This window comes from Lynx canadensis, chromosome B3, assembly GCF_007474595.2.
Source record: "Lynx canadensis isolate LIC74 chromosome B3, mLynCan4.pri.v2, whole genome shotgun sequence".
Classification (NCBI taxonomy): Eukaryota; Metazoa; Chordata; class Mammalia; order Carnivora; family Felidae; genus Lynx; species Lynx canadensis.
The window spans coordinates 40,107,257-40,351,049 of NC_044308.2; the positions used below are offsets into that span (position 1 = coordinate 40,107,257).

The 243,793-nt window shown below is 40.6% G+C and overlaps 1 protein-coding gene and 2 long non-coding RNA genes across 3 annotated transcripts; 2 read left to right on the forward strand and 1 right to left on the reverse strand.

Moving 5' to 3' along the window:
* Positions 1-15,910: 15,910 nt before the first annotated feature.
* On the forward strand, positions 15,911-32,085 carry LOC115515814. The gene is made up of 5 exons (XR_003969415.2): positions 15,911-16,108; positions 28,458-28,615; positions 29,872-30,047; positions 30,924-31,009; positions 31,267-32,085. It is a non-coding gene; the product is annotated as an uncharacterized LOC115515814 (long non-coding RNA).
* Positions 32,086-34,691: 2,606 nt separating this feature from the next.
* Positions 34,692-243,535, reverse strand: ZNF609 (zinc finger protein 609). The gene is made up of 10 exons (XM_030317934.1): positions 243,424-243,535; positions 216,428-217,301; positions 93,970-94,195; positions 45,888-45,975; positions 42,867-45,207; positions 41,510-41,876; positions 39,705-39,880; positions 39,248-39,464; positions 38,560-38,638; positions 34,692-38,253 (listed from the first exon to the last, which is right to left on the reverse strand). The coding sequence occupies exons 2-9, from the start codon at positions 217,172-217,174 to the stop codon at positions 38,565-38,567; spliced, it is 4,236 nt and encodes a 1,411-aa protein (XP_030173794.1). The 5' UTR covers positions 217,175-217,301; positions 243,424-243,535; the 3' UTR covers positions 34,692-38,253; positions 38,560-38,564.
* Positions 79,148-81,371, forward strand: LOC115515815. Its single transcript, XR_003969416.1, has 2 exons — positions 79,148-80,590; positions 81,109-81,371. It is a non-coding gene; the product is annotated as an uncharacterized LOC115515815 (long non-coding RNA).
* Positions 243,536-243,793: the final 258 nt, after the last annotated feature.

Sequence of the window (243,793 nt, forward strand, 5' to 3'; positions counted from 1 at the left end):
ACTTCCAGAGCAGGACACCCTAGATTTCAGCCCCTGCTAAAGTTGGCCTCTCCTGATAGAGGCTTCTCAGCTGTGCCTGTTTCTCTTTCCATGCCCAGGTTCTCCTCCCTGGAATCAACAGTGTGCCTCCTGGAAAGTGATTTGGGTCTCAGGAAAGAGATGAAGAGAGAAGCACCAGGAAGGGAAATAAGGAGGGAGTAACCGTTCACAAAGCGATGATCTCCACTAGGATTTTTCCCAAAGATCAAATTCCCCCAAGTTGATTTGCATATACTCTTCATGGACGTATATATTTATTTTTTCAAAGTTTTTATTTGTTTAAGTAATCTCTACACCCAACGAGGGGCTCAAATTCATGACCCTGAGATCAAGAGTTGTATGCTCTGTGACTAAGCCAGCCAGGTGCCCCTATGGATGTATATATTTAAATTTCTCTTGTCTATAGCCGCAGATGAATCATTCCAAAATATCACTTTCATAGTTTTGAAGGACTTTCTTTCATGGTTCTCTAGAGCCTATGGGCTGATGGTCAAAGTCAGGCATTCAGGATCTACCCCAATCTGTCTTCTGGCCCTTTTATTACTGTGCAGTCAAGTGAAGACATTTGTTGACCACTGTGCAGGTTCTGAGATGCTCAGAGAGAGGTTTTTCCCTATGAAATTGAGGTAACATGGGACCCCAGTATTACCTCATCCTAGGTCTCATTTCCTTATGTATCTCTAGGCATGTTCTGTGACTCCAGCGAGTCCCTTTCTCTCTCTTTGGCTCTTTCCCTGTCCTCCCTCCTCCACATCCTCCATTGCCTCCTTGTCCTATGTCCTCTTGTGTTTACATCTCAGGAATCTTTTCTCGGCCCCCAGTGGTGCCTGAGGTGACATTTCTGTTCACCCAAGACAGCACTACTTAAGTGGCTTCTGATGGGGCCTCCCTCTTCCCAGGGTCCAGGATGGTGGAGTGGTGCTCTGGCGCCCTCTTGTGGTAAAAAAAAGTCCACAAGCCTCACTCACACGGATTTTTCCCTTTTAATCTCCCAGGAGGAACTGGCAGGGGGGAGGGGGGGGTGAGGGGGAGGAGCGGTACTCCAGGGCCCGTTTGTTCTGGGTGCCTCTGTTCTGGGTAATGCACCCAGAAGCAAAGTCAGCAGGCAATCACAAACATTTAGAGAGCATTGTTAACATTGGGGCGCCTGGCTGGCTCAGTTGGCAGAGCTTGGGACTCTTGATCTTGGGGTCATGAGTTCAAGCCCCACATTGGGAGTACAGTTTACTTAAAAAATAAATGAAGTTAGGGGTGCCTGGGTGCCTCAGTTGGCTAAGGGTCTGACTCTTGGTTTTGGCTCAGGTCATGATCTCAAGGTTTGTGAGTTTGAGCCCTGCATCTAGCTATGCGCTGAAAGCGTGGAGCCTGCTTGGGTTCTCTCTCTCCCTCTCTGTCCTCCCCAGCTTGCTCTTTCTCTCTCTCTTAAAAATAAATAAGTAAACATATAATTAATTAATCCGACAAAAAATCATTTAGGGAGCACCTACTGAATTTGTATTCTAGATAGCCCGTTACTATGCTGGTACTGGGGATATGAAAGTAAATATTAAGCCCTGAGAAATTTGATTCAGCCCTTTGTGTTCACAGATGGAGAAGCCTTGGCCCTAAGAGGCAAAGAGATGTGCCCAAATTCACTCAGTTATGCAGAACTGACATAAAACTCAGGTATCATGACTCACGATACCTTCTTCGTTTCAAAGAAGATCAAGTCAGTTACCTATATGCCCTTCTGGCTCATGGAGTCAACTCCCAGATGTCTGTAGTAATGTGCCAGGAGTGGCACAGAGCTTTATAACCACAGTTGATATTTTCAGAGCTTACATGTCTAATTTCTCATGTCTGGGAGACTTGGAATTTCAAATTTGGACTGATCTCTTTCAATGCACTATTCCCAGATGTCACTATATCAGCATTGCTAGGTATTGATACCATCTGTGTAAACCTGGCCCACCTCTGCCCAGACTGGAAGTTTCTTTAGGGCACAGGTCATGCCATCATCACTCACCAGCATAGTCTCGGGCACTTGGTGGTGCCTCACACATGGCCGCTAAGTGTCTGCTTAATTTTTGAGACAGCATTGTAGGCAAGTCTCTTCTCTCTGGGTCTGTATCCTCAAGAGAATACAACCTCAACAGACATTCCCACCCTGTGAAAGCGGTCTGAGTTATCCGAAGGTGCAATGGGCTGCTTTAATAGGCAGTGATTTTCTTGTCCCCAAAGGTCTTCAAGCATATGCTGGATGCTGTTTTCTGTTGTGTTGCTGTTGTTTTTGTTCCAAGATTTATTTTTGAGAGAGAGAGAGAGAGCATGTGCACATGAGCAGCCGAGGGGCAGAAAGAGAGGAGAGAGAGAGAGAATGCCTAGCAGGCTCCACACTGCCAGCACGGAGCCTGATACGGGGCTCAAACCCATGAACTGTGAGATCACTGACCTGAGCTGAAACCAAGAGTTGGATGCTTAACCAACTGAGCTACCCAGGTTCCCCTGGATGATGTGTAATAGATAAATTCTGGAGGCATTGGATGACTGGTTGGTCCCATCCTGATACCTTTTGACCCTGCTCTCCAGCATGAAATGTCCACCTAGGAGTTACAAACTCCCAGCCTGCAGGGTAAGGGGGCAGCAGAACTGAGGAAGGCAGCCTGGGTGACTGGGTGACAGGGAAGCTCTTGCCCTGCTGAAAGGGACAGAAAAGCTCTCAGCCCCAACTAGCTGCTGCTCAGCAGGATGGTGGCCTCATATAGCTTGATGGTTTTGATTTTTCAAGAGAAACTGGACATTCCGATTTTAATGTGAAATTACCTGATTTGGGACGTTGGCAACTAACCCAAAAATTTGAAAACAGTTGCATGGGCTAAACCATGGCCTTGTGCTGTTGTTTGCATCTCAAAGACTCTTTCTAGTTTTCACTTTGTGCAGTAAGTCCAGGGATAAAAACTCCCCCCAGCCTACACCCAACCCATGTGTATGGCCCCCTCCTCTCTCTCCTTAGTTCCTTTCCTTTTCTACAGCCGCAATTTTGGCCATCTTGTCCTCACCCACATCAATCCCAGATCCCCCTAATGATAATTCGGCTTCCTTGTATTGGCAATGACTCCAGAGGCCACCAGGGGGCAGTGTCAGGGTGCAGAGAACGCTTGGTTTTGACTGGCAGAAGCATGAGGTTTGTTATTACCACCTGATTCAGCCCTGAATCCAGGTTTGGAATTTCAGGAAGTCAGCTGGGGTCACTCCCTGAGGGTGCAATGTGGCTCGCCATTCCCTGCATCACCTCTGAAGTGCATCTTTCTACCTGGACTCCCTGTCTCTGCCCCGCCACCCACCTGTCGCATTCCCCAACCACCCAGCATTCACTAATGTCAGGCTCATCTTCCTAAACCCACTTTCCACAGATGTTTCAAGAGCCTTTAATGACTCATCATTACATACAGCTTTTCAGAAGTGGAGTCTCAAGACGCTGATCCCTGTTAGGTCAAAGAGAATGGGATGGAAAGAGCTTTTCTGTCATCTTGATTGTGATCCTAAGGGCAAGAAGCCTTGTTATTCCCACTGCACAGATGAGATTGAAGCATACCAAGAAAAGTGACCAATTCAGCCATCAAGCAGAACTCACAAGTTCTAACTGTTCTTGCTAGATAATATGGGGTATATAAAAACTTACATATGGTTTCCATCCTCAAAGAAACTACAACTTGTTAGGAAAACATGAAACACATATATGAAAATGTAATTAACTCCTCTAATAGCTTCCAAATGGATAGTACAGGCAATAATGACAGGAACTCAAAGAGGTCCCTGGATCTGAAGGGAAGGCTTCACAAAGGCAGCAGTGGTCTTCACACTTGGGCACATGTACCCCTAGAGGTGCAAAAAGGCTTTCTTAGCGAAGGGTAGGTGGCAGGGTTATGTTGACGGGAATCAACTTCCAGAACATCATCTTCAACAAGGACTAGGCTGTGCCTGTGAACGCGTCTCCTCCCTTCATTTCCACAATTTCTTGGCTCCCATTTTACAAAAGACAAGTGTGTTAACCATCAGTGCTTGCTCATCCATGTTCCCTGTTCTCTTATAGGTACTTTCCCACCTTTTAGAAGTCAGGTGTGGCCATGTGACTTGCTTTGGACAATGATACATGAGCAAAAATGTGTCTTCTGGGTGGAAGCATTTAAGAGCCAGCGTATGATTCTCCCTACCTTCTCTCTGCCATGGTGACCAATGACATTTCAGATGATGAGGTCTAGATCCCTGTTGGATACGTATTGTGAGTTTGGGGGACAGAGGGGAGAAGAATCTTTGTTGGTTTAAACAATTGAGATTTTTGGTATTACTTGTTACTATAGCACAATTTAACCTATACTATTGTACAAAAGACTTATCTTTGGCCCATCCTAACTCTCATTTTGGTATGTTGCCTTGGTGTGTAAAAATCTCTGGGGCTCCAAAGAAACAATTTTTTTTTTAGTTTATTTATTTATTTTGAGAAAGTGATAGAGAGTGGGAGCAGGAGAGGAGCAGAGAGAGAGGAAGAGAAAGAATCCCAAACAGTCTCCACACTGTCAATGCAGAGCCCAACGCCAGACTAGACCCCATGAACCGAACCCATGAACTGTGAGCTCATGACCTGAGCTGAAATCAAGAGTAGGCCGCTCAACCATCTGAGCCACCCAGGTGCCCCCAAAGAAACAATTTAAAATAGTGATTTCAATATTGAGAAAGCAAATGACTCGGGCTGTCTGGGCAACAAATTGTTCTGCAAATCAAAATTTCCCAATATTTGCCTTCCACAATTGAAGGAAGTAAAACAAATTCATTTGTCACCTGTTGAATGATCAGGTGGAATTGAGCGACCCTGCCCGAACTTCTTCAATTCCCATGTACGTGTTTATGTGAACGAGATTTCTCAGCATTATCATCTATAAAAATAGGATGTAGAGATAAAATTGATGCTGATCACTGTCTCATTCCAGCATGTATATGACTATTTCAATATGAGTTGTATTTCTTTTTCTTTTCTTTCTTTGTTTCTTTGTTTCTTTCTTTCAAGTTGTATTTTTTATAAATTTTACTATTTGGGGCACCTGGCTGGTTCAGTCAGTAGAGCAGGGGACTCTTGATCTTGGGGTCATGAGTTTGAGCCCCATGTTGGGCATAGAACTTACTTTAAAACTTTTTTTTACTCATGTTTAATAATGCTCTATCAACATTTGCAATATATTTATGTTGTTTGACAAACAGTAAACTAATAATAATTGTAATGATAAGTCAATCCAGAAGAAAATTGTAAACTCTGGAGCCTTATGGCCACAAAAAATAAGAAAAGAATACAATTTTAATTTTTATATAAACATATATTTATGGCAGAGAAGTATTGTTTGATGATCAATAAAAGATTTTCAAGGGGTGCCTGGGTGTCTCAGTCGGTTAAGCATCTGACTTCGGCTCAGGTCATGATCTCATAGTCTGTGGGTTCGAGCCCCACATCGGGCTCTGTGCTGACAGTTCAGAGCCTGCAGCCTGCTTCAGATTCTGTGTCTCCCCCTCTTGCTGCACCTCCCCTGCTCACACTCTGTCTCTGTCTCTCTCTCTCTCTCTCTCTCAAAAATAAAAGTAAATGTTAAAAAAAATAAAAGATTTTCCAGCATAAACTATGTATTACATTAGGATAGCATTATATGGGAGAAGTGGAAAGAAAATTCAAGGACAAAAGCAATGATGTAAATTTTCCTTTAAGAGCTTACTTACGCAATTCGCAAATGTTGATGATGAGTATCAAATCACTGTGATTCCAGTGAATACATTTAATATAAGTTTTTTTAATGTCAATATTGGGGGGCAGGTGTGCTGGGTGGCTCCGTTGGTTAAGTGTCAGACTCTTGATTTCCGCTCAGGTCCTGATCTCACGGTTGGTGAGATCGAACCCTGTGTTGGGTTCTGCGCTGACATCACAGAGCCTGCTTGGGGTTCTCTCTCCCTCTCTCTCTACCCCTCCCCCGCTTGTGCGCACATACTCTATCAAAATAAATAAATAAAGTTTAAAAAAGAAGTTAAAGGGGCGCCTGGGTGGCGCAGTCGGTTAAGCGTCCGACTTCAGCCAGGTCACGATCTCGCGGTCCGTGAGTTCGAGCCCCGCGTCGGGCTCTGGGCTGATGGCTCAGAGCCTGGAGCCTGTTTCTGATTCTGTGTCTCCCTCTCTCTCTGCCCCTCCCCCGTTCATGCTCTGTCTCTCTCTGTCCCAAAAATAAATAAACGTTGAAAAAAAAATTAAAAAAAAAATAAAATAAAATAAAAAAGAAGTTAAAAAATAAATAAAATGTGGATAACGGGGCATCCGGTTGGCTCAGTTGGAAGAGCATGACTCTGGATCTCAGGCTCATGAACTCAAGCCCCACGTGGGGTGGAGAGATTACTTAAATAAATAAAAACTTAAAAAAAAAATAACATAAAATGTAAATATTTCCATTACACCAGAAATCATACCCTTTGCAACTGCAGTTGACCCTTGAACAATGTAGGTTTAAATTGTAAGGGTGCATTTATATGTACATTTTTACAGTACAGTACTTCCTTATGTTTTTTTAATAACATTTTATTTTCCCTAGCTTATTTTATTGTAAGAACACAGTATATAATACATACAACATACAAAATATGTGTTAATAGACTATGTTATTGGGAAGGCTTCTGATCAATACTAGGCTGTTGGTAGTTAAGTTTTGAGCGAGTCAGAGTGGTATGTGGGTTTTTGACTGTATGGAAGTTGGTACCCCTAACCCCTCTGTATTCAAGGGTCAACCGTATTTAAACCTAGTTGGAAAAAAATTTTTTTAACTTCAAGAGAATATATAGTTTTTTAAAAACCTGCTTTATTGAGGGGTACATAATTTAAAACTTTGTTTAGGGTGTTCATGGGCTAAATTAAAAAAATGTTTAATGTTTATTTATTTTTGAGAGAGGGAGACAGAGTGTGAGCAGGGAATGGGGGTGCAGAGAGAGAGGGAGACACAGAATCTGAAACAGGCTCCAGGCTCTGAGCTATCAGCACAGAGCCTGACACAGGGCTTGAACCCATGAGCTATGAGATCATGACCTAAGCCAAAGTCAGATGACTAACTGACTGAGCCACCCAGGCGCCCTCATGGGGTACATTTTTGAAAGACTACTGCCTTGAGTGATGGGCTGGATTTGGCTTGGTAGAGGAGGAGGAGAAAGGCATTCTGGGTATGAAAAAGAGAAAAGCTATGGGCACAAAAATTGGGGAATAGGAAACTGTGAGTCGATCAGTTCATGGAGATAAGCAGGAAAGATAAACTGAGGTGAGACTAACAGCAGGCTAAGGCATCTTATGCATGATTATAATCTCCTTGTAAAATATTAAAGCTTTAGGGATAGGCTTGGGACCATCACCTCCATTTCTGGTCTCCTCCTCACCTCCCCAGAGGTGACCTTGGTTTTCAGTTTGGTGTTAGCTCCTTCAGGTGTGCTTCTGTGTATTCACATGCACATCTTGCAGGGTGCTGCATGAGAGAACACCTAAGGTAAGGAGTTTCAGCTTTATCACAGGGTCATTAGCAAGCAGGTGCTGGGGATTTCTCCAGTACATTACTTTTGTAGGCTTACAGCTGGAATTTGCTCACTGAGAAAAGGAGAATTATGATTTGGGGGTGAGGGAAGGAGTGGGGGGACAATTTTGGCACAAAGCATGTGACATAGTATTGTCAGAGGGTGGCATTAAGCATCATGTCACTGAAAAGTGGAGGGGATGATGCAGAAAAGGTGGCAGAAGGACACCCAATCCCATCTTTGTTTGCTCATGGATATACTTGCTGCATAGAAATATTCTGTCTAGAAACAGGTGGCCCTCTTGGTTTCTTTTATTTCCCCCTTTTGATAGAGACAAAGGCCCAGAAAACTATGTAGTAATCACACAAGTATGATGAGCAACAGCAAGTGATACTTAGCCTCAGTGTTGAGGACAATGGGGACCGTAGGGACTGTGGGAACATGGACACCCCACACTCTTTCTAAGGGAGCAGTCATTACTCAGCCCAGTTAATGTTGTCTTGGGGAAATAGGGCATCAGTCTTAGCCATATCTTCTGATTTCTTCAAGAGACTATAGAAATTGGGATTTTTGTGTGAAATCTTTCAATATTGGTTCAAAAATTTCTTAAGTGCTGTGCTGGCTAAGCAAGGCATGTGTTTACAGGATGCATTTCACCTGTGTGCTGCTAGTTTGTGACCTTTGTATTAAGGCTTCTTGTCTGAAGGCTGAGTACTGGACCATCATATAATCTCTTGGCATGCTGCCTGGCTCTAAGATCTGTGGTTATGAAGAATTCTAGGCTTTTTAGGGAGATGCTGTGAGAATTATTGACTCCACTCCCCATGTCTGGTTCCCACCTGCTTTCCAACATCCCTCTAGTAATGGAGTTCTGCCAGGAAGCTGGAAGCTTTGCAGAAGATTCCAGAAGCATCCTCATAAATCCGGGGAAGTCAGCCAATGTAGATTCACTAGAAGTCAAGACTTCAGGGAGTTGGTCTTAGGCCTCCAGTGTCCCTCTCTCAGGCGTTGGGGCGGGTTCTTGTGCCTCTCCCAGGGCACAGCCCAGTGGGAACATAGACTGGTGACTATTTCTCAAAGGGCTTTGTCTTGTGACTAAATCCAAGCAAGGCAGTCAGACACAAATGAAAAAGTGCGCTTGCGCACACACGTGCACACACACACACACACACACACACACACACACACTGTCCCCAGCACTTCCAAGAACTTTTCCCACGCAGTCCCCTGGCTGCCGGAAGGGCAGCTGGTCATGGGAACAGACTGGAGGCCCCCTCCCCCAATGGAAGCTCCACCCTGCTCCATTTACTCCCAGCCATGCAATCCTGGTCCCCTCCACCCGCTTACTACTTCCAAGGAAGGAAATAGCTGAACAATGCAGCAGATCAGAGACTGGGCACCGAGCCAAGAGCCCTGGGCTCCAGCCCCTGGCTGCTCTACTCCCACTGTACACCCCTCCCTCTCAGTGGCTGTTGCTGAAGGTTGCCTTCCTCAGACCTTCCCCCCTACCTTCTCACCATCCCTGGGAAACTTCAGATGGCTGACATCACCTTTCACCCCTTTCCTGGGTTGGCCCCTTCCTTGCTGTATGGTAGCCAGGGATGTCTGTGCTTCCACTTGGGTATGATTCCTGGCATGAGGGACAGAAGCTAGGCTTTGATGGAAATTTTGGTCAGTGGGTATGGGTGGGAAGGAGGGGTCACTTTTCCTGAAGTTTTTTTCCAGAGGTGAAAGCAAGTCCTGAAAATAGAGAGAGTGCTGGAACAAGAGCCCCCGGGAGTCCTCATTCTCTCTTCTGGGCAGAGCCGTCTTGATGGGGCAGGAGGGGATGGAGGCGCTCACAGGCCTGTTGGGGCCATATTCTTAGAGGAACAGAAAGGAATTACTAGTCATTTCCAGTTTCCTTGGTTTGGGAAGTCGGTGGGAACCACTACTTTTCTCTTTCCTTATTGGTCTCAAATAATGTTCTCCTTGGGTCCGGAACCCCATGCCCCAGGCAGTACTGCTCTTTGCTCATTCTCGGTTCTAGTGCTTTCCCTGCCTTGCCTTCTGCCTGGCACTTCCTGCCCTGGGAGCCAAGGGGCAGGGTTCCTCAGTAATCTTTGCCACCTCTAAAAGCCAGGCTTCCCCTTCTTCCCCAGATCCTGTCTCAGGGAGTAGGGAGTGGGTTAGAAGTTAGAGTTTGTGAGGGGAGCTCACCGGATAGATGACAACAGGCCAATCCTCAGGCCCTTTCTCCTGATGGATGAGATGAGTCCTGAATCCCAGTCTCCTTCCCCTGACATTTGGCTTCCCTCCTTCAGCGATTTCTGTCCCTGTGTAGCTCTGCCATATGCAAGGGGCCACTTGGGAGCCTAAAGTCTTGAGAGCAGGGAAGAGTGCTCAAAAGCCCACTCCCAAACTCCCAGATTATAGGTGAGAAGCTCAGGCACAAAGAGCGCGTGTGCATTGCCCAAGAGCAACAACCAGTAAAAGGGAGAAAACTGGGACTCTCAGGTTTTCTGACTCCTGGGCAATGTCTTTCTGTAAACCTTCTACGATTTCCAAAGGCAGTGTTGGCGTAGCCCTGAGAGGGAACAGAAGAAAAAACATCAGTCACTTGATGTCCTAATCTTCTTGCTTGGGCCTTTTGGAACCTCTATTTTTGTCTACTTTTTTAGTACCTCAGGCTCTATTTTCACCTTGAAAAAGTGATATTTGAATTGTCTTTTGTTCTTAGCAAAGAAGCTGATGCTTATTCTTCTAAACTCCTGCACTGAGGGGCTGAGCAACCCTCTTTTGCACTAATCTTGGCATCTGCGCTTGCTTCTAGTTTGTTTCGTACGTGTAAATCACGTCTCTCCAACGATGCCGCAAGTCTGCCTGCACAAAATAGTCACTGAATGTTATCAAAATAAAAAAAGTGTCTACACTTGAGTGTCTACTACAGCCCAGGCTTTTTTGCATCTCACCCTTGAAGAGCTTCCAGTCTAAAGGGCATAAGAGACTGTGAACAAGGCAACAACTGACTAATGACAGCAGATGTGACAGTTGATGTGAAGGGAATGCCCAGGGTTTAGTGATGTTCCCAAGGGCTCTCTGAGGAGGTAGCATTTTAGTTGAGATCTCAAGGATGGGAAGCCAGCCTTATGAAGATCTGGGGAAAGAGAGATCTGGGCCAGGAGAATAGTGGGAATAAGTGCCCTGAGCTTGTCATGTTTGAGACCCTGAAAAGGAGCCAGAGTCACTCCAGGAAGGAGAGGGATGCAGGAAGCATCAGAATATGCAGGAGGCTCAGGTCCAACAAAGTCTTATATGAAGGAGAGGTGAGGAATTTAGATTTTATTTTATTACGAGTTAGGAAGCCACTGGAGGGTTTAAAGTATGACATGATCTATATTCTGATTTTTATTGTCTATCTATCTATCTATCTATCTATCTATTTTTCGAGATAAATAGCTAGTTTATTTTTTTCTGAGCATGAACAGCTCATTTCTGGAACATGGTAGGTACCCTGTGTTTGAGTTCAACATGATTTCTTTTTTGTTTGTTTTATTTTCTGGGTTTATTGAGATGTAAGTGACATACAGCACTGTATGAGTTTAAGGTGTACCGCATAGTGATGTGTCTTACATACATTGTGAAATGGTTATCACAGTAAATGTAGTTAACACCCATCATCTCACAGAGATATATTTTTTTATTTTTTTAATTTTATTTATTTTTTACATTTATTTATCTTTGAGACAGAGAGAGACAGAGCATGAACAGGGGAGGGGCAGAGGGAGAGGGAGACACAGAATCTGAAACAGGCTCCAGGCTCTGAGCTGTCAGCCCAGAGCCCGACGCGGGGCTCGAACTCACGGACCGCGAGATCATGACCTGAGCCGAAGTCGGCCGCCCAACTGACCAAGCCACCCAGGCGCCCCTCACAGAGATATTTTAAAAAACCACAGACAAAAAAAACCACCCCAAAACAATAACAAATTAGTATATGTTTTTTCTTCTCCTTGTGATGAGAACTCTTCAGATCTATCCACCTAACAACCTCCCTATACATCACACAGCAGTGTTGACTAGAGCCATCATGTTGTACGTTCTACCCCTAGTTCTTATTTATAACTGGAAGTTGGCACTTTTTGACCACCCTCATCCAATCCCCCCGCCACCTACCCATATTTTTAAAATACTTAAAACAATCATCCTGGCGGCACTGGAAGGAATGGGCTGGAAGAGGGCAAGAAAGGAGACAGGAGGTCATTTGGAGGCTGCAGTGATCCGAGCAAGTGATGGTGGTGGGTTGGATCAGGGTGGAAGAGATGGAAAAGAAATATACCCCTTCTGAGACAGAAATGACAGGACTAGTTATGATGTGTTGGATACAAGAGGGGAGGGGTGAAGGAAAGAGAGGAATTGTAACAACAACTAGGTAGCTACCTGAGCAACCAGATGGTGGTGGGGCCATTTGTGAAGATGGGAAACATGGGCAAGCCTGGGGAGGGACAAGGTTTGAGGGGGCAGGTGGAATCAAGGGTGTGGGCATGTGAGGTTAATAGTGATATCATCACTTAATAGTGATGTCAGGTTGTCATGTGATTGTCATATATCATGTCATATGGCCTATATGGCACCATCCTCAAAGAGCTAACGTTACACTTGATGGACAACTCTCTTAAATCTATTATAATCTACAGATCTTCCCTCTCCACTTCTTTATCACCCCCTTTTTGGTGAAGAAATAGAGATTTTTGTCCTTCAAAAATTTCCTATTCAGGATTTTGCTGATTGCATTCCTATGGTGACATTTAACCATTTCCTCCATCTCCTTTCATTTTCTGTAAACGGTTGTTAGATATAAAGGCTTGCTTTGATTCAGGTTCAGGTTTTCATCAAGAATACTCCATAGGTGGTGCTGTGTCTTTTCATCAGGAGGCACATAACCTTCAAGTATCTCTCCTTTGTAACATTAGAGCTATTGATGATCTTGATCTCATTGAGGGTTTACAAAATGGTGATGTTCTATTATTCCTTTTTCTCTTATTACCTGATTGGTTACTTTGAGGTGATTTTGTTTTAATGTTTATTTGAGAGAGAGAGACAGAGTGTGAGTGGTGGACGGGGAGATAGAGGGAGACAAAGAAGCCAACACAATTGGAGGAGACAGAGCAAGAGAGTGATTATAGTAATGGATGATGAAAATGAAGGTAAGAAAGAAGGAATATAAAAGTGAATCTCATGAGTAGTGAGACATTAGTGAAGTCAAGGGATCAGAACTCATGATGAAGGTCAAAGAATTATTAAGGGAGATTTAATTAAGGAAAAGTTTGTAGTTGGGAAGTCTCCATATTGGAAGTGGAATGGCTTTTGGTGAACATAAAGTTGAGAGTGTGACTACAGAAGTGGTCCAGCTGCTGTGGAGTGTGGAAAATATCTCTGGAGATGAGGTGGTCAAGGAAGTGATGGAGAGACCATCACATGGATGTGGAGCTCACTCAATATAACAAAATTTAGGGTGGAGAGAGAAGCAATGAGCCAAGAGTTAAATGATGGGCAGTGAGAGACCTGGAGGTTGATTGAGGACATTAACCAAGATGGTATGCCCAGACAGTGAAGCTTCAAAGGAACAGGGTTTTTGTAGGAGGGGTTGGGGGAGCACTGGCTTAGAAATGGCATTCAGGTTGGGAGAGGAATACACTTACCACTTCCTGACCTGAGGTACAGGAGAATGAGAAGAAAATAACATTCACTTAAGAGTGCTGCTAAAGAATCAGTGTACAAATCAGGGCTAACAAAATTTAGGTAAGTCAAGGAGGTGAAGACAACATTCTGAGAAAAGGCTGAAGATATGGAGAAATTGCTGATTACAGGTTGCAGAGGGCACAGAGGAAGGATGTGCCTGAGGGCAGGGAGCAGGGAACTTATTGCCAGTGGGAGGAGAAGGATGGAGGTGGTAACAGATGAGGGAGCTTGAACCTGTGGTGATGACTGAAGTAAATAGGGATAGGGGAATGATGGGACACAGTGCTGTCCAGAACTTTTGGTGTTGATGTAAAATCTGCACTGTAACTACTAGCCACACATGAATATTAAACACATGAACTGTAGTCAGTGGGACTGAGAGGTTGAATGTTTAGCTTTACTTCATTTTGTTTTTTTTTTTTTTTTAATTTTTTTAAGTTTATTTCTTTTTGGGGGGGAAGGGACAGAGAGACGGGGAGAGCACCGTACGGTCAGCACAGAGCCTGATGTGGGGCTTGATCCCATGAGCCATAAGATCATGACCTGAGCCAAAATCAAGAGTCGGAGCACCTCATAGCTTTACTTCATTTTACTTAATTTAAGTTTAAATAGCCACATGTGGCTAGTGGCTATCATATTGGACAGCACAGGTTAGAGGAAGGTGGCTTCCCATTTTTGTGAAGTTTTCACTTGCTGGCCAGGTGGCCATCAGGATGATAATTCCCCCAAATAGCAAGGTGTGCAGAGACCTTCTCATTCCTCTATCATATGAATCCAGACAAAGCACAGAATCAGGCCATTTGGGGTCCAAATTCTATCTCCACCACTCACTGGCTTTGAATTAGCAAATAAATTAACTTGCTTGGTATGTATAGGCCTTCAATAAATATTAGTTGGCAAAATCTCCCTGAGGTTTCTTTTCATCTGTAGAATGGGAGCAGGGAGCTATTGTAAAAATTAGTGCCTTAGCGTGATGTTCAATAAATAGTCCCTATTATTGATGTAGTGAGTTCTCAATATTTGCTGATTGGTCAAAAACTATCCTTCATGTCAAAATGTTACTTGTTCAGGGATGTGCTGGCAGAAATGAGACATCCCAGTTCCCTTTGAGTTCCAGGTCTCTGGGACCACAAGATGGAATAGATCAGGGCTGGATTTAATTGTTCAGTTCTGCTATATACTGACATAAGAATATTCCACACCTGAACTTGGAAGTGGTGGTAGGGATAGCCGAGGGGACAAGGAAGAGGATCTAAAGTGAACCAGATTGTGGGAGACTGTAGTCATAATCTGGGAAGTTCTAGTATCATTTACTGCTTTGATTTTTGCTGGAAAAACCTTTGTTTGGTAGCTCCAACCTTTCTTCCATCCCTGTATCCCCATCATCTAAGAACCGAAAACATGGTGTTTGTGAAGGAAAGTAGCAGTGTCCTGAGATGATTCTAATGTGGGACATTTGTGATTTGAGACTATAGTGAACTCTGATTTGGAGTGATTTTGACAACCCTTTTGGTGAAGCCATCCATAATTCCATATTTTCTCTGTGGTCTCAGATTGAGCACTTACTTCATATTTTGATGGCCTGCGTCTCTCTTTCTGACTAGATTGTGACATGTGAGGCAAGAACTTTACCTAATTGACCATTAAGTAGCGCTGGACTCTAGCACATGCCTGGAGCACATTGTAAGTAGCTGCTCAATAATTATTTGTTGAATAAATCAATGAAGGGGCTTTGGGGTAATATCACCCCACCATGACCTAAGATAATGTGACCTCTCTTGTGACCTCCAGAGTCTGGATTGACTGAACAGATTGTGTTGAAGTACTTGAGTCTGTGGCCTGCAGTGACTGTCATCTGAGGGGTCTGTGCCCCAGTGTTTGTGACCTGTTGTCACCGACCTGTGATAAGGACCAGCAGGGATAGTGAATGGAGGTGACTGTGAACCTTGCATGATTGTGACCTCAAGTGAACGAGTTAGTGATAGTGTCTTCCATCACTGCTGTCAGGTGACTGTGATCCTGACCCACAGAGATTTGGCTTCAGATGACCACCAGCCACTGTTAGACCTTAACCATTGACCTGAGGTGTCTTTCAGATGCAGAGATTGTTGATCTCAACTGGCAGCTGAGATTATTGATCTGCATTGTGAGCTGAGGTAACTGAGATCTTTGAACCTGGGCTTAGTCTGGGAATGGCGCAAATATATGTGTACTACTCTTAGATTTCTGATTTTGTTTTGTATAATAAAATATCCTCCTAGGGCCTACAGATGACACACCTCTGCTCGGCCCCATGCAAACAAGGCCTAGGGACGAGGACTAGGTCGGGCCAATGCTCAGAAAACTCTACTTGAAATACAACGCACCCTTCCTGCTGCGCAACTTAAGGCCACCGCCACGGCCATAGCCGCCCGCAGAGGAGGGTCCGCATCCAGACCCCCCCCTCACGCCCTGGTGCGCCTGCGCGGAGGCGGGGCCGGGCTTTGCCCTTTGTTGTGAGCCCCAGTTTCCCAGGACACCGTGCGGCGCTGGGGTGGGGCTATGCAGATGAGGCACCGGGGGCGGGGCGGTTGCGGCGGCGTCGGCGGCGGCCGGGGAGGGTCAGTTGGAGGCAGGCGCTCGCTGAGGCAGGAGGAGGGCTCTGGGCCCGCGGCCTGACAGGGACTTAGCCCGCAGAGATCGGCCCCGCGCGCGCGACCCCACACCCACCCTCTCATCCACCTACCCATACCCTGCGCCGCCTCCTCTCACCCTGAGCAGAGTCGCCGAGGATGATAAACACCCAGGACAGGTAACGGCCCGGCCCAGGCTCCCCGCCCCCATCCTCCCCGCATCTGCCTCAGAGGGCCTCCCCCCATCCCCGGCCGGTTCCCGCTTCCACAGCGGGGTCCTGCCCACCCCCCCCCCCCCCCCCCCCCACTGGGTCCTTTCCCTACTTCAGCCACCCCAGTCCAAGCCCCAAACCCGCAACGGGGCCTCCTTCCGCCCTTTAGCCCCTTCCCTCCAGCCTGGCCCATCCCCCTCATCCGGGCCTCCTTCTCCCGCAAAGCCCCCACCCCCAACCCCCACGCAAACCAGGACTCAACCTTCGAATCCAGTCCCCATTTCCTTTAAGTCCTGTCGGACGGTGCCCCATTCCCCAAACTGGGCTTTCTCCCTCATCCACATTCCCCAAATTGTTTCCCATTTCCCCAAATCTATCTTCCTCCCTCTTTGGTTACTTAACCCTTGGCTTTGACTCTCTTTCCTTGAAACTGCATCCTCCAAACCCCTGTCTTATCACTGCCGCCCCTCCCCCAGTTAGGCTCCAATCTTCAGCTCTCAACTGGACTCATTACCCCTTCCCCTCCCCCGCTTTTCTCAGGCCTAATAGTTTTTACAGTGATGCCCCACTGTCCCTCTGGTCCCTTAACTCCTGCTTTATCTTTTCCCATTCTTCCTCCTCGACACCCCTTTCCCAGTTAGCTCGTTTATCCCTGGCTCCCAACCTTCTTCCTTTTTTTTTTCAAACACTTTGGACTTCTGTTTGCCGTCCTTTTCCCCTAGTGGGGTTCCCCCAACACTTCTAAACTCTCCTATCCTCTAAACACTTGATCTCAGCTGGAACTCATTTTACTCTTACTCTTCGCTTCTTAATTGAATCCCATCATTAGATCACAGAACTCAGCCCACCCTGTTTCTATTGAAGGCCTCCTTTCTTTCTCTGTACCTCCAATGCCTGCAAATCAGGCCCCATACTCTGGATACTGGGCCTTTGCAAGTTTCTTCCCTCAAAATCTGATCCCAGTCTTCTCCCATTAATTGGAGAGAAAGGCTGCACGTCCTTCTGAAACAGCACCAGTGGTTTTCTGAACTTGCCTCATACATACTTGCCCCTGCCCAAGCTAGGCAGAATTTATCACTCAGCTTTCCTCTCTCTACTTCTCTTTTTCCCAAGGCAGCCCTTGTTGTCATCCATCTCTTCTTCAAATATACTCTGTATTTCTGCCCCCACACTCTTTGAAACTGCTCCATAATCCTGTTTCCCCACAATTTTTAACCCTTGTTGTTTTTTTATACATCAGAATGCCTTCTATTTACAATTTGGGTCTCATTGTTTTCCTCATTTTACCCCCTAGACTTGTTGCTGTCCTTTCCGAAATGAGGCTGAAGCTCATTTAGTTCTCCACACCAGACCCTTTGTCCCCAGAATTGGCCTTATGGCCTCTGCCCCATACTTGGGTCTCATTGTTTTGCAAGCAGGTCTGTTCCCTGTATATCCTCCTTAAATTGTGCGGTGGTGTCTCCAGAGCTAGACTATAGTTCTTTTTACAAACTTATCCTTCCTTATTGCTTTTCTTCCCATAGGGCTCTACCTACCATTCAGGGGTCCTCCCAAACCTGGGCTCCCTTCTCCCTAAGCTGGTCTCTAACTTGCCTTTTCCCAGTCCTTTAGCAGCACCATCCTTAAATATTCCAGCTGTGTTTTTAGCTTTTCTTGTATCTCCATGTTTCTCAACACTGGTTGCTCATTTGAAAAAATCAGTCACCTGGACCCCACCTTCAAAGATCTGGTGTAAGGCCTAGGGTGGGGCTTGGTTATTTGTATGTATTTTTAAAGCTCCCTAGGTTAATTCTTTGTAATGTGCAGCCAGGGTTAAGAAACACTGCCTCCACCCCCTCCCCCTCAAGACCTTTCCCATCATATTTCTTTAGTGAATGTCAGCTCTTTCTCTACTGAAAAGGGCCTTGTCTCCTTCAGGGGTTTCTTAGTTTTTCTTTCTCAGGTACTATCCAGAAATTCCCAAGATACCCACAACAGCCTCTTAAATTCTCCTACCTTGAGTTACTCAGTTCTCAGGCATTAGACATTTTCATTCTCAGACTCTTACCTAGCCCCCACACCTCTATTTCTTCCCAACATGCAGAAAGAAAATCCACCCCTCATTTCCTGGTTTGTTATGGTTGTATTTGACCCATTACCCCTACCTCTCAAGGCTTCTTTACAGTCCCATTCTGTTTTCTTTTTCGGAGGCTATCCACTTCCATGTCCCTTTGCATTCCCGCTTTTATTCCATCTTCTCTACCCAGCCCCTCTGGAGCTAAGGAGGTGGAGGTGGATGCAAAAGGTATTGCTTGTGATAAAGAAAGCCGTGTGTGATGAGGATAAGACAGCAGGTATGAGAGAGGGCTGGATGACGTGCAGGGGTGGAGGGAAGCAAAGAAACCTACAGGGAAGTCTGCTAAAAGGGTATGAGATGGGTTTTCTTTTCTGTTTTTATGTTTTTGTCTCCACAGTGGGATTTGGAGGGTGGTGTGGTCTCAGCAGGCAGTCTCTGGAGTCCTCTGGACTGAGCTGGTCTGGTGCCAAGTCCTTTGCAGGCTGAGCCTTGAGAGTTGGGCACTTGGAACCAATACATAAGGGCCTTGGTTGACTGTGAGGTTGCAAGACCTGAGTTCTAGATCTGGCTTGGCTAGTGTGCTTCCATATAAAAAGAGGGGGTTGGGTTCGCTTAACTCAAGATTCCTTCCAGCTTCCTAAGTGGCAAAACAGGCTTGCTTGTCTCCAAGGCCCTTAGTGTGTTGGTAATTTGAGGGGCTTGGCTGTATGAAAGGCAGGTGGAGGGAGGAGCCAGCTGGCCTGCCAAGTCCTGGGCAGGAGCAAGGCCTGGGATCAGGCTCCTCCACTTTGGCCTGGGGGTGGGGTGGTGTGGTGTGGTGTGTGCAGGGTGTCTGGTTTCTTTGAGTTATGGCAATCCTATTTCCATAACATGTTTCCCAGCCTTCTGTGGCCTGCCTGTAACTTTCTAAAGGGATTCTGGTAGGCCCTAACTAGGGATCTCGATAAGAGCCGGATGTTCTTCCCAGTCTGTGTGCTTGGTGTTTTGTATCCGCAGAGAGGAGGGGGAGCTGGCTAGGAGTTGAGCTCTCATTGGGTGGGGGATGGGCTTTCTAGCTTCCCTGGCTCTAGTGAAATACTCAAGAGGTGGAGGCTTGGTTTCCTGGAAGAAATAGTTGCAGAGGAACCGGCAGTATGTTTTGGAAACAAAGCTCTTCCTTTTCAGTTTTGTTCTGATTAGTACCTCCAGAATGTTAAAATTCCTGATGGTGGCGGAGGGAAGAAGACACAGGAACAAGCACTTTTATTAAGGTTTTTGAACATGAGGTTTAAATCCAAGGAAATCCAGCTTCATGGCCTTTCTCTCCCCTGGATTTGTGGGGGCAAAAAGACAGTCTCTGTCTAGGGCCTGCTTAGCACCTGTGTATGTGGAGAAGCGCCTGCCTGGGCCTTATATCTATATTATAAACAATCTTTGTCTGACGGGCTTTGAGAAGCATTTGGTTCTACAGGTGTTTTCTCTTGGAGGTGGACAGGGCACGAGAGCACATCAGAGCTACCCTGGGTATCTTCACAGAATGGTTCCCTGAGTGATGGAATTTCTTTCTCTTCCCCCAAAGAATATGGTTTTGCTTATTCCTTATTTATTGGCACTATGGCTTTTTGGGTATGGGATAGTAAGGAGAGCAAGTTTTCCTACCATGTACCTTCAAGGTCATTTCCACAGAGAGAGCCAGAGAGACTCCTAGTATAGTTGGGAATCCCCCCGAATTGGAGGTATGCTTCAGAAAGCAATGTGGACTAATAATAGTAATTCCTCATGCTGCCAAGAAATCCAAATTTAACCTCAGAGCTGCTCAGAAATATAAAAAGGGGGACTGCGGAGTGGGTTAGAGGATGTTATATATGTGCATTTCTAGAAAAAAAAAAGTAATTCATCCCTTTTTGAAACAGTATGCAGTGTTGATTCAAGTTGGCTTCATGACTCGTAAGGCTGTAAAGCCTAACTGAAAGCTATAGACCAGAAATAGCCAAGTAGGTGAGCAAGAATTTTGTTACTTGAAGTGAACCAAACAGATAGTTTCCTGTTAGCAGCAGAATAAAATGCTTTGCATAAGAGAATCCCTAGGAAAATTTCCTAGGCCTTTGATACCATGTAAACAATGAAGTAATTCTGTCCTGGGAAGAGAGTCTGGAACTGGGTGATGAGTTCACTATACAAACTAGATCAAGGTGGACACCTGGATGGCTCAGTTGGTGTTCGACTTTGGCTCAGGTCATGATCTCATGGTTGGTGAGTTCGAGCCCCACGTTGGGCTCTGTGCTGACAGCTCAGAGCCTGGAGCCTGCTCCGGATTCTGTGTCTCCCTCTTTCTGCCCCTCTGCTGCTCACACTCTGTGTCTCTCTCGCCCTCTCAAAAATAAACATTAAAAAAAAAAACTGGATCAAGGTACTTAAAATGTAAAATTAAGGTTTAATTTTAATGCATGGGTACCTAGCTATCCATCCACCTCTGGCGTATGTGGTTATGCCTACCTTTGGCAAAAGACGTACCAGTATCAGTTGTGTTATAAGCAAACCTCAGAGGCAGATATTCTGCTGCCATTGTAAGTGTGTTTCTTATGGAGAATCAACCAAAACCCAGTTTTGCTTTCAGTCTGTGATTCAGAGTGGTGATGTCATTTTCTTTATAATTGTGCTTAGCAAGTAGACTCCCTTTGGCACATAGAACAGCCCTAGTGAAATGACTTATGCCTGGCATCTGCCCAGGGTTCCTTTCTCATATGGGAAGGGAATTGGCAGCTGGAAATCAGCCTCTAAGGTCCCACTAGACTGGAGGTGGCCATCACCTCCCACCTTTCTTCCTATTTCTTCTTGGCTAAATGTGATGGCAGCCCTGGATTGGTTCCTCTTTGCGTAGGGATTAGTCATCAGAGACCTTCCTAGTCTCAGTAAAAGCAGCCTGTGTGAGGGAAGTCTGAGCCTAGAGAGTGTTCTATGAGGTAGGGCCTGAGACAAGAATGGATCAGAAGAGGTTGAGAGAGGGGAATGAATTTAGAATGCTTGGGAATGTGGTTTTTATGTCTTTTCACTTGATACCACAAAATAGGTAATACCAAGGCCATCTAACACCCCTTCCGATAGGTAATGGAAACCAGAGAGAAAGGGTGCAGACCTAAGCAAGCTCAGGCCACTGATTCAAGTGAAACATGATCAAAAGTATATCAAGGAGAATATGAATTCACATATTTGTTAGATGTAGCTGAATGGAAGTTAGCCACAGAATTACTTTTATATTAAATCTCTACATAGCAGGCTATCCACTGCTTTGAGCAAACTAAATATAAAAATCAAAACTGACAAAAAATCAACTGGAAGTGATTCTTTAATAGATTCTTTACTCTATTAAGAGATTTAAAGTTCCTTCCTTTAAATAGTAAGCACCCTAGAGATTTAAAAATAGGATTTGAATTATAAAAATTTGATTTACCAGCAACACTCCCCAGGAATACATCTGCTACGTGCAGTGCCTGTCTCTAGTCAGTGTATGAAATTAGACATTTCAGGCAACGGTTTCACAGAATGCTTTAAATTAGAGGCAGCAGGATGTGATCTGTCGTAGCACTCATATGTATCCTGAGGAGTGTTTCCAAGGGCATGTCTGATAACTGAGAAAATAAAGACACTAACAGATAGGCTCTGATCTCCCATCTTTCTTTTGAATTGACTTGGATACTTGACACCCTCATTTCTAGCATGGTATATTTGTTTCTTCTCCAAAAGCAAGACCAGACCAAGTGGATGTTCGGGTTCAGGCTGATATATTTGATTGTTCTTAATGAGCCTGATCTTTCTGATCAAGCCTGATCAGGCTCTAGACTGAGCTGCTGCTTTTTATTTTTTAATGTTTATTTATTTTGAGAGAGAGCTCACAGTCGTGAGTGGGTTAGGGGCAGAGAGAGAGGGAGAGAGAGAATCCCAAGCAGGCTTCACACCTTCAACATGGAGCCTGATGAGGGGCTCGATCTCATGAACCATGAGATCATGACCTGAGCCGAAATCAAGAGTTGGATGCTTAACTGACTGAGCCACCCAGGTGCCCCTAAGACTGACTTTTTAAATCCTCTTTTTGGTGTTAAAGATTAAATCATGCGTTCCCCCCCAGTGGAGTGAGCAAGATGTGAGGAAGAAATGGAAAAAGCTGGGCATTGGAACCAGTAGAAACACAACTGAACTGAATATGAAACCTAACTTGGTTTGGATCTTGTGACAGAAGGACCTGTGTTTAGAAGCCACTTTCACTGTACTTAAGTTCTTAAAAGATTCACTGTTCTCTGTTGAGATTGGTGGCATATTTTGCCACAATACCATTTCGAACATTAAAGCCAATACAAGAACAGAAGGCTGTTCTTTTTTAAATTAATTAATTAATTTTTTAAGTATTCTTTACACCCAGTGTGGGGTTTGAACTCACGACCTTAAGATTAGGAGTTGCATGCTCTACCGACTGAGCCAGCCAGGTGCCCCTGTCCTTTTTTTTTTTTTTTTTTTTAATTAAAGAATAACTGACATACTATATTGTTACTAGTTTTTAGGCATATAGCATAGTGATTCAGTTTTTATATATGTTTCAAAATGGTGCCATGTGTCATGTACAAAGTTGTTACAATATTATTGACTATATTCCCTATGTTGTACATCATAGCCCCATGTCTTAATTTATTTTTTAACTGGAGGATTATACCTCTTAATCCTCTTCATCAATTTCATCCTCTGGCAACCATCAGTTCTCTGTGTTTATAAGTCTATTTCTGTTTTGTTTGTTCATTTGTGGTGTTCCTTTAGATTCCGCATATAATTGAAATCCTATTTGTCTGACTTCTTTCATTTAGCATAATGCCCTCTAGGCCCATCCACGTTCTCACAAATGGCAAAATTTCATTCTTTTTTATGGCTGAGTAGTATACCATTATGTATATATATATATCACAGCTTTATCCATTCATATATTGATGGGCATTTAAGTGGCTTCTGTATCTTGGCTGTTGTAAATAATGCTGTGATGAACATAAGGGTGCATTATCTTTTTGAATTAGTGTTTTCATTTTCTTCAGATAAATACCTAGAAGTGAAATTGCTGGATTACATGGTAGATCTATTTTTAATTTTTTGAGGAACCTCTGTACTGTTTTCCACAGTGGCTGCACCAATGTCATTCCCACCAGTAGTGCACAAAGGTTCCTTTTTCTCCACTTCCTCACCAACACTTGTTATTTCTTGTCTTTTTGATATTAGCCATTCTAACTGGTATGAGATGATTGTATCATTGTGGTTTTGATTTGCATTTCCCTGATGATTAGTGATGTTGGGCATCTTTTCATGTGCCTCTTGGCCATCTGTATGTTGTCTTTGGAACAATGTCTATTCAGATCCTCTGCCCATTTAAAAAAAAAAAAATTTTTTTAACGTTTATTTATTTTTGAGACAGAGAGAGACAGAGCATGAATGGGGGAGGGTCAGAGAGAGAGAGGGAGACACAGAATCTGAAACAGGCTCCAGGCTCTGAGCTGTCAGCACAGAGCCCGACGCGGGGCTTGAACTCATGAACCGCGAGATCATGACCTGAACCGAAGTTGGACGCCCCATCTCTGCCCATTTTTTAAGTAGTCTCTGCGAGAGGCTTGAACTAATGACCCTGAGATCAAGACCTGAACTGGGAGTGAGTCAGACACTTAACCGACTAAGCCAGCCAGGCACCCTTCCTCTGCCCTTTTTTTTTTTTTTTTTTTGCCACACCCCTCCCCCTTTGCCCATTTTTAAATTGGATTATTTTTGATACTGAATTGTATGAGTTGTTTTTGTTTTTAAGGTTTTACTTTTCTTTTTTTTTTTTAATTTTTTTTTTTTCAACGTTTATTTATTTTTGGGACAGAGAGAGACAGAGCATGAACAGGGGAGGGGCAGAGAGAGAGGGAGACACAGAATCGGAAACAGGCTCCGGGCTCTGAGCCATCAGCCCAGAGCCTGACGCGGGGCTCGAACTCACGGACCGCGAGATCGTGACCTGGCTGAAGTCGGACGCTTAACCGACTGCGCCACCCAGGCGCCCCAAGGTTTTACTTTTCTTAAAGTAATCTCTGCACCCATTGTGAGGCTCACACTCACAATCTCGAGGTCAAGAGTTGTATGCTCCACTGACTGAGCCAGCCAGACACCCCTGGCAGCCCTGTACGAGTACTTTATATATTTTGGATGTTAACCCCTTAGTGGATATATCATTTGTGAATATTTTCTTCCATTCAGTAGGTTGCCTTTTCGTTTTGTTAGTTTCCCTTGCAAGCTTTTTAGTTCTGTGTAGTCTCACTTGTTTATTTTTTGCCTTTGTTGTCCTTGCCTGAGGAGACAGATCCCAAAAAATAGTGCTAAGACTGATGAAGAGCTTACTGCTATGTTTTCTAGGTGTTTTATGGTTTCAGGTCTTACATGTTAAGTCTTTAATCCATTTTGAGTTTAGTTTTGTGAGAAAGTGGCCCAGTTTTATTCTTTTGCATGTAGCTGTGCAGTTTTCCCAACACCATTTATTGAAGAGGCTGTATTTTCCCCATTGTATATTCTTGCCTTCATTGTTGCAGATTAATTGACCATATGTGTATGGGTTTGTTTCTGGTCTCCCTATCCTGTTTGACCTATATGTCTGTTTTTGTGCCAATACCATACTGTTTTGATTACTGTAACTTTGTAATATACTTTGAAATCTGAGAGTATGATACGTTCAGCTTTGCTTTTCTCTCCAGAATGCTTTGGCTATTCAGGCTCTTTTGTGGTACCATACAAACTTTATGATTATTTGTTCTAGTTCTGAGGAAAATGCCATTGGTGTTTTGATAGGGATTGCACTGAGTCTTTAGATTTGGGTAGTAGGAACATTTTAACAATATTCTTCCAGTTCATGTCATGGTATATCTTTGCATTTGTTTGTATCATCTTCAGTTTCATCAGTGTCTTACAGTTTTCAAAGTATGGGTCTTTTATTTCTTTCATTAAATTTAATCCTAGATATTCTATTTTTTTAAATGTTTATTTTTGAGAGAGAGCACGAGTGGGGGAGGGCCAGAGAGAGGGAGTCACAGAATCTGAAGCAGGCTCCAGGCTCCCAGCTGTCAGCACAGAGCCTGACATGGGGCTCGAACTCATGAGCCGTGAGATTATGGCCTGAGCTGAAGTTGGATGCTTAACCAACTGAGCCACCCAGGCACCCCTCTATTTTTTTTTTTTTTTTTTTCATGCAATTGTACATGGGATGGTTTTCTTAATTTCTCCTTCTGGTAGTTATTAGTATATATAAATGCAACAGATTTATATAAATTGAATTGATTTTGTATCCTGCAGCCTTACTAAATTCATTTATTCTAATAGTTTATTGGTGAAGGTGTTGAGGTTTTCTGTATAGAGTAGCATGTCATCTACAAATAGTGACCGAGTGCCTTGTATTTCTTTCTCTTGCCTGATTGCTGTTCATGCCCCTTAATTTCTTTAACCACCATGTATATACCCATCTTCCTGTTCTTCTCACTTCAGAAATGGCAATCAGGTTTTTTGAAAGAGAAGCAATTTGCCATTCACAGCAAATAACTAAAAGCAGATCCATTATGATGGACAATGAAGAGGGTTGTTGACTGTGATCTCCAGTCTCCTAGGTTTATCCTAAACTGTAGCTGTTTCTGGTAGGGAACTGGAAGTGGATCTCAGGATGGGGACCAGAAACGCCCGTCCATCCTCACTCACAGACACTTGCTTTCTCATGCAGACTTTGTGGGGTAGAAGGAGGAGTTTCCAGCAGCCTTGTTTAAGAGTGGGAGAAGTAAATGATTTGTCACCTTGGAATAGACTTCTTGCATTTACTTTAAGAGGAGTGAGCCACATAGGTTAGTGCTAAACATAGGGCAGGCTCTAGGGATTATTTCTAGGAAGAAGACAACGGGATTCTGGATCTAGAAAAAAGAATCCACCTTATTCTGATCATTTCATTGGGTTGGCCCCATTGCTTATGACATTTGCAAGTAAAAATTAGCTCATAATCAAGATGATGGTTGGAATGCCCATCAAGGGTTGAATGTAGCTCTCTCATCTAAAGACCGGGGAAGAATAATTTCTCTGGAAGTAGAAGTCTGAGATTGAGAAATTGGCACCAAAGTTCTAGAAGTGCAAGGGCTTTGGTGATCTGGTTTTGTGAACCCATGCAGTTCTGGTATAAAAGGCTACATCTCATCTTTCTACCCCAGAGGAGAGGTCTGCCCAGTTCTTAGGTAGCTCCACTGACCTACAGGCAAGCCAGCTTTCCTGGTGGCTTTCAGTGGCCCAGCCTTCCTGGTGCTCCTGCAGGAACCTCAACAGAGGCCTGAAGTGGTCCCTAGGGAATGGGAACAGAACTTACTGTGGGGGGGTGGTGGTGGTGTCTGTGTGTGTACCTTTGCTTGGGAAAGCCCTCCCCCCGTCATAATTTTTTGTGGTCTGGATACTCTATTATTTTATCCCTTAACACATTGGAATGGGGGCATTATAATCGTTCTTTGTCCTCAGTAGAAAATAAGTCCCTCATTGGAAACAGCATAATCCTCAGTCATGCTTCTTCTGCTTCCTCTGTTACTGAGGCTAAGAGTAGGGGAGATGAGGATGGCCTGAGGTTTTCCAGAGGAGGCAGGAAATGGTGCATGTGTTTTTTTTTTTTTACCTCCAGGTGTTGATGCTGCTCCGGGCCCACTGACATTGCCCTGGGAACTCCATCTCCCAATGAAATTTCTAAGTGTAATTACAGGCCCCTGGTTGAAATCCTTGAGAGAAAGGGGAGCTGAGCTAGAGCAGTGAAGGGTTTGGACTTCCTGTCTCAGCTGTCTCTTAGTACTGAGGATCTTAGCTGGATGCCCTTTGCGTTATTGTACCATTGCCGTGTTAGGTGTGAGTTCAGTTCTGTCACTCTGAGCCCAAGTGAAGAACTCAAATCTGGCATGCCGTATAAAGCAAATAGTGTGAAGAATGGGGCCTTGCATTATTTTGCAGCCGCCTTTTGGCGGGGGTGGGAGGGGGGAGCCTTGACTTCTAGCATTTGATGATTTTTGTGGTGTAAATACTTCCCCCAGAGCCATTCAAGCTACCAGCATGACCTCATTAAACACGCAGTTGGGAAGAGATGGGCACAGTCCTGTGAGCTGGCTCCAGCACCCACTGCAGTGTCCTCCTATATGTTATCCATTGCATTCCAGCTGCCTGCTGCCTGGGGTGTTGGGGCCAAGGGACAGACCTATTGCTGAGTTGTGTACACGCAGTCTGCTTCTTTCCCTGCTTCACTTGCCGCTGTCCTGTGAAGTGAGCTACATCTCAGCTTAAGGAACTACTAAATTGGATTCAGAGAAGGCAGTGGAGCAGATCTGGAGCCCTGTAGGGTCCACCTGAAAATCATGGTGGTAGTAAGAGTACACACCTGGAGATCACAGGGAGCTCCTTGAGGAGCCTTTCACCCTCTCTGATCCATCTGATTATTGGCTTCCTTACTTAGTTCCTAGCAAATCTACCTTCTAGCAACACCCCATCCTTGATACACATGTACCTGAGTGTCCATACCAGTCGTGTCAGTATAATCTAAACACCCATGCCCTGGTTAGAGTCTAGCAAAGGGCAAGGAAGCCCAACATTTGGTGGCATACCAGGGACAAGCTCAGAACATAATACTCTGTACTACAGTGTACCTCTTCTCTGGAAGCCAGATCCCTGGATTTAATTCAGTTCTTGACCGTGGAGAGATTTGGGTCATTGTCTTCTTGTTCAGTTCTTTTGTTTAGATTGGGGAGGAAAAGTGGCCTTGGGTCCTCAAGGACATGGTACCCCATCCATGTGGTATCTTGAGGCCTATATGCCTCTCCAGCCAGAAGTGACTGTATAGATTTTGAGATTCTGTCACATAGGTTGTTGAGACACTAGGAAAGGGACTGGTGGGGGTACAGGGTTCTAGGCCTTGAAGGCAAGCCAGGATCTGGTTCCTCTCAAGGTTTGTCAGTGCCACAGAGATTTGTTTGATGTTTAACAGGTGCTCCTCTGGTCAGATATGTCCAACTGACTCCCTTAGCACTTCTGGGATTCCCCCTGCTTTCTACACGAGGATGGGTGTGCTTTAAGAGGGCAGACTACATCTGGAAGCTAAAGCCAAAAGGATGGGGGCAGTGGTGTAGTGCTTGTTTAGGGAGAACCGGGTAGGGGTTGGAGGGGATGTTGAGATGAGTCTTCAAGTCTTGGTGTTCACGGTCTTACCTTCTCTGTCTCTTGCAGTAGTATTTTGCCTTTGAGTAACTGTCCCCAGCTCCAGTGCTGCAGGCACATTGTTCCGGGGCCTCTGTGGTGCTCCTGATGCCCCTCACCCACTGTCGAAGATCCCCGGTGGGCGAGGGGGCGGCAGGGATCCTTCTCTCTCAGCTCTAATATATAAGGTAAGGAGGACTCTGGGCTGGAAGGCTTGGAGCAGAGCCCTCTCGGATACCACTGAGCTGCTGCTTAAGGGCAGTAATTGCGGCCCTTTGGTCTTCCCTTAAGCCAGGCCAGTAGGGGATCGGGAAGAACTTTTTCAGTGGAGGCTGCCGTGTGGCTTTTGGGGAGTATTAGGAGGGGAGGATATGTGCACCAGCAAACACTGCCATCTTCTCAGCTTGGTGGTCAGCGCTTCAGTGCCGGTTTAGGGTCCTGAGTGGGTGGGAGAATGATGAATGGGAGGGGTGCAAGAACTCTTTTTGGTGTGACTCCTCAGTTTCTCTTGAGGTACCAAGGGCCAGGAGGAGCAGTTTTCCCATTGTCAGAGACTATTAGGCATTCTGCTGTCCATCCCATACTAGCCTGATAGGGGGCGGGCAGGTAGTGTAGCAGGGGGTAATGAGAAGGGACTTTGCAGCTCCATCATCTGTCATCCTGGCAGCCTAGGGTACATCCCAAGAGCTTAAGAGATTGCTGGCAGTCTGGCCTGAGAATGATCTGGGCTAGTGCAGTCAGCCCTTTGCTGCCTTTTAATCTCCTGTGGTCGAGGCCCAGAAGTTTAGCTTCTCCCTAAGATTGGCATTGAAAGGTCGCAGGGTGGCTGAGTTCTGGTCTCTTGAGACTGTGCCCAGGGGAGACAACATTGACCCTGCAGTCTACCTGGAAGCAGGCTTTGGTTGAGCTGGGCCCCAGCCAGACCCTCACATATATTTTCATTCGTTGCTAATGTTGCTCTTTCAGAGAGAGAAGGGGAAGAGAGAGCATGACGTTGGGGTGGGGGACACACATGGGCTTAGAATCAGGGAGACTTGGTTTGAGTCTCAACTCTGCCATTTACTAGCTTGGGTCAGTTGTTTAATTGTTCTGGGCCCCAGTGTGTCAGATTTTAAATGGGATATTAGTAACTACTTCACATACTTGAGGTGGTGATTGAAAAATGGGAAAGCACCTTGCACAGAACTCGGCATCTCATGGACATTTGGTAAATATTTCCTTTCCCATTATGCTGGCTTTTCGCTGCCATCAACTTGTCTTTGTGCCTGATGAGTGATGGATGGCTCTATCTAGCCAGCATGCAGCACTATATTTTCAGCGTGCTGTTTATCCCATGCTACCCTGAGATTGGCCCAAGAAGACTCCCAGGACCCACCTAGGTTAGGGGGCCTATAATGTGGCCAGAGCGGTAGTGATCTGGTCCTCTGATCTGATCTCCTCCCAGGACGAGAAGCTCACTGTGACCCAGGACCTCCCTGTGAACGATGGAAAACCTCACATTGTCCACTTCCAGTATGAGGTCACTGAGGTGAAAGTCTCTTCCTGGGATGCAGTCCTGTCCAGCCAGAGCCTGTTTGTAGAAATCCCAGATGGATTATTAGCTGATGGGAGCAAAGAAGGGTAAGGAGCAAGTGCTGGGGGAGGGGAAGGAGGGCCCATTCCAGAGAAAGGCATGTGCTTATTGGGGATAACAGATGAATTAGGGAGTCTGACTTCTTCCCTAGCTCTAGGTTTCCCAAGCAGATAACATTTTGTACAAGTTATTTTTAGCCAGTAAAACAGGCCTGCCATAGGTTATAGTTAAAGGGAATCATTATCACATTAACCAAATCCCTGTTATTTAATCACCCCTTGGTTTGCTCTTCTCAGCAGACATTAAATCCCCCTTGAGCCACCATACAGTGATGCAGTTCAAAAGGCCAGGAAGCTCTGAGATACAGTGGGATTTCATTAGATTGGGCAAGGCCAGGCCCTCCAAGGCAGTCAGGTGTGTAAGAAACAGTCTTGTAGAGTTCTTTTTTTTTTTGGTGTAGGTTTTTGTTTTCTTTTTTTTTTTGATTTTTTTTATTTTGAAGATAGGGTTCTCTTGATGGCCCCTGTCTCTTGAGGAAATTCTTTTAGGCAGTGTTAGAACCCAGAGTCCATCTCAGTAGCAGGTGGTCATCAAACTTGGCGACTTTAGAAGACCCCTGAAAAACCAGGCTGTCTTGCTCGACCCCCTACTGTCTTGTGAACTGCGTTAGTGAAGTTGGTTAACACTGTTAATTTCAGATGAAGAATCCTTACTCCAGTAAGAGATAATTCAGTAACTTTTTTCTTTGGGATTGTGGCTTATTTTTTTCTGAACTCCAGCTCTCGAAATAAGAAACTTCTCCCTGGAGGTTCCTTATTTATAATACTGGCTGTGAGCCTCAGAGAAGCCTTTTTTTGAGGGTGGGGGGTGGAAAGTCTAGAGAGGTGGTAGTGGGCCTGAGTTGTTTTCTTTGCTTCTGGCAGATTGTTAGCACTGCTAGAGTTTGCTGAAGAGAAGATGAAAGTGAACTACGTCTTCATCTGCTTCAGGAAGGGCCGGGAAGACAGAGGTGAGGAGTCCAAACAGCCTGAGACCTACTGCCCAGACAGCGGGCAACTAGTGAGGGGAAAAGGGGCTTCTTATTGCGTGAAGTAGGGCTTTTGAGTTTGCCTTATAGACCCTGGGAAATCACAGGGGTGGGAGTGCTTTTGAAGGGTCTATAGAAGTAAAGGTCTAGTACTTCTTTATTGTAGCTTTGTTTTCTTGTTTTCCTTTGATTTGAACCTACTCTTGGTTTATCAGAATCCTTTTTACACTCTCCTACAGCTCCACTCCTGAAGACCTTCAGCTTCTTGGGCTTTGAGATTGTGCGTCCAGGCCATCCCTGTGTTCCCTCTCGGCCAGATGTGATGTTCATGGTTTACCCCCTGGACCAGAACTTGTCCGATGAGGACTAATGGTCAGAGGATGCTTTGCCCAAGAGCCACAGTGGGGGGAGAGGGGAAGTTAGGCAGCCCTGGGACAGAGGAGGGGGCTCCTTGCTGTCTAGGGAAGGACGCCGAGGGGCTCAGGGTGAGGGTTGCCTATTGTGTTCTCCGAGTTGACTTGTTGAAATTGTTTTCCATAAAGAACAGTATAAACCTATTATTCACATGTAATCACCAATAGTAAATGAAGATGTTTATGAACTGGCATTAGAAGCTTTTTAAACTGCGCTGTGTGATGTGCTCTATCTAGCCTAGGGGAGGACATTGCCTAGACGGGGAGGGACTGTCTGGGTCCAGGGGCAAGGCTTGGGGGGCTGGTGGACGGCACTGTCAGGCTCAGGTTCCCCTGCTGTTGTTGGGCTTTCTTTTTTGGTTTTTAAGACTGTGTATTTTCTTTCCTTGCTTCCTGTTAACCCAGGACTCCTGAATATAGGCTTTTCAGCCCCTGGGCTGTGTCCTTGAGTTTTTCGACACTCTACCTGGGCTCCTCTGTGTGCATTTGTGTCTGGCCTGGAGAAACCAGGTCTCACCCCCTCCTTCTTTACAGCTTAGTGTTGTTCTGGCATTTGGTTAAGCTGGCTTAATCTGTTTAATGTTATCAGTGCATTTCAAATAGGGGCATTGAAGTTCACTCCCACCACCAGGGCTTTCTTTGGGGTGCCTGGGCCTTAAAACACTAGCCAAACTCCCAATTTGCAAATCATAGCCAGGAGTTCTTGCTCCTGGCTGTAGGCCCAGGACCCAAGGTGTCTCTTTCCTAGGGTCACAAAGAGCAGAGAGGAAGAGGAATAAGCAACTCAGGGCCTTGGGGTTGTGTGGGAATCTGCTCTTAGGGACTGGATGCCTCTGCCTGGCCGAACATAGTGCTGATTGCCCCTCTTCTCAACAGGTTCTGAGTAGTGCCTGAGACCCTGCCCCATAGGGCTTAGGGGTGGGACTGGGGGTGTAGAAGTGGCCTGCCCTTTTCTGTTTTCACTGAACAGCTCATCCTAAGGGGGGAGGAAGGGGGGAGAGATCTAGATTGGGTGAGGGGGGTGGGGGTGTCAGGGAGGCAAGTGTGTTGTGTTACTGTGTCAATAAACTGATTTAAAGTTGTGGTTGGTCTGTTTTTCATTCCTGTACCAGGACCAGCTTTCTACCACTACTCTTTTGAGTCTAGAGCCTAACGTAGCAGGGGTGTGATACATGCTTCTCAGGAAAAGCGCTGCAGTGCATCAGGACAGATAAGCCAGCTGAGGCTTCTGGGGCCACCATTATACTGCAAAACACAGTTGCTAGGCGCCTGGGACAAACTGCCAGTACCCCCCTAGAGAGGTATGTACACATCTGCTTCATCCAGAATAGAGTCTATACCCAGGATCCAGGTTGTTCTTAGTGTTTTCCTTTTGTATAGGAGGCTGGGTCCTGAAACTGGGTTTCGGCTTTTGCATGGAGATGCCTGACATTCCCATTTCTGGAGGTGTTTGAAGGAAGCAGCACATACCTTCCCTAGAAAGGTGTGGCTGCCATTCCCCTTGCACCACCAGCTGGATGAGTAAGCTCTCAGTGGCACTGTAGGGAGCTAGATTTCCCCCCCACCCCCCTTTGAAAGTAGGCTACACGTGGAGAGCTTGAATTCAGAACCCTTAGATCAAGGGTCACATGCTGTACCAATTGAGCTAGCCAGGTGTCCCTTACATTTTTCAAGGGCTTACTATCATTTTTTTCTCTCTTGCTTCTGTTTTCCCAAGTGATGGACAGGTTTTTCTTCCTATAGCTTTGGAACTATCTGCTGTTGAGCTGTGGCTGTCCTTAGTTTTTCTGAGTCTTTGGCCCATTTTCACAGTGTTCTGTGTGGCACTTGTGTTTTCACACTGGCCAAGTTACTAACTTTGAACTCCACCTGATACTCATAAAAATGAGCGCAATACCTCCATCTTCTACAGTATTAGGGGAAGGTCTGGGGCTGGATATTCAACGGAAATGGGAAGGACTTAAATCTGTCCTCCATGGATATAACCCCTAGAGGCAGCGAATGAAAAACGGTCACTGCTGTGAGATACCTACAGCAGAGGTCCGCATGAATGCGGACATTGGCCAAGTTAATGTAGGCAGTTTAGGATTATGTTGAACTCAGACTTGGGGAATCTACAAGACAGGAATAAAGAACCAAGATCAAATGCAGTCCTTCAAACTGATAGGAAACAAACACATTGGAGGTTCTGCTGCCATCTGCTGATGGACCCCCTTCAATACAGCTAGAGTTAGAAGCGTTGAATTGGAAACCCAGGCCCTCAGTTCAGTTAAGCTTTCCTTTTGGAAAAAGAAATTTTGCTAGATAGGACCCCTGGCAGGAAAGAAATATGGTACCCAAAAGCTGCACTCCAATCAAAAAAGTAACTTAGAAGGTGTTAATATTTTGAGGGGTGATGGAATGGGATAGGATATGTGAAAGGCAAACTAAGTCTAAATTTAAGAACAGGGACATTAAAAACTTTATTCAATAAATACAACAAATAATTTAAAAATATACTTCAATTCCAAAGCCAATTAAGAAAAGGAAGTAGAGAGAAAGGGGAAAAAAAGGGGAGCAGGAGATCAGAGGAAAAGGAGAAAATTCAAGAGGCAGAACAATGGTTTGGTTGGGCTGTGTTTCAGAATATACCACCCTCTGAAATTCTGATCAAATGCTCTGGACTCATAAATCCTTAGCCCTTGTTCTGATGGGGTAGCCATAGGAGTCCTCCAGCCAGGAATGATTCTCTGGGCTCTGGATCAGAGCACTCTGGAGGCTGGAATTGGGGAGGGGGTGGGAATGTAGGGGACAGTTTCTCACTCATTCCTAAAAACCATCCGTTCTAACTCCCAGGCAGTTCAAGTAGTGCAAACTCTTAAACAGAGAGCTCCCAGCTGCATAGTTTCACAAGTGAGTGTCCAAAGCCAGGGCCTCCGGGGGGATAGACCTCAGGGTACTTGAGGGGTCCAAAGCCACTTTGGTGAATGGGGTCTAAGGGGGAAGACAGGAGAGGCCAGGGCACAGGATAAAGCCCTGGATAAGCCAGTGGCCAAGCTGGAAAACACCACTGGGCAAGAAAGGTCTCAAGGGCAGGTAGTCTGGACACTGGATTCAACAGTTTGCCATCAGCCAGGGAAGGTGGAGCTGAGGATGCATATGGAGCAGGACCAGGAAGATCAGGAAAGCTGAGGGAAAACAGAAAAGCAGGGAAGAAGGAGGAGGCAGCTCAGCAGCAAACTCCAAGAGAAATAACCAGCAGCCCTCACAGATTTGTGATTGTCTCTTAAAAAGATTTATTTTCTCTTCTTGCCTGAATGTACAAAGGCAAAAAGAGTACAGTTTGTATATATATATATTTATATATATATATATATAAAAAACAAGGAACTTGGTAATGTACACTTTACAGAAGGGAAGAATCAGGAAGACTGAAATTAAATCCAACAGAGCAACGCCAATGGAACAAAAGCTATGAACAGCAACACTGCCCCTCCAGCCCGGGCCTCCAGCTCGCCCCAACCTGCTCCCAATGGGGGGCTGAGCACCAAGGCAAGCGGGTGGGCTGGGGCAAGAGGGGCTGGGGGCGGGGCCTGGGAGGGGCTTGATCCCAGGAGGGGCCCATGGCAGAGGATCATCAGAGAGCTTCCTGGGATGCCCGAGTAGTAAAACAAATGACAAAGGCCCAGAATTATGGGGCCAACTAGCTGCCCAGTTAAATCACAGGGGCAGGAGAGTAGACATTGGGATGGTAACAGGGTACACAGCATAATGAGCAACAAGGGTGACCTCAAAGCCCATGTACAGTAACTCTAGCCCTTCTACAGTCTCACCCTCCCACCCCCAAAACCACATCCTCTCACCCTCCCCTTGGAGCCCGGAGAGAATATTCAAGAATCACCATTTCATTTCATGGGGTGCCTTCTTAACCATTCTGCCTGTGGTCATTTGACCTGGAGACGTGTGGAGGGAATGAGGTAAGAGAAGGGAACTTCGTACATGTACACATACATGTACAGGCAGGGAAGGGGGATGACGGAAACCGGCACACCTTAAGTGAGGAAGCAGATGTGAACCCTAAAGAGCAGCTCTCCCAGCCCTGGCTGTCCTAACTGGGGATGAGGCTCCCTCCCTGTAGGTCCTCTGTGTGGAGTCCCAGTGAACGAGGTTTGTGAAGGGGCAGAGGTGGCTCATAGAGAGCTTTGGTCTGGTGGTCTTGGTCCCAGCAAGCTATTCCAGCCTTTGCTCATGGGGTGGAATCCCTGCTGAGTGTCTCATCTCTCTGAGCAAGTCATGGGTGCCACAGGTACTCCTACCTGTGTGCCTCCTCTCCAAAGAGGCTGGAGGTGGACAGCAGATCCTTCACTCAGCACTTGTCAAGGATCTCTGCTTCCTTTGTTGATGCAGCTGCTGCATGTTATTTCAGGGAGGGAAGACTGGACCTGGCAAGGAGCAGGGACCAGGAAAAGACAGTGCTATTCTGCCATTGTTGCTTTCACCTGCTCTTCTGGGAGCTCAGCTCCTACCCTTCTAGGGAGACTTGGATATAAGGATCAGAGAGCCAAATGTTTCTTTGTAAGGAAAGAAAAAAAAAAAATCCCTTCTGCAGAACCCAAGGCTGCCCTGCTAATACAGAAGTTCCTCTTCTCTGTGTTACAGAACCAAGTGGAAGGGGCAGGAATGTGGGGCCAGGCCTGCCCAATGGGAAAGAAAATTACTCCAACGGTTTCTTTACAATATGTACAGAGCACGCTGTAAGCCAGCGCCACAGTTACAAAACACATAACAATATTTAAAAACAAACAGGAACAGAGATGGGCCCTTGGCTCCACCCCACAGGAGTCTGGGAGGGTACAATCAGGCTGAAATTCAGAGTCATCCTCTTGGTGGGGGTGACTCAGGTTAGGTGGGGTGAAGGTGTCCAAACCAACTACTTCCATGGATGAAAGGGAAGTCACTGCCCAGAGCCCTGCCCTCTGGGTTTAGCAGGAGGCAGAGGGAATGATGGGGAAAAGGGAGGCTGCTTGGGGGCCTGCAAAGTGGTCTAAAACAGTGGGTTTTGGGAAGGATTCAACCCAACTTGAACAAAAACAACTGACATGAAAGCCTAGAGGAGAGGTTTATAGGTCAAAGGGGCTCCTCTTGGGCAAACGACCCTAAGCCAGGGCTCTTGGAAAGCAGCCTCTGCTGGGCATTGTGCTTATTGTCTTCCACCCCCATGCCCCAAATGGAGTCCGAGCCAAGTCCTTGCTCTTAAATGGTCACTTTGGCACTCTGGTCACAAATACCCTTCTCTAGCCTTAGGCTGGTGTATGTCAGTCTTTCTCAATCCAGAAGGTCAAGGGAAGATAGCCAAGGAGAACAAAGGGATGATACCTCAAAAGCAAAATAAGAGCTAAAGCTCCTCATACCTTGGGGAAGAAGTGACTCCAATAAAGCTACCAAATCATGGTCACTTTCCCAGGGCAAAGAGCATAAAGCTGGGCTGGTAGACTGCATTTCTAAGGAGAGCAGAGAAATGTCTACTGCCTCATAGCACAGCTCCACTGAGTACACTCTGGCTCTGAGGAGTAATGGCTTGGATGTGTTATCCCAGGGTCTAAGGAACCCGTAACTTTCCATGGCCAGTGGCCCCTAAAACAAAAACGTGTGTTAACAAAGAAACACAGCTGATATTGGCACACGTGGGGTTATAGATTGAGCTATATAAAATCATGTACTTGTATACAGAGGAACTGGGCTGTATATATTTGTGGCCCTAAATGAGGAGGATACTCAGATGGCTGAACGGACAGGACACCTCTAAGAACTGCTGGGTGTTCCCAGGGCCTCCCTCCTGGGCCTTGCCCGAAGGTGACCTGGCAGACTCCAAAGCTCCCCATGCTGGGGGGAATACTATTTTACCTGCCTGAGTCTTAAGAGCCAAGCAGTGGAAAAGAGAAGGAGAGATCAGCATGGGGATCCCCCTGGGAAAGGCACCAAGGGGTAAGGAGGAGAGAGAGAAAAGGGCAAGTAGTTGGGGGCTTAGAAGCAGCAGGACTTAGTGGGGATGCAGGTTCTTTTTCACAGACTCCATTCATGCTCCAGCTCACTCCCAAGTATCCCTGGGGAGCCCTGTGCTGGTGTTGGGACCTCAGCCCTCTGCCTGACAGGTATCCCAGGGCCATGGTGGGGCAAATGCCTTGGTCTTCCTTTCCAGGCTAGGCTCTGAGCATTTATATGTGCTCACATGAGAGGGGAGAAGTCTTCATGGGTGAAGACTTTGTTTTCACAAGTACAGAGAAAACAGCCCCCAATTTCTTTCCTGAGATTCTAATTCCTCCACATGCTGCCAGTTCCCAGGGCCCAAACTGCTGGGGAGATGCAGGATCTGGTGATTGTGGTAATGACAGTGACAGGGGTATGGCTGCTGTGCTGTCTTCAGACCTTACCCAGTACTTGTGAGTCCCTCCCTGGGGGTGGGGGTTGGCACTGCTCTGGCAGCTGACCAGGGGCTTGGGGAACGGAGCAGTTACTTCTCTGGGCTGAGGCCATGTTCCCCTGGTTGCTCCCCGTGCCTTCATCTCCACAGAGGCCACAACAGTCTCAACTGTGGCCGAGAGAATAAATATTTTTGCTAAGTACCAGCTCTCCAGCTCCTGAGGAAGAGGGAGGGTTGGGGAGTCCAGGGATCTGGTGGAGGTGAGATAGCCAAGGGTCTGCCTTCGGTCATGGTGGGAACGGCAAACAGGATGATCAACACCATTTAACTGATGTCTAAATGGCACCTCCAGCACCTCCTTGGGTGAGCCAGTCCGGGCCCGTGAAGCTGACTTTATCCGGGCACTTGGTGTTCTGCAAGGGAAACATGGACAGATAACCAGGCACTCAGCCTTTTGGTGTAACAACCACAAGGTGGCGCTCCGAGAAAACGAACTGCAGGGAGGCCACTCCTGGCCCCAAGGGGACACTTGTGTTCCGCGGCTCTCCTCAGACGCACATGGCTTAATGGGAGGCTTGTACAAGAGGCCTGGCCGGCGGTCCACCATTTCCAGACCACTGACCCCCATGGCTTTCCCTCACTTAGGCTCCACAGGGATTCTGTGATACCTATCAACTATCCCTGTTCTAGGTGTTGTCCCCAATTAAAAAGTGACTTACCATTCTCACCTCCGCGGGGGTGGGTAGAGTGAGGGAGTGGAGCCTTGCTGGCTGGCAACAATGGCTGTAGAAGAAAGCCCTGAGTGAGAGAGGACGGCATGTTTAGTGTAACTCTCCCAGAACTCTCTGATTAAACACTTTCTCTTTATTAGATGGGAGGGTATTGGGAGGAGTTTCTCCTTAAATTCCTGGCTCCACTGAGTTTTGGGGTGCTGACAGAATAAAATCTGATACTTGGCCAGAGAGGGTGGCTGCGGATAGTGTAGTAAAACTCTATTTTTCAGCTGCTTGTTTCTCTCTGGCTGTGGGAACACCTGGTCCTTATTCTTCTGAATATCAAAGCCAATTTTCTAGAGTAGTTTGAGAGTCCCTAAGCTCCAAGGGAAGAAATAAATGTCATATGCTTTAATGACTGTCTGAAGGAGGCTAAGATCCTGGGCAGATCAGAAGCTCAACAAGAGACAAAAAAGGGATTCTTGCTGGGGGTCCTGTGCTGTGGGCAATGCTACTATGCTACTGGGATGGAGTCAAAAAGATAGGTGGTGGTGGGGTGGCACCTGGCTGGCTTAGTCAGTAGAGCATGAGACTCCTGATCTTCAGGTTGTGAGTTCAAGTCCCATGTTGGGTTTAGCGACTACTTAAAATCTTAAAAAAAAAAAAAAAAGAAAAGTAGGGGAAGGAGGCTTACCTGCTGCGTAGGGTAAGTTGTACTGTGCTGGGAGCAACGAGTACCCCAAATGGTGGTGGTGGTGATGTGTGGACATCAGGCGCTGAGAAGGGGAGGTGCGGGGCCGGTCTACACTTCTTTCACCCCCACCTGCTCCCCCGACGCTGCTACAGCTGCCACCACCCCCAACCACCCCACAGCCTCCCCGATCTCTCTCCTGAGACGTTTTATCACTTATCTGGAAAAAAAAAAGCAGACACAAAGCACTGTTGTGAGACATACACACGACAGCAAGATGCTCTGAGCCCACACTATGATTCCTTACAAACGCAGGACACCTAAGAATCATGGAGTTGCCTGGTGACGCCAGCGTCAAAGTCAGCCAGGCTGCACTGTAGTTAAGACCTGCGCTTGCCCACCTTCTCCCAGAGCCTGGATCTGGCCTTCCTGGGTTCTGGGAGCAGCCAGTGCCACTTACCGTGGGAGACTTGCTCTTGTAGTGACTGGCGTGCTGCTGCAAGATGTCCAGGGCTTTGGACTCTGAGCTGGATTTACAACTGACACTGGGGCTGGCTCGTGCCTTGTCAGCATCTTCACCCCCTGAGACTTTGCTGCCATATGGGGAGAAAGAGTAGCTGGAAGGTAGGTAGGAACCTGGGGAAGGAGAAATAAAGCAGTCAATGAGAGAAGTAAAAGAAAGAAGCTCTGCTTTGGTGAGCCCGGTTAGGGCAGGCATCAGCTTTCCTAGGCAGAGGCTGAGATATTTCCCCCTACGGTGTCTTCAGGCTGAAACTTTTAGTTTGTCCTTTCTTTACTGAGCTCTAGAGGCAAAACTAGCTAAGGGATATTAGGAACAGGGTCCTCAACTTTTGGGGAGTCAGCTTCGCTAGAGCCCTAGTGATTCATCTTGGACGGGCATTACGGTGAAGTGGAAAGATCATAGGATTTGGAGTCAGACAACCTTGGTTTTGAATGCACCTCTCTTGAGACTTACCAGCTGGGTAGCCTTAAGCAAATTTACAACCCTTCTGAGCTTCAGTTTCTTTCCCATCAAAATGAAGACACCAATACTTATTCCATAGGGAAGATGAAATAAGATAATGCACATAAACCACCTAGCACAGTGGCTGGCCCAGAGCAGGCACTCAGCAAGTGGAAATATTATTTTTATATGGACAGATGGGGTAATAGGGAGAAAGGAACATCACAGGTGACACAATTTCCTAGCTCTGTTTGAAAAGCTTCCTGGTGCCTTATAACGTTCTGCCAGGGTATCAAGACTGTTTAGGCTGCTCTCCAATTGGGAGGTGGGAGCTCTGAGGAGTGAAAGAAGTGCTCTCTTACCCCAGAAGCATCCCACATGGCTCTTCGGGCAACAGAAACCAGTGAGTGGAGTTGAGGACCATTTTCTTCTAACAAGTTAAATATGTACACCCCTACAATGTGCCCTTCCCCAAGAAGTCATGGGCAGCAGTATAAAGAGCTTATTTTTCCCAAGCTGAATGTTTTCTATTGGACTTCCCCTCCATTCTGATTTCAAACAGCTCTTCCTCTCTCCCACTGCCTTCCAAACCTTGCAGCTGAACCTGTCTTATAAATGAATACATGCATTGCCCTGGTTTGAATTTTATTTGTTCCATGTGTCTCTCCTGCTACGATTAAGTTGAAGCTCCTTAAGAAGAACTAGCCCTGTTTCTTTTGTATTTCTACATTGCAAAATGTAGAGTATGTGTTTAAAATAGTTCCAGCTGAGAGAAGATGGTAGTGGTTTAGTGGGAGTTTTGCCTTCAGTTATCCAGGAAAATGGACTACAGAGGCAAGACTCTAGCTGGAGCAAGGGAGGGAGAGGCGGTCTCACAGATTGTAGTTTGGGTCATTCAAGGAGCTTGAGGCTAGACTGACCACTCACAGAATGTTACATTCAAAACAGGGCAGTCATCTATCTGAGTTTCAATAAGCGTTAGGGCCTGGGGTGCCTGGGTGGCTGAGTTGGTTAAGCATCCAACTTCGGCTCAAGCCATGATCTCACAGTTCGTGAGTTCGACCCCCATGTCAGGTTTTCTGCTGTCGGTGCAAAGCCCACTTCACATCCTCTGTCCTCTTCTCTCTCTCTGTCCCTCTGCCACTCTCACTCACTCTCTCAAAAGTAAATGAACATTAAAAAAAAAAAAAAAAAAAAAAAAAAAAAGCCTTAGAGCCATGCAAGAAAACTCTGGATCTGAAATCTGTGCTTCATTTCCCCTCCCCGTTAATAGAGCACAAGCGGGAAGAAGGGTGCTGTACCTGGGTAGTTCTGCATCATCACAGCAGGCATGCCCCTGTAGCTGGGGTGGTTGGGGTCATAGGACTGGCTATAGGAGTAGCCGTGCATGTAAGGGATGTAGGACTGGTGCTGGGTGAGGGGGGAGGACACAGGCACATGGACACTTGGCCGGGGCTCCTTGCTCCCGAGGCGGGATTCCTCAGACGTGGGCAGCTTGCAGTCACTACTTGTGCTTTCCTTCCCATCCTCCTTGGGGGCAGAGTCCTTACTCCGATTCCTTTCTTCCTTCAATTTGCGGTCCCGCTCCTCTTTCCACCGCTCATCCTCTGACTTGATGTCCGAGTACTTGGCAGGATAGACATACGTCCACATCCGGGGCTCTGCTTCCTACAACAGTCACAGAATGAGCACTGAGTGTTGTATAGGTAAGAGAGAGACTTCAAGCTCGAGGTCGTAGCAGAAACACCGGAGCAGCTAATACTAGACACCGGGGCAGAATATTTACAATTAACTCTGGTCCCTCCTGCTTTTTTAAAAAAGCCTGCCCCCCTCCTTGCCCAAAAGGAAACAAGATGTGGAGAAGGAAAAGGAAAACCCATCAGTGGGTCTTCTCTAGGAGATAATATGCATTCTGGGGAAAAGAGTCCTTGAATAGAAGAAGTTGCTCTTTTTCCAAGGAATTTCAGGTTGTTTCACTTCTTTAGAGGAAGCTCCAGAGCAGAGAGGTGTGAGTGTTGCCCAGCTCAGAGGAGGGAGGTCTAACTGTGGCACTAAGAAGAAAGGGAAGACTTTCTAAATCTCATGAGCAGAGCATGATGTGAGACCGAGTTCTCAGTTCTAAGTTTACCTATAAAATCTTTTTTTTTCTTTTTAAATTTTATTTATTTAAGTAATCTCTACACCCAATGTGGCTTGAACTTGCAGCCCTGAAATCAAGAGTCGCATGCTCCACCGACCGAGCCAGCCAGGTACCCCTCTATAAGACCTTTTTGAAAGTAACTCAGTCTGAGTAGTAACTTACTCTAGAAAATGGAGAGATCACCATTCCACACAACCAAATAGTGGAAGAAACACCGACTAGGAACTGAGATACCTGGGTTCTAATCGCGGCTCTGCTAGTGAAGTCACAAGTTACCCTACACAAATCAAGCTAACTTACCTTGGTCTCTCTTGTCAAATGGGAAAAACACCTTTTACTGACGTAACCTTGCTTTTTAAAAACATGAAAATGATTTACAAAGGTAAAGAATCTTTAAAATTATAGATTTCTCCCGCCAATCTGTATTCTGCTGACACCCTACATAAGGAGAGCCCGGACTTGTGAGAAAGAGACAAAGACTATCAAACAGTGTTTGGGTTTCCTCCCAGAATAGTTACCTGTCGGTACCAGAGTATTGGATCCACCTCTGCCTGTCGGCCACACTCAGCGCCTGTCTTAGCCTCAGAGGCCTCCTTGCCTAGGTGGCTGGCCTCACTCAGCTTCACTTTAAGTCCTTCCGGGGCCTGGTTGGGCAGTTTGGAGGAGTCGTCTAACTTGGGAATAATGACTGATTTGGCAGGGTCAGCCCCTGGCTCCTTGGCCTTCCCGGGTCCTGACTTGACCAGGTCTGTCAGGCTGGGGGCCTTGGTGAGAGTTGGGGGGATCGACGGCTTTTGCTTCCATTCTTCCTTGAGTGCCGCCTCCCGCTCCTTCAGGCCCAACTCCACCTTCTTGTCCAGTCCCCGCTGCTGCTGCTCCAAGCTCTGCCGTTTCTGCTGTTCCTCATATTGCTGCCGGTAGGCTGTGTTAGTGCTCAGGAGGTGGGTGTGGTAACTCTGGTCGCTGTAGCCATACGGGGGCACGTAGGCATACTGGTTGTAGTACAGAGACTGCATGTACATGTTGGGACGCTGCTGGATGACGGAAGGCTGCTGACTGGAACTGCTCAGCTCTGGTTTCTTCTCGTCACAGACATCGTTCTTCACTTTCCCCTCTATGCTCTCAGGCTCCTCATCCTTTTTTGTCTTCAGAGCTTGGCTCTCCACTCCTGCCTGGCTGCTGGGGTTCAGAGCCCCTGGGCTAGACTGTGCATAACTCGGAGAGTAGTAACTCTCAAAGCCTTGATAATACGGTGAGTCTTTGCTCTGTGGTTGAGGGGGAAAAAGAGTTTTCTTAGCCCCTTCCTTAACCAACTGTTCAGGGTCCTTTGATTTGACGCTGTCCACTTTGCCCTCCCCATCCTCCCCAGCATCAGATATGTCGGAGTATGCAGGGCTGTTGGTTTTGACCGAGTTGGCTTCGGCTCCGTTCTGGGTCACTACATGTAAGGGAGTCAGGGGCTGGGTAGGAGTAGTGCTGTCTATGCGGCTACTGCCTCCAATTGAAGGGCTGGGGGCATTGTCCGTGAAGCTGTAGATCTTGTCAGCTTCTGCCTTGATGCTAGCCAGTCGGCTCTGGTGGGGGTCTGATGAGCCATTCAGGAGCCCCTCCATTTTCATCCCATCTCCCGAGGAGTCCCTGAACGGGCTTTTGCCTTCTTCTGCTCGACACACCTTCCCAGGGGTCAGAGGACTTTCGAGTTCCTTTGAGGACTCCTTCTTTTTTTTGTCTTTCTTTTTCTTGTCCTTGGCTGGGGTCAAGGCAGGGTTGACTGTGAAAGGTTCTCCCATCACAGTGGGCTTGGGCTGAATAGGCTTGAGTTGGGGGCTGTTGGGCATGGCTTGGACCACTGTGGTGGTCAAGCCTGAGGAGGAGCCTGGGCTTGCTGCTGTGAAGGTGGCTGTCTGGAAGGTGTAGATTTGCTGTGGAGGGATGGCAGGGGCAATAGGCCGCGCTGACTTTAAGCTTTTGGAAGGAATCTTTTCAGGCTTCAAACTAGAGGGTTTTTTACATTTTTCTTTTTCCATACACTTCCTTTCTAAAGAATCAAAGGCATCATTGCTTGTTTCATCCATTACTGAGGGTCCATCATCAGAGCCATCATTAGATAAGGCCCCAAGGTCTGTGTCCCCTTCCCCACTAAGCTTTTTCTTACAGAGGCCTTTTGTGCTGAATTTGCTTGAAGGAGAAGGGCTGTGGGGCTCTACGAGCCGAACTTTGGGGGTAGCTGAACGGGCAGGGGACAAGGAACCTTTTTGTGAGACGGATGCACCATTGCAGCTCCCAAGGTCTGCATGGAGGGTGGGCTCCTCTCCATATTCACTGTCTCCATCTGCTTCCGGCTTGCTGTCATCGTCTGTGTGGGCATGAGCTTGGTGGTACTTAAGTCCATTGATGTGCTTATACTTTTTGTTGCAGTTTGGGTGGGGACAGTCAATCAGGACTGGGGAGGGACAATTTCTGTCTAGAACAGTGGGTTCAACCTTGGTTCCAGGGAGGGGACCAGTGGCTGAGCCCATGGAATTCGTACGGACACGCTTGCTCCCTTTGGAGTCCTCTGAGCTGGAATTCAGCTCCATGTCTGAAAGCGGTTTGTTTTTCCGCTTATTAGCTGAGGAAGGGCTGGCCTTGACATCCTCAGAGGTGCTACTGGCAGGTGGGCGATGCTCTGAAGAATTTTGGCTGCCCCGACGGCCTTTGCTATTGGCTCCTGCTCGGGTTTTGCTGCTGCTGCTGGTCCCTTTGCTGTCAGAGGCAGTGGCTGTCTCATTGACAGGTGTGTTACTGTTGGGACGCATGCGTTTACCTCTACCCCGGCCGTTGCGCATTTCCAAGTCACTGGTGGGGGAGTCACAGAACCTTGGCAAAGGGCAAACACAACAAGATATTGTTAAGAAGAAAAAACACCTTCAAACCAGTTTAGGTGCCTCCAGAACTGTCCAGATGGTAACTATCATTTTCAATGAATATGACTTGTTAAAGGAACTTTTGAAACCATGGGAACTGCGTTAAGTGGTGAGCTCCTAGGGTGCTATCTGCATGCTAGCTGTACATCATTCCCCAACATTTGAGTTCCCCAAACCCTGGCAAACTGGGAACAAGCTGTAAAGTGCCATTCACTGCGATGTCAACCTGAAAGGTCCCTGTGAAACCCACATAGTCCAGTGTTCTTAAAACTGCAAATGTTCTTGAGGTTAAACTCCTGAGAAAAAGCTATCAAAAAGCATCATCAATAAATGTTTGTTCACCCATAGGCGGACTCGATGGCCTTAGTCTCAAGGTGACTACTGGTAGAAGCCAGAATTCAATAATTTCACCCAAAGGCTTAAACAGGATCTCCTCCCCATTCCTACCCAACCCACCAACACCTAATTGATTTATTCTTGAATGCAGTGCCTTCCTCATCTCTACACCATCATAGTCTTGAAAAGCTAGGTGTCTTAAAAGCTATCCAACTCTAACAGGAAGAAGGGATAAGAAGGGATCACCGATTAGACTGGTTCAGACTAATATTCACCAAAAAGCTGTCAAGTGCTTACCTGGGGGGTGCCCAATCGTGCCGCGTGCAGTCAAGAAGTGTGCCTACATAGGTCTTGTTCCTCCATGTTACATTTACCACCAACATCCCTGGAAGACAAGAAGATTCAGATACAGACAAGGGAAACCCTGCTGGCCACTGAGAGGAATACTTTTCATTTGAGGAGCATCCTGGTTCCTGGAGGAGGATTTAGGGTTGCTCTGGGTCCCCATGAGACAAGCAGGACTGGGCCAAAATACCATTATGGAAACTGCCTACTTAGCTCAATGGATTTATAAGATTTAGTGCCATACTTACATCAGATTTCTCTTTTAAAGTATAAAACATCATGGTTACAAAAAGCACTCTTTACTGTATTTTCAAACTTTGCATATTGATGGGATCATGCTGGGGTGTAACTTAAGTTACTTAAGTAAAGTTAACTTAAGTTTCTCACATAACATTACAAACCTGAGATTTATCTATGTTGACATGAAAAGCTTAATTAACTTATTTTAACTGTGCTCATGAAGGACACTGTATGATTTGACCATAATTTACACATTCTCCTACCGATGGGTATTTAGGGTATTTTGAGCATTTCACTCGGGAATGATTTCACAATGAACACTCCTGTCATGTTCATATTATTAAAAAATGCTTTGGGGTGGATAATATAGTCATATTCCAAAATTCAAACAGTAGCAGACAAATCCCAATATAAATGAAGTGTTTCCTCCTATCCCTGTTTTGCAGCCTTCTGGTGCCGCCATTCAGAAATATCCATGGATATCCATGTGTTCCTCCAGAGATATACATTTATAAGCAAATATGCTTATATGTTCTTCCTCAAATGGTAGCAATATACAATGTTCTGTACACTTTTTTCATATATATGAAATCTAAATACTTTTTGAATCATTATCAGTACACATAGAACTACTTCACTCTTTTCAATGGCTGCATTTGAATGATTGCAAATCATGCCACAGTTTATTTAATCAGTCCCCTGTTGACAGACATTTAGGCTGTTTCACTATTTTGTTATTACAAATAATGCAAAAATAACCCTGTACAAATGCGTTACCTTACTTACACGAGTATGTCTCTAAGATGTAATTCCTGTAAGTAAAATTAATCATGGAGCACTTAAATAAATTTTTAAAAATCCAAATATATTTATTTTGAGACAGAGTGTGAGCAGGGGAGGGGCAGAGACTCCCAAGCAGGCTCCCTGTCAGCACAGGGCCCGACGTGGGGCTTGAACTGATCAAACTGTGGGATCATGACCTGAGCCGAAATCAAGAGTTGGACACTCAACTGAGACACCCAGGTGCCCCTGTATTTGGATTTTTGATAAACACTGCCAAATTGCAAAGAAGATTCACCTATTTATACACTCATCAGCAGTGCACGGTAACACCAGCTGTCTTTTTCCTTTGGCAACACAGTGTTCTCAAACTTGTTCATCTTTGCCAACCTGACAGGAGAAAAACGGTGTTTTATGTAGTTTCAGTGAAATGTTTCCTATGATGAGTCTGTGTATCATTTCATTTTAAGACATCATTATGAAATGTATTTCCTTTCTAGTGAATTGTCTCTTTATATAAAGCTTTCCTCATTTTTCTACTGAATTATATAGTCTTTTTCTTATTTGTAACTCTTAATACACCAGAGTGAGCCTTTTGTCTGTTGTACAAATCAGGTATTCCCCCCTGGTTTGTCATTTGCTAATGGTGGTTAAGGCTATGCAGAAATTATTTACCTTTTTTTAAAGTAATCTCTATACCCAATGTGGGGCTCAAACTCATGACCCTGAGATCAAGAGTCACATGCTCTTCCAACTGAGCCAGTCAGATGCCTTGAAATGATTTACTTTTGTTTTTACATTTATCAATCTTTTATGGCTTCAGAGTTTTCTTGTCATATTTCAAAAGGCTTTCCTCGGGGCGCCTGGGTGGCTCAGTCGGTTGAGCATCCGACTTCAGCTCAGGTCACGATCTTGCGGTCCGTGAGTTCGAGCCCCACGTCGGGCTCTGGGCTGATGGCTCAGAGCCTGGAGCCTGCTTCCGATTCTGTGTCTCCCTTTCTCTCTGCCCCTCCCCCGTTCATGCTTTGTCTCTCTCTGTCTCAAAAATAAATAAACGCTGAAAAAAAAAAAAAAATCAAAAATAAATAAACGTTAAAAAAAAACCAAAAAAAAAACCAAAAGGCTTTCCTCATTTCATCACTTCATTAACAGTTTTTCTTATGATTTCTTTTAGTACTTTTATAATTTTTATTTTTTTAACATTTATTTATTTTTGAGAGACGGAGAGAAACACAGCATGAGAGGGGGAGGGGCAGAGAGAGAGGGAGACACAGAATCTGAAACAGGCTCCAGGCTCTGAGCTGTCAGCACAGAGCCTGATGCAGTGCTCAAACCCACAAACTGTGATATCATGACCTGAGTCAAAGTCGGTCGCTTAACCAACTGAGCCACCCAGGAGCCCCATATAGTTTGATTTTTTATATTTAAATCTTTAAAAAAATATTTATTTTTGAGAGAGAGCGCGAGTGAGCATGCATGCAGGGGAGGTGCAGAGGGAGAGGGGGACAAAGGATCTGAAGCAGGCTCTGTGCTGACAGCAGAGAGCCCAACACACGGGTGGAACTCATGAACTGTGAGATCATCACCTGAGCTGAAGTCAGATGCTCAAGTGACTGAGCCACCCAGGCACCCTTTGATTTAAATCTTTAATCCATCTGGAATTCAACTTCGTATAAAACTTAACTTTTTTGTATTCTTAATTTATTTTTAGAAGTTTATTTAGAGAGAGGGAGATGGCCAGTGCGTGGGGAAAGGGCAGAGAGAGAGTATTCCAAGCAGGCTCCACACTGTCAGATGGAGCATGATGAGGGGCTTGAACTCACAAACCATAAGATCAGGACCTGAGCCGAAATCAAGGGTCAGATGCTTAACGACTGAGCCACCCAGGCGCCCCTCAAAAAAATTTTTTTAATGTTTTTATTTTTTGAGAGAGCGAGAGAGTGAGAGCAGGGAAAGGGCAGAGAGAGGAGGAGACACAGAATCTGAAGCAGGCTCCAGGCTCTGAGCTGTCATGACAGCACAGAGCCCAATTCAGGACTTGAACCCACGGACTGCAAGATCACGACCTGAGCAGAAGTTGGATGCTTACCGACTGAGCCACCCAGGTGCCTGGTTTTTACATTTTTAGTAATAGAAAAAATGAAAAGGATACTATTATTTTATGTTATGTGATATCGTATGAAATTCAAATATCATTACCCATGAATAAAGTTTTATTGGAACATAGCCACAGTTACTATTTATGCCTGATTTCACACTACAAGGCAAGATTGAGTATGCAACAGAGAGGCTGTACAGTCTGCAAAGCCCAAAATATTTACTACCTGGCCTTTTATGGAATGAGTTTGCCAACCCACTGGAGTCATTCAAGTCAAAACAGTTTCTAGTCTCCCTGGTGATTTCTATTTTTTTTTTTTTTATTAAAATGTTTTTTATTTATTTCTTGAGACAGAGAAAGTGTGTGCGCAAGTAAGGGAGGGGCAGAGAGAGAGGGGGACAGAGGATCCTAAGTGGACTCCATGCTGACAGCAGAGAGCCTGCTGTGGGGCTTGAATTCACGAACTGAGAGATCATGACCTGAGCTGAAGTTGGACACTTAACCAATTGAGCCACCCAGGCGCCCCTAGTAATTTCTTTTTTGATCCTGGGTTATTTAGAAAAGTGTTGTCAAAGTTTCAACTATCTGGGATTTTCCAGATATCTTTTCGTTATTTATTTCTAATATAATTTGTGGCAGAGAACATACTCTATGATTTCAATCCTTCCAAATTTATTGAGAATTAATTTATAGTCTGAAATATGATCTATCTTGAAGAACATTCCATGAGCACCTGAAAAGAATATTTTAAAATGTATACTCTGCAGCTTTTGGTGTTCTATAAATGACTGATAATGTTATTCAAATCTATATTGCTACTAATTTTCTGCTTTCTTATCAATTATTTGTCCCTTATTCTCGCTTACTGGAAATCCTATTTCTCTAGAAATTTGGACCTTCTAGATTAATCATCTTTTTTATGTTTTCACTATTTTCCATTTCTTTATCTGTCTTCCATTCCTTTGTCTATATTCTAAGGGATTTCCTTCATTTTCTAAGTTATATACTGAAATTTCCATTTTTACTACTGTAGCTTTAAGTTTAAAAAAGGCATCCTCTTGTTTCATGGATGCAGTATCTTATCTCTCTGAAGATATTTAATTACACAACACAGGTTTGAAGTGTGCAGGTCGGCTTCTATCTGGATTTTTAAAAATAAATACAGCACATTACTGTAAATGTTTCTCTTCCTTATTTGTAAAACTAAATTCTAGTATAATTAACATACTGTGTTATATTAGTTTCAAGTGTCCGATATAGTGATTCAACAAATCTATCCCTTACTCAGTACTCATCATGATAAGGGTACTCCTTATTTCTTAGCTCTCTTTCCTCCCAACCTCAGACAAAAACAAACAACTAAAAAAACCAAGCTTTTGTTTTTTCAGGTCTCTTAAATCAGTACTTGTGCATCTGCTGTCTAGTTTCCAAAGTTCTACTGATTATAACTGCTTGCAAGTAGTCCTGGTCTGTTTTTAAAGAAACCTGTGTGTTATATCTTAAAAACAAAACTCCTTTACTGACATTTGAATGAATTATAAAGGGAGAAAGTGGGAGGTAAATATGGACTTTCAATCTACCATGTTTAACCAAAATGATGCATTTACTTTTATTTATCTGGTATATTTCAAACGTACAACCTACCTCAACAGTTAGGTTTCTAATTAGAATCTAGTTCAGGAAAATTATCACCTATTATCTATTCATTTATTGTCTCTTTGCCATTCTTTCAATCTTTTTTTATTCCCTAGGACTCCTATCTGATATGTTAGAGCCTCTCAAGCCATTATCTCTCCATTTGAGTTGATTTGTGTTTGATTCTTCCAATTTATAATTTGTTCTAGAATTTATCTAAGGTATTGACTTAAAAGGAATTTCAATGGCTATAGTATATAATTATATTTCAAAGACTGTTTATCATTTCAAAAATTTTAAACTGGTTACTTTCTCATATCTACATGACATTACTTAATTTCTAGCTCTTTGGTTCATAGTTTTATTTATTTATTTTTTTTTTATAATTTTTTTTTTCAACGTTTATTTATTTTTGGGACAGAGAGAGACAGAGCATGAACGGGGGAGGGGCAGAGAGAGAGGGAGACACAGAATCGGAAACAGGCTCCAGGCTCTGAGCCATCAGCCCGGAGCCTGACGCGGGGCTCGAACTCACGGACCGCGAGATCGTGACCTGGCTGAAGTCGGACGCTTAACTGACTGCGCCACCCAGGCGCCCCTCTTTGGTTCATAGTTTTAAAAAAAATGTTCATTTATTTTTGAGAGAGAGAGAGAGAGAGAGTGAGGGAGGGGGGCAGAGAGAGAGAGGTAGACAGAGGATACCAAGAGGGCTCTGCGCTGACAGCTGACAGCCTAGAGCCTGCTTTGGATTCTGTATTTCCCTCTCTCTTTGCCCCTCCCCTGATCATGCTCTCTTTCTTTCTCAAAAATAAATAAACATAAAGAAAATTAAAAAAAAAATAAGTTTATTTATTTATTTTGAGAGTGAGAGAGAGAGAGAGAGCAAGTGTGTAGGGGCAGAAAGAGAAGGGAGAGAGAGAATCCCAAGCAGGCTCCGCACCATCAGTGCTTAAACTCACAAACTCTGAGACCATGACCTGAGCCGAAATCAAGAATCAGACGCCCAACCGACTGAGCCACCCAGGTGTCCTCATAATTTTATTTTTAATAGACATTATTATTCTGTTTCTTCTTAGGAATTCTAACCAGACTCCTTACAGAGTCTCTGTAAATGTTTGCACCATACAGTAATTTCATTCATTCAATTCCTGGTGGTTAAAATTTTAAAATTAATTTTTATATTTTGAGATAGACATTCACATACAGTTGTAAGAAATAATAGAAACCCCATTGTACCCTTTAGTCAGTTTCCCCCTATTGGTAACGTCTTACAAAAAAAAATACTGCAGTATTATATCTCAACCAGAATCTGACATTGACACAATGAAGATACAAAATATGTCCATCAACACAAGGATACCTCATACTGCCCTTTTACAACTTCAGTCACTTCCCTCTTACACTCATCCCTCCTTAATTCCTGGCAACTACTAATCTGTTATTCATTTCTGGAAGCATACAGCATATAACCCTTTGGGACTGTTTTTCTCCCTTTACCAGCATATAATTATCTGGAGATTCATCCAAGTTGTTGCATGTCTCAACAGTTCAGTCTTTTTTGTTGGTGAGTGAGGGACCGATTTGTTTTACCATTCATCTGCTGGATGTGAAAGACATCAGGGTTGTTTCCAGTGTTTGGCTATTATGAATTAAGCTGCTATAAACATTTGAGTACAGGTTTGCAGTGAACATGACTTTTCATCTCTCCAAAATAAATACTCAGGAGTGCAATTACTAGATCATATTGTAGTTGCATATTTAGTTTTTTTAAGAAACTGCCAAACTGTTTTCCAGAGTAGCTGTGCCTTTTTCCTTTTTACATTCTCAACCAGCAATGCATGAGAGATCCAGTTTCATTGTATCCTTGCCAGTATTTGGCATTAAATTTTAATTTTAGCCATTCTAACAGTTGTGTAGTAGTGTCTCATATTGTAATGGGTTTTTTTTTAATTTAACTTTTTAAATTTACATCCAAATTAGTTGGTGTATAGTGCAACAATGATTTCAGGAGTAGATTCCTTAATGCCCTTTACCCATTTAGCCCATCTTCCCTCCCACACCCCCTCCAGTAACCCTCTGTTTGGTCTCCATATTTATGAGTCTCTTCTGTTTTGTCCCCCTGTTTTTATATTATTTTTGTTTCCCTTCCCTTATGTTCATCTGTTTTGTCTCTTAAAGTCCTCATATGAGTGAAGCCATATGATATTTGTCTTTCTCTAATTTCGCTTAGCATAATACCCGTGAGTCCTATCCACATACTTGCAAATGGCAAGATTTCATTCTTTTTGATTGCTGAGTAATACTCCATTGTATATATATATATATACACCACATCTTCTTTATCCATTCATCCATCGATGGGCATTTGGGCTCTTTCCATACTTTGGCTGTTGTTGATAGTACTGCTATAAACATTGGGGTGCATGTGTCCCTTCGAAACAGCACACCTGTATCCCTTGGATAAATACTAGGTAGTGCAATTGCTGGGTGGTAGGGTAGTTCTATTTTTAGTTTTTTGAGGAACCTCCATACTGTTTTCCAGAGTGGCTGCACCAGCTTGCATTCCCATCATATTGTAGTTTTAATTTGCATTTCTCTAATGACTAATGATGTCGAACATGTTTCATGTGCTTATTTGCCATCTGCATTATCCTCTTTGGTGAAATGTCTGTTCATGTCTTTAGCCTATTTTCTGACTGGATTGTTTTCTACTGTTGAGTTTTGAGAGTTCTTTATATATTCTAGATACTAGTCCTTTGTTGGGTATTTTCATCCATTCTGTAGCTTGACTTTTCACATCTTAATGGGGTCTTTCAAAGAACAAACATTTTTAATTTTGATGAGATATAATTTATCCTTTTTCCCTTTTATGGATTGTATTTTTGTCAAATCTAAGAACTCTTTGCCTACTGAAGATTTTCTTCTAGGTTTTTCTGTTTAAGTCCTTGATCCATTTAGAGTTAGTTTTTGTGTAAGATTCTCTTCCTTTGTTTTGGCCCATGATGTCCACTTGTTCCAACATCAGTTGTTGAAAAGGTTATCTTTCACATCCCAAGAACTGCTTTTGCACCTTTGCCAAAATCAGCTGGGTATATTTATGTATCTATTCTGGGCTCTCTGTTCTGTTCCATTGGTCTGTGTCTATCCCTCTGCCAGTATCAGTCTTGATTACTGTGGCTATGAATCTTGAGATCAGGCAGTCTGATTCCTCCCACTTTTTCCTTCTTTTTCAAAACTGTTTTAGCTTATTTTAGTTTGTCTGGCTTTCCCATATAAATTTTAGAATTATCTTGTCTATACAAAATATCTTGCTGGAATTTTGACAGGAATTACATTAAATCTGTGTATCAATCTGGGGAAAACTGACATCTCTACTATGTACTCCCCATTTATTTAGATCTTCTTTGATTTCTTTCATCAGCATTGTACAGTTTCAGCATACAAATCCTGGAGATATGTTGTTAGATTTACATCTAAGGATTTCACTTTTCTGAGCTATTGTAATTGGTATTGTATTTTTAATTTGTGTTCATGTGTTTATAGCTAGTATATAAGTAGACACAGAATTGATTTTTTGTTTATCCTATATTCTACAACCTAGTTAAACTCATTCATTAGTTCTAAGACTTTTTGTATACTCACTGAGATTTTCTATTTAGACAACTATGTAATTTGTAAACAAGTACACTTGTATGTCTTCCTTTCTGATCTGTATACCTTTTATTTCCTTTTCCTGCCTTATTGCACTAGCTAGAACTTCCAACACTATGTTGAATAAGGGTACTGACAGCAGACATCCTTGCTTTGTTCCTGTTCTTACTGGGGTAAGCATTCAGTCTTTCATCATTAAATATAATGTTTGCCTCCATGCTGAGGATATACAAGGCAAAAAGAAAACCCAGGGAATTTACCACCATGTTGTTCCTCAGGACTTGAGGTCCCCAGACAGTCTGCTTCTTCTCCCCACCTTCACAACCTTGTTATATTTGTTTTATATATAATGTATAGGGTTTTTAGTTGTATTTAGTGGGAGAAATAAGGAAAAGTATGTCTACTCCATCTCCCAAAGTTGAAGTCCTGGTTAATTTCTGTTTGTTATCTTTCTTAGCATTAGATTTTTATTATATAAAATTATACTTTGCAGACTCTTTTTAAGTGGGATGTTTTTGTTACTAATTACCTCTCTTCTCTGTTTAAAAGTTTGCAATTTCTTCCATCTAGTCCCCTAAAGACCTAGTCTGAACAGGTCTTTTAATGGCTTGTGCCATTAGAAGAAATTTAGGATATCATAGTTCTAATCACTGAACCAGCAGGCAGTTTGCCATACTTCTTCACAACTCCTTAGGCTTCTTTCCTCCCCCACTCAATTAACTTTTTAAAGCCTCCTTTCATGAGGCTGGTTGGGGTTTGGCATCTCACTCCCCTGGCTTCAAGTTCTATCTCTTTATGGGGCATTTTAGTATCTAGTTCTTGCTGAAAAACTTGTCTCTCAGACACCATTCTCTGTTCCTCAATCTGGAGGCCCCAGGCCCAAAGTTTCAGCTTTACCCAGTGACTTGAATCTCTTCTGTTTTTGTTGTTGTTTTTGAGCCCAAATATGTTGGTTTTCACTTTATATATTTTACTTCTTGCTATATGTCTGGAACACAAGGGATATATCAAAAGTGTGAACATAGTAAATCGCCTTGATTGGAAATCCCAGAGCACAGGGGTGCCTTGCTGGTTCAGTCAGAAGAGCATGAAGCTTGATCTCAGGGTTATGAGTTTGAACCCCATATTGGGTACAGAGTTTACTTAAAAATAAAATCTTAAAAAAAGAAAAAAAAAAAGGGAAGTCCCAATCCACATTTTCTATGTAATACAGCTGCAGAATAAGTCTGGGGACTGTAGAAGCGGCCTTTTGTCTTTGGTCATATACTCATAAAATATTATTTCATCTAGCACTCCCAGGGCCTATCTGTAGTAATTCACCTATATTCATTTTCTTCTTTTATGTGGAATGCTGTCTAAAGATCAATGGACTTGGAATCAGAAAGCCTCAGTCCATATCCTCACTCTGTTACAGTACTATCTTGAACAAGTCACTTAACCTCTATGACTCTCAGACTTTTAATCAATACTCTAGGATTAAAACAAATAAATAATAAGATTATTAAACTAGTTATTATATAACTAGCCACATAGCCTTTCAATAATTCAAAGAGAGTGCTTTAGACAAAACCATAGAGCATCAATACTTGAGCCCTAAACTCTTGAGCATGGCTTTAAATAAGGTCTTATTTAGTCCCTGTTTTCTTTCAAATCTGATTTTAGGATGCTTGATCATAAAAACAGATCAGACAAGGGAGTTAGAAGAAGGAAAAGGAAAAAAAAAAAAAAAAAGGATTGCCCTACTAGAAAGTTTCACTAATGAAATCAGGGTAGGAAAGAATTTTGGTTTAACCAATTCTAATTCAAACATTTATTGCACATCTATTATGTGCTAGGTGTTTTCATACTCATTATCTTATCAAATATTCACAGCCTTGTTCACTTTTTGAACGAGGCAGGCAACAGAGAGAAAGCACAATCCTTCCAATAATCCTGGCAATATAGGGATTATTATAGCTACTTTGCAAACAAGGAAATGAGAGCCCAGAAAAGTAGTATTTTTTTTTTTAAGTTCATTTACTTATTTTGAGAGAGAGAGCATGAGGGAGCACGCAGGCGAGGGGCAGAGAGAGAGGAAGAGAGAGAATCCCAGGTAGGCTCCACATTGTCAGCACAGAGCCTGATACAGGACTCGATCCTAAGAACCATGAGATCATGATGTGAGCCAAAATCAAGTCAGACACTTAACTGACTGAGCCACCCAGGCACCCCAAAGTTAAGTAATTTATCAAAGATCTCATTATTTATTAGTGGTCAAGGCATTACACAGCTATCTGTAATGGATTTTGATTCTTTTTACATAATTTCCTTAAAATGTCCCTTTATCTTCATCTTAAACAAAAGACACATACAGGATTGCAGGGGGGCATTCAGAGAGGAAAAGGACAGAATTTCTATTTCTTTCCAAGGGCTCTGGCATCTTAAGGGAAATGGCAAACCTCCTAAGAAAGCAATTAGGCTAAATTCTCTCTGGCCATTAGCAAAGTGAATTCAAATGGATGTCTCCTTCTAGTGATGGGTTGCTCTGATTACTGCATTACCAATTTGAATAGGAAAAGAGTCCATTTATTTCTAGACAATGTAAGGCTTAGAGATAGGCACCTCATTAATAAGGGCAGATGAGCACAGCTGTATATAGAGAGCAGACATACAATTAGAAGATGAATGTTATTCCTACTCTTGAAACAGCTGGGCAGGAACACATGTTTATAAATCTGTCTTCTTCCTCTGGTATAATCTGCAAACCTTAGCAATAATGAATGAGCTGAAAAGAAGACAGGTCAGACAGAGGGCTGGAAACAGGAGAGGGGAAGTGGAAAAATTCTAATATGGAAAAACAAAATGGAGGCTTGTTTAAATGTCAAAGCAAACACATTTTTCTGAAGTGTAACTCTCTTCCTACAAGGTTCTGAGTTGAGACAGCTGGAAGAAATAAGAGGACAGGAAGGAAAAGCAGAAAATAACACTTAACAGACTTAGTTTCTCTATTAGGGCAGCAAGTAGGCTAAAGAGAAAAACTGGTTTTCATTTTAGAAACACTTTTTTTTTTTAAAGAAACAAGATCATTACTTTATTTAGTCTTTTTTTTTTTTTTTCTTTTTAAGTAATCTCTATACCCCACATGGGGCTTGAACTCACAACCCTGAGGTCAAGAGTCATATGCTTCACAAACTGAGCCAGCCAGGTGCTCCTGAAAGCTTCCTATTTTAAACCAGTGTTCACAAAATAAGGAAAAGCTTGGCATATTTGAAGATAATAATGCTAAAATTAGTAATAATAAATACTGCTTTGTTCTCTGGGGTGGTTATTTTCATATTTACCAAGGGTCCCAGAGACATAATCTCATTAAACATTGAATTTTCGAGTGCTGAGTATTCTCCCTTCTTACAGGTCATCAATACTGGAGCAAAGTAAAGGGAAAATGACTTAAGTATGAGGTAGCAGACAGGTTCCCCCAAGTGTCAAGAGTGTAGTGTTAAGAAAAAACTCAATCCCAAAGCAGCACTGCTTTGTTTCAGAGGACAATTCAAAGCCTCAAAACAGTTGTGCAGCCAAGACTGATCCAAGCACAATAGTGGGATACCTCCAGGCCCCTCATTTTTACCACTTCTGCTAGCACCTTCTTTCTCTCAGGGATCTAGTATCTCCAGGCTCAGGTGACCACTCTCTGAAACACTTCCTCCACTTGGCTTCCAGGACAAGGACACCACACTCTCTAGGTCTCCCTCTTACCTTTCTGGTCACTCCTTCTCAGTACCTTTTGTTCTTCTTCATCTCTAACTAATGACTCTCAAACTTCTCTGTTCAGCGCAACCTGTTCCCTGGACTCCAGATTCATGTATCTAATTGAAAATCTGACATTTCCATATGATATCTACATAGAGATCTCAAGCCTAACATCACCCAAACTGAGCTTATATCCACTCTGCCCTTGAGCCCCTGTCCCCAACCAACTTGCTGTGAATTTTCCCTAGTTCAGGTAATGGCATCTCCATCCTTTCAGGTGCTTAGGTCAAAAACCTTGGAAGTTTTACTTGATTCCTCTCTCATGCCCCACAACTTACAGTCAGTAAATCTTGTTGGCTCAACCTTCAAAATACACGCAGATTTTGACCATATCTGACAACCTCCACTTCTGCTCCAAGCACTCCTTAAGTTATAGCAACAGCTTCCTAACTCACTTCCGTTCTTCTCCCTCTCTGACCTATTCTCAACACAGGAACCAGAGAGATCTGTTAAAACCCAAGTTGTATCCCATCATTCTCTTCTGCTCTAGCACAGTGACCTACTTGTTCCTTGAAAACAACAGGGATGTTCCCATCTCAGGGCCTCCAAACTAGCCATACAATTTACCTATAACATTCTACCCTTCATCCCCTGTATTTTTAAAACCTCCTCTCCTTTTACTTCTTTCCAATCTTTGCTCAAAAGTCATCTCAGTGAGGCCATCCCTAATTCCTACCCCCTCACTTACATACTCCCTAATTCCCTTTCCTACTTATTCTCTCTTGCTCCAAAATATTTACCCATATGTAACATAGAAGAAATTCTATTTATTTATCTTGTTTAGTGTCTGTTCAGTCCTATTAGAATAGAAGCTCTGTGAAGGCAAGGATTTTTGTCAGTTTTCTTCACTCCTGTAACTACTAGAAGCATATACAGCAGGTGCGCCTGGGTGGCTCAAGTAGGTTAAGGGTCTGACTCTTGATCTTGGTTCAGATCATAATCTCATGGTTTGTGAGTTTCAGCCCTGTGTCAGGCTCTGCACTGTCAGTGAAGAGCCTGCTTGGAATTCTCTCTCTCCCTCTGTCACTCCCCCGTCTCTCTCTCTCTCAAAATAAATAAATAAACTTAAAAAAAGAGCATATATGGCAAATAGCAGGTGCTCAGTTAACATTTACTGAATGAATAAATGTTTCTTACTTCTCTACAGAAACACTCTGTTCAAGGGAAAAAAACCAAGTAGTTCCATCCTTATACATACTGGAGCTAAGGAGTTTTTGCTTTGTTTTTTAAAAACATTTTCTTTAATTAAAAAATTTTTTTAAAAATGTTTATTCATTTTTTGAGAGGGAGATAGAGCACGAGTGGGGAAGGGGCAGAGAGAGAGGGAGACACAGAATCCGAAGCAGGCTCCAAGCTGTCAGCACAGAGCCTGATGCGGAGCTTGAACTCATGAACCATGAGATCATGACCTGGCCGAAGTCAGACGCTTAACCGACAGCCACTGAGGCTTTTTTTTTTTTTTTTAAGTTTTATTTAAGTAATGTTTACACCCAACGTGGGGATTGAACTCATGGCCCTGAGATCAAGTCGTGTGTTCCTCCAACTGAGCCATCGAGGCTTCCCTAAGGAGTCTTATTAGTGTTTGAATAATGGTTTATTTTGTGGGTTGAGTAAACATCTACTTCACCCAACTGAGGCAATAAGTAGTAGTATAACTCTGGTTAAGCTATTTTATCTTCCTGGGTTTCAGTTTCCTCATCTGTAAAATGAAAGAGTTGGACTAGATGAACTTCAAGCCCCCTTCCAACTCTAAAATTCTGTGATTCTATGAAATGCTGTGAAACACAAGCACTAAAAAGTATAAATGAGTGATAAAATGCTATTTCCCATGGAATTTTAACAATGATCAAAGGGACTTAAGCTAAAGAAAATATAAGGCATGAAGTATAAGGCATGTCATTTTAGACACTATTTACCTGTTGGAAAATTTTTTTACCTAAGTAGGAGTATAAACTGTCAAAAACCCTCTGGAAAACTGGGGTGCATGGGTGGCTCGGTTGGTTAAGCATCCCACGGTTTGTGGGATTGAGCCCTGCATCGGGCTCTGCACTGGATGTGGAACCTGCTTAAGGTTCTCTCTCTCCCTCTCCTTCTGCCCCTCTCCCTGCTTGTGTGCTCTCTGTAAAAAAAAAAAAAAAAAAGGCACTCTGAAGAACTATTTTATTTCTACCAAAACTCATGTATTTATAAGCAGATCCCCAAAAGCTGATCATACATCTACCATATGACCCAGCAAGTCTTAAAAATAAGAGCTTATATCAGGGCCCCTGAGTGGCTCAGTCGGTTAAATGTCCAATCTCAGCTCAGGTCATGATCTCACACTTCATGAGTTCAAGCCCCGTGTCAGGCTCTGTGCTGACAGCTCAGAGACTGGAGCCTGCTTTGGATTCTGTGTCTCCCTCTCTCTCTCTGCCCTTCCCCTGCTCATGCTCTGTCCCTCTCTCTCTCTCTCTCTCTCGGGGGGGAAAAAAAGAGCTTATATCCAACAAAAGACATGTAAAAGAATCTTTATAGCACCTTCCTTCATAGTAGCCCCCAAAGGAAAGCAACTCAAATGTCCATAAAGGATAGAATGGATAAATAAATGATGGTATATTCACAATGTAATACTACAGAGCACTGAAGAATCAACAATTGTTACACACTATAGCACACATAAATCTCACAGACCTAATGTTGAGTGAAATAAGTCAGACAAATGAGTTCATACCATGAGATCACATTTCAAAATAGGCAAATTCATCTATGATAAAAATCAGAATGGTGGCTACCTTTTAGGGTGGTTCTGACTGGAGAGGGCATGATACTGATAATGTTCTAATTATGGATCTAAGTAGTGGTCACCAAGTTATATACATATGTAAAAATTCATCAAACAATGTACTTAACACTTGTGCATTTTATTTATGTTATACTTCAATAAGATATTAAAGTGATCTACAGCAGGCAGTGGGTTCTCAGTAGCATTCTCCTTTAGCCAAGAGTTAAAATTTCTCTGAAATGTAGTGACCAACTCAATTACTAAACTTCCACAAACAAAGTCCACCTCCCCTGAGATGAATCAACCAATAATTATTAGGCATCAACATGTGCCAGGGGATTGTGTCAGGCACAAAGTGTAAATAATGTAGGGGCTCCTGGGTGGCTCAGTCGGTTAAGTGTCTGACTTCTTGCTCTTGACCCAGGTTATGATCTCATGCTTTGAGAGTTTGAGCCCCGTGTCAGGCACTGCACTGATGGTGCAGAGCCTGCTTGGGAATCTGTCTCTCCTTCTCTCTGGCCCTGCTTGTTCTCTCTCCCTTTCTTTCAAAATAAATAAATAAAGTATGTAATGCTTTGTTTATTGCCAATATTGCTCCACAATTTTTCCAGCAATTTTAAAGAAATATAAATATAAAGAGATAGTTAAATTGTCAAATCTTTAAACTTTTTCTACTGTTAATATGCCTAGAAAGGGAAGTGGCCACACTCATACACTGCTAATGGGCATATATAGTTGGTTCAACCTCTGGTGGCAATCTGGCATTACCTTTCTTAAAAAGCACATACTCTTTGACCCAACAAATCCTGCAGTCAAGATTGCAGGTGTTTACCTATAAATATTCTCAGTGTAAAATGTTCTCAGTGTAAAACAAGGTATTTGCTGCAGCAGTGTTTAACAGCAAAAGATGGGAACTAAATGCCCTTCAATAAGGGAACAATTAAATACATTTTCGTACATCCACATAACAGAATACTATGTAGCTGCTAAAAAGAACTGGAACTAATAAGCAACTAGAAATAAACTGCTATGGAACAAATTCTGAGATATACAGGCTGAGTAAAAAAGAAACAGTTTTTTGGGGGTGCCTGGGTGGCTCAGTCAGTTGAGCATCTGACTTCAGCTCAAGTCATGATCTCACGGTTTGTGCGTTCGAGCCCCATGTTGGGCTCTGTGCTAACAGCTCAGAGTCTGGAACCTGCTTCAGATTCTGTGTCTCCCTTTCTCTCTGCCCCTCTCATGCTTGTGCTCTCTTTCTTTCAAACAAACATTAAAAAAAATTAAAAGAAACACGTTTTATAGAACAGTAACCACAGTAGGTTACCATTTGTGTGGGAAAAAAAATACATAAATTTGTATTTATAAGTGCGTAGAAGGTGTCTGGAAATAGCAGTATTATTCTCCAGGGAGAGAAACTGGGTGGCTGGGATTCCGATAAAGGAAACTTGTTTTTCACTGTATAGTCATTTACCTTTGAATTTTGCCTATGTATGTATTATGTATTAAAAAAATAAATAGTTACTAATTTTGGTAGAGGAGTATTTCAAAGATGTCTTACAATTTTTCCTTTTAGGCAAATGTGCAGGCAATACTGGACTTGAAAAGGGCATATGAGTGGCAGGATAGACACTGTCTCTGCAACTTTGTCTCATTTCCTCTAAATGGCCAATTTCTCTTTACCCAATTCAGAGTATCAGAGTGATTATGGCAGTCTTAAAATATGTCCACAAATTCTTGATATTCCTCCCTTCAAGGGAGGCCTAATTCCCCTCACGTTGTGTGGGTTGTACTTAGCAACTTAGTTCTAATAAACGGAATGTGGTGGAAGCAATGTACAACCTACACTAGGTGATAAAAGGGATCGTGGGCTCCTCTTTGCTTTTTCTCTTGGATTACTTCTCTTGGGAAGCCAGCTGCTGTGATGTGAGGACACTCAAGCAGGCCACCCTATGGAGAGGTCGATGAGACTAGAAACTGAAGCCTCCTGCTAACAGCCATGTGAGTGAGTCAACTTGGAAGGAGATCCTCCAGGATTGGTTAGATAAGCTTTCAGATAATGGCAGCCCCAGGTGACATCTGGCTTGCAACCTCATGAGACCCTGAGACAGAACCAGCCACCTAAGCCATTCCTGAACTCTTGATCCAAAGAAACTATATGAGATAATATTTATTGTTTTGGACAGCTATGCTTTGGGGGTAATTTGTTACTTTACACTAGATAACCTAGCACTGTCTTACCCTGAGTAGACAATTCACTTAACTTACTGATTACTTCCTGGAGCAAATATTTACTGAGCCTCTATTATTTGCCAGGCATTATGCTAAGTACTGAAGTTACAAAAAACAGCTACAAAGATACCAAGGTCCATTCCTGGGCTGGGAGCAAATATCTATTAAAAGCCTACTTTGTGGAATTCATTGGCCTACCTACTAAAGAAGAAAGGTTAATAAGGCTGGCTGCTTGTCCTCAACATAAGTGAATGAAAAAGGGAAAAGGAAGAGGGAAGAGGTCACATGTTACTCCAATAGGCTTGAGTTTTCAAATGGAAACATTAGCATTTGTATATACATTGCTTTTAAATCTTATTTCAATCTCAATTTTCAATCCTGACTGATGTTGACAACTACACTCTGGATAAAGGTTAGCATGCACTTATCTCTTTCTCTCTTTCTCATCATTTGTTCATTTAACAAAAGAACACCTACTCTGGGCCAGTCACTGTTCTAAAGTGATGGGATGTAACAACGCTTAAAACTAATCAGCCCTTGCTCTTATGCAACTTATTCAAATGATGGGAGACAGATAATAAATAAATGAACAAGTAAATGTATGTTAGTGGTAAACCCTATGAAGGAAAATAAAGCAGAAGCAGAGGAAAAGAGAATGTGAGGGTTGAGGATATTGTTATTTTATAAAGGTGGTCAAGAAAAGCCTTATTGAGAAGGGAATGTTCAAGCTGAGATCCCTGACAAAGGTGAGAGAGTGAGCTGTGTGGAAGTTAGAATGAAGAACACTTTAGGCAGAGGAAAATGCGGACCCCATAATGGGAATGTGCCTGCCATGTTTTAAGGAACAGCAAAATGGATATGAGGCTCTAGCGGAGTGAAACAGATGAAGTCAGGGAGATGAGGGTGGGCCAGCTCATGGAGGTCAGGGGTTGAGGGACACAAACAGGCAGCCACCTGGATTTGGCACCGGGGCCATAGTTTGCAGACTAACTCCTTGCAGGGCAAATGATAGAAGCCAAAGGGAAACACTATATAGGCCCAGACTTTGGCCTCAGCATACATTCTCTCACTGAAACAAAACTATAAATCAGAGCTGGCATACTTTTATTGACATTAGGCACTCAAAAGTTATTTGTTGAACAGATAAAAATGTTTTGAAGATTAACTCTGGAACACAAGCCATTCATAAACTGAGGACTCTCCATATACAAGAAGATGTGTTAATTTCTTTCTTGACCCAGGGAATTATCCTAGATATAATAATCTTATGGTGTGAAAGAGACGTCCCTTTAAAGGTTCCAAGAGAGGGATGCCTGGCTGGCTCCGTTGGTGGAACATAAGACTCTCAATCTTGGGGTCATGAGTTTGAACTCCACAGTGGGGGTTGAGTTTATTAAAAAAAAAAAAAAAAAAGGTTACTGGATTATTAAGGATTAATGGCTCTCTATTAATTGTGACCAAACTGCTTTGTTGAATTTTTGTGTTTGGCTTTTCAGTCTCCTCTCTGGTTGTCAGCACTTTTTCTTATCATTATTAGGTCTACCTTTTACAGTAGCAGTTGTTTCCTTATCACCAACTTCTGTATCACATCCAACTTCCTTCTTGTAATCTATTCTAGAGGAAATCTGGGAATCAACACTGATAACAGCTCAATCATCAGGCCCTATAGGTCTTCTTATTTGACTTCATGGCCACATACATTCGATATCCATTAATGCCATGATTCTCTTAAGAGTCTGTTATATTTGGAATTCAATGTTCATGGGGTAGGGTGCCTGGCTGGCTTAGTCAGTATAGAGTGCGACTCTTGATCTTGGGGTTGTGAGTTTGAGCCCCAAGCTGGGTGTGCAGATAGCTAAAAATAAAAAATCTTTAAAAACAAACAGCAACATTAAAAAACAAAGTTCATGGGGAAAAATTCTATAGCTAGTAGACCAAGGAATCAGTCAGACAACCATTTCTGGCAACTCCCTACAACTAGTTTGTCAGTGAGCTTTTAGATGCAGAGTGAGTGAGTGTGTGTGTGTGTGTGTGTGTGTGGTCAATGTCCAATAAATAATTTAAGATTGAAGATTTGTTTTTATTCCTCTTTTAAGTTTGTTATTTCTACCAATAGGCAATGAGGATTTTAGTACAGGTGCCAAGAATGCCCAGACATGACTAGAAAATGAAACCTACATCTTTTTTTTTTTTAAATGTTTATTTTCTTTTTGAGAGAGAGAGAGAGAGAGAGCACGTGCGCGCACGCGCTAGTGGGGGAGGGGCAGAGAGAGAGGGAGACACAGAATCTGAAGTGGGATCCAAGCTCTGAGCTGTCAGCACAGAGCCTGATGCGGGGCTCAAACTCACCGTGAGATCATGACCTGAGCTGAAGTCGGAAGCTTAACCCACTGAGCGACCCAGGTGCCCCGAAACATACATCTTTAATCCTCTCCTAGAGAGAGAAACCAAAAAGCATTGCTTAAGGCAGTGGTTCTCAAAGTCTAGTTCAGGGATCCCTGGAAGTCCCAAAGATAGCTTCAAGGGATCTGCAAAGTCAAAACTGTTTTCATAAAATACTAAGACAAAGTTGTCTTTTTATTTTCATATCCTCCTGAATTTATTAAAGAGTTTTGCAAAGGCAGGGGTGCCTGGGTGGCTCAGTTGGTTAAACATCCAACTTCAGTGCGGCTCACGGGTTCGAGCCCCGTGTTGGGCTCTGTGCTGACAGCTCAGAGCCTGGAGCCTATTTCAGATTCTGTGTCTCCCTCTCTCTCTGCCCCTCCCCTACTCACACTCTCTCTTGAAAATAAACATTAAAAAATATTTTTTAAAAAAGAGTTTTTCAGAGGTTGCATGGCATGTGGTATTTCAACAAATCAATATAGAAGCATAGGTGAAAATCCAGCTTGTCTTCTATTAGGCCATACATTTAAAACATTTGTAAAAGTGTTGGGGTGCCTGGCTAGCTCAGTTGGATAAGTATCCAACTCTTGATTTCAGTTCAGGTCATGATCTCACAGTTTGTGGGATTGAGTCCCACATTGAGTTCTGGGTTGACAGCACAGAGCCTGTTTGGGACTCTCTTTCTCCCCTTCTCTGCCCCTCCACCACTCACACTCTCTCTCAAAAAGAAACATTTAAAAATAAATAAAACATTTGTAAAATGTAAAACAAAGCTACTCTTCCTACTAAATATTTTTGTTTTAGAAACTGTATTTTTCATAAACATATGTTAGCATGTAATAGGTTTTTTACTGTTTTTAAATGGGTTAATAAATACATAAACAGTTCCTCAGTTTTAGATTCCTTCTATGATAAATATCAAGAGATATAATATCAATAGATACAAACAAAAGCTCTTAAAAGTCCTTCATATCTGTCTATTTATTTAGTAATCTCTTCACCTAACTGGGGGATTCAAACTCATGACCCAAGATCAAGAGTCACATGCTCTTCTGACTGAGCCAGCCAGGTACCCCTTAATAATTTTTTAAGGGTGAAAGGAGTCTTGAATCCAAAAAGTATTAGAACTGCTGACTTAAGGCATAAAACCCAGGCACTGTTTTATTTCTGCCTTCTTTTTCTTAAGTAAACTCCATGCCCAATGTGGGGCTTGAACTCATGACCCTGAGATCAAGAGTCACATGTTCTACCGACTGAGCCAGTGAGGTGCCTCTACTTCTGCCTTTTTATAGAGATGTTAACTAAACTGCTAGGAAGCTGGGAAGACATAGAGTTGGGGACCAGCCAGTACTACCACTATTGTCAATTTTGCCTTCTGGAGATCTGCCTCCCAGCTGGAATTCTCCTAAGTTATGAGAATTCTGGACCCTGAAGAGAGGCAACTGACAAACTGTAAAGGAAGCAGGGAACTTTGACATAACCAGGAGGGATCATGGGCTGAAAAAGGAGGAAGCAGGCTGGCTTTCTGTGGCATTTGCATAAGAGCCAGTCACCATGGCTGTCATTCTGCCTTGGAACTCTTTGAACACATGTCTTCCTCTCCATCCCCACACTACAACCACCAGAGTCCAAGTCCTTATTAACTCACCTGTAGACTACTCTAACAGCCTCTGAATTGTGTCCCTAACTGCAGGCTTTAATGCTTTCTGTCAGTCCAGCTGGTAAATCACTATCAGATCAAACTACCTGATACACTGCTTTTATGCAATTAGCTAGCAAATATATATCACTTATTATACCCCATCATTATGCCAAGAACTACTGGAGATTCAAAATTTTCACTGAATTTAAAGTTTTACTCTCTTTGGGGGAAGGGGGAAAATGAATATACAAAAATTGTTAATAAAAAAAATTACATATGCTACATACATACATACATAGAGCTATGTAGATCGGAGAAGGAAGAATAGGTAGGATTGCATAAATCTTAAAAGGATCTGTGATGAGCATGACACACATAAGGAAGAGGGAGATGACGATGAGTTGAGGCTATTTCAGAGAGTAGGAAAAAAAGCCTTGAAGTCCATCTAGGGGCACCTAGACAGCTCAGTCAGTTAAGCATTTGACTCTTAATTTCAGTTCAGGTCATGATCTCTTGTCATGGTTCATGAGTTCAAATCCCATGATGGGCTCTGTGCTTGACAACATGGAGCCTGCTTGAGATTCCCTCTCTCTCTCTGCCCTTCCCCTGCTTAGGCATGTGTGTGTACATGTTCTCTCTCTCTCTCTCTCTCAAAATAAATAAACATTAAAAAAAAAAGTTTAAAAAAAGTCAGCTGAATGCTTGATGCTAAAAATACTTGTTAATTGTTTGGTGCACTAATGCATTAACTTATAGATAGAAAATAAGATAAAAACTTTTAATTTGTGTGCTGGTTTGCTTAATTTACCTTCCCCCAACAACTGTTGCGCATCCACTGCTTTCTAAATATGGTAGGGGCGCCTGGGTGGCGCAGTCGGTTAAGCGTCCGACTTCAGCCAGGTCACGATCTCGCGGTCCGGGAGTTCGAGCCCCGCGTCAGGCTCTGGGCTGATGGCTCGGAGCCTGGAACCTGTTTCCGATTCTGTGTCTCCCTCTCTCTCTGCCCCTCCCCCGTTCACGCTCTGTCTCTCTCTGTCCCAAAAATAAATAAACGTTGAAAAAAAAAAATTAAAAAAAAAAAAATAAATAAATAAATATGGTTAAGAACGAAGGTTATGGTTTTCAGCCTCTTTTTGTTAATTACTTGACTCCTTTACACAGTTCCCATGCCCCTTCTTCCCAATAGCCATTCTCTATGTTTAATGTACAAACTTTTGTATATATTCATATAAAATGTATACTACTGTTTTGATTTCATGTATTTTACATATATAGGACTATATTATAGACTTCATTCTGTTTTTTTTTCCACTTGGTACTATGTTGTTAAGAATCATCTGTACTGTTGTATCTAACCCATAGGTTATTTGTAATGTCTATATCTATCATTTAATAATAACATCTAATGAGTTCCTATCAGCAGTTAGGAGCTATGGAGATACACAGAAAATAGAAGCCATGGTCCCTATCCTATCTTCATGTATCTTACAATCCAGCTGGAACAGATAAACACACACACACACATAATAACATGCTATCAGGTAGCAATGGGTAAAGACAGAGTAAAGTTCGGTTGAAGAGCTGAGTGAACTATACCTTACCATAATATATTTAGTAAAACAGGAAGACAGGAAGGATGTGGCATCTAGATTTAAATGAACTGATATGAAATTGTAAAATAACATTTAAAAAATTTCTAGACTTTCCTCTAGATGGTGCTAAAGCAACCATATTGTCTATACTATAACTGAAATTTCCTTCAACATTATAATGAATAGGAGGTGATTTATGACTTGTTAGCAACTTGATAGCTCCACCTCCACCAATTTTTTTGCCCTTTGGTTCCCAGTCTTGGGCAGTGAGAAATCCTGGACATTGCTAAGAAATTAAAACCACAGACAACTCAAACCCCGATGGTTTCTCATCCAATCTACAAAGAGCTATAAATTTAAAGCAATGTGCTATTTGTGTGTGTTTGGAAGTGGAGGAATGGGATTGAATAATTTTCTGTCTCTGCTTCCAGGGAATTTATAATCTAGAATGAAACAGAATGGGCAAAACACTTAAATAGAGCAGAAGACCTCATTACCGGCAATGCTTTCCACTACTACTCCAACACATCACAGGGATGCATAGAGTAGGTAATGAATATTCTAACCTGCTTAAGGAAAGAAATGGTTCTTTAGGGACTAGTAATAAGTTTTTAAAGACTGGCTTAAAATAAAGTTGTTGGATGTACATATAGTAGCCACCCAAGGTTCTGATGTATTTTAGGTATCTGGACCAAATAGAATTCCTGTTTAGGAACAGCCACAGCGTGCATTCCACACAGACTTTCAGTATCTTAGGTAATACGGTATAACAATACAGAGATGTGAACTGAACTCTAAGATTTCATGTTAAGAGGTTTTATTGGTTTGTTTTTAAAAGTATTCTGAATAACTCAACTTCTAGTACACAGAGATGGTGGCGACAGCAGTGGTTTACGAGATAGTAAGATATGAGAGAGCTGATACAAGTGAATAAGAAACTAAACACCTTCTACTTCCTCCTCAAGAGGACAGCATCTGTAGAAAACTACAGTGTTGGTATCTGGAGAACACCTGTAAGAAGCTTCTAACAGGCATCCTCCCTCAGTTACCACTGCCAGAGCAGCTTACAAAGCTTTAGGTCATCTTCTATCGTTGCTATGTCAAGAACAGTTTCTCCCTGTATAGGCCTCTTGACAGCTCCTGTCACAATCTTTCCCCTCTAATGCTAGTGATGAATGGATTGGGAATGCCCACAGTGAATAAGAGGCTGAGTGATGGCTCACTGCTCGTAATTAATAGCATAATATTAGGCACCAATTGTAGTTACCTGGTTTAAAAAAATAACTAGGCTAATAAAGAATGGGTGTGGACTGCTCAGCTGCCTTACCCAGAGTCACCCTTTTAGGAAAAGCTTAAAACTAACTGAGCCTCTATAATTTAGCCAGAAGTCTACTTAAAATTAAAAAACTAAAAAAAAAAAAACAAACAAAAAAAAAAAACTGGGAAATACTGAAAATACTGGGGCACCTGGCTGGCTCAGTTGGTAGGACATGTGACTCTAGGTCTTAGGGTTGTGCATTCGAGCCCTTCGCCCTTCGTTGGGTGTGGAGTTAACTTAAAATAGAAAAAGAAAGGGAAGGGAAAAGAAGGGAAGGGAAAGGAAGAGAAGAGAAGGGAAGGGAAGGGAAGGGAGGGGAGGGAAGGAAAAAAAGAAAAGAGAAGAGAAGAAAAAAAAAATAATTTAGCCCAAAGTGACTTCTTTTGGTTCTTAATTATATGGCATCTGCTAATTGTATCATTAATAGGGCTCTTCATACATGCTATTTGGTGGTATAATTATTTGCATATTATTTATTTGAAAATACTTCAGTTACAAGATTTCCTGAAAATGAACTCCCATACACAAAACAAATGTGAAAAAACAACTTCCCAGCTTCAGGAAACAAAGCTGCCTATTTGACATTAAATGGCAAAAATGTGACAGGGTATAAATTTCTTTTCATTCAAGCCCATTTGAAAGTAAACAGGACTAGCCTTAAGCAATGTTGTTCAAGATGTTCTTCGACTTAGTAAAGGTTTACATTTTTTAAATTAATTTTTTTTAATGTTTATTTATTTTTGAGAGAGAGACAGAGGGCTAACAGGGGAGGGGCAGAGAAAGAGGGAGACACAGATTCTGAAGACGGCTCCAGGCTCTGAGCTGTCAGCCCAACACACAGGGCTCAAACTCACAAACCGTGAAATCATGACCTGAGAAGAAGTCAGACGTTTAACCGACTGAGAAAGTTTACATTTTAATGTAACCAAATCTTTTCCTTTGTGATTTCTTCCTTTACTTTTATGGTTAGACTTTTCATCTAGAAATATGGATATTTATTTAGTATTATTTTAATTAAATGGTTTTTATAAGAACCAAACATGTACCCCTTTAATAAATCTTGATTTTATATACATGTATGTACATATATTTATATACTCATACACAAACATACATATAAACTTATCTTTTCTATTTTGGAAATGTTTTTATTTTAAAAAAAATTTTTTTTTTTTCAACATTTATTTATTTTTGGGACAGAGAGAGACAGAGCATGAACGGGGAAGGGGCAGAGAGAGAGGGAGACACAGAATCGGAAACAGGCTCCAGGCTCTGAGCCATCAGCCCAGAGCCTGACGCGGGGCTCGAACTCACGGACCGCGAGATCGTGACCTGGCTGAAGTCGGACGCTTAACCGACTGCGCCACCCAGGCGCCCCTGTTTTTATTTTTTTAACTTTAAAAAATTAAGGTATAATTAACAAAGTTATAATATATTTGAAGTGTACAATGTGAACATTTACATTTCATTTGTTTTTGAGAGAGAGAGAGAGAGAGAGAGACAAAGCACAAGTGGGGGAGGGGCAGAGAGACACACACACACACACACACACACACACACACACACAGAATTCGAAGCAGGCTCCAGTCTCTGAGCTGTCAGCACAGAGCCCAAGGTGGGGCTCAAACTCACAAACCGTGAGATCGTGACCTGAGCCGAAGTCAGACGCTTAACTGACTGAGCCACCCAGGCGCCCCATAATGTGAACATTTAAGATCTGTACACACGGGGTACCTGGGCAGCTCAGTCGGTTAAGCAGCTGACTTTGGCTCAAGTCATGATCTTGCAGTCCGTGAGTTTGAGCCCCATGTAGGGCTCTGTGCTGACAGCTCAGAGCCTGGAGCCTGCCTCAGTTTCTGTGTGTCCCTCTCTCTCTGCCCCTCCCCAGCTCGTGCTCTGTCTCCCTCTCAAAAATAAATCAACTAAACAAAATTATTATCTGTATACATTTATATAAACTTAGATAAATAAACATGAGTTTCTAAATCAGTTTTTTTTCCTTCACAGAGGGTTTCCCCAATTCCTATTACTAAAGATCCTTTCTATTTCCACTGGTTTGCTTATAAATTAGGGTCTGTTTCTAGACAGCCAAATGGTTCTACTGGGCCATTACCAAACAGCATTTTTAGTGTTTTTTTTTTCTTTATTAGTTTTAAGTAAATGGCAAAAGATTTCCCTCTTAACCCCAACACATATATTGTACACTAAATGAGTATTCTGATAATCATGTTAGCTATTGTCAGTGTCAGATGAAGATGTAAACAATGCAAGGTTTTTCCTCAAAGCTGTACTGTCTCCTTTTTTAATGTTCTGTGTAATGGTCTCTCTCTACCAATGTCCAACTCCTCAGCTTCCTACTTTCAGGTTGAGGTGATAAAGACAAGCTACTGGAGTTAGCAGAGAGGATCTCTTTCCCTTTAACACACGGTTGTCCTTCCCTAGTATAGGTTATCTTCTGCCTACAGATTTTCTATACCTCCTCTAAACTTAAATCTATCTCAATCCTCTAAGTCCCAAGACTTCCAGACACATATTTTTTTGTTGTCTCTTATGACTGACCTTATTTTATTTAGAAATTATTGATTACTTTCATTTCTTATCTGATATCCCAAAATGTATCCCTATGCCTGATATTTCTATTTCTAGATAAATGTTCTGATTTAAAAAATGGTATTTGGAGTGCCTGGCTGGTTCAGTTAGTGGGGTGTGCAACTCCTGATCTCAGGGTTGTGAATTCAAGCCCCAAGTTGAGTGTAAAGATTACTTGAACATAAAAATCTTAAAAAAAGTAAAAAATGATTTTAACAACTATACTTTGAAATTGTACCTGCTGTTGTCTCAAGGGAGGTGACCTCGGTGAACAAGGGAGGAAGACTTTCTATTGTCTACCCTTTTTGTATCTTCTGAATGTTGTGCCACTTCATATATGCATGCAAACAATAAAAAGTGGCACCTCCTCTCCCAACCCCCCCAAATGATGCTGCATTAGAAGAGATAACATCTATATATTTTTTCTTTTCCCTACATAAGTATTCAGCAGTTACTCAGTAACTAATGAACAGAAATGAATAACCCCAATACTGGCTTAACCCATCACACAGGGTTTAGATAGGAACCAGATTCCATCTCTGGCTGACGAGCTAGCTGACAGAGTAGGAACTCCTCAACTACTTACTCTTCCTTCTTTCAAAAAGTTAAGAATCTCAGTTAGTTTCTTATTTTCAACCCAGGGTGGTTTCACCAAATTTCTAGTGGCATGGGTATGACTGTGTGTGTGCATGTGTGTGTGTGTGCGTGTGTGTGTGCTGGGGTTCAGGGAAGTTCAGCAATAAAGAGTTTGTATGTTATTAAAATGTAGTGTTAAGATCTAGAATTTTTTAAGAAACCACAACTAAACTAAACTGAATCCTTTATTTCTGATGCTTTGTTTAAAGTTATAACAATTCTGGGGCGCCTGGGTGGCGCAGTCGGTTAAGCGTCCGACTTCAGCCAGGTCACGATCTCGCGGTCCGGGAGTTCGAGCCCCGCGTCGGGCTCTGGGCTGATGGCTCGGAGCCTGGAACCTGTTTCCGATTCTGTGTCTCCCTCTCTCTCTGCCCCTCCCCCGTTCATGCTCTGTCTCTCTCTGTCCCAAAAATAAATAAACGTTGAAAAAAAAAATTAAAGTTATAACAATTCTACTTTTTCAAAATTCACCTAAGGGTTAATAATGTAAAAACCAAACCCACTATACACATTTTACTTCACTGGGCTCACATTTAAAAGCAAATGTCTGTATCTGTCTGACAGTCAATTTGAACTGGAGTCAGTTCAAATTCTTGCCTTTTATTTATGTCTTGCTGCCAGACAAAATTTGTTGCAGAATTTGCAACAGGCCTCCATCTCCCTCTTCCACTTATAAGATGAACCATCAGCAGCATCCTAGACCTTAACTGTTACCACGCTGAGTGTGGCCACTCAGTTAAGACTTAGACTAATATAATCTCACCAAAGTTGTAGAAGAAGTTTCTCAAGTTCTAATGATATAAAAAGTAAAGATGCTTAGTCCCAGGCACAATAGGCTAAATATTTTGTTGCTCTCTGATTTTGGGGGTGGTGGTGGGGTGGGAATGTACAGTATTTCTCCTTGATGGTTTTCAAGATAATAGTTACCATTTTGGGGATGAAAAGTATAGCACAGGGAATACAGCCAGTCAGTAATATTGTAATCAGGTAGGGTGACATATGGTAACTACACTTATCATGGTGAGCATAACATATGCGGAATTGTCGAATCACTACACTGTACACCTGAAACTAATTTAACATTGCATGTCTACTATACTTCAGTAAAAAATAAAAAGCATTGGGGCTCCTGGGTGGCTTAGTCGGTTAAGCATCCAACTCTTGATTTTGGCTCAGGTTATGATCTCACGGTTCCTGAGATCGAGACATGCAACAGGCTCTCCACTGACAGTGCAGAGCCTACTTGGGATTCTCTCTCTCTCTCCCTCTCTCTCTCTCTGCCTCTTCCCCACTCGTGCTCTGTCTCTCTCAAAACAAACAAACAAACAAACAAACAAACCTACTTCATTAAAAAAATAAAAGTAAATGAAAAGCATTGCTTGTAATTCAAAAGTTATTGTGTTTAAGTGTCTTCCATATATTATCTCATTTAATCCTCTCAACAATCTCCACAGTAGTATCATTCCCGTTTTATAGATGAAGAAATGGAAGGTTAGAACATCTGTTCCTTTGTTAAATAACACACAAAGTCAGGATGTGAATCCAAATCAGTCTGACTCTGAACTCTGACTTTTTACTATGCTGCCTCATAAGATGAGGATACACTTCTGGGTTCTCAGCAGCCCACATTTCCAGGTGTAAAACACTAAATGGTCTGTGTACTGCACTTGAGAATAAAATTGTGGACTACAGTGAAAGACATCAACACTTGTAGGTTTATTTTTAGCTGAGGAGCAGGTTATTGATTTTATGTTTGACCTCTCTATACCAGAAAAGAAACAGAAGCAGCAATAAAGCAGTATACTGGTGGCAATGGGGAAGATACATAGAGAAGAAGAGGCAAGAAGCAAAAAAGAAAATGTCAGAGTAAAAGGCAGCAAGAGGCAGAAACAAGAAAAAGAGTTAGGGGACAGAAACTCAACAGTGCAAAGCTGCAAGGTTATTATGAAACACATAATGTGTTTCCTTTGTATTCTATTGATGATATGAAAATCAAAGCTCAGTTCTTGAAGATCTGGAAAATTTCAGAAGTACCTTTTTTTAAGTCATAAAAAAAAAGAATGTAAACTGATTAAATCAATCATGATGCATCCTTAACATGGAATGTGTGGTTTTAAAAAATGTTATGGGAAGGGTGCCTGTGTAGCTCAGTCAGTTAAGTGTCCAACTCTTGATTTTGGCTCAGGTCATGATCTCACAGTTTATGAGTTGGGGCTCTGTGTCAGGCTCTGTGCTGACAGTGAGAAGCCTGCTTGGGATTCTCTTATCCCTATCTCTCTGCCCCTTCCCTCTCTATCTCCATCTAAATAAATAAGTCAACATTAAAAAAAAATAAAAAATTTTATGGGAGACAATTTAATGTTAGGAGAATGTTCATTATATATTCATCTATAAACAAAGAAGATTACAAATATACATGGACAGGTCCCAATTTGTTAAAACTAAAGCTATTACAAAAGTGTATCTATAATATAACAATCATAACAGTAGTTATCTCTGGGTGATTTATGATTTTATTCTTTGTGATTTATGTTTCTCTTTTCTGTTTCCCAGGTTTTCAATAAAAAGTTACTTTTTTGAGAACTATAATTATTTTTTCAAAACTTCTTCATCACCGAAAATAGACATTCTGTAACCATTAAGCACTAATTCCCTGTTCCCTCTGCCCTCTGTCTCCTATTAACTCTATTCTACTTTCTGTCTCTATAAATTTGCCTATTCTAGATACCTCATATAAACTGAATCATATACTATTTATTCTTGTGTCTGTTCACTTAGCATGTTTTCATGGTTTATCTACATTGTAGCAAGAATCAAAATTTCATTCCTTTTTATTGCTGAATAACATTCCATTGTTATACCACATTATGTTTATTCATCTGTTGGTGAATTTGGTTGTTTCTATCTTTTAGTTACTACGAGTAATTTTGCTACCAATATTATATTTGTGTACAAGTTTTGTTTGAACACCTGTTTTTAATTAGCTGTGGTATATACCTAGGAATGGAATTGCTAGATCATATGTTAATTGTATGTTTAACTTTTTGAGGAACAACCACACTGTTTTCCAGAATGACTACAAGATTTTATGTTCCCATCTATAATCCAACAAGGGTTCCAATTTCTTCATATCTTCTCCAATACTTGTTATTTTCTTTCTTTCTTTCTTCATATCTTCTCCAATACTTGTTATTTTCTTCCTTCCTTTCTTTCTCTTTCTTTCTTTCTTTCTTTTCTTTCTTTCTTTCTCTCTCTCTCTCTCTCTCTCTCTCTCTCTCTCTTTCTTTTTCTTTCTTTCATAATAGCCATCCCGTTAAGTGTGAAGTATCTCAGTGTGGTATCTCACTGTAGTTTCACTTTCCATTTCCCTTGTGACTAATAATTCTGAACATCTTTTCATGTGCTTATTGGTCATTAATACATCTTCTTTGGCAAAATGTTGATTCAAGTCCTCTGAGCTATTCTGAATTAGACTGGTTGGGTTTTTTGTTGTTGAGTTGTAGGAATTCTTTATATATACTGGATATAACCCCTTATCAGATACATGATTTGCAAGTATTTTCTCTCATTCTGTTAGTTGTCTTTTTGACTCCCGTCACAGTATATCTTTCGATGAACAAAAGTTTTTAATTTCAATGGAATCAAATTTAACTATTTTTTTGTTCACTGCTCATGCTTTTGGTGTCATATCCTCAAAAGCAGGCATTTTTAAGTCAGTAAAAAATGTAATTAAAAAATACCAGATGAAAAAATAGTTGCTAGTAGTAGGGGAGAAAATAGTTTACTGCCTCTCATTCTGAATTCAAAGCACAGTATAAAAAAAGCTCAAAACGAAGACTGTTTTAAGCATCTACGTTCCCCTTCTTACTAGAACATGACCCAGTAGAGGATCTCTTGGTCAAAGGATACGTATAAAAGCTTCTCTACTTCAAAAAAAAAAAAAAAAAAAAAAAAAAAAAAAAAGAGCAAAAAAGCTTCTCTAACTTCCAACTTTCAACTTACTAAGTTTTAGAATAAAAACAAAGCTACCCCCTGGATCAAGAACTCATCAATTATGTTCACCATTTGCAGATGACATATCATTTGCATAGTTTAAAAGCAAATGGACTTAGCAACAGCCTTTTGGTACCAAACCATTTCATATGTTCTATGCAATTTACAATTGACCCCAAAGACTTAGGTCTTAAGGCAGAAACCATGGTAAAGGGATTTATTCCTGGATGTACAAACATCTGTTCTGTCTTCTATTATTATTTTTTGTAATGTTTATTTATTTTTGAGAGAGAGAGAGAAAGAGCATGAGCGAGCAGGGGAGGAGCAGAGAGAGAGGAAGACACCGAATCTGAAGCAGGCTCCAGGCTTTGAGCTGTTAGCACAGAGCCTGACATGGGGCTCAAACTCACAAACCGTGAGATCGTGACCTGAGCTGAAGTCAGACTTAAACTTAACTGATTGAGCCACGTACACGCCCCTATCACCTGTTATTTTTTAAATACCCTTGTTTTGTTTACTTTTTTTCCTCTTCTCTTTACAAAAAAAAAAGCGTGTCACCTTAAAAAAAGATTCCCTTGGGGGAGCCTAGGTGGCTCAGTCGGTTAAACGTCTGACTCCTGATTTAGGATCAGGTCATGATCTCACAGTTTGTGGGTTTAAGCCCTGCTTTGGGCTCCATCCTGGTAGTGCAGAGCCTACTTGGGATTCTTTCTCTCCCTCGCCCTCTGCCCTTCCCCCATGCACGCATGCACCCTCTCTCTCTCAAATAAATAAAATTAAAAAGGTAATCCCTTTAAAAAAAACAATTCCCTTGGAAGCTGTATTTCCTTAGTATGGTTAGAGAAAGAAAAAAGTGTTAAGCCTAATGTCCAGTGCTAATGGCAATGGTTAAAAATAAATGATTGCCAATGACAGTCTTTACACTGATGCCAAAGTGTGGTACAATTTAGTCCTGTTCTCTAGAAGTTGAATATGCCTTCAGTTGTGCTCTTCTCTTTGTTTTCCTGGTAAAGTCCTCTTTATACTCCCCAGGCCTCATATTTGGGTCAAAGGTCTTTTTAGCTGCCTCTAAATGATCAAGAGCTTGTTAAGAGGGCTCCACATAGTTCTAATTTCTTTGTAAATGAAAATGGCAGACATGTTTTTCAACTGGTGCCTGGAGTGGGGGCAAGGAGGAGGAGGAGGAGGAGGAGGAGGATACATCTGCAACAAATACCTCAAACTCCCAATCAATACTAATTTCAGTTTTTCTAGTCCTCTGTAGAGATGGTGGTAAAGGAAAGTAAGTCACAGTTTCTTAGAAACCTGTAAATATAGCTACATCTTGGGCTGGAGCTGTATCTCATAGGAAACTGGTAGGACTGAGAGGAAACAGTTACTAGAGGATGCCTATGAGGAAGGCTGGTTTGAAACTACTCCTACCTCTGTGAAAACCCCAACTATGGGAAGGTAGGAACTGTTTACTTCCATAGCTGATCTCTGGCATACTGTCTAATGTTTAACCTTGCCATGTGATTAGAGATTATGAAAATTTTGAGCACCGTTTCTCCCAGGACTAAAGTTCAAACCAGAGATGTATGTAAAGGGTGAATATAAATTCACACAGAAATTCATGTGAGTTTGTCACCTTTAGAAATGAAAAGACTAAGGAAGATTAGGGCCATTTGTGGTTCATCTAGTAGCTAAGATTTTTTCCCCCAAATTGGTTGTATTCTTAAAACTACTTTTTTTTAATGTTTATTTATTTTTGAGAGAGAGAGAGAGAGAGAGAGAGAGAGACAGACAGACAGACAGACAGAATAAGAAGGAGGCTCCAGGTTCTGAACTGTCAGCACAGAGCCCAACATGGGGCTTGAACCCACGAACCATGAGATTATGACCTGAGCCGAAGTCGGATGCTCAACCAACTGAGCCACCCAGGTGCCCTGAAAGCTATTCTTTTTTTATGGGTTTGCCATGTAGTAACATCAAGAATTTTGATAAAGAGTGCCATATTTTAGGTAAAACTCTAGTCCTAAATTTGTCTACTGCAGTTCTGAAAATTATTAGAATACTTTACTATACTATATATTCTTATGTCCTACCAAACCTCAAGCAGGCAGAACCTCAAATCGGCTTAACAGCAATATCCCCAGGTTTTTTGTTTTTGTTTTTTTAAATCTCACTTATCCTGGTAATCCATTCATCTGCAAGTCGGGGATTTGACTACAAGGAAGGATCAAATCATGTAGGAGTCTTCCAAAACCAGAAACCCAAAGGCAGAAGTGTGGTTATTATTTCCCTAGAGAAGATACTTCCAAAGAGAATCTATATTTCCCAGGAGCCCTTTATTAATATTCTAAGTATAAATCTCTGAGGTTATCCAATAAAGCAATTTGGGATAAAGTCTTCTGCAGAAATGTTTGAAGCTTATGGAACAGTGGTTCCCCAATTTGGGCACATGGGATATACCCTGAGATGATTAAAAATACTGACACCTGGCTCCTACCTACAGACATGGTGTTTTAGTTTAGCTGGGCAAAACGTGGGCATCAGGCCTTTCAATCCCTGTCTCCACATTCTAATGTGCAGCAAAATCTGGAAACCACTGTTACAAAAATGGTGTCTTCAAATTTTTCTGCCTTCAGTTCTGGGATTGACAGGAAACACAAATCCTAAGCCCTTATTTCTGGGATCTTTTGGGGCTGAATGAAACAGAGAAAGCACAAGGTAACACCCACCATGCTGGAACCATTTTCACATGACCATAGTATTTTCTCTCCACAGAATTTCAGGCAAAAGTATAATAGAGGGCCAGCTGAAACCACTGTGAAGCAAGTATCAATTTGGGGAGTTGTTAGGCAGATCTGTTATAGCTAGAACTATAAGCAGGCAAAGAACTGGTATAGGGTAGAGACGGAAGACCAAAGTGGGATATCCATCAAATGTAAACCACTCCACCCCCAGACTGTGGGGACGGGGAGGCTGGGGAGGAACAGGAAAGATCAAATACAACTCCTCCTCCCATCTATAAGTTCCCACACCATGGAAACTTTGCATAAGTGCAACAAAGGCCGGTTCACCACACCCTGAAATCTCACACCCCCCTCCCTTTCTTCTTGCTGAGGTAACCACACACTGTACCCACAGCGGGAGGCAGCTCAGCAGAGGTCATCGTGCCCTCAGTTATCCAGCTTGAGTCCTTGTCTGAAAGCTACTGGGAATAAGAAGGACGGTACCATGTCAGTGGGACAGCTTTGAAGACATACTTGCCTGAGGCTGTGATGGAATCATACCTGTCTACAGTTTCACTGCTTTATGGCCTAGCAGGAAGAACCAGGGTAAGAACATGACTAAGGGCTGGTCTACATGAGGCACTTTTCCTTTCAGCCTTCTTGAGCTAGAGGCTGACAGAAACAGCTAACTGCTGAAGCCTCTTTTTCTTTCTGGTAATCTCCACTTGGTATTTTCAGGGTTTGTTAACAGAGCAGAACCAAACCACATTGTAGGTCTCAGTGCCAAAAAGAGGGGAAATAGTAACACAGAGAGGAACGGTTGAGATCAGAGGGTGGATGTTCTTCTGCCCAGAGTAGCTCTGGGAAGCAGAGCCTCCTATAATTATAAACAGTTCTGGTTTCCTCCCTCTCTCTAATCTGTGACAATAATTATTCTCAAGTTTTGGGTGGCTTCTGTTATGGGCTGAGTTGTGTCCCCCCAAAACAGATATATTAAAGTCCTAACCCCCGATACCTCAGAATGTGATCTTATGTGGAAACAGGTTCTTTACAGAGGCAATCAAGTTAAAATGAGGTCATTTAAGTGGGCTCTAATCCAGTATGACTGGTGTCCTAATACAAAGGGGGAAGTTTGGACATACTGACAGATGCGCAAAGAGGGAAGAAGATGTGAAAGCACACAGGGAGAAGACAGTCATGTGACTGCAGTGATGACATTTAGAAACCAATGGATGCCAAGGATTGCTGGCAAACACCAGAAGCTAGAAGAGGCAAGGAAACATTCTCCCCTCGAAACATCCGAGAAAGCACAGCCTTGCTAATAACCCCTTGATCTATGACTTCTGGCCTCCAGAACCATGTGACAATAAATTTGTTTAAAAATTTTTGTTTATGTTTATTCATTTTTGAAAGACAGAGAGAGACAGAGCACAAGCAAGGGTGGGATGGAGAAAGAGGAGGACAAAGATTCGGAAACAGGCTCCAGGCTCTGAGCTGTCAGCACAGAGCCCGACGCGGGGCTCGAGCTCACAAACTGCGAGATCATGACCTGAGCCGAAGTCGGACGCTCAACCAACTGAACCATCCAGGCACCCCGACAATAAATTTGTTTTAAACCATCCAGGTTTTGGCACTTTGTTATAGTAGCCTTACGAGATACGCCCCAAAGTAGACCTGGTGTTGATGAAATCAGTCAGATTCTACTTCAATTGGCCTCAGTGAATTACTGCTGCTAGCCAAGATTACAGTCTAGGTCAGTGGCTCTCAAATAGGGTGGGTGGAGAACAGTGGTGATGGCAGCAAATCATAATTTCTTGGGAAGCTATTTCATAATAAATGCCTAAGTTCTTTACTGAGCCCACTGATTCAGAATATGAGGAGTAAGGAATAGTTAACCTATCTTTTAAACAAGCTCCCCAAGTGATATCGTTGACTTGCTCTGATCTCATGTACCACTACACCACCCCCAACTGAGTAACACTAGCTTAAATGAAAGGATAAAACTCTGGGTCTTCCCCAAATTGACCTGTAGATTCACTGTAATCCCAATCAAATTCTCAGCAGGTTTTTTGTTTTTTTTTTTTCATAAAAATTCACAGACTGATCCTAATATTTATATGAAAATGCAAGGCCAAGAATAGCCAAGGTAATCTTGAAGAAGCACAATAAAACTGAAGATACCAAGATTCATAAAGCCACAGTTAAGACAGCATAGTACTGACACAAGACTAGACAAATGGATGAGTGGAAAGAAAGAGTCCAGAAATAAACCCACACATATGTCATTTGATTTATGACAAATGAGACACTGCAGTGCAGTGGTGGGGAAAGGATGGCCTTTTCAATAACGTGCTAGGTAATGAGGTATCCATATGGAAAAAGTAGAATCTTGACTCAACTCATACCCTAAACAAAAATCAATTTCATATAGACTGTAGATCCATATATGAAAATAAAAACAATATAGTTCTCAGAAAAATACATAGGAGAATATCTTTATTACCGTGGGAAAGGCAAAATTTTCTTAAACAGGACACAAAACACTAACTATATAAAAAAAAAACATAAACTAGACTTTATAAAAATGAAGAAACTTCCATTCATGAAAAGGTACCATTAAGAGAAACAACAAGATATAAAATAGAAGGTATTTATAATACATATATCTGATAAAGGACTCATAATCAGAATATACAAAAAATTCCCACAAATTCATAATAAAAAAGATACAACCCAATCCTAAAACGTAAAAGGTTTGAACATGTATTCTGTAAGATTTCCAAAGGCCAACAAGCACATAAAAAGATGCTCAATTTCATGATTTTTATGGCAATGCAAATTAATATCACAATGAGATACCATGCTATACAGCAAACAGGATGGCTAAAATAAGAAAGAAAAATAAGTTCAAGAGTTGGTAAGGATGCAGAGCAACCAGGATTATTTGGAAGTAGGAGTATAAACTGGTTCAGACACTCTGGGACACTGGCAATATCTACTGGCACTGACGGTGTCCCCTAATGACTCAGGAATTCCATTCCTAAGTATGTACAGAATAGGAATGGGTACATGTATTCCTCAAAAGACACATACAACAATTTCTGCAGCAGCATTTTACACAAAAACCCCAAACTGCAAACAATCCAAATGCTCATCTGCAACTGAATAGTGTTGAATTCACATAATAAGTATTATAAAATAATGAGAATCAACAAAGTATAACTACATGCAACAACATGGATAAATTTCACTGGCATAATGTAGAAGAGCTAGACATAAAAAAGGTCATACTGTAATGATTTTATTTATATAATGTTCAAAATGGAGAACACTAATCTCTGATGCTGGCAGTCAGAAGTGATCTTTTTTTAAAGGGGTTAGCTATTGGAAGGGAAGTATGAAGGGGTTTCTGGGGTGGGGGTAATAATGCATTTCTTCATGTAGGTACTAATAACCAGAAAGTGGGTTCACTTGGAAAATTCAATGACCTGCATGCTTATAATTTGGGCACATATTTTTATTTCTATTATTGTTCAATAAGACATATTAACGTAAAAACAAATACACTTGGGTTTGTGACTCCTCCAGGATCAGCTGAGGTGCAAGCTAGTTCTGTACTTGGGGCAGTCTGCCCCAACTCCAGGGTAGCAAATCAGTCTAGTATCTAATGCAACAGCACTTGGGGGGATGGTAGGGGAGGGTTTCTACTTTCTTCATCCCATTCTTCTCCATACTGATACTGATTCTGTTAGATTTTTAAATAGAATAATTCTAAGAAGCAGGCTAAAAGCTGAAAAGCAGAGGAGAGCTTGGTAAATGGGAATATGCACAGTATTTCAAGTGTACTGAATGATACAAGAAAATTTTCAAAAGATGGGATAATAGAGTCAAATAAGGAGAAGGCAGGTTGTTCACTGAATTAGTTCAGGGTTAAAAAGTTTCATTTGACTGTGAGTTCAATGGGGGTAGAAAAGTATTCGATAGCAGTCTTTTAGGCTTTTTAAAGACATACTAAACAGAAAATAGAGTACAGCTTGTGGGAGGGGGAACTACTCAATTTCTCACCATAGCCTTTTTGTCACAGAGCTTGTTGCTATGGAGAAGGCCATGAAGGCAGCAACTAGGGGAAATAAAGGATCTGGCAGGAGTAAGCACAGTGACAGTGGATTAAACAAAAATTCCTTGAGCAATTAGCAAGTAGCAGGGCCTATAAATGACACACTTTCCATTTTTTCCTAACCCCTACCCTTCTAAAAGTACATGGGCTTGGTTTGCCACTATAATTTAACTCAAATACAGAGAAGCCTGAATGGGCCTAACAAAGCCTAAGCCTGGCAGACAAAACACAGGCCATTTAGCAATGCTGCTTCATGCCAGGGGGAATCGGCTACCTACCCACCCCTATCCTGGGGAAATGATCTCCAGCTGCCTAAATTATAAAGTTGATGCCCTATGATTTCTTTGTTCTGTAAAGCCTGAGGGAGATAGGATAATGAAGTATCAGAAGAGGTAGAGAACAGCCCCTTGTTTCATAAAGCAGTCAGAGGCAGAGAGAGAGAAGAGAGAGAAAGAGGGAGTTCTTACTGGTATCATTAAGAGGCAGCAGCAGCGACCTGGGAGCAAAGCTCTGCCTGAAACTGGTCTGAAACTACTGCTGTGGGAGAAAAGGCTGGTTGCCAAGTTGTTAATAGCTTCTGCCCATCATTGTTACAGCAGCTTTATCAACCAGGGCAGGGCCAGGACCTGTTTTTAGCAGTGTAAGCACTGAGACTGGAGGGTTCAACAACATCTTCCAGCAGATCTCACTACAACCAATGATTAACAAAGACAGTTCTCTCTTCTGTCCCACACAAATGATCACAGAATTGTAAATATCACAGCTGGAAGGTCCACAGAGATATGCAGACCAACCCTCTCGTTTTATAAATGAGGACACTAAGGCCCGGACCAGTTAAATGGCCTTATACCTCTTGGAATCAAGAGCCAAAGCTAAATTAACTGGGGCTATTGATCAGCCCAGTTTATACTAAACTGTATTTATTCCTAGGTATCACTTACTGGGTTTCATACATAAGTACTCAGGAACTAAATTATTTGTTAAAGGATGGCATTAATAACAAAGTAGGTCTGTCTCTGAGCCCATCTTAGAGAGTTCTTTTCCTGAAATATCAAAGAATTCATTTGAAGCAACCTTGCCTATCTGCCAAGCCTGCAGTCTGGCCAACTGTACCACCCCCCTCTGTGCTTTGCTGGGCTGAGGGAGGTGGTAGGTGACAGTGCACAAAAGGACATCTCTCTCCCTTGGAGATTTAGTTTATTTTGCAATTTGCAAAATGAAACTCAAAAAAAAGTCTGTAAGTGAAAATTTTCTTAGGGCTTCAGGATTTAAATATGTGACAGTGGGCAGATAACATAATCCAGAAAGGTATATAGACACGTAACTGCCCCAAAGCATCTCCTGGTTGTAAGCTGCTAGGTGGGAAAAATATGTTGGCTGTTGTTTTGGGTGGGGGAGGGGTGAGAGGAAAGTAAAGTATTGATTTCCCTATGTTTCCTTTGTGTGGCTGCTGTTGCCATGTGGTGGTCTGTTGCTATGAAGATTTGTGGTGCCAGACAATGGCTGCTAGGCTCCTCATGACTGTGCTATTGGTGGAGCTGTTCTGCAGGAGTCAGGCTAGTAAGCATCTGGCTAAGCAGTGGAGAAAGCTTGGTCACTGTGCACCATGTCTTCCTCCAGGTAAGTGCTGCTTGAGGCAAGACTGAAGGTGAAGGAGCGTTAATTATAGCCAAGGAAAAAGAAAAAAAGCCGAGAACCAGTGTAACTTTCCAGTATAAATCTCTAAAATTAGATACTTCACAGGTTCACACACATACTTTCCTACATCAGAATCACACAGAATAAAGCAAGGGTAACTACCAAGGTTACCATTTCCATGAAAGAAGATTAACAGACAGACCCTTCTTTTTAGTAAGAAGGATAAAGACCCACAGCCAGGATCTGCAATCAGATGAGGATGAAGAACTGCTGAGGCAGGTTCTCAGCGGAGCTACCACAGGCAAACTTACTTCCTGCTAAGCAAAACCACTGGCTATTACTCTGATAATGAGAAAACTGCAACCCATAGACCAAAGCACAAGGCAGAGTTTGAAGCAGGGCCAAATGTTCTCCCAGGTAATAAGGGCCAGAGTCATAGAAGTCACCCTGGGTCTGTGCAGATGTTGGCTATTTACCCACCCTCTTTATCCTCCCACAGATTTACCCTTCTTTCTATCTCAGAGTATATTTACACTTTTAGAGTACATATAATGTAAAGATCATCTAGCCTCTATTGCAGTCCAATACAGTAAACCACTAGATACATGTGACTCTTTAAATTTAATAATCCTCATCAACAAAACTAAAAGGCAACTGACAGAATGAGAGAAGATATGTCCAAATGACATATCAGATAAAGGGTTAGTATCTAAAATCTATAAAGAACTTATCAAACTCAATATCCAAAAACCAAAAATCCAGTGAAGGGATGGGCAAAAGACATGAACAGTTTTCCAAAGACGGCATCCAGATGACTAACAGACACATGAAAAGATGCTCAACATCACTCCTCATCAGGGAAATACAAATCAAAACCACAATGAGATAGCACCTCACACCTGTCAGAATGGCTAAAATTAACAACTCAGGAAACAATAGCTGTTGGCAAGGATGCAGAGAAAGGGGAACCTTTTTGCACTGCTGGTGAAAATAAAACTGGTGCAGCCACTCTGGAAAACAGTATGGATGTTCCTCAAAAAATAAAAAATAGAGCTACCCTACAACCCAGCACTGGATAGTTATCCAAAGGATACAAAAACGCTGATTCAAAGGGGCACATGCACCCCAATGTTTATAGCAGCACTATCAACAATAGCCAAATCATGGAAAGAACCCAAATATCCATCGACTGATGAATGGATAAAGAAAATGTGGTGTGTACATGTGTGTGTATATATACATACAATGGAATATTACTCAGCAATCAAAAAGAATGAAATCTTGCCATTTGCAACAACACGGACAGAACTGGAATTTATTATGCTAAGTGAAATAAGTCAGAGAAAGATAAATACCATATGATTTTAGTCATACATGAATTTAAAAAAAAACAGATGAACACACGGGAAAAAGGGAAAAATAAGATAAAAACAGGGAGGGAGGCAAACCATAAGAGTTTTAAACACAGAGAATAAATTGAGAGTTGCTAGAGGGGTGCTGGGAGGAGGGCTGGGCTAAATGTGTGATGGGCATTAAGGAGGGCACTTGTTGGGATGAGCAGTGGGTATTATATGTAAGTGGTGAATCACTGAATTCTACTCCTGAAACTATTATTATACTATATGTTAACTAACTTGGATTTAAATAAAAAAAATTATCCTCAGTATCATGTGCCACATTTTAGGGTGCTCAATATCACATATGACTAGACTACCATTTTGGACGGCTTATTTCCAACACAAGAAGTTTTACTGAATAGTATACATCTAACCCAAGCCCTCATAAATTAGAAATCTAAGGCCAGGAGAAGTTAAGAGGCTTACCCAAGCTGACACAGCTAGCTAAAGGTATGATCTGTTCTGGAATCCAACTTTCCTGACACTAGTTCAGATATCTGTCCTATACTATAATGCCTTTAAGACACTATTAGTCCTTGAAACAGTTACTCTCAAACAGTTCCCAACAATCTTAGTTATTGAATAAAAATGTGGAGATGGGGATGCCTAGTCTCTCTAGGTGTACTTGTGCATATATATAACAAAACCTTTAACAAGTGCAAAAACTAAAAATGCCTTCCTCCCCACCAAATCTTTAAGCTAGAGTTCAGCTTTGGAAGATGGACCAAATGTATCATATAGCTTTTCATAGTATACAAGGGAGTTGCCCTCACTTCAGCTTCAAAAACATCATCTTTTAAAAAACTTATTCTTATTTTTTTTTTATTTTCAAGAGAGTGAACAAGGGGAGAGGGGCAGAGGAGGCGAGAGAGAGATAATCCCAAGTAGGCTTCACACTGAGGAGCATTAAGAGGCTCCTGCTTAGGAGCATGAAGACAGAAGGAATTGGGCTAATGAATCTTGAGAATGAGGCAAGTATTGGGAAGTGTGAATATAATAGGGAGATGAAGGGATTGCTAAGCAGTACTGTGAGCTCAGCTTATGTCAGCTAGCATATACTTGCCTCAAAAGCAGCCGGGTTTTGTAGGATCAGGAGTTGAAAAATGAGAGTGGAGATTTCTTGAATTGGGGAGTGGCAAGGAGAGTCGGGTTTTTTTGTTTGTTGTTTTTTTAGAAAACAAATCTATTAAACAAGTGTATAATGAAATTTCATCATTGGTATTAAAATTTTTTAGTTTTCATTCTCATGATTGTTCATTTTTAAGATGAACTAGTAGGGATGGATCCATACTGATTCCAAGGTTTAACACAGATTTTTACACTTAAAAGATGGAAGGTCCTTATTGGTGACCTAATTCAACTTTACTTAAGAGATGAGGGAACTAAGGACCAAAGAAGTTAAGGAACTTGCCCAAGGTCACAATCATAACAGCAGATGTATACAGCTCACCTGGTTTTCACACCAAGTGCTCTTTTTGCTATATTACAAATTCTTCCAGGAAGCACATTTGCCAAAGTAATGCTACACTTAGTGTGGCTGCTTAAGGAAAACTTACAGGGGTGCCTGGGTGGCTCGGTCGGTTAAGCGTCCGACTTCGGCTCAGGTCATGATCTCACAGTCCATGGGTTAGAGCCCCGTGTCGGGCTCTGTGCTGACTGCTCAGAGACTGGAGCCTGTTTCAGATTCTGTGACTCCCTCTCTCTGTGACCCTCCCCCGTGCATGCTCTGTCTCTCTCTGTCTCAAAAATAAATAAACGTTAAAAAAAAATTCTTTTAAAAAAAGAAGGAAAACTTACAGCATCTCCTGGAATTTTTTTTTAAGTTTATTTATTTATTGACAAAGAGAGAGAGAGAGAGGGAGGGAGGGAGACAGAATGAGTGGGGGAGGAGGGAAGGGGGAGGGAGGGAGAGAGAGAGAGAGAGAGAGAGAGAGAGAGGGAGAATATCCCAAGCAGGCTTTGCACTCATCACTGGGCCCGACATGGGGTTAGATCTCATAACCATGAGATCATAACCTGAGCTGAAATCAAGAGTTGGGACACTTAACTGAGACACCCAGGTACCCCTAGCATCTCCTAAAATTCTTTTTTTTTAATGTTTATTTATTTTTGAGACTGAGTGTAAGTGGGAGAAGGGCAGAGAGAGAGGGGGACAGAGGATCCAAAGTGGCCTCTGTGATGACAGCAGTGAGCCCAACGTGGGGCTCGAACTCATGGATCGCGAGATCATGACCTGAGCTGAAGTCAGGCATTTAACCAACTGAGCCACCCAGGTGCCCCTCTTTTTTTTTATGTTTATTTTTTTGTATTTTTGAGAGAGAGAGAGAGAGAGAGAGAGAGAGAGAGAAAGAGAGGATCTAAAGTGGGCTCTGTACTGACAGCAGAGCCTGATACAAGGCTTGAACTCATGAACCATGAGATCATGACCTGAGCCAAAATCAAGAGTTAGTCACTTTAACTGACTGAGCCACCCACACACCCCAGCCTGTCTTCCTTAAAAGCACCAGCCAAGCCAGGAAGCAATTTTGCCTCAGCAAAAGTATATGGTCTGCCTTAAGGCTTCTTATACACTGTTTCTGGGGCCTTGTATTAAAGTAAGCCTTGTGAACTAGGAATGGACTTGGGACCTATTATTTCAATTTGAAGTGGGGTGGGACAAAGTGAAATCAGGTGGAATCAGACCTCTGTATAAATGCTAAGTCTCAAAAAAAGCCAAGGAAAACATTCCAAGTTATACTTGGGTCTTAACAGTACTAAGGTTGAGCCTAGTCGAGGAGGATCTTTGCAGTGCTGGCTGTATTGTGGACAGCCTAAAAAGAGATGGAATCTGCAAGAATTTAAAAATGTCTCCAATGCAAGGTTTGCACTGAGAGTGAAGAAGGAAGCAACACTGCACGACAGGTAGGCAAAGAAACCAGGAAGAATTGAGGCCATGACCCCTACACCTGTTCTCAGCAAGGTGGCTCAGTTCTACAGGGACCTCATGATCCTCCATTTCCCTCAGAGGCCAAGCATTCACAGCTTCTTTCTAAGCTCTAAGGGTTTTTCCATTTGAAGATAGTAGTTTGCTGGGCAAAGAGACAGACATAAGCACAAAGAGTTGGGTAGCAGACAAAAAGCCTAGGAGGCTGAAGGATTTTTTTTAAAAAGTATCTGTACATAGATCTTATTATTAACTTGAAGACTGACTCAGTATACTAGATCTTATAGATCTGCAGAGAAAGATCTTTGCAGGAAATCTCTGTTACCTGAAGATGAAAAGGAATGTAAACCAACTCTGATCCCAGTTCAGACCTTTGCCAACTGACAGTTCAGGTGAAGGCCCTTTGGGAGAGGCAGAAAGCAGAGGAGAAAATCTATAATTGCAGACAAGTTCCCTTTCCCTTGCGATGAATGAAAAAAAAAAAAAAAAGAGGAGAGGTACTAAGCCCTGGAACACAATATAGGAAATGAGAGAAAATATGGTATTAAAAGTAGGAGAATTAAAAATCTTATAGATATAAATAAATGAGTGATCTCAAACCTGGTGACAACAGTACTTATTCTGAGTTTCAGAGGTCTAGAATTTTGTAAAGTATTTGATATGATTTCTCAGTTCAAACAATATTACAGTATCTATAATATTAACAAAGATCTACAAATGACAACTAGATGTAACATTCATTCACTCAAATATTTTTGAGGGCCTACTACAGCTACCAAGTATTAAGTATTAGATATTCAATGGTGAGCAAAACAGAGTCCCTGGGCTCACAGAATTCTAAAACAGTGGAAGAGACAGACATTAACAGAAAAATATCATTCTATAAAATTGCAAACTGTGATAACTACTGTGAAATAAAACGCAGGGTGCATTCAAAATGTACAACAGGGGAACTTGGTAATAAGCTGCCAGGTACAACATGAGAGTCAGAGCAAACAACTAAAAAAAAGACAGGGGAGCCTGGGTGGCTCAGTCGGTTAAACATCTGACTTCAGCTCAGGTCATGATCTCGCAGTTCATGAGTTCAAGCCCAGCATCAGGCTCTGTGCTGACAGCTCAGAGCCTGGAGCCTGCTTCGGATTCCATATCTCCCTCTCTCTCTGCCCCTCCCCTGCTTGCATTCTGTCTCTGTCTCTGTCTCTCTCAAAAACAAATAACAGGGGCGCCTGGGTGGCTCGGTTGGTTAAGCGTCCAACTTCAGCTCAGGTCATGATCTCACGGTCCGTGGGTTCGAGCCCCGCGTCGGGCTCTGTGCTGACAGCTCAGAGCCTGGAGCCTGTTTCAGATTCTGTGTCTCCCTCTCTCTGTGACCCTCCCCCGTTCATGCTCTGTCTCTCTCTGTCTCAAAAATAAATAAACATTAAAAAAAAAATTAAAAAAAAACCAAATAAACATTAAACAAAAAATTAAAAAATTATTAAAAAATAAAAAACAAACAAACAAATAAAACCCCCCAAAACCTGTGCTACTATCTCCTTGGCATGGAGGGAGAACAGGGACTCTCAGATAAAAAGGTATCCACTGGGGGCGCCTGGGTGGCTCAGTTGGTTGAGCGTCTGACTTTGGCTCAGGTCATGATCTCATGGCTCGTGAGTTCAAGCCCCACATTGAGCTCTGTGCTGACAGCTCAGAGCCTGGAGCCTGCTTCACATTCTGTGTCCCTCTCTCACTCTGCCCCTGCTCATACTCTCTCTCTCTCTCTCTCTCTCAAGAATAAATAAACATTAAAAAAAAAAATAAAAAAAAGGTATCCATTGTTCTCAGGAGAGTGAAAGGGTTAGTGCCTCACATTCTTACAAAGTTTTCATCGGTTAACATATATGAAAAGCAACTTGCTCTTGGAGGAAAGTCACCTCATAAAGATGGACAGAATAAACAGGCAGGAAATTGATGTCTTCTATCTTCAATATACTGAGGCAAGAGGCCCTGAAGGCTGGTTGGTGTCAAAGAGCTGTGGGCTGGATATGTTTGTCATTCCAACAGACTCTGTGGCTATTCAGACCTTTGGCCAAAGGCAGATGACATTTTCAAAATTAGAGATAGCCACTTGTGATTTCCAGACTGTATACTGAATACACATATCCAGAGTCAACCTCTAGGGTCAACCCCTCTCTCCACTGTCTCTGCATCAGTTTTTTGTTTTTTTTTTTAATTTTTTTTTAACGTTTATTTATTTTTGAGACAGAGAGAGACAGAGCATGAACGGGGGGAGGGGCAGAGAGAGGGAGACACAGAATCAGAAACAGGCTCCAGGCTCTGAGCCATCAGCCCAGAGCCTGACGCGGGGCTCGAACTCACGGACCGCGAGATCGTGACCTGGCTGAAGTCGGACGCTTAACCAACTGCGCCACCCAGGCGCCCCTCTCTGCATCAGTTTCTAACACAAGAGAAAAAAAAATTTTTTTTGGCATTATGGTCTCAGGCACACAATAAAACCTATCAGCAATGTTATTCTGAAAGCTGAAGCTTTACTATATTGTTATCAACAAGAAAGCCAAAAACAGAATTCTTAACCTGTGTCCCATCAATACCTACTGCATGACAGACTTTAAATAAATACTGAATCACAACAAAATATTCAGAGGAACAGACTTTAATTAGAATGACCAGAATGAAATGCTTGAATTTCCATGGGCAAACTGACAAGATAGCTTATGATAATTAGAGATAATGAGCTGTGCTCCTCTGGGCCTCTAAACTTCAGAGTGGGGATGCTTTCAAAGTCTGGTTACTGATGCAGAGACCTGATGGGACTCTGAGGCCCAGCCTCTATAAACATACTCTGTATAAACATACTTTGACAAGAACTTGGAATCTTTATAAAAAGAATCTATGTGCTGAAATCAAATTGCCACAGATGGTACCAAGGGATCAGAAATACCTGGTCAAGTCCCTTCACACAACTATTTTTTCAGGTTTATGAACTTCTAAAATAGAAGAGACTCTGTTCTCAGGGGCAAATGGAACATACAAGAAGTCTGGATGGTAGCCTCAGGCAGAAGCACCCTGCAGTGAGCCAACTGCTTAGTGGATGCCTGAAAACAAGACCATGTAAACATTTCCCTGTTGCCTAGGCCTATAAAATCTGTACTAAGTGACAGATGCATGAAGTGAAGTGGGTGGCTGGGCAATGAGGCAACCAGTGGGAAGGAGCTGGCTGCACCTCCAGGTGTTAAAAAAGGCAAGAGTTGCATATTCAATGAGCCAACAATAAGTCAATTTAAGAGTGACTGTTTTCCATTTCCTTGACTCCCACAGCTGTCCTTTTATTACTTTTTTCTCTTGAAGCCTGACCCAAAAGTTCATTTACATTCAAATTCTCCCATATAAAATGATAAAGAGGAGTACGGAGAGTAGAGACACAGTGTGAATTACCTGGCCAGCACTTAACAAATGACTGCTTAAATGCCAGGGCCAACAATGTGGATACCCACAAGAGAGATAATTAATTTTAAAAACTGGCAATCTTGGGAGACCTCAGTGTCGGGCTCAGTGGGTTAACCCTCCACTCCTGATTTCAGCTCGGGTCATGACCTCACGGTTCGCAGCATCAAGCCCTGCACTGGTGGAGCCTGCTTGGGATTCTCTCTCTTCCTCTCCCTCTCTGCTCCTCTCCTGCTCCTGCTGTCTCTCTCAAAATAAATAAATAAACTTTAAACAAACAAAATGGCAATCTCCAGAAGCTGCGCAATTTTACTGAGAAGTTTGCTGTGATCTCCTGGGTAGGTGTCACTAGCAAACTATGGTCACTTGAGACTCCTAATAAATACTTGGTGTTATTTACAACGATAAGCCCCTGTTGGCAGAAGCAGGTTGAGAAGAGATGGGAAAAGACGCACATAGCACTTACCATCTTCTGTTTCCTGCCACACGATGCCCTCGAGGTTGACGCTTGTTCCAGGTTCACAGGGGCCCAGGCACTCAGGCTCTGTAGCTAGAGCCACATCACATGTGTTGACCCCAACTGATCTGGTACGAACCATGATCTGCTCACAGGGGGAGGAGATGTCATTATTGACCACTGGTACCAAAAGGTGCAGTGGCAGCACTGCTGGTGTAGAGACAGGGGACTCCATCTGTAGGGGAAGAGAAGTAGTAGCTGAGTGGCAGAGAGAACATTTAGAGGAAATACCTTCTCTGTATTTAATCTAGTCCTACATTCTTTCCTGCCAGTGTGGAAGGCTCTAAATATAAGACTTTGGTCCTTCCTTTCAAGTTCTAGCTCATGATACCACTACAAATCTAATGGTTTATATGAGCGCACCCTGTAGTAGAAGCTCTATTTCTTATTAACGATCTTCGTCACAAATGGTGCTTGGCTAAAAGTGTATTAAAAAATGTGGGGGAAGGAAAGCGGAAAAAATAGTTTCAAACAACAGAGAGGGAGGCAAACCATAAGAGTCTCTTAAATACAGAAAACAAACTGAGGGTTGATGGGGGTGGAGAGCGGGGGAGAGGGGAAAAGGGGTGATGGGCATCGAGGAGGGCACTTGTTGGGATGAGCATTGGGTGTTGTATGTAAGTGATGAATCATGAGAATCTACCCCCAAAACCAAGAATACATTGTATACATTGTATATTAGCCAACTTGACAATAAATTGTATTAAAAAAAAATCTTGTCTCATTTAAAAATCTCCAGTGATAGAGAACCAGGTCCAGATTTCAACAGTAATAGAGCACATAGATTGATGACAACGAAAAGGTTTCTGAGGCATGTTCTACTGCCACCACTATTTTTCCCACCAATCTATCATTCAACAAATAATACATTAATCATGTATAAAATCCAAGAATACAGGTAGGGATAAAAAAGGAAAAAAAAAATCTACATCCCAGGAATGTCACTTTAAGAAGACTAGAACTTCAATTCATCTTTAGCTAGAAGGACATCTATTTGAAAGTTATAAGAGGGCTAGGAGCAACCTGATGGGGGTTTCTAACACTTAGAGATTACAACAGCGACTGGTTAGTAAGAATGGCATTTTGGAGCAAGAATGTAACATCAAATTTATCTGTAACAAACAGCAGGTGCTGTAAGGACCCAGAAGCCTATTCATGGCAGTCTGTAGATGAAGTTGATCACACACATGCACAGACAGAAATAGGTGAGCACAAGGACCAGCATCTACCTCTAAAACTAGAATCTCGGGGAGCCTGGGTGGCTCTGTTGGTTAAGCATGTGACCTCGGTCTGGGTCATGATCTCACTGTTCCTGAGTTTTGAGCCCCATGTCGGGCTCTGTGCTAACAGCTTCAGAGCCTGGAGCCTGTTTCAGATTCTGTGTGTCCCTCTCTCTCTGTCCCTCCCCCACTCACGCTCTGCCTCTCTCTCTCAAAAATAAACATTAAAAAACTTCTTTAAAACTAGAATCTCTCACAAGAGTACAATTACTTAGAAACCAATAATTCAACATATCCAGAGTTCAAAGTTGTAATATGGAGGTTAATAATCTTTTAACTCTTTAAATCCTAGCATTTATCAGACTGACAAAGTACCTGAATCTACACTGCCCAAATCCTGACGGAACACAGTGTCCTGCATATGCAAAAGCACTCAATTCACACACTGACTAATCTTCCCTGAAGATTAAGTATGATACCAGTCAGCAAACCTAGAAAATAAGAGTCAAGGATTGGGACCCTCTTCCTCTTGTGAAAGACTTTTTCTTTCTTTTTTTTTTTTTTTAAGTCCAGTTTGAATGTACTCCTTCAACAGACCTACATCCAGAGAGTTACATATGCACCCACAAACCAAGCTGCTGGACAGGTCTGCAACAGAACTCTGGTTCTGAAACAGTTTACTGAATGACCACTGCTATACCTGTAACCCACCTCTCTAACACAGGTGCGTGTGTGCGTACGTACACACACACACACACACACACACACACACACACACACACATCTCTAGAAGCTGAGATCTGGGTACTATATCTACTCTCTGCAGTTAGTTAGCTCTGACTTCTTAGCTTAGAGGTCACTGCTATTTGTGAATCATCACTGTCGAGTCCACTGAATGCTAGAACACAGATTCTGATTAATTCTGGTTCCTGAAAAGCTGCCAAAACATTATCCTTGTCTGCTTGGCAGGCACCCCTCACCCCTATACTTCCCTAACTCCACCTTTTTCATAAAATGAAAGTTGAAGCCCATATAATGAATTTTCTGCATTATGGTCAATGCCAAAAGGCTTTTTTGCTTCTTTTTGCACTCTTGAAAATCAGGCATTGATTATTTTATTTGGCAACCTTCCTGGGATGTGGTAGATTCCTAAAAGACTCTTTAAAATTTCTAGACACAGATTTGAAAGTAAAAACACAGAAAAAGTAAGTTCAACTCTATGACTCCTGTATATGGCTGGAATATGGCTCTAATATCTAGCCCTTTCAGGGATGCTTCAAGAAGATAGCTAGTAACTCTTTGGAAAGAAAGTTTCTTGGAGATTTTACCCCTGAGAATTACTAAAAAGGGAAAACTAGAGACAGAGTATACACAGATCATCTTTACTCTTGGCCTCACCTCTGTTTTTCTATTTTTTTTCTTCTGGGGAAAACTGAGACAAAAACAATTTCATAATCAGTATGTGCATTTCCTTTGCTTAGGGTTTGTTCTCTCCTCATAGGGCTTGATCCTGTGAATCACGAGATCATGACCTGGGCTGAGATCAAGAGTTAGATGCTTAACTGACGGAGTCACCCAGGAGCCCCAAGTTTGTTTTCTTTTCTATACCATTCTTCTACTAGCAAGAGAAATTCCTGCAAGGTCCTCTTTCTTGGACACAGAGGTTGGCCTAGATCTTTTAGGTCATTTCTCTGAACTTTCTCATTGCCTCATGTGACCATATCCTGTTACTAACCTGTTCCATTGCTAAGGCAGCAATTCCAAGCACAGGAGGTAAGTCCCCAGGGAGTCAGTCAGTCACTCTCTCTCTCTCTCTCTCTCTCTCTTTCTCTTTCTCTCTCTCAGCTATCAAGGACAGCTGTTTTCTAGAAGTGGTTTCATTTCCTGCTAGGTTATTCAGTGCTTATGGGAGACCAGGAAGAAAAGAAGCTACTAACACTGTACATGAAGCCAAGCCTCCAGTTCTATACTGACAGATCCAGAAAACAAGATCTAAGATGTGTAACTAGGAGACACCCCTGTTGCATTCAGTTTGCCAAATTAAACCCTGCTACAGGATATGTGGAGAGAAGGAACTTAGCTGAACTGATTAGAAAAATAGAACTAATATACAAAGAGCCAACTGACATGTATATGCAGCAAACTGCTCTTACTGCTCAGAGATACTAAGTAGAATTCAGGAGCTCTGTTTGTGTGAGGATGACTTTATTTAGTCAGTTAATTAATTAAAAGAAATTTGGGGGTGGGGAGAAGTGAAGAAATCCACCTATGGGTTTGGAACTATTCAGTTTCCTACTTTGCAACAGAAATCTGAGGAGAAATCACAGAGCAACACAATAATGTTTAATTACAGCTCCAGCTCTACTAATTACCATTTGGTCACATCTATAATCTACATTAAGCCATACTGTATAATAAGCACCTCTGTGATATTCATCTAATAACTGAGGTGGCTTTATGGGATTTCACATTCTACTATTCACTGGAACAAACACAGTTTCATTTACCACTCTCCAGGAGAGGATAAATCAGAAAAGGACTTTTTTGCCACCTCTCCCATATTCCTAGGATACAAGAGCAGGAATTGTCAGGAGACTGGGGACAGGAGAGAAAATTAAGTAACAGGAATATAAAAAGTTAAAGTCATTAAATACCTTAATAGCTACAACAACAATAAAAGCTGGGCCAATTCTTAGTCTCTGAAATGCTAAGGAGTGCCAACCTGGCTCCCGGACTCCATGAATGGGGACATAAACAAGACAAAATTAAAACTTGAAAAGAGGATTTGAAGTTGGAGATATCTGAAGTTTCCCAACAGTTCATGTCCTTTACCTTTTAATGATACTTCTTTTCAATTCACCTTTAGATATTAGTCTTAATAGCACCTATTAGAGATCTAAGTGCTGATAGGCAGGTGACGCAGAAATGAGGACTGGAGAGAATAAAGAAAGGCCAGAGCCATTAATCTCCCCACAAGAAGTAATTATACGCTGCCTTCAGCTGCCTCCCACACAAGAGAGGCACTGATGGCAGAAAAATTTCAAGGCTGCAATATAATTTTGGGGGTAGGAAATGCAGCGAAGAAATATTTGGGACAGATTCTTCCCTCTCTCCTTCTCAGGAGTCTGATATCTTCACATTCACAGTCAAAAGGCAGAAAGGAAGTCTACCAATAACTGCAGTAACTCTAAGAAAACTGCTTTATCCAAGAATGAAAGATAATTGGAGATAATGGCTAGATAAGTGTTCAGATTTATTCAGAATGATCGGAAAAGATTATGTAGAATCAAATATTTTTTTAAGTTTATTTATTTATTTTGAGAAAGAGTGCGTGGGGGAAAGGGCAGAGAGAGGGAGAATCCCAAGCAGGCTCCACTTTGTCAGCAAGAGCCCAATTGCAGGGCTCAAACTTATGAAACTGTGAGATCATGACCCGAGCCAAAATCAACAGTTGGACGCCTAACTGACCGAGCCACCCAGGTGCCCCTGTCATCAAATATACCAGATTTTGTATTAATAACATGCTCTTTTTCCTTGATAATTCCAAAGGTCTTTCAAGATTTTACAGTGACTCAGCATCAGCAATGCTAATAGTAATATAGGTTCCTGATTCATAAATAAACATGTAAGTACTGCCTCTAATAATATTTGATCTGCTCACAAAATTTTTACTATGGGTTATTAAAAAGAAGAACAGGTATTTATTTAAAATCCTATTTATGAATTTATTATGTTGTTTCTCAAATTAAAATACAAAGGAAAAAATCCTCAGTTATTTGAACTGCCTCCTGTTGACTGAGATTGAGATAAAATGAATTTAATGTATTTTTTAAAAAATAATTACGGTTTATCTTTGCTTATCCTGAAAGTTCAGTAATTGCTTATTTTCTTTTTTTTTTTTTTTTTAATTTTTTTTTTCAACGTTTATTTATTTTTGGGACAGAGAGAGACAGAGCACGAATGGGGGAGGGGCATAGAGAGAGGGAGACACAGAACCGGAAACAGGCTCCAGGCTCTGAGCCATCCGCCCAGAGCCCGACGCGGGGCTCGAACTCACGGACCTCGAGATCATGACCTGGTTGAAGTCGGACGCTTAACCGACTGCGCCACCCAGGCGCCCCAGTAATTGCTTATTTTCAAGAGCCCGATGGGTCGAAACCACAGAGCAACTGGGGCGCCTGGGTGGCTTGGTCGGTTAAGCATCCGACTTCGGCTCAGGTCATGGTCTCACGGTCCGTGAGTTCGAGCCCCGCGTCGGGCTCTGTGCTGACCGCTCAGAGCCTGGAGCCTGTTTCAGATTCTGTGTCTTCCTCTCTCTCTGCCCCTCCCCTGTTCATGCTCTGTCTCTCTCTGTCTCAAAAATAAATAAACGTTAAAAAAAAAAATTAAAAAAAAAGAAGAAACCACAGAGCAACTGAATTCTCCCTTTTCACAAAGCTCTTGACACAATGCAATAGAATATTCCATGTAAATCACAACACAATACAACATTTAAGTGTTAGTGAAGGAGGAAATCACTTCCATTTCCAACACTCTTTGAACCTGCCTCTTGGAAGGAAGGAAGGAAGGAAGGAAGGAAGGAAGGAAGGAAGAAAGAAAGAAAGAAAGAAAGAAAGAAAGAAAGAAAGAAAGAAAGAAAGAAAGAAAGAAAGAGGGGAGCCTGGGTGGCTCAGTTGGTTAAGCATCCGACTTCGGCTCAGGTCATGATCTCACGGTCCGTGAGTTCGAGCCCTGCATCAGGCTCTGTGCTGACAGCTCAGAGCCTGGAGCCTGTTTCAGATTCTGTGTCTCCCTCTCTCTCTGACCCTCCCCCATTCATGCTCTGTCTCTCTCTGTCTCAAAAATAAATAAACGTTAAAAGAGAAAGAAAGAAAGAAAGAAAGAAAGAAAGAAAGAAAGAAAGAAAGAAAGAAAGAGAAAGAAAGAGAAAGAAAGAAAGGGAAAGAAAAAGAAAGGAAAAGAAAAGAAGAGGCTGCAGGTCTGCTGAACTCCTAGATTCCACATAAGCTTGCCTTGAAAAAGAATTTGTTTGTAACTCTGGTTAATTTCTTTTTTATTTCTTTTAAATATATTTTTTTAACGTTTTATTTATTTTTGAGACAGAGAGAGACAGAGCATGAACGGGGGAGGGGCAGAGAGAGGGGGAGACACAGAATGGAAGCAGGTTCCAGGCTCTGAGCCATCAGCCCAGAGCCCAAGGTGGGGCTCGAACTCACGGACCGCGAGATGGTGACCTGAGCTGAAGTCAGACGCTCAACCGACTGAGCCACCCAGGCGCCCCTAATTTCTAAGACATCTTGTAGCAGAAGGCAAGGAGGAAAAAAGAGAAAAAGAAAGACACAGTAGCTGGCACCGTAACCAGACATCAAACAATTCTTTGAAGGTAGGTATTCTGTTATTCACAGAAGACTTACTTTAGCACTCAATTTTAACCAATCAGCACCTGGTCAAGGTCAGCAGTGGAGACTGTTGGAGTTTGTAGTAGAAAATGCAAGTGCAAGTGAACATATAATTTCAAGACTGTAAGACTAGCCACAGGGAGCTCTCCTGCAACCATCACAATAGAGTCTCAGGCTCAAACCCAAAAGATTTCTTCCGATAAAGAGGGAAGAGCAGATCAAATGATCCTAATATTCAATCCTGTCTCAATTCTGTGTGTGGGAATGGATATATTATGCTGGAAATGTAACAAAGAAAAAAAATCTCATAAATGAAGTCAATGCATAACACAGATCACATGGTAGTGTCCCATTCCTGTGGCAAAGGCTTTTGCTGAAAGAACCATCTATTCTGCTCTTCTAAGTCTTCTCACTCTACAATCTCCTGCCTGCTTGAAATTCACCACATTTTCCTTCAGCAAAGCTATTAACTTTGCAGCTGATGAGTGATGATAGCCACCTAAGTACTAGCTCTGAAATGACTTTTTTTTCTACAGAAGGTTGATGATCCCTCCCATTCCTGTACTGTTCCAAGGGAAGCATGAGAATTAGCTTTTCAAGAATAAAGAATGAGAAAAATTCATTCTTTGGCTGCAACTACTTCCTCTCCTGAACACAATTCTTACCTCCTTTCACATACTCATTTCCTAAAAAGTCAGGGCTGGAGCTTGTCATCTCTACTCCATTCTCTTACCCCCATAGGATAGAAAAGCAAATAAGCAAATAAACAAAAAATAACCCACAGACCAAATAAGGTGAATACAACAGAAGCTAAAGCCTTTTTCTGAATCATTCAGAATCACAGATGTCAGCAGAAAAATCTCAATTTAACCTGTTTCATGGATGGGGCAAACTGTACTAAAGAACCTAATCATCATTCATATTGACAGTCCTAGGAGAAAACATGAGAATTCTAAATTGAGACATCACAAACCATATCTTGTTCTGTAGTAGCTTGGGAAGGAGAAATGAGAATGATTCTTCCTGCTTCAAGCCAGCTGCTCTTAAACATTTTGGTCTTGGGAAACCTTTAGAGTCTTAAAAACTGAGAACCTTACAGAGCTTTTATTTATGTAGGCTTTATCAATTGATATATACTGTATTAGAAATTAAAAGTGAACAGGGCGCTTGGGTGGCTCAGGTCATGATCTCACAGTCCATGAGTTTGAGCCCCGCGTCTGGAGCCTGCATCGGATTCTGTGTCTCCCTCTCTCTGCCCCTCCCTGTCTTACACTGCCTCTCTCTCTCAAAAATAAACATTAACATTTTTTTTTTTAAAAGTGAAAGATTTAACATGTACTAATTAACTTATTTTAAACAACTAATGATTTCAAAATGACAAAAGTGACACATAAGAACAGATTAGTAGTGGCCAGAAGGAAGGGTTGGTGGCATGTAGAAGAGAGTTGAGTATGGCTAGGAAGGACAACACAAAGGATTCTTATAGTGATGGAGATGTTCTGTATTCTGTGTGGTAAATACCCAAGCTTACACATAATAAAATCGCATGGAACTTAATACACACACACAGAAAAATATACAAGTGAACACATGTAAAATGGGGAAATCTTAACAAGATAGGGAGATTGCATTATGTCAATATTCCTGTTGTGATATTGTACAATAGCTCTGCAAGGTGTTACCATTGGGGGAAACTAGGTAAAGGCTACATGAGATCTCTCTGCATTATTTATTACAACTATTAATTATCTCAAAACAAAAAGATTAACAAAAAATTACAGATCCCAAAGAACTCTGATATGGAATATATCTATTGATAGATGTACGAATATATATAACATTTTAAATAAAAATAGCTGTAATTTTTCAAAAGAAAGGGATAAAAAGAGCAGTGGCGTTGATTTACATTTTGCAAATCTCTTCAATGGCTGGTTTAAGACAGCTAGATTCTCATGCCTGTTTTTGCATTCAATCTGCTGATAAAATGTGTTGAACTACATAAAGAAAACTGGCCTCACAAAGATTTCATATATGTATCCTTTTCAGATCATTGTGGCTGTTCTTTGATATGACACCAAAACTGAACAAATGATAGTTCTTAAAGGTTAGTGGCAATGTGGAATCTGAAACTATATCGTTGAACCTTTTGTACTCTGTTACATTACAATCCACTGGTCTGTCTAGTACTTTGAATGCTTCTCTTACCCATGCATGATTTTTAACATCATATATTAGTCATTTGGAAAATATTGGTTCAATGAGTTATACAGCTCTTTCAAACACTGACACATTCTATTAATATAAAGAAGTCATATTTGTTGATACTGCCTCTGAGCTCATCAGAAAACCTTTTAAGTATTGGCAGGCTGTCAAACGGATGGGGGGGCAGATACACATTTTGCAAAATTATAATGTTTGCTGGAAAGCTCATATTTTATCATTAATAACAAAGAGCGTCAATTGTCTTCCTTGGAGTCAACAGCCTTATTTCATTTATTTTTAAGAAAATGTCTGCTAAATACCCAACTCTGAATACCTGTACTGTCAGTTGTTCTTTCAGGTAAAAACGACATTCCACACACACACACACACACAAAACCAGGCTAGGTCAGCTTGCAACTCAGTTGCAATTGCTTTACATGTATTTCCATTTTGTCACATAGAATACAAAAGGACATGGGCACTTTGGTGGCTGTCGAGTTGGTCTGTTGAGTGTCCGACTTCGGCTCAGGTCATGATCTCATGGCTCATGGATTCAAGCCCCACGTAAGGCTCTGTGATGACAGCTCAGAGCCTATAGCTTGCCTGGGATTCTGTGTCTCCCTCTCTCTCTGCCCCTCCCATGCTTGCACTCTGTCTCTGTCTCCTTCAAAAATAAACACTAAGGGGCGCCTGGGTGGCTCAGTCGGTTAAGCGGCCGACTTCGGCTCAGGTCACGATCTCACGCACTCTGTGAGTTCGAGCCCCGTGTCGGGCTCTGTGCTGACAGCTCAGAGCCTGGAGCCTGTTTCAGATTCTGTGCCTCCTTCTCTCTCTGACCCTCCCCTGTTCATGCTCTGTCTGTCTCTGTCTCAAAAATAAATAAACATTAAAAAAAATTTTTTTTTAATAAAAAAAATAAAAAAATAAACACTAAAAAAAAAACAACAAAAAAACCCCAAAAGGACATGTACTCAAAAGGTGAGATACAATTAATATACAATACATATAAAGAGTTTTTTTTTAACGTTTGTATATTTTTGAGAGAAAGAGAGACAGCAGGTGTGCAAGCAGGTGAGGGGCAGACAGAAAAGGAGACAGAGAATCCCAAGGAGGCTCCACTCTGTCAGTGCAAAGCCTAATACAGGGCTTGATCTCACAAACTGTGAGATCATGACCTGAGCTGAAATCAAGAGTTGGATGCCTAGTGGGGGCCTGGGTGGCTCAGTCAGATGTCAGTCAGTCGGACATCGAGTGTCCAACTCTCGATTTTGGCTCTGGTCATAATCTCACTGTTTGTGAGATTGAGCCCCATGTCGGGCTCTGTCTGACACACTGAGATCCCCTCTCCATCTCTCTGCCCCTCCCTTGCTCATGCTGTCTCTCTCTTTCAAATTTCATTTAGCACAATGCTCTGAAGGTCCCATTCATGTTGTCACAAATGACAAGATTTCCCCCCACTGTTTTTTAATGGCTGATTTTTTTTTGTTTTTTTAAGTATAGTTGACCCGTGAAAATAGCAAGATTTAATTACTTTTTGTGGCTGAGTAATATCCCATTGTATATACCCCATGTCTTCTTTATTGATTCCTCCACTGATGGACTCTTACATTGTTTCCATATCTTGACCACTGTAAAAAATGTTGCAATAAACATGGGGGTACATACATCTTTTAGTGATTTTGTTTTCTTCAGATAAATACTTAGAAGTGAAATCGCTGGATCACGTAGTAGTTCTATTTTTATTTTTTTGAGAAACCTCCACACTGTTTTGCATAGTGGCTCCACCAGTTTACTTCTTTCCCATCAGCAGTGAACTTTTTCCCACTTTCTAACCAGTATTTGTTATTCCTTGTTGTTTTGGTAATAGCTATCTTAATAGGTGTGAAGTAATATCTCATTGTGGCTTTGATTTTTATTTCCCTGATGATTAATGATGTTGAACATCTTTTTATATACCTTTGCCCTTTTGTACGTCTTTGGGAAAATGTCTATTCAGATCTTCTGCCTAGTTTTTCAACTTTTTTTTTTTTTTTTTCTGTTGAGTGGCTTGAGTTCTTCATATATTTTGGGTATAAACCCCCATCAGATATATATGCTTTGCAAATATTTTCTCCCATTCGGCAGATTGTCTTTCATTTTGTTGATAGTTTCCTTTGCTGTGCGTGCAGAAGCTTTATGTTTTGATGTAGTCCCATTTGTTTTTCTTTTTGTTGCTTTTGCTTCTGGTGTCAGATTAAAAAAATCGTTGCCAAGACTATGTCAAGGAGCTTACCATGTATGTTATCATCTAGGAGTTTTATGGCTTCAGGTTTTACATTCAGGTCTCTAATCCATTTGGGGTTAATTTTTATGTATGTTGTAAGATGGTAGTCAAGTTTCATTCCTTTACACGTGGCTGTCCAGTTTTCCCAATACTTTTTTTTTTTAATTTTTTTTTCAACGTTTATTTATTTTTGGGACAGAGAGAGACAGAGCATGAACGGGGGAGGGGCAGAGAGAGAGGGAGACACAGAATCAGAAACAGGCTCCAGGCTCTGAGCCATCAGCCCAGAGCCTGACGCGGGGCTCGAACTCACGGACCGCGAGATCTTGACCTGGCTGAAGTCGGACGCTTAACCGACTGCGCCACCCAGACGCCCCCCAATACTGTTTAATGAAGAGACTGTCCTTTCTCTACTGCATATTCTTGGCTCCTTTGTCATATATTAATTGCCTGTATATGCTTGGGTTTATTTCTGAGCTCTCTCTTCTGTTCCACCGATCTAATGTTTCTATGCCAATACCATTCTGTTTTAATTACTGTAGCTCTGTAATAGAATTTAAAATCAGGGAGAATGAGGGGCACCTGAGTGGCTTAGTCAGTTAAGCATCTGATTTTGGCTCAGGTCATGATCTGATGGTTCGTGAGTTCAAGCTCCGCACTGGGCTCTTTGCTGACAGCTTGGAGTTGGCTTCATATTCTGTGTCTCCCTCTCTCTCTGCTCACACCATCTCTCTCTCTCTGTCTCCTCTCTCTTTCTCAAAAATAAAAATAAACATTAAAAAATTAAAAAAAAAATCAGAGCAGGATGCCTCCAGCTTTGTTCTTATTTCTCAAGATCGTTCTGGCTGTTTGGGGTCTTTTGTGGTTCCATACAAATTTTATTATTCTAATTCTGTGAAAAATGCCATTGGAGTTTTGACAGTGACTGCACTGAATCTGTAGACTGCACTGGGTAGTATGGATACTTTAATGATCCTGATTCTTCCAATCTATGAACATGAAATACCTTTCCATTTATGTTGTCTTTAATTTCTTTCATTAATGTCTTGTGGTTTTCAGTATACAAGTCTCTCGTCTCCTTTGTTAAATTTAGCCCTAATTCATTCTTTTTGATCCAACTGTAAATGGAATTTTCTTAAATTTCTTTCTGATATTTTGTTATTAGTGTATAGAAATGCACTAGGTTTTTGTACTGATTTTGTATCCTGCAATTTCAGTGAATTCATTTATTAGTTCCAATAGTTGAAAAAAAATTTTTTTTAATGTTTATTTTTGACAGAGACAGAGAGAGAGAGAGAGAGAGAGCGAGCATGAATGGGGAGGGGCAGAGAGAAAGGGAGACATAGAATCTGAAATAGGCTCCAGGCTCTGAGCTGTCAGCACAGAGCCCGATGTGGGGTTCGAACTCACGGACAGTGAGATCATGACCTGAGCTGAAGTCGGACGCTCAACTGACTGGCCACCCAGGCGCCCCTCCAATAGTTTTTTTAATGGAGTCTTTGGGGTCTTCTATAGATATCATGACATTTGTAAAGAGAGACAGTTTTACTTCCTCCTTTCCAATTTGTATGTCTTTTAGTTCTTTTTTTTTACATAATTGCTCTGGCTAGGGTATCCTATATCATGTTGAATAAAGAGGCAAGAGTGGGCACCCTTGTCTTGTTCCTGATCTTAAGGGAAAAGCTGAAAGCTTTTCACCACTGAGTAAGATGTTAGCTCTGAGCTTGGCATACATTTATTATGTTGAGGTATGTTCCCTCTACACATACTTTGTTGAGAGTTTTTGTCATGAGTGGATGCTGAATTTTGTCAAATGCTTTTTCTGCATCTACTGAGATGATTATATAATTTTTACCCTTCTTTTTGTTAATGTGTTGTGTAACACTGACTGATTTGCAGATGCTGAAATATCTTTGCATTCCTGGAATAAATCCCACTTGATACGGTGTATGATACTTTCGAACTGAATTTGGTTTGCTAACATTTAAACATTTTTTAAAAATGTTTACTTATTTTTGAAAGAGAGAGAGAGACAGAGATGGAGACAGAAAGTGAGGGGGTAGGGGCAGACAGAGAAAGAGACACAGAATCTGAAGGAGGCTCCAGGCTCTGAGCTGTTAGCACAGAGCCCGATGTGAGGCTAGAACTCATGGAATGTGAGATATTGACCTGAGCTGAAGTAGGACGCTCAACCGACTGAGCCACCCAGGTACCCCGGTTTGCTACTATTTTGTTGCTAATTTTTGTACGTGTGTTCATCAAGGATAATGGCTCATAATTTTCTTTTCTTGGAGCATCCTTGTCTATTTTGGTGTCAAGGTAATGCTGGCCTCATAAAATGAGTTTGAAAGAGTTCCCTCCTCTTCTGTATATAGTTAAAGTAGTGGATTAATCATATATAAAGCTAGTGTAAAGGCTAAATGATGAAAGTAGGAAAAGTAACTATGATTGCAATAATTAGTAATAATAATTAGTAGGGATACACAATAATTAGTAGGGATACACAAGATAAAAAGATATAAAATATGACATCAATAACAAAACCTGGGTAAGGGGAAAATAAAAATATTAAGCATTAGAATGGAATCAAACTTAAGTTGTTATCAACTATAACAGGCTGTTATAGATATAGGTTGTTATATGTAGAACTCATGGTAGCCTCTAAACAAAACCTGTAGTCAGCACACAAAAGAGAAAGAGAAAGCAATATAAGCACACTACTAAAGAAAGTCATCAAATGACAAAGGAAAGAGCAACAGAAATGAATAGAGAGGAACTACAGTTAGAGCCACAAAATGATTAACAAAATGGCAATATGTATCTATCAATAATTACTGTATTTTAAATTATATTCATTCATTCATTCATTCATTCAATTTAAAATGTTTTTTTATTTATTACACATGAGCTGGGGAGGGGCAGAGAGAGAGGGAGAGAGAGAATTCCAAGAAGACCCTACACTGTTAGCATAAAGCCTGACTCGGAGCTCGATCTCATCAACTGTGAGATCATGACCTGAGTCAAAATCAGTTGGATGCTTAACCAACTGAGCCACACAGGCACCCCTATTTATTTTTTTAATTGAAGTATAGTTGACATACAATGGTATTACTTATAAAGTATCAATAATTACTTTAAATGTAAGGAGACTAAACTTTCCAGTCAAGAGAAACAGAGCAGCTGGGGCACCTGGGTGGCTTAGTTGGTTGAGTGTCTGATTTTGGCTCAGGTCATGATCTCGTGGTTTGTGAGTTCAAGCCCCAGCTGTGCTGACAGCTCAGAGCCTGGAGCCTGCTTCAGATTCTGTCTCCCTCTCTCTCTGCTCCATTCACTGCTTGTTCTCTCCCTCTCAAAAGCAAATAAACATTAAAAAGAAAAAAAAAAGGAGGAAACAGAGCAGCTGAATGGATGAAAAAACAAGACCCATCTATATGCTACCTATAAGGATATTCACTTTAGATGTAAGAACACACAGAGATTTAAAGCGAAGGGTTGAAAAAAGAAACACTATGCAAATGGAAACCAAAAGAAAGCTGGAGTGGCTATATTTATACCAGATAAAACAGACTTTTTTTTAAACATTTATTCAACTTTCAGAGACAGAGCACTGGGTGGCTCAGTCGGTTAAGCTTCCGACTTCGGGTCAGGTCATGATCTTGCGGTTCGGTTAGTGAGTTCAAGCCCCAGGAGTTCGAGCTGAACCGACAGCTTAGAGCCTGGAGCCTACTTCAGATTCTGTGTCTCCTTCTCTCTCTGTCCCTACCCCACTCACACCCTGTCTCTCAAAAATAAACATTAAAAAAAATTTTTTTTAAAGTCGCATACTCTTCCAGCTGAGCCAGCCAGGCACCACAAGAAAAAAAAGTCTTATAACAACTAGAAACTAGAAAGTAGAAGGAATTAGAAAAAGAAGAACAAATGAAGTTCAAAGTTAGTTGAAGGGAGGATATAACAAAGATTAGAGCAGAAATAAATGAAATAAAGACTCAAAAGACAGTAAAGAGGACCTAGGAAATGAAGAGGTGGTTCTTTGAAAAGATAAGCAAAACTGACAAGACTTTAGCTAGACTCATGGGGGGGGGGGGGCGTGGTAGAGAAAGAACTCAGATAAAATCAGAAATGCAAGAGGACATGTTATAACTGACATCACAGAAATACAAAAGGTCATAAGACATCACTAAGAGTAATTATATGCCAACAAATTGGATGACCTAAATTCCTAGAAACATACAACCTATCAAGACTCAACCATGATGAAGTAAAAAGTACAAACTAATTACTACTAAGGAGATTGAATCAATAATCAAAAACCTCCAGATGAATAAAAGTTCAGGATCATATAGCTTCAATGGTGACTTCTACCAAACATTCAAAGGAGATTAATATCAATCCTTCTCAAACTTTTCCAAAATTTTTATCTTTTTTTTAAACATTTATTTATTTTTGAGAGAGAGAGAGAGAGAGAGAGAGAGAGCGAGCGCGCACACAAGCAAGGGAGGGGCAGAGAGAAAGGGCAACAGAGGATCTAAAGTGGGCTCCATGCTGACAAAGAGAGCCTGATGCACAGCTCGAACTCGCAAATGGTGAGATCATGACCTGAGCCAAAGTCGGACGTTTAACCGACTGAGTTACCCAGGTGCCCCCTCCCCCCCCCACCAAATTTTTATCTTTTACTCTGAGGTCATAGCAGTGAAGAATGTGAGGGCTATTAGTACAATCTGGTGCCACTTATCTCATTTGTGCCAAGATACTAGCCATTTTACCCACCACTGCTTTTGCATTATCAGTGCAAATGTCAACAGAGAGAAAAGCGCAAATAATGTCTTACTATTATTATGAAAATAGTTCTGATCTAGGAGAACCTCTGAGAAACTCTCACACATATCTAGGGGTCTGAGAATCACATTTTGAGAACGAATCATCATGTTCTGGGATTGAAGAAGTCATCAGCTTCTCCAGAACCATATGTCCATATGATCCCTGAAGATTCTGTTAACAAGGAAGTTGAGGGAGATTGCCTGTTCAGTGGGCAAACAAGAGCGTCTTCCACAACAGGGCCGTTTGGAAGTAACAGTGGAGGAAAAAGAGACACGAGCCAGGGAAAATTATTAGCAGGAGGTGAGTAGGAAAGACTGCTCTTAGGATCAAGGATTTTGTAAGTAAGGGATGCTTACAAGTTAGGTAATAATAAATTTCAGCAGTTGGGCAATGAGTGTTTTAAGCATTTGGGAGAATGAAGAGCTCACTTAATGGTTTAGTAAATGGACAAATGAATGACGATCATTACTGATAAAACTGACCTTACCATTGTGGGAAGAGGGAAAATCAGTCTCTCTAGCACCTATTTGTTTTCAAATTGCCACGGATAAGACCTCTCTGAAAATATAGCTTAGTAGTTCAGAAGTTAAACATACCATCGTCTAAAAGAAATTTTCAAACGGTTCCTCAATTAACCAGGAACCATCATTTCTTACAGAAGTCTTCCTTGTCCATGCTATTTCAACTAAAGGCATTACAGAGATAAACTTCAAAGTGGTACAAAGGGTATTGTGCAGTACAGATTAACTCCTGATTATGGACACGTTAGCACTGTTGAACCAAGCAGGAAATGGCCATCTGCTAAGATAGGCTTCATTGCCCAAGGGTCTCCTGGGTAATTTCGTGTCCTAGAAGGTCACAGAATGCCAATGATTTGGTATAACAATGGGTAATTCTGATGAGACATCATTCGTTCTATAGAAAGCACCATAAGCAGCAAAGCTGATTTGGGTTCCTAGAGAGCCTGTGTATACTATAGCACCTCACTTTCTATCAGGTATGTGTTCCCAAAAGAATGTGCACAGAAAAATCATAGCATAGTGTGGAAGAATTTTAAAGATCATCGAACTAACCACTCAAGGGTGAAATATTTCCCATTAGGGTAGTCATAAAAACCTCATTTGAACTCCATCCCTACCTACCTATATGGGTGGAGAAAATAACCCCATACTTTACTGAGGTGGTTTAAAAGATTAAATTCTTCTTTAATAGGTTAAGGACCTAGCAATGTACCTATAGTATTTTGGCAATCTTGAATGATACCCATTATTAGTTATTCTAATAGTCAAGTCACTCTTGGAAGCTCATACTGAAATTAACATTCATGAAAACTCTCTAGATCCGGGTGCTTGGGTGGCTTGGCTTAGCTGGTTAAGTGTCTGACTCTTGATCTCTGCTCGGGTCACAATCTCATGGTTTTTGAGTTCGAGCTCGCATTGGGCTCTGAGCAGACAGTGCCAAGACTGCTTGGGATTCTCTCCCTCTCTCTGCTCCTCCCCTGCTCACATGCTATCTCTCTCAAAATAAATTAGAAAATTAACAACAACAGCAACAACAACAACAAACAACTCCCTAGATCTTTTCTACTCAAACTGAAAAGATTCTCTTTCATCCCTGACTCCCAGTTTCCTTTCCAAGAAGCTACCAACATAATGCATATGTATTTGCTTGCTTATATGTACCTTTATTCTTTTTAAGCAAATGACAGTGTACTATATATACGGTTTTATACCTTATTTGTTCATGTAACAAAAATGTAGATAATGATTTAAAATTTTAAATGCTCATCTTCCTAAAAGACATACTGGTTGATATCTCAGCTCTATTATTTAATAGCTGGGAGGTCACAGACACATTATGCAATCTTTCTGATTCTACTTCATTCTGTAAAATAAAAACATAATGAGTGCCTATATTTCATAGGGCCACTGTAGCAATTAACTGAATATAAAGTGCTTAGTATATGATGCCCAAAACACAGCAAAAGTTCAATAAATATTAGCTGCTGCTGCTGATAGTAATAATAACAATATATTGTTAATTTAATTCCGCCTTTCAGTCTCTTATAACATTGTCAGTCTCTCAGACATTCAGAACTTAATGCTCTCCATTTGTAGTGGTTTGTGATAGTACAATTTTGGCTTTTCATCATGCTTTCCTTTCCTTCTTCTTCTGGTAGAGGAATTTCTCTTTCCTGTGAAAAACCCGTAACAACCTAATTCCAGTACAGGAGTGGGCCCAACTCTACACAAAATACATGAAATACGTTCTTCAAAGGCCATGGAGATTCTTCCTCTGATCTCTTAGGCTGGAAGGACTAATTAAAATTGGGGCTGCTAATAACCATTCTTCCGAATAGATGACAAAGACTTGACTAAGAATAAAGCCAATTCAGGGGAAAGGAGAATAGGGAAAGGAGCAAAGACAGAATCCCGATGACATTATTTGAGCTCCTGCTGGAAACTAATCAACTCTATCTGTGGGAACATATAAATTCCTTGTTTGCTTAAACTAGCTTGAGCAAGGTATCCATCACAACTGAAAAAATCCAGATCACTATATACTACCCAAAGATTTATATGCCTAGTTTATATTAAGTCAGGCAAGTTATGCAAAAAATGTTGAATAAAAGTAGCCCAAAGGCAGAGTCTTGTGGTGCACCACCTTCACCTAGCTGACAAACATCTAGTAATCAATACTCTTTAAATATAGCCCTTTAGCCAGCTATAAAGTCACCCAGCTGTATCGCCATCCAATTCACATTTCATCAACACGTCATCAAGAATATCATGAAAGGCTTTTTCAAATACCCAGAAGAAATCCAGGCATTCCAATCTACCTACCCAACAATTGTACTGGGAACACAGAGAGAGAAAGAAAGTTTATAGTACCTTGGTTAAGCACTTAAATGGTTTCTAATAAGCAAAAGTTTTCTGGATTCCCTTCTTCATTCAGAAATATCAAATACTTAACATGGTATAAGCACTGTATTATGGCAAGTGATAAATCTAATATGATCCCTGTCCCTAGATCTGGTGGGGTAAACAAATGTGAACAAGTAATTAAATCAATGCCATTAAGGATGCAAAAAGTTAATACCATTGTTGGTGGGACAGAATTAGGAAACAAATTAAATTCTGGACATGAGTTTTAAGTAGGCAGTTAGATATGCAGGACTGGAACTGAGAAGAAAGTTCAGGACAGTAGTTAATAGAGGCCATGAGCTTGCTTGGGTGAGAGAGCCCAAGCATAGAGGATAGAGAGGAAAAAAAAAAAAGAAGAAGGCTCGAGAGAGAAAATAAGGAGTATCATCATTTAAAGGATTAAATCCAGGAAGAAAAGACCACAAAGAACCTGAAAATTATAATAATCATGATGACAGAGGTAAACTTTAATTTACTTCTTGCTACATGTGTGCCACGTACCTTTCAAAGCATTTTATATGTATTCCTCAAAACCATCTGCTGTAGTAATATAGTAACTTTTATTTATTTTTATTTAACAAATCATCCTCAGGCTTTTTTTTTTTTTTTTAATATTTATTTTGAGAGAGAGAGAAAGATCACATGCATGCGTGTGCACACACACAGTGGAGGGGGAGATAGAGAAGGAGAGAGAATCCCAACCAGGCTCCACTCTGTCAGTGCAGAGCCAGACGTGTGGGGTTAACCATCTGACTCTTGATTTCAGCTGAGGTCATGATCTCACGGTTCATGGGTTCAAGCCCCATGCGGAGCTCCATGTTCACAGTGTGGAACCTGCTTGGGATTCTCTCCCTCTCCCTCTCTCTGCTTCTCCCCTGCTCATGTGCATGTACTCTCTCTTTCTCTCTCAAAATAAATAAACCTAAAAAAAGTTAAAAATTAAAAAAATTAAAATTTATTTTTATTTAAGTATAATTAACATAAAGTGTTATATTAGTTTCAGATGTACAATACAGTGATTCAGTAATTCTCTATATTACTCAGTGCTCATCATGATAAGTGTACTCTTAATCCCCTTCACCTATTTTACCCATTCCCCTACCACTTCTCCTCTAGCAACCACCAATTTGTTCTCTGTATTTAAGAGTCTGTTTTTTTGCCTTTTTCTTTATTTTGTTTCTTAAATTCCACACGAGTGAACATATATGGTATTTTCTTTCTCTGACTTATTTAGTTTAACATCCTCTAGGTCTATTTTTATTGTCACAAATGGCAAGATTTCATGGCTGAGTACTATTCCATTGTAGATATGTATGTCACTTCTTTATCCATTCAGTTCTCAGTGGACACATGGATTGCTTCTATATCTTGGCTATTGTAAATAACGCTGCACTAAACATATGGGTGCATATATGTCTTTGAATTCAAGTGTTTTCATTTTCCCCATAAATACCCAGTAGTAGGATTACTGGATTATATAGTAATTATATTAAAAAAATTTTTTTTATTACATTTCTTTATTTTTGAGATGCAGAGATACACAGAGCGCAAGTCGGAAAGGGGCAGAAAGAGAGGGAGACGAAGAATATGAAGTAGGCTCCAGGCTCCGAGCTGTCAGCACAGAGCCCGATGTGGGGATCGAACACATGAATTGTGAGATCATGACCTGAGCCAAAGTCGGATGCCCAACCAACTGAGCCACCCAGGCACCCCAATAGTAATTCTATTTTTAATTTTTTGAGGAAACTCCATACTGTTTACTACAGTGGCTGTACCAGTTTGCATTCTCACCAAAAGTGCATGAGGGTTTTTTTTTTCCCATACATCCTCACTAACATCTGTTGTTTCTTGTGTTTTTAATTTTAGCCATTCTGACAGGTGTAAAGTATTATCTCATTGTGGTTTTAATAACATCTACTTTTAATTTTAATTTTTTAATGTTTATTATTTATTTTTTGAGAGAGAGAGAGACAGAGCGCATGCGCAGGTGAGGGGCAGAGAGAGAGAGGGAGACACAGAATTCGAAATAGGCTCCAGGCTCTGAGCTGTCAGCACAAGCTGGACGCAGGGCTCGGACTCACGAATGGCAAGATCATGACCTGAACCGAAGTCGAACGCTTAACCGACTGAGCCACCCAGGTGCCCCGGTAGTATCTTCTTTCAAAGATAACTATACTAAGGCTAAACAGGATAGGTTTGGCCAAGGTGATACAGCTACTAAGTGATAAAACTGGGATTCAAACTTGGGCAAGTTGGCTCCAGAACCTATACAGTAATAAAGAAGTGAGAATCAAAACCGAATGGTGTCACCAAAAGTCAAGGGAAAAAGGAGAATGAGCTATTGTCAAATAATCTTAGCAAGAAGTTGAAACTGCAGGAAAGGGTAATGCACAGAAGTTAAACTGTGCTGGGTAAAGAAAAGCACGAAGTGGTGAAGGGAAGATAATTAGAATTTATTACGAGTCTACTGTGTGCCAGGAGTTCTACATATGTTATCTCATTAAATCTCCTAATATCCCTATGAAGTAGATGGTAGTTTTGTTTGATAGAAAATAAACAGAGCCCTGGGAAGGTTAATTGATTTGTCTGTAATTACTCAGTTATTAAGTGGCAGGGCCAGGATTTTAACCAAGGTATGTCTGACTCTGAAACTTAAACTCTTCCCCTTTATATCATGTTACTCCAGAAAAGCTTAGGCATGATCAGGAAGGAGAGAGCAAGTAGCTCACACTATCTATTTACATTTTGCTCTAGAATTTTGCTAAAGATCAATGTAAGTTTAAGGGTCCATAATTCTGAAAACTTGGACATTTGCTTGTCCAGTGTTCTCCTTCTGGTTCTCTCCCATTTGCCAGGATTCCCTAGACCACAGGATCTCTGACTCCACATGCAAACTTTTTCAATATTTTCCAATATGATTAATTTGATTTAGACACCTGAACTCCATCAAAACTCAAGATGTTTGTCAAAGAGGAAAGAGGGTACTTGCTATTTTATAGTCCTCTGGTAAAGCAAACTTATCTTTTGTAAGAAGAACAAAAGTTGTTCAAGAGTTTTAATCTATTTTTGGATCTGGGTTTGCACGTTAGTTTTCATAAATCCTTAGTTTCATATTTTGATTTTTGCTTAAAGTTGCATAATATGGTTCTGTTTTCAGTATAAATATCCTCTGAAGTGGGACTGAAACATCTGTCACAAAACAGTCAAGCCTTGCTAAACTATATTTCATTTTTTAACAACTACTCTTTAGCTCAGTTCTTCTAAAAATGACCAACAAACCCCCAAATACTAAATACCAACACTATATGAAATTTAGAATTTTGTATAACATACTTAACATATGGGGCTCACAAAATCCTATAGAAATTGAGTGGCACAATTCATCTTTCAAGGGACTGAAGGTTTCTTAAATACCATAACTTAGAAAGACATCATAATATTCTGATATTGGAAAGAATCTGCTCTTAAAAAATCTCTTTAACCGAGGTAGTGCATTAGGCAAACCCAACAATGTAAGAGTAACTATATTCTAGTTAATAGGTTTTTAATGCTTTTACTACTAAACATGGTCCTTATTCTAATACAAATCCATTCAACAAAGTAATAAAATGGCAAATCACACAACTTTATAAGGCTAAGAAAAACAGATGCCTTATTTGTAGAATCAATACAAAGTTTATGTCCTTGCTTGCAAAACTTCATTTTAGATTGGAGGACAAACTGGTAAAAAAGTACAATAAGGATGAACAACGGGCTTCAAGTACTGGCCTAGGGAGTGACTGCCAGAAGGGACAGAGAAGACTTCATACGTGAGTGGGCTAAAGCACAAGGAGGAGTTTCCCAAGTAAAGAACAAAGTGTACTCCAAGGAACAACCCATTCATTCAAAGGTGCACAGGCAGTAACAAACACTATATATTTAAAGAATTCCAAGTTGTTTGATTTGGCTGGAATAAAGAGAACAGGGAGAGTGAGATTGGGATTTATCTTTCCAGGTATTAAGAAACTACTAAGGAATTAAAAAAAGGGAATCATGTAATTAGATTTCTATATTTAAAGGTAAAACTAACTCAAGGGGGTAGACTAAAAGAGATTGAAAAGGAGGGATCCTAGCTAGATGCCTGTTACAGTAAACCCAGTAAAAACGAAGGAAGGGGATGACAGGAAGGATTCAAAAGACACTCAGGATATATGTATAAGGAACTTAACTTCATGAGGTAACAGACATGCAGGTAAATCAGTAAAGGAGTCAGGTACGATCAGAATTTCAGACTGAGGAGGGTGTCTGGGTGGTTTAGTCATTTGAGCATCCTACTCTTGATTTGGGCTCAGGTCATGATCCCAGGGTAATAGTATAGAGCCCCACATCAGGCTCCACACTGAGCATGGAGCCTGCTTAGGATTCTCTCTCTCTCCCTCCCTCTTCCCCTCTCCTCTGCTCACGCTCACTCGCTCTCTCTCTCAAATAAAATTAAAAAAAAAAAAAAAGAGAATTTCAGATTCAGATACTTGGGAAATGATTCATTCCACACATATTTACTGAGCACCTAATACATGCCAGGCACTATTCTAAGTGCTGGAGATATGCTATAAACCAAACAGACTAAAATGCCAGGCTGTGCAGCTTAAATTCAGTTGGATGGTATCCCATACCTGAAAAAGAAAGAAAAAAGGGGAGAAACAAACAGGTTTTAGTTTTGGAGAGAGGCTGAAGAAAGATGAATTAGTTTTTTTGGTTTTAATATTATTTTTTAATGTTTACTTTTGAGAGAGAGCATAAACGGGGGAGAGGGACAGAAAGAGAAAGAGAGGAGACAGAATCTGAAGCAGGCTGTGCACTGTCCACGCAGAGCCCTATGTGGGGCTCTAACTCATGAACCATGAGATCATGACCTGAGCTGGAATCGGGCACTTAAATGAACCACCCAGGCACTCCTCTTGTTTTTTTTTTAACTTGGCTCAGTTGCCACTCTATGAAAAGAAAACTAGAAGTATATTAGAAGTAGGTAGGTCGTCAATGCATCATCTAAGGGAACATCAGAATAATATATAAATACAAATTAAAACACAATATAATTTTCCAATTTCAGACTGGCAAAGATGAGTAAGTTGAACAAATATCCAAGCTGGCAAGAGTATGGAAAAAAAAAACACAGGCATTCTGTTGTAGTTGGTAGAAACATAAATTGGCAGAAACTCTGTAGAGGGTACTTTGGCATTATGTATCAAAATGTAAATTGCACATGCTCATTTGGCCCCCAAATTATATTTCTATAGTTTATATAAAGAAGATAACAGGACAGGTACACAAAGATGTATGACATACAGTTTGTTTCAACGTCATTTTTAACAGCCAAACAAAAAAAGCCCAGAAACAATGTAAATGTTCATCATAGCATAGATCTCAGTCATCAAGGAGATATCCACAGCATATTTTTGAGTGAACAGAAGGTTACAACACAGCATGTACTAGATTGGATTAGCCTTTAATGTTAAATTGATGTCTACATTAAGTATATATGATTCTTATACGATATGCAGATCAGAAATTAGAAATGGAAATTGAGATCTGGAAGGATGTTCTTGAAGTCACTCTGGATAATAAGAATCTGAATGATTTTTAGTTTCTTATATTTTTCAGTATTTCATTTTTCATTTTATTGAGAATTTATAGTTTTTAAAAAGTTATTTTTATTTTAAAGGAAAAGGAAGAGATGTTTACATATGTGAAGGTTTAGGTTTATTATAAGAAAAGGGGGTGAGGCTGATGAAGCAATGGACAGGTAGGGGAAAAGAGCAGCAACAGTGCAGCATGTGAGTAGAAGGGGAAGGCAGACAGGTAAGGATATTAAGTCAGTACCTCCACTGCACAGGTCACTGGGCAACAGGACTGGCCCCGCACAGCTGAGTGGCTCCTAAGAGCTGGGGAAACAGGCCGTTCTACACAAACATCTCCACGACCTTCGTAGGCAAATATTCATAACCTAGCAACTACCCGTATTCATTTAATTCTAGCTGTTGAGAACCAAGTGGCATATTTCGTGCATGTGCAAATATGCAGACTCTTTATTGAGAAATAAACAACAATTCCAACCCCCTCTCTGTGGCAACCAGAATCCTACCTGGAACAGGGCCAGAAAAAGCCATGTCTCCAGCACTTCTGAGAAAACTGGCTGCTGTTTATCAAATTAAAATGCAAAGCAGCGCACTCCAGTGTCACTGGGAACTGTCAGAAAGGGATTATGGTTCCCACCCCAAGGATGCAGGTCAGCTAAACAATACCCATCTCCTTGTGCTGAGAAGGAGGGAGAAGGAGAAAGATTAGGCCTGTTTCCAAATAGCAGTCCCGCCTGCTTGTTACCGTGGTAACCTCCTTTCCCAGAGCTGTTCTCATTTGTCTCTCTCTGCCTGACCTTCATGTTGTTCTGACAGTAACTGAGGAGGAAAAGGTGCCTGCCTGCCAGCTCAGCACTCAAGTTGAGGGCACTGAGCAAGAAAAAGAGGCACTCAAAGTCTCTCTCATTCTAGACTCTAAACGGTGACCTTAGAGCGATTAGAGTCCTGAAAGAGATTTCTGGTAGCCCCTGTCATTCCATCCTTCCCTCCCCTGCTCTCGGGGCCACCTCACTTCTCTGATATACCCTTTCAGTGTGAGGAATCTGAGCCAGAGTCAAGTGGGTAGGTGAGAAGTCACAGAGAAAAGAAAAAACAAGGCATGGCAGGCTGAAGAATAGAGGTAATAAAATATTAACTAAAAAATGCCTGAGACAATTATCAGTATAATGGGTAAGTGCAGCCTTTAGTTTCCTCTCTCTTCAGGATTCATTGCCGTATGTTCAGTCAGTGGAGGTGTGAGGGCAATTAAGGTACTCCCACAGGGCTAGGGGAAGAGCCCAAACACTCAGTGCTTTCTATTGTTTTTCTTCAAGCCACAGATACATACAATTCAATCATTTAACAAATAATTATCGAGTCCCCTCTATGTGCATGTTCTGTGCTAGACACTGGGCATGGAATGGTAGAAGAAAAGAAACTGATAAATACAAAGGAATTAGAAACCTACTAAGGAATAGATAGGGAAAGTGATAAGAGAACAAAGTGATCTATCTAGGGTAGTCAGGGATGGAATCACCAAAGAGGTTGGATTTAAGCAGAGACCTGAAAGATGAGAAGATATGGAGAGCCTGGGGATAAGCAATGCAGGCAGAGGAAACAGCACATGCAAACCCCTAAGGCAGGAAAAAGCTTGGCATATGTTTGAGGTCCATGTTTCATTTCATATTACCAGATACACCCATAGAAAAATGTTTCAATCTGATGATCCTAGAAGCTTAGGAGGCCCAGAGAATGGGCAACATTAGAATAGCTAGTCAGATACATCCACTAGGTCCACAGAGGAGTTTTGAAGATATCAATCATGAAATACTATGGTCTATGGACAGAACTCTTACCCAACAGTTTAGAACAATAACAACTACAATATTGGAGTCACTTCTCTACCACCAGTAGTCACAGTCACTCCAAAAGACACACTGTATAAGAGTGGGGCTGATTTTCATTAGTTTATCTTAAATGGCATCCCAAACCTACCCCAAGCCCATCAAAGACTTTAACCTAAGCCTAGTTAAACTGATTTATATTGGAGTAATGAGCTTATAAAGCAGGTGGCAGGGACAGGTTTTAGTTCCAGTTTCTATCATTTAGCTGTATAGCTTTAGGCAAGTCAGTTCACCTCTCCTAACTTCAACCTTATGAAATAAAGGAGTTGGATTTTATCATCTTTAAGGAGATGGTATGAGGGCTTTCTCAGTTCCAAGTGGCAGAAAAGCATAGCCTAAGTGGCTTAAAAAAAGGGGGGGGGTGGAATTTAGTAGCTCTCAGATAACTAAAAAAGTCAAAATTATGCATCGCCTGATATAGGGGCTCCAATGATGTCATGGAGGCCTAGTTTTCTATCCCTCCCTCTCTTGGTACTGCTTTCTCTGGTCCATCTTCATTTTTAGAAATGCTTTCCTCTGGAGTAATATGGTAGCTACAACAGTTCAAGCTCTTAGCTCCAAGCCCAGCAGAAAGATGTATTCTCTTCTAACCACTCTAACAAAAATCCTGATATTCAGTCTGGTTGGACCAGATTCTATACAAGAGCCAATGTCCCTGAAAATCTTTGTAATTTTTAAATTTTGTAAATTCTTTGCATTTTCAGGTTTTAATTTTAAAAACAATAGTGTACACATAGTTTTTGTATGCCTAGCATCATCTTTCCTATAGAAAAACTACTCCCCTCCCAGGCCTCTTACTAACAATCACAGTGTCTCTCTAGTCGCCTTGCTCTGGAGTAGGTTCAGCATCAATTTTTTTTTAAACCAAGCTATTGATAGACTATTTCATTTTTTTTTTTTTTTTTTAGAAACTAAAGCCATGCTTAATATGCCTATTCATGATATAAAACCCTTTGAACCTCTCCTGCTCTTGAAAGGATTAAATTTTTGCATCTTCCTCAAATAAAATACTTATTGTAAGATAATCAAGGAGTTATACTATACAAGTATTATTATGGCCAGGCAACAACATACCCAATTATACTACAGGAATAAATTATGGTCAGATCATCAGAACATTCTGGATTACTCATAAATATGGGAATTTTTTTGAAGATCAACTGGAATTTTCAGACTGGAAAAGGCTGTATTATTAGGATTTCACTGTATCACGAACATTTTTGTATCAATAGCTATTAATTTAAAACATAATTTTCAATGTCCGAATAGAATTCCTCTGAACAAATAAACCACAATTTGTCCAACCAATCCCCTACAGGTGAATATTTAGGTTTTCCCAATTTTCATTTGTTTAAACAAGGCTGAGAAGAATATCTTTTTTTTTTTTTTCCTTTTAAGTAGGCTTCACACCCACTGTGGAGCCCAATGCGAGGCCCAAACTCACAGTCCTGAAATTGAGACCAGAGCTGTGCTGAGATCAAGAGTTAGATGCATGGGGTGCCTGGGTGGCTCAGTCAGTTAAGCGACTGGCTTTGGCTCAAGTAATGATCTCACAGTTCGTGATTTCAAGCCCCACATCAGGCTCTGTGCTGACAGCTCAGAGTCTGGAGCCTGCTTCAGATTCTGTGTCTTCCTCTCTCTCTGTCCCTCCCCTACACTCTCTCTCTCAAAAAAAAAAAAAAAAATAACAAACATTAAAAAAAAAAATAAGAGTTGGATGCTTAATTACTGAGCCACCTGAGTGCCCTGAGAAGAGTATCTTTAAAAAATTTTTTAAAAATGTTTGTTTATTTTTAAGAGAGAGAGAGAGAGAGAGAGAGCGAGCGAGCGCATGAGTGGGAGAGGGCAGAGAGAGAGGGAGACACAGAATCTGAAGCAGGCTCCAGGCTCTGACCTGTCAGCACAGAGGCTGATATGGAGCTCAAACTCATGAAGTGTGAGATTATGACATGAGCTGAAGTAGGATGCTTAATCGACTGAGCCACCCAGGTGCCCCAAGAAAAATATCTTTTTTTTTTTTAATTTTTTTTTTCAACTTTTATTTATTTTTTGGGACAGAGAGAGACAGAGCATGAACGGGGGAGGGACAGAGAGAGAGGGAGACACAGAATCGGAAACAGGCTCCAGGCTCTGAGCCATCAGCCCAGAGCCTGATGCGGGGCTCGAACTCACGGACCGCGAGATCGTGACCTGGCTGAAGTCGGATGCTTAACCGACTGCGCCACCCAGGCGCCCCAAGAAAAATATCTTAATACATAAGTCTCTTGCACCTGTTTCACTATTTTCACAGGGCTAAAGTCTTACATACAAGAGTATTGAGTAAAAGGGTATGTATATTTTAAGGCTTTTGTAACACACTATTCCAACAACTTTCAGGCAGGTTAAAAAAAAAAAAGGCTATGGTATTGCCTATATTTCCAGGATAACTTACCCTTCCCAGGACCTTTTTAGGTATTATTAAGAATGTAATGTTCAAAGTATTCTACTTTCAACTTATTTTGTCTTTATCCCTAAAGGATAAACATCCCTAAAGGATGATAACATTTTCTGTTTGTTTTTAGTGTCTCCCTAACTATAACCCTGTAAACTGACATTTACAGCCTTTACTCTCAAGGAGGTCTACACTAATTTCTGGATTCCTTTACTGGGTTACAAATGACTACTCAAAACCTAGAGATATAAAATATATAATGTATGACATACAACATACAATATGTACTATATATGGGGGTTTATCTCATGCCCTACCACTCCCATATGCATGACATTTTTTTTTAATATTCTTTTTTTTTTTAATGTTAATTTTTAGTTTTGAGAGAGCAAAGCAGAGGAGGGGCAGACAGAGAGGGAGGGAGACACAGAATCCAAAGCAGGCTCCAGGCTCTGAGCTAACAGCACAGACCCCAAGGCAAGGCTTGAACTCATGGACTGTGAGATTATCACCTGAGCTGAAGTCGGACGCTTAACTGACTGAGCCACCCAGGTGCCCCTAAAGGCTAGGTTTCTAAGAGCACAAGTTGGGATTGAGATTTCTAATCAGCAAGTAGCTGGCAGACAGTAGAGATTTAGTAAGTGCATAAATTAAATGGGGCCATGTGCAGTATGTGTTTTTTCTTCTCCAACTTCTCCAGGCAGTTCTTTGATTTTCTAATCAACCTGAATGTTTTAGTCTTTACCATAACCAGTATGGTCAACCATACATCCCACATTTAATTTTTTACCAGCACCTATCAGTCTCAGTTTTCATTGTGAATTCCATAAGAGCCTTTCTTTAAAAAAAAAAAAAAAATTTTTTTTAAATGTTTATTTATTTATTTTTGAGAGAGAGAGAGACAGAATGCAAGCAGGGGAGGGGCAGAGAAAGAAGGAGACACAGAATCCAAAGCAGGCTCCAGGCTTTGAGCTGTCAGTACAGAGCCTGATGCAGTGCTCAAACTCACGAACCATGAGATCATGACCTGGGCCAAAGCTGGGTGCTTAACCAAGTGAGCCACCCAGGCACTCCATATTAACAGCTTTTTAAAAGAAGTTTTTCCTGACACATATATTTTTTAATTTTTTTTTAAGTTTATTTATTTTGAGAGAGCACGTGTGCACATGAGCTAGGGAGAGACAAAGAGAGAGGGAAAGAGGGAGAGAAAGAATCCCAAGCAGGCTCTGCACTGTCAGCACTGCCTAATATGGGGCTCAAACTTATGAACCTTGAGATCATGACCTGAATCAAAATCAAGAGTCGGACAACAGACTGAGCCACCCAGGCACCCCTGAGAAATCTTTTTAATCAACAAAACTCTTAAATTTCTGGGTCTGTTTCTAATATGTAAAATTTCGTCACCACTTATAATTTTAACCTTGTAGGAAAAAAAAATCTCATATAAAAGAATATCCCTGAAAATGTCTACAGATGTGGACTATTTTAGGAAGTAGAGGGGGATTTTTGTTTAAGAATGGATAAGGGAAGAAAGACTGCTTCAAACAGAAGGAAAGGGTGGAAATAAGTAGGAGAAGGTGCCTGGGTGGCTCAGTTGGTTAAGTGTCCTGTCTGACTTCGGCTCAGGTCATGATCTCATGGTTTGTGGGTTTGAGCCGCACATTGGGCTCTGTGCTGACCACTCAGAGCCTGGAGCCTGCTTCGGATTCTGTGTCTTCCTCTCTCTCTACCCCTTTCCTGCTCATGCTCTGTCTCTCTCAAAAAATAATAAAAAATATTTAAAAATTTTAAATAAGTAGGGGCTAAATAGTTAAGGGGCACCTGGGTGGCTCAGTCGGTTAAGTGTCCAACTTCAGTCAGGTTATGATGCTGCCATCCATGAATTCAAGCCCTGCGTTGGGCTCTGTGCTGACAGCTCAGGGCCTGGAGCCTGCTTTAGATTCTGTGTCTCCCCCTCTCTCTGCCCCTCCCCAGCTCATGCTCTGTCTCGCTCGCTCTCTCTCAAAATAAACAAACATTGGGGCGCCTGGGTGGCTCAGTTGGTTAAGCGTCCGACTTCGGCTCAGGTCATGATCTCGCGGTTCGTGAGTTCAAGCCCCGCGTCAGGCTCTGTGCTGATGGCTCAGAGCCTGGAGCCTGTTTCAGATTCTGTGTCTCCCTCTCTCTCTGACCCTCCCCCGTTCATGCTCTGCCTCTCTCTGTCTCAAAAATAAATAAACGTTAAAAAAAATTAAAAAAAAATAAACATTTAAAAAATAATTAACAGAAATGGACTTTGAAGATAACTAACCTGGGTTCAAACAGATCCTCCACTATTGGCTACTGCAACTTTAGGCAAGTCATTTAACTTCTTCAAGCCCCAGCCTTCCCATTAGTAAAACAGAAATCATACTAGTACACATCTCACAGAATTACTGTGAGAATTAAATATTATACAAAAGCATTTAGCACTATTTCCTGGCACAGAGCCTGATAAATGTTAAATGCTGCTGCTGCAGTTTCTGTTTTTATTAAACAGGCCCTAGGGATATTCCAAATGGGCTTCATCCACCGACCTTTACCTCAGAACAAAGATTAGAAAATTTACAAGCCAGACAGCAGCTTTTTTCAGGCTAAAAGCGGGCCAAGAGTTGGTTACTAAATCATTGATTTAAAAAATCAAATGAATTTTCTCCTTTTTAGCTTTTCAAGTCCATCCTTATGTCAGGTTGGAACATATGCACATAAGGTGAGTGCACCTTCCATAATTCTTTTATGACTCTACAACTGGGCTCCATAACAAGAGTTAAAATGCAACTTGCTAGTGCTCATCTATGCAAGTCAGGAAAAACCCAGGAGATAAAGTCCCCAAATGACATTCTGATGTGTAGTTAAACCACCTGCTTTATATATGGGTAGCTGAAACATTATCCTTCTTGCACTATTAAGTCGGAGAAAGAAGTTTCCATTATCTCCAGTAGTCTGTACATCCTTCCCCTTCTTGTAGAGCAAATTGCAGAACCCACCAGCAAAGTTTCCCCAAGTAGATAAAACTGGTCAGCAGGTGACAAGTTGGTAATAATCCTGTAATTCTCTAAGGAGTTAGAAAGAAAAGCATTTAATCTCTACTTCAATGAGGCATTTAGCTAATCACTGGCCTGAGAAGGAACGTTTGGAAAAACAAATGGGTGGGACAGCTTCTAATAAGGGAAAATGTCCATGGCACAAGCGCTTTAGCAGTCTTTAAAAAGATCAGGGAGTTCTCCCTCAATCTGTTCCTCTTCTGCCCTCTAGAACAAGCCAACCTTCGTTCTGCAAAGAAAGCTATCCTGGCTCCTATTACTCAGTTGTCTAGCACCCTCAAGATTTCTAGACATTAGCTGCAGTCACTTAAGCTCTCTTGGCCTCAGTTTCCTCATGAGATTAATAAATGCTAGGTTTTTAGTCTCTCTCTAAATCCCAATCTTGCCTAAATCCAAACTGGCATGAATGTCTGAGGGCAGCTATCCTTAACAGCACTGTTATTAACTTGAGCTTTATTACAAGGGTATTCATTAAAATGAAAACCTCTACATTCAGACAGGCATTTGCAGCACAAAAATTAAACTTGCCAACCAGGAATCTCTTCAAAATGATCTGAATGAGATAAAGGCAGCAGCTGAAACATAATGACTCTGGACTGACATTATTACGCTTAGGGTCCAAGCATGACAGGTGTTAGAAGAGGTTCTTTCGAGCTCCACAAAGATAGGTATATTTTAAATAAAATACATAGTGAAAGAGGTCAGATGTATTTATCCCTCAGGCAATGAGATATCTTCTTTCAATCTAGGAAATATTAAAATGGCCTACACTGAAATGTTTTTCACACCTCTAGTGTTTCAGAGCCTAGTATTCTTTCCTTTCTCTTCCTTACAGGTTTTGCTCAGGTTGCTAGAAAAGATTCTATGGATTTCTAGCCTCAAAGCAGGATTGACCTGAGTAAAAGATTAGACAGGAGGCGCACACATGCAAGAACTACAAGAAACTCAACAAACCAAACTACAACTGTCAAAAGGAGGAAGAGACCAATACAGAGGAGAGATATTACTTTAGTATCTCTAACAAGTACATGTGGCAGAAATACATGATTTTCAACTTCATTGTTCTCCTCATGTCCTCAAATCAATATTCAACTAATTCTACCAGTCTAAAGAGAAACTCCTAGTAAAAGTTCACTGTGTGCATCATTCTGTACATAACACCAGGAGGCCCAAAGCAAATCTTAACGTTCTCCCACAAACTAAGGTTTTACCTAATAGTAAATCAGAGAATTTTTCTCAACTTCTTTAGAAAAAAAAAAGTCACATTCTATGTTCCTATTTCATAATACACAGTATTTCAAGCCATGTGGCAAAGTACCAAGTCATTTCATTACCATCCTATTAAGACTAGACTTTCCATTCTGAGAGAAAGTATAATCACATATATTTAGAAGGATATTATCTCTGTACACAGTCTTTGTTTCATAGCGCTCAGGAAGTGATACTTTGTACTTTTTTTTTTTAATGTTTATTTTTGAAGTGGGAGAGGGGCAAACAGTGGAAGGCAGAGGATTTGAAGTGGGCTCTGTGCTCACAGCAGAGAGCCTAATGTGGAGCTCAAACTCACAAACCACAAGATCATGACATGAGCTGCAGATGGACGCTTACCTTGTCCTTTATAAACCTTGGGGTAAGGCCTCAGAAATTTTAAATTCCCAGCCCCGTATTTCTTTTCAGGGTTATTTCTCTTAAAAAATAAGAGAATGAAAAGACAGATTTTGGTACACAGCATACTGATAGATGTTCACACTGTCCTTAATCCCCTGTTGGCCATATTTAAGATGGTATTATGCACCAACCATACTGGCAAAAATTTTAAGTTGACAATAACAAGTATCAATTAAACAGAGCAGATGAAAGGAAAAACTACTGGTATAACCACTTTCATAAATTGGCCTTACTCGGTGAGGTAGAAGATGCACACACCCTACTGTCTAAAAACTCCACTCCTAGATTTGCACCCTAGAGATACCTTTGTACATGTATATCAGGAGACATAACAACAATGTTTAGAGCAGCAATTTGTATTGCAAAAAATGCTGGAAAGAATCCAAATGTCCACCAGTAGACTGACAATACTTATTTTCCTATATTCATAAAGTGGAACACTAAACACAGTGAAAATAAATTACACTGCACATATCAACATAAACAAGGGAAAAAAGGCATGACATAATGATTCCATTTATTTTTTAAAAAATATTTGTTTTTTTTTATTAAAATTTTTTTTAATGTTTTTATTTATTTGAGAGAGACTGAACGAGTGGGAGAAGGGCAGAGAGAGGTACACACAAATCTGAAGCAGGCTCCAGGCTCTGAGCTGTCAGCACACAGCCCGACATGGGGCTCAAACTCACAAGCTGTGAGATCATGACTTGAGCTGAAGTTGGAAGCTCAACCGACTGAGCCAACCAGGCGCCACTAAAAAATATTTTTAAGTTAATCTCTACACCTAGCATGGGGCTCAAACTTACAATTCCAAGATCAAGAGTTGCATACTCCTCCAACTGAGCTAGCTAGGCGCCCGCATAGTGATTCCATTGAAATTAAGAACAAAATCAGGAAAAACTAAGAAAAGATTGCTTGATGACACAGATAAATGGGAAAAAAATAAAGAGATAAATGGGTGAATGATTAAAAATATCAAATAGTGGGAGGTAAAGAGGGAGGAGCAGGTAACTCTCATTAGGAAAGGGTCACCACACAGGAGGTTCTAAACTTGAAATGTTGTTAATGCTTTAAGGGGGGTAAAAGGTATGGGTGTTCTTTTTATTGTTTTTTTCAAAACAGTTTAAAACTAAGAGAAAGAAACAAATCATATCCAGAGATAAAATATTCCTTATCATCTAGTGCCTACACATTGCTATAATGAGGAAACATGCTAAACCTTCCCAATGGCCTCTTTAGGTAGTACGGTCATTCTAAAAACCACATTAGTTTTCTAAAAAATTAAGCTAGAGAGTCTACTTCCATATTACCTCAGAAGTATAATTTTCTTTTGTAGCACTTATCTTTCACAAAATGACTTTTTGTACTGTCTCCCTCCCATGATAAGCTAGAAATTCCATGAAGGAGGGTATCCCCTCCTCCAACACTTTCAGGGTCTTTAACACGGTACCTGATCGTGGGAAGTACTCAATATTTTTTGAAAGAATGGATAAATGAAAAACGTTAATCTAATTACATTGGCTAACTTTTACTAGTCTGTCCAAAAATGCAGGAAAACACACCACAATTTTCCAACCTGATGCTTCATCCCTGTTGTTAAGCATTCTGACACTGTCCCAGAACTTGGTAGTTATTTCAGCATTTATGCAACCAAGTTTAGTGAGGGCCTCCTGTAAGAAGGCACTGCGCTAGGTGCTGAAATTACGGCACTGACAGAACTGACGTAGTCTCATTTATCTACATAAAAGTCACTACGTGAATAAAGGAAGATGGTAAGATAGCCTCCCTCTAACCTCCCCCCACCCCGCCCCCAACAGACCTCTTAAGACACTGAAATGTGTACAGAGACAAAGCTGAGATTTCAACAACTGGTGGGTGGCAAAGATCCACCCCTCAGAGAACAATGGGCTGCTATTTCCTTCAGCTGCTCTGAAGGATGAACTAATTCCTTTAGTCTCTGCCATCCTTGTGAGTTAAATTATATCATTCTTTGTTCTGCAGAGTAGCTTCTCATAAAATATTGAATAAACAGCAAAAGCACTGTCCTTCTGGAACCTCTTCTAGAAAACAACATGCACAGACAACCACTCATAGGAAAAAAAGCTATAAAGGAAAGAAATTATTATCCTGAAGACAAACATCTCTGTTCTGGAGATAAAAGAGAGGAGCCATAAGCCACATTACAGCTCCCTTTCTGCCTCCAATATATGGGAAAGGTTAAAATTAGAGACAACCAATGAAAAAACATTAAACGATAGTTCTAATAAACTTGAGGACTGTTATATTGCACCACACTCACTTTTGCTGCCTTTTATTCAGTTTCAATACAGTCATCATTCTACCAGCATTTCTTTAAAGGCCATGATAAAAAATGCTGCTGACACCTATTACCAGCTCAAGCTATTCCTGACTCCCTTCTTCCTCCTTCCTTAAGCCAACCTAAAAGTTAAGCAAAGATGGTGGGGAGTAGTGTAGTTAGGTAGGACATGAAGGGGACAACTAGCACCCCCAAAATGAACTTTGTTTCTATTGTCTTCGAGAATTAAGTTTTCTCTGAAAATTTAACAAGGTTGTCAGTAATCTGACTTCACAATGCATATTTCTATTTGCAAACTATCTCTATTAAAATATGCATTTCAAAATCTCTTAGATTCAGTCTCCTCCTCTGTGAATCAGTGTTTATGGGACAAGAATCTGGCATTCAGAATGCTGAAGTAAATTAAGGAGACTGAGCACCCAATTAGGTGCTAAATAGCTACACAGAAAACTAGTTAAGATTTAGAAATAAGACCTATTTCTCTATTCAAAGGGAAGACATACACAACTTACCAAGAATCTGGGAAACTGAACCCAGGAAAAAGCACTCACAATTTGCTATAGAATTGAAAAAATAAACCAGAAATACACATTATATTCAAGTTATCACATGAAGACAACAGCAAAAAATATATACCCAGGGCTACCACCAATAAGGATAAGGCCTTTGTGAATGAGAAGTTGCCTTCCTGTGCTAACCAGGTTGAAGACATGGTGATATCAGACTGGATTTCAATGCTTCATTCAACCTCCCTCAGGAGGGGACCTTCCTGAAGGCCACTCAGTACAAATGAGGATGACTACCCTACATACGTGTTTCTCTCTTCTAAAAACTCATTAAAATGAAAACACAGAGGTAGAAAAATAAGCATAAAGCTGTGAGGACAAAGCAGCAGACATGAGATGTCAAAAACATTTTGGAAACTACAAAGCACATGGACATGGTTAGCCTAGCAGACCAAAGGAAGTTGAAACCTAAACCTGTAAGAGACTAAGTCTGTAAGCTGGGAGTGAAAGAACTATGCTAGCAAACATTCAAAACTCAGGAAAAGCTTAGTGACATCAGCTACATGTGCAAAGAGGGTAAAACTCAAAACGGAAAGATCAGCTCAAATTCTTAAAAAAATTTTTTTAAGTGTTTATTTTTGAGAGAGACAGAAAGAGACAGACAGAGAGAAAGGAAGCTTGAGCGGGGAAGCAGCAGAGAAAGAGAGAATCTGAAGCAGGCTCCACACTGTTAGCACAGAGCCGACACAGGGCTCAAACTCACGAACCGTGAGATCATGACCTGAGCCGAAGTCAGATGGCTAAATTAACCAACTCAGCCACCGGCTGCCTGTTTTTATCACACACACACACACACACACACACACACACACACACTAATGTTTATTTTATTTCTGAGGGAGAGAGAGAAGGTGCAAGTGAGCTGGGGCAGAGAGAGGGAGAAAGATAAAGAATCCTACAAGGGACAGAGAAAGAGAGGGAGAGAGACAGAGAGAAGCAAGGCTCACCCAGAGCGGGGTTGGCAGTCACTTGAAGCAGAGCAAGAGCTCACCCAAAGCAGGGCTTGAACTCATGAACCGTAAGATCAGGACCTGAGACAAAGTCAGATGCTTAAGCAATTGAGCCACCTAGGCGGCGGAGAGTCAGTCTTTAAAAGATACAATCAGATTAGACTATCTCCACCACCCAATGCAGGCTCCCATCTCTTTATCCTACCCCTTCTGATTCTAGCAGAAGTCTGAAGGTTTACTCTCTGATTATGTTGAACATCCAGGCTCTGTACTCACCCACACCACATACAATTGAGAACAGGGATAAAGTACAACACTGAGAGCACCAGTGAAACACAAAACCCTTTTCCCTCCTCTGGGTTCTGTGAGAGCAGGCAAAAGATTGGTTGATTCCTCTGAGAGAAAAACAACTTGCCTAAGACAAAAGAACCTACAGATGTTGGCAGCTGGATGACCCCACATAAAATACAGGAAGGTATAAAGTATACAGCACTAGTAAGCTCGTTACCAAAGAAAACAAGTGTTATATTTATATTTATTTTTTTAATGTTTTTTAATCTTTATTTTTGAGAGAGATACAGACTGCGAGCAGGGGGGGGGGGGGGGGGGATGCGGAAAGAGAGAGGGAGACAGAGACTATGAAGCAGGCTCCAGGCTCCGAGCTGTCAGCACAGAGCCTGATGCAGGACTCGAACTCACGAACTGTGAGATCATGACCTGAGCTGAAGTTGGATGCTTAATTTTTTTAAATGCTTATTTGTGTGTGTGTGGGGGGGGGGGGGGGAGGGGCAGACAGAATCCGAAGCAGGCTCCAGGCTCCGAGCTATCTGTACAGAGTCCGATGGGGCTCAAACCCACAAACCGGGAGATCATGACCTGAGCTGAAGTCAGACACTTGAGCCATTGAGGCACCCCTATATTTATCTTTAAAAGAAAGCAAGGCATACCAAATGTACTGATTTTTATCCAGTTTTTTCACTTTCACATGGACATTTTCCTCTGCCATTGAGTATATAGTTTTTCATGGCTGCATAATATTCCTTATACAGATAAACTGGAATTTATCTAATTTGCTTCCTATAATTAGAATTTTGGGTAGCTTGCAGCTTTTTAGCACTCTTATCCATAAATCATTGCAAATACTTCTAATTACTTACTTGTGACAAACTCCTAAATAAGTGGAATTGAAGGGTATAAACTTTTTCAATACATATTCTTAATGTGTCTTCTAGTAAAGCTGTATCAAATAACTTTCCTACGCTTATATCCTGATTACAATGGTCAGCCTAGTTTTGTATTGTTTTTGTCTGTTTTTACATGAAACTTGTTAAGGTATAACCGACATACAATAAATCACACAAACTTAAGTTATATAATCTAATAACTCTGACATGTTTAACATTGTGAAATCATTACCATAATCAAGAGAGTGAACATACCAGACATTCACACTAAAGTTTCTTCATGCCTCCTTGTAATCCTTCTTCCTGGTCTTTCTCAGTCCTTCCAGAACTTCCCTGACCTTCCCATCCCATTCCTCACCAAACACTGATCTGCTTCCTATCACTGTAATTGGTTTACATTATTTAGAATTTCATATAAATAAAATTGCATAGTATGTACTCTTTATATAGTCTCTTTTGTGTAGGATTATTATTTTGAGATTCATTCATGTTGCGTAAATATATCATTCCTTTTGGTTGATGAGTAATAATTTATTGCATAGGTACACCAAAATTTGCTCTTCCATTAACCAGCCAATGGACATTTGAGCTGTCTCCAGTTATGGGCTTCTATGAATATCTGTGTACAAGACTACACGAAAAAAAGTAAATACCTTGTGATGGGATGACTAAGTTATGTTAGGTAAGTGCTAATTTCTTAAATAAATTGGGTACTGGTTTCCCAAAGTGCGTCTATCATTTTGCATTCCTATTAATAGTATAAGACAGTTGATCCTCAGATACTGGGTAAAGTCAGTATTTTTATTTTTTTAATTTTTTAAATGTTTTTATTTATTTTTGAGACAGAGAAAGACAGAGCATGAGCAGGGGAGGGGCAGCGAGAGAGGGAGACACAGAACCTGAAGCAGGCTCCAGGCTCTGAGCTGTCAGCACAGAGCCCGACGTGGGGCTCAAACTCATGGACTGTGAGATCGTGACCTGAGCTGAAGTTGGACGCTTAACCGACTGAGCCACCCAGGCGCCCCTGTATTTTTAATTCTAGATATTCTGATATAGGAATCCAGCGGTATAACTTACATTTCCTTATTGGCCAAAGATGTTGGTGAAATTATCTGTTCAAATTTGTTTTGGGGTTGTTTTTTCCTTATTATTGAATTTCCAGAGTTCTTTATATATTCTGGATAGAAGTCCTTTACAGATACATGATTAGCAATTATTTCTCCCAAAATTGGTAGCCTTCCTTCTCATTCTCTTAATGGTGCCTTTCAGCTGTATGTATGTATGTGTATGTATGTATATATATGTACATATGTATACACACACACACACACATATATATACATATTTAAAATATTTTTTTCTTAATGTTTATTTTTGAGACAGAGACAGAGCATGAGTGGGGAAGGGGCAGAGAGAGAGGGAGACATAGAATCTGAAGCAGGCTCCAGGCTCTGAGCTGTCTGCACAGAGCCCGATGTGGGGCTCAAACTCACAAGGTATGAGATGATGACCTGAGATGAAGTCAGACACTTAACCGACTGAGCCACCCAGGTGTCCCTGTATGTATTTTTTAATTTATTATGGTGCCTTTCAGTTATATACATACATATGTATACATACATATACTTATTTTTCAACTTATTTGAGAGAGAGTGCACATGCACGTGAGCAGGGGAGGGGCAGAGAAAGAGGGAGAGAATCCCAAGCAGGCTCAGCATAGTCAGTGCAGAGTCCCACCTGGGGCTCGATCTCAGGAACTGTGAGATCATGACCTGACCTCACCCAGGTACCCTTTAATGGTGCCTTTTAAACAGCAAAACTTCCTGGGGCGCCTGGGTGGCGCAGTTGGTTAAGCGTCCGACTTCAGCCAGGTCACGATCTCGCGGTCCGTGAGTTTGAGCCCCGCGTCAGGCTCTGGGCTGATGGCTCAGAGCCTGAAGCCTGTTTCCGATTCTGTGTCTCCGTCTCTCTCTGCCCCTCCCCCGTTCATGCTCTGTCTCTCTCTGTCCCAAAAATAAATAAACGTTGAAAAAAAAAAATTAAAAAAAATAAATAAACAGCAAAACTTCCTGACTTCAATCAAGTCCAATTTATCAATATTGCATTTTACAGACTGTACTTCTGAAGTCAAATCTAAGAAATCCTTGCCTAATCCAAGGTCAGAAAGGTTTTCTATTATAATTTCCTCTAAAATTTTTATAGTCTTAGATTTTACATTTGTATAAATCCATTCTGAATTACATTTTGTTCATGTTGTGAGGTATAAATAGAAGTTCACTTTTTGGAACATGGATATCCAATAGCTCCAGCACCATTTGTTAAAGCTATCCTTTTTATGTTGAATTGCCTTTACATCTCTGTAGAAAAATCAATTGACCATTTATGTATAGGTCAATTTCTGGACACTATTCCACTGATGCACACATTTGGCTATCTCAAGGTCCCTGCCACATTGCTGTAATCATTGTAGATTTAAAATAAGAATTGAAGTCAGGTAGTTTAAGTGCATTTCCCTATGAATTTTAAACCTGGTTGTCAATTTCTATTAAAAAGCCTGCTGAAGGGTGCCTGGGTGGCTCAGTCAGTTGAGTGACCAACTTTGGCTCAGGTCATGATCTCATGGTTCATGGGTTCAAGCCCCATGTTTGGCTCTGTGCTGATAGCTAGAAGTCTGGCGCCTGCTTCGGATTCTGTGTCTCCCTCTTTCTCTGCTCCTCCCCTTCTTGTACTCTGTCTCTGTCTCTCTCTAAAAAATAAACATTAAAGGAAAAAAAAAGGTCTGCTGAGAATTAGGAATCACTAGTCTGTCAACAATTTGAGAAGAACTGAGATTCTAACTATTGAGTCTTTCAAACCATGAGCATGGTAAATCTCTCCATTCATTTAGGACTTATGTTTCTTTCAATTATGTTTTGTAGTTTTCATTATACAGGTCTTACATATATTTTGTCAGGTTTATCCCTAACTATGTAATACTTCTGATGCTATTATAAGTGGTATTTAAAAAACTTCAACGTGACTAACACTATATAAAAACACAATTGATTTTTAAACACTGAATTTGTCTTGCAATATTGCTAAACTCACATATTTGTTCTAACAGGTTTTTTTTTTTTTGTAGTTTCCTTAGCACTTTCTACATACATGATCATATCATCTATAAAGATAGTTTTATTTCTTCCTTTCCAATCTGGATGCTTTTTATTTATTTTTCTGGCCTTATCAGACTAACTAGAACCTTCAGTGTAATGATGGATATAAGTAGTAATAGAAAACATCCTTACCTTGGTCTTTATCCTAAGGCAAAAGTATTAATTTTTCACCATTAGCTATGATATTAGCTATAGGTTTATGGTAGATACCCTTTAGCAGGGAAAGATTCCCTTCTATTTCTACTTTCTTGAGCAAGGTAAGGCAAATGAGGCAAAGGAGGCATGAAAAGTACTCACCTCATGCATATAAAATTTAAAGGCAAAAATCCTCAGTAATCAAGTGGTATATTAATGCAATAGCTTTTAAAAGCCAAAATTAATACAAAACCCCACAATGAACAAAATATCAAAATTTAAATAAAAAACTGGATTGGTATTATTGATTTTCCCTTTGCCTCTGGCTCCAGTATGGCTCTGCATGGCACTATTATTGAACCTGGCAGAAGAATGAGCATTGCAGGCAGAAGGAAGAACACACACAAAGGCCAAAATGTAGGAATGTACCTGGGGCATTTAAGATATATTAAGGAAGTTAGTATGACAGAAAAAGAGTGAGAGGCAGAGGAGAGAGCACATGAGGTCAGAATGAAAACAGGAGCTAGATTATGTCATTGACAATAAGAACTTTTTTCTGAATGATATGGGAAGACACAACACAGTTTTAAGGAGTAAAATAATCTGACACACTTTAAAAGGATCACTCTGACTACTATGAGAAAAGATTACAAGTCACTAAAGACAGGGAGACAAGTTAAGCACTATTATAATAGTCCAGAAGAAGTTAAACAGTGGTTTGGACCAGCTGGTAGCAGTGGAGGTAGGGAGAAGCGGTTGGATCCTAAATATATTAGAGACAAAGCCAGTAGGATTTGTTGGTGGATTATATGTGGGGAAGAAGACAAAGAGTCAAGAATACCTCCTTGGCCCATGCAATTAGAAAAATGGGATTGCAGGGTACCTGGGTGGTTCAGTTAGTTGTTTGACTCTTGATCTCAGCTCAGGTCTTGATGTTAGGGTTGTGAGTTCAAGTGCTGCATTGGGCTCCATGCTGGGTGTGGAGCGTACAGAAACAAAGAAAAAGAAAGAAAAGTAAAGAAAGGAAGGAAGGAAGAAGGGAAGAAAGAAAGAAAGGAAGAAAGAAAGAAAGTTGAAGAATAACATGCTTGAAATGTAGATAACAGAAGAAATAAGCTCTAATTTTAAGGCAGGAATCAGCGAGCTTTTTCTTTATTTTTTTTAATCTCCCATTTATTTATTTATTTATTTATTTTTTCAATATATGAAATTTATTGTCAAATTGGTTTCCATACAACACCCAGTGCTCATCTCAAAAGGTGCCCTCCTCAATACCCATCACCCACCCTCCCCTCCCTCCCACCCCCCAAGTGAGCTTTTTCTTTAAAGAGAATAAATATTTTAGGCTTTGAGGACCAATGGTCTCTGCTGTAATGGCCAATTCTGCTGTTGCAGTCTGAAAGAAGCTATAGACAATACATAAATGAAGGTGCATTCTATATTTAAATAAACGTTATTTACAAAAATAGATAGCCTAGCCCAGAGGCACTGGTTTAGGATATGACCATGGAAGCAGTAGTTGAGACAGGATGGAGGACAAAATCACTGGGAGAGTGGTGGTCAAGGAATTAAGAAGCAAAGGTGTTGGCAAGATCGTTATAAGGACACTGAATTTACCATGAGTTAAGCCCAGAAACAATGTTGGAGAGAGTGACTTTAAAGAACAGGAGGTGGGGGTGGGGGTGGGGGTGTGGAGGAATCAGTGAAAATGGCAGAAGGATCTCTGAAAACTCTCTCCTCCATAAAAGCAATAAGAAAACTGGCAAAAACTGTCAGAATCAAGTTTTTCAGAATTCTGGAAATTAACCAAAGGCTTGGAGCAATCTGAGAAGCATTTATTCAAGAACAACAGCTCATATCACACATTGAGGTTCAAGTCTGATATTGAATCTCAGTAAGAGCAGTGAGCTTTGTGGCATCTTAACTTGCCTTATTCCCATCCCCTTCTGAAAAAAATCAATACTCTTCAATCACAGAGAAAAGCAGCAGCTTGACAGCCACTGAAGGGGCAGAACATGACCAGGGCTCCTTCCAAGCTTCATTTCTAAAGAATTCTCATTATCTGACCTTTCTGATAGTTTCCTGGGAAGACCCCACTTTGTAAGATGGTCTATATTTAACCAGACTTAGAGTTTGCGCATCACGAAACGCTTTTTTCCTGAGAGTGGGAACATCTGTAGAAAACACTTGCAGGCACATGTTTAACTTTGTGGCTGCCTGAGGCAATGGATAACAGGTGGGGCAAATAACAGACTAGCCAAAGAGCTTAAAAAGAAAGGTAGGGAAGGAGATGTCCATAAGAGCTTGGCAAAGTTCTGACACGGTCCTGGGAATCTAGAAGTCCATATGCATGCAGAAGGTTGTGTTTATGTTCAGGGCTGAGCACATACTTAGAAAAGGCCTGAGAAGGCTCTAAGTTCTCACTTCTGGTTAACTTTGAGGCTTTGCACAAGCAGAAAGTGAACACTAAACCAAAGCATCAACTGCCTGGCTGAGTGTTGAATTCTATATGCAGCAAACCTATTCTTCAAAAACTAAGAGAAATTAAGATATTCCAGATAAACAAAAATAGAGAAATCAATGCTAGCAGACTTCCCATACAAGATATAAGAAATCCTTCCACCTGACACAAAAGGACACTAGGCAGTAACATAAATCCACAGGAAGAAATAAAGAAGACCAGTAAAGTTAACTCCATAGTTGTATTAGTTTTCTATTGTTGTTGCAACATAAAACCAGAAACTTAAAGGCTTAAAACAACACCAATTTACTATAGTTCTGGAGGTCAGAAGGCTGACATGAGTCTCACTGGGCTAACATCAAAATGTGAGCAGGGCTGTATTTCTGTGTAGAAACTCTGGGGAAAAATCTGTTTTCTTGCTTTTTCCACTTGGAGGGGGTCTGCATTCCTTGGCTCAAGGCCTCTTCCTCCATCTGCAAAGCCAGCAGTACAGCATCTTTAAATCTCTCTGACTCTTACTTTCTGTCTCCCTTCTTCCCTTATAAAGACCTTTGTCATTAAATTAAGCCCAACTGAATAATTCATGTTCATCTCTATCTCTCTCTAAATCCTTAATTTAATCATATATATAAAATCCCTTTTGCTATGTAAGGTAACACATCACATGTTCCAGAAATTAATAAGGCAGATTAAAAAAAAGTTTACTTATTTAGTTTGAGAGAGAGAAAGACAAAGAATCCCAATCAGGTTCCGCACTGTCAGCACAGATTCCGATATGGGCTCCAACCCACAAACCATGAGATCATGACCTTAGTGGAAACAAGAATCAGGTGCTTAACCAACTGAGCCACCCAGGTGCCCCTAAGGCAGACTTTTTTGGGAGGGTCATTATCCTGCCTGCCACAGTAGGTTAGTACAAAAAAAACAGAAGTGTATTTTTTGTTTGTAACTCTTTCTTTCTCTTATTTGATTTAAAAGACAACTGAACAAAGCAGTAATTCTAATTTGTGGTGATGGGCATATAATGTTTCAAGATGGTATTTGTGAGACCCTGGGTGCCTCAGTTGGTTAAGTGTCCAACTCTTGATTTTGGTTTATGTCATGATCTCATGATGGGTGAGAGGTCATCATCTCATGACGTTGAGTTCGTGAGTTCTAGCCCCATGTTGGGCTCTGTGCTGGCATCGTAGAGCCTGCTTGGGATTCTCTTTCTCCTCTCTCTGCCCCCTCCCTGCGCGCGCTCTCTCTCTCTCTCTCTCTCAAAAATAAATAAGCTTAAAATTTTTTTAAAAAAAAGATGTCATTTGTAGACAACAACAGCACAAAAGAGAGAGGAGGGAAACAGAGCTATATAAAAAAGTTTTACACACTACTGAAATCAAACTGGCATTAATCCATACTAGATTATTATAAATTAAGATGTTAACTATAATCCCTGGGCAACCACTGAAATATTAACTTAAATACTGTATTAAAAGAAACAAGGGAATTAAAATGGTACACTAGAATATATCTATTTAACACAAAAGAAGACCATTGTGGAGGAATACAGGAGCAGAAATAACATAAGATTTATAGAAAGTAAACAGCACAATGGCACACATAAATCTTATCAACAATTACATTAAATGTAAATGAATTAAACATCCCAATTAAAGAATTCAGGGAAGTAACCTCACAGTTTGTAAGATGACTAAAATAGACGACAAAACTAACAAACCTAGGAGATTTTAGACAAAAAGGAAACAACAATCTGCAAGTGGGGAGAGAAAAAGGAGGACACCAACTCTACTTTTAGGTCTAGTGTTATGAGGAATGTGAGAGAGAAGACACACTGCTTGAGAGGACTGCAGTGAAGCAGGATCCTTTGGGGGTATTTATAATCTTTTTTGATATAAAGAAATCAACAGTTTTTATTTAATAAAACGTTTCAATCTTTCCCTTTGTTTCTTTTCCTGGCATTCATGCTTAGAAAGTCATTCACATCCTGAGAGCAAATAAAACATATTCATCTTTTTTATATACAAGATTCTTAAATTAGGCCTTTGGTTCATTTTGACCTTAGTGTGGACTCTGCTGTAAAGAACTCTTACTTTTCTTTCATAGAATCAGAAGTAAGGAAGAGGAAGGAGAATAAAGGAGACAATGATATACCCTAACAAGAACACTGAATTAAAAGTTAGCAGTACTGACATTTAATCTACACCACAAAGTCATTGGGTGGCAGCAGCTTGATCTCTAATCTGACTTCCTCTTCCCTCACTACCACAGTTCAACTCCACATTATCTCTGGTCTATGGCTATAGGTTATTGCAATTATCTCCCAGTTGGCTAAGTTGACACTGGTCTCTCCTTTTTCCAATGCATCCACCACAAAATCTAGAAATACAGTCCTTAAAAAACCTTAAAATGAAGGATTCATACCTATAGTTTATATACATCATTCCTACAAATCATTAAGAAAAATAATTCAACAGAAAAATGAGAAAAGGGTATGAACAAGCAATACCCAGAAGAAGTAACAAATGACCAATACATACTTTTAAAAATAACATTCAACCCCATTAGTAACTCGGAAGGCACAAATTAAAATGACAATGCATCTCTCCCATCAAATTAGGAAAATTATCAAGAATAATAAACACTCAGTTTGCATAAAGATACCCAGAAAAAGAAACCTGTGTATTAAAATCTTGTTTAGGAGTGCTTGGGTGGCTCAGTTAGTTAGGCATCTGACTCTTGATTTCGGGTGAGGTCATGATATCACAGTTTTGTGTGCTCTCTCTCTGTCTCAAAATATATAAACTTGAAAAAAATAAAATAAACTCTTGTTTACATTAAGGAGTTTCATACTTAATAATAAGGAAATCCAAACTCCTTAAAATAATTTAAGGACTTTCATAATCTGGATTTGGTTTATCTTTCTTTTCTGTATACTCTACTCACCCTCACACACACAAACAAAAAGCAATGGAACGTGTCAGATTTTTCACCCCCCAGCAATCAGGGTCATGCTGTTCTCAATGCCTGAAACAGTCCTTTCCCTTCATCTCCTCAATGCAAATGACATATTTCCTTTTCATATGTAATTCCAATACTCCCTTCCATGATGTCCCCAAATTTAGTTGTGGAGCTCTCCTTTGTGTTCTCACAGCAGTTTAAAACTCAAGAGCCCTTAACACTCTCCCCCTGGAAGTTACCTGTTGATAATTGTTTTCCTAATGGACTGAGGATGGAGGCCCTTGAGATTGTAGTCTTATTTGTTTTTCTAGCACTGAGCATACAGTTGGCACTCCATAAAAAGGGAATTAGCAATATTTCATCTAGCACCTAAAGCTAACAGCAAAGCTTTTTAATTTCTCAGAGTCTACAAAGACCAGGATTTATTAGTATCTTAAAATTACACTTCTCCAACATACCACTGTGTCCAAAACACCAAACCCAACTACCTTATATTGGTAATCTAGGTTTTATTATTGATCATCTACAAAGCTAAAAAAAGCTCAATATTGCTTTTATCAATATATGATTTTAGTAGGTTAATTAGAAATAAAAATAAAGCTGTTACAAATAACTGTGGAAGACAACTGACTCCATGTTAAGAGACTAAAATTGGCCAGAGTAAGATTATTTATGCCATGGAAACTGGTAAACACTACAAATAAGCCCTGCCTCATTCTCCAAGCTGGTTAAACATTTACCAACATACCGGTGGACAAAAATATATTTATTCTAATAGGACAGCACTGTGACCAGCTGATGAGTAAACAGTAGTTCGTTTTCCTTCTTCTTTTTTTTTTAAATTTTTTTTTTCAACGTTTATTTATTTCTGGGACAGAGAGAGACAGAGCATGAACGGGGGAGGGGCAGAGAGAGAGGGAGACACAGAATCGGAAACAGGCTCCAGGCTCCGAGCCATCAGCCCAGAGCCTGACGCGGGGCTCGAACTCACAGACCGCGAGATCGTGACCTGGCTGAAATCGGACACTTAACCGACTGCGCCACCCAGGCGCCCCTCGTTTTCCTTCTTCTTAAAAAAGTTTCCTGGTCTAGTCTAAACTCCTATATTTCCCCCAAATTTAGAACTTCTAAAGTACTTTCTTTCACCCAAGTCAACAAATTTTATTTACATTCATCTAATTCATTCAATAAATATTTACCGAGTACCTATAGCACTGTCCAAATTGATGGATCAACTGTTTTACTAATTTTCTTTTTTCCTTTAACTAAACTAGGTAAAGCTTCTTGAAAGAGAAGTGGGTTCTCAGTAGGTACTTAATAGGTAATGACTGGCATAGCAGACATTATGTTAGACTCCCAACATCCATTTAATCTGAGACAACCAATCTAAGACAATCACTGAAATCCCATTCCCCTGGTAGTTTAAAAAGAGGGTTTATGACCCAGTTATGGTCAAAGAGATATGAAAATAAAAGTCTGCTGGGAGCTTCTGGAAAAGGCTTCCTTGCTCCTAAGAAAAAGAAGCAGATTTCCCTTCTTAACCTCGTGTGGTATTTGGATTAAATATTTATAAATCTGCAGCCATTGCATTTTCCAAAACCAACCAAACCAACCAACCACAACAAAAAAAATCCCAAACCTGACCTACCACGGAAATTCTGTTATGACTGATAAAAAAATTTCCTTATTAAGCCATTTAAAATAAGAAACAGGGTTTCTGTTACTTGCAGCCAAAAGCATATTAACTGATAAATCAGAAATGGGGACAAAGATCTATGTGGTAAACTAGGATTCTTACCACAGTAAAATTTATTGTTAGAGAGTAACTAATTATATGTGTTTATTTTTCATTTTATTTATGTTATTATTTTTTGAGAAAGAGAGAGTTCTTGAGCAAGCAGGGGAGGGGCAGAGGAAGAGGGAAAGAGAGAATCTTAAGCAGGTTCCATGCCCTGAAATCATGACTTGAGCCAAAGTCAGGAGTCGTCCCAGTGTGTTTTTTAAAAGAGATATTTTATCTTAAGTAGGCTCCACACCCAATGTGGGGCTTGAACTCACTACCCTGAGATCAAGAGTTGCACACTCTACCAAATGAACCAGACAGGGAACCCACTTGTGTTTTTTCTTTCTATTTTTTAAAGTTTATTTACGTATTTTGAGAGAGAGCACACACACGCAATTGGGGGTGGGGGGGGAGGGAGAGAAAGGAGACAGAGAATTCCAAACAGGCTCTATACTTAGCACAGAGCTCCATGCGAGGCTCCATCTCATCACTGCGAGATCACACTTCAGCTGGTATCAAGAGTCCAATGCTTAACAGACTGAGCTACTGAGGCACAATTATGTTTTAAATTACATTTTTTTACCATTTTCCTCCCAGTCATACAACTATTTTTTCAAAGATCAAAGTTAAACATGCACATAATTTAAATAAATCAGTTCTACAAAGTATGTTAAAAAAAACAGTAGCCCTCACCTCTGTTGCTGTCTCATTTCCAGGCCTTAGAAGCAAACCACTTGTATTTCGTTCAAGTGATTATTTTGGAATTGATCTCCATGTTTCTAGATGACATGTCCATGTTGTTACCTCTTAATTTTTCAGTTTTAGGAATTATCTATTGATTTTCCACTTTGAAAGGTGATTTAGAGCTCTCTTCTCTTGTACCCACCACACACATGTATCCTTTCTATCTCCCCAACTATCCTTTATAATGATACTGTAATTTTGGTTAGTTCACTATTTAGTGTACACTCTTGTAAGGGCTATGTATGCCTATTCACATTTGAGCTATACAGTAAAATCCACGATTCCTTTTCCTTTCCTGCACAACTTTTTGCTTTTCCTGTAAATGCTATCTTTTTTGGTCATTTACTTAGATTTCTATGTATGTATTATTATTTCACCCCAGAAAAATTTTGTCAATTGTCTCCATTTCCTCTTGAGACACTAAGACCCACCAAATATTCTATTTCAACTTCCTAAAGAAGTCTCTGTTCTGGGGGTGCCTGGGTGGCTCAGTTGGTTAAGCATCTGACTTCGGTTCAGGTCATGATCTCATGGTTCATGGGTTTGAGCCCCACATTGAGCTCTGTGCTGACAGCTCAGAGCCTGAAACCTGCTTTGGATTCAGTGTCTCCCCTCTCTCTCTGCCCTGCCCCCATTCACGTTCTGTCTCTCTCAAAAATGAATAAATGTAAAAAACAAGTTTCTGTTGTGGAGATTTCAAACTTTCTCCCATGTGGACTGGCTGGCCTTAGTGCTGGTAAATTATTGTTTATCTGAAATCTCCATTCATTATTTGGAGGAATCCCCTAGCCTGCCTGCCTGCCTGCCTGCCTGCCTGCCTGCCTTCCTTCCTTCCTTCCTTCCTTCCTTCCTTCCTTCCTTCCTTTCAAAAAAATTTTTGCCCTTTAGGGGAACCTGGGTAGCTCAGTCGATTAAGTGTCCAACTCTTGATTCCAGCTCAGGTCATGAGCTCACAGTTTGTGAGATCAAGCCCCATGTCAGACTCTGCACTGACTGTGCAGAGCCTGCTGGGGAGTCTCTTCCCTCTCTCTCTGCCTCTCCCCTGCTTGTGCTTGCTCCCTCTCTCTCAAAATAAATAAATAAACAATAAAAAAATATATATTTTTTGCCCTTTAAAAATTTTATAAAATTTAAGTATACTTGACATATTACTTTCAAGTATACAATATAGTGATTCAACAATTAAATACATTATGAAATGGTCACCAACAATAAGTATATTGTAATATTATTAACTAAATTCCTTGTGTTGTGCTTTATAACTGGAGGTTTTATAATCCCCTTCACCCATCTTGTTCATCCCCAACCCCCCAGACCCCACACCTAGGGCAACCACCAGTATGTTCCCTACATTTATGAGTCTATTTCTAGCTTTTCTCGTTGACTGAATTTCCTGTTTTCTCTCCCATACGTCTTCCTCTTTCCCGGTTTTATACCCTTATTTTGTGAAGAACATCTTCCACCAGCTTCCTAGAATGCTGTATGGGAAGTATATTTTTTGAGACATTGCAAATTTACTAGTTTTTCAGACAAGACTGATAGTTTGGTTGAATAAAAAAAAAAAAAACCCTCTACGCCATTTCTTGGATACAATGTCTGACAATGATGTGTATGGACTTTCTTTTTAACCTTTAGAACAAAAATTTGATGTTGAATTCTGAATTAATGTAGAAACTGAGAAGCACCTGACTATGTAAGTCTGAATCATAATTTATCATACATGTAAGCTAGCCTACAGTTAGGGTTAATGTTTAAAGAAAGCCTCATAAAATTGGCAGCAAGTAGGTACTGAATAAATGGTAATAACAAAATCATATTTATATTTGTGAGTTCTGATATAAATGAAGTAGATAAATTTGATCAAAACCCAGGGGTTTTGCCTTCTCAAGCAGCTTAATCCTGATCAGTCTCTGATTTTATTAATTTCTCAAATATATTATTTTTTTTTATATTTCTGTTTTTTCAATTGGGCAAAACCAGCTTGCTTGGTTGGATGTAGATTAAATTCCAAATACTAGCAAAGTGGCTATATGTCATTAGGTTTATCTGGCTAAGATCCCAAAACCTTCTTTTTGTAAACACACATAGGTTATATATTGTCCAGGATCTGAGTAATATACGTACCTAACAGCACATAAAAACCCTGAATAAGAAAAGGGAATTCAATATCAACAAACAAACAAACAAACAAACATGGTGACCTCCCTGAGGAAGCAAAATAATTTCCTCAATGGCTGTTACTCCCTTTCCTGTCTCCAAAAGATTCACATTGCCAAAAATTTCCTAAGCGTGAGTCAAATCATTATAGGTAATTCTGCTTCTCTCCTCTTCTTTCTTTCCCTCCCAACCTCTAAGGAGGCAACATTCAAACCACTGGTGTTCAGAGGAAATTTTTTTTCCCCCTTAATGAAAACTGTGTTAGTAGGGGACATTTAGCCTTCCTTTGGTTCCCTGTTATCTTCTCACTTACCAATGCTTACTATCAATCCAGCATTCTCAAATACAACAGTCAAGGCTCAGTATTTAGGAAAATCTCTCAGACTAATGGAGATTTAAACTAAGGGCCAGGAGAAATTTGATGAACTTTGTACAACTAAATAACAGTACTACTAAAATATTAATAAATATGTGAAGGATTAATACTGATTATGTAGAATGTAGTCTCAACCTCTGTAAGAACTATACTTAAACTTATGTTTAACAGCAACAAAATTTTTACTTATTAATATGATTAAAATATAAAACAATGGGAATAATATGTTTGTTTAAAAATAATGACCCCACTCCAGTAGCAAGGGGCTTGCCTAGTGCCTACATCTTTTTTTTTAAATTAAGAATAGGAATCAAGTCTCCTTGGAGAGAAGGGCTGATTCTAGGACTAGGACAGGAAGTATATAAAATAAATCTACCTCATTTATAGTGCCAGAATATGAGGAAGTATTAAAAAATAAAGCACACAAGCACATATGCATGGACACACACACAGCATATGACAAAGGAAACTAACTGAAGGGGGTCCTAATGGCTGAAGCTGGAACAATTTGAGCAACAAAATAAAGTAGTATTGGGTTATAACCCAAAGAGAAAACAAATATCCATGAGTCCATACTGTTATCTAAATAAATGCTTGAGTAAATGGATAAATGGGGAAAAGAGACAAATCTCCCATGCAGAAAAATTCCAAATAATTTATATGGATACTCTGCCCTCAAAGAAGGGAGAGCAAAACTCCCTACTCTTTAGGCTGTGGACTCTACACACCGATTTCCCTCCAGAGAGAAAGAGCACAATATGGAAAGAGAAAAAAAAAAAGGGAGTAATTTTATAGTGAAGAACCTGACAAACACTATTTCAACCAGGGGATCAAGGTCAACATCAACAGTCACAAATCAAGTTTATATAGTATGTGTGCTGATATGATGTGATGAAAATGGCACTTCACTTCTGTGGTTACCTTCCTAATTACTCATAATCCCAGTCCTATCACGAGAAAACAGAAGACAAATTCCCATAGTGGGGCATCCTACAAAATACCTGACCAGTACTTCTCAAAACTGTCAAGGTAATCAAAAACAAGCAAAGTCTGAGAAACTGTCATGGCCAAGACAGACCTAAAGAGACTCAACAACTAAATGTAACGTGGTATCCTAAATGAGATTCTGGAACAGAAAAGGGAAAAGTAAATTAATCTGGTCGCTCAGTTGGTTGGGTGTCCGACTTTGGCTCAGGTCATGATCTCACGGTTTGTGAGTTCAACCGCTGCATCAGGCTCTGAGCTGACAGCTCAGAGTCTGGAGCCTGCTTCAGATTCTGTTTCTCCCTTTCTCTCTGCCCCTTCCCTGCTCTTGCTGTCTCTCTCTCTCTCAAAAGTAAATAACCATTAAAAATTTTTCTTTTAATAAATATAGACTTTAGTTAATAATAAGAATTATAATATATCAGTATTAGCTCATTAATTATAACATGTATCATACTAATGATAGAGAAAACTAGGTATGAGGTGTATGGAAATTGTCTACACTATCCTCTCAACCTCTCTGTAAATCTAAAACTGTTCTAAAAAGTAGTCTATTAAAAGCGAAGAAATAATAATGACCTTTCCTGCCAGGTCCGAATGCGATCCAACCAAATCAGGGTGGGTGAAGGAATTTAGTAAATTAGAGTTCACAAAGAAATAGACATCACACATTTCCCCTACATTAAAAAACAATTTAGAACCTGTTAACCCAGGAACATAATATCAGATCAGCTGTCTCATCAGAAATATAAGACATTTTGGGCCCCTGGGTGGCTCAGTCGGTTAAGCGGCTGACTTCGGCTCAGGTCATGATCTCGCGGTCCGTGAGTTCGAGCCCCACGTCAGGCTCTGTGCTGACAGCTCAGAGCCTGGAGCCTGTTTCAGATTCTGTGTCTCCCTCTCTCTGACCCTCCCCCATTCATGCTTTGTCTCTCTCTGTCTCAAAAATAAATAAACGTTAAAAAAAAATAAAAAAAAATGTTAAAAAAAAAAAAGAAATAGAAGACATTTAAATTTCAAGGTAATTAGGGGCACCTGGGTGGCTCAGTTGGTTAAGTGTCTGACTTCAGCTCAGGTCATGATCTCATGGTTTGTGGGTTCGAGCCCCGTGTCGGGCTCTGTGCTGACAGCTTGGAGCCTGGATCCTGCTTCAGATTCTGTCTCATTCTCTCTCTACCCCTCCCCCACTTGTGCTCTGTATCTGTCTCTCAAAAATAAATAAATGTAAGAAAAAAATTTTTAATTGCAAGGTTAATTACATCTTTGAGTATCAGAATCAAACACCCTAACAGATATATAGCTAGCAATAAACACAGAGGATCTGACAAGAGATCTGTGGGGAGAGGGTGGCTGAAAGTAAAATTGCAGATAATATTATTAACAGACTAGCCTTGCTCGAAAGTAAAAGTGGTGATGAGCACGTACTGTTATACATAGGGGATGAATCACTGGATTCTACTCCTGAAATCATTATTGCACTATACGCAACTAACTTGGATATAAATTAAAAAACAAAAGTAAATAATAATAAAGTACAAGAGGATAAAAATCTTTGGAATCTATTACATCCTAACAGAGAACTAATTACTAGAAAAATCAAATGAAATAAAATCAAACCAACAAATACTGAGTCTTAGGTATGCATAAGGCATTATCTCTAGGTCAGTATTACTCTAAGTATTTCTAGATAGGGAGCATCAGCACTTCCTGGGGACCTGTTAAAAAAGCAAATGGACCTCACTCCAGATAGTGAATTAGAATCTCTGGAGATCAGCCTAAAAATCTGTTTTAACATGCTCTTCAAGTGATTCCTATGCTTGCTAAAGTTGAGTTATCACTCTGGTAGGGAGTGTGATCCCTCTATAGATGTGGCAAATGCATACACCGCTCTGGAACACAAGTAAGCAGATGAAAAACTCATGTCACATGGCAACCTACCTGCTACATGATTACCAAGCAGCACTGGTAAAGTCAACCATCCTCTACCAGAAACTGAGCAGAAATACAACGGTTAGATCCTCAGAGCTTTCTGCAGCAATTTCAAAGACAAGCAAAAGGGAAAGGAAGTCAGAGTGGAGCTGAAATGCTAGCCAGGAGGGAGACATACATAATTGCAGGTATAGTGTATATTCTACCCAGTGACCCAAAACAGACTAAGTGTTGCAGTCCAATTCGCTTAACATCAGGTTCTTGTTTTCCAAGGAAACCTGTGGATTTGGTTTTCACTCTTCTGCACTTTGAGACTGCTGTTTCCATCTTGTTCTCACCTATTTAAAAATGAAAAGCCCTTTGTATATTGCCAACAAATGCAATTCAGCAGGATTCATTTCTATATACTGTGCTGCCAAATAGAAGCCCCATTAATGAACAGCACAAGGGACTACAGCTTGGCTTGGTAAAATAATTAGAGTATCAGGAGAAATCTAGCTCTGCAAGCTGCTGCTTTTAGAAAAACGCATTTAACTGCAGCCACAGGTCTCCCTCCTCTTGCTTCAAAATCAGATGTTCACCCATCCCTAGCAGCAAGATGAAGACCTTAGAGAGAGGGCCCTGACAGCAAACCACAGAGGCTGCAGGCACATCTCGTTTTAATTGCATCAGCAACTGCAATGCAATTAATGAAGAGAGAAGGAAGGAGAGAGCATCAGGGCAAAGAGAAGAGAGACTTGAGCAACCATGTGGAAATACTTCATCCTCACCCCAATGAGAGCAGGTTATTTATGGTAGCTGCACGGAGTATCAAATCTTTGCATGTGAAACTCACAGGCACTTTCCAGGCAGCAATAAAGCTACATAGTCTAGATTTCTTCTTGCTTACAGTTTTCTATCTCTCATATTCTTCCTTGTAGCCACCAACAAAGATTACAGAGGGAGAAAGCCAACAGATCAAATGGGTGATTTAGCTATTAACTCCCTTGGGCAGATTCTATGCTTTGTACAATACTGGGATATGAGGATCAGTAAATACTAAATATTAACAGCAGTGATTCATCAGAAGCATGCACATACTAGGCCTAGGGCATGGTGGGGCAGGAACTCCATCAATAAACGTCTGCAGTTTCCTTATTTTTCAAGCTGTATCCTAATCCTATCATAGAAGAGAAAGACAGTAAGATAAAAACCACCAACAAAAATTTCTCAGAGAGAAAGTGAATTCTCAAATGTGGCCTTGGGTGCCAAAAAACCATCAGCATGCAAGAGAAACAAAAGCTCAAATAGTGGTTTAATGCCAAGATTCCAGCTGCCATCTCCTCAGTGAACAGGGAACCCTAAATCACATCAGTGAAGGTTGGTGCTTTGGGGGATTAAGCGTGGAAGCTGATGACAAATTAGATGGTCTTGACTAATTCATTTGGGAAATTCCTTATTTATTTATTTATTTATTTATTTAGGTTTTATTTATTTTATTTTTGAGGGAAAGAGCATGAGTGCGAGAGAGCAGAGAGAGAGCGGGGGGGGGGGGGACACAGGATCTGAAGTGGGCTCTGCAATGACAGCAGAGAGCCTGATGTGGGCTCAAACTCATGAACTGCGAGATCATGACCCGAGCCAGAGTCGGATGTGCAAATGACTGAGCCACTCAGGCACCCCATGGGAAATTCCTAAATACAATAATGTTATGTACTCTCATCTCCCCCCTCACTCACTATTCCATCACAAGGACCATAGGTCCTGGGTTTTCTGCAACAACCTGATTGAAAAATTCTACTCTACTGTGTCTAGATTTGAGGTTACAAGAAAATATGGTCATTGCATACACAGCTTATCCCAAGGCCCCTTGCACAGAACTTGATAGAACATAATAAGCCAACATATACAGGCAAAATGCAATGTCAAACAGACAAGGGTGAAACAGGTAGGCAAGAGAGAGATCCATGAGGCCAAGGTCCAAAAATATCGAAAGGCACACACTTCAGGGGTGCCTGGGTGGCTCATTTGGTAAAGCGTCCAATTTCGGCTCAGGTCACAATCTCACAATTTGTGAGTTCGAGCCCCGCATCGTGCTCTGTGCTGACAAGCTCAGGGCTTGGAGTCTGCTTCAGATTCTGTCTGTCTGTCTCTCTCTCTCTCAGAAATAAACACTAAAAAAAAAATTAAAAAAAAAAGAGGTGGACTTCAATTAACTTGGCCTATGCCTTTCTGTACTACAGAATTACTTGAACTGCTTATTAAAAATGCAGGAAATTATCATTCAATTAAAAGTGTTCCAAGGGACTTCCCAGATGACTGCCACCAGGGGGTTGGGGGGAGGACAACAAAAATCAAACTTGGAGAAGTCCATACCAGATCTATTTCCACCCACCTCTCATGACTACTCTCTCCCCCTCACTTTAAACTATCCCATCATTCCACAAATATTTAGCCAGAGCCTGCTATATGCTAATGCTGTTGTAGGTACTAAGGATACATACAGGTCTGTCATATCAATTATGCCTTGTGTAAGGGCTCCTAACTGAAGAAGGAGGAAGAGGCTGCAATCCAGATCATGTTTTGCTAGCTAAGCTGCATGTCCTAGCATGGGGCTGCAATCTCTTGGGAAGGAGACTTGTTTGTAATTTGCTGAGAGAAGGACCACAGCCTAAGAGAGGCTTAGGTACGGTGACAAACAAATCAGGTAAAAATTTGTCTTCATGGAGCTTATTTCCCATTTTGTAAGGAAACAGAGGAATCAAAAAAAAAATCATATAGTATGTAAGACAGTGGTAAGCATTAAGGAGAAAATAAAAGAGATGAGGGAAAAGTGTGTAGGTGTGTAATTTTAGAGTATTCAGGGAAGAATTCAATGAGAAAGTGACACACCTCCGTTGAGAACCTTATCAAACCCATTCTTCCTGTCAGGCCTTTGCACCTGCCTTACTCTCTCTACCCAGATATCCTGGCACACCGCTCCTCCCCCATTTTTGTATGGTTACCTTTTTATCTTTCAATTTCAGCCTAAACATCATCCCCTCAAAGGGACCTTCCCTGGCTACTCTAAGTAAACAGCTACCCAATGTACCTAGGCATTCTTTTTATTTTTTAATGTTTATTTTTGAGAGAGAGGTGGGGGAGCAGAGTGTGAGTGGTGGAGGGGCAGAGAGTGAGAGACATAGAATCGGAAGCAGGCTCCAGGCTCTGAGCTGTCAGCACAGAGCGCAATGCAGGGCTAGAAATCACCGACTTGGAATCACGACCTGAGCCAAAGTCAGACTGATTGAGCCACCCAGGCGTTCCTGTACCTAGGCATTCTTAACCAAATGAAGACTCAACCCCACAGACTAGAGATTTGAATTCTATTCTATTTCCTGGTTTAACCTCTGGCATTTAGCTTCCCCATCTGCAAAATGGATAAAAAAAGACAGTAACTATCTTAAAGGGCTGCTGTGAAGATTAATTACAACCATCACTACAAAATAATAATAAAAATGATAACAGCAGCTATTACTTACAAAGTTATACTATGTACCAGGCACTATTCTATGTGTTTTACATTTATTAACCTACTTAATCCATTCAATTAATACATTTAATGTTTGCTGTCATTTTCATTATCACTATCATCAATGACAACATTATGGGCTATTCAACTAAAGTATTTATCTAAGCCCTCTGCCTTTCTGCCCCACTGAAGGATCTATGACCAAAAGTTTCTTATATTCCCTTCAAGGATTAACAGTCTATGGAATTTATTTATCAACTTCAGCACTCACTCCATGCAAAATGATCTTTCATTCCTGGCAAGGGCATGGACTTTCAAAAAGAAAAAGACATAAAACTGTCTTTATAGATCACAAGCTACAAAAGTCTCGGGCGGTGGGGGGGGGGGCAAGTAGTAAGGTAGTATGGAATTGCAAGTCAAAATCCTTGGATTCAATGACTCACAGAATGTTAGAGGTTATCCAAATTAATCTCTTACTTTACATATGAACAAAATGAAGTTCAGAGAAAGTAAGTCATTTGCGAACTTGCTTAGTTACTTATTTCTAGTTCATTACAGACCTGGAACCAAAATCTAAGTCTTTCATGTCCCAATCCAGCACTTTTCCTATTACTCTACAGAACCGCCAGTTCAAAGTGACCACTTGTGAAGTAAGGGAAATGAACTTATTCATCATAGAAGTCTCTCCTCAATCTGTTCAATGCTGTAAAATTCTAATAGGAATGCCATCAAGAAAGAGATAAATAGAGCTCCAAACAAACTTTCAATTTTGGGAAATCTTGGGCTTTTAACACTACATCAAAATTTAGAAGGCAATAGGGTTGAAATCCAGAGGATTTACATGGCATCAAGTCTGTGGTAAGGCAATAAGGGAAACTAAGGCCCTGGGAGGAGCAGTATTATTGGAATAAGAAGAAACAAAGTTAAATAAAATATCTTGCTACACATGGATAAGAGATGATATTAAAGAATTACTGTGTAGTGTAACAGTGGTACATTGGTTATATAAGCAAAGGTCCTCATTTTTTGGAATGCATGTTTAAGTGTTGAGGAGAGAAACATCATAATGTTTCAAGCTTCTAAACTGTTCAGTAAAACAATAAAATACACATATATAAACAAAGCAAATATGGCATAACTTTAACAATTATTGAATCTAGGTGGTGGGTGATCAATTTACTTAACTTTTTTTGTGTATTTAAAATTGTTATTAAAAAAAAAGGTTGAGGGAGGGAAAATATCTTGCCACAACACAGTCAATTATATTTTAAAAGCTGTCTTGGGAATTTTTTTTTTTTGATGGAATACCAGGCTCTTTAAAGGAGATCCCCCAGAAAAAAGTAGGTGCCAGTTCATGCTAGCCCAGTTGAAAATATAAAACAAAAACCTGCTTCTGAAACATTTTTTTAAATATTTAAAGTTTGTTTATATTTTCTCTCAACACTACTTATTAGCAAGATCCCTTGAAGCTCTTTATTACCTTATAACTGTATAATAGGTGAAACTCACATCCTCTCCACAGTTTATGATGTTTTACTCCTTCTGGGAATCAGATTTTCCAAAGCTGACCATTAAAGGCCTCTGTGCTATCAGCAGCTTCAGGCTGTCTGCCATGAAATAGTCCTCATCTCTGAATGACACTAAGAGATATGACCCATAGTACCTGGAGGAGGATGGTGACCTCCAGCAAAACTGAGTTACACACTAGTAGGCTGTGATACAGTCTCCACTAGCCTCAAAAGAAGGTTAGCATTATTGAACTAAAATTAGGGCCAACCAAGGTGAAACTGGGAAGGAGACAAAATTGTCTCTACCATTCCCTCCACTGGCAGTTTAAGACCCCTCCAAATCTAAACCTTTCCCCATCTCTTCCATATCTGTGTCCTTAGTCACATTTAATTAAAAAAATTTTTTTAATGTTTATTTATTTTTGAGAAAGAGAAAGAATGTGAGCCAGGGAGGGGCAGAGAGAGGGAGACAGAGAATTCCAAGCAGGCTCCAGGCTCTGAGCTGTCAGCATAGAGAGAGCCTGATGAAGGCTTGAACTCGTGAACTGTGAGATCATGACCTGAGCTGAAGTCGGACACTTAACCGACTGAACCACCCAGGAGCCCCTACTCACATTTAATTTTAAACTGTGTGTCAACTAAGTAAATTAATCCTAATTAATTAAATACACTGAGCTAAGTGGCCTTTTAAGAAAATGGTTAGAATTTGGGGCACCTGGGCGGCTCAGTTGGTTAAGTGTCCGATTTCAGGTCAGGTCATGATCCCACAGTTCCTGAGTTTGAGCCCTGCATTGGGCTCTGTGCTCATAGCTCAGAGCCTGGAGCCTGTTTCAGATTCTGTGTCTCCCTCTCTCTCTGCTGCTCCCCCACTCATGCTCTGCCTCTCTGTCTCTCTCAAAAATAAAAATAAATCTTAAAAAAAAAAAGAAATGGTTATGATTTCTGGTTCTTAACTGTCTCTTCAAATCACACATGGCCACTTATTCTGATCAACATTACATACACACATATTCTGAAGTACCTACCTATAGAGTCTCATTTGAAGTTCCCATTTTAAAACCAAGTCTACTTTGCAGGCAGTTCAAATGTGGACCACTAACTGGTCACGCTTACATTCTTTCTCCATGGTTACTCATGGCTACTTACTTAAATTAGACAAGTCTCTGACTGAATGGAGAGGTCAGTTGTTAAGTGGGTACTTCTTGCCCTCCTTACTTTAACCAAAACTCATGGTGAATTTTAAGAAGCCCCAAAAAGGAACTGAGCTCAATATGAAGGGCACTTATTTCAGTATCATTCCTATCTTGATTCTCTTAAAAGATGATCAGAATCACCACAGTGATAACTTCAAATGCCCTTACCATTTTGCTCGTTTTCCATTCTGTATTCAGTACTTCTAAAATTATAGACATGAAATGCATTTGGTACAATGTTTATGGTATGTAACTTGGTGGGCATTCCTAGTAGCTGAAGCAAAAATTAAGGGTAAATATGAAGTAGTTTTATGAATTATCAATAAAGAACTTCATTCTAGTAAAGAGACAAACACAAAATTAAGAAACTATTAGTGGATAAAAAGCTATGTTTAGTGAGCAGTATGCACAGCAATGAATACTGTTATTCACTACAATCTAAATGTACTGAAGGGAAGTGGTTGAGTTTCCCATGCTCTTTTATATAGCCAGTTTAATTAAACTCAGTAGATCAAACAGATTGAAGTCACACTGAAATGGGTACACAATTCTTCACTTGCTCTACAACAAAACATAAAGACCCTGGTTTCCCTTGTGAATATGACAAAATACCATGGAGAATCAATTCTCATTAAGGGATGGTATCATTATGCCTGAAAACAAAACAAAAACAAGAGTGTTTTTTAGTCCAAGTATAAAAAGCAAAAATAAAGTAAAAATGAACCTTCACTGTTTGCTCTCAGCCTCTTAACGTTAACCTCTTCCTTACATCACCCCACAATTTAAACATGACCAGAGAAGCAATAATAGAACACTCAGCATGCTTATAGCTCCTCTTATGTGATTATCTACTCCTATAGTGGATTTCATAACAAGCAGCTTCCCTGACCACAACAGCTCTCCCTTCTCTGAGCCACTGAGGAATTATTGCGACTATTACTCATCTGGCTTGCATATTGTTTGGTATACACAGTTATTTTAATCCTTTTTATAAGTATAGGTCACTCCTTTCCCTCAACTGGATAATTAGTAATTGCTCTCTTTCTAGGCAAACACAACACACACACACACACACACACACACACACACACACACACACACACACAGCTGCTACTAATATTAACATTAAATTTTTGCTGGCTTCAGCTTCTGAACTATTAACTCAGGTTATTTTTTAATTATGACAATCATGAGATTACTGCAAATAAACCAAGACTGCAAAACCCCTTCCTATTCGTCTAGCACCATTAGTTAAATTTGAGAAATGTAACAGAATTACAGAGTAATCTCAGCCAGGAACTCAAAGAATGTGTGTGGCTGTGATACACAGGGATTATTAGTAATGTATGAGCCTAATGTGGGTGTCATATTAGTGCCTCCATCAAATTAAATGATACAGGCAGCCAAGCATTGTGGTAAAATGACCAGCTTTGAAGTCACACACACAGACCTAGGTGATAAATCAACTTCTATTCATTTCTAGTTGTGTGATCTTGGGGAAGTAAATGTATCTAAGCCACAGTTTCTCCAAATGTAAAATGAGAATAGTTACCACCTTCTTGTCAAGGTTGTGAGATTATCAAAATAAACTGTTGCCTAGCACAGTCCCCTTTGAAGGCACTCAAAATAAATGATTGCTATTATTACTAATTACAATGACTTTCAGTGAACATAACTTTTATATTTTTTTGGGAACCAACATTTATCAATACCCTTGGTATTATGCCAAACTAAGTATGATGAGTGGATCTTGGAGAACGAAATTATTAGGCTTCATAGTAAGATCTGAGATTTATTCTCAGGAGTTGCAAGGAGTTTGGAAATTTGTAAAACTCAAAAGGATAATTCAGGTGTCTGATGGCACATTATTCAACATAGTATCAAATTCACAGGCAGCAGGATGTACACCGGCATCTCACTGAAACTTGAATTTGAAATCCAGTTCCTAAGGTAACTTAACAAAATAGCATGCACCAAGCCTCCTCTGAAAAATAATTGAATGACTTTGATCTTCACAATACCCAAGCACAATAATGTTTAGTTCCTGGTTCTCAGCAGATAGGAAACACAATGTTAACACTTGATCAGTTGACTGGGATAGGTTTTTGGCTACAAGGCCTTGGTAGATCTTAGTCTATCAGTAGGTATCAGTTCAGAAAGAGGAATGACAACTATTATGAGAGAATCTATTTTGCATTATAAAAAGGGAGTTAGAATATAGAAACCTTAGGTCCTAAGCAATCTAATCTTAATAAGTAACATTATTATTTTTTTGAAGTTAAGATCTATCCTATTTTGATTTACTATGTTAAGACATACAATTATGAGGTTGGGCAATGGTACTTACTCTGCAATCAGTGGACTAGGAACAACCCTCACAAAGATTTCTCTACAAGAGAAAGACTGGCTAACAAGCAAAGACGACAGTTTTAGAAAGTGCTATTACCAAAATAAAATGAGGCAATGGATTAGACCATGAATAACTGGGAGATAGTCCCATTAGATAAGTGAATCTGGAAGAACTGATGGCTAAGTGATGAGTAAGCCAGGTACTAGGGAGGAACAATCAGGTTGAGGAGCCATTAAGTGAAGAAGTTTAACACTTAAAATACACATTCTATGGATTTCAGTCATCTTTGACCTGTTTCTATTCTTTACTTTCTAAAATCAGTCAGTTAGGAAGTCCTGCCAATTTCTCCTTCATAATAGTCATTTATTCCTTTTACCCAACATCTTTTCCACCTCAACAACAACAACAACAAAAAATGGGGCACCTGGGTGGTTCAGTCAGTTAAGTGTCTGACTCTTGGTTTCGGCGTAGGTCATGATCTCATGGTTCATGAAGTTCAAGACCCGCGCTGAACTCTGTTGACAGAACAGAGCCTGCCTGGGATTCTCTCTCTCTCCTCTCTCTCTGGCCCTCTCCTGTTTGTGCCCTCTCTCTCTCAAAATAAATAAATTAAATTAAAAAAATTTTTTTAAATAAATAAAATCTTTTCCATCTCTTGTTCTTTTCCTGATTGTCTCTCAAATATGTGTATGTTTACATAGAGAGTAGCAAAAAACTTAAGAGATAAGCCTGTCAGAAAGAAGAGGTCCCAAGTTTCCTATGTTAGAATCTAAATAATGAGTGTGAAGGAAAATTTCACTTTCAGAAATAGAATATAAGGGATTCCCTGGGTAAGAGAGGAATATGAACAAGGAATAAATGAATTCTATCGAGATGGAATACCATCTGATGGGTTGTAGAAAGCCAAAGGACCCTTTGCTGAAAAAAATGAAACCAAAGCAAAAAATAGGGAAAGAGGAAAAGTGTTAAAAGTATGTGGCTACTCTAGATCCAGGACAGAGGTATAAAAACTCATCTGGTGTAAGATATGGCTACATAAGCTTCTAGTTTGCTCTACTCTGTTTATCAAGACCTTATCTCCTAAAATGGCCTGGTTAAAAGAGCATATGTTGAAAGAGACTTTCTGTGACCTTACTAAGCCACAAATAATTTTTTCTCCTTTATAGTCTTATATTTGAAACTCCATTTAATTCAATCTATTCTGTCTTATGTCACACAATTATTCTTCTGGATACTTATATTAACTATCTTGCTTTTATCACAGAGGGGATGAACAGGAGAGAAAAACAGAATACTAAATGAGCTGTGAAGGCACTTAGTAAACTGAGAAACGTTAAACAAATTCATCTATTCAGTTAATATTTATTTACTAAACAGCTACTATGTGCCAGACATAAAACTGGACACCGTCTGTGTTCTCATGGGGGTTTATACCCTTGGAGGAACATTAGCAACTATTAATATAATTATTCATTTAGGTCCATCTTTCCTACTAGATGGCGAAATTCTCTAAAGGGCTAGATCATTTTTAAAAATTCCCCCTAACAATGACCACCGTACCTAGTACACGGCAGATGACAAATAAATGCCAGTACTGGAAATACTTTACACAAAGGCTCTTCTAGTGCTCAGTCACAAGGCCCCTTCTAAAGGTCTTGATGTGGCCACCAGTATTCTCCTTGCTACAGACCCCAAGCCCTCAGCCAGTCGTCCTTTCCCCTGAACTGCTACCCACCATTTTTATCTTTGAGGTTCTCCCACACTCCATCCCTGGCTGACTAAGCTCTCTGCCTTTTCATCTCCAGGACCTGGGTCTCACTAGCATCACCTTTGATTCCATTTTATTTTATTTTATTTATTTTTTTTTTTTTAATTTTTTTTTTTCAACGTTTATTTATTTTTGGGACAGAGAGAGACAGAGCATGAACGGGGGAGGGGCAGAGAGAGAGGGAGACACAGATTCGGAAACAGGCTCCAGGCTCTGAGCCATCAGCCCAGAGCCTGACGCGGGGCTCGAACTCCCGGACCGCGAGATCGTGACCTGGCTGAAGTCGGACGCTTAACCGACTGCGCCACCCAGGCACCCCACCTTTGATTCCATTTTAAAGCCAAACTATTTTGTGTTTCCAAACAGGTGCTGTGATTAAGGTAGAATAACAGTACTTCCTTGATCTAAAGTGAAAAAATTTACATCTTTAAGCTCAACATTAATATAGTTCATAAGGTCAGAGCCCAGCCTGGGAATTATCCTCTCTGGGAATTTCTTCATAGCCAAAGCTAAAGGGGCGAATTTAATTGCAAATGTATAAATTCCCTCAAACACTAAAAAGGTCACTTAGTACAACAGCTTGATTTCAAACTGATGGACAAAAATAGGATGAAATAGAAAAATATTAAATTCTAGGGTGAAGGTCCAGGTGAAAGACTTGCTAATTAAAAGGGAATGGTGAGTGACAGAAAAAAAAAAAGAAAAAAGACATCCAAAATTTCCAATGAATGCATCTCAGCTATCCCCAAGAGCCAGAATTTCATTCTTTTTAAAAATTTTTTTAAATATATTTTTTAATGTTTATTTATTTTTGAGAGAGAGAGAGAGAGAGACAGTGTGAGCAGGGCAGGGGCAGACAGAATCTAAAGCAGGCTCCAGGCTCTGAGCTGTCAGCACAAAGCCTGATGCAGGGCTTGAACTCACAAACTGTGAAATCATGGCCTGAGCCAAAGTCAGACGCTTAATGCACTAAGCCACCCAGGCATCCCCAGAATTTCATTCTTACCAAAAACATCAGCAAGAACTACATTTAATACTAAATTATGTTTACTGAATGAGTCTAGATGTTAGGTATAATTATCCTATTTCCTCTTTATGGTTTTTGTATCTTTAATGCTTAAAAGTCCTCCTGTAGGTCTTATTTATTATAAATTGCATGAAATCCTTTTTCTAAGCAGATAGGATATAAATAATAATTTAAAATTCTCGTAATTGGTGAATAAATTTAAATACATATTAAATCTAGTCAGTAGAAAAGAATTTTAATAGCCCTCAGTAATGTTACTGCCATTAAACACACTGTATATAACATCTGAATGCTCATCAACATTATGTCATGAGGCTACAAATGCATTAAGTACCCAAGTATGCAAAGACTAGTAGTATTCAGTATCAGTGGCTAGGAGGGAAGGAAAAAAAACAGTTATCTGAGAGTTAAATGAGTTAATGTTTAGGAAGTATTTAGAGTAATACCTGACATTTAATAAGTACTGACAGAATAGTAGTCGTAATAAAGGGCTCATACAAATAGTTAAAACAGAGATCCACAAAGTCCCAAAATTAAAATGAAAAGAAAAAATCCAAACAGAACTTGCAAAAAATATATATGAACAAGTATAAGACATTTGAAAAATTATTGAACACTGTTATTTCACTTTTAAGAATCAACTCAAGAGGGGCGCCTTGGTGGCTCAGTTGGTTAGGCAACTGACTTCAGCTCAGGTCATGATCTCACAGTCTGTGAACTGGAGCCCCACGTCAGGCTCTGTGCTGACAGCTCAGAGCCTGGAGCCTACTTCAGATTCTGTGTCCCCCCCACCCCTCCCCTGCTCAAACTCTGTGTCTGTCTCTCAATAATAAATAAACGTTTAAAAATTTTTTTAAAAGAATCAACTCAAGAAAGAAAATAAATGCCAACAGACATGTGCATCAAGGGGGCCACTGTAACATTATTTATATCTAAGAATGTATCCACAACAAATAAATGTAGATTAGAGAATTTAATCTATTTGAAGAATCTGGAAATTTTATTTATAAAGAAAAAAGTTTCAAATAGCCCTAAAAGTTTAATGGTAGGGAATTAAGGAAACAGGTAATTTATGACACATCCTGACTCTGGAATATTTAGCATTAGCCAAAGAGATTTACAGGGAATTTTTAATGAAATAAAAAGATAAGTTAAGAAAGCAGCAGGAGGTCAATGGCTCAAAGCAAAATGCATATAAGGGACAGGTACCCAATGTTAAAAGGGATTATTACAACATGTTGAATTATGAATTTTTGTTCTCTACACTTCTCTGTGTCTAACAAGTTATCCATATAAGTACAGGTCAGTTTCACAATAAAAAATTAAACATTTTTAAAGTGGGGGGGGGGAATATCTGAGGGTTCCACTCTGCAGAGATTTGGAGACACAGAATTCCTACCGAATAATTCCTGTAATTCCTATTACAGTTATTATTACGAAGTTGTGTGGTGTCACATCTTTAAATTAAAAAAAAAAAAAAGTTATACCAAAGTCAATGGCAATAAATTATATGGCTGGCAGTAAGCTGATGTGATAGATTTTACTTGTTTTCCAAACCACATGTACCACACCTCCAATAAAAACATCTTTTTAAGGAAGAACAAGCAGGTAGGAAGGACGAGATGACAGTGGAGGGAAAACAATACTTTATCCTAAATTTAGATTTGCACAGAAAGTCAGCAGGAGGGAAAGAGATCTTTTTTTTCGTTTTTCTTGTTTTAGATATGTACTAAACATATTTGGTCCAGTCCCAACAGTCCATAGCCCTCATCAAATAAAGAAAAAATTACCAAGACATATAATAGAATTTTCACCATGCCTTTTATCTCCATGAACATTGCTACACTATAGATTCTGCCATCATTCTGAAATGACTTACCTCTAGGATATCAAATGACAAAATCTCCCTAATTGTAACTCCTATCCCCTTCTCTCTAGACTCTTGGTCCTGCAGGTTCCTGCGATCCCTTGCTTGGAGTCATTGAAGGACTCCAGGACTTTGATCTCTCATCATATTCCAGGTTCACCCTGGTTATCACAATATCACCTGCCACTCAGCCTGATTTCAAGACCAACCATTTAAATCAGGATCTCACCAGGGCACCTGTGTGGCTCAGTCAGTTAAGGGTCCGACTTTGCTCAAGCCATGATCTAATGGCTCATGAGTTCAAGCCCCGTGTTGGGCTCTGTGCTGACAGCTGAGAGTGTGTAGCCTGCTACAGATTCTGTCTCCCTCTCTCTCTGCCCCTCCCCTGCTCACACTCTGTCTCTCTCTCTCTCTCTCTCTCCTTCAAAATAAATAAACAGTAAAAAAATTTTTAGGGGGGGGGGGCGCCTGGGTGGCTCAGTAGGTTGAGTGTCCGACTTCGGCTCAGGTCATGATCTTGCAGTCTGTGAGTTCGAGCCCCGCATCAGGATCTGTGCTGACAGCTCAGAGCCTGGCGCCTGCTTCAGATTCTGTGTCCCCCTCTCTCTCTGTCCCTCCCCCACTCATGCTCTGTCTCTGTCTCATAAATAAATAAACATAAAAAAATTTTTTTTTAATTTTTTTTTAAATCAGGATCTCACTATGGTGGATTTCAGACCACTAACTAGCTGTGAAAAAATAAAAAATAAAATAAAAGTAAAATAAAATAAGGAGACTAATATAAGGTTAACAACTTTTTTATTCAGTCAAAAAAAGGATAGTAAAAAAAAAATCAAAAGCTATCATCTACCATAATTTCATAAAAGGGCATTTAAATACCAAAAGTAGGAAAGTCACTCTCAAAGGACAGTGCCTTCTGAAGAAGAAAGGAGAAAAAGAGAAACAAAACAAACAAAAGTTAATTTTTTTCAATGTAAAATATTTTCATTTTCAAATTTAAAAGGTTTCCTTTATAATATCTTTTTTGTGTAATTACTTTCTTTACCTAAGGAAATCCATTTGTAAAGCTATATTCAGTAGTGCCACCAGAGTTGAAGTTCGAATGTCAATTCAGAATTTTCAGGGTGAACAGACCCAGTTAAAGCCATTAATTAGTCTCTGTCCTCCAGCAGTACTTAGGACTTTTCCCTTAAGAGCTGGGATGGCAAACCAGGTCTGGAAAAGGTGCAAGGCTATCTTCCATCACTCAACATGAAGATAACAAAAACAAAAAATCAAATGACAAAAATTATCTCTCTGAAAGAGACTTTAAAGACCACTAAAAACAGACATAAGTCCCTTGTTTTAGAATACATCTTCTGGAACTTCTTCTTAGAAGATATTTTCCCCACTTTTGAATGGTTCTTCCTTTCCCCTTTGAAGAAATATGCCCCTATCCACACCAACCTCCTCCAAGACCACCTACAATAAATGAATGAACTGTGCAGGAGTAGGCAGATGGGAGGCATTAAAGACTTAACCCATAGGAGAACCGTTAAGGGAATGGAGTTACACAAACATTTAAAAATGTGAAACAAGAGATGTAGAGTGAGTGAGATCAATGGTTCTCAATTCTTTGACCATAATATACAGTGAAAATTACATTTCATTTCATCATCTCTCACTTGATTATATTTCTCTCCCAAATGGGTCTCCCTGCTTCCACCCTTGACAAACTTCAGTCTGTTCTCAATACAGCAGCAGCTCGAGGGATCCTGTTAAACACTGAATGATGAGTTGGGGCGCCTGGGTGGCTCAGTCAGTTAAGTGCTGACTTCAGCTAAGGTCATGATCTCACAGTTTGTGGGGTTAAGCCCCACATCAGCCTCTGTGCTGACAGCTCAGACCTGAAGCCTGCTTCAGATTTTCTCTCTCCCTCTCTCTGTCCCTCCCCAAATCATTCTCTGTCTCTCTCAAAAATAAATAAACGTTAAAGTTTTCAAAAAAAAAAAAAAAAAAAAAACAACAACCCAAAAACAAAAAACAGCACACTAAATGGTGAGACTTTCACCTTCAGCCAAGACTGGGTAATAGAGATCAGATTTACCATCCTACCTGAAACAAAGAAAAAGACAATAAAAATATATGAAATGCTTTTCAAGACACTGGATATCAGGAAATGAAAACAGTGATCCCTAAAAGATGAGAAACAAATGAAGTAAGCTCTACAATCACCCCAGCTTACTGCCTGCTGCTACCTGAGGAGGAAGAACCCAAACAAAACCCAGGATTCTCCTAGAGTTGAGGAGACAGAGCTGGAAGTTCAAAGAGAGTGAAAACAGCTAGAGTTTACAGGGCAAAGTACAACAGAGGAAAGCACTACAAAAATTCTCGAGATCTGCAGAGCGTCCCCTTCAAGTTATCAGCTGAGTACTGGTCAGCAAATGTATATGAGGAAACAACCTAAGGCTGAGAAGAGAACCAGTCAAAAGTATTATAAGGGGAAAATACTCTAAGCTCACACAGGACAGGGAATAGTGCCTGCCCCCACCACCAGATAGGAAAACCTCACCACACAGCATATGCAGGTACTCTCTGACCTTGGTACCTTTGCACTTGCTCTTTTTAACCCCCAACCCCTCCTCAAACGTTTTTCCTCCACATATCCTCTTAGCTCGCTTCCTTGTCTCCCTTAGGTCATTTATCAAAAGTCACCTTCTCCTTCCACTCCCTCACAAATCACCCATGCCACCTCCTCTGCTTTTTCTCCATAGCACTCATTACCATCTAACATACTATATACAGTATTTCTTTTGCTTATTGTCTATGTCTGTCTACTAGATTATCAATTCCATCAAGGCAGGAATTTTTCCTCCAGATTCTTGAATCAGTTATAATTTTATAGTTATAGTTTTGTCAGCTGGACAATCTCTAGGTCTGGTAGTATTTGCATTGCCGTTTTGTGTATCTCTTAACATTTTTATTGAACTAAATACTGTGTCTAAAAAAGGAGAAACTGAGGTAAACAATATTTATACCCAGAAATAAGCACACCTGTTTCTGTCAGGCCATTAGGGTGGGGATTTGAATCAATTCAGTGTATAGGTGAGATGGGTTTGGGTTTTAGTGTTACTTTTGTTAGCTTCAGTGCATCACAGTCTTCAAATTCTTCCAGTGCTAAATTGATAGTACCTTGTGTTTTAGTGTGAAAAGTGGATTCATGGAGAATATTCCTTAGAGTTCTTGCTTCATCCTCAGTTTTCAGTAAGTCTTACATACCTGTGCCATAGAGTAGGTGTCTCTCCATGTTCTTGCCCCTTCCCCAAGTGGTAGATTTATGTTGCTTTTTACTTGGTAAAAGACTAGGGGGTAGGAACAAGATTGTCTTGTTCCAGGTTTGGCCTTAGGCAAGCCCTGTACACCTGAACCTCAGGGTTAGAGCTTACCCCAGGGGCACACAACCTCTTTCTACTAGTGCAAGATCTATGTAGCTCAGGCAGGTTTCCTACAACCTTTCTATCTCTACCCCTTGCACTGCCCCCTTTTCCTCCCCACAGGGCAACTGAACTCTGTTTACACAAGAGTGCCTTGTACTTTTTTTTTTTTTTAACATTTATTTATTTTTGAGAGAGAGAGAGAGAGAGAGAGAGAGAGAGAGAGAGAGAGAACGCTTGTGCACAGGCACACAAGCAGGGCAGGGACAGAGATAAGAAGACTAGAGGATCCGAAGCAGACTGTCAGTGCTGTCAATGCAGAGCCCAGAGCCTGAATCAGGGCTTAAACCCAGGAACCCTGAGATCATGACCCAAACCAAAGTCGGTCTCTTAACTGACTGAGCCACCCAGGCGCCCCTACTCTGCCTTGTATTCTAAGAGGTTCTTGGGCAGGAGGAAGCAAAGGGTAAGGATTTTGGTTTGTTTAGTAATGTATCCCTGTTTGGCACAGAGTAGGCACTCAACAAATGTGATTAATTAATTTTATGTTCAATAAGTATGCATTCAAACACACACACACGCTTGAAATAACCTTATTAACTGTATTGAATTGCTTTAAAAAAAAATGCTGGTTGCAACCAATTGATTTTATAACCCACTAATGATTCAAATCTGCAATTTATGAGGAGGGTGGGGACTTATGCAAACGAAGTGTTGTGTCAGTCACATATAGCCACGTGCAGGTGCAGAGTAGGGCACTCAAGAAACAGTCACAGAGATTAACATACTGAAGAGATGTCTAACTGTGCTTTTTGACTTTGGCTGCCCTTATGATGGTTTCCTGAAACCTTACAATAACTCCCCAACTGACTTTTGTTGGAGTGGATTTCTCTTCCTTACAGCCCAACTATTTCTAATACAACCTTAATACCACCACTATTATTCAATTTTTCGCTTTTGTTTTTGTTTTTTTATTTTTCTCCTGGCTACAGAGCAATTCTTGCAAATTCACATAGCTGTGGTATCCTGCCCAACAACAAATTCCTGACAACCATCCTTTGGCACCCCCCATTTTTTTAATGTAATTAAAAAATTTTTTTTAATATTTATTTTTTTTTGAGAGAGAAAGCACAAATAGGGGAGGGCCAGAGAGAGAGGGAGACACGAATCTGAAGCAGGCTCCAGGCTCCAAGCTGTCAGCACAGAGCCCGACACGGGGCTCGAACGCACGAACTGTGAGATCATGACCTGAGCCGAAGTCGGATGCTCAACCGACTGAGCCACCCAGGCACCCCCTTTAGTAGCCCTTTAATGCTATTCAGCAATCAACCTATTTGTTTCTGCACAACTCCCTATCCTAAATTTGTCAAACTTTTCTAAACAACTTGGAACTCCCCAAACCATCCCCAGTATTCCCAATCCACGCTCAGCAAATGACTTTGCCACCAAAATGAGACTAAGATTTATCCATCTTAGGCTCCCCTGAATTTGTTTTAATTCAAAAGTCCTTTATAAAATTTTTTTGTTCATGGGAGTGCCTGGATAGCTCTGTTGGTTAAGCATCTGACTTCTGCTCAGGTCATGATCTCACAGTTCACGAGTTCAAGTCCCACGTAGGGCTCTGTGCTGACAGTTCAGAGCCTGGAGCCTGCTTCAGATTCTGTGTCTCCCTGTCTCTCTGCCCCTCCCCCACAAGTGCTCTGTCTCTTTCTCTCTCAAAAAAAAAAAAAAAAAAAAAACATTTAAAAAAAATTAAAAAATTTTTTTTCACCTATTTTCTCTGCTCCTTTCCTGTCTCAAAGGAAGATTTAAACCTTCCCCTGATGTGGCTAAGCTTTCTAAGCTTTATTCTTTTGTGTTCTGTTTATTTTTTAAATTTAAGTTATTTGTATTATACTTCAAACAGGTAAGAATAAAGATCAGAAATACCTTGGTACCCATCAACCAACTTATTGAATCCTAGTATTATGTCATATTATTTCAGTCCCCTCCTTTTTAAAAATTAAAACATCATAGATTCAGGCCTCCTATGTATCCTTTCCTCATCCTAATCGCCTCCTCCTGTTCCCAAGGGAAACCATAATGAATTCATGATTTATTGTTGCCAAGCATAAATTTCAAGCATTTACTATATATTTATGTAATCCATAAACATTATACATTATTGTTTTCCAAGTTGTTTACCTTTTTTTGCTTAATACTTTTTTGACCTCTCTAAATTTTCTCCAATCAACATGTCATTAAAGAAAAATATTCTCTTGGGTGCCTGGGTGGCTCAGTTGGTGAAATGTCTGAATCTTGATTTTGACTCAGGTCATAATCTCATGGTTCATGGGTTCAAGCCCCATGTCAGGATCTGCACTGGTACTGTGGGTCTTGCTTGAGATTTCTCTCTCTCTCTCTCTCTCTCTCTCTCTCTCTCTCTCTGCCTGCCCTTCCCCTACTTGCACACTCTCTCTCTAAGTAAATAAACTTAGAAAAAAAATTTTCTTTAAATTTTTTTTAACGTTTATTTATTATTGAGAGACAGAGAGAGAGAGCATGAGCAGGGGAGGGGCAGCACAGAGCCCGATGCGGGGCTCGAGCTCACAAACTGCAAGATCATAACCTGAGCCGAAGTCCGACGTTCAACCGACTGAGCCACCCAGGTGCCCCAGAAAAAAATTTTTTACAAAGAAAAATATTCTCTACTTAACAACAGCAATCTTTTTCTTTTCCTCCCCCATCTAACTACTGAGATTTCTAAATGAGTAATCAATCTATACTTCCTACTGCCACTTTTTACTATTTGCTTTCTCTATATCCGTTATGCCAACTCTTTAAATTGAGGGTGGGAGGTAAAGACAATAGGCCAGAAATTAAGCCATAGGATAAAAGTTGGATCTTTATCTTATACCATATATAAAAACTAATTCAAAATAGATCAAAGACCTAAACCTAAGAGCTAAAACTATTAATACTCTTCGAAAAAAAACATAAGGGACATTGGATTGGCAAGGATTTCTTGGCTGACAACAAAAACGTAGCCAACAAAAGATAAAATAGATAAATTGGACTTCATGAAAATTAGAAACTTTTACACATCAAAAGGTGAAAAGACAACATATAAAATGGGAGAAAATACTTGCACATCACAGATCTAATAAGGGATTAACATACAGATTATGTAAAGAACTATAACTCAACAAAAAACCCAATGCAATTCAAAAAAGGGCAAAAGATTTGAGTATCTTTCCAAAGAAGATATATTGTATGTACAATAAGGACATGAAAAGATGCTCAACATCATTAGTCATTAGGAAAATGTAGATCAAAACCACAGTTAGGTACCACTTCATACTTATGAGGATCTGGGATTGCTATTATAAAACAAAACAAAACAAAACAAAACAAACAGACAATAACAAATATTGGTGATGATATGGAGAAATTAGATCCTTTGTGTGTTGGTAGGAATACAAAAGATAGTGCAGCTCCTATGGAAAACAATATGGCAATTCCTTAAAAAATTAAACATTGAATTATTATATGAGTCAATAATTCCTCTTCTGGGTATATACTCCAAAGGATGTAAAGCAGGGACTTAAGCAAATATCTGCACACATATGTTCATAGCAGCATTATTTACAGCAGCCAAAAGGTGGAAGCAATCTAAGTGTTCACCTAAAGATGAATGGATAAACAAAATGTGGTATATACATATAATGAAATATTAAACAGCCTTAAAAAGGAAGTAAATTCTGACACAGGCTGTGACCTGACTGAACTTTGAGGACATTATGCTGAGTAAAATAAGCCAGTTACAAAAAGACAAATATTGTATGATTCCACTTATAAAAGGTAACCTAGACTGGTCAAATTCACAAAGACAGAAAGTAGAATGGTAGTTGTCAGGGGCAGGGGAAGAAGGGATTGGGAAATTGTTTAATGGATATATTAGTTTCAGTTTTGCATGACGAGAACAGTTCTGGAGACTGGTTGCACACCAATGTGAATGTACTTATTAACACCACTGATTTGTATACTTAAAAATAATTAAGATCAGGGGCACCTGAGTCAGTTAAGCATCTGACTCTTAATCTCAACTCCGGTCATGATCTCATGGTTTGTAAGATGGCAAAGAGCCTGCTTGGGTTTCTCTCTCTGCCCACCCCCTAACCCCCACCTCTGCTCACGCTCATGTTCTCTCTCTCTCTCAAAATACATAAATAAACTTAAAAAAATGGTTCAGATGATGAAATTTATGCTATGTATGTTTTACCACAATTTTTTTTAACTAAAGAAAAAAAAAAAAGAAAAAGAAAAGTAAACTCTGGAACCAGGTTACATGGCTTTGAATCTTGGCTTTGCTGCTTCCTAGCTATGTGACCTTGGGTAAATTACCTAACTACCCTTTGCCTCATTTCCTCAGCTATAGATGGGGACATTAACAGTATGTACACCACTAATTTATTGTGATGATTAAATTAGTAAATGCATATAAACTTACAAATAAACTTCTCACAACAGTCCTAGCATAGAGTGAGTACTATTTTTAAGTGATTCTTATTATTATTAGAGTTACCATTTTGAAAATATAATTTAATGTGGAATTCAGACCTATGGGCAAAATTGAGTTTCTTCTATGCAAAACTGAATAAAACAATTCATATGTTCTTTTCAGGTGAACTCCTCATATAAGGCAGCACTACCACTTGCATACACTGAGGAAAGATTTCCATAATATCTTATTTTTTCTTTTTTTAAAAATTTTTTTTTCAATGTTTATTTATTTTTGGGACAGAGAGAGACAGAGCATGAACGGGGGAGGGGCAGAGAGAGAGGGAGACACAGAATCGGAAACAGGCTCCAGGCTCTGAGCCATCAGCCCAGAGCCCGACGCGGGTCTCGAACTCACAGACTGCGAGATCGTGACCTGGCTGAAGTCGGACGCTTAACCGACTGCGCTACCCAGGCGCCCCAATATCTTATTTTTTCAAAGGTTTCATTTATGATTTGGATATTTCATCACAAATGGTTTTAGTAGATGTGCAGAATGTTCTAAGACTTTCTCTTCAGAGATTCTAACCAGTGCTATTTACTGGGCACATTTATTAATGTCTACTGATTCATCAATCTGTAATGAGAAGCATGGATTTAATAGCCATCTGGTGTAGTGTTGTTTCTATGGCATCTGATGTTTTACAATGTCCAAAGTAGAATTATTCAAAAGTGGCACCTCTTCTGTTTCTTCCCTGATCTCAAATATAGTATTGACCATTTCTAAGCAAGATAGCAAAATAAACAATTCTACAATTCTGTAAAGCTACAACCTTTCTTTCCTATTTTGTATTTATAGATGCTGAAAAAATTCAAACTTTTTTTCCTGCGAAAATGAGATATTTTGTGGTTACAGATCAGTGTAGTCTGTTTGGAATGGTTTCTTCTGCAAACTCGTCCTTGCAAATAAGACAATTAGGTTAGAGAAGAAAATCACTGGGGAATACCTATCTAAACTTAAGATAATCCTCATCAGAGGATCATCATTGACTGAATAATTATTAATTAACTTTTTTTCCTACTACTTGGCTTGTGAGGTGAATCTGATGACTTTCCAACTTTAATTAAGTAGTCTATAGGGGTCTTAAAAATGGCATACTTCCTACATACTCAACCCTACTCCTTCTCTACTCATTTTTCTCCAAAGCCCTGTTCATTGTAAACAGCTAGACAGATTTTTATGCTTAATATTTATTGTGTATTTCTCCCAATAGAATATAATCAAAACAGACTTTTGACTGTTTGTTCACTGGTATATCCCCAGTACCAAAACAGTGCCCAGTACCTAGTCGGCACTCATTCACTGAATATTGTCCAATGAATGAATCGGTAAGCGGCTTTACAAATGGCTGGAGGAAATGCCATTATCCTCTGATGTATCTTAGTTTCACGAAATGCTTTTTTTGGGCTAGAGCCAAATTTCATTGTTCCTTAGAGCTCAAGACCTTCCTTCTAAATTTTTAAAAGCCCAGAAGGCAAAACAGCCTTGTTTACCATCTGCCATGCCAGTTCTACATATGATTATTATTGCGACTGTGTTCACCCACTTCATATTCACGGTTCACACTTCGATTGTGTCATCCTTAAGTACAGAGGCCTATAAAGATAAGGCTTTCAAATATCCAGAAAATTACAGAAGCCCAAAGTCCAGATTATGTGGATTCTATGCTTACTGCCTAAAGTTGAAAGAGTGAAGTGCAATATCTACACACAGTGTGTAGAAAACACTAATCTAAAACAAAACAAAACAAAATGCTAGAGAAAAGAACTAAATGACTTTGATAAAAGGTCACATACAATATTCAGCTGCATTTCTATACACAACAACAAAAATATGAAAACTGAGGGGTGCCTGGGTGGCTCCGTCGGTTAAGCGTCCAACTTCAGCTTAGGTTATGATCTCATGGTCCATGGGTTTGAGCCCTGCGTCAGGCTCTGTGCTGATAGCTCAGAGCCTGGAGCCTGCTTCGGATTCTGTGTCTCCCTCTCTCTCTCTCTGCCTCTCCCCCACTCACACTCTGTCTCTGTCTCTCTCTCAAAAATGAATAAATGTTAAAACAATGAAAAATGCAATTTTAAAAAACATCATTTGCAATATCAAAAAAACATAAAAAATTAGGGGCACCTGTCTTGCTCAGTCAGTAGAGCATGTGACTCTTGATCTCAGGGTCGTGAGTTCAAGCCCCATGCTGGGTGTGGAGCCTACTTAAAAAATAAGTAAGATAGGGGTGCCTGGGTGGCTCAGTGGATTGAGCATCCAACTTCAGCTCAGGTCATGATCTCACCATTTGTGGGTTCGAGCCCCACGTCCGGCTCTGTGCTGACAGCTCAGAGCCTGGAGCCTGCTTCAGATTCTGTGTCTCCTTCTCTCTCTGCCCTTCCCCTGCTTGCACTCTCAAAAATAAACATTAAAAATTTTTTTAAATATGATAGCTTTACAAAAGAATGAAAAAACATGAAAAATTAAAATCACAATGAGATACTACCTCACATGCACTAGGATGCTATAAGGAGAAAGACAGACAATATCAAGCTTTGGCAAAAGTTTGTGGTAACTAAAACTCCCATACATTGCCAGTGGGAGTGTAAACTGGTACAACTAACTCCTTAGGAAAATAGCCAGTTTCTTACAGAGTTATACTTTTATAACCCAGCAATTCCACTCTTAGGTATATATTCAAGAAAAATGAAACTCTATGACCATGAAAAGCAATGTACAGATATTCATAGTTTTATTTATAAAAGCCCAATACTAAAAATAACCCAAATTTCCTTCAACTGGTAAATAAATTGTGGTACATCCATACAATAAAATACTCAACAATAAAAAGAAAGAAATTGCTAATACATGCAACAACATGGACAATTTTCAAAGGTGTTCTATTGAGAAAAAGAAGCTGGAAACAAAAGAATACACCATATGACTCTTTTTATACAAAATCCTAGAAGAGGTAAAACTAATCTATAGTGCCAAAAATGAGATTAGTGGTTGGTTGCAATGGGGTGGGGAGAGGAGGCCGAATGCAAAGGGACACAAAGGAACTTTCTGGGGGAATTAAAATATTTTACTTTTTGGTTTGGGCGGTGGTTAAACAGGTGCATCAATCTGTACATTTAAAATATGTGATTTGCATTGTATGGATATTATACTCAATATAGTGATTTTTAAAACTCCTGATTATCTGGATCCTCTTCTCACCATACAAGCCCTTTCCTCACCTGCTTTTATCAAACAAATCTAGTTGCAAAATAAAGGGCTGAACCCAAGAGACTCAAACGCTTCAAGAAAGACGTAGGTTTCTACTCTCACTTAATCCTTCTAAGTAGCCAGTCTTAGTCTCTTTTACCTGTTAATCAGAATGGCAGAAACCACAAGTACACACTTGTCTCAGAACAGGAAAATCATAGCTTTCTGTAACTGTTCAACAATTGGGGGCCACCTGAAAGTACGCAGCACAACACCTACAACTTGATGCACCAACAGCAGAGGACAGAGCACTGACTGGCAATCTGGAGACTGAAAACCAAATGCCCTTTAACAACCAATGTGTCTGCCCTGTATTCCTAGCTCATGGCTTTCATGCTAGACTGGTAAGAAGGGGTTTGTTTGCTGACAGCTTAGAGGATTTATGAGGAGGGATTAGTCCTGGAATTGCTGTTCAGAAAACTCTGGGCAAAGTCTGACAGTAACCCATGGCCTTGGAAAGAGGTTTCAGATGAAGCCGTAGAAGAAACAAGGTCTTCATCATACAAACAAAAAGAACGCTGCCTGCTGTTTCAACACAAAGTAAGCAAAACCAGCCTGAACGGAGAACTGCCAACTGCAGCATCATCTGTTTGGGTGACAAGAATTACCTCAATCAACATTCTGCATGAATCTGGATACCAAAAACCAGTGAATATATAAAAGACATCAAACTATATTCCAAAGGGCCCCAAAGTCCTTCCAAATTCTTTGATTTTGTTGGTCTTTGGGTCTAATGAATGTTACTTGCAATAAATGTGTCCAGAGCTCAAGCTGAAAAAGCTTTCTGTTCCACTGAAATTACTTTCTTTTTTAACATGAATGGGATTCAGTCAATGTGTATTTATGGAGAGCAGCTACTTGGAACCAGGTGCTGTGTTAAGTAATATGAAGCCTAAGATGACACAACACTTGCCCTCTAGAAGATCTTAGAATCTGAGTGGAAAAGAGTAGCATGGTGTGATAAATGCTATGACACAAATACATATGAGGTCTTTGGAAACAAAGCTTCCCAGAGAAAAACTACTGATTCCTAAGTAGAACTAGAAGTTAACTGGTCAAAGATGGCAGAGAAAGGTTCTAGGAGCACCTGCGTGGCTCAGTCAGTTAAGTGGCTGACTCTTGATTGTGCCTCAGGTCATGATCTCAAGATTTGTGAAATCGAGCCCTACATCAGGCTCTGCACTGGCAGTGCAGAGCCTGCTTGGGATTCTCTCTCCCTCTCTCTCTGCCCCTCTCCAGCTCTCTCTCAAAATAAATAAACATTAAAAAAAAAAAAACAAAAAAAAACCTAGGGAAAAAACAACCGAAAAAGGTGTTCTAGGCAGTGAAAAAAGTATATACAAAGGTACAATGACATGAAACAACAGGAGGTATGAAACCCCATGGCTTGTGTAGGGAACTGTGAGTACATTATATGGTTGAAATAAGGAGTGGTAGAAGATAAAGCGAGGAAAAAGACTGGAATGGGTTTCTGGACTTTGAGTCTTAAATTTAGGGAAATGAAATTTAATCTAGAACATTATGGGAAAAAATTTATACTTAAAAGTGAAATTTTTTGAATGTTTATTTTTGAGAGAGAAAGAGACAGAGAGTGAGCGGGGGAGGGGCAGAGAGAGAAGGAGACACAAAATCCGAAGCAGGCTCCAGGCTCTGAGCTGTCAGCACAGAGCCCAACAGACCGTGAGATCATGACCTGAGTGGAAGTTGGATGCTTAACCGACTGAGCCACCCAGGCGCCCCAAAAGTTTAAATTTTTTTTAATGTTTATTTTATTTTTGAGACAGAGAGAGAAAGAGCATGAGTGGGGGAGGGGCAGAGAGAGAGAGAGAAAGAGAGAAAGAGAGAGAGAGAGAGAGAGACAGACAGACAGAATCAGAAGCAGGCTCCAGGCTCTGAGCTCTCAGCACAGAGCCCGATGTGGGGCTCAAACTTGTCAACTGCGAGATCATGACCTGAGACGAAATCAGATGCTCAACCGACTGAGCCACCCAGGTGCCCCATAATTTTATTTAAAAAAAATTCTTTTTAATGTTTATTTATTTTTTGAGGCAGGGGAGCAGAGAGACAGAGGGAGACACAGAATCTGAAGCAGGCTCCAGGCTCTGAGCTGTCAGCACAGAGCCTGATGTGGGGCTCAAACCCACAAGGTGTGAGATCATGACCTGAGCCATAGTCAGACACTTAAGTGACTGGGCCACACAGGCGCCCCATAATTTAAAAAAAAAATTCAGAGAGAGAGAGTGCATGAGCTGGGGAAAGGGACAGAGAGAGAATCCTAAGCAGGCTCCATGCACAGTGTGGAGCCCGACAAGTGGCTCAATTCCATGACTCTGGAATCATGACCTGAATTGAAATCAAGAATCAGATGCTCAACAGACTGAGGCACACAGGATTTCCATAATTAAAATATTTTATGTAGGAGTCTGATGTCATGCTGTCATTTTAGAGAGATATCCTGGCAGCAAAGTGAGAATGGTCTGGAGAGGTAATACTAAACCAGAAGCAAGGAGACCAACTGGGAAGTAACTGGAATGATGTAGGTAGTAAGTGATGAGTTCCAACTTAAGGCAAAGAAGTGGAGATGGAGAGAAGGAGAAAAGATATTTTTAACAGGAATCATTCACAGAGCTTGTGACTTGTGCAGAAGTGAAAAAGAGAGTGTAGGACAATTCTATTTCACCTTCAGCAATTGAGTGGATGGTCCATTAAACATCATCAAGCCATGGACTATCAATAGACAGGATGAGGTAGAAAAGATAAGGACTATTTTAGACATGCTGATTAAAATAGGAGTATTTGTCTGTAGTGCACAGAACCTTGAAAGGTGACAATATTTAAATCTTATTTTAGTATTACACAGCCGAAAACCCATTTGATGATGGAGAAAATAACACAGAAATCTTTAGTCAGAAAGGAAATTACAGGACAAAAAAGTTTAAATCTCATAGTTGAACTGGGAAGAAGTTTCTGTCTCCCTCTCTCACAATAAATACTTCCAATACAATTCTAATAAATTCAGGCAAATTGTATTTTAATTTTTGCCCAAGAGGTCTACAAATACTGTAAGGCAAATTCAAAGTCTGAGAAAGAGGGGCACCTGGCTGGCTCAGTCAGTAGAGCATATGACTCTTGATCTTGGGGTTGTGAGTTTGAGCTTCACAATTTTGGATGTAGAAATAGCTTTTTTTTTTTTTTAATAAGCTTCCTAAAAAATATTTTTAATAGTTTATTTATCTTGGAGAGAGAGAGAGAGAGCGCAAACATGACTGGGGGGAGGGCAGGGTGGGGGGGGGAGGAGAGAGACAGAGACACAGAGAGAGAGAGAGGGAATATGAATGAATGAATCCCAAGCAGGCTCATACTGTCAGCACAGAGCCTGATGTGGGGCTTGAACTCATAAAGAGGAGATCCTCACCTGAGCCAAAGTCAGACACTTAACCTACTGAGCCATCCAGGTGCCCCGGATGTAGAAATTACTTAAAAAAAAAAAAAAAAAAATCAAAGTTGAACAAAGACTGATTTTAGACCATTTTTTAAGCTTCCCTACTCTCCACACAGCATACAAAACATACACTGAGGAGCAGGTTCTGGGCTCACCCTTCTCAGAAGGACCCACGTAAACTGAACAGAAGACAAGTCTCAGTTCACTAAATAATAAGACCCGAAAGGCAAGGGCAAAAGGAGAGATTCCATCTGGATAACAATTCCCTTTCCATAAAATCATTTATAGTCCCAGTGCAACACATTTGCAATGTTCCACTCTGCCACTTTTTCTCCTTCTAGGGAAATGCAACTTTTTTCCATTTTTCCATATACAGGTATTCTATCTGGTAGAAAAGAGGAAGGGGACAAAAATGGATTTTGTTTTGCTGTGAGACTTGAGTTTTTCATTTACTTTTAAACCTATATGTTTTCATAAAGATTAATGGCCTATTCTGTATTACTAATCACACAATCATCAACAACTGACACAAAGAAAAGAGGTATCAGTGCCCTAATGCTTTATTATTTTTTTTCAAATGTTTACTTATTTTTGAGAGAAAGAGAGGGAGCACACATGCAGGGGAGGGGCAGAATAAGAGGGAGACAGAGAATCCCAAGCAGGTTCCACACAATGTTAGCACAGAGCCCGATGTGGGGCTCAAACCCACAACTTCTGAGATCATGACCTGAGCCAAAATAAAAAGATCAATGCTCAACCAACTCAACTGAGTTAACTAGATGCCCCAGATCCTCAATACTTTGAATTAGAGTCTCTTCTTTTGACCAGCCCTTCTCTCTAGCCTTCAAATCCTCACAAAGTCCTGCCTACTCCCTACTTTTCTAGGAGTACATGTTTTAAGAAAAAAGAGAAGATGAGGATGGGGATAGACGGGTGGAAAGAACCTAGTCTCTACTGAATTATAGGGCAAAGGAGATCCCCAGAAAGCTAACATCATAAACCAGCTGGTAATAAAAATCCTCACTTTACAAACAAAATTAAGAAAATTAAACTCTGATTTCTGCCTACAGTTAAATTTACTAATAAACTGTATCTTATTAGAAAATTTTTTTTAATGTTGTTATTTATTTTTGAGAGAGACAGAGACAGAGACCGAGTAGGCAAGGGGCAGAGAGAGGGAGAGGGAGATACAGAATCCAAAGCAGGCTCCAGGCTCCAAGCTATCAGCACAGAGCATGACGCAGGGCTCGAACTCACGAACTGCAGGAACAGGACCTGAGCTTAAGTCAGATGCTTAACTGACTGAGCCACCCAGGCGTCCCTATATCTTATTTTAATTTTTTAAATTATTAATTTTTTAATGTTTATTTTTGAGAGAGAGAGAGAGAGAGCGCACAAGTGGGGAGGGGCAGAAAGTGAGAGGGAGACCCAGAATCTGAAGCAGGATCCAGGCGCTCACCTGTCAGCAAAGAGCCCAACATGGGGCTTGAACTCACCAACTATGAGATCATGACCTAGGCTGAAGTTGAACACTTAACCAAATGAGCCACCCAGGCACCCCTTAAATTTATTTTTTGAAGTTTATTTATTTGAGAGAGGGAATGCCAACAGGGGAGGGGCAGACAGAGAGGGGCAGAGAGAGAAGGCTCTGCACAATCAGCACGGAGCCACTGAGGGCCTAAACTCAAGAACCCAGAAGATCATGACCTGAGCCAAAATCATGAGTTGGACACTCAACGGACTGAGCCACCAAGGCGCCCCACAATAAACTATATTTTAAATGAGTAAGCCTCAACTAATTTGGTGAAAAATCACCAAAATTTCAAAATGCTCAGATGGTAATATATGCCATGTTGACAGTCAAGTCTCTTAGCTTAGAGGTCTAACAGTGGATCCCAACATACTATTTGAACACCTCAAAGCTAGAAATATTTAAGGAAATCTAACCCATTGGAAAATTTCTTTACACTCCTAATGTAACAAAGGAAGGCAATTTACCTGACCAGAACACTATTCTAGAGCATGCATTTTCAATGAGAACAACATTGTGCCTGGGGGCGGAGGGGGGGGGGTCAAAGAAAAAAAAAAAAGATACTGTCATTGTTTGTGTTCCACCAAAGGGCAACAGTATACAAACAAATATAAGGTATACTCTGGTATTAAAATTTCATGGGAGGAGCACCTAGGTGGCTCAGTCAGTTGAGCATTAGACTCTTGATTTTGGCCCAGGCCTTGATCCCAGATTAGTTGGGTCGAGCCCCACTTCAGGTCCACACCTAGCATGGAGACTGCTTGAGATTCATTCACATTCTCTATCTCCCCCTCCGCCCCTCTCATGCAGGCTCTTTCAATAAACAAACAAACAAACAAACAACTTTAATAAAATGTGTTCTTGATATTTAAAAAAATTTCATGGGAGGAAGACATCTTGGGGGAAAAAAGTCTAAAAAAAAAAAACTCCTTAGGAAACAGTAATGAAGAAAAGGTTTGAGAGAAACTGCTCAAGATCAGGGGTTGGCAAATCTTTTCTGCAAAAGGCCTAAGAGTAAATATTTTAGCCTATGAATGGTAAACAGCCAGTCACCATTCAATTCTGCAATTGTAGTAGGAAAATAGCCACAGATGATATATAAAGACCAGTGTGGCTGTGTTTCAATACAACTTTATTTATGGACAATAAAATCTGAATTTCACAGAATTTTCACATCATAAAATATTGCTCTTTTGATATTTTCAATCATTTGAAAAAGTAAAAACCAACCTAAATGTCCATCAAATGACAGATAAATAAAATGTATACTCATATGATGGAATATTATTTGGCAATAAGAAGGAATGAAGTATTATTGAATCATGCTATATAACACAAATGACCCTTGAAAACATTATGCTAAGTGGAAGAAGCTAGCCACAAAAGACCACATATTTATTGTATAATTCCATTTAGATAAAGTGTGTTCAGAATAGGAAAGTAGATTAGTGGTTAGCTTGGGCTGAGGGGTGGGGAGAGAAGTGGGAGCTGACAAGGTTTCTTTTTGGGGTGATGAAAAATGTTCTAAAATTAGTGGTAAACCATTCAACTCTATGAATATACTGAAAACCACTGAATTGTATGCTTTAAATGGGTGAAACTTACGGTATGTGAATTGTGTTTCAATGAAGCAGCTTTGGAAAAAGGTTAAAACCATTCTTAGCTCACAGACTGTACAAAAACAGAAGTGACCCTGATTTGGCCTGCAATCTGTGATCTGACAACCTGTGTTCTACATACATCAGTTCAGCAACTATGATCTTAAAGGAAGAGAACATGAACTAACATCTTAGGAGTCAGACATTGATTAAAAGAGAAAAGATTTTTCACAGCCCTGTAGGAAAAGCAAATGTTACTTATAGCCAATATGCCACGAGAATTGCCATCTAGGCTACCATGGCACACTCAATAAACCAAACCAGATACTCAAACTTTAGACTGTATCAGAATCATCACTGGTGGAGCGCAGGGGGAGTGGGGGGGGGGGGGGGTTGTTAAGACACACTCATGATTTCAGCTTGGGTCATAATCTCAACAGTTTGTGAGTTCAAGCCCCGCACCGGGCTCTGTGCTAAACCATGAGATCATGATCTGAGCCGAAGTTCGAAGCTTTAAGTGACTGAGATTCTGTCTCCTTCTCTCTCTGCTCCTCCTCCACTTGCTCTCTGTATCTTTCTCAAAATAAATAAACTTAAAAAAATAAATAAATAAACCCTGGGTGCCTGGGGTGGCTCAGTCGGTTAAGCTTCTGACTTCAGCTCAGGTCATGATCTCATGGTTCGTGGGTTTCTAACCCCACGATGGGCTCTGTGCTGATAGCCTGGAGCCTAGAACCTGCTTCTGATTTTGTGTCTCCCCCTCTCTGTCCCTCCTCTGCTCGTGCTCTCTCTCTCAGAAATAAACATTAAAAATAAAAAAAATTTTTTTAAATAAAACAATGACTGTAACTAGTGATACACACACACACACACAGAGTAGTCATATTTGAATCATATATCAGATTATTTGAGAAAAAGTGAAGATATACCATGTCGTATTCACTCCAGTGGGCCTTGGTCTTTGGCTCCTAAAGCAGTATGACAAATATTCTTTCAATGTGCAACATAGCTATATGTAGTCATAAAACCTCTTCCTCCTTTTTTAAAAAGGAAGTTGGCTATTCAGAAACCATCAGAGCCCTAGGTACATTTTTTTGGACATAGGTACATAGACAAAGCTCTCAGTGTTTTTCAGAGGCTCACTAAAATCATTTTCAGAGAAAGTCTAGACAGCAAAAGGAGATGAAACAAAAAAAACCTAGACCAATGAATCATAACCCAACAGTTTACTGAGAGCACCTGACATGACTTTACAAAAATAAGAACCTAGAGTCAGACCCTTGGAGTTGGGGAATTCTGTGGAATACCTCACACAGCTTTCCACCTTTGTCCACCATCATCAACTGAGTTATTTAAAAGCGTAACAGAAGCACTCATGCAGAAGAATTCCAAATAATTTCTATCTGTCCTCAAGAAGAAAGAACACTTGATTGTCTCCACTAAGTATAGACTAAGCAGGAGGAAGACTATAGATTTCCTCCAAAGAGCAGAGACTAGAAAATGTGGAGGGAGAGTAGCTTTATGGTAGATAAACCTGACAAACACTTTCTTAAGTGAACAAAGTCACCCTCAACAATGATAAATCACATAAACAGTATGTACCTTTAATGTAATGGGATAAAAATGTTACTTTATCTTTATGGTCCTTCCTCCCCAAACCCATAACTTCGGTCTAATGAAAAACAAAACATCTCAGGGTCGTGAGTTTGAGCCCCACGTTGGGCGTAGAGATTACTTAAAAAAAAAAAAAAAATTTTTTTTAAAAGAGCAAATCATCACTTAAATATCAAATGAGAGGCATTCTACAAAATATCTGACCACTAAGGGGTGCCTGGGCAGCTCAGTTGGTCGAGCATCTGACTCTTGGTTTCGGCTCAGGTCGTGGGTTCAAGCCCTGTGTCGGGCTCTGCATTGACAGTGTGGAGCCTACCTGGGATTCGCTCTCTCCCTCTCTCTCTGCCCCTCCCTCTGCTCTTTCTCTCTCAAAATAAATAAACTTAAAAAAATAAAATTAAAAAAATTTTTTTTCAACGTTTATTTATTTTTGGGACAGAGAGAGACAGAGCATGAACGGGGGAGGGGCAGAGAGAGAGGGAGACACAGAATCGGAAACAGGCTCCAGGCTCTGAGCCATCAGCCCAGAGCCTGACGCGGGGCTCGAACTCACGGACCGCGAGATCGTGACCTGGCTGAAGTCGGACGCTTAACCGACTGCGCCACCCAGGCGCCCCTCAAAAAAATAAAATTTAAGGGGCGCCTGGGTGGCGCAGTCGGTTAGGCGTCCGACTTTGGCTCAGGTCATGATCTCGCGGTCCGTGGGTTCGAGCCCCGCATCGGGCTCTGGGCTGACAGCTAAGTGCCTGGAACCTGCTTCAGATTCTGTGTCTCCCTCTCTCTCCGACCCTCCCCTGTTCATGCTCTGTCTCTGTCTCAAAAATAAATTAACATTAAAAAAAAATTAAAAAAAAAATTAAATTTAAAAACATCTGACCACTATGCGTTGGAACTGTCAAGGTCTACAATTTCAAGTCTGATTCCAAATACATATTCCAACAAATTACTTATTCTGAGAAAAAAAAAACAAAAAACAAACAAGAAAAATCTGAGAAACTGTCATGTCCAAAAGGAGTGTCAGGAGACATGATAACTAAACAAGGTCTCCTGGATGGGATTTTGAAACAGAACAAAGACATCTGGCAAAAACAAAGGAAATCTGAATAAAGTATGGAATTAGTTAATAATAATGTCTTAATGTTGGTTCAGTAATAATAACAAATGTATCACACTAACTAGTAAGATATTAATAAAAGGAGAATCTGGGTGTGGGTATATATGGGAACTCTGTAATATTGTCTCGATTTTTCTGTAAATCTACAACTGTTCTAAAAGATAAAGTCTACCCCTGCCCCCCAAAAAGTAAAACAGCATAATTCCAAGCTAAAGCTAGTCAACTGTTGGAAATCACTAGGCACCCAAACAAAACTCATGTGACCAAGGTATCTTAAATCTTTTCAAACAAACAAAAAAGCCTAAACATACAGGCCAGCTACACAATATTTAACTCTGAACTAAAGTTCATGGTAACTCTGAACTAAAGAATATCTTAATTCTTTCCATTCCTTCCAAAGAGCACTTAAAGGAAATAATTAATTAAATCTTTAAAAAAAAAAAAAGGTATTACATGTCAGACACTGAAGATGCAGAGATGAAGGAGTCCTTATCAAATGGCTCATAGATGGGGATTGGAGAGGTTGGGGGGGGGGAGGAGGAGGACATCAGACCTAAAAACAGAAATTACAATAGAGTAAGGCAAATCAGTACTATAATAAAATCCGCAAAATAATCATGGGAACAAAGAAAAAGGATACTCATTTGCATCAACTTGCTGGAGAAGAACAGGCCTCAATTAAGTTTTACTTTTATCTGGACAAAGTAAATTATGAAACTATATTTACAAAAAAAAAAAAGTGAGAGAAAGCTCCAATACACTCCCAGAGGCCTAGGATGCCTGATGGACAAACGGATTATTGGTTATCCAGACATTTTAGGGAGTATAATTCTCAAAGTATAATCACAAATCAAACAGTTTTTAAAAGTTAAAATGAAAGAGAATAGCTCTCTCTGCCCCTTAAAAACTGAAGGTTGATAGCCTTCAGTGATTTTGAAAAAGAACTGCAAAAAGAAATGTCTACATATTCTTGCACAGGCCAACTTGTAACACTCCCAGTTATACACAGTCATGAGAATCACAAATAGTGGAAGAACACACTTCTCTGGCCTACTTTAAATATATAATCCTAACATCCTCCCTCCTTTTTTTTTTCCTTCCTGATTTTGGTCAGTATGAAGCAGAGCTATCTAAATATTATTAAAAATTTTGAGTGAAAACAATTAACAATTACATTTTCCTGACTGACTTGTATCTTTCTAAATATTTCTTCTTTCTATCCAAATACTACACTATTTGACTCCTACTTTCTCTATAAACCTGTTACCAAATACTCTTCCAGACTTTTCCTTCTTTTATATAACTTATATCTGTTTTATATAAGCCATCACATTTTTGTGTAATACAGATGTAGTATTTCATGAACTGTGTCTCACTAAGATGTACACTTCTTCAATATGTAATGTGGTTTGTACTCTAAAAATTCAACTACTTACTGTATCAGATGGTTCATGGTTGTATTTACAGAAACTAACTCTGGATGACTTAAGCAAAAGATGAAAGGTTGGTTTTTCTTTGTGTTTTCTTTAAGCTTTTAAAAGTAATCTCTACATCCAACATGGGGCTCGAACTCACAACCCTGAGATCAAGAGTTGCATGCTATACTGACTGAACCAGCCAGGAACGTCATAAGAGATAAAAGCTTAATAGGTGACTCACAGAACTACCCAGAAGTCTGAAGAATTAGTCTCAGAAAACAAGCAAGCACAGGAAGAAGCTATACAACCAGAACCACTTACAAAATCATGCTACAGTATCTGCTTAGTAAGGACACTGCTGCCTCTGAAATGCTGAACCACTGATGCCTCTGGAGATTGGATAGTGATGTCACCACCACCAGAAACAATTTTCCATTGTCCTTTGGCATCAGAGACATGAAAATATCAGGGATGATACATGTGGTTAGTGAAGCTTGGGTCAAAGTCTCAAACTCATTGCTAAGAGACATAGTAAAGTAAGCATCTGGCATTTTCTGATTTTATAGTAAACAGTGGACTCATAAAAAGATCCACCAAAAGGCAGAGGCTCAGATAATTGGTAGGAAAAAAGAAAAAGGCATTATATGTTCATTACACATATTGAATTATTCCATTTTCAAACATATCAAAGGCATTATCTATGTAAAATACCACATTCTAAATAAAAGCATAGTATATTAGAGGAAAATAAAAATTATATTTAATCAAAATAAGTAGTACAAAGTGAAGTAAGAGTAATTATTATTATATATGAGTGGTGATATTGACCTTTCTCAATGACTTAAATCTAAATACTGTCGGGACACCTGGCTGGTTCAATTGGTAGAGCATGCAACTCTTGATATCGGGGTTATAAATTCAAGTCCCACATTCACTGGAGAGATTATTTAAAAATAAAATCTTTTTTAAAGTTTGTTTGTTTATTTATTTATTTATTTTGAGGGAGAAAAAGTATGAGCAGCGGAGGTGCAAAGAGACAAGAAGAGAGAGAAAATCCCAAGCAGAGTCTGCACTGCCAGCGTAGAGCCCCACGTGGGGCTTGGACCCACGAACCTTTTTTTTTTTTTTCCAATATATTAAATTTATTGTCAAATTGGTTTCCATACAACACCCGGTGATCATCCCAAAAGGTGCCCTCCTCACTACCCATCACCCACCCTCCCACCCCCCATCAAACCTCAGTTTGTTCTCAGTTTTTAAGAGTCTCTTATGCTTTGGCTCTCTCCCACTCTAACCTCTTTTTTTTTTTTCCTTCCCCTCCCCCATGGGTTTCTGTTAAGTTTCTCAGGATCCACATAAGAGTGAAAACATATGGTATCTGTCTTTCTCTGTATGGCTTATTTCACTTAGCATAACACTCTCCAGTTCCATCCGCGTTGCTACAAAGTGCCATGTTTCATTCTTTCTCATTGCCACGTAGTACTCCATTGTGTATATAAACCACAATTTCTTTATCCATTCATTAGTTGATGGACATTTAGGCTCTTTCCATAATTTGGCTATTGTTGAGTGTGCTGCTATAAACATTAGGGTACAAGTGCCCCTATGCATCAGTACTCCTGTATCCCTTGGGTAAATTCCTAGCAGTGCTTTTGCTGGGTCATAGGGTAGGTCTATTTTTAATTTTTTGAGGAACCTCCACACTGTTTTCCAGAGCGGCTGCACCAATTTGCATTCCCACCAACAGTGCAAGAGGTGAACCCACAAACCTTGAGATCATGGCCTGAGCTGAAATTCAGAGTCAGACACTTAACTGACTGAGACACCCAGGCGCCCCAAAAATAAAATCTTTAAAAAATAATCTAAATACTGTCATCTAGTCAAAGCAGCAGCAATTACATTCGAGAGGAAGCACAGGGATAAACAATTCTGTACTAAAATGGAGAAGACAGATTTGGTAAAGACAAAACTCTAGCAGCTCTCTCACAATTTCATCCATCATTTAAAAAGATTTGCATATCAGACACTGGGGATACATGCAGAAGCTTAGAGTCTAATAACAGAGAACAGACATGACAAAAACAGAATGTAATAAAACGTTACTGGATGCTATACACCGCCATGAGAGGTTCAAAGGAAAGATGCCAGGGTGGGGGTGGGGTAGAATGACACAAAGTTAAAAAGTCTTTGTTGAAGAGGTGTTCTTGAATGGTAAGACTAATAGCACAGAAAAAAACGCAGGGGGAGGGAGAAGAACAAGTAAAATTAAAATATCACCCTAATACAAGATAGCCCTATTTCCATTTATCACTCCAAACACTTTTAAAATAGAAGTGAAAATAATAACAGTTTATATGAATACATAACAAAAACAAGTCAGGAGATGTCACTCAAATTGGATCACTGGGATGTATTTTCCTAAAAACAAATGCAAAATATGGCTATGGTAGTTTGAAAGAAAAAAAAAGTCATAAATTCTTCCCTTCCCTGAACCCACCCACACTTTGCAATTCTCTCATCAAGAAACAGAATTCAACTTATTTACCACTTGATTCTGTGCTGGCTTGGTGACTTGCTTTGACCAACAGAAAGTGGAGGAAGCAAAACAGTGCCAACTTTCTGCCTCAGCTTCAAGAAGGCTGGCACACATCCCACACTTCCTCTTGGGGAGGGAGACCACCATGTGAATAATCCTTATATAGTCTGCGAGGGAATGCAAAACCACATGGAGAAGGTGGCTCAGCAGTCCCAACAAAGCCAAGCCAAATCTGGTGCAGATCACCAGAACCACGTAGTACAATCCAGCCTAAATGGCTAATCCTCAGAATAAATAAAAAGCTAAGTAAATAGTGGTGGTTTTAATCCATTAAGTTGGAGTGTTTGTATGTATCAATAGCTAACTGAGGTAATGTTTGGTTAAGTTCCTAATTAAAAGGTGTATGTATATTCACCATTATTAAATTTCTGAAGTAGAGATAAGTATTAATTGTCAGATTTCCTCATCAGTATATTTCAGAAAAAGTCCACAGCCCCTGCAATATTAAGAAAAAATGGCTGAGAAGTGCTCTGCAAAGAATAAATGCTCAAATACTCATCAACAGCAGAATGTTTAAATAAACTGTGACATATTCTCTCACAATGGACTAGTACAGAGAGCAAGGATAGTGAACAAACCACAACTGCATACAATTATGTGTATGACACTCACAGACTCAAAAGGGTAGGACTCCCCATTTGAATAAAAATTAAAAATAAGCAAAAAAACTCACGTATGCTATTAGAAGTCAGCATAGTGGTTAGCCTCAGCGGGCTTATGACTAGAAGGCAGCACAATGGAAGTTTCCAGAGTCTACTGATGTTCTGTTTCTTGATCTGGGTGCTGGTTACACGGGTGTATTCAGATTGTGAAAATTCTCTGAGTTGTAAGCTTTTAACTAGTACACTTATGTATGTATAATAAAGCCTCTTTTTTTTTTCATGTTTATTCATTTTTGAAGGAGAGAGACAGAGCATGAGCAGGGGAGGGGAAGAGAGAGAGGGAGACAGAATGTGAAGCTGGCTCTAGGCTCTGAGCTGTCAGCACAGAGCCCCACTCGGGGCTCAAACCCACAAAGTGTGAGATCATGACCTCAGCTGAAGTTGGACATTTAACCGACTGAGCCAATCAGGTGCCCCATAATAAAACCTTTTTAAAGGGGTGTCTGTCTGGCTCAGTCAGAGGAGCATGTAACTCTTGATCCCGGAGTTGTGAGTTGGAGCCTGACATTGGGTATAGAGATTACCAAAAAAAAAAATAAATTAAAAAAAAAAGTACATAAATTTCTCTATATAGTTTGTAGTTATCTTTATTTACATATATATGTAACATATACAACTATATATATATATACATATACACACACACATACACGCAACTTTATATATATATATATATATATATATATATATATATAGTTTCAGTCCCAAAATGTTATTAAAAACTTCAAGCATAAAACAAAAATAGAATAGTATATACTGCTGTACTTTGATAGAAGTTCTACTGATGTTTTAGCTCAACACTTCTTTTTTTATTTTAGAGAGAGTGTGCACGTGAGGGGGGCAGGCAGAAGGGGGAGGGAAGGAAAAGGAGTGGGGGGGAGGGAGGGGAAAGGGGAGAGGGAGAAGGAGGAGAGGGAGAGAGAATGAATGAATGAATGAATATCTCATGCAGGCTCCATGCTCAGTGCAGAGCCCAACATGGGGCTGAATCCCATGACCCTGGGATCATGACCTGAGCCGAAACGAAGAATCAGATAGATGCTCAACAGACTGAGCCACCCAGGTGCCCCTAGATACACTTCTTAGTCAAAATATACAGCTGTTATGTTTTTTTTACCCGTAACCCACTCCTTCCTAGGAAAAACACAACCACTTATCAAACCTAAATAATTCTGGGAGAAAAATCAGGAAAACAAACAAAAAGCATGGTTTAGGGGCATGTGTATATGACATCTCCTGTAGCTCTCACTTGCTATTTCCTTGAATCCATTAACTGCTATATGCAAGCTGGGGATTTAGTTTGGGGCAGCTCACTTACACATGATCAAAAGTAGTTTTTCCTTTAAAATTGAACAATCTAAAATGCAAAGCATTCAGCTAGAGTTTGCAGGAAGACATTAAGAAAAACTGAGGAAAGAGGACAGTGATCCTAAAAACTGAGTATACAGGCATCTTTCCCAGAGCAAAGAGCTGGGGGAATGCCCTTAGAAAAATCTCAATACCCAAATTCAAAACTGCATTTGCATATTTCCTTTACATATATTCACTCAATATTCACGTATATATTCACATTTACTATGAATTTCATTATTACTGTTCCAAAGGCTATCACTCCTTGAGTTTTTCTTTTCTTTTTTTTTTTTTAAATTTTTTTTTTCAATGTTTATTTATTTTTGGGACAGAGAGAGACAGAGCATGAACGGGGGAGGGGCAGAGAGAGAGGGAGACACAGAATCGGAAACAGGCTCCAGGCTCCGAGCCATCAGCCCGGAGCCTGACGCGGGGCTCGAACTCACGGACCGCGAGATCGTGACCTGGCTGAAGTCGGATGCTTAACCGACTGCGCCACCCAGGCGCCCCTCTTCAACGTTTTTTTAATTTATTTTTGGGACAGACAGAGACAGAGCATGAACGGGGGAGGGGCAGAGAGAGAGGGAGACACAGAATCGGAAACAGGCTCCAGGCTCCGAGCCATCAGCCCAGAGCCTGACGCGGGGCTCGAACTCACGGACCGTGAGATCGTGACCTGGCTGAAGTCGGACGCTTAACCGACTGCGCCACCCAGGCGCCCCGAGTTTTTCTTTTTTAATTCACTCAAACATTCGTGCACTTTAGGGTGAAAAAGTGAGACAGCACTTAGAAGACCAGCTTAAATAACCAATGTAGATGAAAACACCTATACAGCATCATTTTTTTTTTTTAAGAGAGAAAGAGAGGGAGAGCACAAGTAGGGGAGAGGGGGAGAGGGAGAGAAAGGAGAGAGAGAGAGAGAAAGAGAGAGAGCGTCACTGAGAGACAATCTTAAGCAGGCTTTTCTAAGGAGTCTGGTAAACCCGTGGGGAAAAACCTAGATACCGACATCTAGGGTTTGCCAATTTAACAGCCATCGCACTGTGAAGTTCACCATAAATACACCGTGCTAATGGCACCTCAGAGCTTCCAATCAATGTTTCAGCGCCTCAAACCTGCTCATGGTTTAAGCCATGAGCAGACAACTACTAGATATCGAGGAAAACCTCTAACATACGAGATCTAAACCAGTATTTTGTAAATGGGTTAAATGAGGCTTATATCAGCTGAAAATGATACGAAAATTAGTATTCACCACAATGGACAGCTCATCCATATATTTAACAAATATTTAATGGGTAGGGTAGTATTAAACGTGCTTGGAAAACAAGAGTAAAGAAGCTAAAAGAAGCAAACAAGGAAAATCTCTTCCCTAGCAGAGTTTACATTGTAGCAGAGAGAATTGGATAATAAACATATGGGGTGCCTGAGTGGCTCAGTTGGTTAAGCCTCCAACTCTTGGTTTCAACTCAGGTCATGATGTTATGGTTCGTGGGATAGAGCCCCACATCGGGCTCTGCACTAACAGTGTGGAGTCTGCTTGGGATCCTCTTTCTCCCTTTCTCTCTCTCCTGTACCACCCACCCCCTTTCTGCTCATGTGCATGCACGTGCTCTAAATAAATAAACATAAAATAAACATAATAATTAAGTTCTAATTTAATAAATTAGTAGATTAGTGCTTTGAGAAAAAATAATGGAACAAGGTAAGGGGGGGCAGTGTAGAGGCAGTTGCAAATTTAAAATACGGTGACGGTTGTAAAACTTGAAGGAGATGAGGGAGTTGACAAGTCTATGAAAAGAGAATTCCAGAAGTCGGAATTTTCAATGTAGGAACCCTAAAGCAAGAGGAGCATGCCTGAAATATTCAAGGAAGAGCAGAGTCCAGTATGGCTGGAGAAGAGTGGGGGTGGGAGGGACAGAAGATAAAGCCATAGAGGTACAGCAGGGAGAAGTACAGATCATGTATACAAGGGCCTTAAAGACCACTGGCTTTTTCTCTGAACTAAATATAGGGCTGATGGAGGGTTCTGAGGAAAAAGACATGATACTGATTGGACTAGTTTTCAAAGAATAACTATGGCTGGTGTGTTAGGACAGCATGAAAGCAAGAAATACCAGTTACAAGGACAAACAGGATGGAGTCTCTCAAAATTTTATTTTTTTAAAAGATTTTTCTTTTAACTAATCTCTATAACCAACACGGGCTCAAACTGACAACCCCGAGGTCAAGAGTCTCGTGCTCTACCAACTGAGCCAGCCAAGGCACCCTGAGTCTCTCAAAATTTTAGAACCGACAGGGGCCTTGGAAGTAATTTTTTCCAAGTCTTTCATTTTAGAGATAAGGAAACTGAGTCCCAGGAAGCTAAGTGAGTTTTCCAAAGTCACATGTTCAAGTCTGGAATAATCCACCTTGCATTTGTGTAGCCTTTTCAGCACTTTCAGGTTCATTATCTCATTAGTGCTCAACAATCTTCTGGCAGTTCATAGGGTAGCTGATAGCTGATATTCATTTATCAGATAGGTGGTCAAAATTAGGGACCAAGTCGAGAATATTCTCTCAATACTCAATGTAAAACTATTAATGGTCTTTACAGGGAGTGATTCTGCAGTCTGGCTTCTAATATCACAGAGCATTGAATAACCTAACTAATTTAGACTAATTCTTAAGTAATTTTAACTAATTCTTTAAGTAACAGAAATGACACACTCTTACAAGATCTAATCCCTTATTTGGTAGCCTTGGCTGTTGCTACCAAATGTTGCCGTGGTGTATTACGTAGCATGATGTCCATTACAAATTAGTAAAAAGAGTAATTCTGAGGCAAATAGGAAATAGTGATTTTGTTTCCCATGGTACTGTGTGCTTAGGTCTCTTCTCCCCTTTCTTCCCACCCAGTCTCATTCTGCAAGGACTTTCTTAGATTAGAGAGCAGCTGATAAACTAATTCCCATATGATAATTCTTGATAATAGCACAAGGTGTTATCACTCCAAGGGAATGTGTAACCTTAATAGGAAACCCAAAACCTTCAAATCCCAAAGGAATTGCAGTCAAGTTAACAGAGAATACAGTATTATTATGAAGACCTGCTAGCATTTTGTCAAATCACACTAAATAAATTCAAATCCAACAACTGTTTATTGATGGACATGGTTCTTGCCGTTAAGATATTCAGCCCAGTGAAAGCAGACAACATAGAAAATACTAGCTTTAGTTGACTGAACGTCTGCTGTACATTAGGCACTAAGCTAACAACTACTTCTCATAAGCAGTATGTATCAAGTATTATATTCAGCTCACTTTTTAGCAAATAATAAATGTTAATAAGTACATTGTGGCCACGATGACTATAATCATTACCTTCATAACTGCATTCAATCTTCACTTCTGCTCTATGAAAGACTTATTAGCTTTACTTTAAGATAAGGAAATTGAGGCTCAGAGAGGCTGAATAATGTGTTCAAGGTAATACAGCTATTAAGTGCCAGAATTCAAACTCAAGTCTGTATAATGCTACAGCTTATGGTATTAATACTGTACAATATTTAAAATTTCCACAACATTAATAGAAAGATATTTAATTTCACTTGAAAGTTTGAAGAGTTGGCTAATAAGAATATGCTACAAAGAGGAAGTGACATTTAAGCTGGGTCCTGAATGACAGTTTACCAAGTGGGAAAGTAAGGGGGTGAATAGAGTTTGGTCCAGGTAAAAAATGATGACAGTCTGAACAAAGAAAACGGGGAGTACAAAGAGGGAAGTAACAAGAGATATGTAGGAAATAATAGTCTTTCAAACAGCCTTTGTGATACTAGATATGAGCAGTGAGAAAAAAGTATTAAGGATGACATGAAGTTTCTGGTCCGGGTGAATGGAAGGAAAAAAATTTCACTACTGAAATTAAGAAAGTATGGAGAAAAGTGGGCTTTAGGGACACATTATGATTTTGTTTTGCATATTATGAGTTTGAAGAATATTTGGGACAACCAAGCCAGGAAATACGCTAGGCAGTTGGAAACCATGGTCAAATGTAGAAAAGAGGTCAGGGCAGAAGACAGATTTGGGAGTTACTGTTGTGACTACAGTAGTTTGAAAAGTGAGCATACAAGAGATCGACATATATGCAGTACTTGTGCTATGTACATATAAAGCCATTCTTGATGCTGATACCATACTGAACTCTGAAAACAAGCAGGGCCTAAACACATGCCCACACATCAACAAATACCCAACATCTCCATCTTCACAGATGAAAAAACTAAGATTACTGAGATAGAGTGTAAAGTAGGGGTATGGTGATATCCAAGGACAAAGACCTCAGCCTATTTTTACTTTAGTGTCCTCAAAAACATATCTAGTAAACTAGATGTTCAATAAATACCCAATGAACAGAAAGCAAAAATGAAGAAGGCATAGAGAATAAAAGAGAATGCCTATAGTTAAATAGTTTATGGGGTAGAATGGACTGTAGGATCCAGATGCTCTCAATCTTGTATGCTTTAAATTACACAGGTGTTTCTAACCCCCCCTCCTTGACACAAGCATGCGTGCGCGCGCGCGCACACACACACACACACAATGTCCCTACCTCAACGTCATGAAAAAAATGCTCTTAAATCTCCAACAAGAGCATAAATGTTCCCTTCAAAATTCCTTATTACCAGACGGCACCTCTGAAAAACCCACGGTTAACATTATACTTAACAGTGAAAAACTAAAGGTTTTCTCCTGATATCAGGAACAAGCCAAGGATGTCTGCTCCTTCTTCTATTTAACATTGTACTGGAGGTTATAGCCAAGGCAATTAGGCAAGAAAAAAGAAATCCATATTGGAAACGAAGTAAAAATATCTCTATTTGCAGATTACATGATCTTTGTATATAAAGTCCTAAAGAATGCACACACACAAAAACCTGTTAAAACTAGTAACAAATTCAGAAAGGATGCAAGATACAAGATTGAGAAATACAAATTAACTGTGTATCTATAGAGCAATATGAAATTGAAAAAACAATTCCATTTACAATAGCATCTAAAAGAACAAAATACTTAGAATAAATTTAACAAAAGAAGTACAAGCCCTGTATTTTTGAAAACTGCAAAATATCACTGAAAGAAATTAAAGAGGACCTAAATAAATGCAGAGATCCCATGATCATGGATTGGAAAACTTAAAACTGTTAAGACTGAAACTCTCTGTGCCACAGATTCAACACAATCTCTGTCAAAACCCTAGGCAGCTTTTTTGTAGAAACTGACAAGTTGATCCTAAAGTTCATATGGAAATGCAAGGGACTCACAACAGCCAAAACAATCTTGGAAAGTACAAAGCTGGAAAATTCAATTCCTGATTTCAAAATGTACTACATAACTATATTAATCAAGATGGTAATACTGGCATTATGACAGACCTCTAGATCAGGGGAACTAAACTGAGAGCCCAGATAAAAACCCATACACATACAATCAAATGACTTGTCATAAATGACAAATCTATGAGGGTGTCAAGACAATCCACGAGGAGGAAAGAACAACTTTTTCAATTAGTAGTGCTGGGAAAACTGGATATCCACATGCAAAAGAATGAAGTTGGACTCCTACCTCATACCTTGTACAAAAATCAACTCAAAATGGATCAAAGGTCTAAATCTAAGAGTGAAAACTGTAAGACTCATAGAAAAAAGCATAGAAGTCAATCTTATGACCCTGGATTAGACCATCGTTTTTTTTAGGACACCAAAAGCACAAAAAACTAAAGGAAAAATAGATGAATTGGATTTCATTTAAATTTCAAAATTTAAAACTTTTGTACTTCAAAGAAGTACACTATCAAGAAAGTGAAGACAATCTACAGAAATGGGAGAAATTACTTGTCAATCATATATCTGTTAAGAGACTAGTATCCAGAATATATAAACTCTTAACAATTCAACAACAAAAAGACAAATAACCCAGTTAAAATATGAGCCAAGAATCTAAATAGACCTATCTTCAAAGAAAATATATAAATAGCCAGTTAGCAAATGACAAGATGCTCACAATCAATAGTTATTAGAAAAATGCAAATCAAAATCACAATGAGATACAATTTCACACTCATTAGGATGGCAATAACCAAAAAAAAAGGACAATAACAAGTGTTGCTGAGGATTGGGAGAAATCAGAATCCTTGTATATTTGCTGGTGGGAATGTAAAATGGTGCAGCTACTCTAGGAAAAGTCTGGCAGTTCCATTAAATGTTAAACATAGAGCTATCGTATGACCCAGCAATTCCCATCATGGGTATATACCCTAGAGCAGTGAATACATGTCTACACAGAAACATTTAAGTGAATGTTCATAGCAACATTATTCACACACACAAAAAGTGAAAACAATCCAATGTCTATCAGTGATGCATAGGTAAACAAATCTAGTGTATCTATATAATGGAATATTATTCAGTCATAAAAAAAAGAATGGCGTACGTGGATGAACCTTGAAAACATTATGCTAAGTGAAAAGAGTCAGACATAAAAACGTCACATATTTTACGATTCCATTTATATGGAATATCCAGAACTGGCAAAGCTATAGAGATATAAAGTAGATTAGCGATTGGCAGGGGCTGAGGGAAAAGGAGAATCGTGTGTGTGTGTGACAGAGAGAGAGACAGAGAGAGAGAGAGAGAGAGAGAGAGAGAGAGAGAGAGAGAGGCAGACGTAGAAAGACAGGGAGGGAGGGAGGGAGGTGGAGAGAGAGAGGGAGGGAGGGAGGGAGGGAGGGAGGGAGAGAGACAGACAGACAGACACACAGACAGACTGCTGATAGGTACAAAGCCTTCTTTTAGAAGTGATTAAAGAATTGTGGAATTGAATAATGATGATAAGTTACCTGTATAGCACACTCATCCCAAAATTTTTTTCCAATTTTATGGAAAAAGATTATTTTCTATTTTTTGGCAATATCAAAGCCATCTGATAAACATGCAAAAAGCAAAAATTCTGTCCACAGGTTAGGCCACCAAACATCATTTCTCAACCTTCTATTTAAGTTATTCACATGGAAGATTTTCAAATTTTCCTAGATTTCCTTAAAGTCTTAAGTCAGGCTGTTGGCAAAGCTTACCATTAGATAGTCAATCATGATTGATTTCTTCAAACCAAAGTGCTGATGATAGTTCCAAAAGTTAGTCTCAGAGTTGCTAGAGTAACTGTTTTGATTGGAAACTCCCTCTCCCTTTTATATGGAGAATCCATGTTAAATGAAAAGAAAATCTATAATAACAACCCATCAGTATAGAATGCATACGTTCAGAGAATGTAAATTACAATATACCCAGCTAGCATCTCTCCTCATTTCTGTCCTGTTCCTATTATAAGGGTATATTAATGAACGTCCCCTTTGGGAATGGCTACACCTGATGTTGCAAATGCCAAAGAGTACTTTTAAACATTAGTCTCTTATAGTCCCATCTCATTTCAACATTAAGGAGGAATAATAAATATGTCCAAAATACATTTCCCTATTAGGCTAGGATTTCCACTTTCTTTACCACAAACCTCTAAGAGCTAAAAATCTAAATATCTAATAAGCAGAAGCTCCAGCCTAGACAATATAACAAATCCAGATGGAAAAATTATACAGAAAAAGAAGTGGATTTGTTTCCATGTAGTTGCCTTAACTAAAATGTTACTCTAGGGTAAAAGAATCCCTGTAGCTTGGTTTGTCTCAAAATTCCACAAAAGATAGCCCTTTTCTATTTACACAATAAAAAAATCTCATGAGACTTTCCTGACCAAGTTCATCAATGAAAGCAAATTATTATGTTAACTGACACCACAGATACCTTTTTCCCAAAAGGAGAAAGTGGGTTAACATTCAGCCTTTAAAAATAACAAAACCTGGGGCGCCTGGGTGGCGCAGTCGGTTAAGCGTCCGACTTCAGCCAGGTCACGATCTTGCGGTCCGTGAGTTCGAGCCCCGCGTCAGGCTCTGGGCTGATGGCTCAGAGCCTGGAGCCTGTTTCCCATTCTGTGTCTCCCTCTCTCTCTGGCCCTCCCCCATTCATGCTCTGTCTCTCTCTCTGTCCCAAAAATAAATAAACGTTGAAAAAAAAAAATTAAAAAAAACAAAAAAAAAAAAACCAAAACCTTTCCCCCTATATATTCATTAAAGACAACTACAGGGACACCTGGGTGGCTCAGTTGGTTAATCTTCTGACTCCTGATACCAGTTCAGGTTGTGATCTCACGGTTGTGAGATGGAGCCCCAAGTTGGGTTCTGCACTGACAGTGTGGAGCTTACTTCGGATTCTCTCTCTCCCTCTCCCCTGCTCTCTCCTCTTTATCTCTAAATAAATAAACAAAACTGAAAAAAAAAAAAAAAAGACAATCATAGATAAAGATAAAAATTTGGCTTGAGACAAGTTATAAAAAATTTAAATATGGATGACAGAGTTTCATACTCCAGGGTGAGATTTCATCAAATGTAATAAAACCTAGCCAAGCAAGGCCAGACCAGGTCAGTTCCCTAGTGGGAAAATTAAATAAGCTTAAGGGAACAGAGTTGAGATTCATGAGGTATAGATGATGTCCAAGCCAATTCTGAACCAATAATCTAGCCAGATTCACAACATTAAAGAAATTATTCTAAGAAAATGATAGAACTAAATATGATTTTTCTGTTCTTCCTTTTAACTTTCTTCATTTTCCACATTTTTAACACTTAATACTTTTATGATATTTAAAACTTTTAAAAGATTAATAGTTTTTTTCAAGAGTAGCATTTAACACCTAAATGCTCAAACTTCACTGATAGAAAATAATCTCAAAGAAACATAAAACCAAGTGGAAACGTTGCTGTAATTCACAAGGTCAAGACAGTCTCATTTGCCAAGTAGACAGTTTACCCTGAGGGCATCAGAGATAACAATGCTTGTACTTTGCCCCAATCTTTTCTCTGACAAAATAGGCTTTTGTCTATAGTCACCAGATGCCTCAGCAAGTGCCTTAGCCAAGTGCCAGAGGCTCAGAGCATAGATAACGCAGCTGAATCTTGGTACTCTCGTACAGGGATTAAGAAACAATCCCCAGCCCACAACCCTATTGAGCAAGCTTTGGCAGTTGCCAGGGTCAGTAAAGAATAATGAGGGGACAGGGGTCCAGAGGCATAGTTGTACCTCTTTCCCATACCAACGCTCTCTCTTTTGTTCTCAGCTGTTTCACTCGGCTGCCAACTTCAGATCTTACTGATCTCCTTGGTTTAGCCACCATGGCTGTCTGTCTTCTTTAAAAAACCATGCTGGCAATGATTGGATTTTAGTAAAACTTAAAACACTTCCAAATAAACTGAGGGTTCCTTGTTTAGGGCACTTTCATAAAAGTTATGAGCCCTGATTCTACCTAGTGAAATCCCTTCTGGCTTTCGTTTTAGCAGACCAGAATACTAATAGCCTGTTCTAGAAGAGTTGTAAAACACTCAATATCCAACTATTTCCTGTACCTTGAAATGTTAATACTAAGAAAGAAGGAGGGAAAAAAATAAAACAAAACAAGAAAAGGAAGGGGGAAAAAACTCTTCCTCTCAGGGCAATGCCCAGACCTCAGAGACCAGGTCCAAGCTCCCTCCCTGCTCTATTTCCAGTCAACCTACGGCCAAAGCCAAGAACAATCCTTCCACTTACAGAGCCTTCCACACTTTTCTCTCCTCAGCCAACTTTGGAGCCAGGATGAGTGACTCTGTTGGCACATGCCAGTTCTTGTTTATGAGCTCAGTTGGTTTTTACCACCTCAAAGGCTGTCTGGCCCAAGGCCTGCCCTCTCTTTACAGGATCTTTCAAACTTCAAAACAGTATCTTTTCTTGGACTCCTCACAAGACAATGAGGTGTGTTACTTAACCTATTGCTTTCAGCTTGGGTCCTATCCAAAGACTTCTCTGGAGACTATATTCTCAGGGAGCAATGTCACCTAATACAGAAGGACATTCTACCCTTCCATACAAAGAAGATAAAAACTGAAAGATTTTATATATTTTTTTTGAGGGGGGGTGCAAGTGAGCAGGAGGCAGAGAGAGAGAGGGAGACAGAGGAGAGGGAGGGGGAGGGGAGAGAAGAAGAGGAGAGGGAGGGAGAAGAGGGGCTCACCCAAAGCAAAGCTCATGTTTACCTGAAATGGGGCTCATGCTCACCCAAAGCCGGCCTCAAGCTCACCCAATGTGGGACTCAAACTCACAAACCGTGAGATCATGCATGACCCGAGCCGAAGCCAGAGGCTTAATGACTTAGCCACCCAGGAACCCCTGAATGACTTTATATTAAAGGTAAAAGCAAACACTTTGAGAAGTAACTTCAGTGACCATCAAGAAAGGGGTCATAAGAGTTGAAGTGACAAAAATAAAGCAATCCTCTTCCTTTGCTGTCACAGAATAGCAGAGTGGGTGGGAGGGAAAATACCTGTTTTGCTGATATTTCAACTCTGTCCTGCGTCCAGAACTTATTTCTGAAAATCTTGTAAAAGTGATTTTCCTAGATTTAATTCCACACCCTATTGGCTAGGAGCTGAATAGAGATATCTGGATGCCAGATTTTCAGACTATTTTTTGCTGCCTTTCCATCCTACCATGTATCTTTTCTCCTCACCTTTTAGAGACTGAGGGAGATGAGTGAAAATCTAGATAGATATCATTATGGGTTACAGCCTGGTTCTCTATTGCCTTTGGTGAAAACACTTTGTTTTGTGGAAACATAACATTCACAACAGAAAACTGTATATTTTATATATACAACTCCCTCCATTTTCATGAACGTACACTGCTGTGTAAGTAACGCAACAGGAAACAGCGTTTTAGCAAATGGTTCTCAAATGGAGATTTTTGCTCTCTAGAGGACATATGACAACGTCTGTAGGCATTTCTGGTTGCCTCGATTTAGGGAAAATGCTACTGGCATCAAGTGTGTAAAGGCAAGGATGCTGCTAAACATCCTACTATACACAAGACTGCCCCCCACAACAAATTACCTAGTCTCAAATGCCAATGGTGCTCTTACTAAAATCTGTAGATTACAACAATGCAGAAACTCTCTTGTGTTTCCACTCTAGAAAGGACTTTGAAATGCAAAACTCCTTTACTTTAGTAGAAAAGCTGCTATTACATGATGCCATAAGGAGGTAAGACAGAGCCTCAGTGATCACAGATGAAAAAACTCACCTGCCTAGAAATGCAGGAGAGGTTCCAAGGAAGAGAAAAGAAACGGTACACACATTTGTTGCTGGCCTACAACTACTAGATAATCATATACTGTAAATGCATAGTATATGAAAAGTGACATTCAGAGGTAATTTTGCAAGATTCCACATCTATTAAGTGCTGAGATGCAAATACAAATCTAATTACAAAGTCTATGCTTTATAATTATGTAAAATTTATGGAAGTTGAGACTGATTTGGAAGAGACAGCAAAAAGCAGAAAAAATATGGGAAGTGGTTAAAGTAAGAAAAACAAAGATTACCTTCACTGTTTACAAGTAGCACAAACAAGAAAGGAACTTTCCCTTAAAGCATGACTCAAGCCAGTAAACCAAATCTGACTATAGAACCAAGCAAGTTCTAGACTACCTTTCAGGGGATTTTTAAATGTTTTTGTAGACATGTGTTCCCGTTGTAGTTTTGTATGCTCTCCATTTCACAGGGAGGCACTTCTTTTTATTTTTTTTTTATTTTTAAAAAAAAAATTTTTTTTTCAACGTTTATTTATTTTTGGGACAGAGAGAGACAGAGCATGAACGGGGGAGGGGCAGAGAGAGAGGGAGACACAGAATCGGAAACAGGCTCCAGGCTCTGAGCCATCAGCCCAGAGCCCGACGCGGGGCTCGAACTCACGGACCGCGAGATGGTGACCTGGCTGAAGTCGGACGCTTAACCGACTGTGCCACCCAGGCGCCCCACAGGGAGGCACTTCTTAACATGCCATTTAAGTTAGTACCTTCTTGGTGTTCCTCAAGGACCTATCCTGGGCCCTCTTCTTTTCATCTCATTCAACAGACATGTTCTCCCTGGGTAAGCTCATCCAGTTGTATGGCATCAGTTACAATTTACTGGTTCATGTTAATAACTCCTAAATCTTTATATTTCCAATTCTTTCTCATGACCTCCAGACCTTAAGGAACTTTTCTACTTAGTTGTTCATCATTTAACTCTCTCCTCCAAATTAGCTACTATTCATCCTTCAGATATTAACTCAAACCTTTTCATGGATATTTTCTCTGCACCTACCCTGATATGCATGTGATTATTTGCTTCCATTCTATCTCTCCTACTAGACTGTATGCCCCATTGGACTTATTGTTCAGTAGCATGCAAAATGAACTTTGGAAAAAAAAATTTTTTTTTTAAGTATTCTCTACACCCAACATGGGGCTTCAACTCACAACCCCAAGACCAGGAGTCACACACTTCTCCGACTGAGCCAGCCAGGTTCCCTGAACTTTGGAAATGGTTTTGAAAGATACAGAACACATAAGCAGGAGAAATGTGGGAAGGAACCATCCCTAAGATAAGATCAATAAAAAAATATTTAAGAAAAGATCATTTTTAGGGATGCCTGGCTGGCTCAGTCAATAGAATATGTGACCCTTGATCTTGGGGTTATAAATTCAAATCTCACAGCAGGTGTCGAGATTACTTAAAAATAAAATCTTTTTTTTAAAAACAGATAATTTTTACTAAGTGAGCACCACACTAAAATCTAAGTTTCCTTTAAAAGTACTGTTTTTGGAGGGCACCCGGTGGATGGCTCAGTCAAGTTAAGCGTCTGACTCTTAGTTTTGGCTCAGGTCATGATCTTACAGTTTGGGAGTTCGAGCCCTGCATCGGGCTCTGCACTGGCAGTGAGGAGACTGCTTGGAATTCTCTGCCTCTCTCTCTCAAAAATAAACAAACATTTTTTTTTTTTTTTAAGTACTGTGTTTTTGTTTCTTGGGAAGTATGTAGGCCAAAGACACCATCACTTCCTATCAACTCCTAATCTACCCTAATCTCAAATCTATCCTCATCTCAAATCCCTAGTCATAACCATTTCTAAAGATAAACCAGTCATTTGCCATTGTCTTACTAAGAGCAAGTAAATGCTTGGTAAGGAAAGTACAAATATTTGTTTGTTGTTGTTAAAAATAAAAACAAACCACCAAAGTTTACTTTCAAGCACTCATTCCCCACATCACAGAGCCCAACCCCACTATCTCTTCTTCACTGCCACTAACTTCCAGACATACCTCTCACGCTGTCACCAGTTTTTTTCGACAAGCTTTCACCAGTATCAAAGCTTATGGGGGCAAGGGAATGGGAAGGATTAAAGTGGATTTGCTGGCCCTTTTCTCCTGACTTGGGTTATTAGATATGAAATAGTGGATGAAATGTGACTAGGGAATAAAAACAAATGAAAAACCTGAAAAATTTGGACAAATATGAAAATGTCATTGTATTGTTTTCCAACTATCTTCCCAGACTTTTCTCTGCTCTGAATGCCACTTCAGGTCACTATCTAGCAGATAGCAGATGCTAGGGACAGCCCTACCTAACTTGGGTCCTAGGTAACACTTAATCTTTGCCTCTGTGTGACATCTGAGGACACTTACTGTTTAGTTCTAAGGGAGTGTTTAGAGGGTAGGGAAGTGGCATTATTTTAAGACTTTAAGTCTGTTCCACATCTATTACCCGTTCTGAAAAGAAGCTCCATTTCACAAAGGCTAAGGGGCAAAACCCAGAACTTCCCAAGTCAGTAAGTTTAGAATGTCCATTTCTGGGAGCTTTGCCCTGCCCAAACTGCTTCCTAGGTAGAGGCAAACGGTACTTCTCTTCTTTCTCAGCGATGTATTGGCCTACACCCAGAATCATTTTTATTTAGCTCTTTAACATGAAAACTTCTGCTTAACCTGTCCTCTTGGGCATTTTATAAACTATGTTCTGTCCAAGAGCTGCCACTAGTGTACAGCTAAAAGCATAGCATGGGCATCAAGCCTTCAAATAAGGTATACCACATCTCTAAGCAGTGCCATCTCTAAGCAATAGCTTAATAGCAATTTCAAAGTATGGGTAAAACCTCATTGTCAACAGTATAATGGTTTTCTTGATACAACCAATGCTGTGCCCAGACCATGATGGATGCCCATGTAGAACATAAAAAAATGGTCCTTTTTTTTTTTTTTAAAGGATTTTATTTTTAAGTAATCTCTACACCTACTGTGGGGGCTTGAACCCACAACTCCAAGATCAAGAGTCCCATGCTCCACAGATTGAGCCAGCCAGGTACCCCCCCAAATGGTTATGTTTTCCTGGTTACTTATTTTCAACGGGGGAGGAGGAAGAAAAGACCTCTCTAAATCTGCCTAACTAAATATAATCCCACTTCGTTAAGACAGGATTCTCAGAAATAACAAAAAATAATTAAAACAACATGCTGTTTTAAAAAGCATAGTTTAGATTCTAGCTCAAAGTCAGAAAAGGACAGAAAGTAGAGTACCTCAAAGACGTCACCAAAGACACTAAGCTTAAGAGAGACTAGGCTCAGGGGCGCCTGGGTGGCGCAGTCGGTTAAGCGGCCGACTTCAGCCAGGTCACGATCTCGCACTCCGTGAGTTCGAGCCCCGCGTCGGGCTCTGGGCTGATGGCTCAGAGCCTGGAGCCTGTTTCTGATACTGTGACTCCCTCTCTCTCTGCCCCTCCCCCGTTCATGCTCTCTCTCTGTCCCAAAAATAAATAAACGTTGAAAAAAAAAAAAAATTAAAAAAAAAAAAAAAAAAAAAAAGAGACTAGGCTCAGGGATATTTATGTCGGTAAGAAGAGAATAGCTTTGTTCTTCAGTTTGCGTATAAAATAATTCTTGTTTAATTCAAGGCTAAGACTTGAGGCTACCATATAGAAATGGACTATTTCTTCACTGATCAAGGGAACTTAAAGAGAAAGAATTTGTGGGTATGAAGAACATTAAAGTTAGACTTGAAAAGTAAATGCTACAAGAGAATAATCATTATATTAAGCTGGATTCAATCCAAGGACCTATGAATCTCCACTACATAGAGAAATCTAGACCCCAAGATTTCCTCTGCCATAAAATAATTTGGTACACTAAATAGATAACTGGGTATATACATTTACCACAATCAAAGAACTTTATGTGGCTGGCAATTAAAAGAAAAGAAAGAACAATTTCAATGGTATAGGCCTCTTGGTTATTCCAGTCATTGAGTATACACTCTGGAGCGAGCCAGAGATGGTAGACTTGAACAGCCGTTCACTTATCTGGTTTCCAATCCCATGTGCTTCTCATAGTGTAAGTACTTAGCCAGGATTAGGGTAACTCTAGTTACAAATACACTTCATCAATACAGTCCGTAAACACAAGCCAGGTTTTACATGAGACCTCAACAAAAAAATAATGGTTTGTTTCAATGATGGAAAAAAAACTGTGTTGAATTTATGAAGCCAGTATGTCAATCTCCCAACATGGTGTCATACTAAGTGATTTTACGAGTATTTTCTGACCAAGTACTTCATACCCTGACTTTAGAACCTGATCCTTTGTAAGAGATGGGAAAGGATAGGACAGATATCAGACATAAACAAAAATTAAAAATTTTCTCAACCTCTTTCTGAAATTGTTATAAGCAATCAGCTTGTTTGATTTCAAGTCTCCACATTCTCAATCTAAGCACATATGTATAAGCAAAATGAAAAATGCCTTATGGCATATTTTATCTCAAACAGACACTCTACCAGATGTTTAGGAATCTGCATACTGACGGATTTAAGATCTAGTCTAATATGGTGTATATAAATGTGTAGTCACATTGTATGATGACTTCTTCCCAAATTTGCCATTTTTTCTCTTCCTATTCAGTGGTATATGTATTTGAAATACTCCAAGACCTAAAAGGATCCATCTAAAGTAGAGATTAATGTAAATTCAGAAGGCATAGGTAATACATGTGCTAGTACTCAAAACCACGTTTTAAATTTTATTATATGAGAATTTAAGGTCACATAATTATAATTCTGGCCAAAATATGGCATTCCATAATGTTCCGAACTGAATTTGCAGCATATTCAAATATGTGTTCATCTCTGAAAGCAACTGTAGCACTTTAATTATTCTTCCTCAGAGACTTAAAATCCCAGCAGGGAAATACCTTATACACAAAAACATTTAATTCTCTTCTTGATTTCAAATAAGTAGTATGCAGTATAAAGAAAAAAAAAAAGGAAATAACTTAGATGAGACTTCTATTTATGTGAGGTGATGCTCGGTCTTCTAAAAACAGCATGTTTAAAATCAGTGTGTCCAGAAACATGCTCAGGAATAAGGTCTTAATTGGATAGCTGCATTATTTTGGGGTACCATGAATTTCCAGAAAATTAGGGACACCTATCGTCTAATTAATAAGCACAGAAATACATTCAGAAACAGATTAGAAAATAAACTGGAGCACTTAGTTGGCAAGCATCTGACTCTTAATTTCAGCTCTGGTCATGATCTCATGGGTTGCTATCAAGCCTTGAGTTGGGCTACGAGATGGGCTTGGAGCCTGCTTCAGATTGTCTCTCTCCCTTTGCCCCTCCCCAGCTTATGCTCTTTCTCAAAGGAAGGAAAGGGGAGGGGGGAGAGGAAGAAGGAAGGAATGAAGGAAATAAACTGCTTTTATATTAGCAATAAGTTTAGATTATCTAAACCTGTCTCCTGCTCCCTTCTCATTTATGTTTTTTAAAATATCACAAATAGTCAAATGCCAAATGTAGTCTTAAGAATTTTGCTCAAATTTGCCTTAAAAACTCTGGAATAATTTAAAATTGAATCAGTAACAATGATACGGATGTTTTCACTTAAAATCTATGAGAAACTCAGTAATTAGTTGTCCTAATTAAGGGGGTAATAAGAAGTTAGAGTCATTCTAACTGTATTCCTAACTGATTGAACCCAACACAATGACTGAGAAATGAAAAAGGAGAGTTGGAGGAGAATCTTGAACACTTGAAGAATCATATATAAAAACACTTGAGAATCATATATCTAAAGTGTAGTGCATAGCTCCATCTGGAAATGGCAAAAAACCAGGGTCAACTTCTACAATGACAGTGGCTTTTAACCAAGAGGTACAATAAAATCATCTGTTAAAGTTAAAAAAAAAAGAAAATTACATGTTTGGGGTTCCCAGCCCTAAATGTTTTACTTCAGCAGGGGACTTTTACTTTTTTAGTCACTCTAAAGTGACTCTGATATGCACCTCCAGTTGAGAAGCTTCCACACTAAAAGACTCTTCAGCCTGAATGTTAATTTCTCTAACCTCATATTATTTTGCTTGGTGTATGATTGTACATAAACCTCCTTTCTACTCCACTCTCTGTACCTTTCACTAACCTTTGATTCAGATACAGGGGTAAGTGCTTTACTTCTGAAGAAACATATCTAACAGGAAATATCAACTCTGAGTTGAGTGAGCTGGGTACCAGTTTACAAAAAACTTGTAATGGAAAGAACCCATTACTAAACAAAAACAGAGGCCAAGAGAAGACATACAGATGGCCAACAGGTACATGAAAAGATCTTCAATGTCACTAATCATCAGGGAAATGCAAATCAAAACCATATTAAATCATGACCTCACACCTGTTAGAATAGCTATTATTAAAAAGGCAGGGGCTCCTGGGTGGCTCAGTCAGTTAAGCATCTCACTTCGGCTCAGGTCCTGATCTCACGGTTTGTGAGTCTGAGACTTGCATCAGGCTCTCTGCTGTCTGCACAGAGCCTGCTTTGGATCCTCTGCCTCCCTCTCTCTCTGCCTCTCTCAAACAAACAAACAACAACAACAAAAATTGTAAAAAAACAAACCAAACCAAACCAAACCATGGGGCGCCTGTGTGGTTCAGTCAGTTGAGCACTGACTCTTGATTTCAGCTCAGGTCATAATCTCGCAGTTCATGAGTTTGAGCCCTGGGTCAGTTGACACTCTTAACGCAGAGCCTACTTGGGATTCTTTCTCTTCCTTTCTCTCTGCCCCTCCCCTGCTCTCATTCTCAGCCTCTCTCAAAATAAATAAACTTAAAAAAAAATAATTTAAAAAAAGGCAAGAAATAACAAGTGTTGGTGTTGTAGAAAACAAAACCACTAATTTGAAAAGATACATGTACCCCCATGTTCACTGCAGCATTATTTACAATCACCAAGACATGGAAACGACCTAATGTCCATCAATGGATGATTAAAGAAAATGTGGTATATGTATATGTAAATAAAATGGAGTATCTTTCATTCATAAAAAAGAATGAAATCTTACTATCTGCAGCTACATGGAGGGACCTTGAGGGCACTATGCTAAGTGAAATAAGTCAGAAAAATACAGGGGTGCCTGGATGGCTCAGTCAGTTGAGTGTCTGACTCTTGATCTCAGCTTAGCTCATGAACTCACGGTTTGTGGGATCGAGTCCCAAGTTGGGCTCTGCAGTGACAGTGCAGAGCCAGCATGGGATTCTCTCTCCCCCTCTCTCTCTGCTCCTCCCCTGCTTGTGTGTGCTCATTCTCTCTCTCTCTCTGGCTCTCAAAATAAATAAGTTAAAAAAAAAAGATAAATACTGTATGATTTCACTTATATGTGGAATCTAAACAAAACAAATAAACACTCAAACTCATAGATACAGAGAAAAGACTGATGGTTGCCTGAGGTAAGGGGTGAGGAGAGGGTGAAAAGGAGTTGAAATGAATAAGCTATGGAGATATAATTAATGTCTGGCATGGTGACCATAGCTAGTAATACTGTACTGCAGGGGTGCCTGGGTGGCTCAGTCAGTTAAGCCTCTGATTTCGGTTCAGGTCTTTTTTTTCTTTTTTTCAACGTTTATTTTATTTTTGGGACAGAGAGAGACAGAGCATGAACGGGGGAGGGGCAGAGAGAGAGGGAGACACAGAATCGGAAACAGGCTCCAGGCTCTGAGCCATCAGCCCAGAGCCCGACGCGGGGCTCGAACTCACGGACTGCAAGATCGTGACCTGGCTGAAGTCGGACGCTTAACCGACTGCGCCACCCAGGCGCCCCTTGGTTCAGGTCTTGATCTCACAATTCATGGGTTTGAGCCCTGCATCTGGCTCTGTGCTGATAGCTCAGAGCCTGGAGCCTGCTTTAGATTATGTGTCTCCCTCTCTCTCTCTCTCAAAAATAAACACACAAAAAAAATTAATAAAATAATACTGTATTGCATATGTAAAAGTAGTTAGTAGCATATATCTTGAAAGTTCTCATTGCAAGAAAAAATTTTGTAAATATATGTAGTTATGGATGTTAACTAGACTTACTGTGGTGATCATTTTGCATCATATACAAATACTGAATATGTCATACACCTGAAACTAATAATGTTACATCATTTATAGCTTAAACTAAAAAGACCAAGAAAAAATTTAATGACCAGGTCTGGCTCATCTAAACACAATCTAGTATTGGCTACTATGGCTAAAATCCAATAGTCTAAAATTTAAAAATACTCCATTAGTGTATTTTTCAGGCACAGTCAAATTATACTCTCCCAATGGACATTTCAGGTTAAAAACTGACCTCTACCAAAAATCTAGGAACTGCCTCTTTATTTCCTGCAGCTAGTGACAAGTCTACAAAAAGAAGTATCTTAATCCTTATTCTTCTCCTGCCTGTTCAGACTACCTATAGTTCTAATTCCTTCAAAAGGCTGAAATCTGCACTTCTTATGGATTAAAAGAAGGAAAAAAACTTTCTAAACTAAAGCAATGTTACATTCATTTCAATCCTGAAAAAATGGTTCAGAAGGCCTGAGTATATATTAAAACAAAACAAAACACAACACAACTCTGATTTTAATGGGAAACAGCTAAGAGCCATGGTTCTACAACCTGAGATCAGCCCTGTACCAAAAGGAGTTCAACAAATGCTTCTAAACTAATCAAACAGTGTAACTCCAAACCTCAATGGCTCCAAATGCTCTTAATCAATCTCTCCTCAAGCCTTCCTCGAAATCAGGAGTTAGAATACAAGCGATCATCAACTCATTCCTTTCTAAAACCACCAGGGAGTTAATTCTTTAAAGTCACTAAAGATATCCTTGCATCTTAATTTCACAATGACCTTGCACCTCATACCTAGTAACAGTATCAGCAATAGTTAACATTTATTGAGTAGTTACTCAACGCTAGGCACTGTGCTGATTGCTTTTGTGCTTTATCTGATCTAATCTTCACAATAAGATCAGTACTATTGTTCACTTCTATATTACAGAGGAGAAAAGCTTGGAAAAGTTAAATATTTTAAATACCTCTACTGCTCTCAAAGTTCCAAACCCTTAGGTATTCCTTCCAATTTGCTCCTCACTATTAAGAGGGGGGAAGGTGCTCTACAACAGCAGATCTCAAACTTTAGTATCATAGTCAAAGAAAGAGCTAATGTTGAAATACAAATTGCTGGGCCTCAACCCCAGGGTTTTGATTTGGGAGATTGGAATGGGCTCTGATATTTGCATTTCTAACAAGTTGCCGGCTGCGCTGCAGCTGCTGGTACAGGGGACTACTGCTTTAGAAAGGAAAAGGAAGCAATCCCCTCTCACCTAAGCTGTCACTTTCTCATGTGAAAACACTTCTCTACAGAGTACTTCTAACAAGAGAGACACTTAGGATTTAAAAAAACCTCCAAGGTCTGAAAGCTGAAATACTTCTTTTTTCCCCCCACTTCACAAAGGTTCTAATATCACCAATGACATTAAGGCAGTGGATATCCAGAAAAAGGAAAATTAAGAACAGAATGATTGTAAATTCTGCTCAAGAGCCTCTTACCATCCACATTTTACTTCTTCTGCCTAAAAGTATTTCCTTTGGGTATCCTAGGGCAAGAGAAACGCCAAAAGAAAAAGGAGGTGGACTGTTTTATAATACTAAAAAATCGAGGACAGCTTCTAAAAATGTAATAGAATTTTGCCCTATAAACAGAAAATCTCTAAATGCTATAAATTTCTTCTCTTTTTTGTCATACTATCCTCCATCTCAAAAGAGCTATTCCCCTTACCCAAGACTAACCCAAAGTCTATCCTTTCTTAGGGAGCTTCAACATTGATTATGTCAATGTCATCTAGGATGAATGACTTCAGGCATAGGATTTGTTAAAAATGTCTCCTCAGCCAGCCAGGGAAGCTTCTTACTTGGGTGGGTGCTGTCAACCATGACTAAACTGCACCAAGAGAAATATATTTTAAAACATTAATATGGCCTGGCACCTTCCTGATGTTAATCCTTCCAGGCCCATCCCAATGGCACAACTGGGAAATTAACTGAAGAGAAAAGCAATCTTCCCTTTGCTCTCTACTTTCAGATGCTCCTCTTCTACAGCTTTGCCATGCACAGCCTCATTCTATACATATACACAGAGATAGAACATGCGCGCACACACACAAATAACTCTCGGCAGGAACCAAAAATCAAAGCCTAACCCCATGGTTTTGAAGTGAGCAAGTCCAATTTCCTTCTTTGTAGCCCTTGACACATGCTGGCTGGGAGCCGTCTGGATTTTTTTCTGCCTTGTTCCTGCACCAGAAGGCTCTGCACTGCAGGTCAGGGGATGATAAGGAAATGAACAGTGTAATTTCCAAGGCCTCTGAACACGGCCCTGTCAGCAGCTCTGGAGGCGGGTTACTCAAGCATGGCTTGAAGAGTGAAAACCACAGAGAGGAGGGCTCAGACAGCCAGCAGTGGCAGGATCTCAGCTGTGTATGTTACTGCCACCTCCAGCCTGAAAGCCCAAGCCCTGCTGCCTCCCTGGATGAGCTCTGCTGGTAAAAGCTCTTATACCCAAATGGCAAAAATACAAGTTCACACTAGGGGAGGAAGATTAAGAACTAGGACTTAGATTTTCCATGCACTCTTGTGTAGAAACAAAAAGCATTTAGTGCTCTTCCAGCATACACAAGATCGCGCGTGCTGGCAAACCCACAATAACATCTATCCAAAAAACCCAATCCCACATCAGGGATATGGCCAGAAAGGAAACTCAATTTATATGAAATAATGAAATTCAACAGGCTACTTCAAGATCTTTTGAAGCCAATTTTTGGTCTCCCCCCTTCTCCAACCCCTACTATAAACACCAGGGGCTTTAGAACACATCACCAGCATGAAAATTCCCCAACCTAGGCTTGGAACTTCTGAGCACAGTGCTCAAAATCTTAGCCAATATGTTTATCTATTTATACTGGGCTTCCTATACAGGTGGAATGTTATTGTATTTCAGCCCATTATTGCCTAGGGCATACTGAGACATATTTTAACTTAAATCAGGTTTTTTTCTTTTTCTAACATTTACAGAATGCTTCCTACGAATTCAGTATTTATTTCAGGGCTTCCTACTGAATGCTAATCACTATTCAAAGTGTTTTATATGAATTAAGTAGTTTAATCTCACAACAACCCTATGAACTATTGTTTTCCTCATTTTGCAGAAGAAAAAAATGGAGGTAGAACAGTTAAGTAACTTGATTAAGAACACTCAGTTAATAAGTGGCAGAGCTGGGATACACACCAGGTAGTCTGGCTCCAGAGTTTATGTGAAATTTAAATTTAGAAAGAAGGCTGGTGTTTTAACTCAAAAGTGGTGTCTAATACCCCCCTTATAAAGAAAATTCACAATGGTTCTCAAATGTTTAAGTACGTAACAATTATCTGGAGAGACCCTAAAACTTACTTAGCAGAACTGGGGTTGGATCCACGAATCTGCATTTTTGACACTCAGGTGATATGATACACATGGTTTTATGGGCCATATATTTAGGAACTCTACTGTAGATGGTAAACTGTAAAGTTCAAAGAGCAGGAATCTTCTGTTTATTCACTATATGTACCCAGCACCAAGCACAATACCTGGAATCTAAAATGCACTCAAAGTGTCAACTATTCTTCAATTAAAAATCTTTCAAATAAATAAAAATAAAATGCACTCGATTAATGTACCAAATGAATAATGGTATCCAACAGTATATCATGTCTTTTCAAAACAGTTAATATCTACAATACATTTAAGGTCTCTCTATTAGTGATAGGTCCAAGAAGCACCAGGTTTTTTTTTCTTTCTCACAATTGCAAATAATGAGGGAGCTGTCAATGCCTCAATGATTACAATGGAAATTTGAATGCAATATTCCAGAACATAACACACACACACAACCAAGCTCAAAGTAGCAGCTTAAAAGTAACTTTCCCTCTTTATATAGGATAGGTTCAACACCAGCTGAAATAGTTCTCTGCAAACATCATTATCATACCAAAGAAACTCACACTCAAGGATCCTTTGTTTACTGAGCCTCTACAATGTTAAAATCAGTAGGAAAAACAATGAAAACAATTTCAAGAGTATCTGGAAATTTACACCCAATGTTTCTAAGGTAGTCTTTAGAGTGGGCAAACAGAGAAGCCCTCCTGACAGTCGAAAACTTTTAATAAACCCCTGAGTAACAATATGCTATAAGAACCTGGGCACCAAAAACCTGGTCTCTAGGCCTGGCTTTGTCACTGACTACCTGTGAGAGCCTAGGCATGTCATACGACCTCCCTGGTCTTAGGTTCTTCCATAAAATGAGGAGACTGGACAAGATAATTTCCCTGTGGGCCCTCTTTGAATTACAACACCCAGATGGAAAACAGAGCTACTGAAGAAAAAATAAATTAAGCTCAGGCTTTGTTGCATCTCTGTCCCACATAAATATCAACTTGTTTTTAATTTTTTCCATGAAGAAAAATGCTGGAGGGCATTTGGCTTCAGGAGGAAAGGCTGACTGCTATGCCATCAATAGCTGAGATTGAACAGCTAGTTGAAGGAGGAAGGCGTTAAGAGAGAAAGCCTTGGATCAGAAGGAATAAAAGAGACCTGACCTTGGTTGGGCAATGAGAGACTGCAACAGGAGAGAACTGAGCTCGAAGGCATAAACTAGGGCAGGAAAAACAAAACCAAGGGCAAAGGAAGATGCTCTTAGAACACAGGATGCGATAGCAAGCATGATCAGAGGGGGAAAGAGCAAAGAGCACACACTTAATGGTTTTTTGGGTTTTTTTGTATCCTAAACTAATGGGGGTGGGGGGAGAGTGGTAATACATGTAACTTTCTGAGAGTAGCAGAAGCTGAGACCCCAAACAAGGGGAAAGCACAGTGCAGACTGTTCCTACCTTGCAAGATCAAAAACAGCATCCAAAGAGCCCAGGGGAGCTTCTGGTTGCAAACCTATAGATCCCTTAGCCATTAGAGCCTACTGGTTACTTCATATGATTTGAAAAAAATAAGGAGTCTCACCTTAAATTCCTGGTTTAAGCCCAGACTCTTTCACAAGAGTCTGTACTGCAGGACAGACTCAGCACAGATACATCACTGCCTTCTGTGGTTTATAAATTCTTTTCTTCTTGCCTGTCAGACTGGCAATGCAAGCACTAAGCTCTAAGCTTGGAACATTCAGGCAGGCACGCTTCCTCCTCCCTACCTCCCCTTCCATCCCTAACTTAACAATCTATCAATCAAACCAAAGGCAAGGGAACAGGCAAGAGCTGAAAGGCTCTTGTTTATTCCTCAACATTCCCTCCCCCATCTCTTCAGCTGGCAGGAAGTAGGAGCAGCAGTATTCAATAACAATTTAGGGCAGCAGCAGTCGCTAAGAGCCATTTCTGGTCTCTCCTAGAACTCTGGGAAACATCACAGAAAGCCCTGCCAGAGAAAGGTGTGGTGGAGCTGAAGTGGGATGCCATGAAGGGAAATCCACATCCTTGGCTGACAGGTAATTCCCTCAGCCATAGCCTGAAATACCTACCTAGATGAGAAAGAAGGTCCTGAGGCAGATAATTTGAATACTCAAAGCTCCCTCATTAGCCAATGGGAGACATGTGACAATTCTATCCTATACCACAAACTCTATTTGTCTTCTGACACCAGTCAAGACACTTCCCAAATTTTATGAGTTTTCTTTCTTCATGATAGTTCCCAGTTCAGAGTATATAATTCCTAGATTATGTCAAAACATCTGTTTTGCTGTTTTAGTTCTGTTGGTTGTCCCCACATAGAAGGAACATTCCAAACCAATGAAGCCATAGGCAAGCCTGTATCTCAGACAGAAAAATCTTAAAAGAAGTTTTCACAGATTCAACCTACAAGCTATAGGAGTAATCATCAAACAATGAGCCCCTATTATGCCCTAAACCCTGGAGTCCTTGTTTCTCAAAAGCTTTTCTGCTTTAAGACTCCTAGCCTTCTTTCCCCTTCAGTCTTTCCCTCCTCCCATTCCAGAAACACTCTCTCTCTGCACAGTGTTTTTATCTCCTAGCAACTTCCAAACATTTATTTAAATAATTATTTCAACAATCAAAAGGCTTTGGAAAGGCACCCCCCAGAACCAAACTGTTCAGAAGGGTTGAAGAACAGGGAAAGGAATTGAGAAACCAGGGTTTGGCTTACAGTAACACCAAACTGCACAGCAACTTTCTGCTTCTAAAAGTACTTCCCAGCAATTTTATCTTTCTTCCAAAAACCGAACCACAGTCTCTCTCCCTTTTCTCTCTCATTCCATTGCCCCATTTTCAGTCTCCTTGGGAGACAAGCCTTATATAGCACAGTTATATTATTAAAGGGCAAACCTCTCCGGCACCAAGGTGTTTTCTTAGCTGAATACATTGCATCTTTCAGCCCAATTATAATGTGAAGGGCAGCCACCCAACCGGTCCCTGGACATCTAAGAGAAAATAAGTTCCATTTGCTACTCTGTTGGAGACTACCATGGACATTTAGACTTAAAACTAACATGAAGCTCAGCATCATTAATCCTTTTACCTGTAGAGGACTACTGGGCCTACATGATTGTGACATGACTCAAAAGTTCTAAACTGAAAGGAAAATGAAGACCATTCTCAGAAGTGGCCACTTTTCAGCACAGGAAGAGCAATGATTATGAACATGGATATATGGCAAGAGTTTACTGCAGCCAGATGTAGGGAACAGTCTAATGGGCCTGGAACAGAAGCAAGAACTCCTGGTACTCCTAGGCCTCTTTAAAACAGTATTATCCATCTGCCCCCCAGAGAAAATGGTAAATCACAGCCCGCACAGGACGAGCCATGCCAGTAGCCAGCTGGAACTTGACGCTTCTGAGGTGGACTATAGCATCTGTCACCTAAAAACAGGCAGCTTCTCTGGCAGCTGCCTCTGGTGAAATGGAATGAACCATTGTGTTATTAGTGGAAGAAAATTCACAGCCCTGTTACTAGGGAAGCCCAGATGTTGCTAAGAGCTACAGATGTGCCAGAGGCAAAGACCAAAATACCTAAGGCAAAGAAAGCAAAAGCTACCACTGGAATCCAGGCACTGAGAGGACACCACCACACAAACATACACATCCAGCCTCTATTTATTAACACTTACATATGGAAATAGGTATTCCCTGTTGCAGCTGATGTAATTACAGAGAAACCAATTTATGCCGCATCTGCTGGGATCGGCTGAAAGCACAGGGTGAGCAAACACAAAGCAGAAAAATCAAGAGCCAGCGAAGAGTTCATCACCAAGCCAGCCGCTTTGCAGGAAATTGTAAGCTGAAGTTTAAAGCAGCCTGAGCTGACCCCAGACTCACAGCTACTCTGCTCCAGCCCTGCAAGCTCTATTTCCTGAGACACGAACTAAGATCATCTTCCCAGAGGAGGAAAGCCCCTCCTGGGGCTGTAAGCACCTGTCCTTCCAACTCAAGCAGAAGGTAAGGTATCATTACACTGTTTGGCAGCTATTAAACCACCTGGACACTTTGATTACCAATAGTTGAGGGAGATTCTTGGCCAAGAACCATACTCTTAGTGGCCAAAGAATCTCTTTCAAGGCCAAACATGCATAGCCACAACACCAACTCATAAGGCCTGATTAAGTACCTCTTAGTACAGTCAGTACTTCCTGCTCCCTTATTTACCTTCCGCTTTGCTCTTTGGTAGACACCAATAGAACACCTGATAGATATCATGCCATGAAACTTATTTAACCTTTTTTCTTCCAGAAACCCGGCAGCACCATCTATCCCATTAAGAACAGCTCTCCACTGAAAGCCTATCATCAGCTTAGTAAGTTCATCAATAATTCTAAAGATGAAATACCAGTCAAGATGAGAAAACCACATACAGGCTGATGCTGGTCTCCAGCAACAAGTGTCTGAGGGTGATGGGACTAGGACAAGGTGGGAGTTTCTCCACCTGACTTAGAAGTCATACCAAGTAGCTGCCCCCAGCAATAGATATTCTCCAAAATGCCCAGGCCCGCTGTTAATGAATCTGTAGAGAATCCCCTAATTTGGAACAAAACCACATTATCATTACCAGCTGCTCTGACCTTGTAATCGGTCATTACCCACAAACTAATGAGCCTCCCACAGAGTGCACAAAGCATTTGGTGGTTAGTCCAGGGCAGTTCTGACTGGCAGTAGGCAGCCAGATCTGGCCACCTCTTACCTTTTCAGACTTGACTTTCTTTAGCGGGCGACACTCATTCTCCCCTTCCTCTGGCTCCGGTTTAGCTCCCAAAGGATTGAGCGCTGCCCCAGGCTCAATAGCTATACTCCCAAGTGGCTCCACAGCTCCTGTATCCACCCCTGCACTTCCATCATACTGACCACCCCGTCCTCCCAAGGGAACTGGCTGGAGGACCCCAGGATCCTTTTCTGAACAAGTCCCCACTCCTTCGCTTCTCTCCTTCTTGCTCTTAGATGAGCTGTTCTCCTTCTCCTTTTTGGAGCCGGCTACACTGCGGGATGCCTTAGCCGCCTTCTCTGAGCCCTTGGGAGCAATAGCAGCAACCAGGCTTCCTGCATTGGCACCATCTCCTGAGCGTCCCTGCACCTCTTTCTTGCTAGCTGCCCCCTCACTTGGAGTGAACAGGGAAGTCCCTGGAGTGGGCTTGCTAGTGTCTTTGCCACTCTTATTCCTTTTGGATTTTGATTTGCCTTCCTTCCCTTGAGGACCTGGCACTGGGGTCACAAACTTGATGTTGTCTGGCAGTGTGGCCACAGCATTGGGAGCCGGTATCCCCACCTCCTTTGAGCCTGACATTTCCAGTTTCTGCTGGTCCTTTTCCAGATCGGCGTCCAGGTCAATGATGAGATTCCCTACTCCAATGTCCCATTCATCCCCACTGTCGTATGTCTCAACCGGGTTTGCATCCACTCCTTTCCCTCCGGAGGCTCCACTGCTCAAGGACATCTTAGAGTCAACGTCCCACCTCAAGATTCAAGGCTCTTCCTTGCCCCCAGCTTTCCTATTTTCAGCTTCAGCTATGTTCTCAGACCTGCCACATTGGTCAGTACATGCCCAGTGGACAACATCATTGCTGGAAAAAGAAAATTTAAAGAGCTGTTAAAGGAAACAATACAGGCAAGGAGACAGCCTGAAATAAACTCCCACACAAAACAGACTGTTCCTAGGGGGCTATCACATCACAATGGACAAGACAAACAGGTTCAATTGTATTTCTAACCAAGTCACATTGGACCAGGGGAAAAGTTAATTCCCGCTCCATCTCCCTAGGGGAGAGTACAATATTTCCAATTGCCCAGAGATTCCGTGTTAAGTCTTAACTAGGAAACCTCTAGAGTTAGTTTCCCATTCCCCAGAGACTTCTTTCTACCACCACTGCCAGCTGGCAATCCTCCCTCAATCAATACAGGCCCTGGCACATAACAGATTCAAACTCTAGCACAACTTTACTCACACCCCCTTGGTCTTTGCTTCTTCTTGAATTATCAGAGACTCAGAACATGGACTTGCAAAGGCTGAATAAGCCCTCTATTAACAGGACCTGTCCTTACTAAACATAATATGGATTCCTTGTCATTTGACTTTTGGGGGGAAAACGTCTCATTATGATTAGGAGTGAAAGAAAAAAGCAAGCAGAACTAGGAAAAATACATTAGGATAGAAGACAAATACTGCAACTAGAGGAGACAATCCTCAGAGAGATGACTCAATCAACCCGCTTAATTTCAGTTAAATAAGCCTTACTGAACTCGAAATAGCATAATTCAGTGTGGCCTTTCCCACTTTTCACTAAAATATCTATGAAGACACACATGAAAAAATTTTACCCTGACTCAACACTACTAAAACCCCTAACAGCAGAACGTGAAGTAACTCTTCACATTTTTATATAAGACTGGTGGCACTGTATTGATAAATAACAAAGGCTTACCACATGAAACAGGGATTGGCTAAAAAAAAAAGGCGGGGAGGGTAGAGAAGTCAATTTATAACTCTCCACTCTCCTGACTCATGAGACCTGGAAAGTGCACCAGCTAGAAAATCTAGAAGCCAACAGATACCATCCAGGTATTACTATGACAAAGAGTAAGAGTTCTGTTCTTGAAGGCAAAGCAAAATCCAACGGATAGCTTTCTACATCCATTTACAGAAGAAAGCTCCTAAGATGACAAAGAGCAAACCAGTGGTGGTGGCACAATGAATCCTACAATGTGGATTTCCAACAGGTAAATGCTACAGATATGACAGAGAGACAAGACAAATTATACTTTTTAACCTACTCTCTCAAGACAGTATCAAAGAACCAGGGTGCAGTTACAAGAGAAGACGTCATCCCAGGAAAGCAGAGCTGTACCAAGTAAATGCCTCCTAGCAACTCGGGTTGAAAAGAGAAAGGTATGCACATTAATCTGTCATTTAGCTGTAGATCTGAGAAGAAAATACATCCTTTACCCAAGTAGAGAGAGAGTTTAGTACCAACAGAACAACCATTGCTGGCATCGAGTCTACACAGATCTTACTTCATAACAGGAAGAGCAAAATGAGGGTGGGAGTGGGAGGTGGGGTGGGGGAAGGCATGATGTAGGAACTACGAAAACATGACACCCACAAGGTAAAGGAAACATAATCCCTGAAGAGTAAGAAAAATGGTACCTGTGAAAACGTCTAGAATTCTAAATTTTTGTTAAAATGTTTGGAATTCTCAATACTATCTAAGAAATCTTGGCCTACAGTAAATACTAGTGTAGCACATCTTTGTTCATTCATTCAAAAAACTCATATTCATTACCTTCTCTGTGCTAGTCTCTAAACTAGGTACTGGGGATACAACAGTGAATAAGTGAATAAGGCAGTGGAACATGGTACTGAAAATAATTCTATTATGAGGGGCAGCAAGGATTTCTAGAAAAGGGAATGCCAACTGAAATCTGCACTATAGTGGATTATTAAAGCATAGTTCTTTCCAGCATCATAATTTATTACCTCTGCAATCTTTGCAATTGTAGCTAGGCTTAGAGCATAACACATTCACATTTACTTATGGCTTACCCACTTTCCTCCAGAGCTCTACTATCATCAGTCTGTAATTCAGCCATTAAAACAACCCCATGTTTGTTTAACCCTGGAAAAACAAAACTTTCAGAAGACTTTCCTTTAAAAAAAACACATAACACAACCTTCTTCTAGAAAACAGGACTGTGATGAAAGAGAGACTCTAGGTAAAAGAATATAAAGTACATAAAAATGGTAGTGCTCAGAGAGCTTGATAGTTCTCACTTTACTATACTGGCTGAGCTATCATATGGAGCAAGATAAATGAAGTATGTCAGTAAGGAAGAGATAGCATTAAGAAGAAAACAGGCAGAAATAAAAGGATATGAACTTAGATAAAAGGATATGACATTTTTTTAAAAAGAAAGATGCAAAAAACAAAAAATGAACTTCCTATTAAAATTCATACAGAAATCAAAAAAGCACAGACCTGAAACTGGGAAATGATTCAGTAAACTACAAGAAAACCTGAGATATTTTTCTAGAACACAAAGGAAAAGGCAGCAAAAAGAAAATGAGAAAAATTGAGAGAGATATACCATTTAATAACACTGAAAAGAAAACTGAGGAGATTAGAACTGGGAGGAAAACCACCCATCAAGACATAATAAATGAATAGTGTTTTGAGCTGAAAAAGATCCCGCATGCAGATTGAAAAGGTTTACTACTTTCTCAGCAAAATCAATTTAAAAAGCCAAACTTGCACACATTCTGGCCAAATTCTCCCAATTATAAAGGACAAAAATTGGGCCAAATTCAGACTGCTCTGCAATATTAAACGTTATAAAAGAATGAAAAAATCTACAGAATTTTGAAGAAAAAAGGTTGTTGGTCAAGTCTTACATGGAGTCAAGGTGTTTGTCATGTATAAATGTAATAGATTTTCAGTCATGTAAGAACACATGTACATGTATATCTATCTTGTTAAAAAAAAAAAAAAAACTATCTAAAGCCCTAAAGTCAGTTCAGTAGCATAAATGTGAATAATTCTTGGAAACACAAATACCAATTATATTTTGTAATCTGAAGAGTAAACTTGATATTAAAGATACTAAAAATTATTCCTGAGAAATATGAGGTAAAATCAATGCCTATAATAACGCAGAACCTAAAGTTCAGCCTTAACACTAGTAAGGGAAGACACTTCCTCAAATTCCTCTTGCCCCAATTCCATATGTCCTGGCAAACTGTTTTGTTTTTTCTAGTAAGCAAGATATATTGCAATTTTTTTTTTTTACTGTGCTTCTTCTCAAAAAAGAGCTGGAGATGAAAATTTGAACATCTGGTGGCCTGTGCTCATTTCCAGGTTCTATATCTTAAGTGATATTCATTAAATAGAAGGGTGTCCAGAAGAGTATAATGAAAGACCAAGAAACCATTTTTTGTAAGAGCAAAGTCTTATAAATTGGTATTCCTTAGTCTGGAAAGAAGAAAACGAGCGAGACAAGTTGGTAAGCTTCAAACTTACGATGGTTGCAATGCAGAAGAGAGAAACTTATCCTCTGATGCTGACAGTAGAAACAGGACCAGTGAGTAGAAGTTACAGAATGACAGATGTTTAACTGAGGAAGAAATTCAATAACCTGAGATTTCCAACACTGGCCCACAATGCCATAATGAAGCCATATCTTTATCTCTGAAAGTACTGAGCAGAAAAAGCTTAATCCTCTGTCAACGAAATTACATAAAGAATTCCTCTATGTGTAGTAGAAAGTAGTCTGGACATGCCTAGAGCCTTTTTCAAATCTACAGTTCTATTAATATATCTATCAAAAAGTGCTTTCCCTACTACAAAATTACCCAGAATTTCTGAATAAAGAGGATGCAAACAAAACATATCCTAAGGACTGATTTTAGTAGTTTTAATGTTGTTTGGAGAGCCACTGTCCTATTTTTGAGAGTGTTGAGTTTTCATAAGTACTACTTTTACTCAGGTGACTTTTCAGAAAATCCAGTTTTCCAAACCCAGCAGGCTTCACAGTAACTTTGGTGGTACCTTTCCAAAGATACACTGTAAAATTGCCAAGGATTCTTTAATCAGCCTGGCTGCAACAGCCAAACCACTTCCCATCTGCTCCCTACAGCATCCCTGGCTTTAGACTGCTAATAATCAATTCTCTGACAGGTCACTGCAGAGATGTTTAACCCCAGGAGGCAGGGCAACTAACATGCTTGCTGGAAATGAAAAGCACTGACCTCTTGCTTCCATGGCAGTTAAAGTGAAGAATCAGGAGAACCAATACCTTACAGAGACCACAAGGCACTTTGAACTTGCAAGAGCTTCTGCACATATTTTCCTCTCTCTCTTCTCCTTCTGCCTAATTGTACTCCACTTCCTTATTTAGGACCACAGTTCACCAGACTCTGGAACTACTTGACAGTACCATTTATTCTTTGTTCCTGCACCTGATCGCCAACAACTCCTCTCTGTGCGAATATAGCTAAGGGACCAAGATAGGCCAGGACAATCACTCCCCATATCCTGTACCTATAACAACAGAAATTCAAATCCCACTTTCCTCTCTGGAATCCAATTCCTCTCTCAGACTCCCAGCCCACAGACTGGTTTGTAATCACATATTTCGGGTCATTAATTACTTTTTATTTATTTATTTTTCAGAGAGACAGCGAGAGAGACAAGGGGAGGAAGACAGGGAATCTAAAGCGGGCTCTGTGCTGTCAGTGCAAAGCCTGATGTGGGGCTCAAACCCACAAACAGTGAGATCATGACCTGAGCTGAAGCTGGACGCTCAACCGACTGAGCCATCCAGGTGCCACTGTTAATTACTTTTGAAATACACATGCCACGGATCACACCACTCTCCTACCTCAGGAATGAACAAGGCCTCTCTTCAAGATGGCTAAGAATGAAAAGGAGTCTTCATGTGAGGTCTGTGTCCCTGCCCAGAGGACATAAGCAGCAAGTGACCCTAATGATGTCCAAACATAATAAGGACAATACTTCTCTTTCCACCCACAGAGAGCTCTGTATCCACCCTAGAGGACTATATGAAGACAGCATCTCTTTAACTGCCAACTACCCACAGATAATCTGGTTTAAGTAGCAAATCGTCCAATGATGTTCCACTGTAAATTTATCTGTCCTCTCCTCTTCTTATGGATTTTAGATCAATCTTCTTATAGTCTTCGGCCTAAGTGACAGTTGTATATGAGTATATATAATCTGCTTGGGACCACAGAGGTCATACACATTTAAATGTGAGGGTGACCTGACTAGGTAGTTCCCTCCAAAAGCTGTCAGGACAAAGGGAAAACAAAAACAAAAACAAAACGCTACATTCAATTTTACGAAGATAGCATGATGTAGAAAAAAGAGCTCTGAATTTAGAATCAAGATATGATTTCTGGGTCACCTGGCTCAGTCAGAAGAGCATGAAACTCTTGATCTCCAGGTTGTGAGTTCAAGCCCCAGGTTGGGGGTAGAGATTACTAAAAAATAAATAAACTTAAAAAAAAGAGAGATGTGATTTCTAGACTCAAATTTCCAATGATCCTAGCCAAGTTGCTTCATTAAATAATAATTATTTCATTTATAAAATGGAGGAAGTATCCATCATGGTTCTAAGCATATTATGAGCATACAAATTTGAAAAATATAAGACAACTCATATTTAAAAAAAAAACTCAAAAGTATAAAATGACCCACATACTCTTTTTTGTTTAGAAGAATTTTTCACAAGTTTATTTTGAGAGAGAGAAAGAGAGAGTGAGCACATACACACACACACACAGGGAAGGGACAGAGAGAGAAGGAGAGAGAATCCCAAGCAGGCTCCACACTGTCAGTGCAGAGCCTGACACGGGGCTCAAACCCACAAACTGCAAGATCATGAACTAAGCCAAAATCAAGAGTCGGATGCTCAAATGACTAAGCCACCCAGGTGCTCCCACCCACATATTCTTATATGGTCCTAGGAACTTAAAGAGGACTGTTTTACAATTATACCTTGTACAGAGTATCAGGTATTTTTACAAATTAAATTGCAGGTAGCACTGATCTCAATCTAAGTTCTGTGAAAGAAAATGGCAATCCTTTTTTCTTCCATGAACTCAGCAGTCCCAACTTTTTTTAGGATACTCCTACCTTCAGGTGTAGTTCAAAACCCTACACTATAGTGACAGACAGACTCACTCTATCTTCCTTAAAAAATCCCTCAAGGCCTGGGGCACCTGGGTGGCTCAGTCGGTTGAGCATTTGACTTTAGCTCAGGTCATGATCTCACGGTTCGTGGGTTCAAGCCCCGCATGGGGCTCTGTGCTGAACACTTGCTCAGAGCCTGGAGCCTGCTTCAGATTGTGTCTTGTTCTCTCTCTCTGTCCACCCCTCCCCCCCCCCCCCCCCCCCCCGCCGACCCCCGGCTCATGCTCTGTCTTACTTTGTCTCTCAAAAATCAGTAAATGTAAAATTAAAAAAATTTTTTTTTAATCCCTCAGGGCCAAGGTACCCATCTTAAAGCTCAGTTTTAACATCCGGGCTATCTCTTTTACCACCTGTTCCAATCCACTAGGTTGTTGACCCCACTGATAGGACAGGACTTTTTGTGTGAGATTCATGGATTGGATGCCCCAGGGAAGGGTCAATAAGCCAATGGGATACAAAAATGCTGCTAGAAGAAAACCATATTATACCATCTTCCCTGAATTCCACACGCTACCCTGAAATCACTTTGGGCTTAGCCAGCCTCAGATGAGGCTAATACAACATGTAAACCATCCTCAGTGACTCTGAGCTTACCCAGCTGGAAGAAGAGGCATCTCCCTCTCCACCTGCTACACTTCATAGGCACTCACTAATCAACTGAATTTCCACCTAGGGCTCTAACGAGAAACAATCAACTTTCCTTTGGGTCTCTCCCTTAATTTATTACATTAATTACTGTAACAAAGGAACTGTGTCATCTCCTCAAGTACCGTAGCTCTCAGCTTATATCTCCAATGGGGGATCAGATAAAGAACAGACTAACAGTGCCAATTTGAGAAGATGGATCCAATTCAACAGGGCTCATCTGACCATGTGTCACCTAAGGACAGAAGAGTAAAAGGTATAGCGTCTCAGTCCCTGAGTGTTTTTATGCTGCATCTCATGAATGGTTTTATGGTCCTCACAGGCTGCTATTCTCAGACAAAGATTATGAGGCTTGACCTGTTTCATCTCACATAAGCAAATGACACTTCCACCAAGACACAGCTATTCAACAGGGCTCAGGCTTAGAGCCTTGGTGTTTGTTGATACTGCTCTGTGCTAGCATACATAATAGGCTAAACTGTATACTGAACATGTAAATAATTCCATCACAACACTACAGGGATTCATTTAGTGGAACCAGTCCACAGAGAAAACCCTTACCAAGTGCTACGTGTAAGTAGACCAAGAAGCAAAGGCCATTTAAAAAATAAAGCCCGACCATTCCCCTAATAACTGGAGGACTATATAGCCCTTTATAATTTAGTTCTAATCGCCAGAAATAAACTTTCTGTGCTAAAGAGAAAGAGGTCAAATTCTCAGGGGAAAAAAGTGAATAGTGGAGATAGCTAGGAATCAGATCTAAGAAATCAGCCCTCCACACAGAACTGCTGTGTGAAAACTTTTCTGTATCCCAATCATCTCATCTCTAAAATAGGTCATAATATGGGATGAGTTCATAGGCATGAGGGAAAGGAAATAACCCCAGTATTTTTCAGGAAATACAAGGAATTACCTTCACTTCTTATAGACCTCACCTCCCTTCCTAAATCTTACACAAGAACTACTATGCTATACTAACTCTAAAGAGCAAAGAAAACCTATCAAAAGGTAGCATCTACACTGTTAGCCATTGGGGGAGGGGAGAAGTGGTGGAATCCACATGCACACCCTCAAGGCTATCTAAGCCAGGTCTATTCTACTTCTCCAGCCCTATCTCATAGTCACACTCTGTCTTCTGTACCACTCTCACCTTAGTGCCTTATAGCTTTTACCTGAAAGGCACTCCCCTGTGCACGTCCTACCTCCCAATGTGTGTGATGATTTAATAATTGTTTTATCTACTAGACTGCAAGCACCCCAAGGGCAGGGGCTGTCTCTTGCTCACCATTGTATCCTAACAGCATTTGGTTCACAGTTGACCCTCAATTAAATATTTTGGTCGATAAATGAGGGAATGAACACTGCTTCCTCAACAGGTGAGGTGCCCAGGCTGCCATTTCTCCTCTATTCTTCCTTCAGTTGCATTTGTCACTAGTTATAAACTGTCTCAATTATCTGACAGTCTTCAAATGTACTTGTACAGAGTATGGATTCCTCTCTCTAGGATAAAGGATGCAGGTTCATTAAGAGTCCAGAGGGGTTATCAACAGTCAAACTATTCAAAGAGCCCAAGTGTCCATCAACTGATGAATAAAGATGTGGTATATACATGCAATGGAATATTATTCACTCATCAAAAAGGATGAAATCTTGCTATTTTGCGATGTGGATGGAGCTAGAACGTATTATGCTAAGCAAAATAAGTCAATCAGAGAAAGACAAATACCATATGATTTCATTCATATGTGGAATTTAAGAACAAAATAGATGGGGTACCTGAGTTGCTTAGTCAGTTAAGCATCTGACTCTTGGTTTCAGCTCATGATCTCATGGTTCATGGGACTGAACCCCACATTGGGCTCTGAGCTGACAGCACACAGCCTACTTGGGATTCTCTCTCTCCCTCCTTCTCTCAAAATAAATAAAATTTTAGGGGCACATGGGTAGCTCATTAGGTTGAGTTCAACTCTTGATTTTCGCTCAGGTTATGATCTCAACAGTGGGTGGGTTCAAGCCCTGCATCAGGCTCTGTACTGACAGTGTTCAGCCTGCTTGGGATTCTTCCTCTCCCCTCTCTCTCTGCCCCTACCCTGCTTGCTGTCTCTCTCAAATAAAAAAATAAACTTAAAAAATTAAAAAAAAAAAAAAACTTAACAAAACAAAACCCATGAACATACGGGCCGGAGCAAGGGAGGGTGGAGAACAGAGGGAAACAAACCACAAGAGACTCTTAATGATAGAGAACAAACTTGCTTGACGGAATAAGATAGGTAGGAGATGGGCTAGATGGGTGATGGGTACTAAGGAAGGCACTTGTGATGAGCACTGGGTGTTGTGTATAAGTCATGAATCACTGAATTCTACTCCAGCACCAATATTGCACTGTATGTTAACTAAAATTTAAATTAAAAAAAAAAAAGAGAGAGAGAGAGAGAGAGAAAGAGAGTCTAGGGGGATGGCTAGAAAACAAAAGTCTCCACATTTCTTAAAATACCTATGTGCTCCTGAGTATTCTCTTAACCTTCAAATAGTCTCATCCATACACAACACAGCTGCTTCCCAAAAAAGGGCTGGTACACAGATCAGGTGTTCTGGACATAACCAACTCCTGAGAGTCCTCATTTATAAACTTAAATGTATGGTAAAATCTATCAGACTTAAACCACGAAGTTTTTACATTTTAAGCACTTATAAATCAAAGATGACAGAAGTCAGGAAAGTGGTCATGTCTGTGGGGGTGGTGGTTAATGGCTGGCAAGAAGCATGAAGGAGTCCTGTGGGGTTGGAAATGTTCTCTATCTTGAACTAGATGGTGGTTATATGGCTGTACAAATATGTAAAAACTGAGTTGTACACTTACGATTAGTGTACTTGATGCACTTTATTACATGCACATTATATTAAAAAAAAAAGTAAAATAGTAAATATCCATGAACAAGAGAGCTGCATTACTGGATCATGTTCTTGGTCCTAAAGCAGCATTTCATGCAATCATGGTAAAAAAGAATCATGGCATTGGGGTGCCTGAGTGGTTCAACTGGTTAAACGTCCGACTCTTGATTTCAGCTCAGGTCATCAGCTCTCGGTTGGTGGGATAAAGCCCTGCTCAGGCTAAGTGCTGACCACATGAAGACTGCTTGGGATTCTCTCTCTCCTTCTTTCTCTGCCCCTTCCCTACTCCCTCTCTCTCTCAAAAATAAATAAATAAACATTAAAAAACAAAAGGAATCATGGTATCAATCTTCATAGGTTAGGACATTTAAGGGGAACAGTAAAGAAAAAAGAAAAAGGAAAAGAAAGGAAGAAGCTAATTAAGCATTATCCTATGTTTCACTATGTCTCACTATTGTGAGATTTACAGATCTGGTAAAGAATCTGAAAAAAAATAGTGATACAAACCAAAATAAGTAAGGTAGTTAATGATACTGAGATCCTAGAAAAGACAAAAATTATACAAAAAAAACATAATAGTAGTATACTAAATGGCTCAATAGTAAACAATATGTACACAACACAATGAATAACGAATACTGATTTAACCAAAAATTGTGACCCAACTATACTAAGAGGATTTGAAGGAGAGAACAGTTGGAAAGTATATTATTATTTAGATACAGGAGTAAACCTAAGATAAAGACTAAAAAGTGTAAAGCTGTTGCCTGCTGGGAGTAAGACTTGGTGGTAGAAAGGTATAAAAAGTGGATTACTGATTTTCATTAAAAGACATAGTACTACTTGATTTTCAATATATAGTTCATGGAAAGGCAAAAACAAAAAAGTATATTATTAATCTGATTAAAAAACACATCCTGAAATTTTATAAAAAGGATATACTCCCCTAAAATCCCTGGGTTCACTTAATAGGTTATCATAAATGTATTAATCCAATAATTTATCAAAAATCTTATGGTAGGGGAGCCTGGGTAGCCCAGTCAGTTAAGTGTCTGACTCTTGATTTCGGCTCAGGTCATGACGTCACAGTTCATGAGTTCTGTCTCCCCCACTCTCTCTGCCCCTCTTCTCCTCACAGGCTCTCTCTCAACAAATAAATGAATGGATGAATATTTTTAAAAATCTTGTAGGAGACAGGAGGAGGGGCAGCAGAAGTGAGGCCGGTGTGGTTATAAAAGGGCAAAGTGAGGGACCTTTGTGTTGACGGAACTGTTTTGTATCTTGACTGTGGTAATAATAAAACTGCACAGAACTAAATATATACACTCATAAATGGGTACAAGTAAAAGTGAAGAAATTTGAAGTGGGTGGATTGTATCAATGTCAATACCTGGTTGTGACATTGTACTATATAGTTTTGCAAAATACGACCATTGGGGAAACTCGGTAAAAGGGTACGAGGGATCCCTCTGTATTATTCTTACAACTGAAGTAGACTCTACAATTATCTCAAAATAAAAAGTTTAAGAAATCATTGAAACAAAAAAATCAAACACAAAAACTTTCTTGACCTTGTTTTTATTTTTAATTTCTACTTTTAAGTATTTTATTTATTTACTGTTGATAAGAATACCCATAATTAAGCTAAATTTATTTCTGACTTGAAAGAGTGCTCTCTATCCAATACAGGATCTTAAGAACTGGTAAGTAAGTCTGTATGTTCTTCTCATCACTTGATAGGATTTGGTAATCTAGTGTTTTTAAAAGACGAAGTTTCTTTTGATATGTCTTGATTAAAGCTTTTACCACTTTTGGTCAACAGCTCTGAATATATTTCTTAGGGATAAGCAGAACAGACAGTTATCACAAACATAAACAAACCTTGGTTTTGCTGAGGGAAATTTATTTTTACTTTACTGAGTTCTGATTTTCTTCCTAAAGATGCCCACCATTTCCCTGGCAGCACACTAAGCTAGTTTTTCTAGGAACAGCTGACCAAGATTCCTAGTCTTCTTTGGGGCTACAAGTGCTAGCTTGAAGTTATTAACTCATGTTAAGAAAGTGGTCCAGACTTTCTACCTGTTCTTAAATGTAACACTTGTCTACATTAAAACTCATCTTCTATTTTTCATCCCCCCAACACACCCAAGATATTCCTGATGTTTATAATCTATACAATTTGGGAGCCCATCTGAAAGAGCTTAATGTCATGGGAAAATTTGAATATGTCACTTATGTAAAACTCATTAAAAGGTCAAATGAGTGTTATTGCTTCAACTCTTCTACCTAGAAGAACTCATCAGTATGGTTCCTGGATGTAATGTTATGAGGAACCAGCACAGTACAATGGAAAAAACAAAGAAAACAAAACTAGGAAAGAGGCAGAAAAGCTCAATCCTACTCCTTACTCTCCCTTAGATATGTAAACATCTCAGGCAAGTCACTGCACTTATTTGAGCCTCAGTTGTTTCACCTGTAAAAAGCTGAGATAATCAATATACCATACAAAGTGTAATACTCTCAGTAGAAACTGGGACTGCCCCCTAACAGTAAACTCCTTTATAGTCCATAGCAAGATGAATCTTTACTTGAAACAGAACCAAAAAAACAACAACAAAAAACAAAAGACTAAAAGTTGCCTCTTAATTAATAGTTGAAGTCAGGTTTGTGCCTACCTTACGAAAGCCCAGTTTTTAGAGCTTTTGAGGTTTAGAACTGCAGAGAAGGAACCATGGACCTATAAAAGTATTCACTGTCAGAAAGTCAGTTTGCTAATGCACAACAAAACATTATCTCCCATTCCATAACTAAAGTTTTTAAATAGCCTTGGCCTAACTTTAACTAAAGTCTTTTCAAAGTAAACAATGTCCACTGGTAACAACTCTGTCCCCACACAACTGTTAATGATTTGTCATATGCGACTTATGTAAACTAACCTATTACCTTAGCCCCAATAAGTTATATGAATAGTACCAAGTCAACTCAATCTTTAATTTATATTTTATCAATTTCCCAATATAGTTTTTAGTCTCTCCACCTCCAAAGCCTTCTTATGGACAAAATTACATTTGAACAATCTACACCAGTCCCTTAGCGTAGTAACCATGACACTTATAAATTGAAGTAATATATTTTCACTAAGAGATTCATATTTTATCCTTGAATTCTTTCTAAAATCTTGGGTAGATGCACTTGATCTAATCAAGTATATTGATTTGGTCAAGAAAAGCCTAGGGAGCTGGAAAAAAATGTGTTGGAAATACTAAATAAATGTTCACATTTTCTTTATATTTTTCTATACTTTTCATGCTTTGAAAAAGATTAATTCATGTTCTAATCAGAAAAAAAAAAAAAAGTTAAGCCATCTATCATCATCTGACCTAGAAACTTTAATCTGCTTGGGTGGAGGAGAAAAACAGAGTGGAAATTCTCTAATGTTTTCATCCCTGAATGGATCCTTCACACCATAATCAAGTACTCTTACCACTTTTCTAGCAGCCTTTCCATTTTTAACATGTCCTCTTAAAAAAATAAACAAACAGGAAACTTACCATTAGCTGTGCAAAGAGGCTTACTGAATTCATCTTTTTTTTTTTTCTTTTACCTAATTTCTAAGTGGCATTCACCCATTATCACTTTGTGGGATTCTTTGGCCTTGATTGAAAATGTTTCTTATTTCTTCTCTCCACAGCCTCTAAGACTATGCCAAATCACCATCTGTTTTGTATGGTCCTTTTGATCCCTAGCTTTCTTTTAACGTGGACTTCTAATATAATGATTTTTAAGCATTTAAGCTGCCAGTGGGTTATTTGCTTTCTAAAATCTTTCTTTCTGGGGCGCCTGGGTGGCTCAGTCAGTTAAGCATCCGACTCTTGATTTTAGCTCAGGTCACGATCTCATGGTTCAGGAGTTCCAGCCTCACATTGGGCTCTGCGCAGTGCTTGGGATTTTCTCTCTCCCTCTGTCCCTTCCCTGCCCACGCAATCTCTCTCAAAATAAACAAATAAACATTTAAAAATTTCAAAAAAAGAGAAAGCTTTAAGGGGCGCCTGGGTGGCTCAGTTAAGTATCCAACTTCGGCTCAGGTCATGGTCTTGTGGTTTGTGAGTTGGAGCCCCGTGTCTGGCTCTATGCTGACAGCTCAGAACCTGGAACCCGCTTCAGAGGCTGTGTCTCCCCCTCTCCCTACCCCTCCCCCACTTGTACTCTGTGTCTCTCTCTTTCAAAAATAAAAAATAAATTTTAAAAATAAATAAAATCTTTCTACTTTTCTTAATGTACATACTTGATCATAGCTCAATTTAACACTGAATCCCCATGTGATAGATTTTGTTCTCCTCTCCCTGAAGAATGCTGAGCTTAATCAATATATGATTACTATTTTTTTGTTTGGTTGAGAATTAGATGAGCCAACTTAATTTCCTGGCCTGGTAAAATGAGTGCACACAGTCCATCACAGGAGTGGTGCTCGGTACGCAAGGGCTAGTACAGTTAATTCTTGAGGCTTCTCAGTTGGCTGGGAGGAAAAGAGCCAAGATATGATTACTGTTAAATAGTGTTGACCTACAGAAACCTTTACCAATTCTTGTTTGTTCCTCAAAGTAACACGCAGTTTCTTTCTTCGCTTTGTAGGTTCTAAAACTGCCAACTGAAGAAGTAGTTTCTCTACCTCAAAACCACATTTTGCATTTGCTCCCAATGAGGTATTTAATCAATCCATGTATAAATAAACTCCATTATTTTTATTATCTGGTCTAATTTTACAGCTTCTTTAATCTCCTTTAATAGTTTCAATTCAGTCATATTAAGAATATGACATTTTTATTTAAGCAAGGATTTCAATCCTTATAAAAATGTAATACCTTGCTGTCCCTATCATTGCCATCAAGTGCAGAGCCTGGCAGCACATTTCAACGATTAGTCTCCTTCTATCAAGTACCTGAGATATGAATTAAATTATTGTATCATTATTTTGCCTACCAAGAAAGAAGGAAAAAAATTTATATAGGGATGACAGAAATGGCACTAATCGTGTTTAAGTCAGTAACACTTTTAAATAAATCTAATGCTTCAGATCACATATTCAGGTAAAACATATTACAGATCTGTGGCTGGAAGAAAATGTCACTTCACCATTGTGTCACCTACCCCAACTTGACCTTGTTAAAACTGAATTTCTTTCTTATAGAAAGGCTCAAGAGAGACAATATTGCCAAACACTGCCCTGCACTTCTCCCTCTGTCAGATAGTGTTATGGAAAGCATCTGAAATTCACACTGCCAGGATTTCTAACTCTGCTAGGATTGGAAGGGCCAACTAATACAAACCACAGAAACATTACTACTAAAAAAAACAGTTTTCACCAGCAACCTAAGCTATGTTAAGGTATTTTTAACTAACAAAGCAATACAACTTGGTCAATTAAATGGAGATCCTTTCAACCACTAAAGAAAAAAACAGCATACACTTGAATTAACAACTGCCAGCCTTTAAGTTCACAGTATCAGTATTGTATTATTGTATCATTTAATACATGTAGTGAAAAATCTATGATTTCAAGTTTGATATACAGCAAATTCAGAGAAAAGCTATGTGAAATGTGCTTAGGAGTCCACCTAACATTAGAACCATCTGCCCAAAGGTAACAGATTCTTCTTAGCATGGCCCTGAGTTCATTAAGAACCTTTATTCTAAAATTATATATCAAAGAGAGCACATTTTATGGAATAGCAAACAGGTCTCCATGTGCACTGCAACTGCACAAGCTTATGTATAAATAACTAAAAATAGCGTTCAGGTACCATGCACCTCAGCTATCTCAAATAGCAATATAGTATAACCAGCTGAGAGCTTGATGTCCACAAGCTGCGTTCTATATAACCCAAGGATAGAAATAAGACATTCCATTTCTTGTATATTAGGTAGAAATTCTAGCTTCCAGCCAATTATCATAGTGGCAGTCTGACCTAAGGCATTTCTGTTTCCTATCAGCTTTGTGTAAGCAAAGGAAAGACGTAAGAGGAAAAATAATAAAATAGAAGGGGTAAGAAAGGACAAGAAAGGGAATTATAAGAAAATTTACAATACACAAGTCAAACAAGAGAGCATCTTCATCCTCAGGCTAATGCATTAGGTATTGAGACAGAACACAGTTAACAATGTGGTGAGAGGAAGTCAAAATACCACAAACCTGAAAATTCAATTTTTAAGCTGGGAGCAGAGTGCATGCTCCTTGAAAGCTTATTTTGCTGAGGCCTCACAAGAAAGGTCATGATATTGGGCTTTTTCCCTGGAGAAAGGAGATGACTCAGAGGCCTACCTCACCCAGTACTCTAGGCATCCAAGACCCAGTCAGCAGAAGGGTAAATCCCACCCCTCAGGGAAGTGGCTACAGGGCTCCAGTTCTACCCCCGGTGTCTTCCAGACATGACTGACTGCAATTTTCACCATGATTAACTTCCAGGAATGCCGGCCAGAGGAGCAGCCAGGAGAAAAGAACATAAAGAGTAGCTATTTCCCCCTCTATGTCAGCTGGACTCTTTGGAACAATTGCAGACACTGCCTCTCTCTTTCTGCGGGGCAGAACAGCATTCAACAACCTCAGTGAAGTGCCTAACAACCAGTAACACACCAGCACCACACTTCTCAAAGACCATCTTACTTAAAGCTATAGCACTCCCAACCTCTCTCACCTTACACTAGGAATCCAATAAATATTTATGGAATGAGAGAAATAAATAAGAAAAACTAAAAAAGACCTCCAAGAGGTCTACAACAGCCAGAGGGCCCAACAGTACCTATATTCCCTCTACCAGAACCAATCTGGTTCCCATGTCTGACCTACACTGCTTCCACCTGCATGTACTACTCCTTCCCCTCCCCAAAGTCTTCCATCAGCTAGGATGTATGGAACCACAGTATTGCTGCAGGAAGTAAAAGCAACAAATGCTTGTCCTTGAGTCTGAAGGATTTCTGAAAGCTTTCATAGTCTGCCTTGTTCCTAGGTTATTCAGTTTAGGATAAAATGCGTTGAATGAAAGTCACCTTAGCGTAAAAGGAGGCCTGAAAAAAAAAAAACTACAAGAAGTTTCTGTTTTCAAAAATCAAATTCCAATTCAATTCAGCAAGCATTAATTAAGCATGAAGTTATATTCAAAGCACTGGGCTAGATAGAATCCATGAGGAACAGAGGAGACAGAGGTGTTTTAGGCAGCTAAGAATGAGGGAGGAAAAAAATATATTCACAAATAACTATAATTAAAGACAATGTGTGATAAAGTACTGTAACAAAAATCCTAGCAAAGAGTTTGGGAGATACAGAGGAAGATGAAATCAATTCTGGAGATAATTGGGTGGGAAGAAAAGCATTAAGAAAGGCTTCAGGAAGGAGATGAAATTTTGGAGCAGGTTGAAGAAGGGTCTGATTTGGAGTTGAATGCTTTGGACCTGGGAAGGTCATTCCAACAGAAAAGAAAAGAAAAAAAGAAACAGGGTGTTGAGAATGAAAAACACAAAGTAAGCTGAAAGAATAGCTGTGAACAGAGTAAGAAATAAATGAAATAAGGGTGAGAAAGGCCAAGGTTCGTCAGATTATAAAGGATGTGGAGTTCTGGCCTATGTAGGCAACAAGGAGCCATTAAAGGTTTTTCAGCAAGAAGTGAAATGATAAAGACTATATAGGGGCACCTGAGTGGCTCAGTCGGTTGAGGCGTCCGACTTCCACTCACGTCACAATCTCGCGGTCCGTGAGTTCGAGCCCCACGTCGGGCTCTGGGCTGATGGCTCGGAGGCTGGAGCCTGCTTCCGATTCTGTGTCTCACTCTCTCTCTGCCCCTCCCCCGTTCATGCTCTGTCTCTCTCTGTCTCAAAAATAAATAAAAGTTAAAAAAAAATTTCTTTTTTAATTTAAAAAAATTAAAAAATTTTAAAAAAAGATTATATAAATCTACACTGGGGGGATGCCTGGCTGGCTCAGTTGGTAAAGCATGTGACTCTTGATCTCAGGGTTGTGAGCTGGAGCACCATGCTGGGTACAGAGTTTATTTAAAAATAAAATCTAAAAAAACAAACAAACCAAACAACTGGGACACCTGGCTGGCTCAGTTGGAGAAGCATGTGACTCTTGATTTTGGGGTTGTAAGTTGGAGCCCCACATTGGGTGCAGAGATTACTAAAAATATACATATTAAACTGAAAAAAAAACCCAACTACACTGGGGTTCCTTATTATATACTCTTCTAGAACCAAAATCTTTCCATTCAGAGCACTTTAGTTCATAATCATACTTTTATCAGTTGATTGTTGGTCAGAGACCATGTCTGGCTTGACAGTTAAGTGAATAAATAAAAAATTATAATAATCTTGCAGCAGTCTGTACTACAGAATACAGAAAGAGGCAATAACCATGAGGTTACTGCAATAACATACAGATGAAGGCCTGAACTAGGTCAGGTGAAAAAGCAAAGCTAAATAAATGGCAAGATAGCTAGAATAATCCAAATTTAGTGAATGATTAGATGAGATAGCCAGGAAGAAAAAGAACTAAATAGGAGTTCAAAATTTTGTGTCATGGCAACTGGAAGAAGTGTAATGCTTAGGAGAAAAAAGGGTAGGCAGAAATCAAAGACTAGAGGTACTTTTAAAAGCAGATGTCACATAGAAAAAGCTTTCCTTCTTCCTTATATACTTTTCAGATTTATATACTCTATAAGCTGCACAATTTCATTTCTCTTCCTATAGTTCCATTTCTGACATCACTCTTTAAGACTGCTCTAGGAGCATCAGTTCCAAAACAAAGATAAATGCTGAGTTTGACATCAACACTCAGAATTTATAACTGAAATTTACAAAGTACATTCTTAAACATCCACTTCTGCTCGCATAAATGAAAGTTCATCCCAACAAAACCCAGTCTCCTCCACCTAGGAGTGTTGCTACAAACATTGCTGATAACATGCCAAAAGCCCACTAGCTGTACTTTGTACACATAATAGAGCAAACACCGCTGTCATCCCCTACAAAGACTGAACTACAGCCTAAGAAACTACAGGTACAAGTATGCAATGCAGTACCAATCACGCAATGTTGCCTAACTGCCAGGATCTGGATTTCATTCATGGTATAGTTTCATTTCCAAGGGTTGCATGGTGTATACTTTGGCCACTTTCCAATTCAATAACCTATGTGTCACCTGACACTTAAAAAACAAAACAAAACAAAACCCATCTACAAAAACCACTTATATTTCTAATATTAATCTTTCTAAAATCTCATATTCAAGTGGAGCACTTCCGAAAATAACCTTTACATTACCTAAAAATTAGTAATATGCTAAAGATGGCAGGTAACAAAGCAAAGCACTCCCAAGACTTTTTGTGAGTCCAAAACAAATAACAGTTCCACCCACCAAATTTTTCTATTACAGACTGATGGATGTTTCAAGTGCAAATTTAAAAACAGTGAATGCTTCTTCCAATGTTCAAAGGTAGATTAAACATGTAATGTTGTTATATTAACAAAGAAAGAAAGAAAAAAGACCACCATCTTCTTAACTCTCAATAGCTGCTATTGTCCCAAATCCATGAATTAACTAGGAAATGCTGATAAAAAATCCTAATTTGGAGAATTAACTTGGTTATGCAATTTTATTCCTTGACACTGCTTGAAAGCAAAGATTTCTTAATATTACTGTCAATTCCAAAGTTCCCACAATCACCTACCAGCTTTCAATCCCTCAGTCCCTCAGGGTATTTCAGGGATCTTCCTTGTTAGTCATAGTTCAACAAATGTCATTAATTTAGCATTTTTGGCATGAAAAATCAAATCATTTTATTTTCCAAACAAAACACAGTGCGCAACCATATTTAATCCCAAGAAGTTAATTCAAAGCAAGTTTTCTAGTGACTGGTCAAAAATGGAAAAGTACCCAACCCACCTCCACAATCAGTCTCATTTGGCTCAAACGAGCCAATCTGGCTCTTTGGCTCAAAGATTTCAGATATAAGAGATTTAAAAATCTTAGATTGCTGACTTAACGCATAAAATTACTTTCTTGATATCTAGGCAAATCCTATGAGGTGCAATTTCCTTCTCACAAGCTGAGGTTCTTTTTCTACAGCTTTCTGATTCCTACATCTATGGCTTGAGCAGACTAGAAAAAAATACATTTGACAAGCTGGTGAACCTGCAGAATTAAAGTATAAGACACTCTAAAAGAAGATGGCCTATTAAAAAACGCACACCATATGCTTTACAAACATATCAAAGAGGAGTGAGGGTCAAGCCCCAGGGAACTAAGGCTGTACTCATTAGCCTTTCTGTATACTGACTATATTTTTGACACAGTAAAAGAACTGCTCACTTATGTCAAGCAATTTGTCCTGTTCTTCCATCACAATCTTAGTACCATAAAATTCTACAGCTAAATGGAACCTTAAGAGATGATCTTGTTTAATTTACTCATTTCACAAATAAAGACTGTGAAAACAGTGGAGTGACTAGCACAAGGTCACACAGCTAGTCAGAAGCAAAATAGTGATGAGAACTGGGGTTGTATGACACCATACCCTATGCTTTGAAAAGCTATATTAGCAAAGAAAACGTAACACTCTTAAATCAGACAATAACTCCACTGTAACTATAACTAACCCACAAAAAATAAAATTCACCCACGTAAGGAGAAAAAGGGTTAGAACAGAAAGTACCCTGAATTAAACAGAAAGCAGCAGTTATTTGTTGATACAGTACAGGGGTTTCTTATTAAGGGCATACACAACCTTGCACATATTTTCTAAACCATTTTATTAATTACTAGTTGCTAGCATGTATGTCCTGTGCTTCTGTTTAATGTTCCTCTTTAAGACAATGCCACATGGTCCCTAGTGGCAACGGTTTGAAAAATGAGAACTTCTGGTACAGATAACTGGTGGCACGAAAGGAACCCATAAGTGTGGTACCAACAATCAAAAAGGACAGAAGTTGGAGGGGGTAGAGATATTGCTGGGAGCAAGTAATCCTGAAAACGGTGTAAGAATAAAAATCCGAGAGAGCAAAGTCTGGCCATAATGACCAGAGAGCACAATAAAAAGAAGGCAGTTTCAGAGCCTGCCTGGCATCAGACAGCTCTCACCTGCAAAAGAAAGAAGGAAAAAATTCTCACAGAGACAAGAGAAAGATCGGAGGTTTGCTCCTGAGTGATGGACTAGATATGACCTAATAGGTATTTGCCATCTCTTATTTCTGGGACTCTGATCCAAGAACAAACAGCAAGAGGACCATGAAAAATCAGCCCTGTTGGATCTGGAGTTCTGCCTTGACAAGATATAAAGCTCATTCATAGATCTGACTGTGCTCATGAGACTGCAGTTCAACTCCTGCTGCTAGAGCAAGGGGAGGGGGAAGGAAGATAGAAAGGGGTGAGTGGGAAGGAGGTGGAAGATCTGGGTTGTGACTATAATAGCTACAGTAATTAGAGTGTTTCCAAGCTGCTGGAGAAGTCTTCAGAGCAGGGAACTAGGATGAGAGATGGGGGAGGGGAAAAAGCATGAGGAAGCAAACTACTGAAAATGCTAGGAAAGTATATGGTGGTTTATGAACAGTTTAAAACAAACAAACAACTGTGACGGCTTCATATAGGCAAATAGAGAAGTTTAAGTTCTTTCCCAGAAGAGAATACTATACAATAACTGTTAGGCTCCCACTTAAAGCTAGGTTACAAACTAGGTTTAAGCAGATTATTGCAAATGTCACTGTCTTTCAGTGGTCCACTGGCCCTGTCTCAGGGTCATGTTGCCTCCCTTTCCTCTAAATCAATCAATTGATCTATGTATCTAAATCTGTCTTTCTGGCAAATAGGTCATAGCCTTCACTCCACTTGGAAAAGGGATTTCTGAACTTCAAAAATAGTTAACATCACATATTTTCCTTCCATCAACTGTTGATTAATACCTGGTGAATTCAATGAGAGGGAGAAAGAAAAAGATGGAGATTCAGTATGAGTACACAGCCTGTTGACCTAACACAGAAAATGACCGGAAGGCATTAAAAAGAACATAAATACCCGAGTTACTACTTGCTTATACATCTTAGGTTGTATGGCACTGCCTACTAGAGTGGCATGAAGATGTGAAAGAAAAATATCAATGGAAGATGATGATAATAACCTAGAAGAAAAACCAGGGAATATGCAAAAAGCCTAAAAATAGAAAGTCCTCTTCCAAGTTAGAGGAAATGCTATACTTGTTTTTTTTTTATTAATTTTTTTTTTTTTCAACGTTTATTTATTTTCGGGACAGAGAGAGACAGAGCATGAACGGGGGAGGGGCAGAGAGAGAGGGAGACACAGAATCGGAAACAGGCTCCAGGCTCTGAGCCATCAGCCCAGAGCCCGACGCGGGGCTCGAACTCACGGACCGCGAGATCGTGACCTGGTTGAAGTCGGACGCTTAACCGACTGCGCCACCCAGGCGCCCCTATACTTGTTTTTTAAGATAAATATGTAGCTGAGGTATTTCCTTAACGTGATTTGGCCCTGGGTGATTTGATCCTAACAAGTGATGTTAATCTCAATGCCAGAGGAAAGAATTATAAAGGTACTGGGAAAAACTAAAATGGAACAGGACAACTGAAGAGATGCAAACTTCATGTGGAGATTTACATTCACAAAATAAAAACACATGCAAATTTTTTGAGTGAGGCATGTCAGGTGGACCCACACAAAGTCAATTATATCCTTTGCATAAAACCTGCTGGGTATCCTCCCAGTGGACTAAATCTTTTTCACCACACTGAAAGCAAAGAATTTTCTCCTTCCCATTTCCCTCTAATAAACAAGCACTAGAAAACTGAATTACCACTATTTCCTTCCCATTCATAGGGCATAAAGCCAGAAATCACAGAAATACAATAGGGCCGGCTAGGACCATGTCTAAGGCATGCTATTCAGTAATCGAAAAAGAAACACACAGAAAGAAGAATCTCTTCTCTTTTCCATTATCATCTCACTAACAAACCTGTATCAGGCATTAAGAAATGTGAAACAAAGAGCAATTTCACACATACGAACTGAACCTAAACCACGGAAGACCCAGTATTTTCTTGTCACTGTGGCATGTGATTCTTTAACCACCTGCTCAATAATCCCTCTTCAGCTGCACAGCTGCTGCCAATTCCACAAGCCCAGCTAGGCAGGTGCTTCAGTGAATTACCTGTTCCCTAGTGAAAAGAGTCCTTCACTGACACTTAGTGGGCCCAGAACCTGCCAATCAGCATCACCGATCTTCATTTTTGTCTGCCACAGCCAACTTTTATGAGAGATATCACGAAGGCATATTTAGCACACTATGTGATTTTGTATTTGGTGGGGTTTTATTCTTGTTGTTGTCCTTTGTTTTATAAGGAAACGGATTTTTCAAAATCAAGCAGAAGTGAGAATTCAGCTGCTGAAAAGAAAACTTGCCACACAACATAAGGCTGCCTCATCTCAGAGTGGCCCCATCTGTCTGGCAGTATTCCCACCCATGACTAGTTTTCCACAAGGGAAATAACAATTGCTCAGCTACCTTTGTAGCAGAAGAAAGTGGCAGTGGAAAGTGCTATGGTACCTGGCAGTAATGAGAGGGAGAACTTCTGGAGCTCACACATCATCCCTGTACTTCTTAAGTCTCCACGGCTAAGCCCAGGCAGTAGCGTTCTGAGTCAAATAAATAAGGAGTGGCACTTCTACTCGACAGAGCAATCACTAAACCCCTCAACAAATTATCCTGTTCCAGTCGTTTAGTTGCTATATGCTAATTGCAACATAATTACTACCAGGAGCCAAAATTATGCTCCTATGTCCTCACACAAAATAAGCACTAATCTGCCCAGCCATCTAGATCTCTCACAAGAAAAACATTTTCTACGAAGAAAACCAAAGTGCTCTCTGCAAGATGGTCACAACCAGAAGACTCATAAAGACCCCTTGTGCCAAGGGCCCAACTCTGAAACCACTACATCTAATCAGGGCAAATTTAATATGAGGCTTCTGCCTTCACTGTCACCTGACAGGATTCAAAATGAAGGTCCACAACCCACGAGCAAAATGCTTGGGACTCTGGTATTAGCTGAGACTTCAGAGGCTGAGGACAGATTGTTGGAAATAGCCTAAAGACAGACAACACCTCTAGCTAAGACTTTAATAAGAGTTTTGACATCAAGAACATGTTCCCTCCCAACAAAGCCCAACACCTAAGTGGCAAGTCATCATTTTCAGAAACTCACTGAAATAAAGGAATGAGGGAGACAACACAGTCACACTCAACACCTCAGAAAGACCTCTCCCAAAACCAAAGGCTAAAATTCCTATTCAAGAATACCTACAGGATATAGGTGGCTATTGTGTACACAGTGCATTGTGTATAACTGCCCTCTCACAACGAATCTGCTTTCCAATCTCTTCTTAAAGAAAAGTTTTCTTTAATATCCTAAAAGGAAACCTCCTTTCTAATCCCAAATGATTTCTTACCCAACTAATAGTACCTAAATACTACCTGGGCATTTCTAGGAGATATTTACAAGAATGGGGTTTCTTCTAGCTCATTCTCATCCTTCTCTCATTAATTACCCCCAAGACCTCAAACGATTTTTATGTTCATCACTTTGACCAATTTCTCCCTAATGCAAAGGCAGATATGGCCTTTCTGCATAATGAGCACGTCACCTCTTTTCATCAGAATTAAAATAAAGATTAAAAGGAAAGTTTTGTTTCCACAGCCCCTGCCCAAATAGGCAAATTCTGTGGCTTTTGTGTTGTGCAATTACTGACCAGGAAGTCACCATTAAACAGGTACTTGGTCCTTGACTTCCTGTCTTAACCTTGCAAAGGTTTTTAGTGGTGTTCCTAAACAAACAAAAATCATTGTTGAGTGTCCCATCTCTATAAAAAGAATTAAATATGATGGTTCAAACAAGAGTGAAAACCTCCACTTGGAGTCTTCTTCCTTAAAGGTCTGACACAAACATGGGGATTAAGTCTCCCAGACACTATTCCTCCACAACTTAGTACAGGCTAGCCAAAGAGGCAGGCACAACATGGCTGGCATCCCCTATTCTTCTGAAAAATGTGTGCCAATGAGCTCTGCATTGTTCCTCACTCAAAAAGAAGAGCCTTTCTGTCTGGCCTCCTCCAATGGCAAGCCCCAGTCTGGAAAAGGAAGAAAATGGCACTGAGAAGCCTGGGAGATGGAGCATATCCAAAGCTCTCAGACAAGACTTGAACCTATGACCTTCACTGTGTACACAATAGGCGGGTGAGAGGGACCGGTTTATCTCTGCAGCAGCAGTTCTCAGCCCTGGGGTAGCACTCCCGATAAAATGACACAGACTATTGTGTGTGGCAGCAGAACAGTCATCTCCTCACAACAGCCTAAACCAGCACTCCCTCCCCCAAGACAAAGCAGCAGGGGTGAAATTAACTCAAGGCTGCAGAGCAAAGCCTAGTACAGAAAAGAGAGGCTTGTGGGGGATTGGGGACTCTCCTCAACCCCTGGGGCTCTGGACACATGGCTGGAAACAGACAGGCTTTCTCCCCCATCTTTCCCACTCTCATTTAGGTAGGAAGCTGTTTCTTAGTGAATTTAATCATCTGTGATTTGTTCAGAAATATTCCCCCTGAAGGGCTCTGATCTCTCCACCCTGTGTGAGCCTAATTCCTAGAAGCTGAAATGACTGTTTGCTGCTGCCTGTTTCACAAACACACATTAATTGGTCAGATGTGTCTCCTCCTCCTCAACCCCGGAGGGAGGAAGAAGAATCTGAGCAAAGCACAGAGATGATCCAACCGTAATTACACATAAAGGGAAAAGAGGGCAGCATGGGTTTTTCCAAACAGGACAGGGTCACAAATCCTCCCAGGGGTACATGGAGAGCAGTTAAGGGCCAGGCCCAGGGATCCCTCCATCTTGAAGAAAAGGACAGGAGTAAATGTGACCTGAGACTGGAAGGAGCACACACCCACAACCTACTTACTGCACACTCCCAGCCACCTTGCTCCCCCCCTCTCAGGGCCGCGCACACGTCTAGCTTCCAACCCTTCGCCCTGAACCCCCCTAACTCTGACTAGCCCCAGCCGCCCTGCGCCCCCTCAAGATACCCAGACTCGCCTCTGAAACTCTCTGGCCTGTCCCCACAACCTGGTCAGACCCTAATCCCCTCTTGGGCACCCCTACCCTCAGGCTGAACCGACCCCGGCCACGCTTTGAACTTCACCCCGCGCCCCTCGACGCCCCCTCCCCCACCCACGCAACGACCCCCCCGAACACACCTTCCCCTCGCTCCGCCCCAGCCCCCCAACCCCCACTTCCTCCGTCAGGCGCCGCTGCCCCCGGCCCCCTCAGCCCCGGCCCCCCTCAGCGCCGCGGCCTCTCTCCTCCCCCAGCCCCGGCTCCACACAAAGCTCCGGACTCACCGCGCGGCCGGTCCCGGGAGCCGCCACCTCCGCCCGCCCGGGGCCCCGGGCCGTAGAGCCGCCGCAGCTACGGGGCCCAGGCCGCCATCCGTTCCCGCGGCCCCTCCCCCCCACCCCACCCCGCCTTGGCTCCGGCTCTCCGCCCCCTCCCCGCGCCGCTCCGCCCCGCCCGGCCGGTGCCGCTGTGTCCGGGGCCGCGGGTCCCTCAGCCGCCACCGCCGCCGCCGCCGCCGCCGCGATCCGGGACAACCAGGGCCGCCCCGAAGACCCGGACACTGGACTCCCGGGCCCTCGGATCCGGATTCCGGGCTGCTGTGGAGTCTGGAGCGGGAGAGCGCCGGGGAAACCCGGAACCTGGATGAAAGAGCCA

Coding starts and splice junctions, on each gene's coding strand:
- ZNF609 (XM_030317934.1), bottom strand. CDS start 217,174: ATGTCCTTGAGCAGTGGAGCCTCCGGAGGGAAAGGAGTGGATGCAAAC. Junction 94,196..216,427: donor AGAAAGTCAAGTCTGAAAAG/GTAAGAGGTGGC, acceptor CTTCCCCTACAG/ATGGAGTCCCCTGTCTCTAC. Junction 38,639..39,247: donor CAACTTACCCTACGCAGCAG/GTAAGCCTCCTT, acceptor TCTCTCACTCAG/GGCTTTCTTCTACAGCCATT.